Raw genomic sequence first — 288,358 nt, 5'->3', positions numbered from 1 at the left:
ATCACCTCATAGGCAGTGAAAGCTGTTTATTAACTGGGGAAACCAGAGGAATGGATGCATTTGAATGGTGGTGCTGGCAAAGAATCCTGCAAATCCCCGAGACTCTCTGAAGAATAGACAAAACTGTACCTGCGGAAATAGAGTCAGAAAGCTTCTTGGAAGTGTGGATGGTAAGACTTCCTTTCATGTACTTTGGACATAGTATCAGGAGAGACCAGCCCGTGGGAAAGGACATAAGATTTGGGAGAGGGGCAGACACAAAGAGGAGTACCCTCAACACGATGGATGTACATAGCAGTTGCCAAAATGAGGGGAAACATAAATCACCCAATTAGGGCGATAGCACAGTCTGGGCAGTGCCTACACCCATGTGTAGGCTTGTTAGGCATCAGAGCAGACTTGATGGCACTAGATCACAACAAATACCTTGATCAGCTTACCCTCTTCAGTGACGGTACCCAAAGCTAGCAAAACGCTGATCGGAATGCCTCTTTCAATTTCTGAAAAGGCTTTCCTACATATTATCAAACAAGAATCCTGAGTTCTCACAGACAAGTCTAAGTGGAAGATGAGGATCTTCCAGCCTAAAGTTGGTTGGTGAAGAGGTTCTCATAATATTTTCGCCAGCAATCTGAAAATCTCTCAAAATTGTCGTGTTTTTTCTTACGCCACCGTGTATTTATTAACAGCAAAAAAGTGGTCTTTCTTTCTGGGCCACATGCTATGTGATTAATTATCAAAGCCTTTTGGGCATTGGCGCATTTCCCTCACTAGCTTTACAACTTGACTTTTGACACAGGCTCGTCGCTATCTAGTGAATGATTCAAAGGTGAAATTTCCTTGTGAGTTCTTTGTTTCTGATGTCTGAATACGTTTCGACTTTCAACATTTTCACCGATGTTTTATTTACTGTGCCATGAAACAGTCATTTTCATAAAAAGTTGTGAGCTGACAGCAGAAACTTTTGGAAGTGGGCATCTCATGACTGTCCAGAGTGGGAATGTGAGCCTTGAGGGCAGTTTACTGACAAGACTGTAGATCCCGAGACATAGCGATCAAAATACTGAAGAAACACATAAGCAAAAACGATGTGTAATTCTATGCTGTTCTTTGCAGAGGACAAAATTAATCAGACAGTGTTTAAAAACAATGCATTAATGGTGGAGTTTTAAATGGAATGGTGGGGAATAACACACTGTTACATTTGAACCAGTGAAAGTGAAATTATTTTTCAGGGTATTTGGTATATTAATCTTAAATATTACATTTTTTCCTTTTTGATGTCCCGTAGGTTTAAGTTGGGTTTTCCTACATTGCAATTGAAAAAATATCTTCTTTCTTGTGTGTTCCTTTATTGTGATTAAGGATTAAAATTAATATCTTTCTTTTATAAAAATATTGAGACTTAATTCTGAAACAATACACATGTGCTATTCTAAATGAAAGAATAGCTTTTAAAGGCAGAGCCTTCAGAGCTGAAACCGAGTAAAAAATATTGCTACAAAATTAAAGAAAACCTTTAACAATAAATATTAACATATGAAGCTATTTTTTCTCAATATATCTTCCATTTAGGTCTAAATACATCAGAAAAGATTTTTCTATCTTTCTAATTCTACCCCAAAGAATTCTGCACTCTGATACCCAAAACTTTCAGATGACATGTTGCCATCCACAAATCATTTTTCTTTTCAATGTTCTTTGAGTTTGAGAAGCAAGAAGAAGTCTGAAGAGGCAAGAACAGGTTGGAAGGCAGATGCGATTTTTTTCCCTCTCCAGTGCAGTTTTCCATCTCCTTAATAAGAAAACAAATACAGAGCAAACAAAAATCCCTTCTTCTTAATAGACTCTGTGTGACCAGCCTGTGTCCTTTGAGAAAGTCCATCAAGATGACCCCAAATCTATGAAATCATTCTAACCTTCGGAGTTGACTTCTCTGCCTTGAGGTTAACTGTGCATCAGATCCTCTGGGAAGCCATTGTTTTGATGGAACCTGTTTTAAAGGCCCCATGATGACAACTGCATTTCTGAAAGATGTGTCTTCAGCCACCGTGCATTATAGACACATTTACAGATGTTCGGTTTGGAATAAACTGTGCATGCGTGAACTGCAATTCCAGTATCGATATATTTTGACTTCATTTTTCTTATCACTTCTAATTGCCTAACTGTATTGACAGTAAACAAAGAAGCTACAAATTGGGAAGATCCTTTGATCTTTTCATTTTATTTAGCAGCTCCCTCATATTTGGGAGATTTATTTTCTATATTTCTTTATTTCCCAGTGTTTCTGTAACAGAAATGCCACCAGCGGGTAGCTTTATACAGCATAAATTTGTTAAACACTAGATCAGGGTCTTAGCAGTTTTGTTTCCTTTCACATTGATAGTCTTAGTTCCTTGGATTGTAGAAGAATCTCTCGTGTTGATATTTCCCCCTGTGTATCCTTGCTTCTTTCATAACATAGAAGTAATGACATTCAGGACACACAGACTATGCTGGCATGACCCGATTAATGTAACAGAAGGAACCTTCCCAGCATTGCACCCACACGAATGGGGTGTAGAAGTCCAACACATAGTTTTGGGGGGAACATAGTTCAATAGGTGCTGAAGGCACACTGCCAGAGGTTACTTTGCAGGGACAAAAGTGGGCCATCTGCTTTGGGAAAGGCCTGTTTCTGTGGTGACCATACCTAGGTGGCTAACGTCTTCCCAAGCAGGCTGTGGATTTTGATGCCATGCCCTGACTTTCCTGAGCAATGTTGATTTATGGAAATGCTTTGATAGAGGCTCAAAAGCAAGCACCGAATTCAGCAGTGCAGAAAGACCCCAAATCATATTCTTTTTCTTTGTCAATATTTTTGTTAGGCTAAGGGAAGACATTAAATCACCTGGAATTAGTTATGTGCTATTTCAGCAACCTTTGCGCTCAATCTGTTACAAGCTGGTTTTGCTGATTAGCAGTTGAAAAGTCTGCAGAGGAAGGCAATTTTCAGTAGCTTGACTCCCTCCCTCCCTCCCTCCCTTCCTCTCTCCCTCCCATTCAGGCCTGTGTGCACTGGGGGAAGGAATTACCTTCTGTGAAATTCCTGATTAAATTGGTTTGAACAGACCCATGCCTGGAAAAAGAGCTAATATCAGAAAGGAAAAAACTGTCTATGGAATGGTTGCTGTGACCCCACACATAAAGCACACCAAAAAGAAAAAGAGCTTGTGTCTCCAAATGTGTCTACCTACCTATCGAGGGGTAGGTAGGCAGGATGGTAGGAAGGTAGATGGGTGGAGAGAGGCTCTGATTCCAAGGAGTCATGCCTTCCTCACTCCTCTTTCATTCATTAAATATTTATTGAGCTCTGAATAAATGCCAGCCCAATGATGGAGATAAATTCCAAAACTTTCCAGAGTTGGTCATTACTAATGTTCATTTGAATGTCAGTTAATAGATAAGTAAACAAAATCATTACGGGAAAGAAAGGGCTGTGGGAGAGAGAAAATTAGAGCAGAGTCTTTATAAAGGGAGTTTTCTGAGGTGATTTTATACTCAAACAGAAAGGAACAACGACAAACAGAAAGCAGCCGAATAGAATTTCAGGCAGAGGCAGCAACTGGCAAGGTTAGGAGGAGGAAATGAATTTGGCCTGGTTAGGAGTTAGCAGAAGGCTAGAAGCTGGGGTGCAAGTGAGCATGGGGAGAGTGACATGGGAAAGGCTATGGCAGGGCGCACAGGGTCATATAGGTCATAGTTGGGAATATGTAATTCAAGCACTAGATTGTGCGGGAACTCTAGAGAGGTTGCATAACTTGATTTGATTCATGTTCATAAACAATCCCTCTGACTTTGGTGTGAAATGTGGATTGCAATGGAAAGAAAGCAGACCAATTAGTGTTAATCATGAGAGATAAGTAAACTTGAATTTGGGCCAGTGTTTGAAAAATAGGATTATCATGGGTGAGTTGAGTGGTTGTGAAAAATAGTCCTTACAGGCAGGAAGGTTACCCAGCGCACAACCAGAACACATGCAATTGTGAGAGAGAGGATGAGGGATAAAGCATATGCTTCCGTGCAGCCTAGTAGCATCCTGAGTTGGATGAGGTCTTTGGGGGAAGGGGTGGGTGGGAAGGGGGCGCCAAGGACTCAGGACTTGGGCAGGTGACACTAGGTGGGATTCTGCTTTGAATAAGGCTGGCATATGTAGGAAGAACACAAGTATGCTTTCTGCACTCCAAGGATCTACTTATTAATCCTTATAGCAGTTCTGTGTCAGCCAATGAAGACAAAATCCATTTCTTATTTAATTATTAATGATAAGCATGATATGTGTTGACTGACAAGACTGGATAACTGTATCAAATGGATATTGGATGCTCCTTTTTCTCTTTTGCTATATTTACGTTCAGTAGAACATAAATTATATTAACTTTAGGTCACATCTCTGCTCTTACTTTTGAATTTTACATTAGTGAATCAACTACTGCTAAATGTACCCATCTTTTGAGAAAATTATAGTTTCTGCTTTAGATTGGATTTAATTTTTTTAATTTAGGTAGAAATGTATGGTCTATTAATTATTCAGAGAGAGAAATAAAGAACTGAAGGGCTGTAATAGGGACAAAAAGGAGAGGTGGACTTCAGACAAGTCTTCCTGAGAAGACTTTAAGCTGACACAGGAAGGCAAGAAGATGAACCGGAGAAAAAGCAAAGGAGAAAGATCTTCAGAGGAGAGGCAACAAAATGATAGGAAGGAATAATGCAGTGGACAAAGGAGCACCGGGATGGCATTCATTTCAGCATAAGAAGGATGCAAATGGCTAGAAATATATGCAAAGATACTCAACCTCAGAAGAAAACGGGGCAATGTACATTAAACTCACAGTGCAAGTAAATTAGTGCTTCAATTTAATGGAATACCGAGTGGCAATGAAAAGGAATAGGCTACACATGGAAGAAACACACCAGCCTGTGTGATCACGAGGTGCTGAAGGGATCAGTTATCAGGTATCAAAGAACAAAAAATCATATCATTATGTGTTCACCTCCCCAATATGATCACTGAAGACAAATGGGTGCAGAAGCAAATGTGGTGAAGAAAGCTGATGGTGCCTGGCTATCAAAAGATATAGATTCTGGGGTCTTAAAGGCTTGAAGGTAAGCAAGCGGCCATCTAGCTTAGAAGCAACAAAGCCCACATGGAAGAAGCACACCAGCTTGTGCGATCACAAGGTGTTGAAGGGATCAGGTATCAGGCATCATCAGAAAAACCGAATCATATCATTGTGAATAAGGGGGAGTGCAGAGTAGAGACCCAAAGTCCATCTGTAGGCAACTGGACATCCACTCAGGATGCAATATAGCAATGATGAAATATACAACCTTCCTCTAGTTCCTGAATGCTACCACCCCACCCACTATCATGATCCCAATTCTACCTTACAAATCTGGTTAGATCAGAGGATGTACACTGGTACAGATAGGAATTGGACACACAGGGAATCTAGGATGGATGATCCCTTCAGGACCAGTGGTGAGAGTTTTGATATCGGGAAAGTGGAGGGAGGGTGGGGTGGAAAGGGGGAACCAATTACAATGATCTACATGTGACCTCCTCCCTGGGGGGTGGACAACAGAAAGTTGGGTGAAGGGAGACGTCAGACAGGGAAAGATATGGCAAAATAATGATTTATAAATTATTAAATGTTCGTGGGGGAGGGGGGAGCAGGGAGGGAGGGGGGAAATGAGCATCTGATGCCAGGGGCTTAAATGGAAAGCAAATGTTTTGAGAATAATGAGGGCAATGCAAGTACAAATGTACTTTACACAATTGATGTATGTATGGATTGTGATAAGAGTTGTATGAGCCCCTAATTAAATGATTTTTAAAAAAAGAAAAAAATAGGCTACTCCTACTGCGGAAAAAAAATAGATGAAACTCAAAAGCGTGAGGTTACTGAAAAACACCGACTTCCCCTCACCTCCTGTCCCAGCCCCCGCCCCCAATAAAACAAGAAGCTACACCCTCTATGGTTTTATTGATACATATTGTGGAAAAACAGAACTGGAAGACAGAAGTAAAGTTAATGAGTAAAAAGACTCAGGATTGACATAGAGATTCTGGTGGTTTAAATAGTTTATGTCTTGATTGTGGTGCTGTTTATTCAACTCGATACATTTGTTGAATCCCAGGGGTAAGTGATATTCGGCAATTTAAACCCACTCACCACTCCATTAAGGAGCCCTGGTGGCTCTGTGGATAATGTGGATTACTAACCACAAGAGTAGCAGTTTGAAACTACCTGCCTATTCATGGGAGAAAGATGAGGCTTTCTACTCCTGTAAACATTTTCACTCTTGGAAACTGACAGGGGCCAGTTCTGCTCTGTCCCATAGGGTCGCTGTGAATTGTAAAATACACTATGATACTCATTTTGATGTTTTGTTTTGGGTTTTAGCTGCCCACAGAATAAAGATTCTGTCAGATTGCATCCTTGTAAACTCTGAGACAGCTCTAGTCTGTCATGGAGGGTTGCTATGAGCTAGTATCCATCTGACAGGGACAGGCATACCCTTGTCAATAGTCACTGATTTATATATTGAAGCTTTACATAGCTTATACCTCAATAATACTGATTTAACAAATCACAATGAGATACTGTTTGCTTCACATAAAGCTAAAACAATGAAGACATTAGAACCCAAGGTGGAGAAGATAGAGGAAATGGTAACAGCAGGCTCTGCTAGTGTCAGGGGAAGTGATATAAGCCCAGTTTGGAGGAGAATTTCTACAATAGCTAGTAAAGTTGGAAATTCTTCTACTCTAAGATGCTTCGGACATTCCACAGCTACATAAATTGCCCAAGAAAAGGGGGCACACATGTGCTGAAGGAGAAATATATAAATATGTTCCACATAAACATTATTTATAAATATAAACATGTAAATAACCTAAATGCCTATCAATAGGAAATGTATCATTTGATATATCCACCCACCCCGCCAGCTTGCTAGCAGTTGTTGGTCGGGGCTATTGGGTCGGGGCGACTTGCACTGCCTCCCTGCGCTGCAGAGCAGAGTTGCTGCGCAGGGCATTCTGGAGCGTGGTGGCCAGGAGGAAGCAGAGCACCAGGACTTCGCATGGTGTCTCACCCACCGGCCGTTAGGACACCAGCGAAATGAAAGCCGTTTGCTACGTGTGTGTGTCATTCATGTATTCATATGTTGACTCCAATAAATTGCAAGAATGAATGAATTAAATCTTCATATAGAATTCAGCAACAATAGTGTTTATGACAATAAAGCAGTCTGAGAATGGCATCTTGTGTATGACAATAATTATGCAAATTAAAATACTCGTGTAACATTATATTGTCTTTATAGAAAAATAAAATGTGTTGCACACTAAATTAATTAGGTTGGTTGTTTTTAGGAGTAAAGGAAGAATACAATTTAAAAAGGACATTTAAAGGATTTTAACTCCATTTTCTGTTTTTATTTTTAAAGCCAGTGCTACAGTCATTAAAACAAAATTCTCTACTTGTTAATTCCAGAGGGTAATTTTATAGATACCTTGATCTTATTTTTCTGCGTTTGATTTTTTAAATAAAATAAAACACAAAAGCAACATTGCCGAACTGCAGATATACTACTTAGTATGTTGAGACTTCACTTATGGAAGAACAATCATTGAAAAGTGATATATAGGGTGTTTTTTTTCAGTATCAAATTATAAGGTAGGTATTTCAGAGTATCCACATGTTATAAACATGAAATGTATTCAAACACTCCCTCGCTTAGCTCTAAGTAAGATCTAATGTCTTCCTTTCTTAATGCCACGGTGGTGTGAGACTGCACTAAAAGTCAACTTTTTCTGCTCTTTGTGAGAGTAGAAACAACCCAGGTAAGGAAAGCTCTTGGACTTAGTGTTCATATATGGATTGATGTATTAATATATCAGAGTTTTATCCTACATCCCTGCCTGTTCTGGAATCACTTGTACCATTTGAAAATACATGAGCACCACGTTGAAGGGTGAGCTTAAAGTACCAGCATATATTTAATATTAAGGGAATGAGGCTATAAATGCTATAGCTAATATATCTATAGTTAAGCTAGTAGAGCTAATGCATACAAAGGATCAATGTGTATTGACTTAATTTACACACCTATTTCAATGTGCCCAATAAAAATATGACTAAATAGGTGATATAAGCCTATTTTAAGGTGCTAGGTTTCTATTACAAAAAGCATTTTCACTGAAACCTATGAATATACTATTAGTTAAATTTTATAGAATGTTATTCTAATCAAGAGATTCAGATATGGATTTCTTTGGGAAGCCATTATTCAGCCTAACACACGATCCACCAAACAATTTTTGGGTTGAAATAGCCACAAATCAAGTGACATTTTAGTGGAAGTGTTATGATCCATCACCTCTGCTATCTGAATTTTAAACTGACACTTTGAAGTGAAGTGTTTAGGACTCTTCATTAGATATTAATCTTAAGAAGTCAAGGTCCTCTAAGTATTGACACATGGAGATAAAATAGCTTTTGTGTAAAAAGTAAATTTATGTTATATCCATATTTTATGTATCTTTGCTTCTGAGAGTTGCTTAAGAGTCATTACAGGATGAATTTATGTAGTGTAGGTATAAATATTTTATCACGGATGAAGAATAGCACCAACTTGCGATTGTTACAAGGACTGAATTGGTCACTCTGTTTTTAAACGGTAGAACTGTGAGTGGAGCACGACGCATGCCAGGGACACAGTTGCTTCAATGGTTAATAGGTTTAGATCCATGTGAAATATGTAAAACCACATGGTAGAGAGAAAAACACACAATTTGGTTAGAAGAGTCAAAAAACTACATTAGGACTGTGTTAGGAGTTTGTATGATGCTTGTTGACTAAAGGATTATGTGTATAGAATTTCTTTTCATTCAATGTGTGATTGATTAGTGCAGAGTGAGGATATATCAAGTTCTCTGTCAAATTCAGGAACTCAGAGGTGGATTGTAGGTCCAGAGAGTGTTACACACAAGCCATGTTTACAGACAAATAGTGAATCACAAGTAAGTGCTGTGGGAATGCTAGTACAGATTGCCAGACTGCTCTTCAGTTGATACCCAGAGCTACACACCAATTGAACATCTTTGAAGTCTAAAATGAATATAATTTATAAAGCTTTTCAGGACTGTACAGACTAAATCAATTTTCAGAGCATCATATTTTTCTTTATGAGGTATCACATAAACCAACAATGGCAATGGCACCTGGACCCAGCAAATAAGCAACCCATTTCTCATGTACTCGTACATGCACCCTTAGTCAGAGAAATGCACACAAACACAAGGAATGTGTTTCCCGGTTGCTATTCTGCAACCGGACTCATGTGAACCAAGAAGGCTGCTCTGTAGAGTTTTCTTGGGAGAGATCTTGAAGGAAGCAGCTTGCCAGGCCGTTCTTTTTGCAGCTGCTCCGTGTGTTTAGATCAGTAACCTGTAGGTGTAGCAGCTGATCACGGATGTCTTGTATCACACGGGCTCTTAAAACCGCCGGGGTGAACAAAGGGAAGCTTAATAGGGATTGAGAGATGGATTGAGAGGCAATCTACTCTGTTGCCTAGGACCGCGGGTCAGCATCAACTCCACGGCACATAATTTTCTTGCCAAGTGGAAATAGTACCATAGATCCTTCGAAGTGTCTAATGGCTTACCCTTGTTGCTTAGTGCTGACAGGTCATTTTGGACTCCTGTTACCACGGTCGCTGCTGCAGTCCGCTTTCCTAGGCTGTAATCTTTAGAGGAGTTCAACTCTGGGCCTTTCTTTCATGAAGCCTGTGGGTGAGTTTGAACTGCCAACTTTTTAGTTAAGGCCTGAGGGCTTAACCGTGATATCATCGGGGTTCCTAATGGTTTACCCTTTCACTCACTGCCATCAAGTCAACAAGTCAATTCTGACTCATAGTGGCCCTAGACGACAGAGTAGACCTGTCTCTGAGTTTGCAAGGCTGTAAAGCGTTATGGGAGCAGATAGGCTCCTCTTTCCCCCACAAAGCGGCGGATGGTTTGGAATTGTTGACCTGTGGTTCTGTGGTTAGCAGTCCAACTCATACCTGTGCCACCAGGCTCATGTGGGCATATATATTTCCCTTCATTTTCCAAGTATGTTACTTACTTCTCAACACCCCCTCCACAGTGCTTAGCAGAGAGGGGCATGCTTTTCTAAGTGGAACTTCAGATAGGAACTTTTGAAAACAAATTCAAGAAGGGTGTCATTCCTTTTCAAAAATATGTCCCTGTCTAAACCTGGAGCAATTTTTGGCAGAAGCTAAAATGCATGCCAGGTTAATTCAAGCTTATTACTTCAGGGGAAAAAATTGCACAAGGAATCTTCATAGGTGAAATAAATGTTTATGTCAGACTTTTATCACACAAGAAAGTAACAGGCGGATATTACCAGGGTTTCCAAGGAGGCGATGTGCTATCCGCCGCCTTCGCATCCATGCTCGTCTCACTCATCTTTAACCTTACCACCTGGGAGTGCCGAGCTTTGAAAACCAAGCTGGGAGCACTCTTGTAAACTCATTCTTCATCTTTTTCTGCCTCACTGCTTTTATAGAAAAGCTATATTAAAAAAGCAAGAGAGATAGGAGATGATATATTATTGTCTGTAAGGTAGACCTGAAGTGAGGATCTTGCTTTACTGTTGCTGAAATACCAGGGGGAGTACCCAGTATCGAATAGGTATATGCTCTCATTGAGCTCTGAGCTCAATGAGAGCAAAAATAAACAAGCAAAAAATAAGTAAATGCAAATAAAAAAAGAAACCTTTCTTCTCTCTAATATCTCCGGTTATTCTTACATGAAATTAAGGACTAAAAGCCTACTATGATTGGGAAAGGTGGTGTGGATGTGGAGAGAAGACATGAAAAGCCATGAAAGGAAAATCAAAAGCAGTCTGAAAGGGCCTGAATTCCGAAGATCATCTCATTAGAGAACAATTGCTCATTAGAGAACATTACTGCTGAGGCATCCATCAGAGAAGATGTGTTGGATGGATTTATTTTTAAGGTCTTCCAGCTTTGGGGGCAAATTATTCTCCTCTGTGCATCTACATATTTTTCCTCTATTGGGTTTTCCTCTTGTCTCTCTCCACATTTTCCCCCTTCCAGATATGTGCACATGTTGCTTTCAACCTCCCCTTAGTGGTTCGATTTTACTACCTGCACTCTGCCGTGTTTTCTTCTAGCAGTGCATCCAAGAGCATGAGACCAACCAATACCATTAGGACGGAGTGTGATCAATAGTAAGAGTTCTCATGGTGTGGTGGTTATGTGTTGGGCTCCAATCCGCATGGTCTGCAGTTCAAAACCACCAGCAGTTCTGCTGGAGAAAGACTGGCTTTACTACCCTGTGGATGCTTAGGCTCTCGGAAACCAACAGGAGGGCACTATGAGTGTGCATTGATTCTGCAGTTTTTTGGTTTGGAGTTTTGTTGGTGAGCACAAGGTGGGCTCCCCAGGCGCGCACACCAGGTCTAGGGAAACCATGGGGCATTTCCCCTTTTCTGTAATGAACTTATGCATTTAACGCCCTCCTTTATCCACTCACCCATCTATCCGTTGCCATGTATCTGTGCATCTGAGTATTTGTGTGTTAACCTACCTACCTCCTAACCCATCCATGTGCTCATCCACCACTCTGTCTACCATGCATTTAGTTTGACATACAGCTGTGCTATAAAAATGAACAAAGCCTGTATTTGATCTACAATAGAACTGCAGTCAGTACTAAAGAATCAAGACTGAGGGATTTAAGATCAAATATAAAGATTTTATTGGAATGTGAAATTTGTATAATAACATGCTTTCCCCTCCAAGATAATTTCAATAAAATTAAGTTTATAATGAAATCAGGAGGAGGTGGTGGTGGGTGTTGAAAGATCATTTAGCCTCTCTCCGGTCATATCCTTTGTATGGGTTTACAAGTGGTCTCGAGAAATCGAGTGTCTTTAGGATAAACTTGTAGGTAAATCAGAACAGATGCATGTAGTTCTTAGCCTAATTTTAGTGTAAGAAAAGAAGCTCTGGCAGTGCTTCTGGGTTAGATTTATGCTAATTGTGAGGTTGGCAGTTCAAATCCACCAGGTGCTCTATGGGGAAAAGATGAGACTACCTGTTTCTGTACATATGTGCAGCCTCAGAAACCCTACAAGCAGTTCTGTTCTGCTCTGTGTCAGAAGTGACTCAATAGCAGGGAGTTTGGTTTGTGGCTAGTGGAAGAATGAAGATACATGGTGGTGCAATGGTTAAAGCAAAGCACTCTGCAACCAACCGACAGGTTGGGGATTTAAACCCACAGCCTCTCTATGGGAGAAAGATGTGGCTGTCTGCTTTTAGGATCTGGACCCTTGGAAGCCTCCCGGGGAAGTTCTCTGTCCTGCAAGTTTGATACAAGTTGAAATCCACTGGTTATCACTCAGTTTTAATTTTTCTTTCTTTTTTCTTGTTGGTTTCATTGCAAAAAAAAGGCTAGGTACCTTTTCACACCCTTGTACAATGCACGTGCAGCAAGTAAAAGTGATTGTAATAAGCAATTTGCTGTAAATTGGGCTTGGTTCAATCTTTTCCAAGTGAAGGCCGATTTATATAACACCCAAGGGCAAGTACCAGCTGCCCCTAAGTCACATGTTGCTAATATCAGTACATTGAATCTAAGAGGTCGGAAAAAGAGAAACAGAACACATCTTGGACTAGGTATCAGTTCAGTACTTGAACAGTTTTCTTCTTAAACTGCAGACTTGGGTGTTATATAAGTATTCAAGGACATAAGTATTGCTCTTGAATGAAGACATGTTACTCTATACTCGTTGTGTAAATATACATGTACATGTGTAACAGGGGCAATATCTTTAAAGGGAATATTGCAAACTGTTTATTTCATTTTATTTTGCTGTGGAATTGGCAGACCCTAACTAAACGTAATCAAATGCCTAGGGACCACATATCTGCACATACACTCTACAGACCATGCCGTTTTATAATGACTTGTTAGCCCCTGTGAGAGCCCAGGGACAAGGGGCAGCTATAGATTGCCATTGAATCCAAAGGGAAGACAAGGTGGCATCTTCCTCATCTATATTCCTAAATCCTCCATAGATTTCTTTGAAACCAAAACAATAGCATATTTTAGACTCCAGATAGGCTTTCTTCTGGTTCCTGGTGATTGATTTAATGATGGATTGGACCATACGTCTATCATATATGGAAAGTAATGTCCATTAAGTGAAATAAAACTATTCTTTTAGGGTCGGGGGTTGGGGAGTGATTTAAATCTGTAAATTCTCATGGGATCTCATTAAAGTTCTCTTTCTTTAATACATTGTGCAGCCTAATAGTTATCAGCAACCCTGCAGTGTGCATTGCTGATAGGTTAGTTTACACAGGATTAATTGTGTAATTTTGCAAGCAACTGGCACAGTGAACATTGATTTTTGCATTAGTCCCACATGCGGCATTATCCAGGGGATTCTGCTTTCTATTTTAAGGGAGTGTTACTTTTCACTCTTTATTAATTATAATTTCTGCAAACATGTTTCATGCCTGATACAATTTATTAAGCAATTTTCATAATCTTCATTTCTAATTGCCAAGTGCTTCAGAAACTTCATTAATTCTGACTGCTGATGTGTAAAAAATGACAGGAGAAAATGACATTCACAAAAGGTTCACAGAGCAGACAGTTTCCCACACTTCCACCTATGAGTGGCCAGAAAGATTTTCCTAGAACACAGGGACACTTCAGTGGCAGCTATTTAGTGAATAATAATGCAAAATATGAGCAAAAAATAGATTTCTTGACCACAAATTCACTCACTGCCGACTCATAGTGACCCCGGTGTGTTTCTGAGACTGTAAGTGTTTATGGGAGTAGAGAACCCAGTCTTTCACTCTCCGGGAGCTGCTGCTGCTGGTTTCGAACTGCTCATCCCAGCCCAGTGCATAGCCTGGGCTCCATTCTCTAGACAAAAGAATGTGAAGAACTGAAAGAGATTTTGCTACTTGGAGCTGAGGAAATTTTCTAGAATAAGTAGGTGCCTAGAGTATTTTTTTAAAATCATTTTATTGCGGGCTCCTACAGCCCTTATCATAATCCATCCATCCATCCATTGTGTCAAGCACATTTGTACATATGTTGCCATCGTGATTTTCAAAGCATTTTCTTTCTACTTGAGCCTTTAGTAACAGCTAATTTCCCCCCTCACCCCCCTCCCTCCCTCATGAACCCTTCATAATTTATATATATATATATATATTCATTTAACACCCACCGCTGTCTCCCTTCTCCCTCTTTTCTGTCGTCCATCGGAGGATGTTATAAGTAGATCATTGTGTTTGGTTCCCCCTTTCTCCCTCCACCCCCACCTTCCCCTTCCCCTCCTCGGATCACTATTGTATTTCACTATTGGTTCTGAGGGGTTTATCTGTCCTGGACTCCCTGTGCTGCGAGCTCTTATCCACAACAGTGTGCAGGCTCTGGTCTAGCCGGATTTGTAACATAGAATTGGCGTCATGATAGTGGGTGCAGAAGGGGGCGGGGCAGCATTAAAGGACTAGAGGAAAGTTGTTTGTTTCATCGTTGCTATACGGCACCCTGATTGGATGCCCAGAGTCTTTAATGATAATGTATTTGTGACTGTGGAAGGACTAGAAGAAGTGATGTTTGGATTTAGTTCTCTACATCATTACTTCCCATCTCTGGTACTCCTGTTTGTGTCCTCAGTGGGGGATGAATTCCTTATGATCATTTCAATGCAATCGCTGGAGTCGGACTCAGAATGCACTTGCCTATCGTCCCTGTAGTTTTAAGGAAACAGAAACTAAGGATGATTACATGCAATGTAAATTTTAAATGTCTAAGCTTTTTGTTGTGGTTTTCAACTTCCAAATCAGTGGCCTGTCCTTGCCTCTACTGCTCCACCTCAGATTTCATTCAACACAGTTTCCCTTCAACAGCTCCTCTTCGGACTCCCCAAGAGTCGTCCAATCTGGGATTTTTTTGCTGCCTTTGTCCTCTTCTGTTGGGGTGGATGCCTTCTACTCTCTACCTTGAGCGCCTGTAAAATGGCCTGGGCCCAGTAAAGAGCTGGACAAAACTGGTACTTAGACATGTGCGCTAGTGACCAACCAAGCCCTCTTGGTGGCACTCTCAAAAACACTTTATGACCAAAGCTTCAAACGGGGCTTGCTGTTGAAAAAAACCAAAGGATCTCTTGTATAATACATTCTGAGCATGTGTCACATAAAAACAAGAGTAAAATATATTTTTAGGCTCTTATCTAATGCCTGCAAGGAGCTTCAGTGGTACAGTGGTTACACACTTGGCTGATAGCCAAAGGTGGGCAGTACAAACCCACCCGCTACTCCTTCGTGGGAAAACGTGGCAATTTGCTTTGGTAAAGTTGAAAAGCAAACTCACTGTCATCGAGTTCATTTCATCTCATAGTAAACACATGGATTTTTGAGACTGTAAATCATAACAGACCAGTCAGCCTCATCTTTCTCATAAGGAGTGGCTGGTGGGTTAGATTGATAGACCTTGTGCTTAGCAGGCGAATGCCTACCCCACACCCCCAGCCTCAAAACCGCGTGTGACAGTTGCACTCGGAGTTGTGTACGGTGTTTACTGTGTGCTTTGGCTTTGGAACCTACCTGTAATTTTCCCTACCTGCTTATTATTCTGATAGGCTCACATTTTACAATATCTGGTGCATTCCAGTTTTCCCCTTTTTTTTTTGTGATGAGTAACCCAGAAAAACATAGTTTGAAGCTCTGGCTTTAAAAAATGACAGTGTAATATATGTTCTTTGTTCTTCACTGGTGAGTGCTTCAAGCCCGCTTTGCTGTCAGCAAGCAGTGTTCTTCATCTGCATATCACAGATGGTTAAGCCTTCCACCAACCCCGATGCCAGGCTGTTATTTTTTTGATATTATCCAGCTACTTGGGTTATTTGCTTAGCAGATAGGTTACATAAGAATGTTGTTAGGTGCCATGGAGTCAGCTCTGACTCATCCCTGACCCCGACCCCCACCCCACACACAGCAGTACAAAACGCACAGTGCTCCTGCTCCATCCTCACAATTGTTCCTGTGCCTGAGCCCATTGGTGCAGCCTCTGTCAATCCATCTCAACTGCTTTCCTCTTTTTCACGGCCCCTCCCCTTTACCAAACTTCCTTCTCCAGGGACTGATCTCTCCTGACAACATGTCCAAAGTACATAAGATGTGGTCTCATCTGCCCGTGCCCCTAAGGAACATCTGGCTACCCTCAACCAAGACAGAGTCGGTTGTCCTTTTGACAGTCCACGGTACTGTCAATATTCTTCCCAGCACCACAATCTAAGTGGATCTGTTCTTTAATGGTATTCCTTATTTAGTGTCTAGCTTTCATATGTATATGATGCAAGGAAGAAGGCCGAGGCTGGGGTCAGGTGCACCAAAGTCCTCAAAGTAGCAACGTTGCTCTTCAGTACTCTGTAAAGAAGTCTTGTGCAGAAGACTTACCTTCTGCAATATGTACTTTGATCTCTTGACTTCTGCTCCCATGAACATTGATTGTGAAGTCAAGCAAGACAAAATTTGACAACTTCAACTCTTTATCATGACATTACCAATTTGTCTAGTTGACCGGATTTGGTCTTCCCTATGCTGAGCTGAAGGCTATAATCCTTGATCTTTATCGGCAATCACTTTAATCCCTCCTCAGTTTCAGCAAGCAAGGCTGTGTTAGCTGCATTCTGCAAGTTGGTACTAAGCTTTCCTCCAATCCCGATGCCACACTCTTGACCACATGCTCCAGCTTCGCAGAGAATTTGCTCAGCAAATAGATTGAACTAGTATGGTGAGGGGATACTACTCTGACCCGCATCTTTCCTGATTTTAAACCATCCCCTTGCTCTGCTTGCACATTTGCCTTTTAACACGTGTGTCCTTTCCAATGATCACGATGAAGTGTTCTGGAGTCCCCTTCTCGCAAAGGTTAGCCACAGTGTATTATGGTCCACACAGTTGAATGCCTTTGCGGTCAATAAAACTCAAGTAAACATCTTTCTGGTATTTCCTGCTTTGAGCCAAGACCCATCTGACATCAGCAATGATCTCCTCTCATCCAAATCCTCTTCTGAATCCAGGCTGAACTCTGATGGTTTCCTGTCACTCAGTAAAGTTTCACTGACAGGGAATTTAATAAGTTTGTTGAGTTAATAAGTATTTCATAAGTATAGTGATATATTCCTGACCACACCTTCTCTGATTTAAACCACTCAGTGTGTGTTCATCTAAATATTAGTTCCTCATAAACACAATTAAGAATTCTGAAACCCCTATTTTCCATCATTTATCTGAATCCACACAGCTGAATGCCAATAAAACACAAATAAAATCTTTCTATTCATCTCTGTGTTTGACAAAATTCCATCTGACATACAATTCATGTATGGATTGTTATAAGAGCTTTAAGAGCCCCCAATAAAATGATTTATTAAAAATTTTTTAAAGTTCCATCTGATATCAGTAATGCTATTTCTTTTTCCATAACCTCTTTTGAATCTGCCTTGAATTTCTCTCAGCTCTCTTTTACTTTACTTCTGCAACTATTTTTGAATTATTATCATCAGAATTTTGCTGGCATGTTATTTATGACACTGTTAGGTAACATTGTTTTGGATCATCCCTCTTTGGAATGGGAAGGAATGTGGATTTCGTCCAGTCATTTGGCATAGATGAGTGGGCATTCCCTGTGGAAGTCATGGCAACAACTACTCAAGGTTAGGTTTAGAATCCACATCTTCTAAGAGCATTTTACCTTGTATTACTTATTGAGCCCTGTGTGAGGAGACACTAAGGACTCATGGTCTCAAATGGTATATTGTTGAAAATTATTATAATGCTTTAAGTCACACAGTTAAATGTATGTATTATTCTGCCTACACAGAATGCTTCTACATGCTGAGTGATTTTTTAGGTCTTCATTGCAAATATCTTAAAAATTTTCTAAAAATTTCACTTTAACACATTGCAATGAATAAGAATTAACATTCATGGTAATAAGTTAGAAGATCCACAATGGAAGGAATGGTTGGATTCTGTTAGTAACTATGACCAAACAGTGACACCATGGCTACTGAGCCTGTCCAGCTCACAGTGACCCTATTGGACAGAGTAGAAGTTCTCTAGGAGGTGTCAACATTGTAAATCTTTTTGGAACCAGATCTTCATGCCTCTCTTCCAGGAAGCTTCTCTCCTGGAGTTCCTGGGAGGCTCGAATCACTGATGTTTCTAGTAGCAGTCCAGGGCTTAACCACTGCATGACCACAGCTCTTTGTGAATAATTACAGCCTACTTTATTTTTGAACATCTCTCTACTTCTTGCATAGCAATTTCATATTTTCATTTATTATTCTTAAAGTAAATTATCCAAGCTCTGGTGATTTTCTATTTTCAGAGTTTTGTAAGTTCAGTTTTTGCATCTACGTGTTTTGTACATAGTTATGCTTCCAATTGTTAACGAGCGATTATCAAACAATAATGAAGACTCTGTTTGCCATCACCTCTCAGGTGTTTTCCCCGTTATTGCCCTCTGTGAGGGTGCACAGGTAGGCAGAGTGGCAGTTCCAGTCTGATGAAAAATGAAGACAGCCTGGCAGGTTGCTTGTGACCTATTCAAAGCTAACAAATGCCAGAGTTGGTCCTGTGCCTAAGTTACTTGGCTTTATATTAGAGTATGGAATTTTCTCTGCTATTCTCCCTTTTCCATCAGTAGGTTTTTCCCCCTAAAGTGTAACATGGGACACTTACAGTTCACCATCTCAGGTTGAGGCTGAGCGCACACCATCCCGGGCAAAAGCAGACATTCCCTTCTTTCTCCACACGTTTCTTCCATTCCGAATGAATCAAAATATCCAGTATCCCAGAAACCTTCAGTGTATCCGAGAACACAGATGTTTAGAACTAGAGCAATCTTCCTGACATATACATCTGAGCTTGTCATTTCCTGTCAAAAGCTCACAGTAGTCTGTTCCACGCTGAAGTTCAATGAGCTGAGTGAGGCACTCAGGACTCTTCACACAGTCACTGTCACCTAACTTCTCATCCCTCCTTCTTCTTATTATTTCCCACCCTCACACCCACCCACTGTTATACGTCTCTGCACCAAGTCTTAGGCTTCTGGGTTTTCTCTTTTTCTGTTCTTCTGTCCTTAAAAGAAATACCATCTCTCTGTGTTCAGTTACAAGAATAGGACTTCTCACTTACATCAGCACAAGTAATTAGGCAGTTTTCAGGGGAAAATGTTTTTTTTCTTTTAATTTTCATCGTGTTTATTTTGGTTCAAAATAGAAATTTCCTGTCATCAGGAAATACATTTATTAAATTAAATTATTTGCAATATAATTTATTGTAACTTTGTTCTCTTCCCCCATAAGCAGTGGTGACTGCTTCATATATTTCCTTCTAATACTAATTTGCCTCTGTGCTTTTAATTGAATTCATGATCTATATAAAATACTGTAGTACTTTATTTAACCTTATATAATGTCAGAAGTTTCTTCCAGCATTCAATATTCTTGGAAAATGCATACTTTTTAAGAAATGCTAAAATTTTTATACATAAGCTATGTATTAAGTAAATCATCATTTCTCTATTGGTAAGCATATTGATTTTCCCAAAACTTTAACTGTTGTAAATCACATTCAATAAATATATTCTAAAATGTTTGATTGTATGTTAATATGCTTAATCTAAATAGAAGTGGGTTTTTAGATGTATGGCTATTGGCTGAAGTATCTTAAAATAGAATTATTATGTTAGGTTATTTAATAAATATTGATGTTGTCAATCAACATGCCATTTTTTGCTTATCTATATCAATTTATCTATCAAGGGGCCTTAAAAAATTGTGGGAGATCCCATTACCTTTTCCCTTGACTTTTCCATGGATCTTTGAAGCCCCTTTGTGTTGTCTGTGTGTGGATGGCTACAGAAGTAGTTGAATATTTATATATCCTTTTAGGAAGCACACACAGAAACTTAGTAATAGCCATCATTTTCAGAAGCTTACTTCTTACTTTATTCTATGTGTGTTCATATACATCTCTGTGAACATACATTCTGAAATTGTATTTAACCAGATCTTGGTGGCAAGCATCTATGACTTTCATAAAAACATAAACATAACTTATTAGCTACACCCTTGACCAATTCTCATGTCCTGAAATCCTTGCTGCAGCCAGGAGTCTCGAGTGAAACACAGATTCAAGTGGATAGTGAAATGACTAGATAATTCCTTGTTATGTCAAGTGCCACCATGGCATGCAAACCGAGGTTACTATCAAGTCTGAGACAGGAAGACAGGGATGGAACTCTGAATGGTTTGGACAGAAAGGAAGATGGACCGTAGTCCAAGGGAAAGCGAGCTTAGCCGGGTCATGGAGCTTCGTGGAGATGATAAGAAAGCACGAGATTCTGAGACCCACACTGGCAAATGGCCGGGGCCCTGTGGAGGCTGCACGTTTCTTGCACAAATACTGTGACCAAAGTAACAGGTGCAATGACTGAAATATGAAATGGAGAATAACATCCTGCTATCAGATTTGTTTAGACAAGTTTGTATAGTCCAGGACTAAAGGGCTCCCCACTCCTGGAAGTGCCTCGACCATAGTAATGGACACAGTGCAGCCAAGTAATACATATTTGAGTGAATAAACAAGACTTTCTTTTGCAACGTTTGACATGGAAAGCCCTAGTAAAAGCGATGCTAACTTCTCTGTAAGCTTAAAGTACATGAAAGATTTCAGGCATCTTTTCTTATTAATTTCCATGTGGCTTCTACAGCTTTGTATGTGTGTTCTTTACTTATGGTTTAGAGCAGTGGTGTCACTATTCCTGGAACTGTAACGACCAACGAAGAAGCCGCATAGTGAATCTGTGGGACAAGCGAACTGTCCCTGTGAGTTTCTGATACTGTAATACTTTGTGACAGTGGTTCTCATGTTGTGGTGACCCCCCAAACCATAAAATTATTTTCATTGCTACTTCATCACTGTAATTTGCTACTGCTATGAATCAGGTGACCCCTGTGAAAGGGTCATTCAACCCCCACCCCAAAGGGTCGCGACCCACAGGTTGAGAATGCTGCTTTATGAGCCTATAAAGGCTGGTCTTTCTCTCAGCAGTCTGTTTTAAAATTGTCCTCATGAGACCATCATACCTTGGAAAATGTAGTATTATCATTATACAGCTGCATGCTAGAAAAATCATTCTGTAACCTTCAACAATGAGTCACATCTTGGTGCCTCTGTTTATGCTGTTATTAATATTTAAAATTAAAGCATTAAACATATTTGCCTCATGAAGTGCAAGGTTAAGCTGGATTAATCATCAGGAAGCACCGAGAGCAGTGTCTGCTATCCAGGAAACCGCACATAAAGGCTTTCTGAGACACTTATAAGACAAACCCGCCTTGGCAATGAACTGGGCCCCTCGGACTTTGGCCAAAGGAAACGTGTTGTGATGGGACCTGAGTTTCCTGTCACATTTTGGATGTTAGAGAAACACAGAGTGCTTCTAGTTGCTAACTGGAAGATCAGTCGTTTGAAACTACCTGTCGCTCTGAGGAAGAAAGCTGGGGCTTTCTACTCCTATAAAAAGTTCGTTACAGTCTCAGAAACTTCCGGGGGCAGTCTTCCCTGTCTTATTTGGCCAGAATAAGTTGAAGCTGGTATCAACTCTATGGTAGTGAGTGAGTTGTGAGTGTTACGTAGGGTTATGTATTATCTGGAGTTAAGCACATGGTAAATTTTGAAGGTACAGCTCACAAGACTCCCCTTACTTTTGACATTTTCATGGGGCTCTCAGAACCCCCTTAATTTCTGTTCATTTTCTTCTAAAATTCATAGAACTCACTGTAAATTATTATATTTCACAGTTATGATTCATTGATTCGAAGGAAAAGATACTATTTAAACTCAAGCAAGGAACCAAATGTATTGGGCAGAGTCATGGAGGAGTTTCGGGTTGTCCTCCCCCTGAGTAGTCATTGATCACCACCAACGCTTGCTCCAGGCAACAACATGTGACAATATGCACAGCGTATTGCCAACAGGGAGCGCACCTGCGCTATCGATACCCTTAGCTTTTTGGGGGGCTATGGGACATACCTCCCACAAAGATACTTCTCCTCCAGCTCGTCCGAATATCGCTTCTTAAGATTTTAAATTTTCAGATGCAGGATATAGAACATTATTTTACCAATTGTCCTTGATGTTCCCTGAAGCTTATGGTCCTAATCATTTTCGGTTTCAGTGTTTCAGTCCAGATGCCTAAGTCGTTCCTCACACATGGCCCTATATACGCACCCTTTACAGAACTTCTTAGGCGTCCCAGCCCTATGCTAAATGTTATGCATGCTAGTCCTGTTCACCAAACACATCCTGCAAGTAATTTCCATTAGCCCTCATTTGTCAATGACATAGATAACAGTCTGAAAGTTTGCAGGGTTAGCTTAATTTCATACCGAGACTAATACACACTTTACTATATTTTCTGCCTAGGTGTGTACCTTTTTTTCTGTCTGCCACAGTGTCCCTTTAGTGAGCTACATTGATGGTAAACTGCCCCTTTCTCCTCTTCAGGGCTTTGTACTCGAACCTGTGACTGTCGAGGTTGGAAACCTTCACATGTGCCTATCGTTTGACCTGCACCACTTTCATACAGCCATTCATTAAGTCGTTGAAAACTGCCTTATTGAGTTTTGTTCTGGTGCTGGGCAGTGGCACTGGGGTGAATCCAGCAAGCAGAACATGCCTTTTCGGACCAAGCCATATCACCGTCAAAGCTGCAGTGATATTTATGAGCAGCCCACTTACCCTTTAGCTACTGTTGTGTAGAATGGAATTGCAATCTACATATGATTTGCTGTAAATACAGTGAGCACGGAGCAAGAGTGTTTCACTGCAACAATATTCTCAAGGGGTGCCATGTTGACAAATGATATGTTTTTCCCAAAGGGATCACCTTTCCATTGCTGAGCAACTCACGAAACCATTGGGTTGCCTTTGCTGTGTTGCATGTTGTTTCCATGTTGTGTGAAATGTCCTCTTTTCAAAAGAAAGATAAAAAAAAGAGGAATGTCCTCTTTTCAAACACTAGATAAACTGGAAGCAGCCGGACGCTCACGCGAGGGTAGACGCATGGACATGCTTTCAGGAGCGGGAGAGCGCCCAGTTCACACTTGCACTAGGAACATTTGGACAGTTGCTACTACTTCTTGGCACTTGAACAAAATCTATTTCTTCCTCTAGTATATGCTCTTTCCTTTTGTTCATTTAATTTCCCCCAGTGTGCATAGCTGGTTTCATTTTTGCCTAGGCTGTTTTACTTTCCACTGTAGCCTCGTCTCACCCTTTAATGAAGACAGTAAATCAGTAAGAGCGCAGAGGCCTATATTACCTTAACACGCTTCTAGGTTTTCTGAAGTTCTTCTTTTTTAGTATTCCTTTCAATCTTCTCTTTAAATTTAGGAAGTCTGGAAATAATCTTGGGAGAACTGTCAGGAAATCAGTGTACTGCTAACCCACCAGCCAATCCAAGGGAGACAGAGGCGGCATTCTGACTCTGTGAAGATTAGCACCTTGGAAACCCTATGTAGGGATGCTATGGATCAGAATGGACTGGATGGACGGTAGTGGGGTGGTGGATTTATGTGTGTACCACGTAAGGAAAAAAAACATAGGAACTTAAAAAAAAAGTATTTCCACTAAGAATAGAAAATGTTATTCTTTTCTATACTTAGAGGAGGTCTCTAAGTATCTCCTCTTATGGGGGTGGGAGAAAGAGTAAGGATTTCTAGGGCAAACAACTTCAAAAAAACATTTAGTATTTTCTAAATATAGTAAATGTGGAATGGGTTGGAAGTTTTCTTGGTCTATAAACAAAAAAAACAAGCTCACTGCCATCAAGTTGATTAAACCCATTCTGGTTGAATCAATGCCTACTCATATTGGCCCAAGAGGACAGAGTAGACCTTACTCTGTAAGGTTCCCACGGCCATGGATATTTACAGAGGCGACAGCTACACCTTTCTCCTTCCTGTGCAGCAGCTGGCGGATTTGAACCCTAGTTCTTTTAGACAGTAGCCCAACACTTAACCCAATGAACCGTGGGGCTCCTTTAGACTATAGTAATATCTATAATGTACTCTCTTTATAACATATGAGTATACGCCTTCAATATGTGCATATCCTAAATTACGTGGATATAAATAGTGTGATGCTTATTATCACAAGAAAAGACACAAAAGAGAAAATAAAAGCATGAGGTAAAAATAAAATAGATATTATATATGAAAGGGGCTCAAAAACACACGGAAAAGACATTGAAAGATAATAAACTTTTTCCATGAACTTTCTGAAGCCTTCCGCATATAGGCAGAGACATGTTCTGTATTGAAAATAAGTTCTAGTAGTCCGTGTTGCAGTCTGAAGGGTTGTCTACCCTGCACATTTTGGAGAGTATGTGCTTTAACATGATGGGACGGAAGAATACAGATATAATCTCCCTCGCACACAGAGAGAGAAATGTGAGTGCCATTGCTACCAGAGTTGAGTGAAGCAGATGAGAACTCAGCAGGCATCTGCTGCCGCTGTGAGCATACGTGTAAGCTTGATTGGTAGCCACAGTCTCTGAGCTCAATGCCAGACAATCATCCTGAAAATCCTGGGCAAGGTGGCGGGTAATGGAGCACAGGCACTGATTTCTGTGGTCATCGGGGTCAATGAGAGTGGTAAGAAAGTTGGACCTGTTGGGAAGAGCCACCTGTGGCTCCTATACCACATGCATGGCTCTCGCACAGGCACCTCAGAGCTTCCCGACTGGGAAACAGAAGTGGCTCCTGGCTGTGAAATACATCAGTTTTCTGCTGTTCTTTAATACTGGAGTAAATAAAGCACACTCTATTTAAAGCCTTGAACCTTAACCTCAGCAAATGGGGTGGTGGGTCAGCAAATCTCATTTGGAATCAATGTGCAGATGCCTCATTTTTTATTTCCTCTCACCGAGTGACCAGTTTAATACACAGAGCAGACTGGGAACAGCACACCAGTGGCCAGTTTCTGTATTCCTCTATTTAGAAAACCTCTTCTATTACACAGCTTTAGTCAAGGTGATTAAACTCCAGTAATCTATACCATAGGGCCCACTGGTTAGAAGCCACATGAAATGCTATTGCAAGTCTTATTAGGCTTTCATAAACATTTCTGCTTGTTATAATAATGCAAATAATAATAGTATCAGAAGTAGGCCTAATGGGATTGAAATCAGGTTACTAAACAAAAGAATAATGGGGACAGTCACGGAAGTGTGTTGCTTGGTCAAGTACAAAGCCATGGGGACTATTCTTACACTTGCCAGAAAAGAATTTTCTTTTCATGATATCAGTGTGAGGTTCTTAGGACGGATTGCAATCTGTTCATAACTTCCTGGCAACAGTTCCTGGATTAAGGCCAAAGGGATTGTCAAATAACATGCAGCAAAGGACGTGGGTTGTCTGAATATTTTAGCCATCCTTCTTTATCTTAGAAAGGATGTTGTCATTTTAGAAATCTCTTCAATTAATCTTTTCTATCAAAATGAGTTGGAATTATTAGCTAGAACTTAGTTCTTCTGAATGAAGTTCACTAATTTACCAAAACTGGTATGCAAAACAATCTTTGACTTAATCACAGTTTCCTTATGCCTCACAGGAAATCTGGGCTTTTCAAAGACATATTCATGGGACAGGACCCAAGGAGAAACTTATGAGCAATCTTTCAGAGATCGGGAGCCAATCCTTGAGTCATCGGCAATTAAAAATGAAAGGATTGTATCCGATTGGTAGAAACACATCCTCTGTTTCACATGTTGATTTTGAAAAAGATGAGAGGCTTGGCAAAGCACACCTGGGTGAGAGATCGCCCCTTGAATTGATCATTTATGCTAGCTCCATAATTCACCGAGGGCTTCGTGATAGAGCGTTCATTGTGTTCGTCCCTACTGGTTTATTTTGACAGATTGGCTGCAGCATCAGACAAAAGTAAGTGACTATCCCAGAAAACAGGAAAAAAATGAAACACTTGGTGGGCGTTCTGCCAAGTAGAAATGCTTACAAACATTGGCCTGTTGTAACGTACTTCAACTTCCGGGGGAAGTCATGTCAATTGCATTTCCAACGAGACGTGTAATTATGTGGTTGTGTTTCTCATGCCCACCCTTTCAGTGGCTACATTTTAGGGACAAAAATCCAGGGCACCTTTTGGGTTAGCAGAGCCATGCTGCTGCTCAGGCATTGGATGAGCGTGTAGGAGCAGATGCTCTGCGGAGCCCAGCTCTTCCCTGATGCTCATGGGTCACCAGGAGTCGGAGTTGACTTGGAGGCATCTGCCACTGGTGATAGTTATGGGGGTGGGGGTGGGGCTTAAGAAATATTGAAATCCATTTTATAACATAGGAATAAAGAGTCAGCCTGAATGTAGAAGTGCTCCCTAAAATTCAGATTATTTGTAAAATTATAATCTTGATATCCCACTCTAGGTGCTGTGAATCGCTAACCATGGTCCTGTTTTAAAACTGTATATGCTCCATTGTGGAACTGAGGGAAACTTCGTGTACTGGTAAGAATATTTCCCTTCAACCGTTGCTTTGTGCATTTTCTAGTGCACTTACTTATTTCACGGTGGTGTAGAGCGGGAAGAAGGAGTGGCGCAAACGAAGGAGCTGCCGCAGAAGCGATGTGTGTGCGGCAACCTGGAAGTGGAATGTGGACTTGAGCGGCACTCTTGAAGGGATTCCTCCCTCTCTGCGAAGAGCAGAACCTTAGTTAGCTGACCTGTTTATCCGGAAGACATTTCTCTACGTGTAATTTTAATCGAAAATTAATTCCCTCATGTGGAACCGAGAAGGTGTACTTCCTAGGTTTAGCGGATCAGTTGGAAAGCCCTCTGCATGTTCACAGAGGTTTCCACCATTCCATCTGGTCCTTGGGTTTGGATCAGGGGAAATCTGACCTGAGTCCTCAAGTGGAAGTGATTTTGTTAACGTTCTTGTGTGTTTCCAGCTTGAACTAATTTCAGTGAGTTGGAATTGCGTGTAAAAGTTCTTTGAAGGGCTGGGTATGCAATATCGTGGTCATGGGCTAATTATTTAGGCCCGGTTAGTCTCCACTGGCTGATTCCCAACAAAGGCAGGATGGTGGCAATTGCCCACCGGCGCGGATTAAATGAGATTCCATCTGATATTGCATTTGAATGCTGATTTGTCTGTAGTATTGTTCAATAATGCTATTAGTATCATTATTTGTTTTTTAAGACAGAATGATTTCAAGGGAAGATAGTCTTTTGCAAAAGTTTTTCTTTCTGAAGATGACGTTTTGTCATCAAGAAAATGTGAACTCCTGCAAAATCAACATATTGTTGGGGGCAGGATGTTTCTGTGTGTTGGGGTTTTAATAAAAGTAATGAAGACAATGAGGGAAGACATAGAGCACTTTGATTTTATGACTCATTATTAGGAAACCTAACATTTGGTAACCCTGAAGACCCTTTAAACAGCTGGGGTGAGGGAATTCCAAGAATGCAACTGTGAGCCAGCTGCTTGTATGTGACTTTGATAACAATTGTCCTTTCCTTGTTTTCACACCCACCCCCCCCCCTGGGAACTTGCTCCAACAGGCTCCTCTACATAAGTTTTCCAACTCACATTAATCTGAAGCTCTGTTAGACGATTAAAAAGCACTTGAGATATGCCCCGATGTCTTTAGGAAATAGTCTTCCTAAAATCCAATTAATCAGATTACTCGATGGCTGTTTGTGATTGGTACATTTATTCCATTAAAACACTGATGGTTTCACTTTAAACGGATTACTAGTTCATAAGGAACTTTGGTAAATCTGTGGAAATAACGGATCAAATACAAAGCTCAATATTAAATCCGTAAAAGATATTATGCTGCCCCAAAGAACCTTAATTGCAGTTGTGTCATGATGATCTATTAATAATTGTGTCATTTGACATCATGAAAATGGATGGTAACCACTGAAAAGCATTGCTCACTCAGCACAATGCATTATTTCCTTGCTTTTATTGAATTATGTTTATGTATTATGTTTTTCTTGATGATTGATCAAATCATTATTTCTTACTACAAAGAAAGCACTCGTCCCATCAACGTTTCATTGTGATGGTTCAGGAATTCAGTTACGCAGCTTCCGGGAAATGTGGATGGCATTGCTGTCCTACCACAAACGCATGCGCACACATACACACCTTCATTTTATTTTGAAAATCTTTCATTAGGGGCTTCCCCACCAGCCTGCATATATAGCCTCTACAGAAATATAAAAATGGTATGAAGCTAACCACAAATCCCTGGTTAAATTATACTGTATAAATATTTTGATGCTATATTTTCAACATTTAAGTGTAGCTGGAATTGTTTAGGGCAAAGCGTACAATTTAGGGATTAGGAATTTTATGACATTGAATTGTATACATCAAATTAAAGTAAGGTTTACTTGTAGGTTTCAGTCGTTGTTTTATCTCAGAAAAAAGCTCCACGATTATTTTATCCATGCATCTTATCAGAGAGCTGCATTGTTGAAAGAGAGTGGTGGCCGTTTCAGGAGCAGAAGGTCACAGTGAAATATCTGCTGTATTAAATACAGTGGGTCATCTTGGTTCACCAGCTGAGACTGGTTGATGGTGTTTATCTCTACACACTACGCTTATGGATTTATTGATTTGGTGGGCTATGCTAGATGTCTTGACAATAGGTAAGAGAGAACATTGTTTTTAGTTAAGTCCTAGCAAAATGTTTTCATGTGAGAGAAGATTATAGCTGCCTTCTCCTATGAGTTTCTGACTGTTTCACAAGGCATTGTTTACAGCGATGCTGATGTTCCAATCTAGGTCAGAGACTATTTTGAATGCTATGTGAAACCAGGGCTTGGCTCCCCTACTGTGGGGACAAGAGGGAGCAGCCTCACCTTTTTGAAGTGTACAATGTGCTGCATGCATGCCCTGCACAATCCCCACATCCTTGGCTGACCCTGCCTTGATCTGAGCTGGGTTTACATGCCTTACTCTCAGTTGCAATTCATTATTTACACATTGGGCTGATGAACTCATCTTTGAGGGCAGTGTCCAGGTCAAGCTTGTATTTATATAATTATTACTGAGCCCAGAACTAGAGCCACGATGTTGTGTTTGTTAGTTGCCATTGAGTTTATTCGGACTCAGTGTGGCTTTATGTACATCAGACACTACAAATGTGGGTTTTGGGGGAAGGAGAAAGACATAAGTGGAACAGAGGGAGAAAATAGTCTCCCCAAGTCCAGAACTCCTGTGCAGACATGCTCTTAGACTGCTCTTTTTTTCCCCAACAATCTTCCTGACCGTATTGCCAGGAGTTTGTAGTCACATTTAAAAGTGGTTACTGATGAGCCATCAGCTCTCAGGTTTTCCCACTTGGCCATCAGTGAGCTGTCTTGGGCATTGATGCCGGGCTGTGCTAATTCACTTTAGGACAGTTAGGAAATGAAAATAGGAGCTACTGTCAAATGAGAATTATGCAAAATGAAAATCTCTCCTCTAGAAAATGCAAAGTGCAAGTCAACTGAAATGGATATTTTCAGGGAGACGTCCCTCTCTGTTGAAATATTAAATGTAATTTTTTGGGCATCACTTGTGACGGGGTGATAAAAAATTCCACCGGATGGCAGAAAATTATATATAAATAATTAATGCTTCATATTTTTCCAATAATGATGCCATGTAATAGTCTTCCCTTTTCTCCCCATGAGATGGGTGCATCAGCCCTGGTTCCCAAAGTACATGCCCACATCCCAGAATTATTCATTGCAATCCAGATTTGATGTCTATACCTTTTACATATTGATGAGCTGCTATGTCCCTTTATTGTTGTTTACCCAGCTCTAGGGACATCAGAAGCCTTGCATTTCTTCTTAGCCAAGCACTGCCTTCCCTTCATCATTCTCTGGCTGCTCTTTGGATTGGCTCCAGTTTGCATACATAATTTTGAGATGGAGATGCCAGAAATGCATTTGTTTCCTCTGCAGTCTTTTTGAGGCTACTTTTACCAGCGCGCACACACACAAATAAATGTGAACTCCAAGGAGTGGAAATTCAGTGAGAATTCTGGAGAGAAGCTGCGATATGCAAATATGTTGTTCAAAATGCTACAAGTAGATTTTAAGTCTCTAGGGGAGTATTAGAATGGACAGGACAGCATAGCACAACAACAGGGAAATATGTGTGCATATCAACATCACAGGGGTCCAGTATCATCATTATCTGTAAATTAAAAATAAGCCTACGTCTATTAAGATTTTGCACTTTTGCTGTTACTGTCATTTTACTATTATTCCTGCTTTAATGGTTCTCTCTCTCTCTCTTTTCCTCAGTAAACCTGGCTATTTCCCCCCTTCTTTCTCTTTATTTATTTATATTTCCTTGAAAATTCAAAAGGCTGGATAGCTTTTATTAAAAGGAAAGCAGTTGCTTTTGAATAGCAGAGAAAAGACTTAAGAAAAAGGACCTCTACAATGTTAAGATAAAGAGCCACTGAGAGCCAGCACATCTGAGTGATCTTTATAATAAGTTCATTTGATTATTTCTGCTTCCATTGATATTTTACATGATTGCTCCAGTGGCAGCATGACATACAGCACATATAATATGTCCCTGAATATGTGTAGCAGTCACCGCCAAACAAATAGCATAGAATAAAATGCAATGAAAGCAGAAGATTGTATTTCTTCAACAAAATGCCATTTTACCCTAAGGCAATCACCCGGGGTGGGGGTGGGGAGGGGTTATACCGTGCATAATATTGACACAGATCCTAGGCTCCCTCAGGCCTCTCCAAGGAAAGGTTTTATTGAATTACACATATTTGCAGCTATCTCCAGTCTTTGAAAGGAAGTAAAGCTGGGAAATACACCCCTTCTATCACCCACTGAACTGGTGTGAGGACACCATGAGCAGCCAGAGTGCAGTGATGAAGCAAGGAATTAAGAAGTCAATCAAAGCCTCTGATCAAAGGCTGATTACGCCTGGTCTGAGTGATTCTGCAATGGAAGGGAGCCTTCCACAATGAACACATCGCCCCTGAGCTCCCTAACCTCCAGGAACAAAGTAGACTTGGGGTGGGGAGAGAAGAAATACATCAAAGCTCACTAAGAACCCTGCGCACAATATAGTTCCCTTTTCTTGAGAACAGTGTTCCACTGTTAGGGACATGAAAAAGAATTGGGGAGTTTTTTCTTGATTTCGTCGTTGCTGTTGCTCTTGGTATATTTCAGTGTTCGTTCGGAAGCAGCTGCACGCTGGCCTGTTAGCTGAAGCTACTCGGGTGTAAGTCTTTGGGAAGTGCCTCTGTTTGAGCTTGCTTCCTTTGATTTACAGCCCTTTAATTTTTATATTAAGATTCTATACTCAATGGTAAAACAGCGGTTAGATAATTGTTATATTTGCAGAATTATGGTCTGGAATTTCATTTGAATCAGACTGAAGTTCGCCTTCACACACTATTTGTTAGCCCCTGACTAAACCAGCTTTATAAACCCTTTGGTCACTTCAGATGCTTCAATCCATGTTGCAGTTTAACCAGTCCTTAACTGACGTTCCTACACATCATGTTCTTCTGACCTTTAAGTTTTCGAGTATTTTAAACCCATACCTCAGGTGAAATAGAAAATGGATATTTTTTTTGGTAAAGCATCTTCCCAGCTATTTAATCACAGACACTTTAATTTGTAGTGTTCGTAACTGTTTTAAAAATCTGTTTTTACATGATTGTTCAGAGTTCCTAAGTTGAAGAGAAACAAATGAACGAGACCAGAGTTCCTGCCTTCATGACATGTACAATCTTTTAGGGCGCACATATATAATTAATGTACACATAAGAATAAAATTTCAACTTTGCCCAGTGCTTGGAGGGAGCATTAACTGTGGATTTGACCCCGAGAGGTCAAGGAAGTCTTCTTTGATGAAGTGATACATGTTCAGAGGTAAGAAGTGCATCAGGGAACCCATGACAAGGATCTACATGTGACCTTCTCCCTGGGGGGCAGACAACAGGAAAGGGGGAGAAGGGAGACGTCAGACAGGGCAAGATATGACAAAATAATAATTTATAAATTAACAAGGGCTCATGAGGGAGGGGAGAGTGGGGAGGGAAGGGGAAAATGAGGACCTGATGCCAGGGGCTTAAGTGGAGAGCAAATGCTTTGAGAATGATGAGGACAATGAATATACAAATGTGCTTTACACAATTGATGTATGTATGGATTGTAATAAGAGTTGTATGAGCCCCTAATAAAATGAATTTTAAAAAAAGAAATGCATCAGACTAGCAGCGAGTCCTACAAAGCTCTCGCTCTCCATTCAGTTTGGGGAACTTCATCACTGGGCTTACATTTCTCCTGGGCTATAAATACACACTCTGTGAGAGTTTCTGTTGGCTTGTTTGTAAAGGAGAAGTTGAAAATGCATCTAGTTATAGGGAAGAGGTCACAATTCCTCTCAGTAATAGATAATTTAACAATGAGGGAAATGAATTTTAGTGTCAGAAAAAGCACAGTTGTAGGCCTAATTGGAAAGTTTCAAATTTAAGGACTTGGGACAAATTAGCTAACTTCTCTGATTCTATATTTTCTGATATACAATACACATCATATTCCTTATTTCACACAATTATATATAAATATTAGCCAGCAGCAGCACCACCACCACAATCACACCATCATCACTACAATGGTTGACTTGGGTTCTAGCACCACTTTGCCATGTAAATTTAAGTGAATTATTCTCTCTTTGAATTTCAGCTCCAGTCTTCTGTAAAATGAAGGAGTGATGAATTAAATGATTTCCAAGATTCTTCCCTACACTAACTTACTATTGTTTTCCAAGAAAATCTGAAACAATCCCCAAATCATGGGAAGTGTATCTGTACATTGATAGGTCAGGAAAGTGTGGGTTTTGGAGAAATAGATGTTAAACAAAGAAGCACAGTCCCACCTCTAAGCAACTTTACTTACATATCTTTAATCCCCATTTTGGAAGTTTCTATTGTCTTAAATTTTACAGCACATAATTCTTCTAGTAAAAACTTTCTAAAGTGTTCCAGTGGGACATTTAATTTCCCACTGGGGTTAGTTTCTCGTCATTCTCTTTGCAGTTGTCACATTTTACCCTTCTGTTTAAAATGAATTTAGTTTCCCAACTAAAAAGATCCAGCTGACTTGGAAATTGAAATCCAAGGATTGCTAAATCAAATGATAAGTAACTCGCCTTCAGGCCAAAGTTTTCAACCATCACAACATTGATAATGATTGCTAGGAGCAGTCTGTGCATTTTTTGTTTTAAAATAGAGAAAGGTATGTGTAAGATACTTGTGGTCATAATGAAATTCCATGGTATTTTTAAACCTAGGAAAAGAAAAATGCTGCATTTAATCTCTTTCACGTGTTTATTTTAGTTTGTAAATATTTATTTTCAAAGTAGCATCTTTTCTTGATTCTGTTCATGCTTCACTTAAATTACTATATTTTAGATTTTAAAGGTTTACATTTGACTATATTTATCTTAAACATTTCATCTTTGTTTGTAGTACCATAGATAAAAAAAAATCCAGATTTCTTTTTTCTATTTGGAAACCTTACCCTCCCGAATTGTGCTAGATAAATAAGTGCTTTCTTAGTTGTCTGTATGTATACCAGTTCTGAATACAAATGAGGTTGGGGGAGAGGAGTGCTGCAAAAATTTAGTGGGAAGGTTGCCTCGGTCTTTCAATTCTGTCATTTTAATTCTCTCATATTAAGTAGGTAGTCATGGTGCTCTTGGTCCAAACTGAGATGTCAACTTTCTTCAGATTAGTCATTGAGTCAACACCCCACTCATGGGGATCTCGCGCACAGTGGAATGATGGCTGCTCTTAGGTCTTCTCTGCCATCAGTTGTGGCTTGGACCATTGTGACCCATAAAATTTGTGCTGACTGAATTTTCAGAAATTGATCTCTACTCCTGTCCTCCTGTCTTCCTAGTCTGTTTAGACTTGAAACTCCACTGAAACCTGTTCAGAATCATAGCAACATGCAAGCAACCACTGACTGACCAGTGGTGGCTGTGCAGATGTTGCATTGGCTAGGACTCACAGCCAGATCCCCCACATTGTCTAGAAAGCCAGCATCCTGTTACTTCATCGACAGCACAATCAGAGCCACTCATTGATGAATAAGAAGTGGATCTCAAGGGACCCAACTTTTAGATCAGGCCATAATTCATAGTTCTAGAATTCACATATATTCCAAAGTAATACAGAACCCAATCAAAGAATGTAACTCTTTGATGTGAGTTGAGTTGGCTAAATTAGTCAATCGTTTTCCGATTGATCTCAATTACTATAGCTTTAGGTGGTTTTAGAGGTATTTTATAGTGACCTCCTCTTGCAAATTTTTCATATATTTCCATTTTGTTAGCCTGTGTGTGAGATGGTTTTCACTTGTAAATGTCTAATGACCATGCCTTCACATTGGGTGGAAGACTAATTGGCATGCATTAATTAAGATAATGAAATAGTAGTAGTTACTTAATGTAGTTATGTAATGACCAACCTAAAGAAGGCCTGCTTATATTATAGTTATGAATATGTTTGTAAATACAGTTGAAGTGGGCTTCAATTTTGAATTTAATAATTGTTAATATGTGTTTTTACAAGTTACTTTGTTCCCTTGGGCCTTACATTTTCTTTTGTAAATAAAAATGATATAATTTGTGGATTTTCAAAAGTAAACACAGTTATGTAATGACAGTATTCTTTATACATAATATGGATTCAATATCATTATTAACATTAGTTTCAATGTCCTGACCACAGAACTGTGCCTGTATCTCCTTATAAGCAAATAAGCAAATCAGACCCCAGTGTTTTCTATAAAAGGACAGTTAACATGTGTTTTTTTGCATAACGTTTTTTGGTAAGGATTTATCTAGTTTGAACTGCCGAAAAAGCAGAAGCAGCAAGGTTAGCAAGATGACACTGATGGAATTTCAGTTCCTAGTCCCTGTGACACCTGGGACTCCTCTGCCTCCTCTACAGATTTTCTTTGGAACAAATTCATTCTTTACTTAAGTTCATTTTAATTGGGTTTCTATGACCCACTACTATAACTGAGCATTTGAAATAATAAAGATCACATGTCTTCATCCCCCAGTGAACATTTCGTACTTCCAACAATCTCACATTGCTTATTTGTTTACATATCTAACTTCTTTTTTCCTTTTATTTAAATAAAAGTTGCATTTCGATAAGGATTTGCAATGCCATGTCCTCAACTATTGGAAAATGCTTATAATATGGTAGGTATTTATTGTTTGCTGCATGAATGGATGAGGGGAGAAAGGAATAAATATGTATTTTTTATTATTTGACGTTTTATTAAGGGCACCCTAATCAAAATCCCTGGTGGCAGTGGCTAAGAATTGGGCTGCTAACTGACAGGTCAGCAGTTCAAAATCACTAGCTGCTCCATGGGAGAAAGATGGGGCTTTCTACTCCCATAGAGTTACAGTCTTAGAAACTCACAGGGGTCGTTCTATCTTATGGAGAGCTCACACCCCCAGGAGGCAGCATCAAGTTATGACCTCATTCATAGTTGGGGTTCTGCCCCTGCTCTCACACGGGTGTAAGTTAGCATACTTACCACGTAGCCCTCAAGTATCAACCCCTTCAGGATTTGCTTCTGCTGAGAAGAGCACCCCCTGATTCTGCCCACAATCCCCTCCAATGAACTCCAGTCAAATGGGCTGGCGATGGGACGACATAGGTGGCCAGCACTTTCTCCCAATCCAAGACAACTCTGAGGAGTTATTCCTGCTTCGGAAGTTCCTATAGGTGATGCTGAAGCCACACCTCACTGCATCACAGCCCAATTTCTCCCTGTCCAACTCTACTTCCTTTCGTGCAAAAGCATTGCTCCCAACCATCCTCTGAGTCAGTTTCTCAGGGGAACAAGTGTGCTATGGTAACTTCTGAAGACTGCCTTCTGCATCTACCTCTGAGGAGGCAAAGTGATCCAAGACCAGCCATGTATGGGAAGGGTACAGCTCAGAAGACTGGGCTATAAAGTGGTTATGTGATTTCTAGAAACTAACAAGCATGCTCAGTTTGGCAGGACAGTGAGCCTGATATGTTGGCAAGCTTTGTGCTTAGTTGTTCTGTTCTTGCAGGCCCAGCAGCAAGATTGCCAACCCCACATTTAGCTACAATAACTCTGCAGTGTGGACCCCATTTTATGCCATGAAAGTGTTTTAAATTCTGTATTGGAAACATTAATTTTTCATTCAGAATGCCCATTCTTTCTTAACCTCCTAACAAGCTTCCTACTGTAATTATAATCTCAAAAAACAATTGTTTTCTGGGAAAAGTGTGTTTTGAACTATTAGTCCTTATTCAGTCACTCAATTTTGAAAATTTTAAAAAGGTTATTTTCTGATGTATTGAGAAGACTAGGGTTCCAGCTGCTAAGGTTGAAAGACAAAATGAGAAATTTCCTAGACTTTCATGTGAGTGTAAATGACTGACATTTCAAGTGATTTTTATTTATACTATCATGCGTTACAATTAGTAATTAGTCAAGTAGCTCTTAGAATTCAGTACTTCTGGTCAGAGAGACACAAATACCTATCCATGCTATGTGCAATTTGAAAATTGATGATGTTGTTTGTATGTGTGTGCATGTGCACACACTGAATTAGACTAAACACTTGGGTTTTTATTTATCTTGGGAAATTATCAGTGCTTTGTGAAAGCAATTGGCTATCTGAAACCTGGAATATGCAGAGACAAATGGTGCCTTCAAATTGGTTCTGACTCATGGTAACCTTATATTCAACAGAATAGAAGGACAATCCCACATCATCTTCACAATCATCATTAGCGTTCACGCCATTGCTGCGGTAGCTGTGTCAAGCCAGCTTCTTGAGGCTCTTTCTCCTTTCCCTCCTGCTCAGCCCCTCCAACTTACCGAGCAGGGTCCCCCCTCTAGGGACTGGAGTAGGGCATGATAACATATTCACTGTATATGAGAGGAAATCCTCTCATTCTAGCTTTGAAGGAACACCATGGCTGCATTTCTTTTAAGGCAGATTTGTGGGACCATATACAAGGGGGGGGTTCTCAAATATATTGAGCAATTTAATCATTATTCATTTCCATTTTCCATGAATTTTGCTACTTGATATTATCCATTTCATATATATGTATTCTACGTGATGCGATATATGTGTTTAATATATGCTGTACACATATAGATATATTTCATGACAATCTAAAGAGTATTTGTTAATATTCTCTTCTTATGATGATAATTTCTGGTTCTTTGTAAAATCTAAGAATTCTAATTAAGTAGATGAAGGCTAGAGAGCTGTTCTGTTCATGATTGGTGCGGGGCTCTTTTTAAGGCGTACTCGTAGTCATACACAAAGAGGGTTGAGAACCATTGCTTGTAAGGTTTAAGAGGAAGGGGTCTATGGTGTCTGTATCTTACTTTGTTTTCGGTTTCACACTCCAACTTTCCAAAATGACTGGGATTCACACTCCACATCCAAAAGAACTGTGAACTATTTAAAATTATACTGAAGCACCTACTGTGTGAGACAGGGTTATCTAAAGAAACAGCACCAGTACATTCATAATTATATATTTATTTTATATAGATAGATAACATAAGAAGTAAACAGTTAATTAATCTATAAAGCAGTACAAATGGCTCAGTGCAACTCACTTCTGTGAGACAGCTGTGAGACACTGGCAGTCCTTCAAGTCTTGAGGGCCACTGGGTAGTCCTCTGTAGAACAATTCAGGCTGTCCGGCCACAGGCAGTAAACAGCAAGGCAGGTCACCAACAGTCAGCCAGATGACAGAGTCTGACAATCCCCAGCTCAAGAGATGTAAATTCCAATGGTGTGGTGAAGCACATCTTGAAGGAACCTCAAATTACAGCGACACCGTCCATGGGTGAGGTATCCCACAGGTAGTGTAACTTGCAAATTGAGGCACAGAACAACCAAGGCAGCTGCACACTGGTCTGATTACCAAAGAGTAAAACACAAGAAACATGAGGCTCACTAAGCCATTTATCTCTCCGGCCTTCAATTAATCCCACATGTGTTCATTGGCCATGTTGGTACAATAAACCTTAACTATCTCAATCCACCCATTTCCAACGTGGCACCTGTACACAATTCTTTAGCCATATACAATTTCCAGACATTAACATATATTATACATATCAATGAAAACACACTGAGTCCAATTGTATCTGATATATCACTCATGAACAAAGGAAAGATATTTAATAAACACATATAAAATACACTGACAATCACAAACCTAGGTTTTACAATTGATCATGTGGTCATAACCGATATGTAGAACTACCTTCTTCTACTACTTATTCTGTATTACCTTTGCCCTCAAGCAAGTACCTCAGCTGGCTGTGGTTTATTGCCTGGTGGGGTGACTCAGACCTTCAGTCCTGAGGAGTCTGAGTTATTAGACGTTCCATCAGGATTGGGTTGCTGTAATTTACCATTTACTTTAATCACAGGGCATGGTAGCACTAGGAGTCGGCCTATGGGATCTCCTGGATTCCAGACATATTCTTCTTTACCTCCATTATGTAACACCAGTCCAATTTCTCCTTGGTAATCAGGATCAATCACACCACTCAGTACAGTGACACCCTTCCTGACCTATCGAGCCAAAGGCACAAGAAACCCAAAGTGGCCAGGGGGCATTCTCAGCTGCCAGTTCAGTGGAATCCATGCTGTGTTTCCAGGTGGGAGAGTTCCTTCCTTTGGGACCAGGACCTCCAGGCCTGAGGAACACAGGGTTGCTGGAAAAGGAAGCAACAATCCTGCAAGGGGATCACTAGGAGTAATAGTGAGTGATGCCACTCCAGCTTCCACCCCTTGGTTCCTGGACCCCTGAATCCTGGCTGTTGGAGACACAGCACCATATATTGGCCGCTGGTTTAGAGCATATACAGCTTCCTGGAGAACATTGCCCCAGCCCCGCGAGTTGTTGCCACCTAGTTGGCTCCGTAATTATGACCTTAGGAGCCCATTCCTTTGTTCTATCAAGCCAGCTGCTTCAGGATGATGAAGAACATATACAACCAGTAGATTCCATGGGATTGGGCCGATGGCCGCACTGCATTTGCTGTGAAGTGAGTATCTTGTTCTGAAACAGTGCTATGTGGGATGCCATGCTGGTGGATGAGGCATTCTGTAAGTCCACTAATGGTAGTTTTGAAGCCCCTGTGGGCAAATGTCAGCGTTTGCTTAGGGCAGTGCCCACTGTTAATCTTGGTGCACATAAAATAGCAATTATAGGAGTTTTCAAAGATGCTGGGGCCCACTTCACAAACTTGTTCCTTATGGTTGTGGTAAAGGGTATGTCCTCAGGACACCCCCTTTTGGGGTTTATAAGAATATCCTGATAGATCCATTCCAACATATCAATTTCCCTAAGCTTTGGGATGCCTTCTCCTGCAGTGTACCAAGTAGGTCAGGTACCTCAAGTTGCTCTAATCTGGGCCATCTGGCAGTCCATGCTGCAGCGAACCAACCAAATAAAGGATTAGATCCTCCCTTAGCCTCTCTCATAGAGCCATTAAAAGAAAAATCTGTGCTTAGGGGTCCCTCATACAGAAACTCAGACTGGTCTAATATTACATTTCATGCACCAGTATCCCACACCCTTAGTAACCATTCCTAGATTAATTCTCCAGGCTTCTGCATGCATGTATTCGAAAACTTGAACATATATTTGTGAGTATAGTGCACTTCTTCTCGGGTAACCATCTCAACCTCACTTTTCAGGGCTTTCTGAGAATTAATTTTAGTTATAGGTCTAGAGGAAATAATGGGTGGTGAGGGTGTTTCCTGGATGTTCTCAGCAACATCTTGTAAGGCATCTCCTCAGGCAATTCTAAAGTTGCAGCCCCACCTGGCATTTCAGCTTGAACAGTTTGGCTAATCTGCTCAGGTGTGGATTGTTTTATTGATAGTGAATTAACACCTTCGGCTTGGAGGGGTGGATCTATCAACTTGGTTGGGTCAATTGTTTCTAGGGGCTCAATATCCTCCTCTTCGGGATCATCAGCCCATATCTTCCCATCCCATTATCAGGGTCTCAACTTTTCCCCAATCAATGGCCTCACTTTGGTATCAGACACTACGCTAGATCTGCAATCAGCTGATGTTGTAATTCAGTCACTTGCATAATGAGACTCTGGACCTGGTTCTCAGCAGCACAGGCAGAAGCTTTTAAGTCTGTTAGTCAGCACTTGAGGTGCGCTTCTGAGGTTCTGAGACCATCCCTCTCCTTAATCACACTTTCCATTGTAAGGAGGACCAGCCAACCAGCTTCTCTATACTTGCCATCCTGACAAAACTGCTGGAAAATATCAAACATATGATCACCCAGAGCCTGTCCTTTAACCAGCACTGCATGTATTGGTGGTGATTATTAGCTTTTCTATTTCACACCATGGATCAGTAAGAGTGGAAGGCTTATCCATGCCTTTAGGGGTAGAAATAACATTAACAGTGCTGTTAAGACATATCAGGTCAGAAAGCCAATTTAAGAAGCCCATATTTATTATTTTGTTTCTCTAGAACCACTGCTGGTACCAATTATGTTAGGCAGGGTTCGCTAGAGAAACAAAAGTAGGACACTAATAATTATATATATATATATATATATATATATATATATATATATATATATATATCAAGAAGCAAACAGTTAATTAATCTATAAAGCAGTACAAATGGCTCAGTGCAACTCACTTCTGTGAGACAGCTGTGAGACACTGGAAGTCCTTCAAGTCTTGAGGGCCAGTGGGTAGTCCTCTGTAGAGCAATTCAGTCTGTCTGGCCACAGGCAGCAAACAGCAAGGCAGGTCACCAACAGTCAGCCAGATGACAGAGTCTGACAATCCCCAGCTCAAGAGATGTAAATTCCAATGGTGTGGTGAAGCACGTCTTGAAGGAACCTCAAATTACAGCAACACCATCCATGGGTGAGCTGTCCCACAGGTAGTGTAACTTGCAAATTGAGGCACAGAACAAGCAAGACAGCCGCACACTGGTCCAATCATCAAAGAGCAAGAGACAAGGAACATGAGGGTCGCCACCCATTTATCTCTCTGGCCTTCAATTAATCCCACATGTGTTCATTGGCCATGTTGGCACAATAAGCCTTAACTATCTCACCTACTGTTGTTTAGAACTTCTATTTATAATGAAAATATGTATTAAGCCAGTTGATTATGTACCTCATGATGGGAAGAAGGGGTAAAAAAACAACACAAACAGGCATGCCCTTATGAATGTAATTTTAAAAATTACAGTAGAACTGTGATTGTGTGAGAGCTATATCCTAAACTTAAGTACCTAATGATAGCATGTCCTCTTTATGCATAGCAGTGTAAAGCATATTCGTCTTTTGAGTGCTGCTTTGAGTGCTGTACAGATGTTGCTTTACATGAGTGAACTTGAATGGAACTTGAACTGGGGCTGTACAGTGCCCCTTACTATGTACCCAGAGAATAAGGTCTTGGAGCAGTGGGAATCCACAGGAATGTGTTTCCCCAGCAGAGCACATTAGGCAGTACATTTGGCTTTTGTCCGCATGTTGTCACAGTGGTAGGAAGGTGTTATTGGCATCTAATGAGCAGATATCAAGAATGCTACTAGATGTCCTACAATGCATAGGACATGCCCTCACAGAACAAAGGTGGTTCTGCTAAACTCTCAATCATTTCAAGGTTGAGAAACTCCATCTTAAAGAGTTATGGTGCCTATCTTACTATGCCAAATACCCATATGAGCAGAAATGATGTCTTCTGGAGTTTATGTTATTATTATTTTTTCATAGTGTCTGGTATATACCAAACCAACTCATTGCCATCCTGTTGATCCAAACCCATAGTGATCCCCTGTAGGTTTTGCAGACTAACTATTTATGGGGGTAGAGCGCCTGTTCTTGCTTCTGCTGAGTGGTTGATGGTTTTGAACTGTGGACCATGCAGATTATAGCCCAACTCATAAGATCATACCCACTACACTACTAGGGCTTGCTCTGATATATAGACAGTACTAAATAAATGTTTTTTAAATGGTAAATGATTCAATTTACACAATCCTGTATTGCTGGCCCTGGGAATCTGGGCAACGGGTAGTTTTGTGTTTGTTTTTACACAGAGGTTTTAATTAAAGGTGGGCAGAGGGGCTAGTATATGTGTTTTAACATGTTTGCTTCATGAGTTTTCATGGTGATGAATTATCAAATGAGTTATTTCTTTAAATATTGTCTATATGGGTAGCTTTAGTGAGTTGAAGACTTAATACTACCCCTTATATAGGGATATTTTAAAGGCAAAACAAACCCACTGCCAATGGCTTTGCAATTCAGTATGCCTTGCAATATGCCATGGGTGTCAGTGGCAGAGTAGAAAAAATCTTAGGTAGTCTAATGGGGTTATTAATGGATTTACATGTGGAAAACATTTTATTCTCTTTAATTCTGTTAAAACATTTCAGATTAAGTCAGAGCTAATTTTGTGCTAGCATATTCTTGTAAGTTTTTCATATTTGCAACTTGTTTTTCATAAAAAGAGAACAGAACTCAGGATCAGAGGTCCAGCTGGCCAAAGCATCTGTTTAGAATTTATTTTAGTTTTATCAAAAGAAATGCCAATTTCCCCATTTGTGTGAGAGAACTTATTATCTTAAGATTTTTAAAAATTTAAATTGAAAGGGAGCCAATTACAAATGAGTGTTGAATGTAAAACTCATGATCTGCTATGCAAACCTTCACCCACTTCACACAATTAAAAAGTTGAACAAAAATAAATAAGTACAAATAAAAAGAAATAACACAAATTCAGGTAATGCCTGAGCATAAGAATCATCATGAATGTGTCACGTGAGTGATTAAATATATTGAATATGTTTGTTTGATTAATTTATTCTTTCTTGCTGGAGCTGGGATGTGGAAATAACTGCCTGCATGTGTTTACCCACGTGTGGGTTTGCTGGGAGATGAAACTCATTTCTGGGGTACGAGATCACTGCCATCAATCAGGAAGTAAATCCTTAACGGACAGGTGGTGCCCTTTAAAAGGTCAACTGCTTCAACTTCAAATGTTTATTTCCTCCCCAGTGGCTGGAAGCCCCAGCGCCATCACCGTAGTACCTGATTTGAGAGGCCTTTGAGAGCAAGAGGCAGGACTATTTGTAAGGGAGATCAGTGATCCTTTTATGGATCTTGGAATAATGTCTCATGCACCATGGGTTCTCTTATCCAGCCGGGTCCCAGGAGGCCTTCAACTCAGCTGCGCATTTGAATCTTGAAGCCCTTTTTCTCACTATCAAAATGTGTGGTCATCAACGTTGATGCCCCTAACTGGGAGTTTCTTTCCTGATCTTGCAAGTGCGTGTTTGCATAACTTTACATCTAGCGATATGTTTGTATAAGTGCCTAAACTATCTCCCAGGAGTTTCCACACGTTTCTCTGACCCCCAATTCTTCTCTCTTATGAGTAATGCAGAACCCAGTCCTTTTCGGTGACTTAGAGATGCATGAGGAAAAGCCTCCAGCAACTTCCACAAGACCCTTTCTATTTCTTCCCAGACGAGACTTAAATTTTCTGAGGAAGGGTTCTAGAAGTCTTTGCACTAAGTTTACTCTAGTATTTTGTCTGTCCTCTAAAATTCTAGTATAACTCTATGTGAATTTGAGTTCTACTCCATAGTGGCACGAATGGTTACCACCCTGAGCTGCCCACAGAAAGCCTGGCAATTGAAATCCAGCCAGAGGAGGCCTGCTGGTCGACGCTAGAATAGTCAGACACTGATACCTTCACGGAAGGCAGTTGTCTGTTTTCTTGAGCTGGAGTACATTTAATGGAAACGGTTTCATTTTATTTGTTTTTGCTCAACATATTCACATAATTTTCTGTGTACCAAAACCAAAATAAGATATGAAGCATCATCATTTCAAATATCAAATAATTACTACTTTTGCTTGCACATTCAAAGGAAGGCTTAAATCTGTACGTAGGCATTAAAATACAGTTATCTCAGTCTAAACAGGAAGTCAATTGCGCATTATTGGGCACATGGGGATCACCACCTCTCAAAACACAGAGTTGCTGTAGAGTAGGCTTGTTCTTTAAAGGGCTGGAAGGACCTTCAGAGAGCCTTTGGATTATGAACCCCCTGTAACTGGAGGATCCAGCTCCCAAATCACACGCCCATTCCTAGGCCAAGAGCCCTGGACCACGGTCGTTAGAGAACTTGGGTGACAACCAGAAGGTCAGTGCTTGCAATCTGCCAGAGGTTCTGAGAGGGAAAGACGCGGCCCTCAGGCAGATCCTTGGGAAAACGGTCCAATCCCCAGTGCTGGGACATAGTTTTTAAGTGTTTTCTGCAATGCTGACCTCACACAGAAAAGGTGAGGGGCTCTGGAGAGTAAAGACAGACATAAAAGCTTTCCTGGGAAAGACAAACTCTTATTTTCCGGTAAGCTTCATTACTAATCAAATAAAGGAGAAGAGCAATAAGAAACAAACAAAATTTGGGGAGCCAAATGGTTTTTAAATGTGATTATTTCTTTTCTCAGACTTTTCCAGAAGGCGTCAGTCTGCATGTCAAAAATCAGCCTGGTTTTTGACCCGTTGAGATGCCGCCACTCTGTCTGCTCTGTTTATTGTTTATTAAATTGATTATGTTTAATTTTTTTCAGAAGTGTATGAACAATCATCTGGATGGTGACCAAAGATTTTAAATTCGATTCAAATCACCACCCTCTTGGACAGATTTGGCACCCTTGGGGTTTCATGTTTCTTCACCTGTACTCAAGAACATCTGACACTACTGCCATCTAGACAGTTCCACGACTCAAGAGCCACGGGTGAATCAGAGTGGGAATGTGGTCCAGAGGGTTTTCAGTGGCTTGCTGTGCAGAAGCTGATTGTCAGACTTTTCTTCTGTGGCACCTCAAGGTGCACTTGAACCTCTAACCTTACAGTTAGCAGCCCCCTGAGTTTCTCTATTGCCATAGCAAAGTACTCAAATGTTGCATAAAGATGCAAAGCTTTGAAATGCAAATAATATAACAAGCAGTAAGAGGCTAAGTCATTAGTTAATACCAGTTCAAAAAGCACTATGCCAATATTTAAGAGAACATAGTATTTAAAAAATAATCAAGTACAGTTATTGATGGAATATACTTCAGTCTTCAACATGTTATTAAAAGAACTGTTACAATGTCATTAATTAAATGACAGGATTTCAATAGGCTGACTATATCTCCCCAGCCTAGATCCACACTGCAGTTCAAGGGTGTTGTGCAGTGCTCATGAGTTGGCTCCCAATCATGGCGACCTTTTGAACAAGGGAATGCAATACTGCTGGTCCTCCTCTGTCGTTTCAATTGTTCTCATGCTCGGGTTCATTGATTCAGCCACTGTGTCCATCCATCTCAGTAAGGGCCCTCATATTTTCCACTACCCCCTTTACTTTATCAAGCATAATGTCCTTCTCTAAGAACGACTCTCTCCTGATCATATGTCCAAAGTACATGAAATGAAGTGTTGCCATCCTTGCCTCTAGGGAAAATTCTGGCGATGCCTTTTCCAAAACTGATTTGTTTGTTCTTTTGGCACTCCATGGTACTTTCAACATTCTTCACCAGCACACCATTCAAATGCAGTAATGGTGACTTTTCAGTCTTCCCTGTTCGACATCCAACTCCCACATACATGTGAGGCAATTGAAATACTCTGGTTTGGGTCAGGTGCACCTGCATCCTCAAAGTAAACTCCTTGATTTTCAACAGTACTGGTGTCTGCTACACTAGTGAGCACATGGTCATTTTAAAACAGTAACTTGTACTCAGCTCTGGAAGATTCCCATGTGACACAATGAAGATTTGTGAGAGTGTCTGTGTTTTTAAAGAAAGGACAGAAAACGGAATTTTAATTTCAAACTCCAAACCCCCTGGATGAAAATGAACTCAGGCCTTCCAAAAAACTCACCTTTTAGTTGAAAACAAAATACACCAAGCAAGCAAATCAAAGAAATGAAAAGAGTTTGTTTTTTGATTGTAGGGAATCTTGGGTTGCGTTTTTCTCATTCAATCACCAGGCTGAATACTTTCATCGGTGAATCCTTGATGACCCTGTCCTGATGTGTTTATTCAGAAACATAAAGAGTATCCTTCCCCAGAGAAGGTGTAATGGCCCTGAAACACGAAGACTACACAGTGTAGAATCCAAAATCCTGCACAAAACGAAGGAACACTGACGAGCAGAGCCTTCTGAATGCCTTCTCTGCTAAATGAGTTACACCCAAGTAGCATCCTGATGCCCAAGCGCAGAGCACCTCTGGAAGCAGAAGGCATTCCCCCATTGACCCTCTTCTGTCTATTCCAGTGCCCTGAGACTGCGCTGTAATTTATCAAATGAACTTGCCATCTGAATGAGCTAATTTAATCTTATCCCCAGGGTGATATTGATGCACTAAGCGGTTTAGTCTTTAAGAATAGTTAATGAAAAAGAAGGGGAAATCAATAGACTTGCTGTACATTTAACTGTAAATATCTTATACTATGAATGTTCTGGTGGTTGCCAACTGCTTCTTTGCAATATTTTTGTGAATATATTTCTTGGTTGATATTTTGCTTTCTTTTCAAAAGAATAATATTAGGAAAAGGGCTTGGTGATTTCTTTCTTGAAACTGTTAAGTATTCTGTTGCTAATTGAAAAATCTTTGGGGCAAGCCCACCAGGTGCTCTACAAGATTCTAAGATGTGCCCCCTTTAGAAATGTTCATCCTTACAAACCTTATGAAGCACGTCTACTCTGCTTTTACAGTAGCAGAGGAGGGTCACTATGAGTGGGAATTGACTTGACAGCAGGGTTTTTTGTTTTGGTTTATATAATACATAAGAGATCATAAAAGGTCTCATGTTAACACTTATACTTGTCACTGCTCCAAATCATTCATATACTTTTTAGCTGATTAATGATTATTTACACCATTGATTTGTCTGGTCACTTGTTTCTTACACACTAGACTTTTATTACACTTTATATATGAATTTACTTATTCATGTTTTACTTTAATATTTATATCATTATTTTTAACATGGAAAAAGTTCAACACATCTCTCTTGGCTTAGTGAAGATTGGGAAATGATTTCAACGACGCACATTGCACATAGTTTTGCAATATGCTTGAATACCAGCAACTGTCCCTGCACTGCCTTTGTTTATAGCTATGCGCCATGCCAAACGGTGGTAATGCAAAGTGCTAATATTGACTTGAGTGTGTGACCTTTCCTTGTCTGTTCCTTTCTAGCTCTCTGCTTGTCTAAGACAGATAGTAATAATAAGCTGCTCTCTCATTGTCTTAGGATAGATTTACAGAAAGGCCCTGTAGTTTTTGTTCCACATTTCTTTTCCCCTTGGGCACTCTGTGCTGGCTCTGACTCTCAGACTTTATTATAAGGATAACCAATTAGTAGTTAAATGAGTAGAATGAATCATTTTATGAACTCTGTTCAAATGACAGTGAACTCATTGTCACACGAATAGGATGAGTGAATGATTTCTTTGTGTGCTTTTAAAATAAGCCTGTACTGGAAATTATACTGGTTCCTGCCTTAATTCCTCTTTCCTGCACCTGTGGAAATCATTTTGAGGATGAACTTGTACATCTTGTATGTTGTAACACAGTGGGGGAAAAACAGTAGTAGTAAGTCTATAAAATTCTTATGATAAATAAAAACTGTACTATGGTACCAAGAAAGTACTGTTCTTGTCTAGCAGAACAATTAAATGAAAAGCAAAACAAACACACTTGTCTTCTGGTTGATTCCAACTCATTTACCCTATGGTAACAATGAGAATACTTGTTGATTACTTCCATCTTTAAAGAGTAACTTTGGACTGACAATAAACTAACAACATACCCTTGGCTTGTGTCATTAATGATATGCACAGAGAGATATATTGTGAGCCTACTATGTGTTAAATGCTAACATTGTCTAACTAAATAATTCTCATTTCCTGTCTTTCAGATAGTCTTAGTTTGGGAAAATTTGAGAAGCAAGAGGTCAATGCTCATTACCTAATTCTCACAATGAATGATCTTTGGTCTTTAACAAAGAACATTCTGATTAATAAAATAGTTTTGGGGTTATAGGAGAAAGTGTCCTTCTGGAAAACAAAGACCCACTGTCTCTTTTCACAAGGGACTATTTGCGTGAGAGACCAGAGTGCTTAGTGAATTAGACATCAACAACATTGTGTAAACATTCCTTTCCAGTCTTTGCTTCCTGGTCACTAATCCTGGCTGCTTTGAAAAGCTTTCATTTGGAAAGCTTAGGAAATTGTAAAAAACAAAACAAAACTACAACGTGCAAGTGATATGCAGTCTCCACGTGAGTTGTGTTGGGGAAATTGGTTAATAATGACAGAATATGCCCGTTTAACTACTGCGTCTCTTATCGCAATGCTGACTACCATTTGCTGAGCCATCGTTGGGTGGAAGGCACGCTGGCTAGTTCTCGTTTTTGTACTAGACCTACTTAATGGAGTGGTGATATGGCAAAGTAGCTAAGAGCAAGGGTTCAGGAGGCATATTTGTTAAGATTTCTGGTCTTGCCAACTATGTGACTGTGGATAGTTTGCTTCCGATTTCTGGGTCTCTGTTTCCCTATCTTTAGAAAGAAAATGGTGGAATAATCATCCAATAGGTTTCTATGATGTTTTTTCCATGACACCTGTTTCATGGCTGGAACATACAAGTGAGCATTCAGTGAAAGTTTGCTATAACGTGGTGGTCCTCTTGGATAACCATTGGACTGCTCACTACAAGGTTGGTGGTTTGAGGTCACCAGCAGCTCCGTGGGAGAAAAAAGCCGTCTTTCCTGTGAAGATGTGTAAGCTTGGAAACCATGCAGAGATTAAAGATGAGTCAGAATTGGTCCAATGGCAGTGGTTTTTTTGTGTGAAACTTTTATTATCTTGATTGATATTTTCTCTAATATTTTATATAATTTTCTTAACACCCCAACTATAAATCAGACACACTTACTGTTATTGTTATTACTATTATTTACCGATAAGGAATCTGTGGTTCATTAGAATCCTTTTTAGTCAAAAGACTAGTGAGTTTCTAAGCTGAAGTTCAAACTTGAGACTATGTTTGAGGAATAACTTGAGGAAAAAAGAAAGCAGGCATGCACCTGAAAGGTTCCCAGAATTCTGTACAATAATGTAATGTCCTCTCATTTTTCATTAGTTGTGGGGAGGCAGTTGGTTGGTTGCATACAAAATATAATATTAGAATCTTTAGATTGTTCACAGTGGAACAGGGACTGTAACGATGTGATATTTGAATGTTTTTTTCTTTTTTTGTATTTCCATTTGGCTTATGCAAATTCATGTAGATTGGAGAGTGCACAGGTAAATTTGCAAAAAGTAAGTGCCTTCTGTGATAGAAAATTTTTTTTTCTAAGTATTTGTCTTTATTGATCGTCTAAATAAGAAACCTGTAAGGAAAAGAGGCCAACTCCACGTATACACGTACTAGATGTTGCTGTCGTTGTTAGGTGCTAGCGAGTTGGTTTGTACTCAAAGCAACCATATGTACAACCATGAAAACGCTGCCACACCTGTGCCATCCTCGCACTTACTGCTCTGCTTGAGTCTGTTGCTGCAGCCGTGGACCAGTCCCTTCGCTTGTTGAGCTTCCCCTTTTCACTGCCACTCCCCTGCACTTCCACTTTCCTGGGGTGAGATGACCATAAGCCACGTGTCAGCACTGCTACTTGTAGCCTCGCCCTGCATCATTTCCCATTATTTATTTTTGTATTGGGGAACCTGGTTCTCTCCTTCCGTCTTGTATCTCCAGTATGTATTTCACTAATGAAGTGTGCATTTGATAGTAATATGGGTCCTATGGACTAATTGTTTTGTGCTTCTTTATAGTTGGATTTAAACACATGCTTATTGAATAATTGAATATATAAAGGACATCAATTTTGCTTAGGTAGATTTATATGGGCGGCAAAATCTCTGTTCAAAGTTTGGCTAAGAAGGAGCTTCTTCTCACTTTCATTTCTCTTGTGTCCTGTGGGCACGGGTTTTCATGAGAATTTGTTTCTTTGCCCTCATAACCACTGTCTTTGCATAAGATCCAAATTAACCACCACGGCATGGTTTAGGCCTAGTCGCTGAGAATATTTATTTTTCCCTGTTATGTTAATATTTTTGGATTGTATATATTCTAATATCTCCTTTTTCCCCAAAATGTTAGTGATGGCAGGTCTCAAGTAGTTGATTTGAATTATCAGAAAATAATGGGGTTTTCTAATGGTTGTTATTTTCCATATGAAAGTGAAAGCCCACTCTGTAAAGTTTCCTTTTGTTGAGCGTCTAACATAAGCTTACACATGGCATTGTATTGTCTTCTCCCACTGTAGCATGACCTTTTAATAACATGCTTACGTGTATCTCAAAGGCAAGACCAATCCCGCACTAACTCCTCCATTAAAATGTTGTAGAAAACACAAGGAATACACTATATTAGGTAGCTTTTTGCTAAAAATTTTTCTCCTAATGTGTGTGCTTTAAGGTTTGTTAAGAAAATACATATTAAAGGTTAGCTATTTTTTAGGAAACATTTAAATGGAAATGGAGTTGTATAGGAAAAAGTTTAATAATAATCATTGGGAAAGTAGTATGTCTTGGTATTGTCATTTTTAAACATGTGTTTCATCAACTCTCATCTTCATTATCAGTTCTAGAATTATTTCTTTCCTATGAAAAACTATGGCTTTATATCACAGCTGGTAGTTAATTTATATCAGTTAGTTTATTTGTTAATGTTGTTATGTGTTAGTTTTCTGTTTTAGTTACAAATGTGCTTTGCCTTAACAGATGTTCAATACAGAAAGGGTTTGCATGACAATGATTGTAAAAGTTTTAAAGGTTGCATGTGACATTTATATTACACAGTGAATAAATCATGGGGAATAATACAGCATTCGTTTTTTCAGAAGCTATTGCAGTGACATGGGACAGGTACTACATCACACTGAACTTGCTTGTTCTCTCAGTGATGATTTTGGATTGCATCCCATGCTTCAGTGAATACAGGCTTCTTATCCCACCTTTCCTGTGAAAATTCAGATTTCTCAGCATGTCAACTTTGGAATTATTAAACATGTAATACTGTCTGTACAACTAGGATTTAACATTAATGACCTTGGTGCTATGATTCCTCGAGTCTTACTTAGCATACAAACAACTTCTTTAAGATAACGTGACAGATTCAGACTCAGATCCTGTTCGTGAGGAGTTAGGTTTGGGGAACAGTGTACTCTCCACTGTGGTTTGGTTGTTGTTAGGTGACATTTCATTGCTGTTGACTCATAGTCATTCTATGTACCACAGACACACCCCTGGCCCCGCACCAGCCTCACAATTGTCCTTATTTTGAGGACATCATTGCACCCACTGGGTCCATCCATCTCCCGGAGGACCTTCCTTTTTTTTTTTTTTTTTTTTCGCTGCCTTCCACTTCACCAAGCTTGATGTCCTCCTCCAGGGTATCGTCTTTCTAGAAGATATGTCTCAAGTACATGTCCAGTATTTGAGTAAACCCACTGCCACACATATTGATGAATTGAAACACTATATGGTGTTTCTGTGTCTATAAGTCTGTCTGGGAACAAAAAATTTCTTCTTTCTACTGTGAAGTGGCTGGTGGGTTTGAGCCAAGGATCTTAGGTTAGCAGGTCAATGCTAATCCAATAGCACTGCTAGGGTGCCTTAGGCTTCAGAAGATTGGATATAAATATAAAAGCCTCATTCAGTTGGTGGCTAAAATAATTTCATTTCCATTTCTTGTGATGGTCATTGTTAGAAAGATGTTGTCCCCTCTTTTTTGTCCCCCAAATGGTTATTAGAATCACTGTTAATCTCTATAGGAGCAGACAGTCTCATTTTTCATCATCAGAGTGGCTGGTATATTTGAACTGCTAAGGCTGTGGCTCACACTCCAACAGCTAACTCAGCACCATCCTTAGTTAGCCTAGTGTAAAACCAGCAGCTGTCAATTGGAATTCATAACAGCCTCATTTGTTTTAGAGCAGGACTGTGTCTGGAGTTTTCAAAGACTATTGTTTCCAATTAGATTGCTGGGCCTTTGTTCTTAGATGATTCAGGATGGACCCATACCACCAGCCTTTGGTTTAGCAACTTAATATGTTAACTATGTCTACTACGCAGGAATGCCAAAATAGTCAGGGAGTAAACCTTAATCATTTGTATAAACTGGTGTGCTTAATGAAGCAGAACCTGGCATTATGTTCTCAGCTTGGTTATCTGAATCTATACTGAACTTTTCCATCTCTTCCTGTCCTAATATGAACAGAGTGGAAGAAAGTTGGACAGGGATGGGTCAATGTAGCAGCCCACCATTGGTCCCAGCAGGGATACGTAAACATTTGGTAAATCAAAGAGACCTTAGTGTTAATGTGGCTGGTGTGAGTTTTCTTGCTGGTACCTCAAACAAGAGTGTTACGAAGAGGAGACTGTGGCCTACTTAGATGAATGTCTGGAGTCTCCAGCAGGATGGAGAGAAATATGAGGTTTTGTAGTTCAGTAAAGGGCTAGAGTCTTGGGAACTCACAGTGGCAGTTCCACCCTGGCCTATAGGGTTGCAATGAGTCAGAATTGACTCTATTGCAGTGAATTATTCCGTTGTGATGAAAGCTGAATGGAGATGGAAAAAGTTGGTGACCTGCAATGACCTAGCAGAAAGCCCCAGCTATGTAAGAGTACTTTTGTTTGTTTGCTGCCAGATTCTAGACAGGGATGAGAACGAAAAGAAGAAAGTGCATATTTTATCATCAGCAACAGTTCTTGCTAGAAATAGGGAAGAGGAGAACACTGGAAATTAGAGTGACTTTATTTATAATACCAAACAGTTTCTGAAAGTGATTACAATCCACCAGACTACGGAAAGCCAAAACTACCACCCCAATGAACCAACCTATCCTTGGCCACGGAGTTGATTCCAAATGACAGTGACAATCCAGGACAGGGTAGAACTACTCCACGGGTGTCTCAGATGGTAAATCTTCACAGCAGCAGATGGTCTCCTCGGTCTCCCACGGAGCACCTAGTGAGTTTGTGAAATACTCACATTTTGTTTAGCAGCCAAGAACGTAACCCATCGCTCCTCAGGAGTGTCTGACTTATGCAGCACGACCACGATAGGTCATAATTCAGCCAACGTTTATTGTACTAAAAAACTAAAACAAATAAAAGCTAAACTTCCTTCCGGTGAGTTATTTCCAACTCACAGCTACCTTAGAAGACAGGAGAGAACTGCCCCATGTGGGCTTCTGAGACTGTGCGTTTTTATGGGGGTGGAAAGTCCCTCATTTCTCTCCTGGAGCAGCTGATATTTTGAACCCAATCCCTTGCATTTAGCAGTCCATCTCATAACCACTGCTCACTCCCCTGTGGCCAGACACATTAAAAAGTGGGAAGAAGCACATGAGTGTGATCTTCAATGTGAGCCTGGGCAAGCAATTTTGCCTAACTGATTTGCAATTTCCCTTACTAAAATGGAGCCAACGATGACTGTTTCATTGTAGTTTTGAAATAAATGATAAATAGCTGGTATTGAAGTTAATTCGAAAGATTTATATTTCCTAGTTCATGTAGAGAACCATTACAAAAGGCTCTGCAAAGACTGTTCTTATGCCTAGTCCAGGTCCCCAAAGAAAGATGAAATGAGAGGGACCATGTCTTCATTTCTGAGTGTGGAAGAAAACTGTCAAAAATCAAGAAACAAGGGAATGTAATTTTGAATGGACAATAGCCTAAATTGAGCGGCAAGGGTGCAGAGCAGAGAAGGCTGAGATATATGCACGCTAAGCCCTGCAACTCAGAATACAAGCAATGTGGTTTTCTTACAAATAGATGCCAGGGAGCAAAGGGGGAGTAAAGGGAAATTAAAGTGAACATGGATGAATGTGGGCGGTGTACAAGATGGTGGGGAAGCACCTTAGTGTTCCATTTAATGCCCGTGATGTGTTTGAAGCACTCTTGTGGAAAGCCATCTTTCCTATTAAGCAGAGATCACGTTTTCATTGCATTTCCATTTAGTAGTCATATCTCTAGCTATAAAAAAATCACATTGTGATAAAACACTGTTTTGTCAGGTGGTAGACATTTTCTACACTGTAGCAGGATTTCTACAGAATTGGGGAAATGCCATTTCCATATTCCCAATTGTATTCATAGTATTGATTTTACCAGTTGCTAAGAATACTGGGAAGTCTTATATCAATTAATTTAAATAAAACTGCCATAGCATCTGTTTGCCCATAATTTGACAGCTGTCATTTAAAGCATGTGAGACTTGTACAAGCATAGGCAACTGTGTCAACCATAAAACCCTGTAGTAGTTGTTTTATTTCTGTAATTGATTCCATTGTCGACTTCCAAATCTTAGGAGCAGTGGACAAATAGATATCCAATTTATAATTTCTGTTTGCTTTTATTCCTACCATGCATGCTACTCTTCTCTGTCATTTTTGCATGGACTTTGTTGGTCGTCTTCTGAGTGTTAGATTTGGTGACAGACACATTTCCAATTCTTGAATTGCACACCTGTTCATTCCCCTGCCTTTCTTTTTCTTAGGAATACTTCAGGAATACAAACTCCATTTTTAACAAGATACTGTGTTTGGGTGGAAATATAAAAAAGTGGAAAATAAAAGGTTAATTAAACACATATTCTGTCCTATGGCAGTTTATATAGTAAGTTAGTATGTTAGTCTGAACATTTTCAATTGCAAGAAGTCCAAGACAATGATAATTTAGTGTCTTATAATTAAAAGGGCTACAGAGTAGTTCCTAGAATGGAAAACAATGTTTTCAATCAGAAAATAGTTTTGGTTAAAATGCTTGAAAACATCATTCAGTGTGTTTCATGGTGTAGGCACCACAGGCGACCACAAAGATGACAAGGAGATGTCTTTCATTCTCTGTCTTCAAATACTGGGGTACTAGAAATGCAAAGGGGAATCAGATAATGTTTTGCCTTTATGGGAGTTCCCTTGCAATCAGGGAGATGACAAATAGGTAGTTAAGTGGTAGAATTTTCCCTCTCCTGTTGGACAACTGAGTCTGACTTCTGCCAGTGCAACTCATGTGCAGTTACCAGCCCTGCCAGTGGAGGCTTTCGTGCTGCCTGATGCTGAACAGGTTTCAGGCTAACTCCCCCACTTAACTTGACTAGGAAGAAAGCAGCTAGCCAGCTAGTTAAAACTGTATGGATCATAATGGTCTTAATCCTGGGCATGGCACAGGCCTAGTTTTATTGTGGATTGGGTATCGGTGAATGACAGACCAACTGCATGGCAGTTATCAGTAACCAATAAAGGGCTAAGTGTCAGGTGGTGGTATTTCCTAGCAAGAAAAGGAGATCCCAGCTGTGGTATCCTCCCCAAACACACAGGATGAAACGATGGACGCCCACAGAGTAACGATTTTAAGGATGGTGCACTGGGGAGCCGTGTTCAGTTCTGCTGTACGCAAGGTTGCTGTAAGCGGGAATCAACCTGGGGCCCCTGACAACAATATGCTCCTGAGAGGAAAGACTTTATCTCACATACTTTGGACATCTTCTCAGGAGAAGCCAGTCCTTGGAGAAGGACATACTGCCTGGGGAAGTGGAGAGGTAGTGAAAAAGAGGAGAGCCCGAGAGAAGATGAATTGGCACGGTGGTTGCAACAATGGACATAAGCTTAAGGGAAAATTTTGAGGATGGTTCCAGCCCAGGCAGTGTTTTGCTCTCTTGTTCAGAGGATTGCTGAGTCGGAACCAACTTGATAGCACCTAATGACACCAGTATGGGCTATTATGTCCCATGCAATGTCCAGGAAGTTCGCTTTGAAGCGGTGATGTGGACCCTAGCTGAAGGAAATGCATTTCATTTGAATAAGTGGGGAAGAGAAGTCCAGGTGAAGGAGCAATCCTGTGTTTCCAGGCTTGCCAAACACAAATATGTGTTTGTATCTACAAAGGTTGTACGAATGCCAAACACGGTGGCATTTCAAAACAGCCGGAAGCTCTTTTCTAATCTTTTCTGCTAGAGGATGCAACAGTGGGGTTTTCCAGGACAGAATGGGTTGGCCCACTTCTTTGCACCCTGAAAATATCGAATTCTCCCTGCACCTACCAAAGAAAAGTGTCCACCCAGAAACCTGAATCAATATGCTTTAGTTTACATGCCTTTTTTTTTTCCACAAGTAGTTAGGCTCTTTAATTCCTTCGAAGTGATTATCACTCTCACACTTAATTATTTTCCCCTCAGTGTCTGTGCTATCTCCTTTAATTTTACTCAGGAACTGGGTCCTCTAGATCTTAATTATTTTACCATTAAGTTTCATCAATATTTACTTGGAACTAAACTCAGGGTATTTACATTTCTCACACTAGGCTGGCTTTTCCATTTCCCCTGTGGAAGGCAAAGTCAACGAAGTTATGGAATTACCATACCCATGAATGTTGTGTCAAGGTCATGTTTTCTACCCTGAAAATCTCTAATACGAGCCATTTTGAATATGAATTCTTCCTGTGTATTAATTATACTGTGCAAGTATATATTTAAATTAAGGATCGCTGGCAATGGAGTGGTTATACATTGGGCTGCTAACTTCAAGATCGGCATTTTGAAGTCGCCAGCCTAGCTGAGGGCAGGGGATGAGACACTTTTCTCAAAGAGACACATAGTTTGAGAAACTCATGGAGCATATCTGCTCTGTATTTTCGAGTCGTAGTGAGGAGGAGCTGGTTTCAGGGAAGTGAGTTCTGAGTAAGCATATTTAAAAGGCAGAACCCTACTGGAGAAGATGATTAAGCTCTTAGCTATGACCATAAAGTGCTTGGTGCTTGGAACCCACCCAACATTTGCTCAGAAGAAAGATCCGGTGGTCTCCTTCTGTTTTCACAGCTCAGAAAGCCCTGTGGGCAATTCTGTACATCAAATACTGCAGCTTGGAGTTACAATGGACTGCGAGGCACTGCACAATCACAGAATATTTATATTACACATGGGGAACATCACAGCATATTTATATTACTGATAGGGAAAGGTCACATGCATGTGTCAAAATGACTCTTCTACTAGATGTTTCATTTTACTCTTTCTTGCCCACACTGTAGTATCCAGAGTATTTTGTTTGAAATACAACTTTGTGCTTCTTAAAATGATACCACTGTTCCGTGTTAAATGTTTTTATACCCTTTCTTTCTCTTTGTGTAACAACATACTCGTTACATGGCTTACAAAGCCCTGCAAGAAGATCCAAATCATTCATAACCTCAAATCTGACCATATCGTCTCTTGCTTCAACAGCTTTCTTCCACTTATCCTCCCTGGTGTTTTCCATGCATCTCTGAACATAGAATCGGCATGTGCGTATCCATCTTGAACCACTAAACTTTCTTCCATCTTTGCCCAATTAAAGAACCCCGGTGACACTGTTGGGGGAGCATTGGTCTGCTGACAATGAGGATAGGGATTTAATCTAACACTACTTCTGAGGAACTCAATGAGGCTATTTGTGTAGTCTGAGAAAACCTATCTGGCACTGGGATGAGTTGAATGAGCTAGATTGTAACTGCTTGTTTTATTTTCCAGTAAACTTGACTTGGTGTTGTGAGTCCTTCCCAATCTTACCCCAGCATTCACTTCAGTAAGAGTACCTTCTCTGAGTAGACTGACATCCTCCCTTAAAAACAGCATCCCCTTGTGATTGAACTATGGAGTATTATGACATCTGTAAGAGCTCCCAATAAAATGATAAAAATGGAAAAGTTATCCTCCCTTGACCCTCCTTTTAGTACTTACAACGCTTTCAAAATGTAGTGTTGTCATGATCACTTTACCCCATTTGAATATTAGAATGGGAGCAACAGGAACAATTCAATCCTGTATTTCCAGTTTTGCCCAGAATCTGGCACAGAGCAGATACTTTAAATAGTAATTGTGTATAAAATATAAATGAGGAATATATATGATTATAAATGAATTAATGAAAATGAGTATATGAACTAATGAATGTACACCCGGCTCTGCTCTATAGAACCTTTTGTAATGATAAAAACATTCTATATCTTTACTGGCCAATATGGTAGGCATTAGATACATATTGTTATTTGGCATGTGAAATAAGACTAGTGCAAGCAACCAGATTTTTAATGTTATTAAACTTTAAGCTTAAGTAGCTACATGTGGCTAAGTGGTTCTGGTATGCAGTTTCTGGTCCTACAGAACATTAAAAGGAACCACGGTGACACAATGATTAAACTCCTGGCTGCTAACATAAAGACCTGTGGTTTGACCCCACTAGACTCTACGTGAGAGTAAGATGAAGCAGGCTGTTCTTATAATGATTTACAGCCTTCAAAGACTCTTTTGTGCAGTGATGGTCTGCCCTATCTAAGGTCACTATGTGTTGGCATCTACTTAATGGCAATGAGTTTGGTTGGGTTGGTTTTATTTCATAGGACATTACACATTCAAATATTTTGAATCATATGTAGGAGGTATAATCTTTTAATATAATTCTATCAATTGTGGCTAGGTTAAACTATGCTCACGACTGTACATTTAAAGCTATTAAGTGGCTCTTAATATAAACAATATTAAGTAACTCAATATAAACAATAAATATTTTCTTTACATGAGCAATAACCATTCTCATGGTTCTGATTAACTAAATGAGGAAAGAGTAGCCTTTCCAGGTCATTGAGTTATAATGCATACCCTCTATCTTGATGGTGTACTGAAACACTTGGGGCATTCCTTTTCCTTTAACTCATTCATTGGGTGAGTTGCAGTTTGACACTTTCCTTATCAATAACTCCATTCCATTGTAAACTAAAGCCCAAAATCAAACCCACTGCCATTGGATGGGTTCAGACTCGTGGCGTTTGGTTCTGACTCATGGCAGTCCGACGTACAAAAGGAAACCCCATCTGGTCAGGTACAATCCTCACCATTGTTCTTCTATTTGAACTCGTTGTTTGAGCCACGGTATCGATCTATCTCGTGCAGGGCCTTCCTCTGTTGCACTGACTCATAGGGACCCCAGGAAGGGTCTCCAAGGCTGTACATCTTTACAGGAGTGGGCAACCTTATCTTTCTTCTTTAGGATTGTTGTGTTTAAGATAAGTACTTTATTTGGTTCTATACACCCAAAAATGACTTGCAAAATTTAAATATAATATTTTTGACCTCTTTCAGGAGTGCCCAGACATCTATGATAGGAAAATTTATTTCACAATTGGTCAATTAAAAGGTATTTTGGACCTCAATTGATGTATAGTTATACTTCCTTACTTACATATTATGGTTTATCCAATCACTGATATGTAAGACATATCATGAATTCTTTACTGAGTTCTTTATTCTTTCTGTCTATGCAACTGTGATTTTGGTGGCATCTTCATTTAATATCTATTAGGCTATGTAACCCATCCTCAGCATTTTCATGAGACAGTGAGCAATATCTGTCCTTTCTCACTAAGTAATTTACATCATGCCTTGTATTAGTGTTGAATGGAATCTGGTCTTGGTCACCACTGATTGCATTTTCCAGGTCTATCATGGTACTGGACACCGAGTCGATAAGCACTCAGTCTTCACAACAGCTTTTGGGTGGATATGGCTGATATTCATTTCATTTAGTGAAGGTGAAAACATCCTTTGGAAGGGCTACTTTGCACCGCTGGTGATTGCTAGGGTAGGGCTTGAGTCAGGCTCTGACTCATTGTATAACACATTGTCTAACATAATACTAGTTTGGGGCCATACTAAAAATGTTATTTTCAGGGAGGGGGAGAGAGTGGAGCACATCCTGGCCAACCAAGCACTGAGGATGATATTTCTGCTCAGAGCAGCCAATGCACAGAGAGGAGCATAGGGCCAGCACCACTGTGAAATACAATGTCCCTCACAAACCCATAGCACTTCAGGAGACAACACTGGATACAGTGATGGAAATATGCCCCATCTGACCCCGCCACACTGAGGCAAAACAATAAGAGCATGCAACAGAACAGCAAGGGGAGCAGAGCAAGGGAGTCTAAGACTAAGGGGCCAGGGCATAGCACTCTATCAGACCTGGAACTGTTTATAGGCTTTTCTCTTTTTTTGTCGTTGGGGTTTTATCGTTGCTTGTTTTATTTCATTACTTTGTTTTGCTCTGTCTTGTTTTTGTGAATATCATTATCTCTGCATGTCGATCTGATTAAGATAGGTAGGATGAATAATCTGGAGGAGAAAATAACAGGACCAATACTTCTGGGGGGGACATAGGAGAGGGGGATGAGGAGGAAAGGAAGTTGGTGTTAGCAAACCCAGGGCCAAGGGAATAACAAGTGATCTAAAATTTCTGGCAAAGAACGTATAGGAGACCAGGTAGGGCTTGATCAATGGCAATGAAACCAGGAGGAATGACTGAAACCCAAATGGAGGCTATCATGATAGTGGGACAAGAGGAAAGTAAAAGGAAATAGGAGAACCAGGAGGCAAAGGGCATTTATAGAGGCCTAAATACAGGAATATGTATATGTAAATCTATTTATATATGATGGGGAATAGATCTATATACATATATTTATCGGTTTAGTATTAAGATAGCAGATGGACATTGGGCTTCTACTTAAGTGCTCCCTCAATGCTAGAACACTTTCTTCTAATAAGCTGGTATTCTGTGTTGCTCGCCTTCATGACACGATTGCTAAAGACAAAGCAGGTGCATAAGCAAATGTGAAGAAAGCTGACGGTGCCCAGCTATCAAAAGATATAGCATTTAGATACTTAAAGGCTTGAAGATAAATAAGCGACCATCTAGCTGAGAAGCAACAAAGCCCACATGGAAGAACCACACCAGTCTGTGTGATCATGAGGTGTCAATAGGATTAGGTATCAGGCATCAAAAACCCAGAACAAAAAAATCATATCATTGTGAATGAGGGTGAGTATGGAGTAGAGACCCAAAGGCCATCTGTAGGCAACTGGACATCCACTTATGGAAGGGTCGCAGGAAGGAACCAAGTCAGTCAGGGTTCAGTGCAGCACCAATGAAACAAACAACTTTCTTCTAGTTCTTTAATGCCCCCCATTATCATGACCCCAATTCTACCTTACAAATTTGGCTAGAACAGAGCATGTGCATGGGTACAGATAAGAGCTGGAAACACAGGGAATTCAGGACAGATAAATCCCTCAGGAGCAACCTTGAGAGAAGCCATACCAGGAGGGTAAGGAGAAGGTGGGGTGAAGAGGGGGGACTGACCACAATGATCTACATATAAACCCCTTCCAGGGAGATGGACAACAGAAAAATGGGTAAAGGGAGACATTTGTCAGTGTAAGACATGAAACAAAATGATAAATGATCAGGGGTTCATGAGGGAGGGGGAACAGGGAGGGTGTAGAAAAAGAGAAGCTAATACAAAGGGCTAAAGTAGAAAGAAAATGTTTTGAAAATGATGATGGCAACATGTGTACAAATGTGCTTGACACATTGGATGGATGGATGGATTGTGATGAGTTGTATGAACTCCCAATTAAAAAAAAGGAAAAAAATCCATTATTTAAAAAAAAATCCTATTCATTGGTCTGATTTACAAGATTCCATTTTCAAGTTGAAAAAAATAAATCAACCTTTGCAAGACAAAAATAAATATTCTCCTTGCATTTGCATGTGGGGACTTTTAACTTCCATGGCATGCTTTTGGTCTTTGTGTTGATGAGTTGGGAACAAATTGCTTCATTCCTTTAGGGAAGAAAAGTGCATTAGTTTAGTTGGTCTCTGAAAAGATGTAGTCTTACCATCTCTAACAAAATATTTATTACTTTGAAGATCAGAACTAATTGTACTGTTTGCATTATGTTAAGACAGCCAATAGTGGATACATGTCTTAGATCAGCCTTACTAGAGAAACAAATCAAATGACATTCATATATGTGAAACAGAGTGTTTTATATCAAGAAGAAACTATATATCAAGCAAACATCCCAGCCCAGCCAAGATCCAATCCATAAGTTTTAATTAAACTTGTTCATAAATCCCTCTTCAGATTCACAGAAACATGTGCAATGTAGCAGAATGCAGGAAAATCACAGGCCAGTAGTTCACGCATTGGAGTTGTGTGGATCCAATGGCAGTGGCAGCATCACAGGGCTTGCACAGGTCTGTCTCAGTGTGGCTCATCAACAGCAAGGTGAAGGGAGAGAGTCAGAGGGGCTGGTCTCCCAAGAATCATTTATCGTGGTCGCACCTCCAAAGAAGGTCATCAAGCTGACTTGATTGACAGGCTAACCTCTACCCATACCATCTTATTCTTTTTTTTAACCCACATATTTTTACAGGTGTCATTTGGCACACACACAAAAATAAACCAAAAAACCCAAGAATTTTGCTTATTTCCAATGGCCACACACTTTTATATGTTCATACCAATGTTGAATGGAGTCTTTGTAAATGTTTCTGTCCTATAATGAGGAATCTTTACTTTCCGAAATTGAAACACAAACAACAATTTCTAGGAGTTGAGGGATATTTACTGTGAAGATCATATGAAAATGAATCATTTCCAGCTTTGCAGAACAAATCCATGGATGTAGAATTGATTCCAATTCAGAGCACCCCTGTAGCAGGTTTTCAAGGGTGGAAATCTTTAGAGAAGATATCGGAGATGTTCTCCCGAGGAGAGGATGGTGGGTTTGCCCCACTGTGTTATGGACAGTGCCATCAGAAGTCCTTACATGTTGGAGAATGGTGATGTTAACCAGTAAGATTGCTATATCTTCCTGTACAGACAGTTTAGGAGTATAGAGTGTTGGATGAGTTTAGTCTACTTGGAAGAGAGCTGGTGCTTTATAAAATTGGTGGTTTAGTTATAATTCAAGGAATCCAGCGACTCAATTGTCATTGACCATGATATTTAAGTAAGAGATAATAAGAAGAAACATTTGGTTTCCCAAGCAAACCTCATAATTTGAAAGGCTGTTGTATAATGATTTAGAAAATATTCCGGAGCAGCACAGAATGGAAGTTAATTTGTTATAGGCATATAAAACTTATAAGTTAAGTTATAGGCAGCTATAACTTATCTTCTCTGCACACACCTGAAATTTGGTCACCAATTTAGTAATTTTTTTTGTGTATGAGAAGACTTTCATTAAGTTGAAGTGAATCATTTGTAAAGTTCTTATAATAACAAATAATCAAAACTTAATAAGTCAATAAACCCATTGTCATCCAGTTGATTCCTACTCAGAGTGACCATATAAAAGAGTAGAATTATTCTATAAAGCTTCCTGGGATGCACATTTTTATAGGAGACTGCCTCATTCTTCTCTCTCAGAGAAGCTGGAAGATTCAAACCACTGACTTTTGCATGGCTGCTAAACCTGCTGTGCCACCAGAGTTCCTGTTGGCAAATAGTTTGTGCAATATAGTGGTTATTGCATATGGAACAATTAGAGTATGGAACTACACTAGACAGTAAAACCTAGCATTCCGAAATTGACTGTGGTGATGATTGCAGGACTCTTCTTAATATGATCCAACTATTAAACTGAATGACATGCGACTTATATGTCAACAAAATTTTTAAATTGAAAAATATATAAAGTAAATGATAGGCTATTTCAAGACAATTGAGCCAGGACTACAAATGGACCAGACTCTTTAGGCCTGGTTTGTTCACTTCACCAGGCAAAGAAGCAAGGCCAGCCAAGGTCTTGCTGAGGACAAGGGGAATATGGAATGGATGGTGAAATAAGCTAGTTTTAAATACCAGCTATGTGATCAGTTGCAGAAATAAGGATTGCAATTGTTATGAGTATTATGGTTTTGTACATATGCATTAAATATTTTGTTTTGTTAATTTATAAAATATAAGATCTAAATAGCTAAAAAGAGGGTCAAATGGAGCAGACTCTGTGGTATAATGAAGGATATTAGTAAAATATTAATGAATTTGCTGTTATAACATAGTCAAATAGTCTATATATGGTATCATAAAGGAATTCTGGAGGTGGTTTATATTACAAAGGAGCAGGAGGTAGTAAGCAGTGTCGAGACTGGGAAACCAGAGTGTAAAGGCCCATATCTGTATACACACATACCATCAAGACCTTCATTTGCTTGTTAGCAGACAGAGTGTCGCTCTCATGTGATTTTCTATTACTTGCTCTACCAAATTAATGTCTGTTACTTTTATTCTCTTCTGAACAGCACAATACCTTGCATTTTATGCTGTAATCACTGCACTTGTATTTATTTCTCTTACCATTCATAACTTAGAAAGATATGCCCCAAAATGGGATTCGAATTTACACTCTATATTTATAGTCAAAACACCAAGCTTACTGCCACCATATCAGAAAAAAAATGCCCTGTTTACATTACTTCATTTCAAAGAATTATATTTTCTTTGTCCTCTTTTCTCACCCCCTCTGTTATCTTTTACATGCCATTTGGAACTGATACAGGATAAACATAAATCAATTTAAAAAACTCCCAAGGAATGCTTGCTCTTTTCACATCTGTCCTTTCGATAAAGGAGTTTTACAGGGACAGGTTACAGACTACATGCTTATGATGCAACATAATTGCAAGATCCAGGGACAGTCTCTCACTTCACTGGGCAGAGGGATAGAGTGTGTGAGTGTGTTGGGCAAAGACACATGGCTGCTTCAGTACTTCCTCAGCGCATGACTGCAAGGACTGTTCTAATTCAAAAGAGAAAGAAAGCGCTCTTCAAAATATAACACTCAATACTTCCTTCATTTCCCCTCTGGAAATCAGGAGAGGAAACAAACTAAATATAAGAATATTCCAAATGGAATTATTTTCTCCTGGACATTTGACCACTCTCAGCCATCTATGGTTTTAAGCTTTCTAGAGTTTGTTTGTGGGGAAGTTTTCTTATGGTCCACAGCAGCTCTTACTAAGATAAATGACCAGATGTTGCACTTCTTCCTATACACACCACTGCACTAAGTACTAACTGATCTGGGAGCTGTCATGTTTGGAAAAAAAAACCACGATGCCATGAGTTAATTTCATACCTGTCACGAGAACTTGCATGAGATCTCAGGGGGCCTTTCAGCATGCCACAGTACTGCAAGTCATTCGTTAACTCCTTTCAAAGCAATGACCCATGACTATGAGATCTTGTCGTAACATATGGCGACACCTGTCACCAAGTCTCATGATTGGCATAAAATTAACCTGTTTCCCTCTTTGATTTGCTGCTTTTCACAATAGGCCTAAAATTGATGTGGAAATAAATTTTATTTTCAAGCTATTCACTGTCACTTTCAAGAAACATAACGGTAGACTTGGGGTACTGGGCCTATTGCATGAACTGTGTCGGATGAGAAACATTTGTGCAGTTACTCAATAAAGGTGACGTTTAATGAATGTTTTCATTAAAAGTCTGGGGAAAACAAAATAGGGCTGCTTCTCTCAGGAAAGGAACAAGAAGATAAATAAGTTTGAGTCTTGCCATGGAAGAAGAAGCCAGGCAGTTTCGCTTTTGCAGATAAGTTTGCTTTAATTTCTAATAGTTCTGTGCTATTTTTAAAAATTTTATTTAGTCTCTTGACATTGAACACCTTGGCTCCTCTCTTTCTTCAGAATGTTTCTCATAATCAGACCTTAATGTTTTCATGCAAACCCGAACAAAATGCACTAAAAATAACAATAACTAGAATTAAGTCACTTTTCTGAGAAAAGTAGATTCATAATGTCTGGCTTTTTGATTCTTTGCAGTGTAGTAGTTACTTTTTTGGGGTACAGACAATAAGATACCTGTCACTTATCTATGACTTTCCATATTAACATCTCAAAGAAATGTTTAAAAATGAATTTATTCTAGACTGAGGAATTGCTCAGTGAAAGAAGTATTTCATTCCTTGCCTGTGTGCAATTTTATAAATACATTTAACTGTTTTCAGTAATATTTTACACAGCAAAGTAGGTCCCCTTTTGACAAGGTCTACACGGTCTTCAGGGACTTTAGGCGCGTTGTTCACAGGATGTCCACGCTTCCTTCAATTGGGTCTCGCTCTTCCCATACCAGTGCTCCAATTCCTCCCCCTCATCTGTCCACCTTTGCTTCACAGCAATTGCTGACCCACTGGTCTCATTTGGAAGATTTGTTTAATGGAGCACCATAATCATGGGGAACATTCTTTATTTTTGCATTAACCTCAGTGGATAGTTTTGGTTCGGTCCTGTACTATTTTTAAAAAAATCTTCTTCATTTATAGACTTATACAAATTAAAAAATGAACAAATTTTTAGAGCTTTGGTGGCACCGTGGTTAAGCACTTGACTGCTGACTGAAAGGTTAGTGGTTCGAACCCATAGCTACTCTATCGGAGAAAAACCTAGAGATCTGTTTCTGTAAAGACTATAGACTTATAAAAAAAAAGAATAAAATCTTCTTCAGTATCTTTAGCTTCTTACAAAGTGTATTTTAACTGAGAGGAGTCTATTTTCTAAAACTTATATGTTCTCATCTTCTTGCCTAGAAGCTGTAAGTTTTAATATTCAAGTGAAATTAAGAACAAAGATGTATTTAGTACTCAATTTTATGTTTTCTCTTCCCAATACTAAGGGATAAATAGTGCTGCTCAGTTTCAATTCTGACGTGTCGCTCTGAGTGGTACAATAATCTATTTCTCCTGGCATTTCTTAGATGGGCTTTGTTATTCCATAGATTTCCTTTGGAAGAAGATGCATTAGTTATTATTCCATGGTCTTGGAAATTGATGGCTGCTGTTCTCAAAGAATGGAGAAGTTAGGATGATTGAAGGAGTAGAGCCAAAACGTGTGTTCAAATAATGGCTGTCTGAGAAGATAGTAGCACAGACGGAGAATTGGGCAGTGAGAGTGAGGTAGGGATTGTGGATTTCAACACTTGCTTTGACTTGATTAATAGGTGTTGTAAAAATGAAATGCTGAGCCGCGGGGGAGGGCGGAAGGGAGGGGATGCGCTTGAGAGGTCCCTTGAAAACGTGCTAATGCCTTTAACTTAGGCACGAACATTTGTATGCATACTGAGTACAAACGATTTTTGGAACATGTTTATCTCTTTGTTTTACCTTGTCGCATTTTTATTTAGTTTTTAATCACTGAATGTGATTTTATTGGGGGTAAAATCAGGTAGCTTTCAGTATAAACTGATAGTGAAAGAAAAGCGAAAGAGAAAAGGATCTATACTGTATTTTGCAGGCGTGTTTCTGGGGTTTAGGTCTCTGTCCCAGAAAACCTGTGTGAACCAAAAAACATGCCTGAGAACGCCTGGCTTTTCTGATCACACAGAGTTTTCACTGATGGCATGTTGCCTCCTGATCACTTTTCTCTCATTTGTTTTTTTTTTTGGTGGAGAATATTTGCTGTCCCTTCTCTGGCAGGTTTCTGACTTACCTGGGTTCTGGTTTTCACAGGTCTGCTGTAACATTTTGACTAAACAAGGATGATGATAACATTTTAAAATGATACATTTTCTTCTAAACTACATACTTAATTTTATAATAATGCATATGTCACATATGGTGTCTCCTTGAGAAAAATCTCTTTAGTAAGTATAAGACATCTATTTTAATCCTATTAGAGTGATGACAGCCCATGCTGCAATTTGTTCTATCCTACAGGGCTTTATGGGACAGAATCAACTTGATGGCAGTGAGTTTGTTGTTTTGTTAATAGTGATGGTAATTTTGTATAAAACATGATGGAAGGACTGATGGGGCTTTTCAACAGATCATGGTATCTGAACACTTTTCTAAGAAAATATGTGAAGACAATTGAACATTTCTTTGCTTTTTACAAAGAGAATAATCTTTAGTAAACTATTTTGTTAAGGGAAAATTAAGTGCCAACAAAATAATTCATATAATTAAAATATGGAAGCATTATTATTGTTATTCTTTGTCAAGCTGGATTTGAAAGTTCTCTTGGAATTCTTCTTCCATGTGAGCAGGGTCTGAGCAAGGTAACTTGACAGCATCCCTCCCGCTGTGATGGGACCGCATCGCCGTGTTCCCAGGCAGATACATCCCCTTTCCTCTGACACAGAGTCAGCGTAGGATGGAGAGAGGAGCAAAGGACAACTTTTATTTGTGGACTGACTATATAGTTGAATAAATTATCTTGTGAATTATGAAATGGGTGTAACTTTGTCTTCCTACAAACTTTAGGAGTTTAGTTACAAAAGTAACCACTTCAAAATGCCATCAAGTGTACATCAAGGCTTGGGCATGTATCAGAACTGCATTTCTCTTTCTGATTGCAAAATATTCCATTGTGTGTATATTTACATCACATTTTTATCCATTTATATGTTAATGTACATATTAGTTGTTACTTTTGTAGAAATACTGCAATAAGAATCAGTTTTGTATTTTCTATTTGGCTTTCCATTCTTCCAGATATGTGTGTGCACCTACCATTGGGAATTACTGTGTCATATGGCAATTCTATGTTAATTTTCTTGAGGAAAAAACAAATTGTTTACCACAATGACTGTAAGACTTTACATTTCTACCAGTACTGGATGCGGCCTTCTTTTTCTCTACAATATCACCAACATATGTTTGCTCACCCTTTAATCATTGCCATTATCATTGCCAGTGTATTAAATAAAGATTTTCTAGTGTTTCATAGTACTTCCCTTTGTGTTAAAATTGTTATTTTTTTGGAAATATTTTCTTAGTGTATTCCCAGCAATTCCAGTTTTCATATTATGTAAAGAAACCTAGTTCATATTAATACCACATGATTTCAGTAGTGTACAGAAACTTCAATCCAATACTGTCCTATGAATTCTTTTTTTTGCCCTTGTCATATATGTTATATCTTTGTACAGTTTTAGCAAATTAATGCAACTTTAAAAAATATTACTTTATTGAATTGACTTTTAATCAATAGAATATTCCAGAGAAAATAATTTTGTTTCTATTTATAATTTTTAAATTGTTGGTTCTTTTTTTTTTCAAATGTGGATTCAGGTTTTAATTAGTGGTCTTCCTTTTCGATTACAGGACTCCCTCTAATATCTCTGTGTGTGCAACTGTTCTATAAAGTCTGCTTGCTAGAGACAAATCTTTCAATTGTTATCTATGAATATTTAATTTCTCCAATATTTTAACTGATCGTTTTGCTGGACATAAAACTATTGGTTGAAAATCTTTTGTTGTTAGGTATAAGGCATCATCAAAAAAAATATTACCATAGTGAATGAAGGGGGAAATGCAGAATGGAGATCCAGAGCCCATTTGTCGGCCAATGGAGATCCCCTCCCAGAGGGGTCTAGAGGAAGAGATGAGTAGGTCAGGGTGTGACATAGCACCGATGAAGAATAGAGTTTTCCTCCAGTTCCTAAATGCTTCCTCTCTGGCCCCCCCTACCATGATCCGAATTCTACCTTGCAAGTCTGGATAGAGCAGAGGATGTACACTGGTACAGATAGGAGCTGGAGGCACAGGGAATCCAGGGTGGATAATACTTTCAGGACCAGGGGTATGAGGGGTGATACTGGGAGGTTAGAGGGGGAGTGGTTTGGAAAGGGGGAACCGATTACAAGGATCTACATGTGACCTCCTCCTGGGGGACGGACAGCAGAGGGCTGGGGGGCTGAAGGGAGATGCCGGATAGGGCAAGATATGACAAAATAATAATCTATAAATTATCAAGGGCTCCTGAGGGAGGGGGGAGCGGGGAGGGGAAAAGGAGGACTTGATGCAAAGGGCTTAAGTGGAGAGCAAATGCTTTAAAAATGATTAGGGCAAAGAATGTACAGGTGTGCTTTATACAATTGATGTATGTATATGTATCGATTGTGATAAGAGTTGTATGAGTCCCTAATAAAATGTTGGGAAAAAAAAAGAAATACAATACTGTCTGTGATAGGATTATATCTGTCTTCAAGGAAATCCAACCAATACAACTATTAGCAACCATTACCTGAACAATGCAATTGCTGCCAAGTTTGGCATACCAATAAGTAAGGTATAACTCTAATAAATAAAAATTATCTTTTTATTTACTCCTTCCTCCACCCCCCCAAAAAGAAAGTCTTTTGTTGTTATTGTTGTATAGTACTTTGAATATGTCACCCTACTGAAAATTATGGAATGCTTCATTAATTTGCACAATTTCCTTACACAAGATTATCCTAATCTTCATTGTATTGTTCTGATTTTAGTTAATATACTTGCTGCCAGATTATCACTGTGGTCAATCTGTTCTACAAGAATGATTTGGAGGGGGCCACCTCAGCATTCTTCTATATATAATTTATTTTTTACAATTTCTAACATATTTTATGAACCGGGCTTTACAGCATGATTCCTCTTTAAGAAAACTTAAAAACCTTTTGATTCTGCTCCCAAAGATCCATTTAAAACCCAAGCCCTTTGGGCATTCTTCCAAATTTATGAGTGTTTTCTCAAACCTTTAGTTATTGATCTCTCTCTGGATCCTTGTTTTTATCTCATTGCATACAGAACCACTCGATTTCTGTAATTAGTATAACTCATATGACACACAGTGGTTTTTATTCATGGGGTAGGCCCAGATCTTCCAATTGAAGAAGACATGTTTTCAAGGGTATGAAATTAATGTCTGGTAATCAGGAACCATTTACAGCACATATATTCACAAATGCCATTAGTATTTAAAGCACAACTGAATATAAATAGTCTCTTCCCAAAAGTTGTAATATTATTATGTTAATCTGGATTGACTAGAGAAACAAATTCGTAGATACTCATATGTGTATAAGAAAGAGCTTTTTTTTTACAAGAGCAATTGAATATTGAGAAAACATCCCAGTCCAAATCAAGTCCATGAGTCCAATACTAGTCCATATGTCTGATACCAATCTATAAATTCTTCTTTAGACTCTTGAAACACATGCAATGACACTGAATGCAGGAAGATCACAGGCTAGTGGGTGGAAAGTCTTGTGGATCCATTGATGGGAAAAGCATCTTAGCTCTGGTCTGGGTCTCCACGTGGCTCATCCAACTTCACAACTCTGGCATAGCTCCATTTGTCTCATCAGCAGCAAAGATGAAGCAGAGAGAGTCTATCTGTATCTGGTCTCTAGTGAGCTATTTATCTCTGTGGCACCTTCAAATGAGGTCAAGCTGCGACCTGATTGATAGGCTAGACTCCACCTCTTCAAAAGTTGACACCAGATTATGTAACCATCACAATTATGCATTCTGATATTTTATTATGAAATACAGAAAACCCTGTGAGCAAATGGTTGGATATTAGTTTCTTTAGATGCCATTGGCTTCCTTTCACTAGATTCTGATGTTATCGGGTATTGCAAACAAACAAACAAAAAGTTTTCAGATGTTATTAAGCATGCTGTGGAGAGAAGATAGCACTTATACTATTTAAGGAAAAAAAAACAGTTTGAGCATTTAAAAAGTTATAATATGCATGTCTGTTAGAATCAATACTTAAAAACACCTAATGGCTTATTAGAACAAAGGAACATATTTTCATATAAATTTTCTTGGTGTTTGTTCACTAATTCATTCAGGCATCCGTATATCATTCAATATATGTATTGAGTATCTTCTAGCTAATGGGGATACATTTGTGAAATACGAAGGTAAGTAGAAAAGTATTTCTACTTGGCATCCAATTTAGACATGTTCCATTGTATTCTAAATGAAACATGTTTACGCATGTCACTAGGAGAAGTGGCTAGCTGGAACAAGTTCTCTTGGTGATATACTTGTTTGGGTTCATTAGGGAGCCTCAAGAAATAATACAAGGATACCATGTGACATGGATAATACTGGTTTTTAGTTCAGGGCTAATACAAAAATAGTAATAAAATTCAAGTAACTATCATCTCAAAGTATTAAAGCTTTGTACTAAGTTTATGGGAATGCTGCCCCCCATAAAATAGCAGAGTATAAATGGGTCAAGCATCATCAACAATGAATGAAACTGTGGCTGAAGTCCACACATGGGTGCGGAAGACTTTAGCATCCTCTTTGATGTGGTAACCACTGAATTTAGGCTCTCAGATGGTTTGCCATTTCAATTTAAGTGTCTATCTTGGTTTCAGCAAGTTTTCAGCAATATTTAAGCTGAAAACTTACTGAGTGCCCAAGACATTTCATAAAGAAAAGCTAATTAAAGAGCCGGTCATTTTTCATCAAACTTTTAAGCAAGATAAAAATTAATTAAGTGTATTTTATGGATGATTAATGGGTTTACCAATACCAGACAGAGAACAAGTCCAATCAAAAGAGTGGTTTGCAAGAGGATCACAGAACTAGTGAAATTGAAGGCCGTGCTGTCTGCTTAGAACTTATGGTGGCAGGAACCCTGACCCCCACCCCCACACCGAGGAGTGACCTTGATAGATTTTCTTGAAGGATACAGGAGGATGACACATTATTATGAAGGTGGGTTTTTGGTTTTTTTAATTTTCAAAACCATTTTATTGGGAGTTAATACAGATATTATATAATTCCATAGTTCAATCCCACCAAACAGTATGGCACAATTGCTACCACAATCAGTTTCAAAATATTGTTTTCTTTCTCAAGCTCCTTGATATCAGCTCCCTTTACCCTCCCCAACCACTGAATTCCCCAGAAACCCTTTATCTACCTGCAGTCTTTATAGGTTCATCAATCCCGGGTTTTGGTGTGTGGTTATGTGCCATTCATTGCGATTGTGTCCCCCTCCCTCCCCACCTCTCCCCCTACCCTTGTTCTATTTCCATTTCTGTTCCTGGTTCCATGTGTTGTGAGTTTTATCTCTTGCCTATACCTATGTACATGCTCCCATCTAGTCTAGATTGGGAGGTGGCAGTGAGGTCATGATAGGGAGTGGGGTGGGGGGTGGTGAGGAGGTCTCAAGGGATCAGAGATGTATTGTATGACCCATTAGTGCTCTACTGCACCCTGATTCACCCCCTCCCTGTGACCTCTCCTGTGGGGGGCATGGGCTATTGTCTATAGATGGGCTTTAGGTCTCTGCTCCAACCCCCCTCTAGTCTCACCAATGGATTTTTGTTTGTTTACTTTTTGTTGTGAATTTTCTGATGCCCGTTGCCCATTCTTCACATCTCATGATCGCACTGGCTGGTGTGCTTCTTCCATATGGGCTTGTTGCTTCACTTAACTTCAAACCTTTAAGACCCCAGACATCATATCTTTTAATAGCTGGGCATCATCCTGTCTTCACCACATCTTCATATGCACCTATTTTGTCTTCAGCAATCATTTAGGGGGGTCGGTTGAGCATAACAGAATTCCAGTTTGTTAGAACAAAGTGTTCTTGTGTTGAGGGAAGGTATGAGCCGAGGCCCAAGGCCCATCTGCAGCTTTAGTGTATTGCCTTATAAATATATGTACATAGGCCAATACCACTATGGTTAGGGATTAAGGCATTTGCTTAAGTACACACCTCTGCTAATCTCCTTATCTATGCCTTTGCTTCTTAGGACTTGCCTGTTTCCTTTTGTCTCCTCCTTCCCTGCCATCATTTCCCCCCTTCTTCCACCTCTTAGTGCTTCTTGTCCACTAGCTTGGTGTTGCTCTAATACTCACAGGATCTCTAACCTCTCCTAGATGATGGTTTTGCTTCCCTAGTTGTTCCCTTGCCCAGGACATCATCTGCTCCCCACCCACTTTTCCCCCACCTCCTTTTCCCCCCTCTACCTTCCAGGGCCATTGACCCCATTGCCTTCTCCCCGGGCTTCCCTCCCATGTTCCAACCCATATAATTAAGCAACCTTCTGTGTCCTATTCCAAACAAAAAACCTACAGTTGAAGAAAGGGAAAAGAAAAGAAAAAAGACCCTAGATAGGTCCAGGTCTGTTTGCTGATCCCCATGGGACCCCACCCCCTGGTCCTGAGGAAGATCAGGGGTCTGCCCCTCCTCCTCACCCGAAACCCATTCTTGGGTCTCCTCAGGGGCTCTGTGGCTCAGTTTTACTCCAATTGCTGATCTGTTATACTCCATTCCCCCACTGTCTCCTAGTCGTGTGTTCCTGTCTCTGTATGCTCCAGCTAGGGGACAACATGTCTTAAACTGCTGGTAGTCCCACAATCCTCTCTGTGCCCCAATGCTCCATGCAGGGACCTCATCTTCTGGACGTGGTGTGCCCATGTGGAGTCTAGGCTGACTTCCCCTCTTTTTCCTTCTTGGTTTGCTTCTGTCTGGGTATGGTAGGTCGGTTCCTCTCCCCCACCAGATGGTCTAGTGTCATTCTCGGTGGCACACACTTCCAGGGAGAGGGTCACGCTGGTTCTGGTTGGGGCTGGCCCTGTAGTCCAGACTTTTCATGGATTCCTCCATGTGTTGAATTTCCCTTCTGATGTGGTGCATCATGGTGGGGTCTCTATGCACGTTCCAATTCAGAATCCTTCCACTAGGCCACCTGGACACTAGACCCACCTTACACAAAAGAGCCTCAGTGTGTGTGGCTCACCTGGGCTCCATCTGGAATGCAAGAGCCATATTTTGATATTTACTTCATAAGAGTTTCTATGACTTTTAAAAAATAATTATTTACGTACCCTTCTATAAGTAGTTACCTTCGTGGTATGTACAGGCTTTTGGTGAAAGTAAATAAGAAAATGAACCAATAAGAGTTGATGGGAAGTGTATTTTTGTAAGTAATGAAAGGGCTAGTAAGAGTGCTGTGGAGGCCACATTAGCTTAGTAGACAGGAAGAACACTCTGAGGTGACACTCAAGGTAAGACATGAATAATTAATAAGAGGACAAGCAGGCAAAGATATAAATGAATAATTCATTGATGTCATCCCCTTTCTTAAGGCATAAGAGGATGTTGGTAGTCCCTCTAAAGGAGGGACAAAGGGATGATCAGAATGCCAAATTAAAATGCAAAATGTGTCAACTTAACTTTCTGTATCTCTGGAGAACACTAGAATATTTGTTTGTGGAAACCCTTAGGGTCAGTATCAACCTAATGAAAAAGCCTGGCTGCTTTTAAATGATGGTGTGCAGTCTTACCATTGTAAATGTAATTACTCTTTGGACAGTGCCGTGACGACTAACAAACCATGCAAAAGCAGATTTGAAGTATGCACACCTTGAGCTACTTTTGTGACAAGAACTAGAGAGAATTTAGATAGTATGGCAAATAGGTTGTAGACCGTCCTAATATATATATATATATATATATATATATATATATATATATATATATATATATACAAACTATTCAAAGGAAATTCCTAGTCTGACCTATTTCAACCAAAGGGGAAAAAAAGAAGAAGAAGAATGTATATTTATTTAGGGGATGGCTCCACTATCCAGCCATACTGTATAAAAAGACATTACTTAATTTTCTGATTTCTTTCCAATAATATGAATTTGAGATTGCTCCTTTTAGATAGGAATTAAATTATGTTAAGACATCACCAAATGTAGTCTTTCATTGAGTGACCAATTATAACAACTTATTTTGCATTTTTATGCTCAGGAGTGTCTCCTGTATAAATTGGAGTTGCAGAGAAACCATTTTGCATGTTCTTGCTTTTTAAAAAGAAGTTTTATTAATGGACAGTGTGGTAGTTACATAATTTCATGTCAACTTGAAGTGTACGAGTGGAGTCTCACCTGTCAAGTAGGTCACAGCCTGATGGTGCCTTCTTGGGGCCATGGCTTCCTCATAAGGAGGATCCTGAGAGCCTGCTCCTCTCTCTGCCTTCACCTACCTTTTGAAGAACCACACAGAGACCTGTGTGAGTTCTGAAAGTGCATCTACCTCCATTGGATCCACAAGATTCTGCAGCCACTGGCTTGTGATCTCCCTGAATTCTGCATCATTGCATGTTGCTGCATGAGTCCTAAGAAGGATTTATGGATTAGTATCAGGCTTGTGGACTAGTGTGGGATTTATGGACTTGATCTGGATTGGGCTAGAAAATTTTACTGCTATATAATTACTTTTTGATATAAAGCTCTCTCTCTGACACATATATGAGTACCTTTGGATTTGTTTCTCCAGTCAACCTGGCCTCACACAGACAGTTAGTAAGAATGATTGAAATATGAATTAGAAAATGGCTTTATAATCATAACTTTGCTTCACCTTTTATGCTAGAAAAGTAAAAACTGAAGTTACAAGGTTTAATGGAATACAGACTTCTGTAAATAAAATTTGATTTAAAAATAAGCTAGTACTTATTTGAGGAAAACATCTTTATGTCTGCATGATTTACCCATATAAATGAAATCATTGCCACCAATTTTCCTACAAATATCATTCTTGTTTCAGAGTAGTTATGTCAGAGAATTTAAGGTTCATTTATTTACCACAATTAAGGAATCGATGACATGATTCAGTACTCTGTGTAGGAGCAGGGTTGGATGAATAGAGAGAGGGAGAGATAATTTTGTGTGTGTGGGTGTACACACTCATGTATGTTTTCCTTACCTTTGTTCCTTATTTGAGATGGCTTCAAAATGTTTGTGAGAAAATGTCACCATCCTATAGTTCAATTTTCCCACAAACCTTTTGAAGCCTTATCCTTTTGTAGTTCAAAATAACAGGTTAAGAGGCCTGGCTGTTCTTCTGCAATAGAAGCCTAGCTATTTTATTCCATAGCTGCGTAACTTCAGGCACCTTATTTAATTTCTACTTTAGTTTACTCAACTGAAAAAGAAGAATAAAAATTTTCTCCTAGGACTACAGTGAGAATTAAATGGAAGGTACACACACACACATAATTATATGTCATGCATATAGTATAGCAGGCGCTCAAAATAATAAAATTTGTCATTGAAAAATTTCCCCCAAAAATGAGTTCGAAAAATTTTAAAAGCCTTGCTTCTTTGTTTGTATGTGTGATAACTGTTAATTATGAACTGTGGCTGTACTGGGACCTGCGATCCACAGGGAAAATGATGGCAGTGAAAGGGAGCAGCGCTCTGGTCTTCTGAGGACTTTATGCCGTTTTCCCCACTCGGTGTCTATCAATTTCTTCTCTTCTCCTGCTGCGCCCTGTCACCATTTCCACAAGGCTTCCTTTAACCACCTTGACTAGTGTTGACACCCATCCTAGTCATGATTATACTAGCCTACTTGTCTTCTGCCCGCCCATCATCACAACCTGTAATTTAAAATATATTTTCCCTCCTCTAGGTGGATGTGGGAAAATAGAATTTAAAACAATCTTCCTCCAACCTAGAGAAAAACCTCTCTACAAATGTATAGGAAAGAAAAAAACCATTTATGCACACCACAGTCAATACCTTAACAAAAGCATAGATAGAATTCACTCTGCTCTGTGTACCTAAAGGGATGCAGCCCATTACAGACATGATCTCAGATACACCATACCTAATGACCAATTTGGAAGCATGTGGTCCTTGAAGTTATGTTCATCTCTTCCTGTGAAATTGAGATACATGAAAAGACAAGCATATTTGAAACAAAGACAATTTTCAAAAATAAATGCTCAAAGAAAATTTCAGCAGGGGAACTCAGCTTCTTTTATTTATTTCACATTTACCCTAGACAATCACAGTCCTAAAAGACCGGGAGTCTGTCTTGTTCGTCACTCTGTCCCTAAACATAGCACTGTGCCAGGCACCACCAACAATTGATAAACACTGGATGTTGCGGAGCTTTTGCTTGTCCTACAGATCACGGTAACTTTAGACACTCGGATTGTCTCCTCACATCTCCTGCTTTAATCTCTGCAGAAACGCAATGAGCCTAGGATTTCATAGTGATGACTGTGAATGATACAGTGATCTGGACAATGGGGAAATCACCATTTAATAGAGTCTTAGCAGTTGGCCTCTTCTTAATTTTAGAACTGGTAGAATTTTCCCTTATTTAGTGTTGTCTTTCCCTCTCTGCTTACAAAGTGGGCTGCTAACCATAAGGTCAGCAATTTGAAATCATCTGTCAATCCTCGGAGAAAAAGAGGGGCTGTCTGCTCCCATAAAGAGCGAGTTTCAGAAACTCAAAGGGGCAGTTCTACCCTGTCCTACAGAGTTACTATGAGTCCGCATATCTTGATGGCACTGAGTTTGGATTTCTTACTCAAATTAGAGATTATAATGCTTATCTTTTATTTGGTACAGTTAAGCTTTTAGATTATATTACATGATAGAAATGTAACTGGACTTTATAAGAAATGGATTAATACACTGATACTACAAAAATTTCACCCATCGTCAAAAGAAGAGAAACAAACAAAACACTGTCATCAAATTGATTTAACGCATAGTGACCCTAGGCACAGCTTCCCAAATGCATTTGACCTAGCAGTTCTTTTCAGCAAAAAAGTACTCACTACCCACCTGAGCTATTGGAAACTTTTGTAGTAACCCATAACCAGCTTTGGTAAATCCCACCTCCTACCCCACATATTTCCAGAGCCTTCTGGGGAACAGTAGCAGCCACTTTGGGAAACGCTGCTCTTTAGGGTACTGAGGCTGTAATTCTTTATGAAAGCAGACAGCCTTCTCTTTGCCCCTGCGAGGAGCTGCTGGGTGTGAATAGCAGTGCTTGCAGGTAGCATCAGTGCTTACCTGGCACCCCCAGCAAGCCCAGTGTTCTGATAGTCCTATTTATCACTATGCCTCTCAAGTGATCAGCTACACGAAGATCATGGTTTGTCCTGGTGTGATGTAGATATCTCTTCCATAGCCTCTGCTAGTCTTGATTCACCCATATTTCACTTGGATTCTGACTGATGTGCATCCTTTCCCCCTCAACTAAATAAATACACTGGATGCAAATAGTTTATTTTCCACAGCTCTAAGTGGTCACTCTTTTTTAAAGATAGTAGCTCACCTTTCAATTATTACAAAATGTTCCTTAATTTGTATCTCTTCTGCCTAACTCAAAGCATCATATTAATTTTTTCTGCAAATTTTAGGTGTCAGCCATATACGGAAGTTACACATTCACATTTTCATACACATATATGCACTTTGCTTCTGCTCCCATACAATTTACAACACTGCCGTAAGGTAATTAGCAACTGGTTAGAGTGTTACTAAGGAGGTCAAGGTCACAGATTACTCCTCAGAGTCTGCCCATTGGCCCAGTTTCATCACTAGTCCCTACTCTGATGTTTCACAAATGCTGTTTGATGCTGGAAGGGGACCATGTAGAAGGAAGTGAGCCCCTTGCCTCTGCTGGTCAAGGCTCTCAGCATTTTCCTGACAAAGGACTGTGAATGGTGCGTCCCATCTCTGCATTTTCCAAGTGTCTGGTGCCGAGCTTTGTCCCTTAGTGATGGACAAAGGAAGTTTGTGAATCAACGGGACCTTGAATATACCTGTATATAGAGAAGATCTAGTCTATTATCATGAATGGCTTGGGACAAGTTTGATTGTGGAACAGAGTATTATTACAGAAAATATTTGAGACTTTAATCAACCTAGGCATACTAGATGAAAATATTTCATTAAAAAATAAATCTGTTGATCTTGTCAGTTTTCTTTTGTGTCTATTTTCCCAAGGCTTCTGTTCTTTTGAGCCTGGCACATCCGTATCCCTCTCATTATAAACCAGTCGAGAAGACAGCATGCAGCACTATCTCTGGGCAAATATGTGTACAAAGAGCCTAATTTAAGATGAAAACGATAGTATCTTGCTATCATTTACTGTGCTTTAATTTCTTATTCTTGGTCCTTTAACAAAATGAGATTATCATTTACAAGGGATTTGTGAAATGAATGTTTAGAAAGGACTTTAGGGATTAAAAATTCACTGGCTTCAAAGTTATGCTCATTTATTTTTTATTTTTAAAGACATAAAAACTTGATAATGTATGAACATGATGTTCTTTAATCCTTTATAGATTTACTGAGTAATCTCTCTTAAAGGATTAAGATAAGTGGTTTTATTGTCAAACTATTTCAGAAATATGATAAAGGGCACAAAGTCTACCTTGAAATAAAGAGAGTTATGTATATTATTGGGTGGAAACAGGGAGAAAAACAGCTTGTCATGGTCACCTAGTGAGCCAGCAGAAGTGATGTGATGGGGTTCTCCTTGGGCTACTAACCACAAAGTCAGCAGTTGGATGCCCCAGGCCAGAGGCAGGAGGAAAATGAAGCTTTTACTCCTATAAAGAATTAGTCTTGAAAATTCACAGGGGCAGTTCTATTTTCTCCCCAAAGTGTTGCTGCTATGTGTCAGAATCAACTCAATGGCAATTGAATTGGTTTTATTTGATTATTTTTGTTTTTATTTTTATCATATCTTGGCTCCTTATTTGCTTAATTGAGTGACAGATTTTAGTTTACCATTTCTTACTTGCATTATTTTGGAGGAAGTCATGTCTGCATCCCTGTTCCATTTATAGCTGTTTTGCTTACCTGGAGCCTCACCCATTGTCATCAGTCAATGCTAACTCGTAGCAACCCTACAGGACAGGGTAGGACTGCCCCCAGAAAATCCATTTTCTCGGACAACCTGGAGAAAAGTAGGCACTCCATGCTTAAGGAATGAACCCCTTCCATCATTTCAATGGGAACACTGTCGGTTTGCTCTGTACAAAGAATGCAATAAGATTAGCAGGACGGTAAGCATGCAAAGAAAGACACCTAGGACGATTCCCTTGATTATTTTTTGTTTGTTTGTTTGTTTTTGATATTTTTATTTTATTTTATTATTTTTTTTATTTTAACAATTTATTGGGGCTGATACAATTCTTTTCACAGTTCATAATATACATACATCAATTGTATAAAGAACATCTGTACAGTCTTTGCCCTAATCATTTTTTTTCTCTTTTCTTCTTTTACATTTTATTAGGGACTCAAACAACTCTTACCACAATCCATACATATACATACATCAATTGTATAAAGCACATCCATACATTCCCTGCCCCAATCATTCTCAAAGCATTTGCTCTCCACTTAAGCCCCTTGCATCAGGTCCTCTTTCCCCCCCCTCCCTCCCCATTCCCCCCTCCCTCATATGCCCTTGGTAATTTATACATCGTTATTTTGTCATATCTTGCCCTATCCGGAGTCTCCCTTCCCCCCTTCTCTGCTGTCCCTCTCCCAGGGAAGAGGTCACATGTGGATCCTTGTAATCAGTTCCCCCTTTCCAACCCACTCACCCTCCACTCTCCCAGCATCGTCCCTCACACCCTTGGTCCTGAAGGTATCATCCACCCTGGATTCCCTGTACCTCCAACCCTCATATGTACCAGTGTACAGCCTCTGTCCTATCCAGCCCTGCAAGGTAGAATTCGGATCATGGTAGTTGGGGGGAGGAAGCATCCAGGATCTGGGGGAAAGCTGTGTTCTTCATCGATACTACCTCACACCCTAATTAACCCATCTCCTCTCCTAAACCCCTCTATGAGGGGATCTCCATTGGCCGACACTTGGGCCTTGGGTCTCCACTCTGCACTTCCCCCTTCATTTAATATGATATATATATATACATATATACACATACATATATATATACACATACATACACACACTTATATCTTTTTTTTTGCATGATGCCTTATACCTGGTCCCTTGGGCACCTCGTGATCGCACTGGCCGGTGTGCTTCTTCCATGTGGGCTTATTTGCTTCTGAGCTAGATGGCCGCTTGTTCACCTTCAAGCCTTTAAGACCCCAGACACTATCTCTTTTGATAGCCGGGCACCATCAGCTTTCTTCACCACATTTGCTTGTGCACCCATTTGTCTTCAGCGATCCTATCATGGAGGTGTGCAGTCAATGATATGATTTTTTGTTCTTTGATGCCTGGTAACTGATCCCTTTGGTACCACTCGATCACACAGGCTGGTGTGTTCTTCCATGTGGACTTTGTTGCTTCTGAGCTAGATGGCCGCTTGTTTATCTTCAAGCCTTTAAGACCCCAGTCACTATCTCTTTTGATAGCCGGGCACCATCAGCTTTCTTCACCACATTTACTTGTTCACCCACGTTGGCTCCAGCCGTTGTGTTGGGAGAGTGAGCATCATAGAGTTCCAATTTAATATAAGAAGGTATTCATGCATTGAGGGAGTGTTTGAGTAGAGGCCCAAGGTCCTTCCGCCACCTTAATACTTGACCTATAAATATAGACACATAGATCTATTTCCCCATCCTCCTATATATATTTGCATGTACATGTCTTTGTCTAGACCTCCATGAATGCCCTTTGACTCCTAGCTCTCTCCTCCATCTCCCTTGACCTTCCTCCTGCCCCACTACCATGTTTCATCGCCACCTGGGCTAGAGTATACCTCTTCTCTAAGCCACCTTACCCTTGATCATTTCCCACCAGACCCAAACCAGGGATGTACATGGTAGACAATGGTGGAGGAGGTGGGGAAAGGAAAACAAAAGGATGAATACAAGGAAGAAAAGGGTAGTGGGGTCATGGGGCATTAATCCACCCAAGGGGAGGGTATTGTTTATATCCCTTGATTATTTATGGCGAAAGTATTTGGCTTTTTGATTCATTTAGAAGAAAGACATTATACAGTTAAACATGTAATACAGCCCTTCCTTTCTGTGAATGAGTGTTTGCCAGTTCAAACATGTCCCCACCTGAGATTTCCACTAACCCAAGGGCAGAACTTAGGTTAACAACTCCAAACCTCCAAATTCACTGCCATCGGGTCATTTCTGACTCACTGTGATCCTTTGGACAGAGTAAAACGGGCCTGTGGGTTGATGAGGTTGATGGTTGATGAGGCTGTGGGTTGATGAGGTTTATAGTTGATGAGGCTGTGGGTTGATGAAGTTGATGGTTGGTGAAGCTGTGGGTGGAGTGGTTGATGAAGCTTCTCAGTAGAGAGCCTCATCTTTCTCTATGGAGAACCACCTAGTGGCTTCAAACTGCTGACTATTCAGTTCACAGCCCAAGATGTTATCCATTTACTTTCATAGTCAGTTAACAAGGGGAAATAATGACTTTTGGAATTTATTACACCTTGGAAATAAAAAAGTTAAACTTATAACAGTATCAGATATTTTCAGTCTAACTTCATTTACTTATCTTTACAAATATATTCTATCTTGCTCTTTTTCCTTTTATATTCATTAGAAAACAAATTGTTAAATAAGTTATACAATTATTTCCATTCTAATTTTGAATTCATTTTTATATGTTTTCCCTCAAAACAATTAAATATCTAGCAAAAGACCGAATGTCATGTTACCGAACATGACATTGTGTTCTTGGATTTTCTATGCTAATAATTCAGAACCACCGGTATAAACTTGCACTTGAAATAACTTGATTTTTATAAGAAATTATGTTTTTCTGAGCACTCATTCTAAATAAATGACACAATTATTCTCCACGTAAAAAAACTATTTTTCTTTCTTCTTTTTAGAAATGTTAACCATTCAATATTAGTGCTGGAAAACTCAGAAGTGTTTCATTTTTATATTTTCAAAATGACTGTCAGCAAGCATAATGAGCTTTGGATCAGTCCAGCAGCTTTACTCACATATGTCTGCAGAAAGACTTTTAACAGACTGCTGAGTGGCTGGGTCTCACAGCAGGCATATTGTCTCTTGCAACTTGGCTTATTAATATAACCTTTTCATCTTTGGAAATATCTTTCCTGAGCAAGGACTTATGCTTACCCTTGAATCCAAATGCTCATTTTGATATCAATGCGAGACAGAAGAAAGAAGAGTTGGCAATGACTCATTTTGCACTTCTCGTGTTAGAAATTGTCTTTCTATTATTTATATCTCATGATTCCTTGCATTTTCTGCTATGTACAAGCGCTAGAAATCATAAGGCATTTCTCACAGATTGACACTCCAGTAATGCTGACTCTGTATTTTAAGTCCTGTAAAATATCTAAGTGGCAGGCATATCATTTTCAGTAACGATGCTTGAAGGCAGGACTGTAAACAGTTGTGTTTTTCCTGCAAACAGAGCAACTTGGGACTTGAATGACACTTTGTCTCTAGGCTCTGAGGAACTATGTCACATCTGCATATTTAATCAGAGCCCATTTTTGCTTGATATATTTTATTTATTATCACGTTATTTATGAAAAGTGAGAGCCAGTTTTTACCATCATTCAGTAAATCCTTTAAAACCATTCTTTTATTTCCCTAAATATTAAATCATTTCCTAGAAAGTGTCTATATGATCACAATGGAAATTGATATAATCAACATAATTAGTGAGTATAATTCACTATACTGGAGGTAAATATTGTTGGAGGGGGTGAATTCTTGTCCAAGTAAAATACCAATACTGTCCAATGATGTTTATCAATCTGTGAATTGATTAGTTGATTTAATATAAGTAGATTCATTTTAACACTTTAGGTTAGTTTATGAGATAAGTACTAAGTCTTTCTTTAATAATTAAATGCCTCATGTATTTAAATTTTTAAATTCTAGGGAAGAAATTATAGGAAAAAACATGCTTAGCAGGAGAGAAAGCATCTAGAATTCGAAAGCAGCTAGATTTGCATAGCCATTTTCCTGGAGGAAAAAAAGGTTTAAATATAAGCACAAACACTCAAAACAACAGCTATGGGATATTTATTCAGAAATTGAAGGTCAGGCAAGATAATGTTCTACTGTTGAGTGAGATACTGCCCAGGCTTCTATGCCTCTGGGCTCCTGTCAGAAATTTCAAATGGGAATTCTGAATTTGGAAATGATTTAACATACATGAGGAATCCGTGCACACCTCATGCATGTTAAATAATGCTTCTTGATGCGTATTTGATCAGTGTGGGGTAAGCATTGCTAACCTAAGGCTCCTGTGGAGCAAGGTCAGGATGTCCGCTCCTCGAAGGTATGCAGCCGGCCTCCTAAGCAGACGTGCGCGGGCTGGACTGGCCGCCAGGGCAATGGCTTCACCGTCGGTGTGACAGGCTGCACGTTGGCCTTAACCAGTAAGCTTACAACCAAGGCGACTGTGTTTAAGTCTACAATGTTAACTAGAAAAAAATAATCAGAAACATCTCAAAATGCACATGTGTACATTATGAATCTGCATATAAATGCAACAACTAATGACCACAATCAAAGCAAACAAGAGTTCTCACAGGCTAGTTCACATGTGAGATTGATGTTATCCTTTCTCTCACTCTTTACCTTACTCATGTTGGCAATGGGTTTGTTTGTTTTGTTTTTGCCTGTGGTGGATTCTGAGAAGTCATGCTTACTAGTCATACAGTACAGACTTTAAAATTATTTTAAGGATTAAATTATAGTCACAGTGTCTTCATGATCTCCACTATGAAAACTAAGACAGCCAACATGTTTTAAGTTGCTTTACCATGTACCAGATCTTCTGAAGTGAGCGGAAGCCAGTTGCCCAAGGGCGGCCTCCGAGTCACGGTGACCTGTGTGTGTCACGGTACAACTGCACTGCCTAGGATTTTCTGTGGATGATTTCTCCCCAATGCCCTAGAAATAGATAGACTCAAGTTTCCAACTGCTCTTTTAGAAGTGAAGTTAATCAGAATTGTGTTTAAACTGTGGAAATGCATGAAAACATGTCTAATTGACATAAAGTTACTTTATTATTTTACTCCTTTTATTGATTTTCTAAATGCTTACAAATGTTTATATGTCAGACACTGTAGTACATGAAGTAGTTCAGATTTTTTGTGAGATTATATTTAATAAAATGTGAATAATTTAGTCTTTGATTTTTAATTGCTTTACTTTTACCCTTCTTTTCCCTGCCCTCTCTTCCTTCTGTCCTTCGTCAATCCTTTCTTGCTCTCCTTCAATTTCTTGTTTTTCTGAGTGTTTATGAATAAACATATTTTCACCAGGTCACTTCTGTTGGTAAGGCACAATTGAACTTCCAATTCCCATCTTGAATGACACAAGGTTTGAGGAGAGAGTTGGACTTAGAAAGTCTGTTAAAGTGATAAGAAGCTAAATGTCCACACAAAATTGTGTTCTGACATGGAGAGTTACCAATCCAAAAGGCTCCGGGGGAAGTCCAGAGTCCCTGGGGTTAGTGTGGAGACCTTCTACCGCTCCAAACCACAGAATAGCAGCGGCCTCCATGACCTGTGTCCTTTGGCTGATGCACAAAACTTGCAATGGAGTACCAGAAAGTGGTTTACATGTGTGCGACCTCAGGAGTTGTACGAGCCCCCAATAAAATGGTCTTTAAATAAAAATTATAAAGTACTATAACCATCAGAGCAACAACAGCTAGCCAGGGAGTACCATGATGGCATCTGAAATCAATAAAGAGCTCAAGGTTGCAGAATGTTAAAATGTGTGTTCTTAAAAGTAACCCAGCTCTCTGAATTATCCATCTCTATAAGAGTCTCCATATAAAAAATGTAAAAGAAAATATTAACTCCATTTGAAAATAGTGAAAGATCCATGTTCTGCCTTTGGATGGTGATTTGGAATAGAAATAACATTATTGTGATTGACTCAACGTGCCAAGCCGTAGGGTAGGGAAAGGCTCGTATTTCAAAGGCCATGGCTTTTCTTTCATGCCACACTTACTGAGAATTACGCGATCTTGGTGGCTTGCAGGCTAAGGCCAGAGCTGCTAGACACAGGCCATCAGTGGTTTGAGCCCGTGAGATGCTCAGCAAGAGAAAGATGCAGCCGTCTGTCCTGGTAAAGACGTAAAGCTTCACCATACAAAGGCCGCAGCTCCACTCAGGCAGGCTTCTTGGTATCTGTGAGCAGAAATCACCTGCAGGGCAGTGAGGTTGGTTTTGGGTTTACTGTGAACTATTTTCAAGAGAACAAGTATCTAAAATTTCATCTGGTGAATGGGTTTCATCCTTTCCTCTGAGCCCAGCGTCATGCTTTAGGCAGTTTCTAAACAGATTGATACATTCATCTGTTGTAAAATTATCTCGTTTAGTTTGAGATTTAAACCCCACCTCTCCGGGAAGCAGCAGATACTATAACTATCTGAGGAAATACCCCTCATATTTCCATCTTTTTCTATATTTGCTGTGTTTGGGCTCCTTCCCGATGTTTCTCTTTTTCCTTTACACTTTCTTTTGAAAGTATTCCCTAAGTCTCTCTCTCTCTTTTTTTTTCCCCCAAGGTGAGATAGTTTGTTGTGCCAGCCTGACGGATAAACACATGTGGGATTAATTGAAGGTCAGAGAGAAAAATGGCTCTGTGAGCCTCGCCTTTCTCTTTTTTTAAACATTTTATTAGGGGCTCATACAACTCTTATCACAATCCACACATATACATACATCAATTGTATAAAGCACATCTGTACATTCTTTGCCCTAATCATTTTCAAAGCATTTGCTCTCCACTTAAGCCCTTTGCATCAGGTCCTCTTTTTTCCCCTCCCTCATGAACCCTTGATAATTTATAGATTATTATTTTGTCATATCTTGTCCTATCTGGCGTCTCCCTTCACCCCCTTCTCTGTTGTCCGTCTCCCAGGGAGGAGGTCTCATGCAGATCCTTGTAATCGGTTCCCCTTTTCCAACCCATTCACCTTTCCCTAAGTCTCTTATGTGCTGTTGAGTCGATTCTGATTCAGTAACCCCATCCTTGTGCTGTATACACAATAGAACTTCCCCATAAGACTTCTGAGGCTACAATCTTTATGAAATTGAATGGCCAAGGCTTTTTCTACCTAGGATCAGCTGCTGAGTTTGAACTGCCAACCTTTCAGTTAGCAGAGAATCACTTAGCCATTTCACCACCATGCCACCTTGTAATATATCAATTAAGATTATCATTTGATTATTCTTCATAACAGTGATTATTCCTGGATTATCAGTGAGTTAAGGTTTATGTTTCAAAGTGGTTTGAATAAACATAATAATTCAAAATTGTGAAGAATATTGTTTTTATCCATAGAAGATCAAACATACCCATGTAATATATATATATATATACACACACACACACACAATGCATTCATATAAGCACATACATACTTTTTGAAGGGGCTTCAAAAAGTTTGTGGAAAATGGAACGAAAATTGTGGAATTATTTAAGAACTTTTTAAAGGATATATGAAATAATACAATACTTCAAAGACTATGAAGAAAGAACTAAGCCATGTCAAATAATGCATGAATGATATGTATTATAAAAGTACTTATTCTAAAAAATCACTTTAAATATCACTTGGTTGTTATTTCTCCCCAAGTTTGCTAGGTATCCTATGGAGATGATCTGACATTAAGCTTTTGTTGGTTTCTAAGGAAGCTCCATTTTTTCCTCATCTCTGCGGGACTGGAGAAACAGATCCTTAGTTAACAAAAGGAGGCTAAATTGATGTTAATATTGTGAATGCTGGACTCAGGCAAGAACTGTTTTCTGGTCTATCTCAGTGGGATGGTGAGTATATATCTGGATTATAGTTCAAAACAGAAGCCAACTCAGGAAGTCAGTGTGTAGCTGCGAGGCCCAGCATGGGAGCATATTAGGTGGCCTTCTTGACAATCATCGGTGACTATGCTAATGGACTCCCGAGGGTCCTTGTGACTTCCATGTGAGATGCAGACAACTAACAGCTCTCCATGGTTTCAGAGGTTAGGGTCGGGAAAGAGACAATACAGTAGCATATCCATTTTTGTTTGCTATATTCAGTAAGAATATAGCTTTCAGAATTTCTTCCCATTATATCAAACAGGAAAAAAAATGGTTATTTCAGGAAGCACTTAATAGAGTGAGATAATACAATTGATTGGGTTGTTAAAACATACCTCTGTGAATCAAGGATCTGGCTCTGAATCAAACTTTATTGATAATTTTAAGGATGAGGCACAGGTGAATAAGCAACCATACTAAGGACCTCCAAGTCAACCCTCAACCTTACTAGCAGCAGCATCAGAGTACCCCGCGAGCTGGTGTTGACACCGGAGATTGCTAACACCTGTGTGTTCACATCACTCACACACAAGATGTGACTAGGTCTTCAAGTTATTCATTTCTGATTCAGAGGACCCCAGAGATTTTTCCAGGAAACTCTGCCCATTAATTTATAGATTCCAGTTTTTTTCACCAAAAGTCAATCTTTTATCCATGAGTACTCTACCACTAATCAATGCCATTAAGACAAAAGATTTCCTGGGTTTCTGTGAATGCTGTCATAAACAAATAGTAGGCTAGATCTGGGACACAATGGAAACAGCTGATCCAAGAGCAAGACAGAAACAGCAATTAAGATAGAGCTAAAATGGGAACTCAGGTTAAAGGTTATGATTGGATGAAAAGAAATCAGGCATCTTGGAGGCAGGCTGTGTATTCTAAACCAACCATTTGAAAGAGGCTGGTTTCATGGGTACATATTCGAATTTAGGATTGGGCATAAGTCAGTGGTGTCATTCATCAGGTTCAAGCCAGTTCGACAGAATGTGTACCTAATTTTTTGTGAGTTTGGCCAACCAATTGCTAGCTTGGCCGTTACAATCAGAATTCTCTCTAAGTTCATGGTCAATGTGAAAATTACAAACTCACATTCCTTATTCTTCTTTAGCTTTCATCTGTGCAACAGCATATTCTAAACTCACATAGTAATGTTCATTCTATCCATAGGTATAAGAAATCATAACTGCGCTTGTAACATTTATTCATTTCATAAAATGCATTTTACATTTGATGAAATATTACACCTTAATCCCTGTATTTGTTACATCTGTAAGCAAATATTTAGTGGAAAGAGAAAAGGTACCAAGCAAGGAGAGGGTGACACGCTCTCAGTCATTTCAGCTTTGTTAGGCTCCAAATTCCCATGAGATGTTATGAGTGAACTATGCAATTCCTACAAGTGTTCAAAGGGCTCAATATATTCAGAGCTGAAATATGGTCAGAACAATTGAAGCTCGGTAGATGCAGAAAGGATTTTTTCAAAACTGGAAGTAATATGTTCAGGGAAGACAAGTCACCTGTTTCTAATATACGAAACACAGCGACTGTCGTCTAATCAGACGACCACTAAAGGAATGGGATCCTACTCATATAATGAAAAGATGGCTAGGGATAAATCACACAGCTGAGGATGCTCGGATAGAAGCAAAGAATAATGCAAGTGAGAATGCCAACCAAGAAGCAATATGAAATATCTTAAATAACAATTTCATTGTTTCTGGTCAAGCATTATGTAATATTTTTCATAAATATTTTAAAAGATGAGCAAAATAAAGAAAGACCCTTGACTAGATGGATTCACACACTGCTTCAAGCATGCCAACAATCATGACGTGGGCCAGGCACCTCAGATTGAATCTCCCCCTGACCATAATCCCTCCTCGTAGGAATCACACGAACTTCAAGGTTACTCAGACGCAGCATATCCAAAGGTACATTTATTTTTCTCCCAAAACCATTTTCATATAAGTAAGCCACCACCACCACCACCACCACCACCCCCCACTATGGTACCTTGGAGCACTATGATTCAGAACTGACTGACAGGTGCTTAACAACAAGAACAGCATCTGTACCGCAGTAGGTCACTAGGACTTCCTCTCACGATGCCGTCCATGCTGTCGTCAGTGCAAATGATTCCCACCACCCAGGGGACCCTATGACAAATGATGCAGACATGCTATCTTGATTTTGTTAGATTCGGGGAAGGAAGACGAGCTCACCTTGGGCACACGGAATAATCACGACCAGTTGAGATGCAAAAGCGGCAAAAGGAGTTTATTAGCTAGCTCGAGCTAGGGCTTCCTCCCTCCGCTGCCCTGCGCAGCGAGGGTGCAGTGTCCAAAGGGAATCAGCCCAGAGCTCTTTGTTCCCCGGGCTTTTATAGGACCAGGGACAAGGGGGCAGTCCAGAGTTGCTGCTCATTGGAAAAACCTTCTGGCACCAGTATTGTCCAGCGGTGATTGGTGAGTAGGTTTGCGCGTGTTTCCCTGATTGGTCAGTCCCTGGTGGGCTGTCACTCGAACTCTATTGGCTAAGGTGTCATCAGGAGATGTGTCCCATTGGTTAGGTCTGATCAGGAGATGTCAGGAGATGTGTCCCATTGGTTAGGTCGGATCAGGCGATGTCAGACGATGTCCCATTGGTTAGGTGGATCAGGTGATATGTTGCATCAGTAACCAGGAACTTGAAACCGAAACCGAAACCGAAACCGAAACCTAGGCCTACTTCAAACCCCGGCTTTCATACAGCCAGTTTTAACTTTTACTCTGCTGATTCTAGCAGTTGCACACCCGTGCCCCACCATTTCATAAATGGCAATGTAGTCCATCAATTTTTTAGATATGGTGAAAGAATTTCACTCGAAAGCGGTCTTTCTGCAAGCCCTTCCCCTCCTCCTGCTATGGCAGGAGCTCCCATGAGCTCGGTGTGCAGGTGTGCACAGTGCACTTACAGGGAAGCAGGGCGGCAGCATCAGCAACAGTGGGTAGCCTCAGACGGACCCCTGGTTTCCCTCCATACCTCCATAGTGTGCCTCCGCAAGCTTCCACAGCAACACCCGTCCAGGAGAAATGGTCAGCTTGCTATGTAAATTCAATATCAAAACAAGTTCAGTACCAATCTCCCTTTCACTAGACTAGTTTTCTGCCCATCTTTAACAAGAATCCTATGACACCTCCACCTTGAAGATTTCATTTGAAGAACGATAGTTGTGGCTTGAGAAATTTGGTAGAAACCTACTGTAATGTTCTGGAAATAAGGCAATAAGAGAGAGCTGGGAGAAGTGATCATGGCTCAGTGAAGGAAAACTTAAACTGGTAAACATTGTTGAAGTCATTGAAGAAATTCACATTTCCAGTTTAAACAACTAGCATGGGAAGTAAGGATTTGAAACAAAGCCCTGGATGTAACTAAAGATTCCTGGCTAAGGTTTGATGTCTATTTCTTCTTGTATAACAAATGACTCTACTTTGTTTACAATGTAGATTGGTACCTCTGCAAAAAGTCTCAGCCCACACTTAGCTTAGACTCAAGCAGCTTTTAACAGGAAAATATAGCTTTCCTATCTTGTTCTGCTTGTTTCCATTTTGTATTAGAAATGGCAGATGCTGAGACTGTTTAGAGTGAGCAGGTGGTTAAACATGGTCTTTAAACATTGGATTTTAGACTACTCTTTTCCCCAGCTAAATATCATTCTTAGGTATTTTATATGCTTAGGGTTTAAAAGTATCTAAAATCTTAAACTTGTTCTAAAAAAAAGTTGTAATCACTCATATCTTGTCTCGGCAAGGGGGAGGGGGCATTTACAGAGCAAACTAACTCATGCTTTTGTCAACCTGGGTTGACCTGCCACGTAAGTGACAACTTTTGAAGTTAGAAATTAGAAAATACCTCAAAATATCCCATTTGTGATTTTTAGCTTCTCACTCATTGTAATTCTGAGTTCTTCAGTGTGAGGTGTCAGTGGCTTCTTCATTCTCTTTCCTCATTGGCAAAATGCCTTTAGTCTTGGATAAAATATCTCATTTTTCCTTTAAACAGACTTGTAATATTTTTCATAGGTAGTATTTTTACTTGCAGCCTTTCCCCTACAGCTGTAGTAATGTTAAAGAAACCCAAACCCACTGCCTTTGAGATGGTTCAGACTTACAGCAACCCGAAAAACTCCATTCATTGCCATTGGGTCCTCGATTGTACATCTTTCTAGTTGGTGTTGACTCTGTGGTCAGCAGCTCAACTCATAACACACTCGATCACCGAGACTCTAGTGACCCTGTTCACTGCCACTCGGTCCATGCTGAGTCATAGCATCCTTACAGAACAGGGGAGAACTATCTGAGACTGTAACTGTAAACAAACAAACAAAAACCTTACAGCCACCAAATCAAGACTGACCCATCGTGACCATTTGAAGACAGAGTAGAACTCACCGCTGTGAGTTTCAGAGATAGGAGTGAAATCTATTTGTCCAGCACAGTGGGTGGAGATTTCAACTGCGAGCCATTTGGATCACAGCCCACCGTGTGAGAACTATACTATCAGGGTTCCTGTAATGCACTGCCATCAAGTCAATGCTGATTCTAGAAGCTCCTTGTGGGTTTCTGACTTGCACTGTTTACCTGAATAGGAGCCCAGTCTTTCTCCCAGAGCTGCTGGTGGTTTCGAACTGTCAACCATGAGGATCACAGCCCAATGCTTATCCACTACACCACCAGAGCTCCTTTAGGGCTCCTACAAGAGACAGTAAAATGACCCACTGGCTTTAAAAATGTGCAAATCTTTGCAGAAACGGGCTGCCACATATTTCTCCAGTGAAGCAGCTGATGGGCTCAAATCTCTGAACTTTAGGTTAACAGCTGGCTGCATGCTTACTCATTCAGCCAGAATCTTTTGAGAGAGTTTACTGATATGAAATTGACTGTTGGATAAAAATAACTGCACCTTTGGATTTGCTAGATTTGAGTAATCTTGAAGTTGAAGTTCTTGTGATTCTGATGAGGGGGGCACATCGTCAGGTGGATCTTCAATCTGGAGGAAATGGAAAAGTTGAAGTGGAAGATAGCCTTGGGTAAGCTTGGGTATCGTGAGAGTAGACAGAAAATCACACGCAACAGCACAAAAGGAAATAGCACCCAACATGGTAAAACTGTCCTCTTTACTACACTATTTCTTCATGTTTACTGGTTGATAGATGATGGCTTGTTTGACGCGCACTCACTCTCACTTCTGTTATTTAAGCAGTATAGAGTCATAGGGCACCTACTGTGTACAGCGACTGCCTTTGACATTGAGGATGTGATGACAAGAAGAGACTGAGTGTCTCTTGCTCCAATAAAGCTTATAATTGTGTCAGCATTTATACATCAATCAAATATCATATTAATGAATGAATCTTTCTAAACTCATGTAATGGTTCCAGGGGAAAAATAATGAAATGCAAATCCTGTGCCAGTGGAATGCTTTCCGAGAAAGTCAAGTCGGTTGGGGCCTGAAGGACATGGAGAAGTTGTTTAGGGCTAAAGTGAAGAGCGGTCCAGAAGGAAGATGATTTAAGTGCAAGAGATATGGTGTGGGATAAGTACTTGGAGAAGTAGAAGGAGAACGTGCTATCGGATCTCAAGAGGACCACGGTGAAAGATGTTATCGGGGACCAGATTATACAGTTTGTGGGGCAACTGTGTAAACATTAAATCTAACGTGACAGCAATGTTTGACTTCAGGCCTAAATTAAAACTCCATTTTGTAGTTCGACTACGACGGTCCCCTCCTGCTTTTAATGACAAGAAATTTCGCCTCCCATGAGAGAAAAGGCCATGTTCTATCTTGTTCTAGGGATTCTTGGTTAAAAGCTATTTATCAAGCATGTCTACACTCTTGTATTGGCCAACATTTCCCAGAAGGGTAGGAAATAGAATCAAATCATATTAAGCAACGATGTAGTCCTGCAATTGTATCATAACGCTGATAAACATTAGGTGAGAGACTATTGTTAAGAAAGCTTCTCGTGTGTGTGTGTGTGTGTGTGTGTGTGTGTGGGTGTTGGGGGGGTTATAGTTTGATGACCCTTGGTGACATTTTCCCTTCCCTTGTACTGTCCCACCTCTACCCCCTTATCATCTGTCAACTCAAGGCCTTTGAAGCTCTGGTATACTGTGTTACATGCCAGACAGTTTGATACCCCCAGCCGCCCTGCGGGAAAAAGACAAGGCTTCCTACATTGCGACAGAGTCTGCAAACCCACAGGGGCAGTTCTACTGAGCACTATAGGGTCTCCATGAGTCAGAAGCAACATGATGGCAGGGAGTTCGATTTGAGTCTGGAGTTCTCCTTGATTCTGGGAACACACTGCAGCATTATTCCTTGGTGCCTGTGTTTACCAATTTCATGAATTTAAAATTTAAAAAATATATATTATTTCTAGCACAGTACAGGTCTGGTATTCCACAATGGCAGACACCATAAAGAGTTAGATCTGTCCTAAAAGTCATGTAATGCCTTAGAAGAGTGCTAAGTCTAAAAGGTCACTCTACAAGATGGTCAGTATCTAGCCAGTGCAGCTCCGATAGGGAATGGAGAAGAAGTGGGGCCAGATAGAACGGATTCTACTCCTTCACATTCACTTACTGACAATGAGTCGATGCTGACCTATAGTGACCTCATAGGACAGGGTAAAACTACCCCTGGGTTTCCAAGAGTAACTCTTTTAGGGAGTAGAAATCCCTGTCTTTCTTCTGCAAAGCAGCTGGTGGTTTCAAACTGCTGACTTTAAAGACTGAAGCTCAGCATGGAACCATGACACAGCCAGGGCTCCGATCTTCTCCTTCAAAGGGTCTACATTAGAACTCCGCTCAGCCTCATCCAACTCTGTCCAGAGAGCTTCGACTGCATGCACAAGTACAGGTAACCGGTCTAGTCTTCAGAGTAATATTTTTTATCACTCAGTGATTCAACTGGAACATAACTTATGTAACTAGGTCATTCTGGCTGTATCAGAAAGAAAGAAAGAAAGAAAGAAAGAAAGAAAGAAAGAAAGAAAGAAAGAAAGAAAGAAAGAAAGAAAGAAAGGAAGAAAGAAAGACATTGGTCTTTGCATAAGAGGATTCGTGGCCATTCTTCTACTGTTCTTAAAGAGAGATCCCAATATTTATTTTGCTTACTTACTTAATGATATTTTACTTACTTACTTACTTACTGATATGTTAGAATCAACAACTCTCTTTTGAGCACCATTAGCCCTCCTGAAACGATTCAAGGCTGATGGAGATGATTTTCCCTCTTCAAAGAAGGAATTCATTCGCAAGGATGTAGTTCTTTGCCACAATTCAATATTGTCTAGTTAGACCACTGAGCAGCAAATGTGCAGCCCTTGCTGTGAAAATGCTTACTTCTAACGGCAAGTATCTATGCCATGGGTTCGTCGTCTGTATTGTACAAGTCCTTTATGCAGATTGCCACCTTCCTGGGGACTCTTCTTTCAAAAAGGAGAAGTCACTCTGGGTGGCTGTGGTGTCTTTTCTTTGCCAACTAATACCTAATAAATTGCACTGCAGTTTCACGTAATATGCATATGGTTTATTCCTTTTGACTGCTATCTATGTTGAATTCAAATTCCCTGGTAAAAATCACCGCCTATATGGAACGAAGATCTCTAAAATTGTAATTTATTGGAACAAACAGTATGTGAGGAGGCCAGGTGGCATAATGGTTACTCTTTGGCCTGTTAACTGAACGGTTAGCAGTTTGAAACCACCAGCTGCTGCTGGAAAAAGATGATGATTTCTACTCCTAGTCTCAGAAATTAGGACAGTTCTATACTATTCTGTAGGGTTGCTTTGCATTGGAACTGACTCAATGGCAGTGAATTTTGAGTTGAGAACAATGTGTTTTTAGAAAAATTTAAAAAGATAGTTTGAATTCTCTATTCAAAGGAAAGGGAAAATATTTACTATGAGTTCAGCAGGTTTTATCGAAAACATACAGAACACTCTCTTTGTTGTTGTGCTTTCTAGCTCCTCAGATAATTTCAATGAATTCAATACCATCTTTGAAGTCACCAAAATCTAATGCAAATGCAATTAATTAATGTAGGCAATGTTGGCAGAAAAGAGAACACTAAAAAAATCAGTGATAACCCCTGTCCTAGTTATAAACTTATGGCTAGTCAGAACTTTTTTTTTACAATTTTACTCCAATAATTAGCTTCTTAAAGTGAATTTAGCATAACTAGGAACATATTTCTCTCCCAGGAAAGCTCCAGAGCCTCTCTGTGTTAATCCTATAAATATCACCTTATAAATCATTTTATGTATAATAGCATGAGAGAGCACTCTGTAATATTGGATTCATTAACAATGCATTATACTGCACATAATAAGCTGTGCATATCTATTTGTGTGTGTGTACCCCAAAGCCATTGAGTTAATTCTGACTCATGGATAATAAACCACTCATATAGATCTTATATATGGTTTCTGAAGCTGTAAATCTTTATGTAAGCAAATAGCTGCAACTTGCTTGCTGCTTGGTTTGAGTATTTGCTTTCATTGCACGAGTACTGGGTGTGAAGTGACAAGGACAAGTTTCTGTTGATGTTTCTCAGGTGAGCAAATGGGTATCAGCTATCATATGTTCATTGTGTTCATGCACGAGTGTGTACATGAACACATGCACATACACATACAGAGCGGTTATTCTCTCTGTTTTGCATACTTGTTAGAGTCTGATTTGTTAGACATTTAGGGCATCCTGAAAAAAAAATCTTGCTTAAAAAAAGAAAGAAAGAAATTTTCAGAGGGAGATGAAACAATGCTCTAACAGCAGATTTAGCTCATTCTCAAATGGAGAAAACAAAACTCTTTGGAGCCTTGAATGGTCCCTACTGAATCCTGAGCTGGAGCACCATGAAATTGTTTATAAGCACTAAAACGCATTTTTATTTTATGCCTATTAATGCAAAGGTACTTGTAACTGGGTAATTGGTTCTAATGAATCCTTGCTTTACTAGGGAACATTTTTTAGCATCTACTTTATGATTAACATGCCATCTAGTTTTCAAAATAAAGGCAGATAAATAGCTTATAATTGTCAATTCTCCTATTATTGATTAGAAATTTTAAAGCTCGTTAGATTTAAGTAACCATATTTGTAAGGTAGCACATGTAACTAACACATGACCTGGGCTTATGTATTTTAAAGCAAATTTTAGAAAATGTAATACTTTGCTCTCCTTTGGTTCTCATAAGAACCAATAATACCTATGAATTTAGGTGACCCTCTGCAGACACTGATCAAATTAATGGATTAATTTAAAATTCTATTTTATTAGCCTTCAGAAAATCATTGCAGATAGCCCCGCAATGCTGAGCTTGGTGTTTTACATATTCAATCTCATAGCTACTTCAACAGCTCTTTCAGAATGGTCTTAGGTGAAGGACAAAAACAAAAACCACTTCCTGTGGCTGCAGCTGTTCGATGCCTTCAGGTGGGTTCCAACCCTTAGCACCCGGCGTGCAATGGGATGAATCAGCACCTGGTCCTGCGCCATCCTCACCGTTGCTCTTCGGCTGGGTCCGTTGTTGGAGCCACTGTGACAGTCCAGCTCCGCAAAGGCCTTCCTGAGCTGCCCCTCCACTTTACCAAGCAAGGTGTCCTTTTCTACGGACTGGCTTCTCCTGATAACACGTCCAAAGCAGGGACAATGAAGTCTTACCACCCTTGCCTTAGGCACATGAAACTCATTTATTAAGCAACATGTATTCAATGTCTTCTATATGCTAGGCTGGCAAAATAAAGATCAATCAGGTTTGGTGTCTGCTCTTGGAGAGAGGACAAAAACAACTCATGAGCTTTGTTTATTTCAGTTTTTAAATAGATTGTACTGATGAAAAAAAACTTGATTAATATAAAATTTTAGAATAATAGGTTGAGACCATTCAAAACTTAGGTATATTTTTTCTATTTTTAAATATAGTTATTTATTGCAATCAATCATTATATATTGTTCACATTTATCAAATATTTTGCTTAATGTTTGGCTTTTAACAATTTTTTGTGTGTGATTATTTTAGATGGCAATATAATCCCAAAACTCTCTTACCAATATCAGAAGTGATGAGACCTTAGTTAAACAGTAATGCATGATATAAGGTCAAAAATGTCAGTCATTTTTTCTGTGAAGAAAATGCATCATTAGATTATTTTAAATCATTTTTAGAAGCTATTTGTCAAGGCGTGGTGAAATTTTTAGTAGAAACTTTGCGCAGTTGATCCATATATTGCTTAGTTGATCAGATTGTTTGATTTGTCCCAAATTTTAGGCTGCAAATATGGAATTATCTAATATCGAAGTGGTTTTAGGAACAATGGTTGAACATAATGGTAATATTAATATTAATGTATCTCTTATAATGAATATTAATTAAATAAGACATATTTCCAATAAATCAATTTGCTTATAATAAGGGGTTCAGGTTCATTTCTTTAACCTACTACATACAAATGTGCAAGCTGTGCAAGGAGGATGAATTAACACTCCCAGCAATTCCTTTGTCTTGTCACTTCAGTGACATGAAACAGAGTTTGAACGGATATGGCCATAATGCTCAATATTTCCTGTGTTGGCAGAGAAAAAGCCATTAGCAGTTATTTCCCGATTACTGTGTTTTCTATACTTGTAAATTGAATTATGGTATTAGTCTAGCGAGTGATTGAACCAAAGCCTGTTAATTTTCTTTGCAGATTTTTTTCATCTTCTTTTGTTTGGAAGTGCTGAGTGATTCAGGTTACACTTCAGACTTAAAGAAATGTGTTGGCCCTGATTTCAGAACCTAGATAAGAGTTCACTGTAAGATCTGACAATCAGGTAGAAATGGGAAAATTAAATGAATAAAAAAGGAGTTTCATAAAAGGACACTTTAAGTTAGAGGGAGCGAAGGTGACATCCCTCCCATCATGAAAATGGCAATTAGCCTTCTATAAGTCACCTTATTTGCGGCAGCTCAGTGATTCTTAAGCTCTTTTGATGTGGTAAGAAAATAAAATGTAAACAGTTCCAAGTTATAGCAATGTTCTAAACTATTATACAAACCCATTGGGTTATTTTTAAAACTGTGCTTTGGATGCCAGTGTCCCCTTCCTGCTGGCTGTAGTAAAGCTGTTGATCTATTTAAATCTGGGGAGTGGGGGTTGATGATTTAGTGTGGACTGTGTGTATGCAGTTCATCCTAATTTCTAGAATTCCTGGTGGTTCAAACAGCTTACTGCTGTTTCTCAGTGGAGAGAAATGTTGATGTAGCATTTGGGAGGCTGTATACATTCCACTCTTTCTTTAGAAATGGCAGATGGGCTGTCCCTGACATCTCTGCTCCATGTAGTTGTTGCCATAAAAATGAATGTTTTAAAAATAGTGATCATAAAAGTTGCCTTCCCTGCTGCCACTTCAGATTTGCAATGTTATATCTTCTTTTTAAAAATTCAACCTTGATATTCCCGTGAATAATCACTGAGAGAAAATTCAAAGGATTTCAAACATGTCATTGAAATAGAATACACTAAACTGTAAGAACTGCCCTTCTCCATGCTTCCTGGCACTCTTGGTTGTACCCATGTTCTGTTCTGTCCTTACTTTGAAAGTCAAATATATTAATTTAAATACTATTTGCTGAGAGGATCAAAAAAGTTTTCAATAAAATAGGATCATTACAAAATACTGTGTCTTGGGTCTCCACGCATGCATTCCCTTAATACAAGAGCACCTTGCTCAGCTAAATGGTCATTTCATGATACCTTCCCGACATGATCGCTGAAGACAGACGTGTGCATAAGCAAACGTGATGAAAAAAGCTGATGGTGCCTGGCTATCAAAAGATATAGCATCTGGGGTCTTAAAGGCTTGAAGGTAAACAAGCGGCCATGTAGGGAAGCAACAAAGCACACAGAGAAGAAGCACATAAGCTTGTGTGAACACGAGGTGTCGATGGGATCAGGTAGCAGACATCAAAGAACAAAAACCATCATTGTGTTATCACCTTCCCCACATAGACCCTGAAGACGAATGTGTGCATAAGTAAGTGTGGTGAAGAAGGCTGATGGTGCCTGGTTTTCAGGCTGGGGTCTTAAAGGCTTGAAAGTAAACAAGCTGCCATCTAGCCTAGAAGCAACAAAGTCCATATGAAAGCAGCACACCAATGTGTGATCATGAAGGTCCGAGGGACCAGGTTTCAAGCACCAAAGGGGGGGGGATCACATCGCCATGAATGAGGGGTCGTGTGATGGGGACTCAATGCCGATCTGTAGATAACTGGACATCCCTTGCAAAGGGGTAGTGGGGAGGAGAAGATGCACTCAGGGTTCAGTGTAGCAACAATGAAAATCACAACCATCCTCTAGCTCTTAAATGCTTCCTCCCCCCAACTATCATGATCCCAATTCTACCTTGCAAACCTGGTTAGGCCAGAGGATGCAAAGTGGTACAGATGGGAACTGGAAACACAGGGAATCTAGGACAGATGAACCTCTCAGGACCAACGGTGAGAATGGCAATACCCGGTGGGAAGTGGGTGTAGAAAGGGGGAACCACTGATCACAGGGATCTGCATGTAACCTCTTCCCTTGGGGATGGGCAACAGAAAGGTGGGTGAAGGGAGACGCTGGGCAGTGTAAAATAAGTTAAAATAATAATTTATAAATTATTAAGGGTTCACGAGGGAAGGGGGAGCAGGGAGGGAGGGGGGAGGAAAATGAGGAGCTGATCCCAGGAACCCAAGCAGAAAGCGAACTTTGAGAATGATGAGGGCAACGAATGTATAATGTGCTTTATACAATTGATGTATGTATATGTATGGATTGTGATAAGAGGTGTATGAGCCCCAATAAAAGAATTTAAAAAAACAAAACAAAATGCTGTGTCAAAGGTTTTGAACAAGCCCGATGCCACTACTAATAACTGGAGAAAAGCAATAAATAATTATTAGTGAATTATTATTCATAGCATATGAAAATACTCAAAAAGCTTTAAAATAATTTTTACTAATGGTTACCTAGGTTAAAATAATTACTATAAACAGAACTTACATTTTCTATTGTTCAACAACGATTCTCCAAACCCTAAAATCAATAAGGAATCATATTGTGTTACAATGTTTCTTCTAATGAATGTATAGAACATAAGTGCTGATGTATAAAGAGACCTCACATTTTCTATAATTAGCTGTAAGAGAATGATGGCATAGTTTTTTTAATCTCGCCCATTAGTTGGTTGTCTTGTTAGTTGGTTTTAAGTGTATACCAATAATCATTTTCATGACATTGCTCACTTTTAGCAAAAAATATTCTTGTTACTGATGTTGGAATATTTTAGTTTATTTTCAGATTCCACAGATTGAAGAGACTTTAGACACACATTTATTATGGAAATATTAAGACCAATATAAAATCAGAGCAGATTTTAAAAAGTTTGTAGGAAAATCCAATTGTCTTTTAATTCCACTTTCCGTGAGTTTTTTGAGGCTCTCATGTAATTTGATGAGCCCCCATTTGCATATTTTTTGACTCTAATCATTATCAATAGTTAATCAATTCTTTCATTCTCTCAACTCTATTTTAACCAGCTATTTTTATATTGCAGACCACCCCTCTAAAAAGGATTTGATACAATAAATATTAATGTTTACAAATCGACTCTTCTATTAGGAGTTATGCCGACCTTAGCCAGGTGTAGCCAATATTGGCTTGCCTGAACCTTGCATGTGTGCTAAGTTGGCAAGTCATCATGAACAGGCTGGTGCAGGGAACTGACCTTTCATGGCTGGTGGTGTGCTGCTTGCTAGCTTTGGAAAAAGGCAATAGGCCCATGTGCCTTATGTCATGCAGTTGCCTGGCCCAGGTTTGTTCTAAAAATAGCTGGTATGTAAGGTTCCAAGAGATGATCATTGTGTGCAACACATTTTGAGATCTAGACTCAGAACAGGTATACTCATGGTTTCTATTACATATTTTTTAATCATACATATTTTTAATCATACATACATCCATTTTGTGAAGCATATTTGTACATTTCTTGCCATCATCATTCTCAAAATATTTCTACTTGAGCCCTTGATATCAGCTCCTCATTTCCCCCTCCCTCCCAGCTCTCCTCTCCCTCATGAACCCTTGATAATTTAGAAATTATTATTTTATCTTATCTTACACTGGCCGACGTCTCCCTTCACCCACTTTTCTGTTGACCATCCCCCAGGGAGGAGGTTATACGTAGATCCTTGTCATCAGTTCCCCCTTTCTACCTCCACCTGCCCTCCATCCTCCCGGTAGTGCCACACTCACCACTGGTCCTGAAAGGACCATCTGTCCTGGATTCCCTATGTTTCCAGTTCCTATCCGTACCAATATACTTACTCTGGTCCAGCCAGATTTGTAAGGTAGAATTGGGATCATGATAGTGGGGTGGGGAGGAAGCATTTAAGAACCAGAAGAAAGTTGTATGTTTCATCATTGCTACCCTGCACCCTGACTGGCTCGTCTCCTCCCAGTGATCCTTCTGTAAGGGGGTGTCCAGTTGCCTACAGAGGAGCTTTGGATCTCCACTCTGCACTCCCCACCCCATTCATAATGATATGACTTTTTGTTCTTTGAAAGCAAGCCACAAAGTCTGACAGATACATGAAGTGAAGCAGTTTTATGATAGGAAGAAAACTGATTTTGCAAAGCATGTGGATTCAAGAAGAGGAGGATGATTTATGTTTCTGCAATCAATCCTTCTACTTTCCATTTCTGATTTTTTTGATGAGTTCTCATTGTCATCGAGTCGATACTGACTCATAAAGATCTTAGAGGACAAGGTACATGCAACTGCCCCCTTGAGTTTCCAAGACTGTAATTGTTTAGGGTAGAAAGTCCCATCTTTTAGCCATGGAGGGGTGGCTTTGAATTGCCAAACTCGCAGATACAACCTTGCCCAATACGTTGGTTGATGAGTACTCTGAATTAATTATTTGACCACTGAATGCAAGCACACCTGGGAGATATTGTAGCTTTGGTTCCAGACCACTCCAATAACTGGGTTCCTAGGAAGTGTTTGTTGTTTCCGTGCATATGAAGTCATGTTCACATGATACAATACTCCATTCAGGAGCCTCGGTGGTGCTCCGGGAAGGGAGATGGGCTTTCCATTGTACTGATGGATCCTCATGACCTTTCTGCTCTTCTAAAGCTTGACGGTCTCCGAAACCTGCCCCGAAGCTGCGTCACCTTGATGGCAGTGAGGGTGCTCTATGCATTGTGCAACAGCATTCTGAAAACGTTTGAAATATTTCGATGATTACCAGAATGTGGCACAGAAACACAACATAGGCACATGCTGTTAGAAAAATGGCTTCGTTAGACAAGTTCCAGGCAAACTTGCCACAGACCTTCACTGTATAGAATGCAATGTCTGTGAATGAAATGACAGTACACTTGTACTTCAGTGAAAACTTTTATTTCTAAAGTCTTGGGGATTTTTTCAATGTAATACATATCACATAAGGTACCGTATTTTCTGGATCATAATATTTTAATAGATACTCTTATTACCACTAGCAGCTTTCACTATCATTATCAGTATTACTATAAGCAAATATCTGGGTTTTTTTTCCTATGGTAAACCTATATTAAATTATTTGTATGTTGTGGGGAAGAAGCTATTAGCTTCCTCTGTGAAGATGAGTTAGAGTTTGGGGAAAATGGAAAAGACCATTGTTCTGAACGTGTGTTTTCTTGAAAGCTTTCTTCATGATCTTATTTACCACACTTTATTCACTTCTGTTCAGCAGGACACAATAACTTTGCATTTATGTAAGCCTTTACAAGCCTTAAGGAGCCCTGTCCCATACGTGTTGGATGGTGAACCACAGGTTGCCAGTTCACAGTCGTGAGCTCCTTTTCAGGGAAAGATGAGGCTGCCTGCTCCTATAATTATGTATAGCCTTAGAAAACCTAGGTAGGATCCCGAGGAGTCAGCATTGACTTCTGGAAGTGGACTTTTTGTTGCGTTTGCTGTTTGGAGGAGCTGTAAGCGTCCCGGGTGATACCAATGGTTAACATGCTCGACTGCTGATTGAAAACTTGGAGGTCCAAATCTGCAGAGTCGTCTAGGAGAAAGGCCATCTGCTTTTGAAAAACCAGCCGTTGGAAACCTGGGAGTGCAGTTCTGCTCTGTCAGAGATAGAGGACTGGCAGTCAGAATCTACAAAATAGCCACTGGTGTGAGTTAATGAATGCTTAGTTGTGTATATTTTGCCAAAACTGAAAAAAAAAAACCCAACATGAATAACAATGAGTACAGGGGGAAAGAAAATGCTCTAAAATTGATTGTGGTAAAGATTGTACAACTTCTTGAAATGGTTGAACTATTGTATGGTATGATATATAGACAAAGTGCCCAAAAAAACCCTATTTTTGACAATAAAAAAAATAGCCACTGGCTTTACGGAAGCTTCACAAGCAGGTTGAATTGACAAAGGCTGGACCGACTACATTTTTAATTTTCTTTTGGAGAATGACTTTAAGGTAAGAGTAGTTTATATCTGGCCTTGCCACATTGGAACGATTTTAGGAACACCAGAGGGGATATAAGTTCATTTGTGGTAATAGCGATGATTATATATTACAGGCTGCTGTATTTTGGAGAGCAAAGGGTTTGCATTTTATATGATTGATTTGGAAGCAACCCTCTGTGGTGTGAATGGCTGACTCCACGTTTCTGATTGTTAACCAGTGTGTTGCTAATCTTCCTGGCATTATTCACACCTGAGAAACGGAGACAGGTCAGAAAGTGTCACTTGCATGATTTTACTGTTGAAAAGCAGGATACCCGTTATGCATTCTGACAAGAAAATTATCGCTGGCCCCCTAAGCCGAAAGCAATTTCTGAGCTGTCGTCATCACTTAATGGAGTTCTGCTTCCAGGGGGTTTGCGTTTTAATTTCCAATGACTTTTATGTAACAACCTCTTGAACATATAAGTCTCGGGTTAATTGAAACGAACCCCTGCAGGAGATAAGGTCATATGTTGAATTAACTATTATCTGCAATCTGGTGTCGTTAATGTTTGCCGTGTCTCAATCTATAGTTTTATTTCAATCCAATGGTTCACTGTGTCTTCTTTTTTTATGAGAACTGCTTGGAACAAGCCCATATACTTGCAGCTATTAAAGTTTGAAAAGTCAAATTGTCTGTCTCTACGTTTTTTAACTATAGAAGGTAGAGCCTAGTGAACTTGTTCATCTATATCAGGCTGTTAATTGAGACTGTTCTCACTTATTTGTCTGGGTCATATTTTTATTCCCTCTTTCAGAGAAGGATGACATATAGCTTATAAACCTGAAAATATGGTTTCCTAATAGCATCATGGTTTTGAAAACCTTGCTCTTTATAAATAGAGAACAGCTCATTAAAGAAATATATGAGACATCCTTAAATAAATAGAACTTGAATATTAATGAATAGGATAGTAGCTATAGATTTCAAGCAAAGAATGATCTATAAATAGAAACAATGAATTTACATAACTATTATCAATCTGCTTCAGATTAGAAAATGAAACAAATATTCCAAAGAACAAGCATTAACCTTTTCCTTAGACTTTTATCTAAGCAATGATGATCTGGCTCAAAGTCACCTCTAAACAAACATAGAATGCAGTTTAACTAGTTTAGTGAGAGTTCTTATTTTTTTTAATATTGTGTGGTTTTATTTTAGAATTTGAAAAAATTATACATATGGGTACAGAAACAAAATAAGTCAACACCAATAGGAGCGTTACATCTTAAGGCCTGGAGGAAATGAACAGCTAGAAAAGTAGACGGGAGCGTGTAATTCTTTAAAAGCTAAGGAAATGCGTTCAGCATGAGCATGAAGCCAATAGTTTAAAATTATGTACATAAAGTTAATCAATGACTTGTTTAGAATTTTGATCTGAAATTATAGCCTTTTTTGTTTCATTCTGTGTACTTTCTTACTCTTTTCAAAAGCAAGTGTTGCCCATTTTATTGAGGTTGTTTGGAATAGAGTTGATTCTCCTTATTCTCTGTAGTTATGACCCATGGAAGTCCCTTCAAACACTGACAGTTTTGGTGATGCTGTGAATTCAGAGCTACCAATTAAAGCATGGCTGAAAGATGGGACTGTTGGCTCCTATAAAGATTTAAAGGTCTGGAAATCTTACATAGGGTCACAGGAAATTGGAATGTACCCAATGGTATAGGAAGTCTTGCTCCTAGGGAAAACACAGGGTTAGCTTCATAGGAAGCTCTGACCAATGAATGCCATGTCTTGTTTTATTAGGTTTCTGTTTAAAGACATTATTTTTTGCTGACGTTATGAGCCATGGAGTCACTTGACTCATAAGGAGCTTTGGATACTAAAAGGAAACAGTTTCCATTCCTGTGACATCTTCACAGTCACTGTGTTTTAGTAGATTGTTGCAGTCACCGCATCGGTCCATCTCACTGAGAGTCATCTTCTTCTTTGCTGACCTTTCGCTTTGTGATATCCTTCTCCAGTGTTTGGACTGTCTTGTCCAAAGTAAGAAAGATAAAGTCCTTCCATCCTCACTTCTGAAGAGTATCTTGCTGTACTTCATCTGAGATCAATGTGCTGTTTTCTTCTGGCAGTCCGTGGTATATTCAAGATTCTTTGCCAACAGAACAATTCTAATTCATCGATTCACATAGGCTAAATGTCTTCCCATGAAAAGAGATACATTTGTGGAGGTTGGGTGGGGTGGAAATTATTATAACAATATATATGATAATGTAATAAATGATAAATAAAAAGAGATACATATTATTTAATGCACATTAAATTAATTACACATTAATACACTAAATGGTTAAGTGCCAATTCATTGACACTGAACTTATGGTCAATAGCAACAACGCCTTCTTCAACCTCCTTTATCTAACACATAATTTTTTTCTCTTAAGGCACATCATTGAGCATACTTAAGCTTGTAAGAAGCCATATAGGGCATGATTAAGGGTAATGTAACTAAGAGGAATTTCTGAAACCCTGGTGGGGACTGAGCATGATAGTGGGACAGGAGGAAAGTCAAGGGAAATAGAGGAAAGAGCTGGCAGGCAAAGGGCATTTATGGAGGTCTAGATAAAGACATGTACATAAGCAAATATATTTATATATGAGGATGGGAAAATAGATCTATGTGCATATATTTATAGGTTTAGTATTAAGATAGCAGAAGGACTTTGGGCCCCCACTCAAGTACTCCCTCAATGCAAGAATACTTTCTTCTATCAAATTGGAATTCTATGATGTTCACCTTCCCAACACAACCACTGAAGACAAAGCGGTGAATAACAAATGTGGTGGAGAAAGCTGATGGTGCCCAGCTATCAAAAGATATAGTGTCTGAGGTCTTAAAGGCTTGAAGGTAAACAAGCGTCCATCTAGCTTAGAAGCAACAAGGCCCACATGGAAGAAGCACACAAGCCTCTGTGATCACGAGTAGCCAAAGGGATAAGGTATAAGGCATCAAAGAACAAAAAATTCTTACCATAGTGAATGAGGGATGGAGTGCAGAGTGGAGAGCCAAAGCCCATCTGTAGGCCACTGGATAGCCCTTTACAGAAGGATCTCTGGAAGGAGATGAGTCAGTCAGGGTGCGATGTAGCACCGATGAAAAATACAACTTTCCTCTAGTTCCTAAATCCATCCCCCCTCTGCCCTGCATGCTTTTACTATCATGATCCCAATTCTACTTTGCAAGTCTGGCTAGACCAGAGGATGTACACTGGTACAGATAGGAACTGTAAATAGAGGGAATCCAGGATGGATGCTCCCTTCAGGACCAGTGGTATGTGAGGTGATACTGGGAGGGTAGAGGAAGGGCGGGTTGGAAAGGGAGAACTGATTACAAGGATCTACATGTCACCTCCACCCTGAGGGATGGACAACAGAAAAGTGGGTGAATGCAGACGTCAGACAGGGCAGGATATAACAAAATAAAATTTATAAATTATCAAGGGTTCATGAGGGATAGGGAGGAGGGAGGGTAAAAAATGAGGACTTGATGTCAGGTGCTTAAGTGGAGAGCAAATGTTTTGAGAATGATGAAGCAATGAATGTCCAAATGTGCTTTACACAATTGATGTATTATGGATTTTGATGAGTTGTATGAGCCACTAATACAATGATTTTTTTTAAAAAGGACAACGAAAAGTACTTTAAAAGTAGAATTGCAGGTCATATTAATCAGAAAAGCACCACCAAAAAATTTTTTTTAAATGAGAAACATGACATTAAATGACCTGCCAAAAGGACAATTGCTTCCAGAACAAGAGCTGAGACAAGAAGGGGAAGAGGAGGTCACCTTCTCTGACCTTAGCTGGGACAGAATCTGTCATGTAAACATATTTTTCACTACTTTATGAATGTGAGCAGGTGACCATGAAACTGTTGCAGGTCCTAGGCTACAAATAAATTTTAACAAGTAGATCAATTCACAAATATGGGATCTGCTAATAATGAGCATTGACTCTAAGTCAATTTATCAGGAAAGTGAAATTCAATTAATATAGTGATATATTAGCTTATAAATGCAAGTTTTATCATTTTAGGAAATATTCTGAACCACATATAGATTTTCCCCAATTCTCATTTTACAGGTAGAATGATTGCAATAGGAAGATTTAGATTAATGTCATTACTCAAATTCATGAAGAAAAATCAACAGTGTTTTTTTAAGTGTGGTGGTCTTTTCCATCATGGTCGATTGAACTTTTCTCAAGTCAGAATATAGACAAGATTACTGTCTCCTCAGGTCCCCAAATGCATAAAGCAAAAGAGCAACATAATGACTAATTTAAATTTGACTTAATTGACCCACACATATACGGGAACCCTGGTGGCCCTGTAATTAAGAGCATGCATGCTCCCTGAAAGTTCAAGCCCACCAGTTATTCCACAGGAGAAAGATGGCAGTTGGCTTCTGTAAAGATTTCAGTTTTGGAAAACCTATGGAGCAGTCAGCCCTGTCCTTTGGAGTCACTTTAGGAAGGAATTGACTTGATGGCAATAGATTTGGTTTTGTTGGTCGATACATTCAATAGTCCATAACTACTGAGATTCAGCTTAGCTAAAATTTAAAAAGCCACAATACTTGGAATTAAATATTACAGTAATAGTTTATTTATATCTATATTGTTATTAATTACTAGTTCAAAATAAAAATTATATATATATATTCAGTGAAAAGGAAAATCACATACATAAAAAGCTGATATTACAATTAGGAAAAAATCATTATTTGCAGGAGTACATTCTAAACAATGAGAAGATGATTAACAACAAATTTCACTTTCACAATGTTCTATTAAAAACTAAATTGGAAAGAAAAAGGAAACTTGAACCTTATTCTATTTGATAAATTTAGGGTGAATAACTATCCTGATTAAGTGGAAAATAATTGATGATGCTCTTTGCTTCTTGAACCAAGCCCACCTTTAGGAATTTTAGTTGAAATCCAAGTCCTTCTCCATAGCTTTTATTTTTCTCTTCTTTATAACTTACTAGAATAAACTATTACATCTGTGATCTTTATGGCTGACTCAAAAAGAGGTAGGTGCCTGATATAAAAACTAAATATAAAAAAGCAACATTTTAAATGAAATTACCTGAGGTTATTCTATTAGTGTGATACATTTGGAAGTTAAGAGTAATTTCACCAGGAAAATAAAATAATTGCATACATAATCTTCCATGTTTATTCAAAAATAGTTGCCTTACATAAAGACTAATTGTGATAGAACCATCTTTTTGAGTAAAATTAACTCAATATTTGCAACATACTAGTATCTTCTAGTTAAATATATATATGACTTAAAATGTTATTTAATTAAAATGGTTTCTGGGTTATAATGCAGCATATCGTAAGTACATTTTAAATACAAAGAAGGACAAGCAATTATGTATTTGGCAAATTATTAGATAATAGTTTCTTTAAAAATATTTTTAAAGAAAAAATGAAGTTCTAGATTGATACTTTATACACTATGTACTAATATGCTACTCTTTTTTTTTTTTTTAATGTTTCCAGTATAACCACGTTCTCCAGTTGTACAAAGTGATTTGTTCTGGTTTGTCTCTTTCCTGGAGAGCAATGGAGATGCTATTAAGTGGAAGAGGATTGTTTGTATGTCTAATTTACTTCCTGTTAAAATTCTCAACAGCAATTGAAATACCACTCTCAGGTAAAGTTACTGAATTTAGTAACATTCATAAATCCCATATTTGATATATTGTTTAAGTATGGAACTTTTGCTGTTATTATTTTGCAATTTAGGTTTTACTGTTTATAATTCTGCCTATGAATATTTGGAAACATGGAACAAATGAAACAAAAGCAAGCCAACCTATAATCATATCTCTCTCCTTCTCTATATATGATATCACATTTTACTATAAGTCTAAGGTTGTCTGAAATAGCATAGGAAGCTTTTACTTTTAAAACTCTGATTAGTTTAAGAAGAATTATAACTTTAGAGTTACTGGAATTAAAAGAAAGGGATTGGATAAATATTGTATCAAAACTCCATTGATATCTCTATATCTAAATATTTAATGTCTATATCTAAGTTCATTCCACTCTAATCAATTGATAAATTTAAATGTTAACTTAAACTCAAATTTATCATGTAACAAGAAACAATCTATAGATAACATGATCATTTAAATCAAATATGGCCTATAATATTGTAACCATATTTTACTTTAAATATTCAGATTAATTTAAGGATAATTATAATTTAAAGGATAAATAAAAGTAAGGATAATTATAATGAGGAATCACCAGAATTCAACAGAAAGGAACTGAATAGACATTGCATCAATATAATTATGCATAAGTGAAAATAATAAATTAGAAAAATATTAAAAATCTATGTTTTATAATAAAGCAAGACTCACGGAGAATATACAATGATGGAAAATGCAGGAAGATAACATGTTAGTGTGTGAAAAGTCTTATGGATACAGTGCCAGTGGAGACATCCCAGCTCTGGTGCAGCTCTCTACATTGCTCCAGGAGATCTCTGATTGACTCAACAGCAGAAAAAGTGAATCAGAGAGAGAGTGTGTCTGCATCCAGGGAGAAAGAGAGGAAGTTCACAGAGCCTCATGATAAGGCCACACCCACAAGCAAGCATCATCTGGCTGTATCTTGATTGACAGGCTAGGCTCTACCCCTTTACTCTGTTTACCAGGTTGACACAAGATTATGTAATTACTACCACAGATAACCCCTTGTCAACTTGACACGTTTACACAACTCTTTAGCCATACATATTTTTTTAAACAAAACAATAATAAAGTCATATTTGTGTCTAACAGGATAAAACTAAAATTCACACAACTCAAAGTGTGCCAACCTCATTTAAACATAATGTTCTGTAAGTGAACAAAACAAAAAAATGGTCTAAACTTTAAAATTGCAGTTTGATAACAATAGGCAGAAGAAAATAGCATAAATGTAGTATAGCCAGATCCTAAACTCAATTCTTAAAACAGTCAAATTCTATCCTTATCTATGTTACTGTAATCCACATCTAAACTATTCCATTGTTATGAAATATGACTTTAGGCCTCTGACTGCATCAAGTGGGGATGTGACCTTCTGTCAGTGGCTTTGACCTTCCATCAGCATTTTGACTAACAGCATGGTTTCTCAGAAGTTCAAGGGGTGATTTTGTCACCAGAGCTCAAAATGTACATTTACCACATTCATTTTTGGCATTACGAACAGGATTAACCAAAGACAACTTCTAGGAATCAAAATCTTCATTTCCCATGACTTTTCCAGAAAACAATTGAGTAAACAGTGTGGCCACATATAACCTCTAGCTAGCAACAGAAAAGCTACCATAAAGCAGAGGTCAAAAAGCATCCACTCTCCATTTTCATGATTGGTTTCTCTATTGCTCCACTTCCGGTACCATAATGTCTTAGGCCAGGTTGACAAGAGAAACAAATCCAGGACACTCATATTTGTGTGAGAGAGAGCTTGATATCAAAGTATAATTGTATATCAAGAAAACATCCCATACCAGTGCAGATCAAGTCAACAAGTCCAATATTAGCCCATGCAACAGATACTATGTCCATAAATATGTCTTCAGACTCACACAGAACATGCAATGATGCAAAATGCAGGAAAATCCCATTTAGTGGGTGAAAAGTCTTGTGGATCCAGTGGTGGTAGAAGCATCTGGCACAGGTCCCTACATGGCTTCAGGAGGTCTCTGAATGAGTCAACAGCAGAAAAGTAAAGCAGAGAGAGGGTGTCCCAACTCCAAGGAGAAAGAAAGTTACCAGAATCCTCATGAGAAGACCACGCCCCAAGGAAGCGCATCATCAGGTTGTGTCCTGTTGACAGGTTAGACTCCACCCCTTCACTCTATTTATCAAGTTGACACTAGATTATGTAATTATCCCACTTAGTCAATTATAAAAACCCATAATAATTAAAAGTTAAAAGTATATATTCAAATAATCTATTTAGTGATATGCCGACTTTATAATGTAAGAAATGAAAATGTTATAAACTCATGGGATATAAGGGTCCTTAAAAGACTATTTAGATTATTTTTTTCTCCCATAGTGTTTAACTAGATTATCCCTAAATCTATTCGAAATATCATTTGGAGAGCTATAATATAATAGGTATTTATTATATCTTAGGTTCTTGGCATGGGAAATGCTCTTTGCTGATGAATGGTGTTTACCTCCAAAAATTTAATAAATGTTAGAGATGCTAAATGGAATTAAAGCTTTCTTGTGAAAAATTCAGAAATTGATTGTAATTAATAAAAAGAATGATTCCCTGATTGATTCTTAACGTGAATTCTCTACATAAGCAAAACCAATCAAGGAAAATGGTTCACACATTGTTGAAGTGGAAAAATGCCAAGAACATGTTGGGCTAGAGTCTTTCTTGATTCATGTAGGAGTGGGGCTGATGAACCAAGAATTTGGCAGAGCTAGATGAATCCAAGGTTGTCAGACTAGATTGCAGGCCATTCATTGATAATTCCAAGGATTACCAGGTAATATAACAGGCTATTGGCGCAAGTCTAGAGAACCAGAGGTCTACAAGCCATTTTCAAGATCCCGATCAGGTAAAAAGCAAGCAAACTTTTTCACATGCCCACTTATGTTGGAAGCGGATCACATTCCCATGTAAAATTCCTTCCGGCTGATAGGCTATTCACAGCATATATCATTATGGAGTGGATTAAATTATGTTACATCTCATCACAGGGGATTACTCGGTCTTAATCATTAAACCACTGATAATCCTGGCCCAACAATGTTGACACAAAACTTAAACTGTCACATACTCTAAAACATGGATTTTTTAATCCATTTATCAGGGCTATCTTAAGTCACTGAATGCAGCAATTTAGCATGACATAACATGGGCAACCTTGAATTTTTATCTATTTCCCAAGGTAAGAATCTCTTCTCTGCTGCCCTTAATGGATAATCATGCCTCCAGTCCAGTATTCATTGTTCTTTAAAAATTATACTTAACACATATACACATTTGTATACCACTTAGGAACATATTTATGTTATTAATTAATTAATCTAAAATTTCTCAATTAAGCACACTATGGAATTTTCAGGTGGTGAAAATAGTTAAAATGCTTGGCTCTTTGCCAGGGTTACCATTTTAAGTTCACCCAAAGCAAAAGGAAGGACGTAGTATTCTATTTCTGAAAACCCAGTCATTAGAATCCCTCTGGAGAAGGTGTGAGGAGGATTCAAGATGGCGGACGAGGGCCATACACTACCTAGACCATTTCAACAAAGACCTGAGAAAACGAGGGAAGTGAATATGACAATCCTCACACCCAGAAGTTCGAAGGAAAGAATTCAGAATTAAACCAACTACTGATTAGAAGAAGGTACAGAATTGAAACACCCAATAAAGAGCATGTGAAACAGTGACATGGCAATGACTTGGCAAAGCATAGCTGTTTTGAATGATTGCAGGCAATATCGACATCAAAACAGGAACTAGACATTTCCATCATGACCAAGACTGGACTGGCACTCACAATGGTGACCAGAAATCTTAGAGTTATGATCTCTTCTCTTACTCTACACAATTTCTGCTTATCACGGATGCAATCCCTCAACCTGATGGCTGGTCGAAATCCCTCCTTAGACTCACTCTACACTAACATTCCTGAGTTCTTTCCTCGTCCTCTCCTTTGTATTTCCTATTTCTCTCTTTTTCTTTTTGCTTTATATTTTTTGTTTCTTTGCTTTCTTGTTTGTTATTTGAAGTCTTATTTAGCTGTTAGTTCTAAAACCACAGAGCTGGCACACGATGCCCACACCTTTGTGGTCTGCAGTGTACATGCCTGCAGAATGAGGACCAACCTCACACTTTAAACATATTTTGTGACAAACTCTTATACAAGATATGTTCTATTGTTTTTATTTTTCTTTCTTAAATATTTCTCACACATCTTATATTTTTCTTTTCTCCTGGCCAGCCTCCTTTTTCTCTATTAGTCAATAGCAAGTGAACATATCAAGCCACCAAATTCACAGAGTGAACACCATGACTCATTCAAGCACCATTGTATCAATGGCAGACAGTGACCAACATCTCCATGTTCTGCCCCCAGATACTTGCCATGACCAGCATTCAAAACATGTGCTCACATTCACACACACTACCAAATCTACCCCAAAACACACGAGGTTGTCTCAGGTTTGCCAAAGTAGCACCCTGACCACATTGTGAAGCAAACCAGCATTGTTGTTGAGTTTCGTTGACACAGAGTCAGTTCTGACTCATAGTGATCCTATGAACAACATGATAAAATGTAACAAAATGGATACAACATAATGAAAAACATCTGAACTAGTCCGTCCTGAAGAATCAGTGCGTCCTCTTAATCAGTATTATGCTTAAGCTCCTTGTTACAAATATCAATCCATCTGGTTGAGGATCTTCCTCTTTTCCCAATATGTAACTTAAAAAATATCAACAAATAGAGAACATTATTATTCTCAAAGACTCTTGACAACCTCTGACCCCCAGAGACTAAAGGGCAAAATGATTCAAGCAAGTAAACAAAGCACAGAACTAGAATAACTTTGAGATGAATAAATGATACTGGAGCTACCAGATAATGAGATAACAAAAACTATATGTAAGCCTCTATAATAGACTAAGGAAGAGATCAAGGACAACACAGATAAAATCGAGAAAGTAATAGAAACTCTATGAGGTAGTTATATAAGCTGGTGCCACTTTGAGACTATGAAGAGTAGAGGGGTGGAGTTTAGTTGTTAATCAGGTCATAGCTTGATGACCTCATTTGGAGGAGCTAAGGAGATAAATAGCCCAATGGAAGTAGGACACACGCACTCTGCGCTTTGTTTTCCTGCTGACAAAACACATGGAGCTGCACTAATAGAGCCAGAGCCCTCAAGCTGGGTAAGACAGATGGAGACTCACACCAGTGCTAAAATGTCTCCACCACCACTGGATCCACAAGACTTCCCACCCACTGGCCTGTGATCTTCCTGCACTCTGCATCATTGTATGCATTGCATGAGTCTGAAGAGGAAGTTACAGACTGGTATCGATGGGCTAGTATCAGACTTATAGACTGGGCTGGGATGTTTTCTTAATACAATTACTCTTTATATAAAGCTCTTTCCATGGATTTTTTTTTCTAGTCAACCCAGACTAACACACTCTAGAAGAATCTAGGAAAGTTATACAAGAACAAACTTACAATGTAAGGGAAAATTACAAATGGCATGAAAATAACAAATATAAATCCAAACAATGAATAATAGAGTTTCAGAAAGAGGAAAGGTAAAATAGTTGAACTGAATTTATATAAAACACAGTTAGCGAAAGTAATGATAAATGTGTTAGTGCTAATCAAATAGAGAAATAATAATAAAAAGGGGGGAAATGAGAAAGTCATCCACAAAATAAAACAAATCAGACTGAGCTATGCTGATTTCTCAGCAGAAACTGGGCAAACAAGAAGGCAGAGAGATGACATATACAAAATCCTAAGAGAAAAGAAATGCCAATCAAGAATTATGCAAAATTATACCTCCAATTCAATTACAAAAATAGACATAACTAGGTAAATGGAAATTATAAAAAAACACAAACTAAGGTGATTTCATCATAGTGAGAATTAACAGTAGTTGTCAACAGTCTTATGAGATTAAGATACATGACAACATCACCTGGAAATGAGCCCAGATACAGAATTATTCAAAATATAGGAAATGCATACGACACAGTGACTGCATCAATAGGCTCAAACATAAGAACAATTGTGAAAATGGCTCAGGACTACTTGACATTTCATTCTCTTGTACATAGGGTGAATAAGAATCAGAATTGTCTCAATGGTATAGTAATAGATCTATGTGCATATATTTATAGGTTTAGTGTTAAGGTAGCAGATGGACATTGGACCTCTACTCAAGTACTCCCTCAATGCAAGAACACTTTCTTCTATTAAACTGGCATTCCATGATGCTCATCTTCCTGACACGATCACTGAAGACAAAGCGAGTGCATAAGAAAATGTGGTGAAGAAAGCTGATGGTGCCCAGTTATAAAAAGATATAGCATCTGGGGTCTTAAAGGCTTGAAGATAAACAAGCGATCATCTACCTGAGAAGCAACAAAGCCCACAGGAAGAAGCATACCAGCCTGTGTGATCACAAGGTGTCAAAGGGATCAGGTATAAGGCATCAAATACTGAGAACCAAAAATCATATCATTGTGAAGGAGGGGGAGTGTGGAGTGGAGCCCAAAGCCCATCTGTAGGAAACTGGACATCCACTTACAGAAGGGTCATGGGTAGGAGACGAACCAGTCAGGGTGCAGTATATCACCAATGAAACATAAAACTTTCCTCTTGTTCTTTAATGATTTCTCCCCCACCACCATCATGGTCCCAATGCTACCTTTCAAATCTGGCTAGACCAGAGCATGCACACTGTTATAGATAAGAGCTCGCAACACAGGGAATCCAGGATATACAAACCCCTCAGGACCAATAATGAGAGTAATGATACGAGGAGGGTAAGGACAAGGTGGGGGGCGAAAGGGGAAACCAATCACAAGGATCTACATATAACCCCCTCCATGGGGGACAAACAACAGAGAAGTGGGTGAAGGGAGATGTCATACAGTGTAAGACATTACAAATAATAATAATTATAAATTATTAAGGGTTCATGAAGGAAGGGGTTTGGGAATGGAAGAGGAAAAATGAGGAGCTGATACCAAGGGCTCAAGAAGAAAGAAAATGTTTTGAGACTGATGATGGCAAGAAATGTACAAATGTGCTTGACACAATGGATGAATGTATGGATTGTGATAAGAGTTGTACAAGCCCCCAATACAATGATTTTAAAAAGGAAAAAATATGGATCCAGATATGCCAATTTATATGTGAATTTAATTTCAAAGCAAAGATATTGAATAAATGTTATTGTTATAGAAATTTAAATTGGAGAGGAACTCAAAAATATCAAGATAGAATGGACTGTTTTAAAATTGGAGAGAAAATAATAAATTACAGGGTTATCTAAAAGAAGATTAATAAACCTCACTAAATTCAAAATAATAAAATTATAGAGTTTCAGCAAACAATGATGCAACAGCAGTGAAATAAATGATTAGAAAATAACCCAAACAAAATGAATTCAACACAGAAAAATGAATGGAACAAAAAGCATCAGCACCACACACAAACACACAAAGCAGGGAAATTATAGTAGTAAATTCATACCTATTATTACACTTAATGTAAATTGATTCAATGCACCATTCAAAAGACAGGAAGTAGCAGAACAAGTGAGAAAACATGATCCATCAACATGCTGTCTCCAAGAGGCACAGCCTAAACCCAGACGAATGCAAACCAAAAATAACAGAATGGAAAAAACATGTATTACACAAATGGCAGCCAAAGAAAATGGCACCAATGTTATAAAATAGACTTCAAGTTTTAAAAAATCACCTAAAAAGACAAGGAAGAACATTATACAATGATTTTAAAAATAGTCAGACAAGAGTACATGACCTCGGTAAATAAGTATACATTCAACGAAAGACCCACAAAGTACATAAAATAATATTTAACTGAAGATTCAGAAGAGACAATCCTCCCATAGTACTAGGAGGCTTTAATACACCATTTTCACTGAAAGACAGACAACTAAAAAATCTCATGATATAGAAAATCTCAACAATAAAATCAACAAATTGATCTTATAGCTATATACAGAAAACTACAACCTAAACTACCACAATCCAGTCTGGAACATTGTCCAGAATAGATCCTCATTTACGCACCAAGTCAGTCTCAAGACATTGTGAAACATTGAAATGCTGCGCAGCATTGTTTTTAGCATTTCAGATCTGTAGACTAGATATCAACAACAGGAGGATTAGGAAATAAAACAAATACGTGGATATTCAAAACTACTGGGTAATGGAAACAATTTTAAATGAAATTTTGAAAATTCCTTTAATCAAATGATATTAAAAACACAAATATTAAAATACTTCTGTTTTAACAAAAGCAGTCCAGAGAGATGCGTGAAGACATTTCATCCAATGGGCTCATAAACACGTGAGCCCTAGCCTCCATGACCCCAGACCAGACTAACTCGGTGATGTTCAGCCACTTACTGCCAGTCACTCTGAAAGTGCTCACCATAGGAAGATCTGGATAGAGCAGGAGAAAATGTGGAACAGAACTTAAAAGCATAGAACAGAGAAGGTGTACCAGTTGGTTAAAAGATTGGTGGAAATACCAATACTTTGGTATTTAGACACCCTGTAGATGTAGACCTGAACGCATCTACATAAACTCAACTTTTCTCCCAACAATGGATGGAACTATAAAGTAAACAGCAGCACCGGTTGAGATACACGTTTTCTAGAACGAGCAAGCACAGCAGATCAAATGGCATTCTGAACTCAGGGATAAAGCAATGGCAAAGAGTCTTGTTACATTATGAGAATTGAAATGAATGCCACAAAGCAATGTGTGTGATTCATTGAATGGAAAACCAATTGGCTGTCTACACATTCAAACTAATCACAGTAAAATAATTAATAGCTAAAGGAAATAAAAAGGAAACCTTATAAGCAGAGTTCTCTGAACTTTCTGTGTTCACAGTTCTCTGGCACGCATGGCATTGCGATGAGTTATAATTAAATTGATGGCAACTGCTTCTTTAAAATATAATATAGAAGGGAGACAGTGGTCTGTGTAAGACATGAAAAAAATTATACATTTTCAAGGGGGGCTGGAGGAGGGAAGGGGGTGGGTAATGAGCTGATACCAAGGGCTCAAGCAGAAAGAAAATGTTTTGAAAATGATGAGGACAACATATGTACAAATGTGCTTGACCCAATGGATGTATGCATGGATTGTGATAAGAGTGGTAAGAGCCCCAATAAAATAATTTTAAAATAATAATAATATAGAAAATTTTATCACTGACCTAGCTAGTTGCTGAAATCTGGCCAAGAAGCCAAAACAGTGCATTTTTAGTGGAGTCTTTTGATCTGAGTATATAATACCAGGATTCATATTCAGATCTTTGCTATATTCTTTGGCATATACATTTGCTTTCACTTTTTCTCACTTTGTTCATCAGTAGTGAAGGATGTAGAATATTGCAATTGTTCTATAGCACACATCTTTACTCAGGTGGTCTGAATTACTTATGCATTTCCATGTAGTAATGCCCTCAGACAACAATTCTTATAAAATATTAAAGCCATGTTTTAAGAACAACTAAATATTGGCCATTTATTTCTGTACTTTGGAGCAATTTCAGTACTCACTAGCAAATGCAACTAAGAAAGGTATCTAATTTGAATGTCAATGAGTCTGGTGTCTGTAATTGGCCTAATTATGGAGAGAAGGATTTATAATGTAGAATATATATTCTTATAAACACCCAAAGGTTATTAGCTCCATTCCCTGAATAATTGCTTATTGCTGAGACTTTACAACCTTAGCAAATTTAAGAGAATAATGTCCTAATAAACCAGTTGTTCACAACGTATTAGCTGATATCTAAGGGACTGTTGCTATTGTGCATCATCCCTCAGCATTGATAACTGTAATACAATTTAAATAACATGAATTTTCAATAAGCTCAGAACCAGCTCTACTAAGGAATTATAGTATCAGATGCAGAAAAATAGCAATGAAGAAATGGATGGTTTTTGCATGTTATTAAGATTATTATAACTATCCAAGGAATGAATGATGGACCTGAGCTAAGGTTCCTATGCTAGTAAATACTATTTATTGGATTTTTAAGGGAAAAATAAAGTAAATCATAGTACAGAATTGTAAAGGCCATTGAAGCTCAAAATGACTTGTGGACTCCTTTGGTTCAAAAGTAGTATCAGACAATCGACAAGTTTAAGCAGTTTTCATAAAATAAGATGTCAGTTTATTTTTCATTTTCACTGTGCTGACATTTACACGGATGGTAAAGAAACGAACATGGGGGAAGTGCCCTAGTTCTAAAGCACAAAAATGAAACAAAAAGAAAGGGATCACACGCACTTCCATAGAGTCAATTCTGACTCATAGCAACCTTCAACAGAGTTTCTGAGGCTATAGTTATTTACAAGATTAAATATCTTTAGATTTGAAATACTGACCTTACATTTAACCGTCCAACTCTTATCAGACAATACCACTTGGCTGCTCTAGTTCTAGATCAGATTATTGCCTTGGCACTAAACTGTACCTATCTTCAAAGTATTCTTCACAACTATATACTCTCTTAGTAAAGCCAAACTAAACCAAACTCACTCCCATACTGTCAGTCCTGATTCATATTGATCCTCAAGGAAAAAACTGCCCTTGTGAGTATTGGAGACTTTACGTCTTTATGGGAGTAGAAAGCCCATTCTTTCTCCTGCTGTTTCTTCTCTCACTGATTGTCTAGTGGTATTGAACTGCCGATATTTTGGCTAGCACACTAACACATACTACGGGACACCCCACCAAAAAAGTGGGGGGGAGCTCCACTTGGAGGAGCTTTTGTAGTATGCAGTCTCCCCACCCCCACCCCCACTAGCACACTTGCTCTGAGTTCGTGCACCCAGTGGTGTCACTTGGGAAGGTTCTCTGTGGTCACAGTGAATTTTTTTTTGGTAAAAGTAATGCCATACAAACCTTGTTTTTTGTAATGTCTGATTTAAGAGGACAGAGTATGGCTGTGAATTTTCTTTCCTGCTTTGGGGAAGAAAATGGCACAGAAACAGTTGTGATGTTGAGTACAGTTTACAAGGACAGTGATATGGGAAAAACTCGTGTGTACAAGTGGTTTTCTCGTTTCAGAAAAGATGAAGTGTAGGTAGATAACAAACCTTGTTCTGCATGTCCATCAACTTCCCGAACGGAGGAAACTATTGACAGAATCGTGCACTTGTACTCGAAGACTGATGACGGACTATTGAAGCGATGGGGAAGTGATCTGGACTCTCTTAAAGCAAGATTCAGCGAATTTTAATATAAGATTTGGGAATGAGAAGATCACCTTGAAATTTGTGCTTTGGGGTCTGATGGACCAGGAAAAAGATCTGAGCAGAAACATTCCTTGCTTTAAAAGAACAGTTCTGAAGAGACCCAGGCTTTTTTCAAGGTCATTTCTAGTGACAAGACATGGTGCTATTCTTACAATCTGAAAGCAAATATCAATCAAGCCAGTGAAAGATGCCATCACCTTGCTCATAAAAAGCTCATAAAGTGAAATCAAAGATCAAGATGATATTCTTCTGTTTTGTTTTTTCTTGACGTGAGGATGATAATGCATTTGGAGTTTATTCAACCAGGTCAAACTGTTAACCAAGCTTCTACTGAAAAGATTTCATAACAGTGTGTGATTTGTGGCAGATGGGGGACTGGTTTTGCCACCATGACAATGCACCTGCTCATGCAGCCTTCTCAGTGCTCCAGTTTGGGGCAAAAAAGACCATGCCCGTCCCCCTCCCTCTCTCTCTATCTCTCTCTTTTTTTTTTTGCCCCACACACCTTATGCATCTGACCTCACTTGATGAAACTTCTTTTTGTTTCTGCAAATTAAGAGGGACAACGATTTGATAATGTAGAAGAGGTGAGGACAAAAATGGCTATCAGCTATCCAAACAGATGAGTTTGAAAATGTTTCCAAGAATGGAATCACAGATGTGTCAAATGTATAATGTGTAATGGAGAGCACTTTGAAGGTGATAGGTTCTTTTGTTTAAAAAAATTAAATACATAGCTTTCCAAAAAAGAAAAAAATATTCTGGATTTTTGGGGTACCCCCTTATATAATGCCATAAGAGCTCTTTACATAAACAGGATTTTTCATAGTAGAAAAAATATCTGAAAAGGTGGGAGAGACTTTGGCTTAAAAGTCTGTTGTAGCAATAAATATTATGATAGGTTTATTGTGCCAACTTGACTAATAGAAACACGTGAGATTAACAATGTTGCAGTTTGATTGGAGGGCAAGCAGATGAAAGGCTCAACAAGGCCCACCCCTCACTCTCTTGCTCTCTGGTATCTGATCAGTGAGCTGCTCTAACTAGTTCTCTGCCTCAACTTGTGAGCTATACTACTTGGGGACAGCCAACCCATGGATCATGTCCCTATAGCTTGAGGTTCCTTTGAGACCTGCTTTGCCATGCTGCTGATGTATACATCACTTGAGTTTGAGGCTGGAAGATCCTGTCATCTTGCATGCTTGAACTTGATATCCCAACAGGGCTTCTCTAAGCTCCGGAGCTGCTAACTGTTGGTGACCCTCCCTGCTATTTGCTGCCTGTGGCAGGACTGCCTAAATTGCTCTAGGGAAGACTCTCTGTCTGCTTACTTGACCTTGGACACAGCAGCCCTTCTGAGTTGAAGAATTTCCAGTATATTAACTGTTCCATGGAAATGAGTTGAACTGAGTCCTCTGTACTGCTGTGTGGACTAATTAGCTGTTATATTCCTTTGTTCTGTCTCTATCTAAATATCTAGCTATCTATTTATCTATATAAATCTTGACCCATTCTCTAAAACCTGTGGGATAATCTTGGAAATCAATACAAATCTACTGTATAATAAAGTACAATGATTCTTTCCTTTCTGGGATTATATAGTTATTTGAACTCCAAGCTAAACACATTTTTACTTGAAAGTGAGCCTGACAGATAAATTATAGTTGCTCAGATACGTAAATGGAAAACATGTTTCAAAAAATGAACCAAATGGGTCTTTCACTTCTAGTAAAACAACTGGCAATCTATTTTTTGTCGAAGATAGAATCTGAGTGTTTCCAACACAACACTTAAAACCTTTGATTATCTTATGGATGAAATAAATAAGTTATTTATTTAATATGTGAATTTTGACATTTTAGGGTTTTATTGTAAATGGATGATAAATAATTGTGATTATTTTTCAGTTTCTAACATGGCAAATATTGAGGAATGATTATCAGTAGGTTTTCTTAAAAGAAAGAAAAAACAAACAAAACTTTAAGCCCCCAAGAGGAAAATGCACAAAATAACTGAAAGGAGAATTTATAAGGAGAATAAGCAAGCTCAAGGACAACATGTATTATAGAAAGCAATAAATGTTAATCACAGAGAATGAAGAGATTAATTTTTTTCCTTTATAGAAATAGTGCTCATGTGGTTTGTGGTAAATACCATCTTATCACATGATATGAAAATTCCTCCAGTGATTACTATTTGTGCCTAGGCCTGGAAATTATCATAAATCAATTAATTCAATGTATGAATTATGTGCTCATTGAAGTATATGTTAAAAGTGGAAACCAATCTAATTTCCAAAAGCAGAGGAGTTATTACATAAATGCTAGGAGCCCTGATGGTGCTCATGTTAGTGTTTTGTAGTTCACAACCAACAGTTGCTCCATGGGAGAAAGTTGAAGCTGTCTGCTCCCATGAAGATTTACAGCCTCAGGGTCACTGTATCAGAATCTGTTTGCTGTCAGAATTTCAACAGAAAGAAACAATATTAGATCAGTAATTAGTTATAATGAAAATAGAGGGATAAGAAAAATCCTCAATATCAACCAGAATGTTGGACATGATTGGATTACTTAGAAAGACTATCCACAAGGATAATACTTTTAAAATAGATATTTTTAAAAGCTTGCACAATATCAGCAATTTTTCTTCTTAAACATTATCATGTTTTTATGGGATTACTTAAATCTACCTTATATGGCAACCTGAAATGATTCAGTTAAATGGAGTCTTAGACTTATATAAATATTACAGAGAGAGTATGGTTTGTGTTTTAGTTTTTCATTCCTCTAGTGATCATTTTACTTGTCAATACAGACATTGCTTCTGAAGTCTGCGTGTCATAGTGAACGTAACGCTGCCTGATTTTTACCAGTATATTGTATAAATGCGTATTTTTAAATATTTAGTTCAACAGGTTCCAACAATTACAAAACAGTCAAAAGTGCAAGTGGCTTTTCCTTTTGAGGAGTATTTTCAAATAGAATGTGAAGCGAAAGGGAATCCGCAGCCAACGTGAGTATTCCTCCCCCTCAGAGAGGTCTTCCCATCTGCGCTGCTCGTACACTCGGTTCCTCCTATCAGTACAGATGAGGGGACGTCACGAGTTTGTGGACCAAGAGAATTAAAAGATAATGGCATTCCCCCAAATCTTGAGCCCCAACCCTTGCACTTCTTGGACTATAACTCAGAATATGTTTGAAGCTAAATATTTTCAAGTGAATAATTGTTTTTTTTGTATAAAAACAAAGTCTGGTGATTTTGCAAATACTCCATACCAATTCAAATGGCAAATGATGTAAAATAATGCAATATTATGCTAAGAATTTGGCTTAGGTAATCAATTCCTTACCTAAACACAGAAGTTCAACAACTGCTTACCCCGAAAGTAAATACGGTAAACAAAAACCACTTAAAGTTAGAATTTTAAAGTTAAATTTCATATGTTTATAAGCAAATGTAAAATTTATCTTTATTGTTGCAGGTATTTAAATCTATTCCATATAAATAAAAAATGACAAGGTTTTACCATTTGTTTTCTGTTTTGTTTTTTCAGTGTCACAGAAATATGAAAACATCATAGATGATATAATATAATTTTATGGTGCATTACTCTCTAGTATTGCATTAATTAAATAATTGATACCTAGGAAATAAGAAGTACTTGCATCACTTTTTCCAGGTGCCTCTTAATTTTTGAGACAGAAATGTATATGTATTGGGAGTTGGAAGAAAGCCTTGACAAGAATCCTAGACTTTCAAGTTCCAGATGATTGTAAAATATGAAGCAATTTCTTTACTGATCTTCAGTATTTCAAATGAAATAATATATTGCTTATATTATTTTATTTTATTTATATTATATTATTTATAATAATATTACTTATTAAATTATTATTTTAATTATATTTCAATGAACATTATCATTGCCTGATAATTTGATATTTAAAACATCATTATTAGTAAATCATCATATGTATTTATTAACAATATTATATTTGGTAAAATATAGGAAGGATAATTTAGCATGCTAGCAGACTTGTAATAAGAACAAGTAGCATATGATCAAGCCATATGAATGCAGCTGGATAAATATTAGGATATATATTAATTCACAAAATTATGATGTCAAAATAAGTTAACAATGAAATTTATTTATTATATCAGCATGCAATTTTAATTGTCAAATATTAGTAGCATTTTAAATAAATTCAATTATATACAAATGAAACAAAGTCTGGAAATATTGGGAAAGTGTAATCAAATCATTATCATCTGATATATAATTTTATATTCTATCTGAAAACCTAATAAATTTCAGTGGACAAAACTAACATTTGTAATTAAGAAATCAGTTGCTCACAGTTACATGAAACTATGTTGAACTTACTGTTAAGAAATTCTACCCAAGAAATGAAATTCTACCAAACTGAGTAGTACTTGCTTGTGAAGTTTGGCCTCAGATCTACACAGACATAGACACTCAAACACACAATACATTTACGATTGTTGTAATCATCAAAATCCCAGAAATGGCGTATAATAGCTGATTGAAAATTTAAAACTTAACAAGAAACAAAACGAATAATCAAAACCTACCTTCAGTTTTATCTCAGTCACAGCATTTTCATGGTTTGATATATTTTCCAGTTTTTTTCTTAGTCTTCTTTATTTTTGGTATAATCCATTATGTTCTATTAAATTTCATTAATGCCTTGGTTTTGCCTTTGCGTACACTTGCCTATGTTTTTAAATAAAAACTTGGAAATGATTTGGGGGACTACTAAATTTTGTTTTGTAGATTTCTGTGGACTAAGGATGACAAGCCTTTTGATCTATCTGACCCTCGGCTAATCCAATCCAATAATTCAGGAACATTCAAGATCCCAAATGAAGGGCACATATCTCACTTTCAAGGGAAATATCGCTGCTTTGCTCTTAATAAACTGGGAACTGCTATGTCAGAAGAAATCGAATTTATAGTGCCTAGTAAGTATTGGAAGAGAAATTTTATTCTACAAATGTTTTGGTGAAGTGTTTAGTAGGAGTAATATTGAGAGCTAATGAAATAATATAGCATTCTATTATTTTTGAAAGGAGACCTGTTGGTGCTGCAGGGTAAGCATTGATCGGTTTACTCTAAGGTTAACAGTTCAACCCCACCAGCCACTCTGCCGAAGAAAGGCAAGGCTGTCTACAGGCTTGGAAACCCTATGGTGGGCCACTGTGAGTAGGTCACTGGCAGTAGGTTTCGTTGTTTGTTTAATATGTGTCTTAAAGAGTTCTGGTGAACAGGGATTCGGTGCTCATCTGCTAACTAAAAACTACTGGCTTACATGGCTCCATGGGAGAGATATTGACATCTGCCTCCATAAAGGAAACCCTGTGGGCAGGGCAGTTCTAATCTGTCCTATAAGATCACTCTCTGTTGGTTTTGACCTGATGGAAATATGTTACTCAAGCCTAATATTCTATTTGTGAGTTAACTCCAGATAATGATCCTTAGATGTTGATAACCTTAGGAAGCAACACCATTTGGAGTAATCTTATCCCCAACTTGGGAGTAAGTAACATCCATTTTGCCTGACCAGTTATTTATTAAGTTCATTATTAATCAGAATTGTTTGAGGGCACTGCGGTAACAAATAATCCGGAAGTTAAAGTTTCATTGTCCAATGGATGTGGTGGTGCTCGATAGCACATTGTTTCCGTGCATTTTCCTTGCGGACCCAGAATGTTAGTGAGGTCCTCCTCCTGTAGCTGCACCATGTTAAACGCATGCCACGTGGGTCGTCGAGAGCGGGGAAGGCGCGTGGAAAACTGTCTCTCAAACGCTTTCATTGGGATGCAATATTAACACATGATACTTATATTTAATTTACCAAAACAAGTGGCAAAGACAAATATACATAACTTGGATATATGAATTTCCCTTAGGAGAGGGGAATCAGATGCTGGTAGGTAATAGAAAGTTACAAAAATACTGTTAGCAAACCATGGAAATTTTATTACATTATTCATTTATGAAACTGTCCGTCTTTAAGGGAATAGAAAGGCTCAGCTTTCACTGACAGAGTGGATGGTGGTGTTGAACTGCTGGCCTTGTGGTTAGCAGCTCAACCACTATGCCACTAGAGGACCTATTTAAGAAAAATAAAAGGTTCACTCAAACAGTGGTTTCTGAGGGCATCTGCTAAGCCAGTTAAATTCAAACCAGAGAAATCAGCACTCACGTTTATTACAACTGGCTATGAGATTCCAAATCTGTAGTCTTGATAGATTTTTCTTAAAGAACATAAGCTGATCACAGGGGTTAATAATGAAGACGTATGAAAATTGAATGTTACATTGATAAGAAAAAGACCAGGAAAGTTAAACCAAGTAAATGTTTTTCATTATGACAAAGCACCTGCTCCTTCTTTGTAAGTAACAACCAGACTGTGCTATAAGAATGTGACTAGGAACCTACCTCATCCAACCGACAAACCTGATATGGTCCCTCCAGACATATTTTCCTGTTCTCCAAACTCAAAGAATACAGAAAGCAGCAGGACATGGTCGCCCAAGATGGTCAAAGGTGTCATTTTAATGTGGTGTAAATTGATGAGCACAGAATTCTTTGGGTTAGAAGGATTTAGTTCAGATGTATATTCAGTTCTTCCCTTGCCATTATTGATGGGCATATACTAACTGTTGTTTGTTAGGCATTTTATTTTCATTTCTTAGGTGATAGCTTCATATCCTATGGCCTAGTATTTTACAAGTGGTTTTTGTGCCCCTTGTCCAGATACATGAAGAATGTTCATAGTTGCACTGTTTACATTTTTAAAAAGTACTAGAAAAATACACACCACTGTTCCTTTATGATAGAAATTAAAAATAAGTTGGGGTATTTTAAATAAAAATACAGTGTACCAGTTGTTTTTCATTCATTTTTTCTCTTGCCTTATTTTCCCTTTCATTTCAATCTCTAGAATTATTGTATATTATACATTGAAATAAAAAGTATGTAGTGTGATGATTTGTGAAATATAAGCTATGTGTTATTATGTGAGCAATTATAATTTAGGAATTATAGCTTATTAGCAAAGCAATGACATTAAGGAATTTAGGATCAAGAGCTTGGATTTAAAATAATTTTCAGTAGTAAATATCAAAATATTCTGAAACAGAAAACATTGCCATGGAAATTGTGGTGGAGGGTCTGACAAAAGTATATATTCTTAACTAAATGAAGCTGAGAATAGAAATACTAAATGGAAGAGAAAGAGACATTAAAAATCTGTTTTAGAAGACACAGTACTAGGGTGAATTCTAGTGGTTGCTATGGAGACACAGGAAATGGTCACAGACTGACTATAGAAACAGCATAATTCAGTACAAGACACTGCAATGAAAGGATTTTAAAAGATATTTTTCTCCCCTAATCTAAGCAGACCAGGATGAAGAAATCAACAATATGAGGATACTGCTGGTCAGAATCTGGTAGTACTGCAGTTAAGAGATGAGAGTTGGTCTGAGCTCTTTTTTTTTCTTAATCATTTTATTTGGGGCTCTTACAGCTCTTATCATAATCCATCCATCCATCCATTGTGTCAAACACATTTGTACATTTATTGCCATCATCATTTTCAAAACCTTTTCTTTCTACTTGAGCCCTAGGTATCAGCTCCTCATTTCCCCCCATCTCCCCCACTCTCCCTCCCTCACAAACCCTTGATAATTTATAAATTATTATTATTTTTTCATATCTCACACTGACCAATGTTACCTAGACAGATAGGCAGAAAATAACAAGCACAAAAAGTACAGAGCAAAACAAAACCACTAAAGAAAACAAAACCACAAAACAACAACAACAAAATCAAAGGGGCTGGGGGCTGGGGGGGGGGGGAGAAAAGCCTATGAATAGTTCTAAGTCTGTTTGTTTACCTTTAGGAGTATTTTCCAATCAAGTCTGATGGGGTGCCTCACCCTGGCCCCAAAGTCTATTTTTGGTGTTCCCAGGGGACTTTATTGTTTTGCTCCTCTTACTGCTCTGTTGCACACCCTTAGTGTTTTTCCCTAGTGTCATAGGGTCAGATCAGGCCCAATTCCACACTTTGTCTCCAGTGTTGTCTTCGGTAGTGCTATGGGGCGGTGAGGGACATTCTGTCTGTGTCTCATGGTGGAGCCAGCCCTATGGTCCTTTCTGTGCATTGACTGCTCTGGGCAGGCATATCATCCTCCGGCCTTGATGGACCAGGAAGTACTCTACTCTCTCTCCTTTCCTCTCCGTTAGCTCTTGTGTGCTCTGATCAGATGTGTCCTTCTCCCTGAGCTGTAGCTTCAGTGTTGTCCTCTGAAGTGCATTCTTCTGAAGTGAGGTGGGGGCGGGGGGGGCTTGCAGGTGGGGGGGAGGGGAGAGGAAGCGGGTTCTTATTTGTCTGCTGCTATAGACACAAGAGTAAAATAAATTAGGTCGCTTATGTATCATTTTCTGAAATTATTTCATCGTGTAATAGTTTTCTTAAATTATCTCAGGATTACCACCCTTGAAAGGAAAATCATGGGCTATTTAAAATTTCTTACCACTTTTTAAAAATTTATATTTTGATCATTTTATTGTGGGCTTAAACAGCTCTTATCACAATCCATACAAATATCCATTGTGTAAAGCACATTTGTAAATTTTTGCCATCACCATTTTCAAAACATTTTCTTTCTACTTGAGCCCTTGGTATTAGCTCCTCATTTTTCCACTCCCTCTCCCACTCTCCCCCTTCACAAACCCTTGATAACTTATAAATTATTATTATTTTTTTCATGCCTTACGCTGACTGATGTCTCCCTTCACCAGCTTCTAACATTTGATTATAGCTGTAGGGAACTAATCTTTTATATTGATAAAAAAAATTTTGGTGAGTTTGTATCACTTATTTCTTAAAGCTTCATTAGGCTTACCTCTAATGCTTCAGTCATTTAAATTTTGACATAAGCACAATAACGAATGATACCTATTATTATTCTATACATATAGAAACCTATGTCTCTCAGATAATTTTATGGGAAATTTTCAGTTTTCACAATTCATGGACATTGAGGTAGAGTTTTCTTAAATAAGAGAGTAAGAACTTAAAACCACTGTTTTGTTTTAATATATTTGATAAACCTTTTAAATGAAAGAACGCGAGTTCTTCAAGAAGTAATGATGGAGGCAAGGGAGGACGCTGAGAAGAATGAAAGAGTTAAGGACAGCAGAGGACAGCGCCTTTGTAATAGTGATCAATAAGTAGATACATGCATAGATTCACAGGTTAAACTGCTGTGGGAGGGATCGTAGGAATATGCCCACAAATATATATGAGTGTGTGTATGTGTAATACATGTTACATATATAATGCAATCAAGATGAATGGATAATTATTGGTAATTAGAATGCAAAAGTTGGGGGGGGAAAGGGAGGAACAGTTGTTGGTGATAGAAAAAAGACAGATATCTCATGGTAGAATTTTGCAAGACCAATGACTTAAGAAAGAGTAAAGAAGAATGCCGTGTATACTTAAGTAGAAGCCAACCTTAATATCAGCCGAGGCACCTAATTTTAACCACAAAAAATGCATTTAAAATGTGCTGGAAATTTTGGCTTATACATGAGTATATATGGTATATTCATTTGAATTATGCTACGGGGGAAGGATATTGATCGTATCATGAACTGTCCAAAGTACAAACAACCTATCTTGGAAGAAGTAAAACCAGAGTGTTCCTCAGAGGCCAGGATGGTTAGACTTCATCTCATGTGTTTTGGCCATGTTATAAGGAATAACCAGATCCTAGAGAAAGACATCATGCTTGGCAAAGCAGATGGGCAGCAAAAAAAAAAAAAACATGGGATGTTTTCAACAAATTGACATAGTGGCTGCAACAATGGGTTCAAACATAAGAATAATTGTGAAGATGGCAGAGGACAGGGCTGTGCTCTGTTCTTTTGTACACCGGTTGCTATGAGTCAGAGCTGACTTGCTGGCATCTAACAACCACATATGTACTCTGGTGGTGTCGTGCACTGATCTAGTAACCACAAAGTCAGCTATTAGAAACCACTGGCATAAACTTGGAAGAAAGATGAGGCTTTCTACTCCCGGAGAGTTGGAACCTTGAGAATGACAAGGGTGGTAGTACCCTGCCCTAAAGGGTCACAATGAGTTGGAATTGACCTGATGGTAGTATTTTTATATATTTACGAGGGAGGGAGGGTATTTGTACAAGGTTATTTACTTTTGATGCAAATATATACATGATGATGGTGAATTATACAGGGACAAAAGTATGAAAAGTTCTTAGACATAACCAAACACCTTGAGAGAATGACTCACTAGACCTTGGACCTCAGGACCATAATCCTGCAGTAACCAAGGTTAGTTGGCATAACATAGTCCACGGTGACAATGTTCTCCATCCTTCTTTGGTCTGGGTAGTTATGAGGACATAAAACTGTAAGCAGCTATCTAAGGTACAACTACAATAACAGCAACTAGTGGGTCACGTGAACATCTATCTCTATGAGCTGGAGAGTAGAAATAGATGGTGCCCAGCTATCAGAACCAACTGCTCGGAAAGGGATCACCTTAGAAAATCCTGGATAGAATAAAGGAAAAATTTGGAACAAAAGTCACAATCATCAAAGAAAGATGTCCAGGACCCCTAACACTGTGACCCATAGATACCTTTCTGCCTTGGAACTGAACTCATACCCAATGCTCAATTTTCAGCCAAGCAATAGACAGGACACTAAGGAGAATGATGATATTAGTGGGGTACATCCACTTTAGAATAATCAACACTTTGAGATAAAATGGACAGCATTTCTTAAGGCAACGTTCAGAAAGGGCAGGAAAAAAGGAGGAATGAAAACAGAAAACAAAAGTGGAATAAATTATGAATTTCCTTGATGAGATTGCACTAATGAGATAGAGGAAAGGAAAAATCATTATCTTTTAATTTCACTCTTCTATGAAGTTTTTGAGGCCCCCTGGTATTTATTGAGACATGACATGGTAATTTTTCTAGTGAATTTCTCAACACATCTTTTTATTTATTTCTGTTCTTTAATGTCCCAACCACCACATGTAATTAAAATATAGGAGTCCTGGTGATGTAGTGGGTTATCCATTAAGTTACCAAGCAACAGGTCAGTAATTCAAACCCTTACAAAACTTTCTGCTCCCATATAGATTTACTGCCTGAGAAACCCCGAAGGTCACGAGTACTACGTGATGCATTGGTCATGTGTACTATGGGAGAAAGGTGGGTTTATCTGCTCCTGTAGTGGTTTACACCTTGGAAACCCACAAGGGCATGTCTACTCTGTCCTATAAGGTTACTATGAGTGTCAGAATTTTGCTCGTTGGGATTGGATCCTTGAATATCTTCGTGGCAGTGGCTTGGGCTTTAAAAGGAACTCCAGCATCCCTACCAGATAAACATCAGACTGCTAGCCTCAAGATCAGTCATGCAAACCCAACAACCCTTATCAGGAGAAAGTTAAGGATATTTGCTTCCATAAAAATTTGCTGATTCATTACGTGATGCCCAGGGGTATGATTAATAATGTTCCCTAATATAATGACAATGTTGTCTCTAAGGTGTCCATTAGAGACTTATATAAACCATAGATATATGAATGGATTTGGGGCTTGAACTTAATCATATCCCCAATCAAAGAACAATTAGTTCTTGTGACATGGTCCTCTTTGATGCTCACCGTCATCTACTGAAAATACGAGTGCTATAGCAAAGTGTGGTGAGAAAGCAGATGGTGCCTAGCTATCAGAAGGAGTAGACTTGTTTTCAAACAAGGAGCCATTTAAGCAATGTGTCAACTAAGTTCACACTGAAACATACAGACCATGTGATCCAAAGATTGTAAATATATAACAACCCTATCCTGATGGAAGGAATGGCATGAGAGCTTAAATTCTGAGCACCTGGTTTGCAGAAGGCTCTGGGTGACTTTAGAGGCTAAAGTCCATTTGCCGTGCATCTCCTCTGTCCAGAGCTGAGGGAGGCGAATAGTCTTGTTATCATCAGACAGAGAGCATTGTAAAGTTGACTATGGGAGACCTAGTGAAGTTAAAATCGAATATAATTTCATCTTCCTTTGGACACATTTTTAAGTTCTTTCCATTTTTAACAAAGAGGGAGGAAGTAACACACAGAGGAATGAAGTAACACACAGCTGCTGGTGACTACAGACCAGGGATGCGAATGGCCTCGTTACATGCAGAGTGCATTGGAGAGTGGATCACTGCAGATGCAGTTAGGCTAAAGTTTAATGCCTTATCATTTGATTACCTTTTGAATTTTAAAATTCTAGTTTTAAATATGTTCTGCTTTCTTTTCTACTGACATTTTTCCTGTTTTACTTTATTGCTGTTGTTAGTGTTTGTAAAAGCATTTCCTGTGTTTGGAATCCTAGGACAGGTCTGTCTATTGATACACTCACTGGATTCATGGTTCCTTGGGGGTTTCACATGAATCCTGGTGGTGTGCTGGCTATGCAGTGGACTGTGACCTGCATGGTCTGTAATTCAAGCCATCCGTAGATCTAAGGGAGAAAGACTAGCCCTTCTACTCCCCACCAAAGGTCCCTATTGAGTCAGCATTGACTGGATGACAGTGAGTTCGAGTTGAGTTGGGGGCAGGGCAGGGGAGGCTTGGGGGAAATGGGGATAATAATGATAAGTACAAGAATGAAGAAAACGTTCTAAAATAGACTGTACAGCTCTTCTAACAGGATGTAACTATTGGGTTGTATGATTTGTGAATTATATGCCAATAAAACTGGTTTCAAAACATATATCTACAGCTTCAGAAATGCATTATAGTGTCACTATGTGTGAGAATATATTTGATGGCAGTCAGTATAATTTTGGGGGAGGTATTAAAACACTGCAAGAAGGCAGTCTTAGTGACAACATCCTCCATATTCTGTGTTAATGAAAGTCAATTAGAGTGACTTATATGCTAGATTTCTACATGTGGATAACTAACTGTATATCTTCCTGAGATCACCTCTATGATTTGGAATAGAGAGGTCTCAAAAGCAAGTTAAGGTAGGAATTTTCCCCTAATATATGCAAACTGACTCAAGAAAATCAGTGTGTTCAATTCAGAGAGAAACTTTGAATGTTAAAGGTTTAATTAAGGACAAAATGTTTGCTCTCATCCTTTAGACCGTGGGAATGTCTGGAAGGAAGCAAACTGAGCTCTTCCACTGGGAGGCATTGGTGTTTCTCTGAAGTCCTACATGGATCAATGGTAGAATCTACAGGAAATGTCACTCAATTAGCTCTTTGTTACAGGCAGAAACTGGAGTTAGGAGTGATACAGCATGTGAGCTTAGTAGCATACATTCGTTATAATGATGCCAGTCATTAGCAATTTGCCAACACATTCAAAGTGCAATTTAAGGCATCCAGAATTCACTCAGTCAGTTCTGCAAAAGAGAAGTCAAAGTAGATGGAATCCTTCGGCCTAGGAAGGTTCACTCATTGATAAAAAGGGTGGGAACAGTGCACTGGAAAATCTAAGTTCCACATGAAGTGCACAGTAATCTTCTCCTCTAGCCCTCTCCTCCCCTCCTTTAATAAATTTTGTTCAAAATATTTACATAAAAGTATGAAAGTTCTTGGGAGCACAAGCAAAGTTAGAAAAGAAAGCAGATGACGCAAAGCTATCCAAAGAGATAGTATCTGGTGTCTTAAAGGCTTGAAGTTTAACAAGTGACCATCTAGCAGGAAAGCAACAAAGCCCACATGGAAGAAGAACAGCAGCCTGGCCTGGCTATTAATATATATAGCGTCTGGGATCTTAAAGGATTGAAGGTAAACAGTGGCCATCTAGCTCAGAAGCAACAAAGCCCACATGGAAGCACACAAGTCTGTGTGATCAAGAGGTGTCAAAGGGATCACGTATCAGGCATTAAAGAACAAACAATCATATCATTGAGAATGAGGGACAGTGTGGAGTGGAGACCCAAAGCCCATTTGTAGGCAACTGGACATCCCCTTATAGAAGAGTCATGGGGAGGAGACAAGCCAGTCAGGGTGCAGTGTAGCAACAATGAAACATAAAACATTCCCCTAGTTCTTAAATGCTTATTCACCACCACCACCACCACCACCACCACCCAATTCTATCCTCACAAATCACACTAGACCAGAGGATATACACTGGTACAGATAGGAAGTGGAAACACAGGGAATCCAGGATGGATGAACCCCTCTGGACCTTTGCTGAGAGTGGCCATACTGGGAGGGTGGAGAGAAGGTGGGGTAGAAAGGGGGAACTGATTACGAGGATCTACATGTAACCCCCTCCCTGGGGGATGGACAACAGAAAAGTGAGTGAAGGGAGACGTCAGACAGTGTAATATATAACAAAATAATAATAATTTATACATTATCAAGGGTTCAAGAGGGAGGGAATAGCAAGGATGGAGGGGAAAAAATGAGGGGCTGATGCCAGGGGCTTAAGTAGAGAGCAACTGTTTTGAGAATGATGATGGCAACAAATGTACACATGTGCTTGACAAAATTGATGTATGTATGGATTATGATAAGAGATTTAAATCATTTTTAAAATGATTTTTAAAAAGAAAGAAAGAATACCAAGTCAATGATATAAAAAAATTTTTTTAAGAACATCAGCCCGTATGATCATGAGGTGTCCATGGGACCAGATATCAGGTACCAAGAGATCCAAAACAAACAACTATATCAATGCAAATGAGGGGGTGTCATAGTGCAGACCCAAAGCACATCTGTAGACAATTGGACATCCCCTCACAGAAGGGTCACAAGGAAAGGAGGATTCAACCAGGATGCAGTATAGCACCAAACAAACAAACAACAATCCTTGAGTTCTTGAATGCTTCCTGCCCTGCACTATCGTGACCCAGTTCTACTTTAAAAATTCATCTAGACTAGAGTACGCACACTGGTACACAGATAAGAGCTCTCTGCACACATGGAATCCAGGACAGATAAACCCCTCAAGAACAGTAGTGGGAGTAGCGATTCCATGAGGATAGGAGGGGTGGAGGGAGGGGGAGAGAGGGGAAACTGATCACAAAGTTGAATTTATAGCCCCCCAGGGGGACAAAGAATAGAAATATGGGTGAAGGGAGACAACTGATGGGTGTAATATACAAAATAACAATAATAATAAGCAAATGATCAAGGATTCATGAGGGTAGGAGAGGGAGGGGGGAAAGAAGAGCAGCTTACACCAGGGGCTCAAGTAGAAAGACAGTGTTCTGGAAATGTTGATGGCAACGTATGTATAGGTGTGCTTAATACATTTGAATTATGGATTGGTATAAGATCTATAAGAGTCCCCCATAAAATGATTAAGTATAACAAAGCATGAAAATTCTTAAGATAGAAGCTATAGATAAAATGTGCAACTGCCAATGAAAATGTTCTCTTTTGTCCCAGGACAAAGTAAAGTTATTGAGCAATAGCCAACAGGCACTGAGTATTTTCTCAGTTCCCGGCAATATTTTCCTTGGCTTACTCAAAGTATTTTATTTAAAATTTGATATGAATTGGTGGGTTGTGTCATTACATTTCCCATTTTATGGGTAAGGAGATTTAAGCAAATTAAGCAACCTATTCAAGGTTACTTGGTAAGTGATGAAGCCAGGATTCAATCCCAGCCCATTGACTCCAGATTCCAGGTGTATAATCTTGATGCTATATAGGGTTAACAGTACCTTGATAATTCAGGCAGCATATCTTCTAGATGAGCTGGAAGGCATCATATAATTTGTGGTGAAAGTATCTCTTCAGCAGAGAATGAAAATCATATAGAGGCAGGAGAATATAAGGACAATTGATTTTATTATTTGAGAGCTAGAGAAAAAGATGAGCTATAGAGGTACACAACTTGGTGATACAATTGAAGTAGTTACTTAATGTAAATTATATCTAGTGACATGGGGCAACACCCCCCACAATCGAGTGTGTCAAAGGGGTGGTCATGTAATTGAGGGGTAAATTCCTGGGGCACGTGAAGGGGGAGGGGCTGCCTTCAGAGCCTAGAGAACAATAGCACGTGTCTGCTCTTACAGATAAAGCTGCCGGCTGCACAGTCAATCAGCCATATGCTTGTAAGAGGGAATTTTAAGGTAGCACTATTATAGAATTATGTAACAGGGAACAATATTAATTATGAGAATGTGATTGACCTCCCTCCACCCCAGAAACTCAGTCTGCCAGCATCTTAATACATGAGACTAAAGGATTCATCTGCATACATGCTCTTCCCTTTCCCTTTCCCTTCCCACATAGTTAAATGAGCCTGATGCCACTTCCAGGATTATCCTTTGGAGTTAAGCAAGGTGGCATGGTAAGATTATAGAGTTTAGGTTGCATAGCATTCCTCTGATTAAGAGGCTTCTAAGTTAATGAACAAAGAGACTAATATATAGTGGGTTACATAGTGGACTGCTAATTTCTTTCTTTTTTAATTTATATTTATTTTAAATTTTTTTTTCTTTTTTTACATTTTATTAGGGGCTCATACAACTCTTATCACAATCCACACATATATATACATCAATTGTATAAAGCACATCCGTACATTCTTTGCCCTAATCACTCTCAAAGCATTTGCTCTCCACTTAAGCCCTCTGCATCAGATCCTCTTTTATTCCCTTCCCTCCCCACTCTCCCCACCCTCATGTGCCCTTGGTAATTTATACATCGTTATTTTGTCATATCTTGCCCTATCCGGAGTCTCCCTCCCCCCCCCCCTTCTCTGCCGTCCCTCTCCCAGGGAAGAGGTCCCATGTGGATCCTTGTAATCAGTTCCCCCTTTCCAACCCACTCACCCTCCACTCTCCCAGCCTCGCCCCTCACACCCCTGGTCCTGAAGGTATTGTCCACCCAGGCTGCTGCTAATTTCTAAGTCAGAAGTTGAACCTACTAGCCACTGCATGGGAGCAAGATGAAGCTGTTTACTTCTCAAGAATCAAAATGGGGCAATTTGATTCTACCCTGTAGGGTCGCTTTTAATAGGAACCATCTCAATGGAAGTGGGTAGGGTTAACTTATTGAGGTTCTAGAGCAGCTGTTCCCAATCTGTGGGTCACAACCCCATTGGGGGGGTCAAACGACCCTTTCACAGGTGTCACCGGATTCAGACCAGTAGCAAAATTGCAGTATGAAGTATCAACGAAAATAATGTTATGGCTGGGGGTCACCACAACGTGAGGAACTATATGAAATGGTCACGGCATGAGGAAGGTGGGGAACCGCTGCTCTAGAGGCACCCAGGAGGATAAATCTAATGGATTCCTGGACTATAGAGAAAAAGAAGATGTGAAAAGTCAAGACGCTCTCAACATATTTGACAAATCAATTCATTTGATTCAGTCTTTGCTTGAACTCAGTTTATTCTAAGATAATCTTTAAGATTAGACTCTTTAAAGTTTTTTTTCTTTCAAGTACATAGATATGATTTTTCTATATATATTGCAAAACTTGAGATAATGAGTTTTCAAACGGCTTCAGAGACTCTCATGTGGTAGATTTCTCACAAGGTTCTAACCTGTAAGGCTTGATAACCAAAAAACCAAGCTCACTGCCATCCAGTCAATGCCAACTAAGTTTGACCGCATGAGACAGGCTGCACTTCCGCTGTGAGTTTCCATTCCTCAGGAAATCCCCTTCTTTCTCCTGTGGAAAGGCTGGTGATTTCTAACTGCTGACCTTGCAGATTAGCGTAACCGCTCAGCGCCCAGGGCGCCTGTAAGTCTGATACTTTGCATAAAAAGCCTGGTGAAGCGATTCCTGAAGCTGCCTACAAGGCTCTGGACACCTTCCAGGAGGAGTTCATGCCCATGGAGACCTTCTCAGAGTTCCTCGTCATGTCATAGCTGCCTTTTTTCCAAATCACTGACCCAGAGAGCTTCCTGGAGAATCTGTTGAGTCCAGTCCTCTGATTCTCCACGTGAAGACGGCTGTTGGCGAAGATTGCAGCAAGCTCTTGGCTTCCATCCCTGAGTCCTTCCCTCCCTCCTTGTGCATTGATCCTCCCCACCCCCCCACCCCCCCTGTCCCACAGGGATGCTGCAGCATGACCCAGCCGCTCACCCTCAGCTTTTCTCAGAGGGATTTGGGGTTTTAGGCTTCCTGTTTTATCTCGTGGGTGTAGTGCAAGAGCAATGAAGTTGTCTGTAACTCAAACCAGCAAAAAAACCTACACATACCTCCTTGAGTGTGTAATCTTGCGGAATAATCAAATGATTTAATAGACATTGGCAGGTTAAGTTTGAGTGTGAACTGGTGTGCCACTCACTAGTCTCTAGAGGTAAAATATCCATACAAGTTTCTGTCTGGGGAAGTTTTCAGAAACCTAGATATGAATATATTTGAGTTTCACTTATGCGCTTGGAGTTATTATTAGAAATTTGTCTACTATACTGTTATGATAGTAAATAATAGCTCTATGATCCTATGCTAGAATAGTAACCAGGCAGATGCTCTGCTATGTGATCTGGCTGTAAAGAAAATGGTGGGAAGGAAGTTGACTTCATCCAGACTTCATTACGGTGGCATTTCTCAACATTACTACAGTCTTAATTACTAATCCCAGTTTCTCATGAGTTGATTTTAGCTCATGGTGACCTGTTGTGTGTCAGAAGAGAATTGTGCTCCACATGATTTTCAGTGGCTGAGAGTTTGAATTCATTTTCCAAATCTTTCTTCTGGGATACTTCCGAGTGAAAGTGAACCTCCAGCCTGTGAGTCACCACTGAGTCTGTGACTTGCTAGCACCAAAGGACTCCAGGTCTTGATTCCCAGTTGCCAAGTGGACTCTGATCACAGAAACCCCATTGGTTCTAGGTAGATGCTAACATAGAAGTAGAATCTATTCCCACTGCAGAAGTGGTCAAGGACAGTCAACACAGCTGGATAAATTTGTTTTGTGTTTTTGTTGACAAATCAAGGAATTAAAATTACCTCACACACACACAGAAAATATGGCTTATGATTTATTTTTAGAAATATTGCATCTGTCCAAATGCCCATCACCATAGGAACACAAATAGCCAAAGTAATTGTTTAGTTACTTTAAATGGAAACATTTCTGTATTTTTTAATTAAGGTAAACTTTTTACCTGCTCTTGAGTTGCACTAATTAAATTTCACATTTACCTGTGAATCTTAAATAAATTCAATTTCTGGTATAATTCTGGCTTTCTAAGTAGTTTCAAAATCAATGTATGTTCCTGATAAAAGCTAAAATGTTCAGAATCTCTTCCAAGATCTTAAATTAGGAAATATATATTCTTCAATCTTTACAGATGCTGATTTCACCTTTATTTAAAAGCTATTTCAAAATCCATGGTATTTGATAAAGTTGTTTGGTAGACAAATAGTGGACTTATAAATTATATTTTATTCTGTTTTTCATTAGTGATGCCTTAGAAGCCAGTTGAATTATATAGGTAAATAGAATTAGTATTTTTTAATCTTTTTATGAAAGCTGGGATGCTATTGCTTTACTTGGGTACCATCTATTTGAGTTATTCGATTTTTCATTTGCTCTGAGGGCACTTCTTTTCCAGTGCTGGAGTTGTATATCACTTAGTTCGCTACTCTACATTATGAATCTCTCAGTGAACGATGCCTTTGTAGTTTCGGTGTGTTCCTTCAACTCCATTCCAACTCATGGTAACCACATCAGACAGAGGAGACCTATTCCACACTGTTGCCCAACTGCAGTGTTTATGGGAATTGATCGACAGGTGTTTTCACAAAGGGGCTCCCTGTGACTTTGAACAACTGCTTAAACTCTGTGCTACAGGGCTGCTTTGTATTTATATTCAGTCATGCAAACTGCACTCGTTTTCGAAGATCATGGGTTCTTTCAGTTTTATAATCTATGTTTCCCTGTATCTATTGCCTCTTTTAAGTAGCCCTGCTGGCATAGTAGGGATCCTATGTTGGGATAGTAAACAAACTGTCAGAAGTGTGAAACCACCAGCCACTCCAGGGGAGTCTAATGAGATGTTCTACTCTCATAAGGATTTGCATAATAAAAAACTCACAAGGGCATTTAGTGTTGGAATTGACTCAATGAAAGTGAGAGTTTTGTTGTTGTTTATTGCCTCTTGGAGCAGAGTATAAACAGATTTACTAACTATCCAACAACAAAGCTAGCTTCAAATTCAATAAATACTAGTTAAACAAGTGATATGAAATGGAAGCTTTGAGTGCATAGTAGTTTTGTAACTTGTGGCACCTATGAATGCAAAGTTACTTACACATTACACACTCTCAATCAAAGTCAACACTTTACCAAAGAGGTAGCTTTGATATTTTATCTTCAAAAGTCTTAATATAGTAAATGGATTAAACACACGTTCCTATCTTTTGATGAAAACCTCTTGCTAGCTATAACAAAAGCATGATTCAAAGATGGATGTTATTTCAATAGGTTTCCTATTTTACCAGAAGAAATCTGACCATTGTCTGCCAGAATGTCAAACCTTATAAGATTTTTGACATCTTTTATTGTCACTTAATACACATATCGCACAATTGATTAGTTCAATCATATCAAGAAGAGTTACGCAATCATCCCCACAATCAATTTTTTAAAACTTTCTCTTTTTCATGTTTTAGAACACTTGTAAAATGAGTTGGGTATTCACCATCAGTCCCAGTGCTCCCTCCCTCCTCCCACATACATTATTTTCTCCCCCACCCCTCACCCTTGCTAGTCTCCCCCCAACCTCACTACCTCTCCTATAAACCCTTGCAGCAGTTGACTCTATTTCTCCACAAATTCTTTGAATCTACTCATTGCAGCTACTCATTATGTGCTTCAAAAACTAGAAAACCCAGCAGAAACAATAAGAAACAGAAACAAAATAAAGTGGTAAGGATAAAATAATAATAAACAGTAAGAAAGAAAACACCACAGTGAATATTTAAAAGGCCAGGAAAGAAATTTTTGTTTTGGAACTACCAAGAAGTACTTGCAACTAGAAGAATTTCAGATTGGGTCAAGATGGTTTTTAAAGTTAGAAAGAAAATATAACTCAACCTGAGTTGAGTAAAATGGGGCCCTCTAAAGGACTGTCACCTACCTATAAAAAGAATGGAAGCCTGCCTGAAGAACTTGCAAAGACCCTGTAATAACCACACCTCCGTTGTAATGCTAAGTCAAAGTCATTGTAACCAGAGGTGCTTCCTTAAGCTAAATGTCAGCAAATTCCCCCAACCTCCAAGGAGGAGAAGAGGGAGACTTGGCAGAAGGGAAAGAAATATAGGAAATATGCAAATCTCAGCAAGAGATGTTACAATAAAGAGGATAGCTTTACACTCCCAAATATAATGATAATCTCTTGGGAAATACAATTTAAGGAAGAATTATAGAAATAGGATATCTCTCAATGAATTTCTGAAGATTAGAAATATTATTACTACCATGTTAAGGATCTTTCCTGCCATAAGAAAGAACCTCTTACAGTGCAGTGGGTTAACTATTTGGCTTCTAACCAACGGTTCAATGGTTAGAACCCACTCATGGTGTGGGAGTTCAAATTCGCCAAGCTCTGGTTTATAAGAGAGGTTTCAAAAAGGTTGTGGAAGAATTGAATCAAGGTTTATCTTTCCATAAACTTTTTGAAGTCCCCTTCGATTCCCATTGTAACTCTATTGCCCTTTAAGGAGCTTGGCTGCAGTGTGGGGAGGAAACAATGGTCTGACACACTGGAAAGTCTTGTATCCTAGGCCAATTTTACTTTATTTAAAATGTCATTTCCTGGGGGCTGATTCCCATGATGAATCCTCTTTGCATCATGAAATGGTTCTGTTAGAGATTTTCATTGCATTCTTACTGTTATTTCCAATGTAGACTGGATCTTTTGTTTTTTTTTAAGTCTGGTTAATGCTGTGAAAAGAATATATTTGGCAATTACATCCAAAGATTTCACAATTATGCAAGAAATAGAGAATTTGTAACTGCCTAAAAAAGAGAAAAAGATTGCACTTCAATCAAAACTAAAGTCAGCAACATCTGTGCAGGGAGACATGTACAATGACGTCCGTGCCTTTATTGCCATCACATACCAAAAATAGTGTTTATGATTATAAAGTGCAGTAAGTTTCCAATGTGGAAGAGTGCTGACCATAGTCATAAGTCTTTATATTTGCATAGAGATATATGAGAATTTATTCAAGCGCTCTTATTTGTCAGAGAAGACTGCATTACAATACTGCTTATGACATTAAAGGTCAAATTTTTGAATAATTCCTTTAAATGATTTATTGACACCAGGTGTTCCAAAATTCCCCAAAGAGAAAATAGATCCTCTGGAAGTAGAGGAGGGAGATCCAATTGTCCTCCTATGTAACCCCCCCAAAGGCCTTCCACCTTTACACATTTATTGGATGAATATTGGTAAGTAAAATTTTCTTCTCTTACTAAAAGTGTATTCTAATGTTATCCATCATGCTTGATAGCACACTGAACCAAAAATAAAAATTAATATTTGGTATAGTTTCACGATGAGTCAGAATGATTCAATGGAAGTGAGTTTGGCTTTGATTTATCATTGTGAAATTCTATGGATTTTTAAAAAAATAGTAGAACTGCTTCTAGTCTGCCCAGGTCTAAAATGTACACTGCAGTGTTGTGTTAAGTTAGGTTGACTAGAGAAACTAATCCAGTGACACTCATATATGTATAAGAATGAACTTTATATCAAGACGTAATTATACATCGAGAAAACATTCCAGCCCAGACCAATTGAAGTCTTTACGTCCAATATTAGTTGATGAATCCCTCTTCAGAATCACACAGCTACATGCAATGGTTCACAATGCAGGAAGATCATAGGCTGGTGGGTGCAAAGTCTTGTTGATCCAATGGTGTTCAGTGCATCTACACAGCACTGGCAGCCATCGGGGTCAGCTAGCAGAAAGATGAAGGCAGAGGGAGAGTTGAATTTCTCAGAACCCTCCTTACAAGAAGGCCACACGCACAGGCGTCACCATCAAGCTGTTACCTGATTGACAGGCGATACCCCGCCCCTACACTTTCATTTATTTTCAAGTTGACATAAAATTAGGTAACTACCACATGGGTCTACTTTAAAAGACACCTGAACATCACAAATAGACTCTTTGAATTTCTGTATTAGAAAAGAGCAGAGGATACCTCTAAGTAAAACATTGTCCATATTCCAAACAAATTTTAGCTGTGAAATATCACTAAAGTTGAGGATGACCTGTGTATGTGTTGTTAGCTTTTTATATTAATAATGTTAAGACTTATTATTTTATAGTAATTATGGGGAAATGAATTCTATATTAGTAATGTTTCATCTGTTGAAAACAGTAAGTTGCAGAAATATCTATTTACCTTTGTGTTAAATTTGTCAAAAAGTTTTACTCATTCTTGACTAGAAATTCCAGCTTCTTTTAAATTCCCTTTCTGATTTATGTCTTAGCAGTGCTTCCTTAGTATTTTCTCAGTTTGGATCAAGAGAAAAAAATGATAGGATTTATACAAGACTCAAAAGAAAATAAATGAGGCTTCTCTTAACTGTCGTCAGAAAGCCCCGCCTGTAGTCACCCTAGCACTCTGCTGGCTGCCTTCCGGGCTGGAAGAGAGACTACTCTCTCAGACACATTTGTGTGGGGCTCTGTTTTAAAGAAACACCATTCTAAGACATGAGTAATTATAATTAGACATGACTTGATTGATCAGTTTTCAGAGAAACAAATGTAGGCAGGAAGAGCCAACCCAGAGACCCAGATGGTAAGGAGATGTAGACACGTCCACACTGGCTAGGTTTCTTTTGGTCAATCATGAAAAAAATAAGGCCACAGTTTTATTTTTTTGTTCATATTTTCTTTTTGCACAAACTCTGCTCCATTGGTAGATTAGACTTTGTAAAAAGAGGATATACAGATGAAAAAAATTTAAAAAGAAAAGACAGGACCATGGAAGAGAGGTGAAGCACAATAAGGGAGAATTGCTTGTATTAATGAAAAATATTTTTCCCCAGAATTGGAGCACATTGGACAAAATGAGAGAGTGTATATGAGCCAAAAGGGAGATCTATACTTCGCAAACGTGGAAGAAAAAGACAGTCGGAATGATTACTGTTGCTTTGCTGCATTTCCAAGATTAAGGACTATTGTACAGAAAATGCCAATGAAACTAACAGTTAACAGTTGTAAGTCCAAATTAGATATCATTCCATCATGGATGCTGAACGCAAATGTGTCTGTAATTTCATTCTGGCTGAATCCACTTAGTGTGGGGTTGATGTTTTCCATCATTGTCTGGTCCAACTCTAGAGATTTCATCCAGAGGAAAGGGGCATCTGCAGCTGCAGACCCACAGTAGCTCTGTTTTTGGCAACCAGAAAATCAAATCTCAATTCATGGTACAAATGTATTTCATTTGGTGTCTGCTTAGTTGTTTTCAGAGGGCAAAATACACCGTGAATTTCCTGAGTTTTGTAAGCAAGTGGCTGGCATTGACTCCCTGTGATCTTGGATAACCCAGAGAGGTAGAAATGGTTGAAAGTAACAAAAAAGAGTTAAAATGCAGTATCACATAATTTCAATCATATCAATATATTTTTGTGTTTGCACCTCCCACCACAAATTTGGCAAAGTTATCTGAATTGCTTATCTTCCCTACTTGATGATACAGATGCCAATCTGGGTTCCCAAATGGGGAAAAGTAATTAGTGAGAGGAGGAATAATAAGATTCATAGGGCATAGATAATCCCCAACAGTTCACTGACGGAATAATTGGCTCTAATATAGTTGAAAGTTGGCATTACCATCCCATTGTCTGATTTGGTCTGCAGTTTTGTCCTCGTTCTCTATAGATATGTACCATCAGGATCTCACTAGAGTGTTTTTTTGGGAGCCCCGCTCCTTTTATTTGGACCCTGTCCTTTTGGACTCCTCTGTGAACACGCTACATGAAGCGCCTCCGAGATGTTTTTTAATTATATCCCCAAAGACAATATTCTAGGGGAGCCCTGTGGTACCTCATTTTGTAATTTTCTAAGAGATAAAATAAGACTTTTCATTCTTTATTGATATCAGCATCTACCATTACTGTTTGCATTCTGTTTCCCTCCATCTTTTCTTATTTCAGTAAAGCATGCTAATGAGTCAAGTTCATCCACAGACATTGGTTCCAAGGGTAAGTGGAACACTCGTAGACTGTTGTTACTTATTTTCACCTTTAATACCTCATTGCCATCTCAGCATTTGGATTTTTTCTTCTTCAATGCCTTGTTAGATTATTGAAATACTAATATTTCTTGTTAAAGTAAAGGCCATTTCTTGTTTTTAAAAAAGGAAAGATAAATAGTTGACTATCAACAAAGTTAAGGAAACACTTCTTTTAGGAAATTTACATGGAAATTTTGGCAAGACTTTTTCTGTGGCATTTAATATGTAACGGTGTGTTGTAATTTTCTAAAAAAGAAAAGAACATTACTACAGCATCCTTCAAATGAATTTCCCCATGAAACCATTCTCCACCTCTTTCCCTTCCAATGGCGCATCTACCTTTCCATAAGGCTGAGTCAACCTCAATTATATAGGAGTTTAGTGTTCAATAAAGAGAGGTATCATGTACATATATGCAACAAGCATTCTTTATATCTTTGGGATCAGTGGTTAACATACTAACAAATCAGAAGGGCGTGTAAAGGTTGTGTTGTATGTGCCCTCAGTGTTCTGTTTGAAGGTGGATTGCTTACATGTCTGTATACACATACATACACACACACACACACACACATACACACACACACACTCAAGAGCTTCAAAAGTGCCTAGAAAATGGAATTAAAAGAGAATTGGATTTTTCCACAAGCTTTTGAACCCCACGACCACACCTCCATAATACTGAATACAGTCTAAAGTACATGTTCACGAATTACTTGATAAAGGGATCTTTGTAAGGAAGGTTCAGTCAAGGTGTGCCCTGTTTCCAGGACCTTCATTCCTCCCCTCTGAAAATAGAATGTCAACTGTTTTCTTCTCTGTTCAATCATTGGCCTTGGTGGGGAATTAATTTTGAATGAATATTTCTAAAATGAAATACAATTTACAGTGAAAACTAAAATCTCTCACTTTGCATTTTATTTGAAAAATGTTCTCAGAAAGTCAAAGATAGTATGTGTTGATAGACTGCTACTGGGAAAGTTTGCTAATCATAGAACCACATGGTGCTTCTCTATAAGCATCTGAGGCCATAAGCAGAGTGACTTGAAAAGCTGCATAATCTCCTCGATGCCCAAGGCTTACCGTAGACTTCCTTCATCAGAGTTTCTGGATGTAGAGCCCAAGAAGTTTATACTAACGGGAACCCTCTATAATATTGCAGAAACACAAGTCCATTGCTGTGGAGTTGGTTCTTCCAGCTGGCCCAGTCTGACAGGATATGATTGTTCCACAAAGTCTCTGAGTTATGATCTTACTGGAAGCAGATTGGCACTCTGTCATCCCACTGAGCAGAAGTGGGTTTGAACTGCTGAACTTTTGTTAAGCAGACAAGCATTTAACTATTATGGCACCAGATCTGTAGATATAATACTCCGATAAACATGACAAGGAATGATTAAAGTCCAAAATATAAAATCAAAGATTATCAATTAACAAGACTTTGCATCAGGAAACTAATTATCTTGAATAATAATTGGACTTCTGAATTAAAAGATGTGGTATAAACATAAGAGTAAACACATTTATGTGACAACCTTTGTTTCACATTAATAGAGAAGAGGAATCTACTTAAATGGGAACAAGTACATATGTACATACACACACACATATAAAACAGATTTAATGGCACGAGACTTTACCCTTCAGCTTGGAGCAATCTTTGACTCTTCTTTTCTCTCTTATAGCAAATTTGATTAAGGAAAGAAAACCCAGATTGCTACTGCCTCCCAAGGACAGTGGCAGTAGTTCCGATGTCATCATCCTCAAAGGGGAGACCTTGATCCTTGAGTGTTTTGCTGAAGGCCTGTGAGTAACCAGATTTCTGTTCATTATTTACTAGGCTATTTCTAGAACAAGGCATTGGTTAAGAACGTACCTATGTGCCCAGGAAAATATTACAGTTCAAAAGGAAGTCTTAAAGATAGAGACTGGTAATAGAACTCTCAAGATTATTAATGGCCCTTAGTCACCCTTCCGGTCTGGAACTGAATTCATGCCTATGACTTACTTTTCAGATGAGGAATAGACACACTTGTGAAGGGATCAATACATTAGTAGGATATATTCCCTTAGACTTAACTACCACGTCTAGAAAGGTAAGAAAAGAGAAGGAATGGAAAGAGGAAACAGAAAGGAAGTGAGATGCGTGGTGTTACACTGAGGAGATTGAAACGAATGACAAGAAACAAAGTACAAATGAGAAGTTGGATGGAAAATTGATCTGCAATGGAAACCTTCACCCAATTCACAATAAAATGTATTTAAATCCTGTTATTACAGGATTTTATGAATCAATTCATCTTTCTCTCTGCAGAATTCAATCTGGGATTGAAACTGATTTATAATTAGATGCTGTAGTCAGTATGTCAGTGGAGTGGATGAAGAAAGCAATCTCCTGAATTTCGGGGGACAATTGTAGAGTACGAGGACATCAGGAGATTAATACTGATGCCAGTTTTATCGTTCTTTTTTACTTCTGTGCTTTATTATCTTACTTTCCTCATGCTTGTTGTGCTACTTTCTCTGCTCCTCATTCAGGCTGCAGATGTCTTGCTCAGAAATATTTATCCTGCTGCCCTTTGCACACAAGGAATTCCAGTCTATGTCATATACAGGAGACTTTGCCCTCAAAGCATGCATTATACTAACTTTCATCCCCCCTGAGAAAACAATTTACTCTTTCAAATGCACCAAGGAAAGCCCAAAGAATTGTACTTGATCACGTCTTGAAATTTTTACATTTATTAAATTAATACTATATGGTGGGTATCCCCCAAACACTGGATGGAATTGCGTTGTGCTGAGCAGACCTTTCAGTAGTTCGCATTTTTCCCACTAGGCAAGGATCTAGCAACTTGCTCTGAGTTAGTGCACTCAGTGGCATCTTCTGGGAAGGTTTCCTCTGGTCACAGTGAATTTTTTTGTGGAAGCAGTTTCACTTGAACCTCTTTTCTTTCTTTCTTTTTTTTTTTTTTTTTGGTGATGGCCAATTTAAGAGAACAGAATATGGCTGTGAAATTGTATTACCTGCTTGGGAAAAATGCTGCAGAAACTGTTGTGATGATGTTGAACACAGTTTATAAACACAGCGTTATGGGAAATGGGTGTACAAATGGTTTTCTTGTTTCATAAAAGGTGAAATATTGATTGATGACAAACCTCGGTCTGGATGTCTATCAACTTCCCAAACAGGCAAAAACATCAACTCATTGTGCATGTAGAGTTTGTTCCACCAGGTCAGGCTTATTAACCAAGCTTTCTATTTAGAGGTTCTGAAAAGATTGCATAATAGTGAGACAAAAAGGCCTGATTTGTGGCAGATTGGGGATTGGATTTGCCACCAAGACAATGCACTTGCTCACACAGTCATTTCAATGTGTCAGTTTTTGGCCAAAAAAACCCCCAAAATCAGCATGCCTCTCCTTCCCTGCACTGTATTCACCTGACCTTGTAACGCAGAAAAGGTGAAGAAAAAAATAAGGAAGATATTAGCAATCCAAACAGAGGAGTTTTTCCAACAATGAAATCACAGATTGGTTAACATGCATTAAGTGTAATAGAGAGTACTTTGAAAATGACAAAGTTGTTTTGTAAAAAAAAAAAAAAAGAAAAGAAAAATTAAATACATAGCTTTGAAAAAAAATCCATTTTCGGCAGGGCTACCCCCTCATAAGTTTAACAAACAATTTCAAGACTCACCGCCCTCCAGTCAGTGCTGAGTCAGAGAGACCCCATGGGGCAGGGCAGGACTGCCCCCTAGTGTGTCTAAGAAGTCTTTACAGGAACAGAAGGATTCATCTTTTTCCCGGGGATCAAACTGCTGGCCTTGTGCTTAACAGATCAATGGACAACAACTAAGGCACTCCTTATTAAACGTTTAGTCTTAGAAGGACATCTGCTTCCTATCGTCACATGATGGGAATGCATTCTACTTTCTCAGCACTTACATTTTACATCTTTAAATCATCGTCATTTGCAAGTGAAGGTCTTTTCCCAGCCATGAATCTCCATAGAGGACTAAACATTTGCCTCCCTGGAGTTCACTGACTCATTGAAACCCTCTAGGACAGAGTAGAATTGCCTTGTTGATTCCTGAGCCTGTAAATTTTTCTCCAGTGGAGTAGGCTGGTGGTTTCGAATTGCTGACCTGAGAGTTAGCAGTCCAACCTGTAATCACTAAGTACCAGGGCTCCAGAGGCTGTAAGTCCTTAAAGGAATAGAAAGCCTCATCTTTCTCCCTTGGAACAGCTTGGGGTTTGAAACCACTAAGCTATAGGGCTCCTAGATACAGGGCTCAATAAAATAAATAAATAAATAAAGCATTTTTTAAAAACCTCACTGCCATCAAGTAGATTCCAATAGTAACCCTACGGGATAGGGTAGAACTGTACCTGAAGATTTCCAAGACTGTAAATCTTTACATGAGTAGAATGTGGTGGGTTTGCAGCACAAAGACTTAAAAACATAAAAATCATGTTAATTTATATTTTAGTGTATTCTAAATGACTGAATTCAAATTGGATCACGAAGTAACCTTTGTAAATTTCATTTTCCACCCAGCAAAAATATCCAAGCTCCTTCTCTGTTTTGGCATGACCTCTAGAGAGGAAATGTAGTCCCTTTTATTTTGTTTTTGGAAGGTGAACACTCTCACATTCTGTTTGGATCATAATGGTGGCCACCTGCTCTATTTATTTCCATGGTAGAAATTAATATTTTGAGTGTTTATCACTATTCTCTGTTGACTCTTTGAACAAAAAGAACATTTCAGTAATTCATTTTTCCTATTTCCCATAAATGCCATCATTTGCTTGTTGCCTGGGCTAGTAACTCAAGGCTTGGCTTCAAAATAATAGACAAGCTTCTCCCATGTGCCTTCTAAAAAATGATATGTCATGAAGCAATAAAAAAAGAAAGTAGAATTAAATATGTTATTCTTAGCGTGAAAATGCCTAGTGTGGCAGCCTAGGATTGATCACCTGAATTGGTTTCTTCATACCCATTGTATGATCCATGTATCCTCTTTCAAATAAATGGATATATTTATATGAACAAACTAAATTTTCTCCTCTAAGAAATTTAAAATATTATATATGTATATTCTATAGATATGATGTATTATTCTATTACTTTGTGTCAGGCTCTCTGTTTTGTATTTTACATACATTAACCTGTTTTTCCTTGGTATTTTTCTTTGCCATTTTCATTCCCATTTGTAAATTAGGTAAATGAATCTCATTCAGTTCTTTAAACATATTATAAACTATATCTTGGATTCTATGTTTCCTGTTCCCCAAGCCCTAATCTACTTCCAAATTTAATTCCATCTGCAGAATGTTTTAACCAAATGAGTTCTGTTAAGTAGAAAGAACAAAACAGACAGACAGACAGGGACAACACTCCCCCCCCAAAAAAGTGACAATATTTCTGAATATGTAGAAGTGGTATGTAGTAGACAGTTCAGTAATCTTTTAAATAAAAGTGATAATGTAGTTAATATTTATTAAATCAAGGGCCTTTTGCAGAGGAAAGCTATACGAAGGTTCTACATCCTTTATATCTGCAAAGTGGGAATTGTATGTGGTCATAATTATTATTTATTCAGAAGATTGAAGTACTCACATATCCCTAACTAAATTTTATCTCCTACTCCTCAGTTACTGACAGATAATGATTTTATTTATTCTTTCACATAATAAATATTAGAAGACCAAGTTACTTTGCAAAAGCTAGCATTTAAATAAACAAGCAATGTTAAAGATTGTTGTTATTTTTGTTAGGTGATGTTGAATCGATTCCAAGTTATATTCCTCCTATACGTAACAACATGGAACACTGCCCGATACTGCACCATTCCAATGATCGCTATGTTTGCACTCATTACTGTAGCCTCTGTAATAATCCATCTTGTTGGGGAGCTTTCTGTTTTCTTATTGACTTTGTTCTTTACAAGCAGTATGTCCTTTTCCAGGGGCTGGTCCCTCTGATAATGTCTGAAGAACTTGAGACAGTGTCTTGCCATCTTAAGGAGCTTTCTGACTGTCATGCTTCCAGGACCAATTTGTTTAATCTGCTAGTCATGCACTAAACTCATTGTTATTGAATGGATTATGACTTACATTGACCCTATATAGGATTTCCAAAACTGTAAGCATTTAAGGGAGTAGACAGCCTCATTTTCCTCTGCCCAACCCCTCCGTCTAAAGTGTAATGGCAAAACAAAAGCCAAATACACACTGGACGACCACACATCCCCTGCTTATTAGGTAAGCCATCCTTGCCAGAAATCAAAAATTTCAGAGGAGACCTTCATTCTAAAGGAAGGTGCTGAGGATTTTGCAGGGGCAATGTCAGTTATACCTCAAAGCAGAATCTTTGATATGGTGCAAGGGCCAGCTTCTTCACTGCGGATGAGTTAGTATGAGTAAGCCCATTCTTTTCTTGCCTGTTGGGCAACCAACACGGCCTGTAGGGTCACTCTGAATGGAAATCAACGTGGTAGCAAACTTTTAATTAACTCGCTTATTAATATTTTATGAGATTCAGAGTATCCTGTAACTTGGCAAATGGCCATTTTGACAGACGGAGTGAGAAGTAAGCATTTAGGAGACTTGCGCAGGGGCATGCTCAGAAAGCCAACAACTAATATACGCTCAGAGCTGCCTGAGCACCATCTCCGTCTCTTCTAGTAGTGTCATTGGGTGTCTAGGTAAGGCGGGCGATTTGCATGAGATTTCTCATGTACATGTGGCTCTGGGAATACACGCTCACACTCCTTGGATGATAGGCCTGCCTAGGAGATCTGCTTCCAACAAAGTGCACCCTGTGGAGCACCTCTACTCCTGTCTCTGCTCCACACCAGGTCGGCCCTAGTCGGAATCGCCTCCATTGGAACTAACAACAGTACTCTCCTCTTGTTGAAATCATCCTTTAATGCTTTCGACATCGTTTTAAACCACATGAGTTCCTGGTTTGAATTGCAGAATCGATTTAAACCAAGAGGGCTTGATTTCATTCTCTTCCCCACAAACATGGAGAAAGAAATCTTATTGATACAGGTTCATTATCAGAATTTTGTTTTTGTTTTGTTTCTGCTCTTTGGTTGTTTTGATTGCATAATCTGTTTCTGCTTCAAAACTCTAAGCAAGGATGATTTAATAGACTGCGTCCCCTTTGTTCCCCACAAGAGCAAGAGCAATGTGGGTAACTTCAACTGCCCTGGACACCCCACTGTGCCCTTCCAATCTAAGCCATAGGGTCATCAGGATTACAGGACTCTGAGACTCTCTTCAGCTCACTCAGGTTTCATACTTCGTATTTTTCAGACTCATATCTGGAATAGTACTGATATTTTTGGCTTTCTCAAACCACCCACAGGATAGTTTACATTTTAAGAATATCATGCAATGTTATTTCTAAGGTTGTTTTTTTTCATTTCCTAATGCTACTGTAACAGAAACACCACATGTGGATATCTTTAAAGAACAAAACATAGTTTCCTCTCAATTTTGGAAGCTAAAAGTCCATATCAGGGTCTTGGCTGTTTCAATACCCCCTGTGGGCCCTTCCACTAGGGTTGGTGTCTGTCTGGGACCTTTGGCTTTTATCACCATTCCTTTTTATCTCTCTTCCATCAAGATGTGTCTGTGAGCTACTTTGCTATTTTTATGACTAAAAATAATTCGGCTTAGGTCCAATCCTCTTTTGATATGACTTCATTATCCCAAAAGCAAACTCACTGCCATTTAGTCAATTCTGACTCATAGTGACCCTAAAGGACAGGATAGAGCTGCTGCTGTGGAATTCTGAGCAGGCAATTCTTTACTGGAATAGACAGCCCCATATTTGTCCCACAGAATGGCTGGTGGTTTTGAACTGCTGACCTTGCTCTTTGAAGCTCAACATGTAAGCAGTATACCACCTGGACTCCTGTGAATTCATTATCATAGGAAAATAAAATCCCTGAGGGTTATTTACAGGTAGAAAGTTTCAACACGTTTATGGATGGGGGTTGTGGAGAGGGGCATCACATCAACCCCTTATGGACTGCAGTAGCCTTCCTCTGCTCATCAGCACTGACTCAGCGTACATATGGTGAGGCCACAGAAGCTTCCAGAGGAGGCAAAGCATTCAAGCAGAGAGATGGCCGTGGATGACAGGCAATGTTCTTTGACAATGCCCATACTACTAGAAGCTTAAGCACATGTGTGATGGCAACACATGAAGTAATGGGATCTCACTTTTTATTTGTGTCTAAAAATGCTTCCTTTGCTTGTTTATTTGCAGGCCAACTCCACAGATTGAATGGGACAGACCGAGTAACATCTTAGCAAATGGGAAAAAAAGTAAGGACAGGATAATGAAAGTAGAGAATGTCTCGTTCCACGACAAAGGAGTTTATCGCTGCACAGCCAAGAACTTTTTGGGAACAGACACTCACGATTTTCATGTCATAGTTCAAGGTATTTTTCCATATCAATTTATTTTTCTTCTATTAAAATATCTCATACATGTATTCAATCTTATTTCTAAACGGTATGTGTTAATACCGGATGACTAAGAGCTTTCAAGTTTTAATTGTATATATAGTAAATAAAACATCAATGAATTAGGCTTATCCTTTATCCCATATAAAAGGGACAAACAGCAAGGAAGGTCTCAAGTAAGCAATTAAACCTGTATTATCATATTTTGAGAACTGACTTTTATCATAGATATATGAGAAACTTCCTAATACTGAATTATAAAGGATAAAATAAGTGTTAACATGAAAAGATTATTGGACCTGGAACAAAGCCTAGAATTTGTTTTCTTACTTCACCATCCAGTAACTCAGCGTTTTATTTTGATATTTTCCTAGATTTAATTTTGGGGGTAATTTAAAATCTTGGGTTCAGATGATATTCAATGTGCTATTTGTGAGGAAGAAAGAATTAATAGATTGTGGGCTATGAAGATCCCAGAGCAAAAGCGTATGATATGTAAGGCATTTTTGTACTGTTTCAAGCTTTACTCATCACTGGAGATGTTGCTTTTATTTTTTGGATTCCCAGAAATAAAGAGCCAACGATGATATCCTTTTCCAAAAAGGGAAGGGTGTCATGAAATGTTGGTTATTGTGGCTGTGCGTACTGGGCAGAAATGAGGTTATTTAGTCCTTTCTGAGCGGGGTTGCTGCTGACTGTTTTCTGTGAGTCTAATCGTGCTTTGTGTAAGTTTAATCACATGCTTTGGTTCACTGTATTGATCAAACTAGGACAATGATTACTGCACAGATTCTGTATATGCTTAGTTTGGGAAGGAATTGTCTCTTTAAGACTATCATGTAGTCGATCAGCGCTCTAGTGTTCCCATCTATTTTCTAATAAAGCTTACTTCTCAGTATTGAAATTGGAACAAGGAAAACCTAAGGCTTTTCATTTTAATGGTGATTGTTTTAGTTAATAGAAAGAAATATGACAGGCAGGAATGTCATTCAAAAGTAGGTGTCAGGGTACCACTTTGTGTAGCACCAGCGTGTGTCCCAGACTTCCCGCCTAATGGATATGTTGCATTGGGAATGCAGAATAGGAAAGTGAGAGAGAAATATCATTTCCATTGATTAAACTAAAGCACATCTTGTGTATATTAATATCAACATCTGTCAGCAATGATATATTCCAGTGGCATTAAATTATTCACAACAAATTTCAGAGGAAATGTTTGAGAGATTTATTTTATCACTGTTTGTAGACATCTCTTTCTATAGTTTTAGAAATTTATTTTATTTAAAGATTCAGATGCTTGTATGTTTCTGTGTAATTTGGCTACACATGCAACGCGGGCTGTGACGATTATTGAGTGCCCCCCCTTAGCTCACGCTGACGCGCACACGTATGCACCATCCAGACGTGTCTGTTGTTTGCTGCTTTGACTCCAAGTTGCTGACTCTTAGAAATTCTTCCAGATGGCTGGAGCATTGCTATGGTAGCTGAATATTTTAGCAATCTGGTCACGGTTTTCGTGATTCCAAGAGCTAAGCTTTCAAAAGAATTGCAGGGGTTGCAAAACACAAAGCGAAAGAAACTCTGCCATTTAAAATGGTGACACTCGGACTCCTAAGGAATGTAGGTGTCACAAGACAACTGATAAAACCATTGGGATGTAAATGATGTTACATGATAGCCAGCTAATCCTTCCCCCATAGTGTAAAACCCCTAAATATGTCTTTAAGTGTATGTTTTAGGAGTCTCCCTTCACACAGGCAAGGAAAAATCAAGAAGTCTTTCCTTTAGTTCCTTTAAGGATGAAAACAGTCAACATAGCCGTCATTAATCAAATGGGTGGCTGCGTTCACTTTTCTTCAATTTTCTTCTGCTTTCCTGCACCCGTTTCTTTACTCTTTTTGTCTCTTCTTTGGAAACTCACATTAAGTAACAGTGATTACCCATTGGGATAGAGCAGTGTTTTTGTGGACTTGAAAATCCATTCCTTTCGGAAACCTAAAGCAGGCATTGAATGGTGTTCTCTACATATGTGATAGTTCTTCTTTGTTACTAAGCACAATGAAATTCTATGAGTTTTCAGTGGAAGCTATAACACTATAAATATATTTACATACTACATTTATAATTAAAACCAGCTGAGTTTTACTAGACACAACTGTACCTTCTAGGTATGTTTGGTAGAAATAATTACATATTCAGTAAAAATGGATATACTCAACTGTAACTAAGAAATTTTAAATCTAGAAAATTTAAACACAATTGATCTCTATTACATTTCCACTGACTATTTGAAAACTAACGCCTATTAATAATTTTTTAGTTGGACATGTTTGAATCACTTAAAAATTTTGAATGGTTCTAAGACTAACAGCAAAATAGTTTCACATTATCATGTAGGGTTGGCATGAGTTGCCATCAACTCAGTGACCGTGAGCTTGGTTTTTTTATATACATAAAATAAAATGTGCAGTTCTTTTGAATTTCAAAAGGGTATTGTGTACTGAAATGCAATGTCCATTGATACACATAAGAAAACCTCATCCTCACATAACAAATAAGTTCCAAAAAAAATTCAAATAAACTCAAATTTGAAGAACCAGTATTTTTTATTAAAATGAAGTTATTAAATTTGACACTGTGGTAACATAGTTTTACTAAGAAGATTATTTCTGTTGTATGTTTTATTTTGTTTTGTTTCTAGAGATAAACATCTCTGATTAGCTTGATTATTATATTCTTTTTAAATTTTTTTTTAAAAAATTTAAACCATTTTATTGGGGGCTCGTACAATTCTTATCACAATCCATACATCCATCCATAGTGTCAAGAACATTTGTACATTTGTTGCCCTCATCATTCTCAAAACATTTTTTTTCTACTTGAGCCCTTGATATCAGCTCCTCATTTCCCCCCTTCCCTCCTCGCTGCCCCTCCCTCATGAACCCTTGATAATTTATATTATTTTGTCATGTCTTACACTGTCTGACGTCTCCCTTCACCCACTTTTCTGTTGACCATCCCCCAGGGAGAAGGTTGTATGTAGATCATTGTGATCGGTTCCCCCTTTCCACCCCACCTTCCCTCCACCCTCCCGGTGTCGCCACTCTCACCACTGGTCCTGAAGGGTTCAGCTGTCCTGGATTCCCTGTGTTTCCAGTTCTTATCTGTACCAGTATGCATCCTCTGATCTAGCCGTATTTGTAAGGTAGAATTGGGATCATGATAGTGGGTGGGGGGAGGAAACATTTAAGAACTAGAGGAAAGTGCATGTTTCATCATTGATACCCTGCACCCTGCCTGACTTGTCTCCTCCCCACAACCCTTCTGTTTGGGGGTGTCCGGTTATTATATTCTTATTGCTCAGACATTTGCTTCTCAGGTTTCACTAGAATAAGGGGAACTGATCATCTTATTTTTTACAATTCACATTTAAGAAAAATAGGTTAAGTTTCATCTCAGAATATTTACATCACATACGATCAATCTGAGGACTAGATCACTAGATGGGACTTGATGATGTTGAGGTCCAAAGTGCTTAGTTGTAACCATTTTTCACTCTCTCTTGAGCGAATCTTTTCTCACCTTTCAGGAGTAGAATTGCATGGTCTAAGTTCATCTGTTTATTTTCTGCCTCAGGTTTTCTGCAGCCTGTCTTTCATCCATTACGAGTAGCTTGTCCATAGTTCATGTCCTCATACTCTGTGAAGCTTTCTTTAGTAAAGAAAGCTGCTCTTCTTACTGGCTGCCCGCAAGTCTGTCCCCACACACGCAGCCGAGCAAGATACTGTGCAGTCCTGCCCCATCTCCTTGAAGAGTCTCCGCTTGAATCATTGGTTTCTTCTTCGTTCCTCCAGTTCGAGAAACTCCAGTGAAATCCATTCAATACCATAGCAACACACACACACACACACACACACACAATGTCAGTAGTGGTTGCTTTTTGAAGGTTTCTAGGAATCAAACCACAGCTTCCTGTATGGAAAGAAGGATTTTTTCCTACTGAACCATGATTTTAAAAATAGTAAACACCTTCATAAATGTGTGAAATGTAGTCCCTCTTTGTTTCCTGAGCCTTTTCACTGGAGTCTTTGGGGATTGCTCATTATAATTCAATTCAAACTTACTTGACATGATGACTTGGTTCTAAATGAGGCAGCATGTAAAGAGACGGGAAGCAAGGAAGAATCAAACCGTTGAGGAAGTGGGTGGCTGTTGGGGGACCTTCATTTGGGTGCATGAAGTGCAAGGTGAAGCACGAAAGGTGATCTTGAAGTGAAGGTTTAGGAGCCTTGACAGGACAGTAGGTAAACATTTGGGTGACAAAAAATATAGCAGTCTTGTTCTATGAAGATTATGAACTGGAAATTCTGGGGGCAGTTCTACTCCTCTCTGGGGTTGCCGTGAGGTGGAATCGACTCAGTGTCAATGAGTTTAGTTTTAAAATAGTAATGACTTAGAAATAAAGTCACATTGACTCCAGAGTCACATATCACTTCTCTATAGATTCTGTCAGGAGCAGTCAGGAATGGCCATAGAAAGTCATGGGACTTCTTTTACTGCAGACCTAGGGCAAGCTGGATGCTTTCCACAAAGCTGTGTACTATTTCCCGTTCGACACGTGAGAGTGGAAGAAATGATAGCTAAGTCCGCTGCTAGGTCTAACAATACTAGATCTTCAATGCAAACCCAGGGGATTGGTGGAATGTTCGGGATGAGACTAGAAACAGAAATCTCTGTTTTTTCTTTATGTTATGAAAATGCAGAAAAAAATTATTTTCACATATCCTGAAAGCATGTAGTAGTGGAGTTTAAATACTGTGGAGTCTAGATAAAACGAACCTTATTTAAATATGTATATATCTCAATAATACATATTTATATCTACAAATAAATAGATATGTACATATATAAATCTTACTGTCAGTTATATGTTGTATGTTATTTGATTCCATTCTCAGATGTTCTCTCATACATGTTCTATTTTATAGTTTACTATTCAAATAGTGTGAAATTTATAAAGATACTGGTAATTAAAGAAAAAATAATGGGGAAAAAGAGATATTTGACTTGTATCAAAGCCGATTTACATAGTCTTGGAATAGCACCGCTTTATAAACTGAGGACTACCTGCAGTAGGAAGCCCTGGTGGCCCTAGTGGGTCGCTGTGAGTCAGAATCAACTTATGGAAGTGAACGGAAAACCAGCAATAAGTAAAACTGCTATTAAGCTTCCTATTCCCGTAAGCAATTAGTCTGAAAACCCACATGGAGTCCACACTGAGGAAGTCCACACTCAATGGCAGTGAGTTTGGTTTGGTTTTTTTTCCAGAGAGCGGGGGGAAGGGGGGTAATATTTACAAAGTATACCAATCACGAATGCAGGTGTTTAATTTGAGATTTAACAGTTAAGTCCACACCCTATGGTATAATTACAAAAGTACTCATCTTGCTTGGACTTTAACTTTACAATGTTATTTGTAGACTTTTGCCACTTCAAGTAAATTTATAGGTACTTTCTTTCGTCTAATTTTTATTCTTCCTTTAAGTGTTAAAAATGTAGATGGCATTTTCATTTTACATATAGTAATACCTTTAAAGACTCCCCTTTCTAATAAAAAATGAAAATACATAAATGTCTTGGGAAAATAACCAAGGAACACTTTATGGGAATTACTACCTGCAAGTAGTGTGCAATTTTCTCTGCAATACAATCATCCAAACCATCCACATTTTAATTTAAGTCTTTTATTCACTTGTGACATAGTAATATACTTATGGTGACAAACATGACAGTAATGTTTGCCTGAAAGAAAATTCTCTCACTTTCTTCTGAAACATGAATTAGAATTATAATGTTGAGTATTAGCGTATGGAAAGAGTCAAGGGCTTTAAATGTAGATTTTCCACTGTTGTTTTGAGGGTGAAAATCTAACTGCTACTTTTATTCTTCCATCCATTCCATAAAGAACAGTTCTAGGGGATAACATCTTCCAAGTACATTAGACATTAAATAGATATACAAATACAAGTATATAAATGCTCAGAAGTTGGTACTGAGAAATATTTAAAATTTGTGCTGGGATTTGAAAGGATTTCCAAATCGTTTCAAACATTTTTCAAAATATATTTACTAAATATAGGTCATTATAGAAGCCAGCTGCAGCCTGAAACTATCAGTAGCCAGCATTAAATAAACTTACCATCTGTTTATTCCTCCCACATTTTCTGTGAGATGGATATTTGTGTAACAGTTAAAAACAGTGGCTCTCAGTAATTATTTATAGTACATTGATTTTATTATGCACATTGAAACCTAACACACACCTTTTTTTACATAGCAAGCTTACTAAAAATATAAGGGGGGTGTCAACCAACCCAGGGACAAGGGAGCAACAGTGAACTAAAAATTGATGTCGAGGAGGATATAGGCTTCCTTGTAGGGCTTGATCAAGAGCAGTGTAGCTGAGAAGAATTACTGAAACCTGAATGATGGCTGAACATGATAGTGAGACAAGAGAAAACTAAAAGGAAATAGAGGAAAGAGCTAGGAGACAAAGGACATTCATCGAGGTCTAAATACAGGCATGTACATATGTATATATATATTTATATATAATGATAGGGAAATAGATGTGTGTATTTAAAATTTGTGCTGGGATTTGGTGCATAAGCAAATGTCATGAAGAAAGCTTATGGTGCCCGGCTATCAAAAGATATAGTACCTGGGGTCTTAAAGGCTTGAAGATGAATAAGAGGCCTTCTAGCTGAGAAGCAACAAAGCCTACATGGAAGAAGCACACCAGCCTGTATAATCATGTGGTGTTGATAGGATCAGATATTAAGCATCAAAGACCCAGAGCAAGAAATATATCAATGTGAATGAGGGGGGGTGCAAAGTGGAGACCCAAACCCATCTGTAGAAAACTTGGACATCCCCTTACAGAAGGGTCACAAGGAAGAGATGAGTCCATCAGGGTGCAGTGTAGCACCAATGAAACATACAACTTTCTTCTGGTTCTTTAATGCTTCCTCCCCGCCCCTCACTGTCATGACCCCAAATGCCCCTCCCCACTATCTCTACCTTACAAATCCAGCTATACCAGAGCATGTACACTGGTACAGATAAGAGCTGGAAACACAGGGAATTTAGGAAAGATAAACTCCTCAGGACCAATAATGAGAGTAGCAATACTAGAAGAGGAAGGACACAATAATCTGCATATAACCACCCCCCCCAGCGGTGAAGGGAGACATAGATCAATGTAACACATGGGAAAAATTATAAATGATCAATGGTTCATGATGTTGGGGAGGTGGGAAGTGAGGAGAGGAAAGTGAGATGATACCAAGGGCTCAAGTATCAAGAAACTGGTTTGAAAATGATGATAGCAACACGTGTACAAATGTACTTGACAGAGTGGATGGATGAATTATGATAAGAGCCTGGCAAACTCCCAATAAAATGATTTTTAATGGGCTAGTATGAAACACTCAATGGTGGCTGCCACCTGTTGGTATGTAATAGAACCACAAGCCTTCATATTTTCTCACCTTTAGAAGCAGTGACAACTGCTGTGATAACTGAGGACGAACTTTGCATTTTCTTGCCAGAGCCTCCTCGCTGGTCAAAGAGACCTCAGAGTGGTGTGTATAGCACTGGGAGCAGCTGTATATTGACGTGCGAGGCGGAAGGAGAACCACAACCCACCATCAAGTGGAGAGTGAATGGCGTCCCTTACGACAGTAAGTGAAAACCGAAACCATTATGCTGTGATGCCGAAGGCATTCTTTAATGGCAGACACACTGTTCATGGATAAATGGAGTGAAGAAGTGGCTAGTCCCAGCAAGATGTATATAAACAGAATAGCAGAAAGTGCCTCTTTCTAATTGTCATTGTTGAGACCTGATAAAAAGAGTCATAAAAAATGTACTGACTAGACCAAAATAAGAATCGGTGCATTTGAATTATGGTGTTGGTAAGGAATATTGGCAGTACCAGGGACTGCCAAAAGAACAAAGAAATCTCTCTTGGAAGATGTCCAGCCCGAGTGCCCTTTAGAAACAAGAATGGCCAGACTTCGTCAGCTACTTGGAAGATGTTTTCAGAAGAGACCAATCCCTGGAGTAGGATATCATGGTTGATAAATTAGAGGGGCAGTAAAAAGAAGATCATCTTTGATGAGAAGGATTGACACAGTGGCTGCAACAATGGGCTCAAATGTAACAATTTTGAAGATGGCACTGAATTGCCCACTGTTTTATTCTGTTGCACATAGGGTCGCTATGAGTCAGAACCAATTTGATGGCATCTAACAGCAATAGGCGACACTTAAGATATGCGTGTGTGTGTGTGAAGAAATATATATTATGCTTCTTTTTTTTCACACTTATCGCCTTTTCATTACACCCTCCCCTAACTAATTAACATAGTTTGTTTCCAAAGACCATGTCATTATGCAAATCTCAATATTATCCAATAATAAAGGATGATCACATCAGAAAACAAAATGAAGTAGAAATACATCACCGTATATCTGGTAAATGGCATCATTATATAATTGCCAAACAACTGAGGAGTTGGCCCAGCCAAGTTGACACATAACCTTACCCATCACAGCTGGTGGTACTCTCCCTTTACACCCCTGCAGTCGTTACTGTCAAACAGATGTCACTGATGCACAAAAGAGTTGCGTGGTAGATTTTTTTCCATGCTGTCAAAAGAGCAGAATGATGGATAATGAGATAGTTAAAAATTGAGGACAGGTTATATATACTGATTTATGTTCTTTAAAATATGCTGCCTTATTGGTTTCTTACAATGGAAGAATGAGGTAAACACTCTTGTTATAATTTTTCAGTCAAAGAAATGGAAAGATTTTGAGGTTAGATTAGTCTCCTAAAGTCAGTCCTGTAGATGGAGTCAGGATTAGAGTGTATGTCTATCTGATGGCACCGTGTACACACTGAACCACTATATCACAACGATTTATTTTACATGTATCATGCTTCTTGATATTTGCTGTGGATTGATTTGTGCCCCACCAAAATATGTGTCAACTTCCCTGGATCACAATTGGCAGTAATGTCTGGGTGCAGTCATCCCCCATAATATAATGTGATCCTCCAGTTTTATCCTCCAGCTTTATCTGTTGTAAGAGGAGTTTGCCTGGGCTGCTGCCTACATCAAAGAAAGAGAAGAAAGCAGACAGAGAGGGACCTCAGTGCCATCCAAAAAGAAGAGCCATGAATAGGCTGCGCTGTCTGGACCTGGGGTTCCTCTGATGAGAACTCTTCAAGTCAGCGGGACATTATTGCTAAGGCGCATTAAGCTCTCCAAGGAACATTGGCCCACAGATGCTGAAAGGAGACAAATACCTTTTTCCAGGGCTGGCCCAGCTGGCACTCTGAATTTGTATGCCCACCCTCCTAAATTGTGAGAAAATATATTCATGTTAACTAAAGCAAAAAATAGTAAAATATAGATATATGTGATAAATGCCAATTGAGTGATAGCAGCTATCCAGGCAGAAAGCAAACTCTCCTTTGTTTCCGAGACAAAATAGGTAAAGTGACCTGAGGATTAAGTGTCAGCTCGGTGGTCAGTTCCTTGATTAGACCCAGGCAATGGTGACCCCTTCCTAGGCTCTGTCTGTTACAGAGACACACTCCAGCTACCCTGTGGGCAGACCTGAATCCATCATATGAGAATCCACTGACTTCATGTCTTGAGAATTCCATGGGCCAAAAAGACCCAAAAGCTGGACCCATGTCCTCCCCTTTTCCTGCCTGTAATAGTCTATTCAGCACCTGAAACGTCTCCAGTCTGTTTGGCACTGAGACCAGTCGAGTTGGCTGGCGTGGAGAAGGCAGGAAAGGATCGGGCTGGGGCTCCTCTGCCCCGTTTTGAAGTAGAGAGCACTAAGTCCAGAGAGTCGATGTACGCCTAGAGCTCAGGCTGCTGTGAAAACAAAGGTTCAACGAGGACGGTGGTTGGGATTGAATGAGATGAACATGGCGCGCCACCTAGGAAGAGCACCTTGCTTGTCACAGCAACATGCTGAGTGTGTGGACACTGGACCCAGGGGCCTGTATGTGCACCCTTGTCTAACGAGGCTTGACTAGCACGTTACTGCACCATTCACGACGTCCTCATCTGGAAAACGGGGATGAGCATAACACCTGCTGGTGACTTTTTTTCTTTTAATGTAAATGACATAAGACTCTACACAGAGAAGGCTCCGCACCAGAGCTGTGCACAGACAGACAGCACCTCCACAATAGGACTTATCCTTCGGCTTCCGCATAGCAAGCACTCAGCAACCCTGGGCTCTCGGCCGTCATCTCTTCAGTGATCGAACTAAGTTCATCTCTGTGGGGAACAGAATAAAACTCCAACAATAATATTTTAGGTAGATTACAGGGAAATAAAAGCCCTTAATAGATTTATTCAGATAATAAATATCTGTTGAATGTCTTCTCTATGCCAGACATTAGGCTAGTTTCTTGGGGCATGGCAGTGTGTGAAAGAGACACAGTCCCTTCTATACTGGAGCTGATATTCTAATGGGAAAAAAATAGTCAACAGACAAACCCACAGATGTGCTCTGCAGGCTGCTGTTGCTTTTGTTGTTAGGATATATGTGCTTTGCAGGCTGTTGTTATTGTTAGGATATATATATATGTATTCTACGGAGCTTTTTGTTGCTGTTTTTAGCATATCTGTGCTCTGGAGGGCTGTTGTTGCTTCATTAGGATATATGGATATATGTGTCCTGCAGGCTGTTGTTGTTAGGTGCCAGCAAGTTGGTTTTCATGCCATCGTTGTTTCTTGTCAAATAAACTGGATTGGGGAAACAAAACAAAACATAATTGATGCTAAGGAATTTTAAAGCATTGGCTTTCATGAACTATTACTCACCCTAAACTGGTCTTGAAATATAAATACTGTGTGATATCTTTTATAAATGGCATGTAAATATTTTATGCTCCATTCTTTCTCAAACTGACATTTTTAATCTTCCTCAGATCACCCCTTCCCTGGAGATGTCATCTTCCCAAGGGAGATCAGTTTCACCAACCTACAACCAAACCATACTGCCGTGTTCCAGTGTGAAGCCTCCAATGTGCATGGCACCATCCTCGCCAACGCCAACATTGATGTTATAGGTAAGCCTGTGGGAAGACAGACCGTTAACCTACTATTACAAAAAGAAATGATCAAGGTCAGATGCACAAGTACAGATTGAATTCTTGACACATTGCATTGGGGTGGAGGAGAACCTCACAATACCCTTTACCACTTATTTGGGTAACAGGCTTCACACTAAAACCATATTTCTAAGGAGGAGTCAATATAAATGCTTTTTGAATCTAGATACGTGTTCTGTAAACTTACGCTGCATTTTTGTCCATGACACTAAATAGGATAGGATGTAGAAAAATCTTTCCTGGAGATATTACTTCTTACATGAAATTTTAAAACTCTATGTTCTTTTAAAATAGATGTACGGCCCTTGATACAAACTGAAGATGAAGAAAATTACGCAGCTGTGGTTGGGTACAGTGCTTTCTTACATTGCGACTTCTTTGCATCACCTGAGGCCCTAGTGTCCTGGTAAGCTGGTACACAGTTTTCTTCAGAGAATTCCAGGTGTAGATTCCACCTTGTTGCTTCATCTGTCATTTCTCAGGTTGCCTTGGGTTCATTTTGTTACATGGCTTCACTGCATCTGAGAAGTAAGATCGCAAACTCAATTACCTTGCTCTCCAGGAAGCATTGGCTCAGTTTCTACATTTATCTCCTGTGGAGAAATATGGCGAGTTATTTCTGCTTTCACAGGGGAAAAAGATACTGAAGGGATTATTAAGACAACTTAAAATATGTATGTATTTATTTATTTGTTCATTTTGGACGATGTTTAAAATTATACATGGTTTTATTATTGTTGTTTTGGGATTGTCTGAATGATTATCAAAATTGTTATTTCAAATATATCTTCTTAAAAGTTTTCAACATACGTTGTGTTTGCCATTGCTTTAAGCTTTTCCAACACCCATTTTTAAAATTAAATGGAAAATGTCTCTTCTGATTCACTATATATATAGTTTGATTTGCAAATAAGTCATGTATCATACCATTTAAGAGTTCAATCATATTAAAAGTTGTACAGTCATCACCATAATCAATTATAGACCATTCATTTTCATTTGAATTTCCAATATATGGATTGCTGTAATAACTTCAAATCCATGGCCATGTGGCTCTACCATTGGCTATTTCCCTGGAAAAGCTCGGTTAAATTTAGTGATATTAGTATATTGTTCAACTACTTAGGGTGAAGAGAGGTTACTTGGATCATACCAGGGTAGAGTTGTATCTTGTCGTTTTAAAAATTGTTGTGTTTGGGGGCATTAGTTTTGATTTTTAAAATCATTGTATTGATATTTTAAATATTCATTATTATGGAAAATATGGTACGTAAAATATTACTCATCTTCATGTCTGAAATTTTTTTACACCCCTTCGCATTTTGCATCTGCGATAAGTGCCGCACTTGCCTCATTCAAATCCTGGCTCCAGGAAGTGCGGTGTGAGCAGCAGCCTTCGATTGCCCATTGCGATTTTTAGCTGCAGCAAGTCACTTATGTGAGATTTACAGAGTAAATCAAGCTGTGGCAGCAAATGCTCAAAAAATGAATGAATGTAGGGAAAAATGACTGCGGAGTTGACAGGGGTAAATGTAATCCATGTCCACAGGACACATAAGACTTCCTGGTCTATCATATTTCTGAATGACCAATATTCTTTCCAGAGAGCAGGAACTTGGAGGGCTCATTATCTCTTTCAATTACGAGCTTTCCCATTTAGTACCCTGAAGCAGTCATTAACTAAAGAGCAGGCCATCAATAAGCCAGCAAGTATGTATTAAGCTCTGAGGACAAATGCAAAATGCTGCTCACCCGTATGAGAAATACAGCAGAATCAGAGCGTGGGCTCAGATTTCCTGCAGCCACAGTATGGGTGGGAAGCTAACAATAGAGAGATTTGAGAGAAAACGCCCCCTTGTGGATCCTTTCAGACGCTTCCGTTAAGCATCTGAAGTGAAAGGTTTTAGCTTGACTGCTAGTAGCAGGCAGTTTCAAAACGAGTCTACAATTATACTGCTCTCCATATTGATCCACACTTTCTGTGTCCACAGGCAGAAAGTGGATGAAGCAAAACCGCTTGAAGGCAGACGGTACTATGTCCATGAAAATGGCACATTAGAGATCAACAAAACCACAGAAGAGGATGCTGGGTCATACTCCTGTTGGATAGAAAATGCTGAAGGAAAAACTGCAGTCACCGCCAATTTGGATATTAGAAGTAATTTTCTTTGCTTCACATAAATGATGCTGTAACTTATTTCCATGGCCCTTCTCTCTCTTTCTAGCATTTTTTCTTCCCCTTCCTTCGTGTCTAATTTTAGATATGTATTTTTACAGTATTTGACTATTTTGTCCACTTCATAAGCCACATTGTCAACCTTCATAGCAGCTATATCGGAAACACCTAACTATTCTCCCTCAATGCCTCTTTGCTGCTGGTGTCTCTCTGCATTTTCAAGTGTTGTGGATGAATTTCAGTGCCCCCATAATGCCAATGAATATGATTATTTTAAACTACAAGTTACTAAAAACAAGCATATGAACAAAACAGAAATAGCCCCCCATAATCAAAGTCAAACAACTCAACCACGGTCAAATTTCAACAATCCGAAGCTCAAAGTTTGGCCCACAGCGGGCTTTAAAACTGTGAAGTGGTAAACTAATGCCCAGAAAGATGGACAAGTTAATGAACCTCAGTGTGCCCTTCCAGCCAATGTGAATATAGGCAGTGTATGAGAATTGCAACAGTGAAGGATTAGGGACACCATTTTGACATATACAGATTGTATTGTCAAGAATGGACTTGTATAAGAGTCTGTAGTACACTGATGTACAACATGACCTTTACTCAGTGTCAGGCTGAGATCAAATCCTGATTCATCTTATTAATTAAGAAACACAGGCTCATCGGCTAATTCAATTTTAGCCTTAGTCACCTTCTTGGGAGGAGTTGTTAGAAAATGCCATAATAAACATGAGCTTCTTAGCAGAGTCCTGATACATAATGTACTAAAAATAAAAACCATTGCCCTCAGATTAATTTTAACTCATAGAATTCCTATAGAGCTGTTCTGAGGCTGTAAATATTTATGGGAGCAGACAGTTCATCTGTCTTCCATGGACTAGCTAATGAGATTGCAGTCCCATGACTAAGCCACAGTAGTCCCTGGGATCTCTTGCCCAGGAAGTGGTGGGGAAATTGCTAAACTGTGATAGGCAATCCCTGGTGTGTGATATATTTTTGAAGCTACAAAGGGCATGTATGACTGTCTTTTTGTGGGGTATTTTTTCACATATTATTGTTAGTAATATATACTATATGTAATGTTACAGTGTATTATTTGCTAATATCATCATATCTGGAAGTGCTTTGTAATATTTCTAAACCCTAAAGAAAAATAAAGATCACATAATAAAAGGCAATTATAATTAAAACTTTAACCAAAAAATAGTTGTTTGACTTAAGTCAGAACATACTTTTAACAGAACTCTGTAAGTTGGGGACTGCCTATGATTATATTGCTTTCCATATTGATCTACACTTGGAATTTGTCAGTTGCCCATCCTTGTCAGTTGCCCATCCCTGAATGGGTAGCAAATAGTATCGATGTGTGATGTTAGAAAATTACAATGGGACATATATTGCATGAAGATTTGATGATTATGTTACTGGTTGAGGTCAATTAAAATTAATCACTTGATAGCAAAGTAAGCTGTGTTCTGTCGTTCTAACTGGTGTCTTTGTTTGATAAAAACAGATGCTACACAACTTCATGTTTCTCCTAAGAATCTCCGTGTCCCCAAATCACTTACACTTGAATTGCATTGTGAGAGCAAATGCGACTCACATTTGAAACACAGTTTGACGTTGAGCTGGAGCAAAAATGGAGAAGTCTTTGAAACCAATGGCACGGAAGATGGCAGGTAACGTTCATAAAAGTTCTAAAAATATTTACCCTCAATTGAAACACATTTATATTTGACAGATGTATTTCAGTTTTCAAGACAATATTTTAAAAGGTCATGAAGAGTCTAGACTTGTTTCACTTTTCTGTCAAATACTGATCTGATCTTGTTATGGCTATTAACCTTTCGTGTCACATGTATTGTTAAGAGGCCTGGTAGTGAAATGGTTAAATACTTATATGCCAACCGAAAGGATGCTGGTTCAAACCCACCAGCTGCAAAGACCTGACAATTTGCCCCTGTAATGATTTCAAAAGAAACCCCGTGGAATAGTTTTACTTTATCCTGTAGGGTCCTTACAGAAATGGACTCACCAGCACCCAACCACAAAAACACCATCCTTTCAGAACATGGAATAGAAGCCATTGTTCATTAGGCCAGGCTGTCTAGAGATACAAATCCCGTGACACTTATACATGTGTCATATAGAGCTTTATACCAACAAGTAATCTTATATCAAAAGAGGGCATCATGGGCCGGTCCAACTCAAATCCCCAAGTCCAAACGCAAGCAGGGTTGGTTTAGACTTGCGTAACTGCAGGCTGACGATGGAGAAAAGTAAAGCAGGGGGCTGGCTGTTCTCAGGGGCTGGTGGCCCACATGGCCAGCAGAGCTAAAGCACACAGCGTTACAGCAGGCGGGCAGGCGGAGGTGCAGAGTGAGAGGCGGTTCTCAGAGTCCTTCATCGGTTTACAAAAAGCTACCCCTCCCCCCAAGGAGTTAATATCAACCTATCACTTGATTGACAGGCTTGACTCCACCCCTAGCCATGGGTGTCTATTGGACACAAAATCATCCAACTACCACCATGCATTTAGGCATTTGAAGCACAAAAGGACTTACTGCATGGGTTTGAGGGTTACAAAACCAATCGGAGACTAAAGAAGTAAGATGAAGAGAGAGGCGTTTACTGCACTTTTACTTTCAGAATCACCAGGCTCTGGAAACTGTAGCTATTTCTGTTGCTGCCCCCACAGCCACTCTTGAGAGTCTAGCGATGGCCATTTCTCATATCTGCCAGAGTCCCTGGTCATTTTACTTCCTCAGAGAAAAAGAAGTTCATTTTCCCTTTTTTGTGTGTGCCAGATTTCACAGAGGTGCATCTCTTTTGCAGAATGTAAATCCTATCCAAATTATTGATGACAAGAATTCAAACAAAAGAAACAAAATCACTGCCATCCGGTCTAACTCAGAGAGACTTCTGGTGGCTTAGTGTTGAGTTGCTAGCCCTAAGGCAACACTTTGAAACCACCGGCTCCTCTGCAGGAGAAAGACGGGGCTTTCTCCTCCCAATCAGGGTAATAGTCTCAGAAACACACAGATAAAATTCTACGCTGTCCTATAAGGTTTATAAATGTGACCTTCATCTTACATATTAAGAATTTAGAGCTCTTTGTTACCAAAGCACAGTGTCCTGTAGTGACTGCTAACTTCAAGTTAGCAATTCAAACATACCCACTGCTCCATGGGAGATAGGTAGAGATCCTGTAAACATCTTCCGTCTCAGAAGCCCAAGAGAGGGTCATTGCGTAGAAACTGACTCAGTGGCTGTGGGTTTGTGTTGGATTAGCCAACATAAATTGAGCGTGTCTGATTTTGAAGTACTCCAGAATTACCTGTGCAACTTGGTCCGCGCGGTGCCTCCAGCAGTTCTGATTCGGAACCTGGCTAAGGCAGAGACATGCACGTTTTAATCAGTTCCCCGAGTACATCATACCCGCCAGATTGCAAGAGTCAATGAATTATTCTACCTTGATTAATTCAAGTACATTGTGAAGACTGACAATAAGCACCTCCTCAATGATTTTTTTTTTAATGGAAAAGTCAAGAAGCTGCGCTCTCTATTCTAAAATAGTCCCAAACCAGAGCACAGATATTGGCTAGATTTTCATTCCCACAGTTCTTCGTGAATATAGTGGTATTATGCCTGGCACAAAAATCCTTGTTTGATGAGGCTGAGGTTAGTAAATTGTAGTACTTCCTCTGAAAAAGTAAATTAAAGCAAATTGTCAGAATAGCCAATATACAGGTATCATATCAAATAGACGCCTAACTACATACATTGAGAAATTCAGTTCTGTCCATACCAAGTCTAGAATGAGAGCCAGGCTTTTGACCAATTGGCATATTAGTTCGTATTTGGCATAGGAATACGAAATTGGCTGTCGATACAGAAAGTCTGACTTCACTATAATTTGTAGTGAAGTCCGGCTTTCGATATTCTCATATTCACTATATTTTCTGTAATTCAATCTTCTAGGATGTTGTTATGAACACTCCTTTATAAAACCCAGTTATATTGTTTTTTCCCTGCATGCCCATGAAGATAACACCATTGAAATTGTTCCAACTACAGAGCAAACTGCGGTGCATATATTTTTAATTTAGTGGACTTTTTTTCATTGAATTGCTGTGATAATAATATACAGGTATCGAGTCAAAGGTACATATTTCTATAAGAAAAAGCAATTATCATGCAGTAAACCTGATTGTAAATTGGCTACAGAACAAATGATCAAAACCAAGTCAGTTGCAAATGTTTTGCCAAAAGAAGTGCTAGACTGCCATCTACTGTTCAGAGAAATCAAACAACTTAATTGTTAAAATTTAAGGTGCACTCAATTTAGGGGACCAAGGGAGGGTATGGGAGTCCTTGTGAACTGTTCTGATTCTGGAGTAAGACACAGGAACCTGACTTTGTAACCTGCCCCTCCATGGATCATATGCAAACTATCAAACCGAACTAAACCCACTGATTTGGAATAAATTCCATCTCTTAGCAACCTTCTAGAACAAGAGTCCACTAGGTGTCTAAGGAAGTAAATCAATCTGGAAGCAGACTGACACATCTTTAACATGCAGAGCTGCTGGTGGGTTCAAGCCACCCGTGTTAGATTAGTAGCTGAGCGCTTCGTCACTGGCCAACCAGACTCCTGAGGCAGGGCCTCAGCATTAGCTTAAAAGCATTCCAATAACTCTTAGCTGCTCTAAGTCCTATATCCTATCTGGACACAACAGACTACACCCGCCGGGTGGATTTCCTATGCTTAGTTACAGACTCATGGTCCCTTTCATGACTGTGCAAGTATTTTCACACACAGTTGAATATAAACATCTCTATATTTTTCACCTCTGATTCTCTAACAAAATTTACAGTATGTGAAGTTTTTCTTTTTATTCCTATTCCAGATGCTTTCTATGGAAATATAAAATTTTAAAAATCTTTCTCTAAATATTTCTATTTCTCTCATTTCTGTCCTCATTGTGTGCTCAGATTACGTTTCATTTTGTTTCATTTTTCCTACTAGGATAATGATTGACGGAGCTAATCTGACCATACATAATGTCACGTTAGAGGACCAAGGTGCATATGCCTGTTTGGCTCACACTTCTCTAGACAGCACTGCTGATATAGCCCAAGTAACTGTCCTTGGTAAGTGCACAACATCGTGAGAAAACGGTGAATTTATTTTCCAGGACATATTAAGTTCCCTTGTTCCTATGTGATTCAAATGATGATGGTTTTTTTCCAGCCTTTGAATTATGAGAGTTGATTTGTTTATTTGTAAAGTGGCCCCACATTAAAGTCGTCTACTCTTCTCTTTTTAAAATTTTCATTCATGCCTAATTGCTTTCCTCTCCCTGGGTATGTGTGTCAATAGAATCAGGAGGTAAAAGTACTTCCAGCAGAGAGCAAACTCAGGTGGGCTTGAGTTCCCAGATTGTGGCTGAAGTGGAAGGTGAGGAACGTCGCCTCTGGGCGATGGCACGGGACTCATGCTATAATCCAGAGACATCCGCTGACTCCAGATAGTTCGGGAAGGGTGGGGAGGAATCTAAGGGGCTTGGAAAGGAATGTTTTTAATTATTATTATTTTGTAATGAAAATTGAAATGAGAAACTCCTGTGTAAACTTCAGTGGTGGAACCAATAAAATCACCCCCAGTCATCAGTGTTTAAACTGAGAGACCACCTGCTGGGTGTCTTTCATTTGCCCCTCAATGTTTCCTCCGCAGGCAGCCTTCTGCCCTAAAAAGCTGTCCTGTAAAGACATCAGCAAACCAGTGACCCCTAGCTGCCTTTGGGTCAGCCAATAGAGAACCCTGGGAGTGGAGGAGAGGGGGATTGGAAAGTGATAGTGTTTGTTTGTGCATCTTCTTCCTTCCAGGCTCATCTTGTCTGTCTGTCAAAGGTTTGTGTCCCTCCGCCAGGGGTCTACACACTTCTGCCAAGGGTCACTTCTCTCAAAGCCATTCTCTAATGATTCTTCCACCATCTTCCTCCTCCATCACCAACTTTTCTAGTTTGCTTTTTTCTTTTCTAGTACCTTGTCCATACTATCTTAATAAGGAGTAGCTTATTAAAAAACTGTTTTAATATTTCTTTCCTGCCATTGTGGTGCTGCTGAGCAAGTGTTGAACTGCTCACAACCAGCCATTCAAACCCCCCAACAACTCTGAGGTCGAAAACTGAGGCTGTCTTTTCCCTTAAAGATTTATAGTCTGGGAAACTCTATGGAGGGTTTCCATGGCTGATATATTGGGTGGCATATGAGTTCCACTGCTAACTGAAAGGTCAGCAGTTCAAAATCACCAGCTGCTCCAAGGAAGAGATGGGGTTTTCTACTCCTGTGAAGAGTCACCGTCCCAGAAAACGACAAGGGCAGTTTTACCCTGCCTTGTAGGGTCTCTATGAGTTAAGAGAGCAGTGAGCTAAGATGGGTGATACATTTCTTGGGTTTTGTTTCTCTCTTTTTTTTTCATTTTCTCCTTTAATCCACTTCACTAGGAACAATGTCCTCTGTCCTTCAGGTTGTCAATTTTCCTGAACTCCTTTATCCATATATCCTGCATATGGCTAAGCCTGTTGCCATCGAGATGATTTTGACTCATGGCGACCCCTTACATTACAGATAAGAACGACTTTATTATGTTTCCTGGCTGTCATCTTTCTGGAAGCAGTTTATCTGGCTTTTCTCCCAAGGAAACCCATTTGGGTTTAAACCACCAACCTTTAGGTCAGCAGCAGGTTACAAGCCATTTTCACCCCTGAGATGGCTCTGCCATATATCTAGATCATTTCCAGCAAACATTTGTGTCTTTAGTATTGCTCAGTAAGGACTAAGGATAAGGAATGGAGTCTGTTCTGAGCCTGCCCCAGAAAGTAGATTTTAAAAAAAAGATAAAGAGAATGATATCCTTAAGGGAAGCTGATGTAAATAGTTTATTGTGCCACCCTGGCCAATAAACACATGTGGGGTTAAATGAAGGGCAGAGGGATAAATGGCTCATTGAGTCTCGCCTTTCTAGTTCTCCAGTCTCTTGCTTTGTGATGGTCAGACCAATGTGCAGCTGCCTTAGCCAGTTCCCTGCTTCAGGTGGCAAGGCTCACTTCCTGCAAGACATCCCTGAGGAGAAGCCACATGGACCTACCCAGATACAGCCCTGGGTGCTGGAGCACCTGTGTGGAGTCCTTGCCAGCACTGAGATATTTACACATTCACAGACTCACCTTTCCTCCTGAATTTGACATCATTGCATGTGTTTTTTGAGATGGAGGAGGACTTTGTGCATTGGTGTTGGATATATGGGTTAATGTTGGAATTGTGGGCTTGGCCAACACTGGGTAGGGTTGTTTTCTTGATGCGCACTTAATCTTTATATAAAATTCTCTCTTATACATGAGTTTCTGTGGATTTGTTTCTCTAAAGTATCCAGACCAACACAGAAGCAAATGGCCATCATATGGGGCTCTCCCCAGAAAGAAGAGCAGTTTCCTGTTATGCAGAAATTTTAGACTTTCCAAAAAAAGGATGGTATATTTTAGTAGGCTGTTTGCCCATAAAGAATTTAAGTTTTCCAGCGTTTTACAAGAACAATGGGTTAACTGTCTAGCTCTTATTCCAACCAGATAAAGTAGATTATCTTCTAGTAAATTCACATTTTTCTCAGGCACCAGGTATACAAGGATAAGTACTGCTACCCATGGTCACTGTCTCCATGTGTTTTGAGCAGCAGCAAGCAGCAAAGGGATTGGGCTCCCTCACAAGTGCTGGCCTTCCATTAGGCTGTCATTTTCTAGAATCGTTTAATTTTGGTAAATTTAAAGTTAGTGTTATGATTAAGGAGTGCTGGTGGTGGTGTGGGCTATGTGTCCGGCCACTAAACTCAGGGTCAGTAGATTGAACCCACTAGCTGCTTGGTGGGAGAAAGATGAGGCTGTGTGCTCCAGTAAAAAAGCTATGCCCTCAGAAACCATGTAGAACAGTTCTACTTTCACCTACAGAGTCATGATGAATTAGAATGAACTGGCAATGGGTGAGTATTGGGTATTGGCCATATTTATATAATACTTATGTAGGAAGTAATTACCATTTTTAATAAAAAATAATATTCTATAAAATAAAGAAATTCCCTTAGTCCTTTTCTAATATGTTATGTCAATCCTTGGTTTAAAAATATATCTAAGAACTGATGGATATATACCATGTATAAATTCTAAAATAACTTGCTTTATTCCTAAAGGCCAAATTTTAAAAGCATACGCTTGACCCATTTCAAATTGAAGTTACATAAAAAGTTTTCACATGGACTTCCACCGACAACATGTTAGTCTGGGTAGACTAGAGAAGCAAATCTAGGTAGACTCATGTGTAAAAGAGAGAGTTTTATATACAAGAGCAATCATATAATCATATATTAAGGAAACATTCCAGCCTAGTCCAAGCCAAGTCCATAAATTCAATTTTAGCCCACATGTCCAATACCAATGTATAAATTCCTCTTCAGACTCATGCAACACATACAGTGACACCACATGCAGGAAGATGACAGGCTAGTGGGTGGAAAGTCTTGTGGATCCAGGGGTGGTAGAAGGAGCTCAGCACCACAGGGTGAGTCTCCACAGGGCTCCTCCAGCTCTGGCTCTGGCTGCATCACTGTAGCTCCATCAGGCTCCTTAGCAGTAATGTCTCACAGGGAGTGAGCGTGTGTCCATGCCCAACAAGCTATTCATCTCCTTAGCGCCTCCAAATGAGGTCATCAAGCTGTGATCTCATTGGCAAGCTAAACTCCACCACTTCACTCTTAATTCTCAAATTGACAACAGATTATGTAACTACCACAGACAGTATAGGTTTGCTTTTTTAATTATTTAGTTACAACTTCATCCAGTCTAGCTCTATTTAATTTTTATGTCAGAGGGATCAAATTTTTAGTTTTATATGCAGCTTATTGTTTGCTTCAGTCACCTCTAGATATTAGTGGGCTTTTGGTGTATACTGAAAAGAAACCTAAATTTCAGGACTCAGAAATTCCAAATTTTGTTGATTAAAATAATATATTTACCTTATTTTAACACTGTCAAGAGCTAAATTTTGAAAAAGAAACATTTTCCCTTCTGGACAGTGGTAGGATATCCATTAATATGCATACATACATGTGTGTATGTGTATGTTGGAGACCTGGTGGTGTAATGGATAGGAGTTAGGCTGTGATCCACATGGTAGGCAATTCAAAACCACCAGCAGGTCCTCAGGAGTAAGATGGGACTTTCTGCTTCCAGAAACAGTTACAGCGTCAAAAATCCACAGTGGGGCACTGTGAGTCAGCATTGATTCATTGGCAAGATGGTAATGAGTTGGGGTGTGTATATATGTAGATTTGACAGAAGGTGTTAATATATTATATTTAGTTTGCACATGTAGGTGAGCATGAAGGTCAGGACTATAGTCTCAGGGGCTATCAAGGTCAATTGGCATAACATAGGTCACAAAGACAATGTTCCACATCCTAATTTGGTGAGTACTTAAAAGGTCAAAAGCAAACATCTAAGGTACAACTATTGATCTCTCATTAATCAGCAAATACAAGAGTGTCCGAAATTGAAATACACATGAAAGCAATTTAGTCAGGAGAACTAAAGGACCATGCAAGCATCAGGCTCCACAACCCTGACACCAGAAGAACCAGAAGTTGTGCCCGGTCACCATTACCAATTGCTTTAAAAAGGATCATATTACAAGGTCCTGGATAGTGTGGGAGAAAAACATGGAACGGAATTCAAAAATCATAAAAGTGACCAAGCTTTCAGTCACTATTCAGATGGAGACATTTTTCCTTCAGGTCTGGAACCGAACTCACCTCCACGTTAGAATAATCAACCACTTATGAGCCAAAGCACATTTGCCCAAGCATAAAGTCCAGAGGTTTGGAAAAGAAGAAGAAGGGGACACCGGGAAGACACGGGGGGTGGGATGTGATAGTCATGATGCAATAAGGGGGTCAGGATGGGTCAGATGAGGAACACAAACCTGTGACCTGCTCTGCAAAGGCACATCTAACTCACAGCAGGAAGCAAAAGAAAAGCATTCCCTTGTGGAATGAAAAGAGTGTTTGCTGTTTAAAAATTCAAATGTCTAGTTATTGGAGAATAGGCAACAGAAAGTGCACTCATGGTTTCCCACTTGAAGAAGAAAGAGCCCCTGAAAAGCCACATTAAATAACATCTTCATTGCCTTCTCAAAGAACATATCGCTGTTCTAGAATATGTGAGAGAATTTAAATCAAAATTTGAAACTAAGAGCCGTTAGACACAAGACTTCATTTTACTCTTGCATTTACTTTATAAGTGCCAGGAATTTTCCTGTACTCTTACACTGTACTCTAACAAAAAATGGGTCATTTCTAATTCAAATTTCTAATTTTAGTCACAACATTTATCAATGCCAAATCTTCCTCTTAGCAAAAAACTGTCTTCCTTCTCTCTGATCAGAACTAAGCCTAGAGAACATAAGGGTAGATAGAATATGTTGAGAATTCATTGTTATAAATTAAAATAAAAATCCAAAGCAGTTGGATGAAAATAGACTTAACTAATTTACCCTTCTTCTTTTTTTAAGCCACCTTATTCTTATCAAGTCATCATCCTGCCTGTTGCTCTCTTTCTTTTCCTTTTTTTTAATCATTTTATTAGGGACTCATACAACTCCTATCACAATCCATACATACATCAATTGCGTAAAACACATTTGTACATTCATTGCCCTCATCATTATCAAAACATTTGCTCTCCACTTAAGCCCCTGGCATCAGTTCCTTATTTTTCTTACAAGCATAGAACCTCAATTTAATTTCTTTAGTATGATAAATACTTGCATGATAAAAGTGATTGTATTTTTCATTTATTTAGTCACAAAACATTTATATGTAAACCACTGTGGGTAATGCAAATATTAATAAAAGCTGGTCCCTACTCTGGGCGATCTGCGCAGTCAGATACGGGCAGTGAATTAGCCAGATGATGAGCATGAAAGCTAGAAGGAAGTAAGTGGTCCATTTTGAACAAAATGTAATTCTCAAAAGTGAATGCACATAATCATCACCTAGAAGATTGTTGAGAAAGGTAGGTTCATGAACATCACTTACTTAGTAAACCAGGGCCTCAAAACCATCATTTTTAATGATTTTCCCAAAAGAACATTTGTGCCCATGGTCATTGATGGTTTTTTGAGAACTTTTTGTGTAAGTAGAGAAAGACAATACATCCAACTAGCAGGTAGATGGGGTGTGTCAGGTATGGAATTCATTTGAAATAAAACCTGAAGGACTGGTGAGATGTGGATAACTAAGAGTGGAGACATGGGTTCAGAGAGGAAAATGGTTGGCAACATGCCTAAGTGAAGAAATTGGGGAAACAAAGGCAATGATCCACATTTTCCTTACCTTTGTCTCATTGTTTAGATGTGCCGGATCCACCAGTAAACCTTCTCTTATCTGAAAGACAGAACAGAAGTGTTCGGCTCACTTGGGAAGCTGGTGATGACCACAACAGCAACATCAATGGTAGGGAAGTTATGAGTTGTCAATTATATTAACATTATAGACTCAAAATTAATATTCCAACCATTTTAATGGATTATATTTCTCAATTACCCCATTAAAGTTAAATTATATAGAGAAATCTTTAAATATTGTAAACATACTCAACAGGCTTTCATGTGTTTTTTTCCCCTGTTTCTTAATGCCAGAGTATATTGTTGAATTTGAAGGAAACAAAGAGGAACCAGGAAGGTGGGAGGTACTGACTCGTGTCCAAGGCAAAGAAACAACAGCCATGTTGCCTTTGGCTCCATATGTGAGATACCAGTTCAGGGTCATCGCTGTGAATGAAGTGGGCAGAAGTCAACCCAGCCCACCATCAGACCATCACGAAACACCTCCAGCTGGTATGTCGATTCTCACCTCAGGGGCCTAACAAAATATAAAAGTGTTGCTCCATCTTTGAATGTCTGAAAAATATGAAAATATTGAAAGAGGTAAATTAACAACACAAGTTATTTAAAGTCTACTAGTCTTATGATTGTTGCATAAATGTTGTTAAAAAGCAGGGGATTGGAGGTGAATTTATGGATAAGAATTACTTTAAATAATTTCTAATAGCTAACATGTTTAATTTAGATATCATAAAGTAAGTTCTAAATGGAAGCTCAATGTCGGGAATGTCAAGGATTTACTTTTGAGGGGATACATTTTTAAAAATTACTTTATTGGGACCTCTTACAGCTCTTATCACAATTCATTCATAAATCCATTTTGTCAAACACATCTGTACATATGTTGTCATAATATTTTTCAAAACCTTTTCTTTCTACTTGAGCCCCTGGCATCAGCTCCTCATTTTCCCCTTCCCTTTCCTATGCCCCCATGAAAATTTATAAATTCTTCTTCTTGTTGTTGTGTGGTGTTTTTTCCATGTCTCACACTGACTGCTGCCTCATTTCACCCACTTTTCTGCTGTTTGTTCCCCTAGCATGGGAGTCATACATCAATCATTATGATTGCTTCCCCTGACTCCTTCCCCCAACCTCTACCCTCCAAGTATCACTGCTCCCCTGTTCTGGATCCCCTGTGTTGTGAGCTTTTATCTGTACTAGTATACATGTTCTGATCCAGCCAGATTTGAAAGATAGGGTTGGGATCATGGTAGGAAGGATTAAAGAGCCAGAGGAAAGTTGTGTGTTTCATTGGTGCTATACTGCACCCTGACTGGCTCTTCACTTCCTTGTGGCTGTTTTGACAGGGGGTGTCCAACTGACAACTGATGGGCTTTGGGTGTCCACTCTTCCCTCCCCTTCATTCACATTGATATGCTTTTTGTTTGTTTTGTTTTGGGTCTTTGATACCTGATACCTGATCCCATCGATACCACATGATCACACAGGCTGATGTGCTTCTTCCATGTGGGCTTTATTGCTTCTCAGCTAGATAGTAGCTTGTTGATCGTCAAGCCTTTAAGACCCCAGATGCTGTATCTTTTGATAGCCAGGCACCATCAGCTTTCTTCACCACATTTGCTTATGCACCCATTTTGTCTTCAGCATTCGTGTCAGGGGTGGTGAACATCACAGAGTGCCATGTTAGTAGAACAAATTGTTATTGCATTGAAGGAGTACTTGAGTGAGGCCCAATGTTCATGTGCTACTGCAATACTTTGTAAATAAATATATGTACATATCTCTGTGGGAGAGAAATGTTTTGGCTCATTATGGACACCTTGTTAAATTTTAATTTATCTGACATTATTAATTTTTATATAGTTTGTGTATCTTTAGTATCTCACTATCTATTTATTTACCAGATTAAAAAATCATTAGAAGGATAAAAGCACTAAAATTGCTTTTATTAAATTGGCCTTCACCATCATGTTTTTATAACATAGATTTACTGGAATATATTGACTATATTATTGACTACATTTAAACAGTTGCCATCAAGTGGACTCTTGGTAACTCTAGTGTTTCTTGAGAGGAAGAATTCACAGGAGTTTTCAGTGGCTGATACAAACCTCCTGCCCTGCATTAAATCACCAAGCTTTTCCTTTAAGTTGTCTCTCAGTGGACTTGACTTTCAACACATCAGCTGACCCAGGCTCAGTAAACATTTACACCACCCTAGGATTGTATGACTATATTCATGCTCTTTGTTATTTAATATCGCTAAAACTAGTTATTCTCATTTGTGAACAATATTGAACTTTAAATGCTTAGAGAAAAATACGCTCAAAATATTTTCCCAAATCAAATGTCAATAGAGATAATAGTAATTTATTTACAGTGGTTAAGAAAACACGGTTTATAAAACAAATTATGTTTTTATTCTTCACACACTATCTTGTTACCCAACATTTCACATTTAGGACATTAGTAACCAGTCTACTATTCGGCTATTTTGCACATTTAGAATATATATCTGAGGTGCAAGGCAAATGTAGTGGTGCCTACATGAATGAGCTCATGTTTCAGCTTATCTGGGATATGATTCTCAGTGGTTTCGCACTTATATAAAGTGGCAGTTATACAATGATGTAGTCATCTTCTATTTTGTGATTTGATGTGGTCGTCCTGCATTTTCATATAATGTCGATTTTCTTATGATGACCTGATCTTGTAAGCCTCACCATGTCATTAAGTATGAAATGGTTATGTCTACATGCTTACAGATATATACACACACCTACTCTTACTTATGAGACCACCCCAACAATAGTACTTTGAATACTACTTTACTCTTTTAAATAAAACACATATTTATAATGTTTAAACCTATTTTTAGGTCCCAGATCAGATATGTGTTAATAAAATATACTGTTAATTATTTAAATCCATTTGGGGTGGTGGAATGGAATCAAATGACTTGCATATATATTACCATATAATGTGAAAATAATTTTAATGCTTTTAAATTTTCAGCTCCAGATAAGAATCCACAAAACATAAGAGTTCAAGCTTCTCAACCTAAGGAAATGATTATAAAATGGGAGGTATGTATTGTTTAATGTGTACTTTCCACCCCACCTCCTTTTTAGGTAAGCATGGTAATTATAATAGTAGAACATTTATGAACAATAACATAAACTTTAGAATTGGCATATAGTTTGAGTTACTATCATGAAATAAAGAAGTCCTGGTAGTGTTGTGGGTTACATATAGGGCTGCTAACTACAAAGTCAACCCCCTGAAAAATGTATGGCCTTGGAAACTTGAGTCCTGCTTTGTCCAGTGAGGTCTCTGTGACAGAGCCAATGCCAGTGAGGTCAGTTTTTGGGGGGTTTTATTCTGTCATTGTTGCTGTTTGCTTAGTGAATAGTTTAAGGATTATTATGATTAGAGTGATCAGTTTTGAAATAAAATATAACATTGTTAAATGACTTTTGAGAGATGATATAGATTGAATATGCAGGAATCCATTGTCATGAGTTTCAGATTCCGAACACTTGAACTATCAATATTGTAAGTTACTTAGCATTCAGAAAATGTGTAAGACCTTTCAGTGAATTTTAATTATGATCTTATAAATATTTTTGTCATAAAAATGTGATGATAATGATATAGTTTCATCTATTAAATTCTGTCGGGCATTTTATACATCCATTTCTAGTTGTTTATAGAATCTTATCCAAAGACATCATTAACATTTTGGTCTAGTTATAGAAAGTGAGGTCCAGGTTGATTGAGTGTATTTGCTTTGTTAATTACAAAGTGACAAAGCAAGAATTTGAGCACGGATATCTTTGGACTCCATCCTTTATTTTTGCATATTTCACATAAATGTTACTAAATACACTTTGTTCAAAGTGTACTAAATAGACTTTGATCTTTGAATGAAATTTTATATTTGCTCAGATTAATTTTGTATGGCTATTTCATAATTTATTCCTAAACTATGGAGAACATTTAAAAAATACTACTAGGATATATTTAATTAACAAATATATTAACCTACTTTCAATCATACTGATTGAAAGCCCACCAATAATGTGAATTTAATGTTGCTGTCTTTGTAAATATATAATATTTTGTAATTGGTGTGAGAATAGGTTAATTTATTAGTATAACTGATTCCAAGTATGATTTGTGGTTGAATTTTAACATTTGTGATGTTTGCTTTGCTTGTCTTTCTGTATTACATAATTACATGAGCTATACCTAAAATTATCTCACCATTTAAAAGAATATCATCAATACCCTTATATTTCTAGCTCAATAAAATAAGTTTTACAAATTTAAATATAGAAACAGCTGTTACTGTAACAAACTTAAAATTGTCCTGGAATATTATCCTTTCCATGAATTTGTTGGTATAAGTAGTTGCTACTATAATAATTTATAGCCTGAAATTACCCATTAGTTTTTTTTTCTTTTAAGGGTTCTCTATCCGCTTCTTTAAATTCTATAGAAATTTCTGTAACATATGAAACTGATTAAATACCATTCCCCAAATACACAATGGCATCAGGTCAATTCCAACTCATAAGGTTTTGAGAGTATAAATATTTATAGGAACAGGCAGTCTCATTTTGCTTCCACTGGGCAGCTAGTGGACTCATACTGCCAACCACACGGTTAGCGGCCCAGTGCTTACCCGACACTCAGTGCTTAGAGAAGCAGGGCATGTGCTGATAACGCTGGCCCAGTACGCCTCCCAACTCCGGCTGCTTCCCTAGAACCATGCTTCCAAGTTTATGCGTCATATGACACACCTGGGAATCTCGAAACACAATGCCCTGGCTCAGATACTATGTGTGTCTACAGTGAAAACAGACAGACATCGCCAGTCCTCTACCTGTTTCTCTTACTCAAAAGTCATTCTGCATTTTATTTTTTTTCTTATGCTGTTATGTAGCTTTTAGGAAAGGAAACCCCCAAATTAGAGATTTACAGCCTTGAAAATCCCACACAGGCAATTCTTCTTTTTTGACTATTGGGTCAATGTAATTCAGAATTGACTTGGTAGCTGTTCGTTTTGGTTTTACACTCCCCCACCCCCCAAAAAAGGTGACCCATCACCAATATGATCAATTACATAAATATATGAGTGAGTGATTTTTTGCTTGACATTTTCAAGGTTCTAGAATATATACATATGTTAATTTTGAACTTCCTCAAATCAAATATCTTCTGTGTAATTTCAAAGGTATCACAAAACCTGACCAATGCTGTCAAATAGGATTTATTTCATTATGTTGTCATCTGTCCGCACCTAAGTTGTCTGGACACCTACAGGATCTGCACTGTGTTATTTCTGTTGCAGAGGGAATACAAAAATCCATGTTTTTTTAAATGAAAGCCAGGCATTTGCACTCTATTCAGATTCTGGGTCACTTGTATAACCTTGCTTGGTCCACAGATCTCTTTGAAAATCTGATACTAGTAGAGGCTCCCTTTTAACAAAATTATCCACATGAAGTTTGCTAACTATTTCACAGGCTTTGGAGATCTAGGGATCTCCGCAGCACAAGTTAGCCATTGTCGGAAAGTGGATTCTAACCCATGGTGGCCCAAAGTGTGTCAGAATGTACTGCAATCCATAAGGATTTTTTAATTGCTGGTTTTAAAAAGTAAATTGCCAGCCTTTCTGTTTACCGCTGTTTGACGAACGTCTCAGCTAGTTAATATAATGCACCTTGCAGCGCGCATACCTACCAACTTAAGAAGCCCTGTTCTCAAGATGCCTTCCTTGGGAACAGCTTTCTGGAGGGAGCGGGTAGTGGCTTGTGGTCTTTCTCACTGCCCTTACTCTCTGGTCTCCGTTTTGTGCGGGACTAAATTGGAAATTTGCTGAGGTTGTGTCAGACACCCAGAGATAAAGCACCCCTGCCCTCTTTTGAGGAGCCCAGGCACCATAGGGACTGGCAACTTAGATAAGCAATTTTTCTTACAAGTATAACCTCTGGGGTGCAGTTCAGTTTAATCAGAGTACTTTATCAAAAGTAACTCTCTCCCTTGCAGTATTGCAAGGTAAATAGCACAATATTATTAGTGTACATGTAATGTCAGTAGAGGCTAAAGGAAATTATAATTATGGATTGGGGTGTGGGACTAAAAGCTTGGGGTTCCATTCATCAGGGTAATCATGAAGCCATTGGTGGGTTTATATGCATATTATACTGAAGAAGTAGCCTGGGGCAAATTGTTCCAATGAAGTCAAGCATAAACAAAGACTGGGCAAATCTCAGTAGGATTTAGTTTTGTGTTGATGTTTTCTTTGCTTTTCGCTTGTTTATTTGATTTTTCTCTCTCAGATAATTAAAGTACTCACCTTGAAATAATAGACTTGAAATCCTTTTACTGATATATCATTATGCTTTCAGTGCAATTCCAACTATGCGCCTAATAAGTATTCTGGTAACTTAAATTGAGTCAAATAGCACTACAAGTTTTTGTAAGAGCACTATAGATGACAGTATTGAATTGCCAACATATACAAGGGGATTTTGAAAATTTGTGTAATATTTAATTCTGTTTTCCACAGGTAGCTTGAAATCCCTCGTATAGACAAAATTACTATAAAGAGAGTTTTATAAATTAGAATTAGAATCACAATTTTAGTTGTTTTACATAATTGATTGCCGAAAGGCACCTTCTCTTTATTGTGCTATTAGATAAATGAATGGTGTCAATCAGAATAGCAATTTCTTAAAGTACTACTCAATGAAAAAAAAGTGTAGAAAATAAACCAATTTTCAATCGTAGCTGTTCCTTTTCTACAAGAAAAGAAGAAAGAAAGTGTGGAAGAGGGGCATTTTCTCTTAAATAGAATCGCCAAGGTGCTGAGAAGCTGTTTCATTATCGAGAGGAGCTACAACTCATATTTTTAAAATGCATCTTCACTTATTCCTTTCATAAGGAAAAGATGAAGAATTACCATATGGGGAAAATATTTCCACCTAAAAGCAATATGGAAATCTCAGAACCATGGAATTTATGTCCATAACCTTTGCAATTTTGCAAATGTCTTGTGAGTGAAATGTAGAATCCACAGGCATTAACTGTATTAACAGTAACCAAAGTCCTCCCTGAGTTTCTTACAGATGATTTCACATGTGAAAGTAAGATTGAACCACAAGTTACCAGTCCAGGCATCTTCTCAGCAGTTAGGAAACTAGAGAACTAAGTTTGAAAATGAAGCTTATAGCATGACAACATTGTTCTAAATTGTTTCTAAATCAAAGGGAATGAGAAGCCCCCCAAGAAATGCTTCTTCATAGAAATGCTGTTTTTTTTATGCCACACAGAACTGACAAATAAGAAACATCATGATAAAGGAATCATAGTTTCCAGTTATAAAGGATTTCATTTTACTTAGATGTACAATCAAAATTCATAAAAGTAGCAGTCATAAAATCTGGACATACCTGCTAACCAGTTCTCTTTAAAGTACTAGGAGCAAAAATGTCACTTTGAAGGATAAGGCATACCTGATCTATGTCGTGGTATTTTCAATTCTCTAATATACATGTAAAGACTGTACAATGAATAAGAAGTCTAGAGAATTGATATTTTTGAATTATGTTATTGGGGAGAAATTTTGAATATTCCCTGGACTCCCAGTAAAATATAAATTTAAAAAAACAAAACACAAACTGTCTTGGAAGTGCAGCCGGAACGCTCCGGAGAAGCACGGATGATGACACCTGTCTCCCATGTTTCGGCCTGTTATCAGAAGAGTGGACTCCCTGGGGAAGGACATCATATTTGGTAAAGTAGAGGGTGGATGAAAACAAAATTTAATAAGATGGATTGACATATTGACTGAAAAAAAATTTTAATGGGCTCCAGTCTAGCAATTGTGAAGATGGTACAGGATCGGGCAGTGCTTCATTCTTTTGTACATAAGGTAGCGTGAGTCTGTACTTACTCATTGAAAACTCATGATGATAGTTTTATATTCATTAAATGTAACTGTTTAAGTCAACCACACAAAGCACACCGCTCTGTTCCTAGGGTGGAACATTAGGTCAGTGGTTGCCAGAATTTCTAGCTGCATATGTCTGTGTTCTCACCAGATGTCCTATGGCTTTTCTTTAAGCCTTTGAAATCTATGGAACAAAATGGACCAGGACTAGAGTACAGAGTGACCTGGAAGCCCCAGGGCGCCTCAATGGAATGGGAAGAAGAAACGGTCACAAACCACACTTTGCGGGTGATGACACCTACTGTCTACGCGCCATATGATGTCCAAGTTCAAGCCATCAATCAACTGGGCGCTGGGCCAGAGCCCCAGTCAGTGACTCTCTATTCTGGAGAAGACTGTAAGTGGGATGCTTGGAAGTTCTAGCCTCTCCTATAACACTTCATCTCAAAGATGCCCTATTGTGGTTTCCAGAGATGGACTAGCTGTGGCAGTTAAAAAAGAAAAATAACACATGCTTCCTATGCTAGGGTTGACTGAGCATATTTGTTTGGTAACGAGTGCTACTGAAGTTTTTTTGGAGTATTCATTTTATTCGTTTGTCTGATGGACACAGGTATTTCTTATCTTTTCTTTTCTTTAAAATTAAATCATTTTATTGGGGTCTCATACAACTCTTATCACAATCCACACATACATCCCTTGTGTCAATCACATTTGTACATTTGTTTCCCTCATCATTCTCAAAATATTTGCTTTCTACTTGGTATCTGGTCTCCATTTTTTTCCCTTCTCTCCCCCACCCCTCCTCCCCCATGAACGCTCAATAATTTATAAATTATTATTTTATCATATCTTATACTGTCCGACGTCTCCCCTCATCCACTTCTCCTCCGCCATCCATTCCCCAGGGAGGAGGCCATGTGTAGATTCCTATAATCTATTTCCCCTTTCTCCCCCACCTTCCCTCCACCCTCCCAGCATCACCATTCTTACCACTGGTCCTGAGGGGTTCATCTGTCCTAGATTCCCTGCATTTCCAGTTCCTATCTGTACCAGTGTACATTCTCCTGTCCATCCAGATTTGTAAGGTAGAATTTGGATCTTGATAGTGGGGAAGGGGTGGGGTGGGGTGGGGAGGAAGCATCAAAGAATTAGAGGAAAGTTGTATGTTTCATCGTTGCTACACTGGACCCTGACTGGCTCATCTCCTCCTCACTTCCCTTCAACAATAGGAAGGCCAATTTCCCACAGATGGGCTTTGGGTCCCCACTCTGCACTCGCCCTCATTCACAATGATATGATTTTTTGTTCTTTGATGCCTGATACCTAATCCCTTCGACACCTCCTGATCACATGCTTCTTCCATGTGGGCTTTATTGTTTCTTAGCTATATGGCTGCTTTATTGGATCTCAGTTAGATTGCCACTTGTTTATCTTCAAGCCTTTAAGATCCCAGATGTTATATGTTTTAATAGTCAGGCACCATCAGCTTTCTTCACCACATTTGCTTATGCACGCGCTTTATCTTCAGCAATCATGTCAGGAAAGTGAGCATCTCAGAGTGCCGGATTATTAGAACAAAAGGCTTTTGTGCTGAGGAAGTACTTGAGTAGGGGCCCAATGTCCAGCTGCTACCCTAATACTAAACCTATAAATATATGTACATAGATCTATTTCCCCCTTGTCATATATAAATGTAATTACATATGTATATGACTGTATTTAGATCCCTATAAATGCCCGTTGCATCCTAATTCCTTCCTCTATTTCTGTTCACCCTCTTCCTGTCCCACTATCATGTTCAACCTTCATTTGGGTTTCAGGAATTCCTCTTGAAAATTGTCCTTGATTCAGCCCTGCCAGACCTGCTACACCCTCCTATCCATAGATTTTTGGTCACTTGTTCCCTTGTCCCTTGGTTTGTTAACATCCACTTTGGACACAGGTATTTCTATGTTGAATACCAAAGGCCTGGTATTCAACACAGAAATACGAGTTGCTGTTAAGCAGCAAAACTATAACGAGATCTTCAATTATGTCTACAATTGCTTGTTAAGGAACTCCTAACTACCACCAGCTGTTGCTCTGCCCTGGACCTCAATTAACATCCTTGAAAGCTTCTTAACACCAAAGAGATGCAGATCCAGAGCTACACACATGCAAACACACACGCAGAGCCTTGAGGTACAGATTGGTGTTATTATTAAATACCTCTTCCAAAGACAACGTCTATGAATGAAAAAGGATTATTATGAAAATGAGGGATGCTGAACTTCATGTCTTTGTACATCCGAGGTCAGTCTCTCTGGTTCTTCCAGTACACAGAGTATTATGTTCTTGTATAATGCTCAAGAATAAGACATGACTGAACTTCATATTGACTAACTATCCAAATTCTTCTTCCCCAAGTAAAAAGACATGGGGCACATCAACTGTGAACTCAGGTATTATTAAATCCAACCCTTATTTTTAAGGCGCCCTGGTGGTATTAGTGTTAAAGTGTTGGGTCCCTGGCTGCACAGTCAGTGGTACAAACTCAACAGCTGCAGACACTCCATAGGAGAAAGATGAGGCTTTCTGCTCTCCTGCACATTTAGAGCTGTGGATACCCTATAGAGGGCTGTCGTGAATTGACATTGACTCAATGGTAGTCGGGGTTTGTTTTCCTTTGTTGTTTTGGCTCTGTTTTCTGTTTACCTCCTTCTAGTAAGCTTCCCAATAGAATGTGGGTGGTAAGACCACCTTGTAGGATTGTTCTAAGGGGAGAAGTGCTGATCCAGTAAGTTTCTTTAGCAGTGACAGAAACACAGTGCTTATATAATTAATATGACCTGTGTTAGGAGTACTGGCGACATAGTAGAGTATGCATTGGGCTGCTAACTACAAGGCCAGCAGTTTTAACCCACCAGCTGGCTCTTTGTGATAAAGATGAAGTTTTCTACTGTAAATATTAGTCTCAGAAACCCTGAGAGGCAGTTACTATGAATCAGAATTGACCATAAGTGATTGCAGTGTGTTTGAGTTTTTCGGTGTTAGGCTGGGTTTTCTAGAGAAACAAAAGTTGTTATGCTCATATATGTATAACAAAGGACTGTATCAAGAAGGCAGCCCATCCCAGTCCAACTCAGGAAGCCCACTTCAGAATCACACAGCTGCTGCTGGATGCAGTGAGAAGCTGGAAGATCACAGGCTGGTGGCTGTGGGGTCATTTGGATCCAAGAGCCACAGGAACATGTCAGGGCACTGTCGTTTCCCAGGGACAGCAGACCACATTGGCCCCCTAGAGAGGCAGACACATAACCCAAGCAAGCAGGAAGGCGAAGAAGCTGGAAGAAAGAGATGTTCTCCTTAGTAATCTTATAAACAAAAATCTAGACCCCTCCAAGGAGGCGTAATCAGGATGGATAGGTTGGACTCAGCCCCCACATGCACACAGGTACCAAAAAGTTGAATAAGATCTAGCCATCACATTAGGTGTTATTAATATTTGACTTTCCACAAATTTACATTTATAAAGCTTGTCTGATTTCCCTTGTCTCCAAAGAGGCAAGACGCCCACAGAACATCTCATCGCCCATGGCTTTCGTTCCAGTTCTGTTCATGCACATTGCATCCACCTGGGAAGCTGCGTTTCTAGTGCGCCGTAGGTTGTCCTCTTGTCCTTGAAAAGTAGATTGGTTGAGGCATTCTTTGATATGTGAACCCATCTTGGTTCCATTTGGACTCAATTTTATGAAACTATTTAAAACATTATGAAAATCATCTCTATCCCAGGACTTCAACCACATTTGAAGCTTACTGAAAACTAATCAGTTTTATGTGCTTAACAGATCCGGATATAGCTCCAATGATTCAAAAAGTGGATGTTGTAAACAGCACTGTAGTTAAAGTTACCTGGTCAACAATTCCAAAGGACAGAGTACATGGACATCTGAAAGGATACCAGGTTCTGATATTGTTTTTTCTATTCATTATTGAACTAGTGTATTTCTTGTCTTAGCTGGTAGATATGTTAAAGTGTCTTACCATGGTTGATGTATTTAAGCTTTACTGTTTTCCTTGCAGATTACTTGGTGGAAAACAAAAAGTCTGTCGGATGGAAAGGCATATCCCAAAAAGGAAAACATCCTCAGGTTTCCAGGACCAAGAACTCATGGAATGGTCCCTTCCTTAGAGGCCTTTAGTGAATTTTACTTAACCATCTTAGCCTATAATTCCAAAGGAGCTGGTCCAGAAAGTGAGCCTCACGTATTTCAAACTCCCGAAGGAGGTGAGAGAGTAACAAAGTAGAATAATCCCAGCAATAATAATTAACCAGGAGCCAAATAAGGCATCCCCTCATTGCTAATTAATGCATACTTGATATCAGTTAGCTTTTACATTGTAATATAGAAATCTTTCATCTAATAGAATTGTCTTTGATTTACTAACTTATGGATGTTTACAATGGTCTTGTGTCTTCTAGTACCTGAACAGCCGGCTTTTCTCAAGGTCATCAAAGTTGATAAGGATACTGCCACTCTATCCTGGGGACTACCTAAGATTTTAAATGGAAACCTAACTGGATATCTATTACAATATCAGATAAGTAAGTAGAAATTTGAATAGGAATTCGACAAGTAATCCTTCATTTGGGAAGTTGACTGTACTGGGAGTCTGGGGATTCCTTAAGGCCAAGGTTTGTAGTCTGGCTTAGTTCCTTATAGCACAAGTCATCTACACGTGGTAACCCCATATGTATCAGCACAGAACTGTGGCCACCTGAGTTTGCAATAGCTGGGTTTTTTAAAGTAGACTGCCAGGCCTTGTTTTGTTTTTCCCTAGACATTCCTGGTGAAGCAAACGTACGCCCTTGCAGTTACCTGCTGAATTTTTTAAACACTTGTGCCACACAGAGATTCCTGCTTCTAGCACAGAAATCTATAAACTCTGATTTGCTGGCCAAAGTCTCAGCTTTTTGCTTATTTTCATAAATAGAGTTGTACTGGAACATGGCTTTCTCCATTTGTTTAAGTGTTGTCTATAACTTTCTCATTCCATTAATCAGAGATTGCTTGGCTCACAAAAGCTAAAAGTTTGCTGTCTTCAATTCTTAGAGAAAAGCACGGGGTTGCCAATATTATCAGTTAAGTATTTAAAAATAAGAGGTTCTGAGAGTTAAGGGAGATGCCAAATATCACAGAATCAATCTGTAATGGCATAAAGATCCCAAGCTGAGCTAAAGCAATAGCACTGAACACAGTATGTCTATAGTTCACTACATCTGTCTCCAATCTGCACTTTGATCCTCAGACTCTAAATACATTTCTCTTTGGAGATTCTCCTCTTGGTGGCCTACAGGCAATTAAAGTGAGAACCAAAAATTTACCTTTGTACTATGACTTGGTATAGGTGCTGCTCATATCCCCTGATTCTAGTATGTTATGCATAGGGTTAGGAAACAAAATCAGTCATGCGTAACTATAGTACTTTCCATCTCTAATAATCTGTTCAGTTAAGCATCATCTCAGAATGGAAATCAGTGAATTGAAGCCATAGAAAGATTGACTAGCAGCTCTACTATAGAATTTTAGACTTTGAGGAAAGGGGCACCTAAAAAGCCCAAACACTAGGATGACAGAATCTGAGTCTACGCAGCTGGCAACAGCCTCCTTGATCCTAGTCCTAATGGGCTAATTCCAGTTAGGTACTACCATTAACTTGAGATGGCTTCTGCTGAATTAGGAAAGTATAATTAAATGGAAACAGGCACAATCCCATTTGAAATAGTCTTTTATAATTTTTGAGAAATTGCTACGTAGCAGGATCACTATTAATCATTCTCCTTGCAATATCATTAGAATTAGAAATGTGTTGTATTAGTCTGTATAGACGAGATAAACCAATTCATAGACACTCATATGTAACTCAAAAAGAGATTTATATACAAAAGCAATTGAATATTGAGAAAACAACCCAGCCCAGTCCAGATCATGTCCATAAGTCTGATATTAGCCCATATGTCCAATACAAATCTATGAAGTCCTCTTCAAACTCACGAAACACATGCAATGATGCCGAATGCTGGAAGATCACAGGCCAGTGGGTTTGAAGTCCTCTGGACCTAGCGGCGTTGTAAGCTTCTCAGCGCTGACTCCAGAGATCTGGTTGTATCAGAGTAGGTACACGTGGCTTCTCCAGCTCCCAAGGTGTGGCGCATGTGTCTTGTTAGTAGAGCTTCATCTCGGGGAGTGAGCAGAAAGAGAGTCTCTCCCAACTCCAAGGAGGAAATTCAGGAATTCCCCAGAATTCTCAGGAGAAGGCCATGCCCACACAGAAGCCACATTGGCTATGTCCTGATTGACAGCCTAAACTCCACCCCTACATTCTTAATCCTCAAATTGACGCTAGATTATTACTACCACACCTATGAATGAGGAAACTGAGACAGAAAGAGTACATTAATTTTTTAGAATCCAAACACAAAATTAGTGCTAAACTAATTTCAGGCCTAGGTCAGTCTTTTTCTAAGTCTGAGTTATTAAGCCTACCTTATTAAATGAGCTATTTTTGCATAATATGTGGAGTACTGAAGAAATACTGGATTGTTTATTTATTTGAAAGTGATGTGCCTTATCTTCATTGGAACAATAGGAAAGTCATATTTATCTGTTTTTAAGGTTAAAATTCCATATTTATTTGTGCATACAGTTTCAATTAAGGAGCCCTGGTGGTATTGTGGATTACTCATTTTGGTGCTAAACCCAAGGTCAGCAGTTCAAAACCACCAACCGCCCTGTGGAAAAAGATGAGGTTTCTACTCCTGTAAATATTTATAGTTTTGGAAATCCACAGGGACAGTTCTATTCAGTCCTATAGGGTCACCACGGTGTTGGGTTTGGGATTTGGGAGAAGGCTTAAATTGAGAATCTGGGGGAAATCAGCTAAAATAGTAACCATTGTAATGATAATACTGTTCCACTTGAGATGTTGACTTTTATAAAATGATGCCTTATCATTTTTCTACTCTTATTATTAGATGATTGAGTTGTGTTCAATTACTTTACCTTATTATGCTATTATGTGTCCTTAATAGTTGAAGTTTGTGTTTATGAGCAGGATTTAAATGATATGTGGAAAAATGCAATTAAAAGAAAATGACGTGTTTCCCAAAACATTTTGAAGCACCTGTTCACACTTGACTGAATTCTTGCATTCATCTGGTAGTTTTCCAATTGACTCCTCGGGTTTACAGGCAGGCATGCCTATAATCTTACTTCTTTCTTCCCAATGTTTAACTCTCTTATTTACTGTTCAGATAAAATTGCATTGAGCGAGGGAGTCATTTTATGTTAATAATAAATGCAGTTTTGTTTTGAATGCGCTATGGTGTCGTGGGCTAGAGGATTTAGTCTAGTCATTTTTTGCCTGTATTTCCATGGGCAAGTCACCTCATGTTTGGACTACTTCTACAGTAATTTTATAGTATTTGGTGTAATCGTTCCAATTTCATGTCTTCCCTGGGGTTATACATCCTGTGAGAGAAGCTATTAATCTTTTTCCCCCCTCTGAGCACTTTGCAGTGTTAGCCCACAGAAGGTAACATAAAATATTTGACCCATTAATTTCTTGAATTTACCTGTACTTCATGCTTATGTGGTGTCATATTAGACCAGAAATTGTAGAAGCCACAAATAAATAATTGTCTAAATTACTTCCTCGATAGTTGCTTTGGCTTTTGTCATTAGTTGGGACCATGTCAATTATGATTCCATGTACAGCAAAATTAAATACTGTTCCATTCTTGGTCCAGCCTCAATACCTTTGTTCTCTTGGAGCCCATTGTGGTGGCCATTGTGTAAAGCCATCTCATGGTAGGTCTTTGTCTTTTTCATGGACCCTCCACTTTAGTAAGCAAAATGTCTTTCCCAGCAACTGATCCCTCCTGATAATATACACAAAATACACCAGAAAATGTCCCACCATCCTTGCTGCTAAGGAGCATCTAGCTGTACTACTTTCAAGACCAATGTGCTTGTGTTTCTAGACGTCTGTGCTACTCTCAATATTCTGTGCCAATGTCACAAGTCCAAGGAGTTAATTCTTCTTTTGTCTTCCATTTCCATTGTCTAGTTTTTGCATGCATTTATGGGAAATGGAAAAAGTTAGTCTTGGTTCTGACATATCATCCTGCAATTCAGTCAACTATTTGGTGAAGATACAATGGTGGAAGACAGTCCACCATTTTAATGGGTAGAAAGAAGGTAGAGGTTTAACTTGAATAAAGCATCCCAAATAAGAGTATGAGTTCTGAAATCAAAAGACCCCACATAGTGCAGATTTAAATACCAATTTGCCAAATACTGGTTCTGAAGTGGGCAAAATGCTTCATCTTGTAAGACCTCAGTTTCCCCATGTATAATATGGCCAATAATTATATCTACTTCATAGGATCATATAAGCTGATGAGCATGAGTAATTAAGATATTCTGTATACCACAAACAGAAGTAGAACAAAAAATAAGGTAATGCAAATATTAAATACTATGAAATTTCAAACATTGTGATTCATATTTATTTCCTTAGTAAATGACACCTCTGAGATTGGAGAATTAAATGACATCAACATTATGACTCCCTCTAAACCCAGCTGGCGCCTCTCAAACCTTAATGCAACTACCAGGTACAAGTTCTACTTGAGGGCTTGCACAATAAAGGGCTGTGGAAAGCCAATCACCGAGGAAAGTTCGACATTAGGAGAAGAGAGTAAGTACATGAGGCTTGTCTTTGAATAATGAAAAAGAAAGAAGGAAGGAAGTTTAATTTTAAAACAATTCCCCTGAAAGTAACGCACCATGTGAATTATTGTAAATCAGTGGTTCTCAACCTTCCGAATGCCGCGACCCTTTAATACAGTTCCTCGTGTTGTGACCACCCCGATTATAATATTATTTTCATTGCTAATTCATAACTGTCATTTTGCTACTGTTATGAATCAGGTGACCCCTGTGAATCAGGTGACCCCAAAGGTGTTGCGACCCACAGGTTGAGAACCACTGTTGGAAATAATAAATTATTGTGATCCAAATCTGTCTGACCTTTTGCATCCCACTGGCTTATCTTCAATATTTATTCATCTTGTGTGTAAAGTTCACATTGGCTCAATTTATAGATTTCTACAGAATAGGATTCAATCCAAAGCTTAGTGAATATAGGTCAGGAACTATGATTTGACATAATTAAAATAGGGGGATCTAAGGTCATAAGTAATTCACTTCATAAGGTCAATTAAGGAATATTTTTATTTTGGAAATGTTTACAATGAGAAAAATATTTGTCCCTAGACTTTTTCAGCACTCGTCTAGTATATGTCTTACCAGTTTTGAATCATATATACATTGACTCCATAGATTTCATTTTAATGACTGTTGGTTAATGCCAAATAATGACTTGCAAACAGCCCATAAATCTATAGTGTTCATTTATAAATTTGTCTTAACACCATTGAACATTTCTAGCTTTTATCACCTTAAGCCCATTTGCCTTCCCTAATTACTTCTTCAGGTATAAATTTTCTAAACTTTTTATGATCACAAAAAGAAGTTAGTCAAAAACTACAAAGGCAGATGGACACAGGAAATGGATAAGGAGCTGATAGAAATAATCAGTGGAAAGAGAGGCCATGCATTTTGTTTTGATCAGTTAGGCCTGGGAGCATATCTGAATAAGGGAAGAAGGTAAGGGATGGCAGGAGGAAAATGGAAAGAATAATTAATCTCTATATTAGGTATTAAACACAGCACTGTTTGCTATTCAATATGTATGTGAGAGAAAAGGTAAACTAATGGGGAACATTTCAAGAAGAGACAATAGTGAAGAGTATTTTAATTTCCTTTCATTTATTAATATTGTATATAAAAATAAAGGTCTTTAAACCACTGTAGTTGGGCCCTGGTGGTGCAATGTGTTACTAGTTGGACTGCTAACATCAAGTTCAGCATCAAAACCATCAGTCACTTGTGGGAAAAAGTGTCTATTCCTATAGAATTCACTTCTACTTTTTCCTATAGGATAGCTATGTATTGGAATCTATTTTATGGTCGTGAGTTTGGGAAAGGATTCTTAATTCTCAAATATTTAGATTTGGTATCAAGAGTTCAATATAAAGAAGACAAAACTGAATGAATAAATATAAGTATACAACCTCCATGTGTTTAAAAAAGTTAAAACATGAAAATTGTTGCTATTTTGACAGATCCAAGATCACTATATGCATGGAAAATACTAATTCCATCTTGACAGTTTACATTTTTTAAAACTAGAAAACACACATATTTAGGCAATAGTTACATATTCCAGTATGATTATAAAATGTGGTTCTCATTACATTCAGATTTCATTGATTATTTTTTTAAAGATTAGGAAATACTCTTTGTGTGAGTTGATATGCTACTTATTCTCTGCAGACTAAAGATAAAAGTTAATATGCTTGGGTGTCTTATAGTGCATTTCTTATGCGTTGGTAACTTAAAATTGTTTCTTACTAGTGTGTTTGTGCTTTTTTCCAGGAATCTTCATTTTCAGTGTTCCATATCCTGCCCCTTTCCCAATGTACACTGATTTCTCTTCTATTGACTTGTCTTCCCTTCATTTACAGCAAAGAATCTGCTTACTACTGACTTTCTGCTTGATCTTTGAAAAGAGACATCTATGCATATGTGTTTCCATTGAGGAGATACACATTATTATGAAACACTCCGAGATACTTTTGTGTGAATTGGAGTCTATTACTGTGTGTCTGTCTTCTCCCTGCTCTAGCCGCTAACTCTATAACTTTGCCATCTTAATTCAGAGGCTGGGACTTGATGGACCAGCATGCTGGGTCTCGTTTTCTGATTATTATTGGGTTGCCACTTTTAATTTAAGGTGGCACACATCCTATAATTGAAGAGAAAAGAAGATGAAGTTGACAAAAGTATCTTAATCTCTCTAGTGGTTTGAATAAATACTTGCTTTGCTTAATATTTTCAAAAGTTCATAATATTTAAGGAATACTAATATTTCTGTTAATCTGGCCCCCAAATAATTTCATTTCTACATCATTAATGCTAAATCTTGAAAGGCTTTGCTCAACTAACGTGACACATGCCTTCTTTTATTTGTGCTACAATTTTTAACAAAACCCTTCTGTTACTCAGCAATGATTCCATTTTTATTGTGAGGTAAAAATAACTACAGCATTTAAAATTTTGGTAGTTTCTTATATTCTTGGAAAGAATATATTTATTTTATTGTCACTCAAAATCTGGTAACATTTTTTGTTATACACTTACTATATTGCATTGATACCTAGCAAAATTATGACTCAAATACAATGTGTATTTTAATTAAACTGGACTCATATCCAATACTCTGATACTCTACCATTAGTGTAACAATTTGGTGGTACATCCTTTTTGATATGTGATACTTTCAAAATCTCAGTGAAATGATTTAAATTGAATACACCCATAGAACTGAACTTTATGTCATTAAACTTCCACAAATCTTAGTAGTTTTACATATGACCATATTCCCTCATCACATATGATGCTATTATCTCATACTTACAGAGAAGGGCAAGGCACACATAACATATAATTAGCATTGCAACGCTCCAGGCTGTCAAATATAGGTTGATTTGTGAAAATTAAAGATGTATAAAATGATATCACATAATTTTCTTTTTTAAGTCTGCATTTGGTTTCACCCTTCAAATTAGTAAGGGATTTATAGGACTATTACATTAAGAACTATTATCCAAAAGTGGAATTTTATTTACTCAGCTAACGTTTGGTGTTTAAAGAATCATGCAATGTTATGCTTTTCAGGCTCTTTTGAAAATGTAAGAACTATTTGAGAGAAAATTGCTACCGTGGTTTTCTTGTTCATCTAAAATAACAGTTCCTTACTTTTCATGTCCTGCTTTCATGTTCACCATCATATGCTTTAAATGTATACATTTTATAGGTAAAAGTATCGGGAAGATGTCAGAAGGAATAAATCTTACTCAAAAGATTCACCCAATAGAGGTGTCTGAGCCGGGAGCTGAACATATAGTTCACCTATTGACTAAGAATTGGGTTGATAACAATAGCATTTTTGAAGATGTAATTGAGACAAGAGGGAGAGGTGAGAAATTAGATTATATTTGATGCAATCCAAGATGAATACAGTGTTTTGCAGATTTAATTTTATATATTTCCTCTATTAAAGATACAAATATGAGATACATTCATTAAAAAAAATTACATACTCTCAACTAGTTTAAGCATGGCATTTTAAAATTAGCACAATGAAAAATGTTCCATAAGGTTCCAATTTACCTCTGGTTGTTATTACCAGGGTTGCTACCTAAAAGTAATATCTCTTTCTAATTAACGCATGTTAATAACACAAATGAGAGAAAAGCAAAACCACAGAAGCCCTATGCAATCTGCATATAAGCAAGGCAGTTCGCTGTTGCTTCCTCGCTGCTCCTTCTGCATTTAACCTGAGCTTCCTCCACTATCCTTTCCTGGTGTGCATTCCCAGAATCCAATGCAGCTTGAGACGACCCTTTCTAACTCAAGAGGAAATGTGGGGCCATTATTATCCATGAAATGTCCTTCAAATCACATTTCCTCTGAGCTTACTGAAAGGAAAGACAAAAGTGGATGCTCTTGGATATGTTTTAAAATGTCTGATTTCCCCATGCAAAGGCTGTCTTCTAGTGCCAACGTTGTGACTTGTCTTTCTGCAACAGAATATGCGGGCTTATATGACGACATCGCCACTCAAGGCTGGTTTATTGGATTGATGTGTGCCATAGCTCTCCTTACGCTGATCTTGTTAACGGTTTGCTTTGTGAGGAGGAATAAAGGTGGAAAGTACTCAGGTAAAGCCATTTACTTAAGGTGGACTTGCAGTCATTAAGGAGTATTTTTTGGGAAGCATTCTTCTGAGATCTTTTAATTAGACAAAAACTCAATATCACTCATAAGTCAAATTTATGTAAGAAATAAGGCATACAGTGTAGAAAGGAAATATGATTTTTAAAGGAATGTGTTTATTTTAGAATATTATCTCCAAGTATTTTCTGCTTTCTGGTCTCTATGCTTAAAATGGGCTCTATTTTAAGCCTATTTTCAATGCTTCCAAGCTTTTTTCCTATTTGTAAAGTATGTGAGACATTGAGGAGGAGACATATCAGTGGGTCAGTATCTCTCTATTTTTAAAAAAGGAGCCTATCTACAACATGTCTCTATACTTACATGGCCTAGAAATGTTTTACATTGCACCAATCATTCATCAACATGGTTAGGTTCCCAAGATATGGTTGTTCTTCAAAAACTGTTGCTATGTGATCATGGAGAATGAGCACATCAGATAAAAAACCAGAGGTTAGATTCATCATTATATACCCACCACATTACAGAACAGCAAAATTGTATCATTATATAATGTTAAAACTAGTGAGAATCATAGAATGTAGCATCACTCTCATGTCATACCTTGGTATTTGTAACTGTCAGAAGTACATCATTAGTGAGCACAAGAGTCATATGCTATATGTTAGTCAATAATGAGTAGCAGGAGTCTCATAAACCCAGAGGGATAGTTCTACCCTGCCCTATAGGGTTGTCTGAGTTGGAATTGACTCTATGATAGTGACTGACAATCACAGCCTCCCCAAATTGACCCATATCTTAGACATTAAATGTAGCATCACTCTCACCACACATTTTGGTGTTTGCAACAGCCAGAAGTACATCATTACTGAGACAATTAGTCAGCTAGAAAAAATTTTCTATTGTTATAAATTCAAAATGTCAAATAACAGAGAGTCAATCAATGAGTCAGGTTTTCAGAAACCCATAGGGGCAGCTCTATGCTGTCCTACAAGTTTGCTGAATCAGAATCTACAGAAGGGCAGGGAATTTTTGGTGTGAGGTGTACTATATTATGTAATATTGACTCCACTACTCAGAATGATTAAAGCTAACTCTTGCTGTAAATACATTGAATATTAAAATTGCATAACTTGTACAAACTGCTTCTTGAATGAATAGATCATTAGATAAAATAAAGCCATCGTGTTGTTAATAAAAGAAACCTGGTGGTGCAATGCTAGACAAGGAAATACTTGACTGTTAGACAAAGAGTTAGTGGTTTGAAACTACCAAAGACTCCATGCAAGGTGTAGTAGAAAGGGGGAACTGATTACAAGGATCTGCATATAGTCCCCCCCATGGGGTTGGACAACAGAAAAGTGAGTGATGGGAGACATGGGATAGTATAAGACATGGGAACTTTATAAATTATTGAGGGTTCATGAGGGAAGGAGGTTGAGGAGGGACGGGAAAAATGAGCTGGTACTAAGGGCTCCAGTAGAAACCAATGTTTTGAGAATGATGAGGGTAACAAATGTACAAATGTGCTTGACACAATGGATGTATGCATGGATTGTGATGAGTTGTGCATGCCCCCAATAAAATGATCTTTTTACAAAAGAAAAATATCTAGCAATTTGCACCCCTAAGGACTAAGTCACATAGGATCAGTAGGATGCAGAATGGACTTGATGGCACTCAGCAGCCATGGAATGTAATTATTCATATAATTCAACAAGGGCTGCATGTAGGCCATTGTTCATATAATGTTTGACTTAGATTAATGTCATTCAATTTCCAAATATTTTATCTTTTCTTCAGATACACATATTGCATTATTATTATTTGCTTAGTATTCGTGATGCTTTTATATAAGAGGAAATTATAGAACCCACTGCTATTAGTTTGCTCATTCTGAGATTAGTGAGAAGTTCTTGTTTCCTGTTGTTTCATTCCACAAATATTTGTTGAGGATCTACCATATATAGACAGATATAGATATAGATACACACATATGCATGTAGGTATAGAATAGCCATTAATATGATTCTTCAGTTTTTCTAAAAATATATGAATAATTTACTCAGTTATAGTCTTTCTATTTTCTGTAAATTCTGGAATGACTCATAAATAAGATTTTCAGAGGTTAATGAATGTTCTAAATAATGAATTGGAAACTGTTAAGAGATACAACATTTCTCTTTGGGAACACTCAACAAATAGATGTATTAAGGTCTGTAGTTGTAGTGGAAGTACCATGGTGATGGGATGGTATCTCCTTTGGGCAAATAAATATATCTGTCTGAGTTTTCCCAGTGACGTGAGTAAACCCTTATCTTCCATAGCACACCCTAGAATCACTCGTTGTTGTTGGGTTTTTAAAATCATTTTATTGGGACTCGTACAATTCTTATCATAATCCATACATCCATCCATTGTGAGAAGCCCATATGTACATTTGTTGCCATCATCATTCTCAAAACATTTGCCTTCTACTTGAGCCCTTAATATTGGCTGCTCAGTTTCCCCCTCCCTCCCCACTTGCCCCTACCTCATGAATCCTTCATAATTCATAAATTATTTTGTCATATGTTACACTGTCTGATATCTCCCCCCACCCTCTTCTCTGCTGTCCCTCCCCCAGGGAGGAAGCTTTATGTAGATGCTTGTAATCAGTTCCCCCTTTCTACCCCACATTCCCTCCACCCTCCAGGCATCGTCACTCTCACCACTAGTCCTGAATGAGTCATCTGTCCTCAATTCCCTATGTTTCCAGTTGCTAACTGTACCAATGTATATCCTCTGGTCTACCCAGATATGTAAGGTAGAATTGGGATCATGATAGTGGGGGGAGGAAGCATTTAAGGACTAGAGGAAAGTTATATATTTCATCATTGCTACCTGGAACCCTGACTGGCTCATCTCCTCCTGCCAATGGGCTTTGAGTCTCCACTTTGCACTCACCCACATTTACAATGATGTGATTTTTTGTTGCTGATACCTGATCTCTTTGACAGCTTGTGAACACACAGGCTGGTTTGTTTCTTCCATGTGGGCTTTGTTGCTTCTGAACTAGATGGACACTTGTTTATCTTCATGCCTTTAATACCACAGACGCTATATCTTTTCATAGCTGGGCACTGTCAGCTTTCGTCACCATATTTGCTTATGCACACATTTTTCTTCATCTATCATGTTGGGAATATGTGCATCCTGGAATGCCAATTTAGTAGAACAACATGTTCTTGCATTGAGTAAGTGTTTGAGTGGAGGCCCAATGTCCATCTGCTGCCTTAATACTAAACCTATAAATATATGCACATAGATTTCCCCACACCTTATCTAAATATATTTATATATGTACATTCCAGTCTTTAGACCTCTATAAATACCCTTTGTCACCTAGTTCTTTCCTCTATTTTCTTTTAATTTCCTCTTGTCCCACTATCATGCTCAGCCTTCATTTGGGTTTCAGTAATTTCTCTTGGTTACCTTGCCCTTGCTGGGCCTCTCACACCCCCCTTGCCACTGATTTTGGATCACTTGTTGTTTCCCTGTCCCTGGGTTGTTCAGCACCATGTTCTTACCCCAACCTCCCACTCTCCCGTGTCCCCCAGGAACCATTGGTCCCATTGTTTGCTCCTCCAGACTATTCATTCAGTCTATCTTATCTAGATAGATCTGTAGAGATAATAATATGCACCAAAAACCAAGCCATTGCAAGATAGGCGGTGAGTGAGAACACAGAGATGACAACAAAAAAGGAAACTAATTACCCATAGAAGAATAAATTAATTGAAAGAAAAATAATTAAAAAGAGAGAAAAACATATAAATAGATCAAGGTGTGATTTTTGATCTCTAGGTGTGTCCTTCAGTCAGGTCCAATGGGGTACCATGTTCTGGTTCCAGAGTCTGTCCTTTGTATTCCCTCAGGGGCTCCCTGCTCTGCTCCCACAGTTGCTCTGCCACCCGCTTTTAGTGGTTTGGTTCAGTGTCACAGACTCAGTCTGGTCCAGTCCCGACACTGAGTTTCCAGTGTTGTCCCCCTTAGGGCCCTGGGCCATCAAGGGATGGCCGTCTCGTAGTAGGATCAGCCATTGTCCACTCTGTCCATTGGCTGTTCATAGTGGGGATATCGTCCTCCAGGCCTGATGGGCCAGGACTCTCTCTTCCTCCCCCTTTATTTTCTCCCATTTGCTCTGATTAGACATACCCCTCTCCCCTAGCTGTAGCCTCTGTGCTGTCCTCTCAAGTAAATTCTTCTGGGGTGAGGGGCAGTTGTTCATGTAGATGGTATGGGCCCCGAGCCCTAAGGCCCCTCCCCTGGCTCCCCATTTCTTGCAGGCACACTGCATTCCTCTGGCACTGGCTTTATATCTGATCCCTCTTTCCCTGTGGAGACACAAACAATACCCCTCCCCTTGGGTGGGTCAGTGCCCTATTTCCCCATCACACATCTTTTTTTTCTTTCCCCTTTCCTCCCCCACCCCCTTTTTACTTGGCTACCATATGTACCCCTGGATTTGGTCTGGCCCCTGCCATACTACCTGGACCTCACCCCTGGAGTGTTAGTACACAGTAACTTTTTCCCTGTGCCCCTTTTGCATTTACCTTTCTGTTCTTACATATATATATATATTCACTTCAGCGAACTCATGTTATACTTGTCCTTTTGTACTTGGCTTACTTCACTTAGCATAATTTCCTCCAGTTCTTCCCACACGGTGATATGCTTCATGCGTTCATCACTGCTTTTTAGCGATGCATAGTACTCCAGCTCCTTGAGATTGTGAACTGTGCCACAATGAACATTGGGGCTCAGATGTCTGGCCATGGTTTGTTTCTTGCCTCTTCTGGGTATATGCCCAGTTAGGGGGATGGCTGGGTCATATGGTAGCTCAATTTCCATATGCTTTAGATATCGCCAGATCAATTTCCATAGTGATCGTACATACTTACAAGACCACCAGCAGTGGATGAGAGTTCCTGTCTTCCCACAGCTCCTCCAACAATTGTTGCTTTCTGATTTTTTGAATTGGGCTACCTTTGAGGGTGTCAGGTGGTATCTCATAGTTGTTTTGAGAATCACTCGTCTGAAAGTGTTACTATAACTGAATATTTTCATTAGTAAGCTGATGTTGAGGACAGGAGTACTATGGAATTACTGAATGATGGAGTCTTTTATTCCTTTTGGCTCAATGATATAGTTCTGACATTAACATACAAAATATGTAATGTTTTGGATAACAATGTTTAGTAATTTGATCTTCAATAAGAGACCATAATAAACTTGGACTCTTCGCAAAGACATAGTGCCCACATTTCATTGAGCAAAGAAAAAGACCTCAATGCTAATGAAAAATAAGCAGACCTCAGAAAAACCATTTTCTCTTCTGTGGGTTAAACAAAACAGTCCTTGATGTGTTATGAAGCCACATAATTACTTGCCTCACGGGTATTAAAAACAAAACAAATCAAAAGCACAATACACTATGCTGTTCATCTTTCAACATTAGTTCTAAAATATTCCTTAAAATTACTTATATTCTTTTTTCAGTGAAAGAAAAGGAAGATTTGCATCCAGATCCAGAAGTCCAATCAGTAAAAGATGAAACATTTGGTGAATACAGGTAAGCATGATATGCCATTTAAAAACATACAAAACACATATTCTTCATGTGACAGAATCTACTAAACAAGAGAGTGTTTACTTTTAAAATAAATCTATCTATATTGTAATGCAACTACAAAGAATACCTTCAACTATGGTACTTACTTGAAGTGGTAACAACAAAATTTTGTTTGTCGTGTTGAGCAGAATTCTTAAGAACTGCTGTGTATAATTGAGTGTATCTATGAGACTTTTGGTTTTGTTGTGTATAATGTTATCAATTTTACATAAATTAAATTTCTATTTTGGACGATTAACTCATATTCCACATGGACATTGTGAACTCAAGTTATATCCAATTTATATACAACAGACTAGTACTATTTGCAATTAATGTGTGCATCTGAAAGCATAAACAAGTTAGAGACCCTGTCCTCAAGGTGCACAGAGAGAAAAATAAACCAAACCAAAAATCCATCGCCATCAAGTTATTCATGATGAGCCCATAAGTTTCCTATTAGAACTACTCTCTAGAGGGATTTTAGAGATTTTTTTTTAAATAGAGGCTCAAGACATTTCTTCTGTGGCCCTGATGGGTTGATTCAGTCGGCCAACTTTTCAGTTAAAACCTGGGCACAACTCTCTCTCCAGCTAGGCACCTCTATGCTGGAATGTTGTTGTCGTTAGATAGAACAAACAATAGAGAACAAAGACATGTGACCATGTCTACCTGGGACATAATCTGGGAAGAGAACACCCCAAAATGATAAACTAAAACTTAAAAGAAGAGACCTATTCTCAAGTGAAAAACAAAACTTAAACAACAAAAAAACACATTACTCTTAACCAGTGGGCAGAGTATGATCAAATAGATGAGCTCACAAAAGTGACCCTACATTTGAGGAATATGCAGGAGGCCTAGCATGAGCTAAATGGCTCTTGAGGATTAAAACATCTCACTTTCCATTTATCCTTCTGCACCTTCCCCTCCCCCACTGTCTCCATTTCTCACCCGACTTTGCTGGTGATGCCATACTTAGCTTTCTTTTACGCAATCAAGGATCTGTTTATGTTTGATACATTTTAATGTGTCTCATTAATTCCAATTCAGTGAGATCATTGAAAAGGAGGGAAAAAAGCAAGAATATTTAACCTCATTACTCTTTTATTGGTTATCAATTTTTAGCGAAAGAAAACAATTCTTGTTAGGTGCTCTCATGTCTCAAGTCAGTTCTGCCTTTAAGCAACCTTGGGTATAACAGTGGCTTAGGCCTGCACTAATGTTAAAATACTCGGATAACAATTATTCAAACAGCCACCGGCTTAAGACAACAAGCACATGATAGCTCACAGCCTTTGTGGTTTATGTATCAGAGCATGACTTAGCTTTATGCTTCGGAATCAAGGTCTCTCATGTGGTGTCAGCAACATATTGGCCAGGGCTGTGGTATGGAGCATGTGCCCCCATCTTACTGACTCGTGTGGTTGTGATCAGGGTTCAATTTCATACACATTATAGAAGGCACCGTAATTCCTCACAGGCTGTTGACCAGGGCGCCATACTGCCACGTAGTCCTCCCCACAGAGCCGCTATCCACATGGCAACTGACTTCCTTCTGCACGATCGAACATAAGTGACCATTAACTTTGAAACCTTAGTCCTATAGCCTTACTGCTTCTTAGAGGCAAGGGTGATGAGACTTCATCTTGTATACTTTGGTCATCGTGCCAGGAGAGACCATCCCCTGGAGAAAACATCATGTTTGGTGAAGCAGATGAGGAGTAAAAAGGAGGCCCTCTTTTTTGATAGACTGACACAGTGGCCGCAACAGGGGCTCAAGCACAGGAGCCGTGGTGAGGAGGTGCTGGACCTGGCATTGTTTCCTTCCACTGTGCGTCAGGTAGTCATGGGTCAGAAGCAGTTCAATGACGCCTAACAATCACAGTAGCCCTTTTAGACCTTATCTTGGAAATGATAGCCCATCACTTTCATCATATTCTATAGATTTGAGTCAGTACATACAGTCCATGCGCAACAGGAGGGGATGTTAAGTAATCCAGATTCCATTTATGGGGGGCCTTTGATAATTGCTCAGAATACTTTTAGAAGATGAATTGAGTTGATTTGATTTTATAGATAAGAAAATACCTTGTTTAAAAGTTCATACATGGCAGGGTATAGAGTTGGACTAGAAACCAAGACTCCCATTCTCACACTGTGTTGATGCTTTAAAAATATAGATAAAACAATTCCCTCCCTCCATACCGTTAGTGGCTTATGTATTTTTCAACCTCTTTTCCCAAGAAATATGTTCACAAGATCGTTTTCTATGTGTAATGTTATGAGAATGTTTTATTAACTGTTCTGTCCATGTACAACATGAATTTCCATCCATGCAGCTTTTGTATAATAATTCCTTCTCCACTTGTTGCACAGTCCTGACATCAATACTGTATCCTTTCTTATTGTGGTTCTTTGGCATCCAATTCTGGAGCCAATTGCAGTATCAGAATGCAACACCAAAATAGTTTCTCCTCAGGTTATGTATCCAAAACACATTGCCTGGGGCACTCAGGTCATCTGAAGCACATAAGAGATTGGTAGTTGATCCTCTTGAATCACAACGGATATGCAACCTGGAAAATTGCACACTGGCCCTAACTTTTCATTTGGAAGTCACATGTGTTGCTTTTAAAAAAAATCATTTTATTGGGGGCTCCTACAACTCTTATCTCAATCCATACAATTTATCCTTTGTGTCAAGCACATGTGTACATCGGTTGCCATCATCATTCTCATAACATTTTCTTTCTAATTAAGCCCTTGGTATCATCTCATTTTTCCCCACTTCCTCTCCCACCCTCCCTCCTTTAAGAACCCTTGATAATTTATAAATTTTTTTTTCATGTCTTATGCCTCCCTTCACTCACTTTTCTCTTGTCCATACCCCAGGGAGGGAGTTACATGTGGATAAGTGTGACAGGTTCCCCTTTCTTCCCCAGCTTCCCTTTACCCTCCTGGTACTGCTACTCTCATTATTGGTCCTGAGAGGTTTATATGTCCTGGATTCCCTGTGTTTTCAGCTCTTATCTGTACCAGTGTACAGCTTCTGGTCTAGTTGGATTTGCAAGGTAGAGTTGGGATCATGATAGTTGGAGGAAGGAAGCATTAAAGAACTGGAGGAAAGTTGTTATACTAAACCGTGACTGGCTCGTCTCTTCCCTGTTACCCTTCTGTAAGGGGATGTCCAGTTGCCTACAGATGGCCTTTGAGTCTCCACTCCATGCTCTTCCTCATTCACAATGATATGATTTTTGTTCTTTGATGCCTGATACCTCATACCTTGTGATCACGCAGGCTTGTGTTCTTCTTCCATGTGGGATTTGTTGTTTCTCGGCTAGATGGTTGCTTGTTAATCTTCAAGTATTTGAGACTCCAGATGCTGTATCTTTTGATAACCAGACTTCATCAGCTTTTTTCACCATTTTTGCTTATGTACCTGCTTTGTCGTCAGCAGTCGTGCCAGGAAGGTGAGCATCATAGAATGCTAGTTTAATTGAGCAAAGTACTCTTGCATTCAGGGAGTACTTGAGTGGAGGCCCAATGTCCATCTGCTACCTTAATACTAAACCTATAAATATATGCACATAAACTTATTTCCCCATTATCATATACAAATATATTTATTTATGTACATGCCTGTATATAGTCCTCTATAAATTACCTTTGCCTCCTAGATCTTTCCTCTATTTCCTTTGACTTTCCTCTTGTCTCACTAACATGTTCAACCTGCATTTGGGTTTCAGTAATTCCTCTCGGTTACATTGCCATTGATCAAACCCTACAGGGCCTCCTACATCCTCCTCTCCATCGATTTTGAATCACTTGTGCTTCCTTTGTCCCTGCTGTGTCTCCAGTATTGTACTCTTTAGTGCTATGGGTCAGTGAGGGACATCGTGTCTCACAGTGGGATCAGCCCTATGGTCCTCTCTGTGCTTTAGCTGCTCTGAGCAGGTATATAGTCCTCAAGGCTTGGTGGTCCAGGATGTGTTCCACTCTCCCATCCTTTCCCTTCATTTGCTCCTGTGTGCTTTGATAAGACATGCCCCTCTCCCTGAACTGTAGCTTCAGTGCTGTCCTATGAAGCTATTTCTTCTGTGGGGAGGGAGGGCTGTCCACATGGTTGGGTTTGGGACTGGCCCCTCAGACCTCTCAATTGGTTCCCTGTTTCATGCATGTTTCAAGCATGGGTTGAAGTCTGGTCCCTCTTTTTCTATGGAGATATAAACAATACACTCCCCTTGGGTGGGTTAATGCCCTGTTCCCCCGCTACCCATGTCTTTATTTTTCCTTTACTCCCCATTCTTTTTTCGTTGTCTACCATATATATCCCTGAATTTGTTCTGGCCCCTGCCATACTACCTGGACTTCACCCAGGAATATTTGTATACAGTAGCTTTTGCCCTATGCCTCTTTTGCACTTTAACCTTACCTTGGCTGACTCGTGTTGTATTTGTCTATTAGTGCGTGGCTTACTTCACTTAGCATAATTTCCTCCAGTTCTTCCATGTGGCAATGTGCTTCATGCATTCATCACTGCTTTTTAGGGATGGATAGTACTCCATTGTATGTATGTACCACAGTTTTTTAATCCATTCGTCTGTTGATGGAAATTTGGGTTATTTCCAACTCCTTGCGATTGTGAACCGTGCCACGATGAACACTGGAACACAGATGACTAGCCATGGCTTGTTTCTTGCCTCTTCTGGGTATATGCCACGTAGGTAGATTGCTGGGTCATATGGTAGATTAATTTCCATCTGTTGTAGATATCGTCAAATCAATTTCCATAGTGGTTATACATACTTACAGGTCCACCAGCAGTGGATAAGAGTTCCTATCTCACCACAAGTAGCATTTGTTACTTTCTGATTTTTTGAATTGGGCTATCTTTGATGGTGTTAGATGGTATCTCATTGTTGTTCTAATTTGCATTTCTCGTATGGCTAATGATCAGGAACATTTTCTCTTATGTTTATTGGCCATTTGGATTTCTTCCCTTGTTAAACTTCTATTCAGGGCCTTTGCCCTGAACAATTCATATTTTTTTTGGAAGCTATCAGAGTACTGTAGATTTTAGAAATAAGGCCTTTGTCTGATGTGTCATTGATAAAGATGTTCTCCCAGTCTGGGGGTTCCCTTATCACTTTCTTGGTGAATTCTTTCAATGTACCCAAGTGTTTTATCTTCAGTATATCGCACTTGTCAATTTGTGGCTCATCTGTGTTTGTGTCCTTCCCTCTTTCTGATAGTTATGTATTCCCTTCGCCGAAGTTCTCAGGTTTGTTCCAATTCCCTCGCTGATAGACGATAATCGTTTCGAGTTTTACCTCGAAGTCTGTGATCCACCTTGAGTTTATTCTTGTGCATGGAGTGAGATGAGTGTCTTGCTTCACTTTTCTGCAAGTGGATATCCATTTTCTCCAGCACCACTTGTTGAAGAGGGCATCTGCTTCCCATTTGATATTTTTGGGGCTCTTATCAAAGATCAGTTGTCTGTATCCTCTTGATTTTATTTCTGGGTTTTCAGTCCTTTTCCATTGGTCTGAGTATCTGTCATTATACCAATACCGTGTGTTTTTGACCACTTTGGCTGTATAATATGTGCTAAAGTCAGCTAATGCAAGCCCTCCCACTGTGTCCTTCTTCTTGAAGAGTTCTCTGCTACTTCTGGGCTTCTTCCCTTGCCATATGAAGTTGGCAATTAGTTTTTCCATTTCTTTGAAGAAAGATAAGGCTAATTATATTGGGATTGCATTAAACTTATATAGTGCCTTGGGCAGAACTGACATATTTACTATGTTGACTCTTCCAATCCGCAAGCATGGGATAATCTTCTACTTGTTGAGATCACCCTTGGTTTCTTATAGTAGTGTTCTGTAGGTTTCCTCATACAAATCTTTTGTTATTTGTGTCAGGTATATCCCTAGATATTTCAATTTGCTCTGGGTTATTGTGAAAAGGACCACCTTTTTTATCTCCATTTCTGTGATCTTGTCCGATATGTATAGCAGTCTGATAGATTTCTGTTTTTTGATCTTGTATCCTGCCACTCTGACATATTCCTCTCTTGCTTCCAGTACTCCACTTGTGGAGCTTTTGGGATTTCCAATATATAAAATCATATAATCTGCGAATGATGATAGTTTCACCACTTCCTTCCCAGGCGAATACCTTTGATGTCTTTTCTTTGCTTTATGCTGTTAGCTAAAAATTCTGGTACAATTTTCAATAAGAGTGGGGACCAGGGACATCCTTGTCTGGTCCCCCATTTTCAGTGGGATTGTTTTTGTCTTTTCTCCATTAACTACCACACTGACTGTTAGTTTTCATATGTAGCTTGCATCATATTATGGAATTTTCCTTCCACTCCAATCTTCTTGAGTGTTTTAAAAGTGAATTGGTAATGGCTGTTGTCGAATGCTTTTTCCACACCTATCGGTATTATCATGTGGTTCTTAGAGTTTTTCATGTCAATGTGGTGAATGATACTAATGGTCTTTTGTATGTTGAACCATCCCTGTATCCCTGGTATGAATCCCACTTGGTCATGGTGAATTATTTGTTGTATATACTTTTGTATTCTCTTGACCAGTATATTGTTAAGGACTTTTGGCATCAATATTGATTTGGGTTATTGATCTGTAGTTCTCGATCCCTGTGGGATCTTTGCCTGGTTTTGGTATCAGAGTTATACTAGCTTCACAGAAGTTTGGGAGTTTGCCATTTTTTCTATGCTTTGGAAGGGTTTGTGTAGGATTGGTGTCAGTTCTTCTCTGAATGCTTGGTAGAATTCTCCTGTGAAGCCATCTTGTCCAGAATTTTTTTGTTGGTAATCCCTTGATAACCTTTTCTATTTCTTCTATTGCTATGAGTCATATGAGATTCTTGACATCCATCAGGGACAGTCTAGGGATGGATTGTTTTTCCAACAATTTGTCCATGTCTTCCAAGTTGTTGAATTCATTGGAGTACAGCCATTTGTAGTATTGTATAATTATCATTTTCATTTCATTAGGATCTGTTGTAATGTCTCCTCTTTCACCCCTTATTCTTGCTCTTGAAATTTGTTCCTACCTTTCTTTGATTAGGTTTGCTAGAGGTCTGTCAATTCTGTTTATTCTTTCAAAGAACCAATTTTAGCAAAAGTAAATTTTTTCATATTTTTAAAATTTTCCCTCTCTTGAATCACATCCCTGGTTTTTATTATTTCTTTTCTTTTGCTATTAGTAGAATTGTCCTGTTGGCTCTGCTCTAGTTGCTTTAAATTTTGTGCCAGCATATCAATCATAAGTCTCTCATTCTTTTTCATGTGTGCATGTATTGCTATGAAACTTCCTCTGATAAATGCCTTTGCTTTTACCATAGCTTTTGGTACGTCATTTTCTCATTCTTGTTGGTTTCTAGAAATTTCCTAATTTCATCTCTGATATGGGCCAGTACACACTCCTTTTGTAATAGAGAGTTATTCATCCTCCAATTGTTTGGTCTTGTTTTCATCATTTTCTTTTTGTTGATGTCCAGCCTTATGACACAGTGGTCAGAGAGATCTGTATGTTGTCAATGTGCTTAAGTTTATGTAGATTCACCTTATGCCACAGCACGTGGTCTATCTTAAAATATGTTTCATGTGGCTTTGTTTTGTATTTGGATGAAAATCTCTATAAATATTATTTATCAGGTTAAATTGTCTAATTCTAGTGTTTAGATCTCTACCCTCCTTGTTGAGTTTCTTTCCCTTTGATTTATCTTTCTCAGAGAGCAGTTTAGTGAAGTCATCTACTATAATTGTTGAGTCTGTGATTTCTTTTTTCTTCTTTTAGGGTGTTTGGTTGACATATTCAGTGGGTATCTCATTTGGGGAATATATGTTTAAAATGCTCAATGGTTCTCAGTGTCTACCTTTCCCTTGATAATTATATAGTGTTCCTCCTTATGTCTTTTTATGGCTTGCACTTTGAGGTCAATTTTATCCAAGGTTATGATTGCAACAGCTTCTTTTTTTGAATTGCTGTTTTCTTGGTATACCTTTCTCCAGACTTTGATCCTCAACCTATTCTTATCTGTAATCTTGAGATGTACCTCCTCCAGGCAGCAGGTTGATGGCTGTGTTTTCTAAACCAGTCTGTTAGCCTCAGTCTTTTAATGCCTGAGTTCAGTCCATTGATATTCAGGTTATACCTCCATCTGTGGACTCTGTGATATATCCTATACCTTTTATATTGGGTGTTTTGCTACCTCCCTTTCTTATCAGAATGTTGTGCATGTGCGTGTGAGTGTGTGTGTGTGTTTCATTCTTGACTTTTTTCCGTCCTTAAGCCAATACCATATTGTGGGTTGTTTTCTCTTGCCCTCTGAGTGGGGTTATTCTATGGCTGTCTCTTATTTCTGCTTGGTGAGTGCTGCACTTCTAGTAGGTCAACAAGTGTCTTTTGTATTACTGGGTTTCTTTCAACGTATTCCTTAAGTTTTTGTTGTCTGGGAAAACTTACTTCTCCATCTATCTGGATAGATAATTTGGCTGGAGAGAGTGTTCTTGGGTTTGTGCTATTTTCCTTCAATTTTGGAGACTCCACTCTTTCCTCTTCTTCAAAGTGTCCACTGATATGTCTGAGCATATTCTTATTTGGGAACCTTTATATGTGATTACTCATTTTTCCCTAGCTGCTCTCATAATTTTCTCCTTTTCCACAAAGTTGCATAGTTTAACTATTATGTGCCTTTGTGACTTCATCTTGGGTGCTCAGTCCTGGTGGTGTTCTTTCAGCCTCCTGAATGTTGCCTGATTTTCATTCATTAAGCTGGGAAAGTTTCCCTTCAAGGATTCTCTTACTGATTGCGATAGTTTATTGTGCCAGTCTGGCGGATAAACACAAGTAGGCTTAATTGAAGTGTGGAGGGATAAATGGCTCGGTGAGCCTCGTCTTGCTTGTTCTGTGCCTCAATTTAAAGGGGTTCACTACCTGTGGGATGTCTAGCCTGTGGACTGTGTCGCTGTAAGTTGAGGTCCCTTTAATCCCACACGATTGGAATGTTCGTCTCTGGAGCTGGGGACCGACAGTTGGTGACAGTTGGTGACCTGCCTTGCTGTTTGCTGCCTGGGTATATATAGCCCAGCTCTCTCTACAGAAAGGAACTGGCAACTGGAGGCTCTCAAGCCTTAAAGGACTGCTAGTGTCTCACTGCTTTATAATTTAACTGTTAATTTCTTGTATTATCTATCTGTATATAATTTAACGGTTCATTTCTTGTACTATATATCTATCTTTATAAATATATTTATATATAATTACTAGCAATCTGGTTTGTCTCTCTAGAGAACCCTGTCCAACACATTGATTTTTCAGATGACTTCTTTGCTGTGTCTGATTGTTCTGATGTTGTTTTCATAGCATCAGACGTAACTCTTATGTTTTCATCACCTTCTCTGATGATTTTGTTCATGTTTTTTAAAGTCTGCTTGGCTGTCCTCTACTTCACTACTGTAGTTCTCTGCCTCCTCTAGTCAGTTGATGAAGTCCATAAGTCTGCTCCTGGTTTTTGTTATCTTCTCCCTAAACTCTTGTATTTCCCTTTGATTTATGGTCTTTATTTCTTCTATAATTTCATCCTTTTTCCGTTTTGTTTCCCTCACATCCTGTATGAACTCAAAGCAGCATTCCAAGCACTTCATTGTATGCTTCTTCTATGACGTCATTAGGTCCAGGACATCTTCTGACATTCATTTTTCTTTCTCCTTTTATTTGCTGAGGTCCTTGGGACTGATTGCTGTTTGCATTGCATTATTTTAGAGGAGCCAAGTGCCATTTTCCAGAGTCAAAGAGCACTACGATCTCTCTGGGAGACACATAGGAATGCTTCTTTGATATTCCTGTAGCTAGCTGCACTATGGAATGGGCCTACTGATTTTTCCTCCTGTGACTTCACTCTTTTGCTAGTCAACTAGTATTCTTTTATTTGGAAGGAAGGTTGATGGTCCTGTTAGGGGACACTGGTTGGGTGGTTATGGAACCACAAGGATGGAGATGCATTGGGTGATCTCAGTAGAAGTTGTGATGTGGCCCACAGCAACTTGGGGCACCACAGAGGGCATACAGAGGTGCCCACTGCAAAAGGAGTGCCACAAAAGGCAGGTGGACGTGACCACTTTGGTGTCGAGCACCACAAATTGTGGGTGGAATTGCCTTGGTCAGGTAGATTGCTGCGGAGTTTGGGAAGAGGTTGCTGCAGCAACATGGAGCATTAGCGAGTGTTGGCAAGTTGTTTTAGGCCATGTGGGGTACTAAAGCAGGCGGGAGAAAGTTCCCTCACTCATGTGGGACCACAGAGGACGTGTAGGACCTTCCCCAACCGTGCAGGCAGGATCTCTCCCAGCAGAAGGTGGGTGTTATTTCCCTAGCCACATGTTACTTCTGCAGAGTGTGGGCAGGCAGATTTTCCCTCCTAGGAACATAGGCGGGATATGCTATGGAGGAAGGTGGGCAGAATTTCCCCAGAAGATGGATGGCATTTCCCCTGGAGGAAGGTGGGCAGGCTTTCCCCAGCTTTGGGTTATGCTTCAGAATTTGGAGCTCTCCCAGCTGGGTGGATGGCAGGCGTAAATGCCCTAGCTAAGGTGAATGACCTGGAGGCTGGCAGTGACCTGTGAGAAAAAAAAAGGGTAGCAAAAAAGAAAGAGAAGAGGGGGAAAAAAACCCAATCCTGCTGAGAATATGGGGGGATCGAGAGAAGAGAGGGAAACAAAAGTAACAATATAACTGATCCCTGAGCCCTGAACACAGGGCTGGAGGGGTTTACGTGCTGCCCCAAGGTGGTGGCATTTTGTGGCTGTGTTGAGATAAAGTTCTTGGGCTGGCTCCAAATGATCCAGGTTCTGGCCGAGACAGTGGCAGGGGTAAGGTTAAATCTTAGCCAGAATCAACTGTGGTAAGCCAAAATACCCAGCTCCTCAAAACCTAGTGTATCTGTGCCTACTTATCTTTATGATTTGCCTCCTGCGACCCAGCAGTGTGGAATTTCCCTCTTAGTAACTTTCATGTGCTGGTTTCTGTGGAGTCCTTCTGGTATGCATTATACAGATGCCATCTTACCGGAAGTCCAGTCACATGCGTTACTTTTGCTCACTTTTATTTGTACAAATCAAAGCACATGGTGATGCAAAGAGGCAAGGTGTGACATGCTCCATATTCTTCACAGCTGGACGAAGTAGTTGGTAACAACACTAATGACTCACACAAATAATAAAATGATATTCTGATTTTAATTATATTTTCTCAAGTTGTGCCTTATTTAAATTTTATAAAGGAAGTGTACAGCTTATTGTGTATAATGGGTTGGTACTTCCAAATGTTATCTTGATTAGAAATTTAGAAGTTGATATCCTTTTTAAACATTATACTTACTTATAGCTTCTCTTTTTTTAAAGCTTCAGACTGGTGGTTAAATGCATCTTTAAAACTTTATTTTATGAGGGGACCTTACAGTTCTTACCACATTCCATACATCAATTGTATCAATCATAGTTATATATATGTTGCCTTCATCATTTTCTAAATATTTACTTTCCATTTGAGCCCTTGGTGTCAGCTCTTCTTTTTCACTTCCTCCCCCATCCATGCCTGGTGACCCCTTGATAAATTATTAATTATTACTATTTTTATATCTTACACGGACCACTGTCTTCCTTCACCCATGGTTTCAATTGTTCATCCCCCGGGTATAGGGGGGTATGTGTCGATAATTGTGATCACGTCTGCTTTCCTCCCCTCCTCTCCCAATCATCCCCCTCTTCTCCTGGTATTGCTACTACCATTTCTGTTCCCGTTGATTTATCTGACCTGGATTCCATGTGTTGTAAGTTCTTATCTGTACCAGGGTACAAGCTTTGGTCTAGCCCACAGTGAAAAGCAGGACTGGGTTCATGATTCATGATAGTTGGTGTGAGGAAGCCTCAAAGAACCAGTGGAATATCATGTGTCTCATCTATGCTATAGTGCACCCTGGTTGACTCAACACTTCCTTTTGACTCTTCTTTGAGGCAGTGTCCCTTGGTTTACAGATAGGTTTTGTGTCTCTGTTCCAGCCACCCTCGTTCTCAACAATATGTGTTTTTGTTTGTTTGGGGTCTTCTGATGCCTATTACCTTATTCTGTAGACATCTTATGATCACACATGCTAGTGTGCTTTTTCCATATGGGCTTGATGCTTCTCTGCTAGATGGATGCTTGTTTAACTTCAAACCCGTACTGCTCTTGTTTACTGACCCCAGGGAACATTGTATGCAGCTGTTCCCCACATTCCTTACTGTCTGCAGTGAAGGACATCCTGCACTCGAGTGCAAGCTGCCAGGGAGAAAAGGAAGCAGTTTACAAGAACAAGCTAGGACAGCCATTTGCGAACTTTCCTAAACAGATACGCGACAGGAGACACGGTCCTCCTTTCATGGCTCCTTCATTCTACATGCTCTTTGTGTTGCTTTTAATTCCCTAGTTGTTCCCCTGTCTATGGCATTGTTTGCTCATTGCTTTTTTCCCTGTGTTGGGTCCAATCCCTGCTAGTGTGCCTGGATCTTGCCCTGGGAAATTATACACTTGGTGGTTTTTCCCCTATGCCCCTTGTGCTTTTTAAACGTGCCCCAAGGGACTCATGTTATACTTGTCCTTTTGTACTTGACTTACTTCATTTAGCATAATTTCCTCCAAGTCTTCCCATGCATTGATGTTTCGTGTGTTCATCGCTACTTTTTAGGGATGTATAATATCCCATTGTCTGTATTTACCAGAGTTTTTATACATTCCTCAGTTTATAGAAATTTATAATTTCCTATTCCTCGCCATTGTGAACTGTGCTGTGATGAATAACACGGATGTATAGTTATGGACTATTTCTTACTTCTTCTGGGTATATGCCCAGTAGGAGGATTGCTGGGTCAAATAGCAGCTCAATTTCCATTTGTTTTGGGTATCACCATAATGAGTCCTATAATGGCTGCAGGTAGTTACAAGACCACTAGCAGTGGGTGAGAATTCCTATCTCACCACATACACTCCAACATTTGTTGCTATCTATTTTTTGAATTGGGCTATCATTTAGGTTGTTAAGTGGCATCTAATAGTTGTCTTAATTTGCATTTCCCTTATGGTTATGATGGGGAACATTTTCTCAGATGTTTATTGGCCGTTTGGATATCCGCCCTTGTAAAACTTCTGTTCTGTTTTTTTGCCTGTCTCCTTAATGGGTTTCTTTTTCTTCTTCATCTTATTTTGGCTATCAGGGTAGTGTAGATTTTAGTAATAAGGCCTTTGTCTGATGTGTCATTGCTAAAGATATTTTCCCAGTCTGTGGCTTTCTTATTACTCTCTTGAGAATGTCTTTTAATGTACACAGGTGTTTTATTTTCAGTATATTCCATTTTTGTTAATTTGTGTTTCCTCTGTGTCTGTGTCCTTCCCTATTTCCTGTGTATTCCCTGTGCCAAAGTTCTTAGGTTTGTCCCAAATCCCTCACTGATGGTCCTAATGGTTTGGGATTTTACCTCTAGATCTGTGATCTACCTTGAGTTTATTCTTGTGCAAGGAACAAGGTAAGGGTCTTGCCTCATTTTTCTGCAGGTAGATATCTATTTTTTTCCAGCAACACTTGTTAAAGAGGGCATCCAACATCGCATTTGATATTTTGGGGGCCCTTATTGAAGATCATTTGTTTGTATGCTGATGATTTCATTTATTGGTGTTTAGCTCTTTTCCACTGATCTGAATATCTGTCATTATACCAGTACCATGCTGTTTTGACCACTGTGGCTGTATAGTAGATGGAAAAGTCAGGTAAAGCAAGCCCTTCAACTTTGTCCTTTTTGCAGAATTCTATGCTAATTCATGCATTCTTCCATCTCCATATGAAATTGGTAATCAGTTTTTCCAATTCTTTGAAGAAGGACTTTGGTTTATGTATTGGGATGGCATTAGATTTGTACAGTGCCTTGAGGAGGAATGGCATCTTAACTATCTTAAGTCATCCAGTTCATGAACATGGTATATCCTTCCATTAATGAAGGACATTCTTAGTTTCTTGTAATATTGTTCTGTAGTTCTCCTTATACAAATCTTTTGGGATTTTTTTTGGTTAGGTATATGTCTGGATATTTCAATTTGTGCTTAGCTATTGTGAAGGGTACTACCTTTTTGATCTCCTCTTCCATGGACTTCCCCGATGTAGATAGTAGTCTGATAGACTTTGTTTGTTGCGCTTGTATCCTGCCAGTGTGCCTTATTCCTTTCATGTCCAGTACCCATCTTGTGGAACTTTTGGTGTTTTCCATATATATAATCATAACACCTGTGAATAATGATTGTTACACCCCTTCTTCCCTCAGATGAATATATTCGATGTCTTTCCTTTGCCTTAACTTATTAGCTAGGACCTCCAGTATGTCTAGTCCTCTTTTCAAGTGAGAATTTTTTCTTCCTCTCCCCATTGACTACCACCTTAGCGGTTGGTAGTTCATATATAGCTGGTATTATATTAAGAATTTTCTTTCCATTGCTATCTTCTTCAGTGTCTTAAAGAGGAATGGGTGCTAAATGTTGTCTAATGTTTTTCTCTGTCTATTGATATTATCATGTGGTTTTTATCCTTTTTCTTATCAATGTGGCCACATATGCTGATGAACTTTCAGATATTGAAACATCCCTGCAACCCAGGATTGAATTCCACTTGGTCATGGTGAATTATTCGTTTGATAAACTTTTGTTTTCTATTAGCCATTGTGTTCGTCTAGGTACTTCAGAGAAACAAATCCACAGAATCTCATGTATAAGAGAGAGTTTTATATAAAGGTTAAGTTCACATCAAGAAAATATCCCAACCCAATGGTGCCCAAATCCACAAGTGCAACATTAACCCATATGTCCTATAGCAATCCACAAATTCCTCCTCCATCTCACAAAACAGACACAATGATGCTGATTGCAGGAGGAAAGCCGAGTCAGTGAATGTGTAAGCATCTCAGCACTGATAGGGGTGTCCACACTGCTGCTCCAGCACCCAGACTACATTGGGGTAGGTCCATGTGGCTTCTCCTTGGGGGTGTCTTTTAGGAAGTCAGCCTTGCAAGCTGAGGCAGGGAACTGCTAAGGTAGCTGCACCCTGGTGCGACCATCACAAAGTAAGAGACCCAATAACTAGAAACGCAAGGCTCACTGAACCATTTATGCCTCTGCCCTTCAAATAACCTCACTGTTTATCGGCCAGGTTGGCACAATAAACTAACTCAACCATTATTTTAAGGATTTTTCATCAATGTTTATTAGAGATATCAGTATGTAGTTCTCAATTCTTGTGTGATCCTTGCTCACTTTAGGTATCAGTATTGTGCTAGCTTTATAGAAAGAGTTTGGAAGGGAGATGTCAGACAGTGCAAGATATGACAATATAATAATTTATAAATTATCAAGGGCCCATAGGGTCCATGAGGGAGAGTGACGTGGGGAGCGAGGGGAAAAATCAGGAACAGATACCAGGGGCTTAAATGGTGAGCAAATGTTTTGAGAATGATGAAGGTAATGAATGTACAAATGTGCTTTGCACAATTGATGTATGTATGAATTGTGATAAGAGTTGTATGAGCCCCTAATAAAAGTATTTTAAAAAATGAGTTAGGGAGTTTGCCATCTTTTTCTATGCTCTGAAAGACCTTATGGAGGATTGGTGTCAGATCTTCCCGGAGTGCTTTGTCAAATTCTCCTGTGAAGTCATCTGACCTGGGGAATTTTTTAGTTAGTATTTCCTTGCTAGCCTTTTGCTGTGGGTCTGCTGAGTTGCTTGACCTCCAGTTGGGATAGTCAAGGGAAGGATTGTTTTTCAAAATGTTTGTCCATGTCCTCCAAGTTGTTGAATGCATTGGGGCATAAGCCTTCATAGTACTGTGTAATTAGCCTTTTGATTTGAATGACATCCATTGTAATTTCCTTGTTTCATCCTTCATCCTATGTTCTTTTCTTTCTTTAGTTAGGCTTCCCAACTGTCTATCAATTCTGTTAATCCTTTCTAACAACTAACTTTTGAGTTATTGATTTTTTTGCATTCATTTCTTGTTTTCCTACTCATTTATTTGTGTTCTTATCTTTATTAATACTTTTCTTTTGCTATTTGTAGGATTATCCTGTTGACTCCACTAAGGAGGTTTTGTATCAATGTATCTATCACAAGGGTCTCCTCCTTTTTCATATGTGTATTTATTGCTATTGAACTTCTTCTGATAACTGCCTTTGTGTCCCAAAGATTTGGGTACATTGTGTCCTTATTTTCATTGGTTTCTAGAAGTTTCCTGATTTCAACTCTGATCTGGGTCAATACTCACTAGTTTTTCAGTACAGTTATTCATCATTCAGTTGTTTGCCCTTGTTTTCTTAATCCTTGTTTTGTTGATTTCCAGCCTATGGCATAGTGGTCTGAGAGAGAAATCTGAGTGACCTCTATGTGCTTGAATTTACATAGCCTCGAATTGTGTCTCAGCATGTTGGATACAAATATGTGCGAATATGTCAAATATGTGTCATGCAGGCTTGAAAAGAATGTGATTTTTTTATGCATTTGTGCGGAGAGCTCTGAAATGGTCTATTAGGTCAAGTCACCTAATTGTAGAGTTTTATTCTGTAGCTTCCTTATTAAGCTTCTATCCCTGTGATCTCTCAGGAAAGGTATATTAAAGTCACCTGCTATAATTGTTGAACATGTGATTTCAAACACTTTTAATTGATGAATTTTGCTAGGCTCTCATTGGGTGCATAAATGTTTTATTATGCTTACTGATTTTTGGTCTACTGATCCCTTGAGCATTATAGTGTGCCCCTTCATATCTCTTATTATGGCTTGCACGTTGAGATCAATTTTGTCAGAGATTAGGATTATGACCCCTGCTTTTTTTGAATTGCAATTTGCTTGATCTGTGTTTTCCAGCCTTTTTTTTTTCTCAGCCTATTTCTATCTGCAAGCTTGAGATATGTCTCTTGTAAGCCGCAGCTTGAAAGGTTTTCTAAGCCAGCCTGCTAGTCTCTGTGTTCAGTTAATTGATAATCAGAGTTATAACATCCATCAGTGGACTTTGTGATGTCTTCTTGTACCTTTTGTGTTTGTTTTTTTCCTACCTCCCTTCTTTTATCACAGTGCATGGTGTGAATAAGTGTGTGATTCATTCTTGTCTTCTTTTCATTAATGAGCCTATTTTATTTTGGGGGCTGTTTCCAATGTGCTGACCTTTGTGTAGAGTTTCCCTGTGCGGTGGTCTCCTATTTGTGTTGTTTTCTGACCATATTGGTCAGCAAGGATTTTTTGTAGATCTGGGTTTCTTATAACATATTCATTGAGTTTTTCTTTGTCCAGGAAAACTCTTACTTCGCTGCCTTATCTTGATAGATAATTTGCTGGACAGAGACTTCTTGGATTTGCATTGTTTCCCTTTAACTTTTGGAAGATGTTACTCTACTTTGTTCTCTTTTTCATGGTTTCTGCTGATAAGTCTGAGCAGTTCTTATTTGGATACATTTATAGGTGACTGTCTTTTTTCCCTAGCTGCTCTCATGATTTTAAACTTTTCCTCAAAGTTGGATAGTTTAACTATTACATACCGTGGCAAATTCTTCCTTGGATTCAGTTTAGCTGATGTCCTCTCTACGCCTATTTCTCATTCATTAAGTTAGGGAAATTTTCCTCTAGGAATTCCCTCGATATTTTTGCCTTTAATTTCTTTGTTGTGTTCTGGCAATGCAATTATTCCAATGTTCATTTTCATGATATCCAACATTGTTCTCAGGTGTTCTTCGGTTTCTTTGATTATCTTGTTTGACTGTCTTACCAGTTTGTTGGAGTGTGCCTGGTTATTCACAAGGTCACTGACATGATTCTTAGCTTTTTCTAATCTGTTGTTGCAGTCTGTTAACTTGTTATTTGCTTTTGTTACTCCATCCCTTAACTCTTGTGTTTCCTCTTGGTCCTTTTCCCTTAGTGCTGGTATTTCCCTTTGATGTGTGCCCTTTTTCTCTTCTATTATTTCATTCATTTTCTGTAATGCTTCCCTCGTGTTCTGTATGACTCAGAACAGCATTGCGTATTTCTTTTTTTGGTAGCTCAACTTCTACTTTTTCTATGCACATCACTTGATCCAGGTCTTCCTCTGTGTTTCTCCTGTTTTATCTTTGATGTTGTTGTGGGTGGTTTCTGTCCGCGTGTTGTTTTGGAGAAGCTAGGTGCCGTTTTCCACAGAGTAAAAGAGCACTTGGATTTCTCTTATGGAGGCTGATAGGAATGCTTCTGCAGGCTACCTGAAGCCAACTGCACTAGGGGGTTGGACTACTCCTTGATCTCATTAGGATTTTACTCTTCTTAGACAGCTTGGATGCTCTACTTGGAGGGCAAATATGGTGGGTCTCTCAGGGCACAAATGTGGGGTGGTTGCAGGCAGCCAGTGTGGCTTCCTCTGGGGTAGTGCCAGACAACGATGGGGTAAGCCCCACTTCCATGGCCAAGGGTACCGAATGAAGGTGGGGTGAGTCCCACTGCTGTGGTGTAGGTTCTGGACCAACTCAGGAAAGCCTCATTGCTGTAGGTGGAGGTGCTGGGCAAATGTGAGTAGTGACCTGTTGTCACAGGAGGGGCTGTTGAGTAACTTGAGTAAAAGCCACACTGACACAGGATGGGGCCACTAAATGAGCAGTGGTGCTGCACTGCATAGGCTCAGATGCAGGAGTGGTTGGTGGCGCTGCTCTGTGTAGGCAAGGCGAGGTCAGCAGCACTGTAAAATGCAGGCTGGGAGTGGCCAGCAGAGAGAAGCTGGGGCACCGCTGCCCCATGAAGGCCAGAGCAACCAGCAGTTCTACTCCGTGCACTCTGGAGGGGCTGGCAGCAAGAGGCTGTGCTGCACCACATAGGTAGGGAAGTGCTTGGCATTGCGTCATGCAGGCACAAGCTCAGGCGTGGGCAAGCACAGTTACCATAGGGGTGGGGGATTGTCAGAAAATGGTTGGGAGAACCCCTGCCATCACAAATGACCAAACTTACTTCAGGTGGACTTCAGGTCAGGACTTCAGCAGAGGGATCTGCCACCATGTGGGGTGAGGGAAGCCTTGGAAGAATGGAGCAGCTAAATGAGGGTTGTTGTGCAGGTGGACAGCTGCCATGTAGGTGTCCAGCTGAGGATGTGGGGTCTCAGCAGGGCAGCCAGCCAGTCCCTGGCACAGCCACCAGGTGGGGGGAGGGGCAACTTGGTGCATTCTGACCATGGAGGCATGTGGAAGCAGCACAACCAGCATGGGCCGGGATATCCCTGGGACCATATTACAGATTCCTGGGGCTCTGGAGTGAGACCAGATGTAGGGAAGGGTCACCTCCCACATCAAGGAAGCACTCTGGGTTGTCATGGGGGGTATTTTCACTTACCAGAATCCCCCCTCCCTCCAACTCGTCCTCCTGGACACCAGGTTCACTGAATGCCACATGTTCCCAGTGTGGGCTGCTTACCTGGGCATGATCTTGCCAGAACTCTTGGTGATCTGCCTTTGTAAAGATTTTACCCTAGAAAATACTATGGGATTATTCTACTGTTTTCTGGGGTCCCAATGCATTGGACTTGATCATATGGCATTGGATAGCAGCATTCAGAAGGCACTTAGCAGAATCAAAGGTAGGAACAGGAGATCAAGAGTTGAAAACCCCGAACTCCAAGAGAGTAAATAAAAGCAAAACAAAACAGAACACACAGTTCTCCTCTCTATGTGTCAGCAGGTTGAGTTTCTCCATGTGTCCCACAAAAGGTCCCTTTAAAAATCACAGAAGTGCTGTGAATAATAGAAAAGACTTCCTCAATTATGTAGATTGATACAAATTGGTTCTGACTTTTAAAACAGGTATTTGTGGGACTGTAGTTTGGGTTTCTTCCTGTCTTCAATGTAGATTTGAATATCCTGAGAACTGTAAATTCTATTTACACTTCTCAGACATGTTTTTGAGAATAACTTTTGTCAGATTTTGTTATTCTTTTTGATTCTAGTGACAGTGATGAAAAACCTCTTAAAGGAAGCCTTCGGTCCCTCAACAGGAATATCCAGGCCACAGAAAGTGCTGACAGCTTGGTGGAGTACGGAGAAGGCGATCATGGTCTATTCAATGAAGATGGATCATTCATTGGGGCTTATGCTGGTTCTAAGGAGAAAGGGTCTGTTGAAAGCAACGGAAGTTCTACAGCAACATTTCCACTCCGGGCATAAGCCCTGCAATTGGAGACAACATCAATGGTTCACGCCAGCCTTCCAGATTTATCTGTACCAGGGAGCAATGACACTGGCATAAGAATAAAACATGCTGTCAGAGGTTTCATCCAGAATTCAAGATATTTAAAATTGTGTTGAGAAAAAAATAACACTGCCTTGAAAGAATAAAATACCTAGTACTTCAGGCCTTTTTTTTTTTTTTACAGGTGCTCAAAATGCAGAACAAAAAAGAAATCCTATCTTTAGATTCACCTCAATTGAATCCAAAGTACCCATTCAGTGTACTCCATATTTGCCTGGTTTTATTGTTCAATGTGTTTGCATAGATGTTGCTACCTTGTGAGATATTCTCTGTATGCACATAAGTACTCAGTCTCTGAGAACTTTCTTGGTGACTGTACTTCACTAGAGGTTAAAAATATGGTAAGCAAACTCATTATTTAATATATGAAAAGGAATGTATTGTTAAAACAGTTCACTGAATGTATACAGCCTAACTTTATTATTTAAATTTTGAGTAGCAAAGTCTTCAGTGAACAATTGACTAGTATTTATTGAACTCCTATTTGTATCGCTTCTCGGCCTTTTGGCTAAGATCAAGTGTAGAACTCCTATTTGTGCAGAGATGTTCATGTTTAAACAGAAATGTAATGCTTTTCAGTTCCAATATGGATTTTATATTTCTATCAGTTTTGCTATCAGCAGACACCTCCCTCTCCCCTTGGACTCCACCCTTGGACTAAACTCAGCTGCAAAGTAAGTGGTGGTCAGAATGTGATCTTTTAGAAACAATAGGTGTGAGGTGTCCATTTTTATTCTGGCATCTAATAAGTGTATCTATTTAAATGTCCATTTCTAAATTGACTGCTTTGATCTTTTCCCCTGTGTTTATATAATGGTATGCTTGCATATATTTTATGAACGCATTGTACATATTATGTTAATATTTACACAATGTAAACTATAGATTTTTTTAATTTTGAAGTGAGAGAAAGACCATTAACAGGCATGTTTGTACAGATAGAATAAGATATCCTTTCTCATCCAGTTATAGCTGCCACAAAAATAACTGTACAAGTTACAAAACTGAAGACTGTATAAAGCATTTGGAATTGGCTCCTATATTGCTTTTCTCAACAGTCTCAAAATAAAACATCATACAAATATTGAGGGAAATGCTTTTATACTTTTTAATATATGGTTTGGTTGATAAGCGTGTTTCTAACCCAACTCCAAGAAAAGAAAAAGAAAATTGTTTACAATAGAAATTCCTAAACATGCTTGGGATATCTTTGGAATCTGTTTGCTTGTTTGTGGGTTTTCCTTACATTCACCTCTGTCAAAGTCAGTGCAAATTTAGGAAACTTATTTCCTCGTATGTAAGTGAATAGTTTTTAAAATTTTTGTATGAAACTTCTTAGAAATAGTATAAAATCTTATGCATACATACAAGTAAAATGCAGTGTTGACTTTATTGTTTTATGGAAACATTTTAAAAAATATGTTTCAGTGAAATTGACTCACAGATTTACTTTATTTTCTGGATTATGCTTATCGGTGTGAATTGTTAAACATTTGACTTTGATTTATGTTATTACTACATTTCTTGTGAACCAGAATTAGGGTGGACACAATGACCAATGGAATATGTCATTTTCATGTTTTTTAAATCCATGTGTTCTTCAAAATGTATACGCAAAAGAATGAATGTCATATAAAATTTAATGGACTACACTCATTGTGAGCAATTCAACGGGAGATTGATTCTTGGTTTTCTATTTGAGCTTATGGAGCCAAATGTCAAGCAGTGCAACTCGAGCTTCATCCTCCTCTTTCATCTTCCTTTGTCCTCCGCTTTCGCCTTCCTTCATCCACATCTTTTCCATAGGAAGCCTATCATCCTGTCAGCTACAGATTAGGCCAAGGTTGGGATTGCTACTTCTTTTTCTTTATTTTTAACCAGAAGGTGACTTTAAAAAACTCACATGAGGTGGAAATAATTTCAAATAACCATCAGCAATAGAATTAGTAGAGATTTAATAATTTTTAAAATTAGGTGTTAATTCTGAAATACTGAAATTTCTGCTCTTCCTAGACCTCAGTGCTCGCGTTTAGTTGAAAAACGGTTAAGAAACAGATTGGCTCTGCTTATAGTGCCTGAATGGGAAAACTTAGAAATAAGAAAACTGAGATGAGACAGTGACTATCTCATGTATTTTAAATGCCATTTTACTTCTACTGGGGATCTTCAGTACAGGAGTAATACATTCCACGACTCTCCCTGATTATAATAATCTAATTGTTTATTGATTTTGACTTGAGTATGCTTTAATGAAACAAAGAGATTCAACCATTTTAAATGCAGTTTGTTATTTTCCCTCAGAATCTCAGTAAAAACTCACAATGTTCAGTGGTGACTATAACTATGTGTAGAGGCAATCCTTATGACTTTGTTCTTAATTGATTTTACACTAACCTTCTCTAGTCTAGTGTCAATATGATTTCATGTAATCGACTGTAAATAATCTTAAGGATGTTTTGTAGGCATGAGTTCTGCAGAGTTGTCCAAGGGTTACCCAATTTTAGATCTCTTCCTGGTTCCAGCACTGATTTTGTATATAAGTGTCAGATTAGCTGCTTAACCCTTTGCTTTGAACGGTCACAAGAATAAAGTGCTAATGATGCCCTTAGTTACCTTATCTTTGTCACAGGGTTTTCTTTTTTACAAAGAAAAAAATTGAAAATGGTAAAAGCTAAGATGCCTTTTAACTTCATAAACCTTTAATCTAGTCATCTGTCTAAAATTCACCCCACCTACCAATCGGTACACTTTTCCTGAAAACACATAAATATATTTTTATAGAAAGACTAACCTACAGGAAATAAATCTACTGTTCAATGGGCAGTATGATTTGCACGTGCCATTGAAAATTATTAATCAGAAGAAAATGAAGCAGGGTCTTTGCTATACAAAAGTGTTTTTCACTAATTTTGCATGCATATTTCTAAGAAAATGAGAATTGGATGGATTTATTCTGCTGGTACAAAGGCATCTGATATTTTAGATGTGCCCATGTTTATAAAAATGTAGAGCACAATGAATTTATGCTGGAAATCTCAAATAATATTTTTGTTTCTATTTTATACTCACGGAAGAGATACACTGAAGAGAGAACCATGAGGAATGTTGCTGTGTTTTTCTAAGCATTTAAACATAATTGCCAATTGAAACCATAAGTATGTTTACATGTCATTCAGTATGATACTTGTAGCAATTTAAAGTTGACTATAAAGGGATTGGGGTTGTAATCTGTGGTAGTATATATCCTAAAATTCCTGTACTGAAATAAATGGGTTGAGCCAAAGCTTACATTCTTTTATATGGTAAATTCTTTAAAAATGTCATCAGAAGTAATGGGTATATAGAAAAGGTTCCCCTGATAATTTTTGGTTTATTTGTTTGGATTAATATTCTGAGTAGAACCTTATTAAAAGTGTTTGTATCGTAGGTGGTGTTTGTATTATGCTTATGGATATGTATGGTTTCCAATATTTTCATTATACATTCAATTCTACTTTCCAAATAAAAGTCGAACTTCATATACTATAAATATGTTTGTATTTTTTCCATCTGGATGACAAGAATGAGAATTTGTGTATCACCCTTAATTTCAGTACCCTTTGATTCTGGGTTATCTATAACTGAAGTAGAAAGTATTAAAGTAAAAATGAGATACGAAGAGTATATTTTCTTTTTTGTTTGGTTTTTGTTTTATTTTTTAAATCATTTTATTGGGAGCTCATGCAACTCTTATCACAATCCATACATACATCAATTGTGTAGAGGACATTTGTACATTCATTGCCCTCATCATTCTCAAAACATTTGCTCTCCACTTAAGCCTCTGGCATCAGCTCCTCCTCCTCCCTCCCTTCCCTGCTCCCCCCGCCCCCATGAACCCTTGATAATTTATAAATTATTATTTTGTCATATCTCACACTGTCTGATATATTCCTTCACCCACCTTTCTGTTGTCCATCCCCCAGGGAAGAGGTTATATGTAGACATTATAATTGGTTCCCCCTTTCCACCCCACCCTCCCTCCATCCTGCTGGTATTGCCACACTCACCACTGATCCTAAAGGGAACATTCACTCTGGATTCTCTGTGTTTCCAATTCCTATCTGTACCAGTGTACATCCTCTGGTCTAGCAAGATTTGTAAGGTAGAATTGGGATCATGATAGTGGGGGTTTGTGGGGATGGAGGAAGCATTTAGGAACTAGAGGAAAGTTGTATGTTTCATCATTGCTATACTGCATTCTGACTGGCTCATCTCCTCCCTGTGACCCTTCTGTAAGGGGTTGTCCAGTTGCCTACAGATGGGCTTTGTGTCTCTACTGCACACTCCCCACCTCTTCCATTATGATAGGTTTTTTCGTTCTGATGATGCCTGATATCTGATGCCTTTGACACCTCATCATCACACAGGCTGGTATGCTTCTTCCAGGTGGGCTTTGTTGCTTCTGAGATACATGGCCACTTGTTTATCTTCAAGCCTTTAAAACCCCAGACACTATATCTTTTGAAAGTCGAGAACCATCTGCTTTCTTCACCACATTTGCCTCTGCACCTGCTTTGTCTTCAATGATTGTGTTGGGAAGGTGAGCATCATGGAATACCAGTTTAATAGAACAAAGTATTCTTGCATTGAGGGAGTACTTGAGTAGAGGCCCAATGTCCATGTGCTACCTTAATACTAAACCTATTCATATTTGCACATAGATCTATTTCCCCATCCTCATATATAAATATATTTACTTATGTACCTGTCTTTATTTAGACCTCTATAAATGCCCTTTGGCTCCTAGCTCTTTCCTCCATTTGGTTTTACTTTCCTTTTGTCCCACTATCATGTTCAGCCTTCATTTGGGTTTCAGTAATTCCTCTGTTACATTACCCTTGGTCACGGTCTACCAGGCCTCATACACCCTCCTCACCACCGATTTGGGTCACTGTTCCCTTGACCCTGGGTTTGTTAACACCACTTCCTTTCCCTCCACCCTCCCTCTCCCATGTCCCCCCCAGAACTGTTGGTCCCATTGTTTTCTCCTCCAGTTTGTTCATCCAACCTATCTTATTTATACAGACCTGTGGAGATAATATGTACAAAAACAAGACAAAACTAAACAACAAAAACAAGCCAATGACAAAAGAAACCCCGCAATACAACAACAAAAAAGAAATGCTTGTAGTTTGTTCAAGGACTGTTTGTTGACCTTTAGGAGTGTTTTCTGGTGAAGTCTGATGTGGCGCCAAACCCTGGTCCCAAAGTCTATTTTTGGTGTTCCCTGTGGACTTCGCTGCTCTGTTCCTTTTGCTATTCTGTTGCACGCCCTTAGTGTTTGGCCTCAGGGTGGTGGGGTCAGATCGGGTGCCATTCCCTCACTGTAGCTCCAGAGTTGTCCCCTGTAAGGCTATGGGTCAGTGAGGAATATCATGTCTCATAGTGGGGCCGGCCATATGGTCTTCTCTGTGGATTGTCTGCTCTGAGCAGGAATATCATCCTTAGGGCTTCTTGAGCCAGTATGTGCTCCACTCTCTCTTCCTCCCTCTTCATTTGCTTCCATGTGTTCTGATCAGACATGGCCCTCTCCCTGAGCTGCAGATTCAGTGCTGTCCTCTGAAATAAATTCTTCTGGGAGGAACAAAGAGAGTATTTTCATTCAAATGACTAGGAACAGACAGTTTAATATCAATATATATTAAAATGTTATCCATTATCGTTTGTACTTACATATAAAATTTAATATGAATGAATTCATCTGATTACATTTAGAACAATGTAGAAATAATATTTTCTAAGAAAATATCAAGTACACTATATTTTCAAATAAGAGCTAAAGGCAATTTTTATATAGTCCTAAACAATTGGGACACCAGTTGGGGCTAAGCAGATACTCTGCTGAAAATTATGATCTTTTAAAATAATGTTATAGTAATTCCGTACATTATCACATTTAAAAAAGACAAGCTTTGGTTTGTCTGATGATGTGCAAAAAGTGAAATAATTTGGATTAAAATTAGAACTGAAACCCAGGCCTGTCTTATTCCATAACCCAGACTCATAATCACTATACTGAATGCTTTTTTTTCCTCTCTAAGTTCTTTATGCATTTTCCTTTAGAAGCATTAAAGTTCAGTTTGAGGTGCGAACTGACTTACTGATCAACTTTAGCAAACTCTTTATTATAAACTGTGAAGACACAAAAGAAGGGAAAATAGCAAATACTATTTTATATAAAACAATTGTGTGTATACAACGTAAAATGTAATAATGCAAAGAAACCAATTTTAAATAAATCTCAGATATTTAATTATATCCAACATACTCCTTTGAATAACTAAAGAAAAAAAGTAGAAGATCTTCAACAGCACGCTTCAAAAATAGTTCCTCTGAATATTTTCTAACTGGCATTTGTACATCCAATTAAAATTTGAAGTCTATAAGTACACACCTTTGCTGTTTTCTTGTCATTCTCACTTATTTCCACAGATATAAGAGTTATCAGGCTCTATATCTTAGACTAATGGCATCCCACTGATGAAGAGCTCTCGTGGCCAAGAAAAACTTGTAGAAACACAAGTACAACCATTTTCAAGGACCCTTCATTTGGATTTTCCAGTTTCACTACAATGAGGTTTACATCACACACATCACATAATGGGAAGCAATGCCATATGTTAAAACAGGCTAAAATGTAGATACTGAAAATGATCAATAATTGCTTTTCAAGTCAAATATGTACACTTTACTGACAAACTTTACTGAGAAACCAACCACAAGTTACATGGTTGGTGGAATGATATTGCAATTAAAAACTGATATTTGCCATCAACACCCACTGCCATGGAGTCAATCTCCACTCATAGCACCTGTAGGACACAGGGAACCTGCCCCAGAGGGTGTCTAAGCAGTCATCTTTAGAGAAGCACACTGTTGCATCTTTCTCCCTCAGAGGGGTTGCTGGTTCAAACCACTGACCAAAACCACTTTAACCACTGCATCCTCAGGGTCCATTAAAAATTGGTCATAGTGATCATCAATATTTTTAAAATGCCCAAAATAAGCTCCTTAGATGACTTAATTCTCTGACATGTGGGGAAAATAGCCCTAACAGAAATATTTGGGGAATATTATGCAAAATGTTACCCATTCCATGGGTCCACTGTTCACATGCATATGAGGCAAGTGAAAATAGATCTTGAGGCAGGTGTGAGGCCTTAGTCCCGAAAGTGACATCTGTGCTTGCTAACACTATAAAGGGACCTTTGGCAGCAGATTTGGACCAAAGTAATACATCATTTGATTTCCTGACTGCTGCTTCCACGGGTGTTGATTGTGGAGCTAAGTAAAATGAAATCCTTGACAATTTCAATCTTTCTTCATTGTAATGTCACCGCTTACATGTGCAGTTGTGAGGATTTTTATTTTTTTCATACTGAGGAGCAAACCACACCAAAAGCTCTAATCCTTAATCTTTGTCAGTTTGTGCTTCAATAAATTAAAAGCCCAGATATTTTCTCTCAACCCTCATCAAGGGAATTCTGGTTATGAGTTGTGGCGTTGTTTGTTTGTCTATTTGTTTTTAATTTCAACTCCAGAAACTTTCCAAATTTATCCTTGCTTTTAGAACCTTGGTGCTATAATCTCATGGGATAGACTAGAGAACAGGCATGATACAGCTCAAAAAGTCCACAGGCTATGTCCCAGTAGTGACTACAAAACCAACCAACCAAACAAACAACTTACTGCCATTGAGTGGACGCCACTAATAGAAGCCCTGTAGGACACTGTCAAGCTGGCCCTCTAACGATTTATGGGAGTGGAAAGACCCTCTCTTCCTGAATATCTACAGGAAGCCAACTGATACATAACTATTGGTCTCTACTCACCAGGAGCAAAAGAGTAAGAAGATGCTCAAAATTGCAGGGAAGAAATAAGGCTACAGGTTGGCAGCCTGTATAAGCCTCATCTGTCCTGAGGTCAGAACCAAGTGATGCTTGGCTACAACCTCCACCAAGACCATGACCAGAGTAGCAACATATGACCCTAGACAGAATGGAAGAAAAATGTATGTCAAAATACAAATGTTTAATAATAGAGAGATTAATTGGATCAACTGAGACTGGACAACTCCCTAAGAATATTGCCCTGAGAAATTTTTTAGATTTTGAACTAAAACTACCCCTGGATGTGACTATTTAATGAAATAACATTGCTGCTAACTGCAAGTTCAGCAGTTCAAAACCAACAGCCACTCCGTGGGAGAAATACAAGGCATTTTACTCCCCTAAAGAATATCAGAAACTCAAATGAGCAGTTTTCCCCTGTCCTATGATGGTAGCTATGAGTGGGTGTCCACTTGATGGCAGGGAGAGTATAATAAATGTATATTATAGATGACAAATACATAGCTGCATTTTAAATTAATGAATGAAAATATTCTGTGTTAAAAATGCAGCTGTAATAAAATAAATGAATCTGCTCATCAAAACCGATTGATTTAGAGTCTTAGTTTTTTTGTACTAATATTTTGAAAATATAAAATGGCTTCAACCCAAGCTCTTATAATAACCAAACAACACTTAACATGCAAGCCTGAACACAATGCAAACAAGTTTATCCCAAAGTTTATACTAAGCTTAATCTGCTTTTGAGAAGAAAAGTTGCTATTAGGGATTTGTAAATAAAAAAAAAAGAAAAGAAAATTTACATGGTATGTAACAAGTCTTGTCACCACTCATGTGTCAGTTTGTCAAACTTGCTGGCATGTGTATTGCTGGGAGTTTATTTACTAACATTTAAAATACCAGTATAGTCACAGAGCCTCCAGATAAGAATGGCGATCTACAGGTGTTTTAGGTGCCATCAAACAGCTTTGGACTTCTAGTAATCCTATGCACAAAATGCTAGTCCGTGCAGACTCATAGGTTGGAAGGCATTAAGCAGTGGATTCCCACAGGCGCACCAGGACCAGGCTATGGCTCCATGAGTTGAAGCTGAATCGAAGGCAACTTGCAACAATATGCCTAACTCAATAAAATGTTTGTAATTCTATGGGGAATGTTTATTTGTAAAAAGGATAAATTCCAACATAAAGTATGAGAATCACATATGCTTTAAAATTTTGTAATGCCAATGTGTGTGTCTGTAATGAATTTGAGCGGTGAAAGCACCTTATATTGAAAATGGTTTAATTGACGATGTTCCCGATTAGAGCAGCCAGTCCACAGAGAGGACCACATGGCCGGCCCCACTGTGAGACACAACGTCCCTCACTGACCCATAGCCCTGCAGGAGACAACACTGGAGACAGTGTGGAAATTGCGCCCAATCTAATCCCGCAACACTGAGGTAAAACACTAAGGGAGTGCAACAGAAGAAAAAGGGAACAGAGAGGCAAGGTCCCCAGGGGATGCAGAAGGTGGACTTTGGGGCCAGGGTGTGGTACCCCAACAGACTGGACTGGAAAATACTCCTGAAGGCCAACAAACAGTCCTTGAACTAACTACAAGCTTTTCTTTCTTGTATTTTGTTCTGTTTTGTTTTGTTTGTCATTGTTGGTTTGTTGTATATAGTTTCTTGGTTTTGCTCTGTCTTGTTTTTTGTGCATGCTATTATCTCTGCAGGTCTGTCTAAGTAAAATAGGCTGGATGAACAATCTGGAGGAGAAAACAATGGGACCAACAATTTTGAGGGGACATGGGAGAGCGGGATGTGGGGAGAAAGGTAATGGTGTTAACAAACTAAGGGACAAGGGAACAACAAGTGATCCAAATTGGTGGTGAGGAAGGTGTAGGAGGCCTGGTAGGGCGTGACCAAGGGGAATGTAACCAAGAGGAATTACTGAAACCCCGATGAAGACTGAGCATGTTAGTGGGACAAGAGGAAATTCAAAGTAAATGGAGGAAAGAGCTAGGACACAAGGGACATTTATAGAGATCTAAATAAAGGCATGTACATATGAAAATATTATTTATATATGAGAATGGGGAAATAGATCTATGTGCATATATTTATAGTTTTAGTATTAAGGTAGCAGAAGGATATTGGGCCTCCACTCAAGTACTCCCTTAATGCAAGAATACTTTCTTCTATTAAATTGCATTCTATGATGCTTACTTTCGTGACACAACCGTTGAAGACAAAGCAGGTGCATAAGCAAATGTGGTGAAGAAAGCTGATGGTTCCCAGCTATCAAAAGCTATAGGGGTCTTAAAAGTTTGAAGGTAAACAAGTGGCCATGTAGCTCAGAAGCAACAAAGCCCACATGGAAGAAGCACACCAGCCTGTGCAATCACGAGGTGTCAAAGGCATCAGGTATCAGGCATCATCAGAACAAAAAATCATACCATTGTGAATGAGGAGGGGAGTGTGGAGTGGAGACTCAAAGCCCATTTGTACACCACTGGACAACCCCTTACAGAAGGGTATGGGGGAGGAGACGAGCCAGTAAGAGTGCGATGTAGAAAAGATGAAACCTATACTTTTCCTCTAGTTCCTAAATGCCTCATCCTCCCCCACTATCATGATCCCAATTCTACCATACAAATATTGCTAGACCAGAAGATGTACAATGGTACAGATAGGAACTGGAAACACAGGGAATCCAGAGCAGATGATCCCTTCAGGACCAGTGGTGAGAGTGGCGATACCAGCAGGATGGAGGGAGGGTGGGGTGGAAAGGGGGAACTTACTACAAGGATCCACATATAACCTCCTCCCTTTGGGACGGACAACAGAAAAGTGGGTGAAGGGAGACATCTGACAGGACAAGATATGACAAAATAATACATTTTCAAGGGTTCATGAGGGAGGGGGGAGCAGGGAGCGAGGGGAAAAATGAAGAGCTGATACCAGGGCTTAGGTGGAGAGCAAATGTTTTGAGAATGATGAGGACAATGAATGTAAAAATGTGCTTTACACAATTTATATATGTATGGATTTTGATAAGAGTTGTATGAGCCCCTAATAAAATGTTTTTAAAAAGAAGAAAATAGTTTAATTAAAGATGTAATGAAAAGATTCAGCCACTAGATGGAAGTGTTGCAAAGTCATATAAACTACACTGCAGAAAGCATATATTCAAGGTGTTTCTTTTTGAAGGCATGAAATCTAACAGCTTCTCAGTGGCAGCAAGATGTGTCATTGATCAGAATTAGAATCTCTTGATATAAAATATATGATAAAGAATTATTATTTTCTAGGAAAAGCCCAAAGAAAAGTCCTTTCCAGAGGACAAAATGCTTTCGTAGGGGCAGACATGAAAAATTAGCCTCTCATTATTTAAATTTCCACACAGCATTTCAGATTTCAATGCCTTGCTCCACCATCTGACTGACCTACCAAACTCCTTTGAAATTTAGTTCCCTTGTCTGTGTTAATGTTTTATATTTAAGAATGTGGGGATGAATAGCTTTAAAAGTACAACTAAAATAAGAAGCAAAATAATTTATTCCCAAATACTGCCTGTCCATTTTAAAACAAATATAAATACACACTAAATCTAATTATAATAGATATGAAAGTAAGCAAGAAAAATACGGTGATTGTCAAAATGGAAAGTATCTAATACTGGTCTCAAAATATATAAAAATTTAATAATTTACATGACAGATTTTGAGAAAACATATTAACTACTCTCTGTAACACAAGTTATAGGAAAACATTTACCTTAAGTGGAAACCGTTGAGGGTTTAATTGCACAGAGCCCTCTCGTCTTTCTACTCCACTAATTGAAGTGAAGCTTCCTTAATAGCAATCGCCAGTTTTTAAATACTCCCCCGGAAATCATCAGATCATAAATGATCATTGTCTACAGTCTTTTTCCGAAAAAAATGTCTGAGAGTCATAGTTGAAATAAGTGGGAGAATTCCATGGACTGACTTCTAATCACAGTCTGCTGCTGGGCTTCCTTTGAATCCAGAACTCTCCATTTCATCATCTGGGGATTTTCAGAAAGCAATGCAATAGAGAAGATGGTAACCCCCTTTGGGCGTTCATTTCAAGGCCCTCAGACTTCCTTCAAGACTCTTGGCAGGTTGCTGTGGCATTAGTAATTCCAGCCATCTTGATTTTTATTCTTACTTCCTACAAAATTCTTCATTTCTCTGCCAGCCGTGGTGAAATCAGAGGACACAGAGAAAGCAACTAATTGCTTACTCAAGGCCCCATTGTGTAGTTCAGTTCCTGGCAACACACATGGTATTGGACCCTGTCGATGGTTGGGCACACGATATCTAAAATGTTAGTTATAGGTTGGACTAGTCACAATAACTACACTTGCCTAAATAATTTAAAATGCATCCTCCTTATCAAACAAGCCCATGCTCATCACTCTCCTGCTGCATACACTGAAGAACCAAATGAAACATTCAGTTTGTTTCCTATTTGTCAACAATCACATTTGAGTATAAAATCACTAGGTGATATTAATAGTAATAGTGACAAGGTGATAATAACTAATGATGTAACCATTAGCTATTTCCTCATGTATACCTTGTTATAAAAGTATGAATTTTAAAGTCAGTATAAACCAAGAACTTGTTTAAGTTGATCTGCCTAATAGCTTCCCTATAGGTCAGAGGTGAATTGCAGCACATAGATTTCAAGAAGGTATCCTTTGTGAATGCAGACGGCCTCATCTTTCTCCAGCAGAAGAGCTGCTGCGTTCAAACTGCTGATATTGCAGTAAGTAGTAAGCAATAACTGAACCACCATAAACAAAACTCACAGTCATTGAGTTTACTTCAACAGAGTAGAACTGCTCTGTGGTAGTTACATAATCTGCTGTCAATTTGAGATTTAAGAGTGGAGTTTAGCCTGTCAATCAGTTTGCAGCTTGATGACCTCATTTGGAGGGGATAAGGAGGTAAATAGCTCACGGGATGCGGGACAAATATTCACTTCCTGGGACACACTACTGACAACAAGCCTGATGGAGCTACACTGATGTAGCCAGAGTCCAAAACTGGAGGAGTCACATGGAGAAGAACTACAGTGTTGAGATTCGTCTACCACCACTGGATCCACAAGACTTCCCACCAACTGGTCTGTGATCTGCTTGCATTTGGCGCTGCATGTGTTTCATGAGTCTGCAAAGGAATGTATACATTGGTATCAGATATATGGGATAATATTGGACTTATGGACTTTACCTGGACTGCATTGGGATGTTTTCTCAATAATCAATTGCTCTTGTATATAACGCTCTTTCTTATACACATATGCATGTCTCTGAATTTGTTTCTCAAGTCCACCCAGATTAACACATGCTCCTTGGTGACTTTTGAGGCAACACTCCTTTAGGGAAGCTGACAGCCTTAAATTTATTCCAAGAAGAGGCTGCTGAGTTTGCACTACCCACCTTGTTGTAACCAACCCAACATTTAATGCATTGTGCCAGCAGACCTCCTGGCAATCAGTATGCTTGTTGGGGAAAGGTGAAACATTTTGCTCACTTACTTCAATCAAGTGTTAGTAGTTGTCTGGAGAGCTATCTTGGGAAAGAAAGCACATGGTGAAATGTCAGCAGAAAGGACAAGAACTGACTACCGGGGCCTGTCACATGCATGAGTAAATTCACCTTTCCTAGCTTAGTGATTACAGAACCTTGGTTTTAGGAGTTGGAGAGATTCCTGGATTCAATTACTGACATTTATCACTTACTAGTTAAGTGATCTTCAGCAAGTTGTTCAATCTCTATGAGCCTCTTCCTCCAATGTAAACTCCTAAGAGAAGTTCTCCCTCTCGTTTTGATGATGAAGAGTCCTGGTAGATATGTTGTGGTACGTGTGAACTAAGTGCTAACCAACAAGGCCAGCAGACGCTGCAAGGAAGAAAGATGAAGCTGTCTAGTAAAGATTCACAGCCATTGAGTCACAATTGGCTAGATAACAGTGAGTTTGAGTTTGGGTTTTAGGTTTTGACTATTGTGTATGTTAACAGGTACCTGGAATATAGCCAAAAATTTGATATATTTGGTCATATTATTACTTCTACAATAGTGTCACAAATATATCATTTATAGATCTGTGTATGTAAATACAAATACATTCATATCTCTGTATGTGTCTATTAAAAAAAATCATTTTCCTGGGAGCTCTTACAGATATTATAACTATCCATAATTCAATTAGATCAAGCATAACTCTACAATTACTGCCACCATCATTTTCAAAACATTTTCTTTCTTCTTGAATTCTTTGCTATCAGCTTCCCTTTATCCTCTCCCTCTCCCATGCTATTCCCTAGGAAGCCTTATTTTTATATTATAAATAGTTATTATTATTGTTATTTTTATTTTGCCATATCTTACACCATCCACTGTATCCTTTCCCCTATAATTCTGTTATTTGTTTCCCTCAAGTGGGGTTCTACAGTTGTCTTTGTTATTGATTACAATTTCCTCCTCTTCCCCACCCCTTTCCAGTACCCACAGGGCAGTAGCTGGGCCATGATAGTGGGGGGTGAGGAAGGCTCAAGAAACCAGAAGAGTATTGTGCAGTGTTTTACTGCATCCTCATTGACTCATCCCTTCCCTGACACCTCTTTGTGAGGGGATGTCTCATTATCGACATATGGGCTTTGGGTCTCTGTCTCGACCCCCTTCTTTCCAAAACAATATGTTTTTTTGTTTATTTTGGGTCTTCAGATGCCTGTTACGCGGCCCCAGTGACACCTCATGATTGCACAGGCTGGTGTGCTTCTTCCATGTGGGCTTGTTTTCTCTCTGCTAGATGGCCGCTTGTTTAACTTCAAGCCTTTAAGATCCCAGATGCTACATCTTTTGATAGCTGGGCACTATGTGCTTTCTTCACATTTTCTTGTGCACCCATTTTGTCTTCACTGATTGTGCCAGGAGGGTGAGCATCACAGAATGCCAGGTTGTTAAAACAAAGTGTTATTGCATTGAGAGTGGGCATGAGCAGAGGCCTGAAGTCCATCCACTACCTCAGTTTATTGCCATATAAATATGTGTACATAGGTCATTACCTATATTTTTATGAACTAATATATATGTACATATGTACACACGTATGCTTATACCTTTATCCATAGCTTTGCTTCCTAGATGGTTCCTCTGTTTCCTTTGACCTTCCTCCTGCCCCACCATCATGCTCACCCTACTTCTTCCTCTTAGTAATTCCTCTCAGCTAGATTGCTGTTGCTCCGACACCCCCCAGGATCTCTAAGTCCTCCTTGTTGCTGATTTTAATTCACTGGTTGTTCCCCTGTCTATGGCATTCTTTGCTCACCATTCTGTTCCCTCATCTCCTTCTTCCTGCAATCCCTATAGGACTATCCGTCCCATTGCTTTCTCCTCAAGCTTGTTTTCCATGTCTATCTTATATAAGTAGTAAACCCAGCATTAAAAGAGACCAAACAAAACAAACAAAAGAGGAAAAAAAGACAAAGAGAAAAAAAGAAACATACTTAATTCCAGGTCTATCCACTCAACTTTATGACTGTCTCCCCACTGGTTCTGGGGGAATGCTGGGAGCTGCCCCTCCTAGCCTGAAATCATTTATGGGAGTCTTCAGGGGCTTTGTGGCTTTGCTTTGCTCCTGCTGCTGATCTGCTGTGTGTCCCCAGCATGGTCCTCTGTTGTGGCATGAGCCAAGGCGGGGACGTCATGTCTCTCAAGCTGTTGTTGGCCCTACCATCCTCTCTGTGCCTGAGCAACTCTGTTCAGGGAAGTCACCCTCTAGGCTTGGTGTGCACATATGGGGGCTAGACTGTCCCTTTCTCTTTTTCCTTCTTGATTTGTTTCCATGTGGGCATGGCAGGCCAGCTCTTCCCCCCAACCTGTAGGTTTAGCGTTGTTCTCTGTAGCAAATGTTTCTAGGGAGGGGGATCAGCTTAGGGCCGGCCCTGTAGCTCAATCTTTTCATCCATTTCTTCACATTGCTCTTAAGGTTTGGTGCGCAGTGGTGGGGTCGGCATGCAAACTCCCAATTCTGTGGAGACATAACCAACACTCTCCCCCTGGGGGGGTTAATGCCCTGCTCCCCCTGTGCCATCATCTCCCCCCCATTTTTCTCCCTTCCCCTTCCCTTGTCTCCCCTTCTTTGTGTTAGAATAACATGTATTTCCTTGGGTTTGGTCTGAACTCCTCCCCATTGCCTGTACCTCACTCTGTATAATGGGAGAAAAGTGGCGTTTCTTCTATATGTATTGTGCTGATTACACTTACCTTGGGGGACACATGTTGTACTTATCCTTTTGTGATTGGCTACCTTTGCTAAGCATGATTTCCTCCAATTCTTCCCATGAAATGGCGTGCTTCATGTGATCATCAGTGCTTTTTAGTGATGTGCAGTACTCCATTGTGTGTATGTGCAACAGTATACTAATCCACTCATCTATTGATGGAAATTTAGGTTGTTTCCAATACTTTGTGATTATGAATTGCACTCCAATTAACATTGGAGCAATGACAATAGGCCGTAGTGTATTTCTTACCGTTTCTGGGTATATGCCCTATAAATGGATTGTTGGCTTATAAGGTAGCTCAATTTCTATTTGCTTTAAATAACACCAGATCACGTTCCACAGGGGTTGTACTATGTACATGACCACCAGCAGAGCAAGAGAGTTCCCATCTCGCCACACCCCCTCCAACACTGTTGCTCTTTGATTTTCTTATTTGGGCTATCCTCCAGGGTGTTAGATGGCATCTCATGGTTTTAATTTGCATTTCTATGAAGGCTAGAGATCATGAGCATTTTCTCATGTTTGTTGGCCATTTGGGTCTCCTCTCTTGTTAAACTTCTGTTCAGGTCTTTTGCCCACTTCCTCAGGGGGTTAACTGTTCTCCTCCTTTGGGGGGTGGGCTATGACAGTATTGTAGATTTTAGTAATATGCCATTGGTTTATTGTATCATTGCTAAATATCCTCTCCTAGTCTGTGGGCTGTCTTGTTACCCTCTTGGTGAAGTCTTTCTATGCACTCAGGTGTTTTATCCTTAGTATATCCCACTTGTCTATTTTAGATTCACCTGTGTGTGTGCCCTTCCCTATTGGAGTTAGACTATGTATTATCTGAGCAAAGGTTCTTAGATTTGCTCTGATTCCTTTGTTGATGGTCCTGATAATTTAGGATTTTACATGTAAGTCTGTAATCCACCTTGAGTTTGTTCTTCTGCATGAGGTGATGTACTCATATTGTTTCATTTTTATACAGGAGGATAACCATTGCTTCCAGCACCACTTGTTAAAGAGGGCACCTGCCTCCCACTTGATTCTTTTTTTGGTTTGTTTTGCCCATGTTACAGTTTTATTTATTTTTTTAAACCCACTTGATTTTTTTTAAATCAGTTGTCTATCTGCTGATGGTTTTAATTCTAAGTTTTCTGTTCTTTTCCATTGGTCTGAATATCTGTCATTATGCCATAACCATGTTTTTGTGACCACTCTTGTTGTATATGGGTGGGAAACTCAGTTAAAGCAAGCCCTCTGACCTTGTCCTTTGTCTTGAGGAGTTCTCTGCTAATTTTTGGCTTCTTCCCTCTCAATATTAAATTATTGGTCAGTTTTTCCAATTCTTTGAAGAAGGTTGTTGGTATTTGAATTGGGAGAATGTTGTACTTACATAGTGCCTTTGGTAAGATTGACAGTTTTACTATATTGAGTCTTCCAACCCCCGAGCATGAGATATTCTTCAATTTGTGGAGGTCACTTTTGGTTTCTTATAGTTGGGTTTTATAATTTTCCTTGTATGTCTTTTGATTTTTCATAGAGAGCTCATATTAACTTGAGGAATTTTGCTTCCATTCCTATCTTCTGGAGTGTCTTAATTAGGAATGGATGTTGGATGCTGTCAAATGCTTTTATATGCATCTTTTGATATTATCATGTGATTTTTATACATTTTCTTCTCAATGTGGTGTATAATATTTATAGGTTTCCAGATGAGAAACCACCCCTGCACCCCTAGGATAAATTCTACCTGATCATGCTGGATATGTTTTATATACTTTTGTAGTCTATTGGCCAATATTTTGTTAAGAATTTTTGAATCCGTGTTCATTAGGGATACCAAACTGTAGTTCTCTTTTCCTGTGGGATCCTTTCCCTGTTTTGGTACCAAAGTTATACTGGCTTCATAGAATGAAGAATTAGCCACAGAATTAGCCATCCTTCTCTCTGTTCTGGAATAATTGTGGAGGATTAGTGTTAGCTCTTCCCTGAATGTTTGGTAGAATTTTCCTTTGATGTCATCTGGTCCAGGAGCTTTTTTTTGTTGGTAGTGAAAAAAAATAAAGGTTATGTGCACATCAAGGAAATATCACAACCCAGCGCTTCTAAAACCCACAAGTCCATCATTAACCCATATGTCCAACACCAATCTAAAAAGTCCTCCTCTATCTCACAAAACACACACTATGATGCTAACTACAGGAGGAAAGCCAAATCAGGAACCATGTAAACATCTCAGCACTGGCAGGGGTCTCCACACGGCTGCATCGGGGTAGGTCCATGAGTTTCTCCTTGAGGATGTCTTGCAGGAAGTGAGCCTTGCAAGCTGAAGCAGGGAACTGACTAAGGCAGCTGCACCCTGGTCTGACTATCACAAAGCAAAAGACCCAAGAACTAAAAAGACAAGGCTCACTGAGCCATTTATCTCTCCGCCTTCAATTAACCCCACATGTGTTTATTGGCCAGGTTGGCAAAATAAACTCAGAGGAGTTGTTATGCTTGGTCTGTTCTAGTTGCTGGTGCTTTTGTGATAACATATTAGTCATAAGTCTTTATTCCTTTTTCATATATGCGCTTATTGCTATCAAGTTACCTCTCATAACCACTTTGCTCCATCCCATAGGTTTTGGTGTGTTGTATTCTCATTATCTTTCAGAAACTTCCTAAACTCCTCTCTTGTTCAGGCCAATACTCATTCATATAACAGAATATCGTTATTCATCCTCCCTTTGTTTGCCCTTGTTTTTCTGGTTGTTCTTTTATTGATCTCTAGTGATCTCAGAAGAATGTCTGCATAATCTTTATGTGTTTTCATTTTCTCAGGTTCTACTTGTTCCCTAGCATGTGGTCTGTTTTTAAAAATGAGTCATGAGTGCTTGAAAAGAATGTGATTTTTTTTGCATTTTGATGGAAGGCTCTATAAATGTCTATCAGGTCCAGTTGCTTAATTTTAGCATTTAGCTCTGTAGCCTCCTTGCTGTGCTTTCTCCCAGTGATCTATCTTGCTCTGATAGTAGTGTATTAAAGTCACCTACTACAAGTGTTGAATCTGTGATTTCTTTTTTCATCTTTTGAATATGTTGACAAATATTGTTAGGCATGTACATATTTGTTATTCTCACTGGTTCCTGGCTTACAGATCCTATGAGTATTATACAGTGCCCCTTCTTGCCTCTTGTTATGGTTTGCACCTTAAGGTAAATTTTGTCAGAGATTAGTATGGGAATCCCTTCTTTTTTAAGCTGCCATTTGCCTGGCATATTTTCCACCAGCATTTTATTCCTAGTATATTTTTGTCAGCCAGCTTAAAATGTGCAGGCAACTGATAGACAATATTTTTTGAGCCAGTCTGCTAGCCTTTGTCTATTAATGGATGAATTGAGTCTACTGAAATTCACAGTTATTAGCACAATCTGTGGATTCATTGCTTTCATTTGGTACCTTTTGTGTTCAGTGTTTTCCTATCTCAGTTCATATGAGTGAGATGTGTTTGGGGGCTTCCTATGGCGTTCTTTTCCCTCTGAGGCCATGTTATCTTGGTAATTGTTATCAGTGTGCTGGCTTCTGTGTGGAGTTGGGCTATAAAATGGTGTCCTGCTTCTGCTTGGTGGATGTTAGTCTTCTGACCATAGTGAGCCGGCAATGATTTTTCACAGGGATGGGTGCCATACAGCATATTCCTTGAGTTTTTCCTTATCCTGGAAGACTCTTACCTCACCATCTATCACAATGGTTCTCAACCTTCCTAATGCCGCAACTCTTTAATACAGTTCCTCATGTTGTGGTTACCCCCAACCAGAAAATTATTTTTGTTGCTGCTTCATAACTGTATTTTTTCTATTGTTATGAATTGGGTGACCCCTGTGAAAGAGTGGTTTGACCCCCAAAGGGGTCGCGACCCACAGGTTGAGAATTGCTGGTCTATCGTGTTAGACAGGGTTCTCTAGAGAGACAAAACTAGATTGCTAGTAATTATATAGATATAAAGATAGATAACATAAGAAATGAAATGTTAAATTATAAAGCAATACAAATGGCTCATTGCAACACACTCCCCTGAGAGAGTTGTGAAACACTGACAGTCCTTTAAGTCTTGAGGGCCACCAGTTCTTCCTCTGTAGAGAGAGCTAGGCTATAGAGGCATAGGCAGCAAACAGCAGGGCAGGTCACCAACTGTCAGGCAGGTCACCAACTGTCAGGCAGGTCACCAACCATCATTCCCTAGCTCCAGAGATGTACATTCCAATTGTGTGGTCTTAAAGGGACCTCAACTTACAGTGACACAGTCCACCAGCTAGGCGTCCCACAGGTAGTGTAACCTGTAAATTGAGACACATACCAAGCAAGGCAGCTAAACACTGACTGGTCTAATGATCAGATAGTGAGAGACAAGAAAGGCGAGGCTCACCAAGCCATTTATCTCTCCACCCTTCAATTAATCCCACTTGTGCTTATCAGCTAGGCTGGCACAATAAACTAACTATCTCAATCCACCTCTGGCCAACCTGGAACCTGTACACAATTCTTTAACCATATATACTTATATAATTTCGGGCATCGATGAAATTACACTTATCATCAATCATCTATCATACATATAAATGAAAACACACTGAGTCCAATTGTATTTGATGTATCATACAAGAACAAAGGAAAGGTATGCAATAAGCACATAAAAAGAAAATACATTGACATTTACAAACCTCACTTTTGTAATTGATCACATGGTCGTAATTGATAGGTAGAACTACCTTCTACTACTACCCATTCTGTATTTCCTTGGCCCTCAGCAAACACCTCAGCTGGCTGTGGTTTTTTTTGCCTGGTGGGGTGACCCACACCTTCATTCCTAAGGGGTCTGGTTCATTATAAGTCCTGTCATATTTGGGTTGCTATAACTTGCCATTTACTTTAATCACAGGGCATGGTAGTTTAAAATTTGGCATAAGGGATCTCCTGGATTCCAGACATGTTCTTCTTTTCTTCCATTATGTAACACCAGTCCAATTTCCCCTCGGTAATCAGGATCAATCACACCACTCAATACAGTGACACCCTTCCTGAACTGTTGATCCAAAGGCATGAGAAGCCCAATGTGGCCAAGAGGCATTCTCAGCTGCCAGTTTAGTGAAATCCATGCTGTGTTTCCAGATTGGAGAGTTCCTTCCTTCGGGACCAGGACCTCCAGACCTGAGGAACACAGGGTTGCTGGGACAGGAAGCAAAAATGCTGCAAGTGGATCACTAGGAGTAATAGTGAGTGGTGCCACTCCAGGTTCCACCCCTTGGTTCCTGGACCCATGAATTCTGGCTATTGGATACACAGCACCATATGTTGGCCGCTGGTTTAGAATGTATACAGCTTACTGGAGAACATTGCCCCAACCCCACAAATTGTTGCCACCTAGTTGGTGCCATAATTGTGTCTTTAGGAGCCCATTCCATTGTTCAATCAAGCCAGCACCTTGAGGATGATGAGGAACATGATACAACCAGTGGATTCCATGGGAATGGGCCCATTGCTGCTCTGCATTTTCTGTGAAGTGAGTTCCTTGATCTGAAGCAATGCTATTTGGGATGCCATGCTGGTGGATGAGGAATTCTGTAAGTCCATGAATAGTAGTTTGGGCAGAAGCATTACGTGCAGGGAACACCAATCCATATCCAGACTAGGTGTCTATTTCCAGTAAGAGCAAAACACTGTCCCCGCCATGATGGAAGTGGTCCTTTGTAATCAATCTGCCACCAGTTGCTGGCTGATCTCCCTGAGGAATGGTCCCATATGTTGGATTTAATGTTTTCTGCTGCTGGCAAATTGAGCAGTCATCAGCAGCAGTGGCCAAGTCAGCCTTGGTGAGTGGAAGTCCATGTTGCTGCGCCCATGCATAACCTCCATCCCTGCCACCATGTCTACTTTTTTCATGTGCCCATTGGGTGATAACAGGGGTGGCAGAGGAAAGAGGAGTACCAGTCTCCACAGCGTGTGTCATCTTACCCACTTGATCATTAAAGTCCTCCTCTTCAGAGGTAATCCTTTGGTGAGCGTTCACGTGAGATACAATTAACTTTACTTTCTTGGTCCATTCAGAGAGGACTATCCACATACCTCTTCCCCACACCTCCTTGTCACCAATTTTCCAATCATGGTCCTTCCAATTCCCTGACCATCCAGCCAAGCCATTAGCCACAGCCCATGAATCAGTTTACAGTCTCACATCTGGCCATTTTCCTTATATGCAAACTGAATGGCCAGGTGCACTGCTCGAAGTTCTGCCCATTGGGAAGATTTCCCTTCACCACTGTCCTTTAGGGAGATCCCAGAAAGGAGCTGTAGTGCTGCTGCTGTGCACTTACAAGTGGCACCTGCATATCTTGCAGAGCCATCGATAAATCAAGCATGACATTTTTGGACTTCATTTAAAGTATGGTAAGGAACTCTCCAGGAGGCAATAGGTGCAGACTGGGAGAAAGAAGGTAATGTGACAGGAATGGAGACTGTGGGCATTTGGGTCACTTCTTCATGCAGCTTACTTGTTCCTTCAGGTCCTGATTTGGCCCGATCTCGTATATACCACTTCCATTTTACAACGGAGTGTTGTTGCGCACATCCAACTTTATGATTCTGTGTGTCAGACAATACCCAGTTCATGATAGGTAATCCAGGCCTCATGGTGACTTGGTGGCCCATGGTGAGGCATTCAGTCTCCACCAAGGCCAAGTAATAGACCAACAGTTATTTTTCAAAGGGGGAGTATTTGTTTGTAGAGGATCGCAGGACTTTACTTCAAAATCCCAATGGTCTATGCTGTGATTCACCAATAGGGGTCTTCCAAAGACCCCACACTGCATCTTTATCTACAACTGACACCTCTAGCACCATTGGGTCAGCTGGATCATATGGTCCCGGTGGCATAGCAGCTTGCACAGCAGCCTGAACTTGTTGAAGAACCTTTTCTTGTTCTGGGCCCCACTCAAAATTGGAGGCTTTTCATATCACTTGATAAATAGGTCGAAGTAGAACACCCAAGTGATGGATATGTTGCCTCCAAAATCCAAAAAGGCCTACAGGGAGTTGTGCCTCTTTTTTTAGTCATTGGGGACGCTAAATGCAATAGCTTATTCTTCACTTTAATAGGAATTTCTGAACATGCCCCACACCACTGGACCCCTAGAAATTTTACTGATGTGGAGGGTACTCAAATCTTAGTTGGTTTAATTTCCCAGCCTCTTTTATGCAGATATTGTACCAATGAATCTAGAGTCTTTGATACATCCTCCTTAGTGGGTCCAATCAGCATAATGTCATCAATATAATGGATTAGTGTGACATTTTGTGGAATAGAAAGGTGATCAAGGTCCCTTAGAACTAAATTATGGCACACTACAGAAAAGTCGGTGTACCCCTGGGGAGAGATGTGAAAGTATATGGTTGCCCCTGCCAGCTGAAGGCAAACTATTTCTGGTGGTCCTTTGAGACTGGTATTGAGAAGAAGGCAATGGGCAGATCAGTAGCTGCATACCAAGTACCAGGAGAAGTATTAATTTGCTCAAGCAATGTAATCACATCTGGAATTGCAGCTGCAGTTGGAAACACCACCTGGTTAAGTTTACGATAATCCACTGTCATTCTCCAGGATCCATCTGTCTTTTTTACAGGCCAAATAGGTGAGTTAAATGGGGATGTAGTAGGAATCACCACCCCTGCATCTTTCAAGTCTTTGATGGTGGCACTGATCTCTGCAATCCCACCAGGAATGCAGTACTGCTTTTGGTTTACTATTTTCCAAGGTAATGGCAATTCTAATGGTGTCCGCTTGGCGTTTCCTACCTTGATAGCCCTTATTCCACATTTTAGGGATCGAATATGGGGTTCTGCCAGTTACTAAGTATGTCTATTACAATGATGCATTCTGGAACTAGAGGCGTACCTGAGCTAAAATTCCATTGATAACTTGACCTCCATAAGCCTCCACTCTGACTGTTGGGCCTTCGAAACACTTTGAGTCTCCTGGAATTAGTGTCAGTTCCGAGCCACTGTCCAGTGATCCCCGAAAAGTTTGTTTATTTCCTTTCCCCCAATGAACAGTCACTCTTGTGAAAGGCCGCAGGTCACTTTGAGGAAGGCTAGAAGAAAGACTAGCAGTATAGACCTTCGCTGATGTAGCAGGGTCCTCCTTCAAAGAGACCCGGTCTTCCCCTTCATTCAAGGGGCTGTGAGTCTGTAAACTGGCTCAGGTCTGGGATTTGATTGAATGATTGTGACTGTCAATTCTGCTGTTCACCTGATCTACCATTCTTTCGCCTGTTCAGATCACGTAAATATTTAGTAGGTTTCCCATCTATTTCATTCCTAGAGACACTGTGGCTAAGTAGCCAATGCAATAATTCCACAAGAGACAGGTTGTTTTGATTACTACTGAAGCCTTGGAGTCTATTATAACCACGCCCACCCTGTCTCTGTTGATTCAGTGCTGACACCTGCCCTCTACCATCATGGGGACCAATCATCCCCATTGTGGGCAAATGTCTGAATTCGCTTCGGACAGTGCCCACTGTTAATCCTGGTGCACATAGAATAGCAATTACAGGAGTCTTAAGAGATGCTGGGGCCCACTTCACAAACTTGTTCCTTATGGTTGTGGCAAAGGGTATGTCCTCAGGACACCCCCTTTTTGGGTCTATGGGAATATCCTGATAGATATGTTCGACCATACCAATTTCTCTTAGCTTTTGGATGCCTTCCTCTACAGGGTACCAAGGTAGGTCAGGTACTTCAAGTTGGTCTAATATAGGCCATCTGGCAGTCCATGCTTCACTGAACCAACCAAATAATTAGATCATCTTTTAGCCTGTCTCGCAGAGACATTGACAGAAGAGTCTGTGCTTAGGGGTCCCATATCCAGAAACTCAGACTGGTCTAACATTACATTTCATGCACCAGTATCCCACACCCTTAGTAACCATTCCCAGGGATATTCCCCAGGCTGCTGCTTGTACGTATTTGAAAACTTGAGCAGATCTTTATGAGTATAGCGTGCTTCTTCTTGGGCAATCATCTCAACCTCACTTTTAGGAGTTTTCTGAGACTTAATTTTAGTGACAGTTCTAGTGGAAAAAATGGGTAGTGAAGGTGTTTCCTGTGTGCTCTCAGCAACATCTTGTAAGGCATCTCCCTCTGGAAGTGCTACTGATGCAGCCCCATCTGGCATATCAACTTGAATAGTTTGGCTAATCTGCTCAGGTGTTTCTGAGGGCTCAATAACCTCCTCTTCTGTATCACCAGCCCATATTTTCCCATCCCATGTTTCAGGGCCCCAGCTTTTCCCATTTAATGCCCTTACTTTGGTTTCAGACACTATTCTAGGTCTGCAATTCAGCTGCCGTTGTAATTCAGCCACTTGTACAATGAGACTCTGGACCTGGTTCTCAGCAATGTCAGCTTTTTTACTAGAGGAGAGAAGATTCTCTTTTGTGACACAGATGGAAGTTTTCAAATCCGTTATTCTGTACCTGAGGCGTGCTTTTGAGGCTCTGAGATCATCTCTCTCCTTAATCACACTTTCCATTGTAAGAAGGACCAGCCAACCAGCTTCCCTATAATTGCCAGCCTTACAAAACTCCTGGAAAATATCAAACATATGATCACTCAGAACCTCTCCTTTAACCAGAACCTCATCTATCGGTGGTGCTACTTTAGGTATTATCTTTGCTATTCCACACCATGGATTAGTAAGAGTAGCAGACTTATCCATGCTTTAGGGTGTTGAAGTAGCATCATTAGTGCTGTTAAGACTAATCAGGCTGGAGAGTCAATTTAAGAAACTCATATTTATGGTTTTATTTCTCTAGAAGCATTCCAGGTACCAAAATGTGTTAGACAGGGTTCTCTAGAGAGAGAAAACCAGAATGCTGTAATTATATATATATAAATAGAAGTAGATATATACTACAAGAAATGAACAGTTAAATTATAAAGCAGTACAAATGGCTCAGTGCAACTCACTCCCAAGAGAGAGTTGTGAGACACTGGCAGTCCTTCAAGTCTTGAGGGCCGCCAGGTAGTCCTCTGCAGAGAGAGATAGGCTATCCCAGCACAGGCAGCAAACAGCAAGGCAGGTCACCAACTGTCAGCCAGGTCACCAACAGTCAGTCCCCAGCTCCAGAGATGTACATTCCAATCGTGTGGTCTTTTATTAAAAATATTTTATTGGGATATCTTACATATATCATAACATTCCATCAATCACATAAAACAGTATTGTACAATTGTTACCACAGTCGGTTTCAAAACATTTTCTTTCTTTTTTTTACATAGATGGCATCTAATGTTTAGATGAGAGGATTTTTTTAATTGTAGAAAAGAATGAATTAAAATATAATGGTATCTTCCCACTTTCCCCCACTTCTTTTTTTAAATCATTTTATTAGGGACTCATGCACTACTCATCTCGATCCACACATGCATCAATTGTGCAAAGCACATTTGTACATTCGTTGCACTCATCAGTCTCAAAACTTTTGCTCTCCACCCAAGCCCCTGGTATCAGGTCCTCATTTGTTCCCCTCCTTCCCCACCCCCTCTTCCCTCATGAACCCCTGACAATTTATAAATTGTTATTTTGTCATAGCTGGCTCTGTCCCATGTCTCTCTTCCCCCACTTTTCTGTTGTATGTCCCCCAGGGAGGAGGTCAAATGCAGGTCCTTTAAGTAGGTACCCCATTTCCAACCCACCCTCCCTATGTCCTCCCAGTATCGCCACTCACTCCACTGGTCCTGAGGGAATCATCTGCCATGGCTTCCCTGTGTTTCCAGTTCTCATCTGTACAAGTGTACCTCCTCTGTTCTAGTCAGGCTTGCAAGGTAGGATTCGGATCATGACAGTGGGAGGGGGGCGGAGGGGGGGGGAAGAATTTAGGAACTAGAGGAAAGTTGTATTTTTGATTGTTGCTATGTTGCACCCTGTCTTGTCTCCTCCCCAAGACCCTTCTGTAAGAGGATGTCCAGTGGTCCACAAAAGGGTTTTGGGTCTCCACTCCACACTCCCCTGCTCATTCACTATGGTAAGATTTTTATTCTGATGATGCCTGATATCTGATCCCTTGACACCTTGTGATCGCACAGGCTGGTGTACTTCTTCCATGTGGGCTTTGTTGCTTCTGAGCTAGATGGCTGCTTGTTTACCTTCAAGCCTTTAAGACCCCAGACGCTATATCGTTTGATAGCTGGGCACCATCAGCTTTCTTCACCACATTTGCTTATGCACCCATTTGACTTCAGCGATCATATCAGGGAGGTCAGCACAAAATGATACAATTTTTTTGTTCTTTGATGCCTGATAACTGATCACTTCAGTACCTTTTGGCCACACAGGCTGGTGTGCTTCTTCCATGTGGGCTTTATTGCTTCTGTGCCAGATGACTGCTTGTTTACCTTCAAGCCTTTAAGACCCCAGACGCTATCTCTTTTGATAGCCGGGCACCATCAGCTTTCTTCACCACATTTAGTTGTTCACCCACTTTGTCTTCAGTGGTTGCGTTGGGAAGGTGAGCATCATAGAATGCCAATTTAATAGAAAAAAGTAGAAAGTATCCTTGCATTGAGGGAGCACTTGAGTGGAGGTCCAATGTCCCTCTGCTGCCTTAATACTAATTTTATTAATATATGCACATAGATCTGTTTCCCCATCCCCATGTATAAATATATTTGCATATGTATGTCTTTATCTAGACCTCTATAAATGCGCTCTGCCTCCCCTCTCTTTCCTCTATTTCCTTTGACTTCCCTCCTGTCACACTATCATGCTCAGTCCCCACCAGGGTTTCAGCAATTCCTCTTAGTTATGTTGCCCTTGATCATGCCCAACCAGGCCTCCCACACCCTTCTCATCCCCAATTTGGATCGCTTGTTGTTTCTTTGTCCCTGGGTTTATTAACACCACTACCTTTCTCCCCACCTCCCTATCTCCCATGTCCTCACGTAACTATTAGTCCCGTTATTATTCATCCAGCCTATCTTATTTAGACAGACCTGCGGAGATAGTAACATGCACAAAAACAAGACAGAGCACAAGCAAGCAACAATATACAATAAAACAACAAGAAACCAATGACATAAACAAAACACAAGAAAGAAAAGCTTGTAGTTAGTTCAAGGATTGTTTGTTGGCATTTAGGAGTGTTTTCCAGTCCAGTCTGTTGGGGCACCATGCCCTGGCCCCAAAGTCCACCTTCAGCTTTCCCTGGGGACCTCACCACTCCAGTCCCTTGCTGTTCTGTTGCACCCCCTTAATGTTTTGCCTTGGTGTGGCAGATCCAATCGGGTGCAATTCCCTCACTGTGTCTCCGGTGTTGTCGCCTGTAGGGCTATGGGTCGGTCTGTGAGGGACATAGTGACTCATAGTGGGGCTGGCCATGTGGTCTTCTTTGTCAACTGGCTGTTCTAAGTGGGAACATCGATCTCTTGGCCTGGTGGGCCATGATGTGCTACACTCTCTCCTCCTCCCCCTTCCTCTGCTCCCGTGTCCTCCAATCAGATATAATCGTGTGGTCTTAAAGGAACCTCAATTTACAGCGACACAGTCCACCAGCTAGGCGTCCCACAGGTAGTGTAACCTGTAAATTGAGGCATGGAACATGCAAGGTAGCCACACACTGACTGGTCTGATGATCAAAGAACGAGAGACAAGAAAGGCAAGTGTCATTGAGCCATTTATCTCTCTGCCCTTCAATTAATCCCACTTGTGTTTTACGGCCAAGCTGGCACAATAAACTATCTCAATCATAATAGATAGTTTGGCAGGGTAGAAGATTCTTTGGCATGCATTTTTTTTCTTTCAGCTTCTGGAAGATGTTATTCCACTCTCCTCCTCTTCATGGTCTCTGCTCATAGGTCTGTGTATATTCTTACCTGAGCACCATTGTATGTGACTCCCTTTTTTTAATCTTGCTGCTCTTAAGTTTTTCCTCTTTTTTCTCATATTTAGATAATTTAACTATTATTATACCTTGATGAGTTCTTCCTGGGGTTTAGTCTAATTTGTGTCCTCTCTGCTTCCTGTGTGAGTGTCATTCAATATAATGGGGAAGTTTGCTTCCAGAAATTCCCTTGCAAATTTAGTTGTTGACTTCCTCAGTGTGTCTTGTTCTGGTAGATCAAATTTTTGAATATTGTTCTTCGTACCATCTGTCATTAATCACAGGTTTTCTTTTGCCTCTTTGATTATCTTGTTTGACTGGGTTTTTTTTCCCCCCATTTGTTGAAGTATGTCTGGTTGTCCTGGAAGTCACTGGTATATTTCTCTGCCTCTTCTAGTGTGTTGGTGAGATCTGTAATCTTGTTTTTAGCTTTTGTCACCTCATCCATTAACTCCTGTATTTCTTTGTTGTGTTGCTTTCATCCCCTCTATCGTCATGTGTCTGTATTCTGCATTGCTTCCCTCATCTCCGGTATTACTCCAAGCAGCCTTTTGAAGATTTCTTTTTGTGACAGATCCCTGTTTCATGCTTCTACGAGTGCCATTAACTCTGCTGTTGTGTTTTGTCTGTGTTGTTTTCTTGTTGAGGGTATTGCAGTATGTTGCTGTTTGCGTGTCATTTTGGAAGAACTGGGTGCCGTGTTTCTGGGAGTCCAAAGTGACCCTGAGCAATTTTTCTGTGTGATATCTAAGAGTGTTTATGAGGGCTGCCTGTGGCCTACTATGGTGGTGGGTTGGACTGCGATGTAGGCAGGGTATGCTGGCAACTCAGTGTCCACCTGCATTGGGAGGCCTCAGAGAGTGAGGTGAGACTAATGACTGTAGGTTTGCCCCTGGGCAGAGTTGGGACAGTCCTGCAACTGGCTTTGGGCCTGGGCTGGGCTTTGAGCCTTTCAAATAGTGGTAGGGCCTGCTGGTCCTTCCCATTTTGTTATGGTAAAGACCCTAGGCAGTGCTGTAGAGTTTAGCTCTGAGGCCATGTTATCTTGATAAACATTCTGCTACCTTGTTATGTTAATGGTTGCTAATGAACAAAGTCCTGCAGGTTACTTTCAAAATTGCACAAAGGACCACGGCCTGGAATAAAGCATTTTTACAAGGAAAGAAAAAAAAATGCCTCCCGTGTTATAATGTGTTTGTGGAGTACCCTGGTATCGGGTCTGTGCCATGCTGTCCCCCAGAGGAGATGGGACCAGCTTAGCAGAGAGGTTTGGGGGCCCACTGGCTCTGAATTTTCCCCCAGCTGACATCCTGTGTTCCTCCCTCTATCCAGTTGTGCTCTGTGGAAGTGCGTTCTGTCACAGGTAAATATCCCAGGGGCTCTTCAGTAGCTGCACTTTATTGTCTAGTTCCCTATCGTGACCCACACTGGCAGGTGCAGGGCTGGGGAAGGGGGAGGGGTGGCTGATGTAGTCCTTCGGTTCCTTGCTGGGGAGGGGAGTTGCACAGCCCTAGACTGCGGGCTCAGGGCAGCTAGTGGCCTGGGGAGCTCAGGTGCGAGGTCTGGTGGCTACCTCTCAGAGGCTCTCTACAAGTCTGGGATTATGACCACTTTGGGGCAGCAGTCTGGGGAAATTACTGCCTGCAACAGGACCCGGGCACAGGAAGGGGTGGCAGATGCTGTCCTCTGGATTTGGAGGGGTTACCGGAGCCCACAGGCAGATGCAGTGAACTTAGAGTGTTTCAGTGCGTTTTTGAATTTCTTTGTGGGAAAAAACCAAAAGGGGATGTCTGAACAGGACCCTATTACACTGAGTCTATTTTTAGCACCCACCTCCCAGTTTTGGCTTTCTTAACTCCTAATTTCCTGGTCTGGCAAGCAGGAGTGTCAGATGAGTAATTCTACCTGGACGCCATCTTGTCTCCAATCTGTATCTATACTTGGAAGTCACTACAAACTGAAGAAATAACTACTCATCAGGGATATTAAGCCCCTATAACAATAATCCCTTATTCAACATCCTAATCTGAAAAGTATTTCAAGCAGATCCATAGCCAAATACGTGAGAGCAGACGCTTTACTGGAGACAACTGCCACAGTGAAAGGGTTGCTGGCCTTGGAAACAAGTTAGGGTTGACCTTAGGGGAAATCAAGGCTCTCTATTTCAAACTCCCCGCCCTTATGTTAGTAGCACAATTGGGCTTTGTGGTAGTCACCTAATTTGGTGTGAATTTAAAGATTAAGAGTTTAGGGGTGGCATCTAGGCTGTCAATCTGGGGATAGCCAATAAGACTTCTGTGTGGGCATGGCCTTCCATTGAAAATTCTGGAAAATCTGGCACTTCCTCCTTGGAGGCAGAAGACACCTCTCTCTCTCTGCTACTTCCTGGGAGAAATTGAGGAAGACAAGCCACATGGACGCAACCAGACCTTGGAAGCCAGAGAAGCCACAGAGAGACCCCTGCCAGCACTGAGATGCTTACAATGCCACTGGACCCAAAGATTTTCTACCCACTGGTTTGTGATCATCCTGCATTTGGCTTCTTTGCATGTGTTTTGTGAGTCTGAAGAGAACTTTATAGAATGGTTTTGGACACATGGGCTAATTTCAGACTTATGGATTTGAACTGGACTGGGTCGGGATGTTTTCTTAATGTTCAATTGCTCTTGTATATAAACCTCTCCCTTATATACAAATGTGTGTTTTTGAATTTGTTCCTCTAGTTATCTGAAGACATATGGGGATAGACCTCTCTGAATGGGCCAAGAAAGTAAAGGTAACCGTATCTCATGTGAACGTTCACCAAAGGGTTACCTCTGAAAAGGAGGACTTTAACAATCAAGTGGATAAGATGACACACACTGTGGAGACTGGGCCTCCTCTTTCCTCTGCCACTCCTGTCATTGCCAAATGGGTATATGAACAAAGTGGACATGGTGGCAGGGATGGAGGTTATGCATGGATGCAGCAACATGGACTTCCACTCACCAAGGCTGACTTGGCCACTGCTGCTGATGACTGTTCAATTTGCCAGAAGCAGAAGCCAACATTAAGTCCAATATAAGGGACTATTCCTCAGGGAGATCAACCAACAACTTGGTGGCAGGTTGACTACATAGGACCACTTCCGTCATGGAAGGGGCAGCATTGTGTTCTTACTGGAATAGACACCTACTCTGGATATGGATTTGCCTTCCCTGCACATGATGCTTCTGCCAAAACTACCATTCATGGACTTACAGAATGCCTCATCCACTGGCATGGCATCCCACATAGCATTGCTTCAGATCAAGGAACTCACTTCACAGTAAATGCGATATGGCAATGGGCCCATTCCCATGGAATCCACTGTTGTATCATGTTCCTCATCATCCCAAAGCTGCTGGCTTGATAGAATGATGGAATGTGCTCCTAAAGACACAATTATAGCACCAACTAGGTGGCAACAACGTGTGAGGTTGGGGCAATGTTCTCCAGGAAGCTGTATATGCTCTAAACCAGCAGCCAACATATGGTGCTGTGTCTCCAATAGCCAGAATAGCCAGGAACCAAGGGGTGGAAGCTGGAGTGGCACCACTCACTATTACTCCTAGTGATCCCCTTGCAGCATTTTTGCTTCCTGTCCCAGCAACCCTATGTGCTTCAAGACTGGACATCCTGGTCCCCAAGGAAGGAACTCTCCCATCTGGAAACACAGCATGGATTTCACTAAACTGGCAGCTGAGGATGTCCCCTGGTCACTTTGGGCTTCTCATGCCTTTGGATCAACAGTTCAGGAAGGGTGTCACTGTACTGAGTGGTGTTATTGATTCTGATTATCAAGGAAAAATTGGACTGGTGCTGATAACACAAAGGTCACGGGTTTGTTCCCTATACGGGCCACCATAATATGTTAGTCTAGGAAAACTAGAGAAACAAATTCATAAACACATTTGTATATAAGGGAGAGGTTTATATATTATACAAGAGCAAGAAAACATCCCGACCCAGTCCAGTCCAAGGCCATAAGTATGATATTAGCCCATGTGTCCAAAACCATTCTATAAAGCCCCCTTCAGACTCACAAAACACATGCAAAGAAGCCAAATGCAGGACGATCACACACCAGTGGGTAGAAAGTCTTTGGGTCCAGTGGCATTGTAAGCATCTCAGTGCTGGCAGGGGTCTCTCTGTGGCTTCTCTGGCTTCAAAAGTCTGGCTGCAGCCATGTGGCTTGTCTTCCTCAATTTCTCCCAGGAAGGAGCAGAGAGAGAGGTGTCTTCTGCCTCCAAGGAGGAAGTCCCAGATTTTCCAGAATTTTCAATGGAAGGCCATGACCACACAGAAGTCTTATTGACTATCTCCAGATTGACAGCCTAGACTCCACTCCTAAACTCTTAATCCTTAAATTCACACAGATTAGGTGACTACCACAGTCTTCAAATACCTAACAGCATTAGCTGGCCATAAAATAAATTTGTGATGTAAGTCTTGTTAGCTATTCTGCTGAATCCTCAACCCATCATGACCAACAAAACAAAATGTACCATCCCCATCATGGATGGGTCCTGTACCATCCCCATCATGGACTATAAATTGGACTACTTTTATCCATAAGTTTTTAAGGGGGCTGATTTATAGAATTAGATCACCATGTCATTCTTCCTACTCAGCATTTGTCTGAAAGCTTTGCCGAGACATGTTCAACATCATAGCAGACTTCAAGCCTCTACTGAAAGATGTGGGTGTGGCTATACATGAGATACATTGATTACAGTAGAGTCTGGATCTCTCAGGTGGAAGGTAAGGATTCTGCCTATGAACTAACCCTGTACTTTATTTTTGACTCTGAAAGCAGCAAAAATTAGGACTATGCACATATAAAAATGTAATACGGTTTTATATCACTTTAAATAACAAGCCAGTAAACACAAAGAGTAACAACCTCATTAACTCATATTTGGAAATATGAACATTAATATCTTGTTATATTTGTTTCAGATCATATGATTACATTTTAAAAATAGAACTTCTTAGAGAAGTCAGCCATTCCTTATGATAGAATCTTTTAGATTCAGCTGTCAGGAAAAGTCCTTAGTGTCAACTCCTCTGGTCTCATACTGAGAACAGATCTGAAAAGTGATGGGTGCAGTGTGTGCTGTGAAAGTGTGCATCGTCTCAAAAGGCTGGTGATGGCCAAGTGGCTTCAAAGCTAGCTTAGAAGAGTCACTGCTGTCAACTTGATGTCTAGATGGGTTAGCATTTTGTTGAACTCAGTCATGTGGAGAAGGGGTCTAAGCAAAGCCTGTTTTGGCATCCAATAAAGGGTGCTTCTGCGAGAGAGAGCTAAGTTGTGCTGTTTTGAAAAGTGAAGCATCAACACTTTCTGCCACCAGAAGAATCTATCTGCATTTCCTCTGCTGCCAAAGAAATTAATATGAAGCTTTAACACTGTGAGATCAAAACACTAATAAATTAGAAAGGACTGTAGCACTGCTCTCGCTAACATCTGTTCTGCTCTGGTTTTTACTAAAAGAAGCCCTGCGTTGACGCCACAGTGCCCTCCTACTGTTTCCGCTCTGTTTGCAGATGGCAGAAGGAAGTTTATTTGTAGTGTACAGTCTGTGCATATCATTATGATGAGTTACTTCAACTGGGAAATCACTATCTAAAAAAGGCCGTGACTTTTGGTGCCAAAAATAAGCACTTATCACTTAAAAGTTTCAAAGAGAAGCCAAAGTCTTGCCATCAGTCTCAGGATATGCACATCAGATTGTTGGGTTGGATGTGCAACCTCATTATGCAGTGTTCCTACTGGTGAAACATCTGACTTGGAAACTTTCCTTCTCTCCGGAAAATGTGCTGACTTCTCTTGCTTAGATGAGAAGACCCGCGCAGTCCTGCCTCTATTTCTCTCTCAACGAGCACCCCTCAAAGAATTATGCTACTATTTGTCTCCCCATGACCTGCCCCATGATCATCCTTCCTCAGTAAAGCGCCCCTGGAGCACTAATGTTCCACTTAGTAATATTTGTTCCTTTGATGGATAAGGATTGGAGGGACAAAAGGCTTCTAGGATGAAGTGAATGTGAAAGACAGGCACCAACATCTGCTCTCAGAGTCCAAATATATGCAAAGCTATAGGTTGGGTGCCTGCTTAATCCAGTATTTCACAAACTTATTTGTTCTTAAAATGTTTTTTACTTTTTAAATTTTTCATAGATCACCTGTTAACATCATGTGGGTAATTGTGGAAAAACATAATTTGGGACATACTGACCTTGATCATTTCCTCTCCTAATCCTAAGTATGTTATTGATGTATCCAGTAATTAAGATATCTTTCTCTCTGTCTTTAAGTATATGCATCTGTCTCCCTCTGTTTTCCTCTCTATATAGGTAGGTATGTGTGTGTGTGTGTGTGTGTGTGAATCTATCTATCTACCAAAATAAATATTAGATTTAATGTGGGTTATTATAATGCAAAACCCTCTGGTCCACCCCCATAGAAAAACTACAAGAGATTTCTCTATTGTTTTTATTCACAAAATGTACTTTTTGAATCCATTCCCTAAGTGTTACATTTGAATTGGGATTTTATCCGTTCTTCAAAGACCAGATGGAAAACATAAAAGTGAAATTTCATCCACCAAAATGCTAAATTATATGACTCTTCTCCAGCCACACAGAAGTTTTAAACTGATGCATAAATTTTCAAAACATGCTCATATCCTCGCAGACTGAGTGTGTCAATGGAGTAAGTGAGACACTTACTCATTGGAGAAGATTTCTTAATGAGCTCTGAAAGGGTTGGAATAAAGTAGGACTGGATGCTGCTGAAGAGTTTAGATTACTGATTTAGTTTAACCTGGGATCAATTTGCTTCCTCGTGTTCATTAATCATCTGATTTGGGCCACATTATTAAATGCTTCTAAAATTCATAATCACCTCATCTGAATTACATGAGAATTAAATGAGATAATGCACATGAAAGTGATTAGCACAATACTTTCCAATGAATAGCAGTCAAATATAACTACCATTTTTATTCTATCAATGAGGACATAAATAGACAAGGAAATTAAAATATTCACAGAAAGTTGGCACCACTCACAACGCTAAGGCACATGATTTGGGGACTCATCTGAAATTTGTGCTAAGTATTGAAGCTTATATATGTTTAAGTTTCTTTACATAATTTCCTGTGGGGAGATTTGAGTGTTTACTTCTTTCACCTGGATGTATATTTTTGTTGCTGATGACCTGATGTTAATTAAGTAATAACCAATGTATTACTATGAATCAGACTCTATTTCTACTGCTCTAAGTACTTTACTTAAATAACAAGATGTCAAAAATATACCCAAAGCTACCTATTATCAAATGCAAAGCACTCAACAGTGTTGAAAAATGGTCCAACTGGTAAGGTTTTCAAAATTTAGGTTGTTAAGAATAAGTTAGATGCTGTAGAATCAACTAAGATTCTAAGACTCCAAAGAGGGCATTTGGGCAAAGACTGTAGATTATCTGGTGTCCTATGAGCTTCACCTCCTCGATTCAAACTGTGGGAAAAGAACAGTGGGGTCCCTGGATAGGTCAAGTGATTAATGTGGTTAGCTACTAGCTCGAAGAATGGACATTCCAATTCACCCAGAGGCACCTTGGAAGAATCCTTTGCTGAGTTAGTTCCAAAAAATGAGCCATTGAAAGCTGTATGAAGCTGAGTTAGTTTATTGTACCAACCTGGCCGATAAACACATGTGGGATTAATTGAAGGGCAGAAGGATAAATGGCTCAGTGAGCCTCGCCTTTGGAGTTCTTGGCTCTCTTCCTTTGTGATGGTCGTACCGGGGTGCAGCTACCTTAGCTGTTCCCTGCTTCAGATTGCAAGGCTGACTTCTTGCAAGACATCCCCTAGGGGAAGCCACATGGACCTATCCCAATGCAGCCCTTGGTACTGGAGCAGCTGTATGGAGACCCCTGCCAGCACTGAGATGCTTACACATTCACTGACTCGGCTTTCCTCCTGTAGTCAGTGTCCTTATGTCTGTTTTGTGACATGAATGAGGACTTTGTGTATTGGTGTTGGATATATGGGTTAATGGGTTAATGTTGGACTTGTGGGCTTGTGAAGCACTAGGTTGATGTGCACTTAACCTTTATATTAAAACTCTCAACATGAGTTGCTGTGGATTTGTTTCTCTAAAGTACCCAGACTACTACAGAAGCACAAGTATATTTTAATACATGTGAGGTCACCTTTGCTTGCAATCAATGTGATAGCAACTAGTAACATCCTTCTTTAATTACAGAGAAAATAATTTCAACAGATTCATAAAGTGATCTTAAAATGGTTTGCCTCCATTTGAGCGGACACTGTAGATTATTCACTCCTTTCTCAAAAATATAACAGGAAAGAGAGGGATAATAGAAAGCCAATGAGCTACAAGAAAGCACACCTATGCTTTTGGAGTCACCTTTTAGTCCTAAAGTCTTATGGGGAAAAGATGGGCAAATGTTTTCTGTGACCATTAGAAGAACCAGCTTCAAATATCTGAAAGGCCTAAAGATTGAGAAAATAAAAAGCAAACCAGATTTTCACACTCTCCATCCCCCTTACGCCCAGATCCCATATGCTCTCTTGCATTAACAGAAATATTCTTTGGATGCACACATCCTAGTGTCAGAACCGAGGTTGCATTTTATAAATTGTAGCACCATAATGACTTAGCAAGGATTAAACTCCACTAGACAAGTACTGGGACTGTTTGAAATTTTACTAAGGCAGAGAAGCCCTACTTCCATTGAGCAAAGGGAAAGAGGAAGACTACATTAAAATTAATGTATTATTAATCATTGTGTTTACTTAGTTAATATACCATAGGCACCGTGTGGTAGCTCCTGAGTGGTACAGTTATATGCTTTGTTGCTAGGCAAAGGGTTAGCATTTCAAGGCCACCCTGAGAAGTCTGAGAAGAAAAAATTTGGCAATAAGCTTCACAAGAACCAGGCATTGAAAACACTTTGGAGCACTTGTTTATTCTGAGGCACATCTGTCCCCATGAGTCAGAGTTAACTTGATGGCAGCTGTGCTTTTCAGGAGCTGAACTAAGTACTTTGCTCACATTCAATCCTTTTAACAAGCACCTGAGTTAAGCGTCGTTCTCCAAGTCTGCAGGTAAGGGAATTGAAGCTCTCAGCGGCTTTTAGACTAAACTGAATTTGGGGCCCCTACCTCAGTGATGCCAAACCACAATACCTATCAAATCATCAAAAAGCCAAGGCCAACTTAATTCTACAAAGAACATAGGACTCTAGAGAGAATGTCAATTTTCTAATATGAAAATTATTTGATCAAACTATTAAGAACCAATTTAATCATCTCCATTTCTCTCTAGAGTTAGAATGACTTGAATTTTCTAATTTATTTTCTAAAACCACAAAGCCGATTTGATGAAATATTTCTGTTTTCAGCTCTACCAAAAATGCTGAATAGCAAAGAACTTTATTAAAATATTTAGAAAATAGATTAGATAGAAAATATCTTAGAGAATAACTATAAGGTATAGTAAGGTTGCTGCTTTTTATCATGTTTTCTTTTTCATGAAAAATTTCAGTTATAGCAGCAGAAACCAGGGCAGTTATGCGTATGAGGAAAAAGAGGCATTGGCACATTTTGTTTAATTCAAACGTTCTTTGTTTTTATTTTGTTTGTTTATTTAAAATCATATATATACACAGATAGATAGATATATAACACAAGAAATGAGCTGTTAAATTATATACAGAATGATAAATATATAATACAAGAAATGAACAGTTAAACTTTAAAGCAGTACAAAGGGCTCAGTGCAACTCACTCCTGTTAGAGAATTGTGAGACACTGGCAGTCCTTCAAGTCTTGAGGGCCGCCACGTAGTCCTCTGTAGAGAGATTCAGGCTATCCGAGCACAGGCAGTAAACAGCAAGGGAGGTCACCAACAGTCAGCCAGGACACCAACAATCATTCCCCAGCTCAAGAGATGCAAATTCCAATTATTTCAAGACCAGGCGAAGCTGTCTGGAAGGGACCTCAAATTACAGCAACACAGTCCACAGATTAGGTGTCCCACAGGTAGTGTAGCTTGCAAATTGAGGCACAGAACGAGCAAGACTGCCGCACACTGGTCCGATGATCAAAGAGCAAGAGACGAGAAAGGTGAGGCTCGCCGAGGCATTCATCTCTCCACCCTTCAATTAATCCTATATGTGTTTATTGGCCAGACTGGCACAATAAACTAACTTCCGCCCTGTTCAAAAGTGTTGCTTCAAGACTGGGTAAAGGGACTTAGACAATTGAGGAAGAAAGGTTATTGTCATAGGTAGAACGCCTTGAAGATGCACTCAGAAGCTATCTCAAAATCTTTTGAGAAAAGGGTTTTTCTTTTATTCCCCTCCCCAAAAAAGAATCCCACGTCATCGAGTCCATTCTGATTCATAAGAGTAGAAGCACACCTTTGGATTTCCAAGTCTGTAATTCTTCTCCATTTTTTGTGTGATCATTTTATTAGGGCCTCATAAGTTCTTATCACATACATACATCAGCTGTGTAAAGCACATTTGTACATTCATGGCCCTCATCATTCTCAAAACATTTGCTCTCCACCAAGGCAGTAAATCTTTACATGAACAGACAGCCTCATCTTTCTCAAGATCACTGACTGGTGACCCTGAGATTATGAGCCCAACATTTAACCCAACATGTCACCAGACCTTCTTTTATAATTGTGTTAGACAGGGTTCTCTAGAGAAACAAAACTAGGACACTTATGATTTTATATATATGGTGCGCGTGCACACACACACACACACACCCCACACAGGACTATAACAGCTAATTAGTCCACACAGCAGTACAGAGAGCTCAGCTCAACTCACTTCTGTGGAACAGTTAAGATACTGGAGTCCTCACAAGGGCCACTGGGTCCAAGGTCAAGGAAGTAGACAGCTGAGTCTTATGTAGGGCAATACAGGCAGTCTGGCCATAGGCAACAAACAGCAGGGTGGGTCACCAACAGTCAGCAAGACTACAGGATCTGATAGTCCCAAGCTGATGTATACATCAGCAGCATGGTGAAGCAGGTCTCAAAGGAACCTCAAGCTCTAGTGATACAATCCAAGGGTTCGCATTCCCACAGGTAGCATAGCTCACAAGTTGAGGCAGAGAACTAGCAGCCACACACTGGTCTGATTACCAGAAAGCAAGAGAGAGAGAGGCAGGGCTTGCCGATCCATTTATCTCTTTGCTCTCCAATCAAACTGTAACCTTATTAATACCACATCTTCCCACTGGCCAGGTTGGCACAATAAACCTACCTATCACAATAACCAGTTGCCAACAAATTGATTGCAAGTCATGACTGCCAAAATGTGTCAGAGGAAAACTTTAATCTATGGGGTTTGCAATGGTGACTTTTCAGGAGCTCACCAAGCCTTCCTTTTGAGGCATCTTTGGTGGACAAGATTCTCTCACCATTCAGTTAGTAACTTGTCAGAGCCAGCCAACGAGTCGAACAGTTCTGAGAGGGGGAGCGAGGATTAAGAAAAAAAAGAGAGACAGAAAGTATCAGGAGGGCAGTAGTCTGATGGACTGAAGCACCGGCGTTTATTCTACACACTCCTTATATCCATGCAGAAAAAACCCGGGGTTAATTATCTCATTGTTAAGCAAGCACATTTGATACACATAGCAACTCTCTCTTCTGCCAAGCCAGACATCCTTGAGAAAATTAAACAACCTGTTTTTTCTAGACCTTGCTTGCTTTCTTGTCCTTGACAGTCTGTTCAAAGCATAAAGTCACAGAAGAAATCAGCAAACAGTTAGGTCATGAGCCTTCTCAGCCGTTTCAAGGCTGAGCCTTAATGGGCTTCAACAGTAACCAATTCTATGAATCTTTTGTACCACCAGTGAATTTTTGCATGGAGAGAGTGAAAGCCATTTTTCTCTTGGATTCTCCTGTTTAAAGCACTGTTTTAAGCATAGCTTTACTTACACTAGGTGCTGATATGTATAAATTATGGAGACTAAAAAGACATCTGTATCAATTTAATTTTAATACGAACTAACAAGCCAAAATGACTGGCAACTTGGTATGATTTGATTACTTTGTGTAGTGCAGTCAACTCTGACTCTTAGTGACCCTACAGGAGAGAGTAGAAGTACCCCGTGATGTTCCTTGGCTATAATGCTTATGGACATATCTCTAAGACCCACTCTTAAGTGTGAATTCCCAATCTTTCAGTTATCAGGGCTCCTTCAATCAAGAAGACAAAATTTAAATCACTGTATTCATAGTTTCTTTAGATAAAAGTAGTAGATAGTAAAAACTATTAAACCATCTCAAATTTAATAAGTTATTACCCATTCAATTAGATTTCCCCAACCCAATAGTCCAATATATAGTCCCAACACATTTTATGCATCTGAGAATTTTACCAGGAGTCCTAGTGGGGTAGTAGTTATATGTTGAGCTGCTAACCAAAAGTTCAGCAGTTCAAAACCACCAACTACACTGTAGGAGAAAGACAAGGCTTTGTACTTCCATAACGAGTCTCAGAAACACACAGAGAGTTATACTTTGTCCTATAGCTTGCTATGAACCAGAATCAGCTCAATGATATTGGTCTTGTTTTATGTGTGTCTGTGTTTGTGTGTGTCTGTGTTTGTGTGTGTGTCTGTGTGTGAATTTTGCCAACAATTTTATCTATATTTCTTCCGTAGTGGGTGTTATACTTACAGTCAATAAGAACAGCTGAGAGGATTGGTACTTAGTGCCCTCTGAAATAAGCATTTCAACTTCCTAATTTTAAATTATATTTCTCTCTTTGATTTAAGAGATGCTAACACAGTCAACATGCTAAAATTACAGAGCATCATTCCAAATGCAAGACAACACATTAAAACAAACACACTTGTGCCTGTTGTTAGGTGTAATCGAGTTGGCTGCTGTAGATGTACAACAGAGCACAACACTGCTGCTGCCCAGTCCTGCACCTTCCTCACAATTGTTCCTAGGACTGAGCCCACGATCCATTTCAGTGCCTTCCTCTGTGTGGATGTCCCTCTACTTTGCCAAGCATTATGTGCTCCTCCAGGGACTGATTTCTCCTGACAATATGCCCAAAGTATGTAAGAAAAAGTCCTGCCATCCTTGCCTCGGAGCACTGTGACCTTCCTTCTTCCAAAGCAGATTAGTTTATCCTTTTAGCAATCTACGCTACTTGCCATCCTCTTGTCTAAATACTTAGACGTTTTTTGTTTGTGATTTGGTTAAGAGGAAAATATCTACTTCAAGAAAGAATGCCAGGTAGTTAGGAAGGAAATAAAGGTGGGAGGTAGAGAAGTAGGAAGGGAGAAAGGAAAATGTGAAGAGAGAGAGAGAGAAATTTCATCAGAATCCCCAAATCCTGAAGATAGAGATGCAAAACCCACTGCCAGAGCATTGACTCCAATTCATAGTGACCCTACAGAAAAGAGCAATGGCCAGGTTGAGTTTGAGGGGGGCTGAGTCTTTATAGAAACAGAAAGTCTCATCTTTCTCTGGTGGAGCTGCAGGTGAGATTTGGCTGCATTTAGCAGTTCAGGGTGTAACGCACTGTATCACCAGGGTTCTTTGAAAGGTAGAGAAAAGCAGGAATCAAGGCAGTTTCCTAACATTATGAGATGAACAGGTAGGTAAGGTGTGAGGCAGATTTAGTTTTATTCTGAATAAAATGCCCATGGAATATAAATTATAGCAACTTTTAAAATTCTTGATTATTTTATTTTTTATCCCCTCTCCAAATCTCTATTTTCACATTCTGGTTTGAAAAGATAAGAGTGATTTCTTGTGTTCCCATAATCAAAGTAATGACCAGTAAAATTATCTGATAGCTTCCTGAAGTGAAATATTTGACATAGTTATTATCTTCATAGTCAGTAATTGCCAACAATTACCAACATCTACTGCCAAGTGCATTTTCGTCGGTGAATTCACAGTCCAGGAGCTACAGACACAAACTGTGGTTATTGGTTCAATTAGCAGTAAAGCAGCGTGTCTTTCTCTCCGTGATAGTTGAGTTTTTCCGGGCAGTTAGGGAAGAGACTTCGAGATTGCTCGTGGCTATAAAGCTGGTAGTCGCCATTATCTTGGCTCTACCTGAGTCCCTTTGGGTTCAGAACTTTTTTTTTAAGTGAATCATTTTTTACATAACTTGAGATATTGCACTTGCCTTTAGTTATCTACATTCTGTAACTTAATTAAATACACTCTTTTTATTCCTTTCAGGGTACTCCACTTTATGCTACAGTTATATTGTCGGACTATGTAGTTCAAAGCTCACATATTTCAAAACTCATCCTGATGCATATTAGGATTTTATATCTGTAAGCTAAAGAACATAATGAAAGTTGACAAAAAACAAACACACACACACTGTTTATAATTTACATAGCAAGCTATGAAATCAAGTTAATTTTAGAACTTATTTCCTTGGAAATAAAGTGAGCAAATAAGAATTTTCTTTTCCTGGCTTATATCACTATTTCAAATATAGATAAATCAAATTTAAGTAAAATATAAACATATTAACTAAATAATGTATTACAGGAAAGGTTTGCAGTAAACCACAAAAATCGTAAGCAGGATGACTACGCTAAAGAGACAGAACCAGAATACGTAAAACAAAGCTCCCTGGATAGAAGTGATCCCTCAGAGAACAAAGACCTCTGATTTACCAGCCTCATCGGTGCAACTATGAAGAAGAATCTTCATTCCAAAAAGGAGTTCAGCAATAACCATAGAAATTTTCTGTTTGTTTTTTTCTTTCTCCAGAATCTTCCACTGCTTCAGCTTGCTTTTTCCATTCTCTTTTCTTAACTTCACTTTGAGTATTTTTCTCATTTCCTTTCTCTCCCACAAAATGATGCTCAAGACACAAATGCTTTCTTAACCTGCTGCCACTTATTGGATTCAGAGAGTTATCGTTTCACATAGTACGGTCAGAAAAGCACCAATGGTAACCAGAGACCTCACTGGGTCGTGAACTAAGTCTTAGACCAATTGTGATGCTTATTTTAAAAATACCCATCTATACAAAGGTGAGAGACTCAACAATGCCTGCCTTCAATCTGAACTGCAGCTATGATATAGTCATGAAGACCTTAGATGGCAAATTCTGCTCGCTGCCATAGAGTTAGCCCCAATGCATAGCATCCTCATGCAAAACCAAATTAAATGTTGCCTCATCCTGTGTCATCCCCATGATTGGTTGTGCATTGGCCACTTGTGATGTATAGTATGTTCATTGACTGGTTTTAGCAAGTAAATCATCAGGCCTTTCTCCTTAACCCATCTCAGTGTGAAAGCTCTGTTTAAACCTATTCAGCATCAGAACAAGACACAAGCATCCTCTCCACTGACAGATGAATGTTTGACCTGGAATCATTACCTTCTGCAATGAAAATGAGATTCTACCACTGACCCACTGTATTAGTCCAGGTAAGCTAGGGAAACAAATCCACAGAAACATGTGTATAAGAGAGAGTTTTATATAAAGGGTAAGCGTACATTAAGAAAGCATCCCAACTCAGTGCTGCCAAAGCCCATAGGCCAGCATTAGCCCATATGTGTGAGACCGATCTACAAAGTCCTCCTCAATCTCACAAAACACATGCAATGATGCCAACTGCAGGACGAAAGCCGAATCAGTGAGCATGTAAGCATCTCAGTGCTGGCAGGGGTCTCCACATGGCTGCTCCAGCATTCAGGGCTGCATCAGGGTAGGTCCATGTGGCTTCTCCTTAGGGATATCTTGCAGAAAGTGAGCCTCGCTAGCTGAAGCAGGAAACTGGCTAAGGCAGCTACACGCTGGTCTGACCATCACAACGCAAGAGACCCAAGAACTCGAAAGGCAAGGCTTACCGAACTATTTATCTCTCACCCTTCAATTAATCTCACATATGTTTATTGGCCAGGTTGGCACAATGAACCTTAACTATCTCACCTACCATTGCCCCATATGATAGCAAAACAATTTCAATTACTGTGAAAATTCAGATTGACCAATAAAGTGAATCTGTAGGCACAAAATAGGTGATTTGGGCAGCCAGTCCTAGTCTACTGAAAGACGATTATCCACAAGATGGGGTGCAAATGAGAGCAAGAGTATTTATCGCATACTAGTAGAGCATAGGAAACCAGCATAGATCTTGTCCATCAAAATCTGGAGCAACAATTTAAGGGATGTTTAATAGTCTGGGTATAGGATAAAGAAAAGGGTACATTCGGGTAAACTGGCCTATCAGAATTTGTCTAGTTCTCAGATGGTTCTCTTTGTTTGGAAGGACAAGTCTTATAGCATTCCAGCTACAAGTATTGTTGCTCAGTTCTGTCCTTCAGATGGATATGGGTTAAGTTTAATTTCTAAAGGGAAACTCAAGATTTGTGAGTTCGTCATGAATTCTAACAGAATAGAAAAATTGAAACAAAAGAAAGACAAAGTACAGGATGCTTCAGTGAAGGTTAAAGAACATGGCAGCATCACATGTAGAATGCTCTCTTCAAGGTTCTGTAATGGCATTGGTATTAAGTGTGTCAATATGGATGAATACTCTTTGCTATGCATGTGGTGAAGAATTCCACACACACATAGTATGTAGTCTACATTTAAATTAATGGTTCACATCACAGAATAAAGATTCCTGGTGGTTCAATGATTAAAGGATCAGCTGTTAGCCAAACAGTTGGCAGTTTGTATTCATCAGCCACCGTGTAGGGGAAAGACGTGGGCATCTCCTTCTGGAAAGATCTGCAGCTGTGGAAATGCCCAAGGAAGTTCGAGTTTGTCCTATACAGGGGTCACTATGACTCAAAATCAACAGGAAGACAGTCAGAGTTGCCCTTTGAGTTTGGTGACGTGGTAAGCCACCCTGGTTTGGGAATTAAATAAGCTGATGATACTTAATGTGAATGATTGGATTATCATTTGACCAAACCGTGGACAGCTAGTTAATTAATAGTTGGAGATAACTCCATCACGTAACAAACGAAGACATGGAATCCTGCTGCTGCTAAACACACAGGCCACCAAGCCCACCTTTGGACCAATCAGCATGATCCAAACATCTAATTACCACTGATTGAATATAGAACCTCTCTTTGCTCAGTTCCCCAAACTGTACACGCTCCATGGAATTTGTCACCAAATGTTAAAAACTCTTTGTTTTAGGACCTATGGGGATTTCTTTCTATTATAAGCAGACTGGTGAGGTAGAAGTAAGACTGAGTAGTCAGGGCACTTGGCTAGTAGTCCCAGATTTTCTACTACATAAGTCTGGGAATCATGGACAAGTCATTCTTCTTTTTTGGACATTGTTTTCACATGTAAAACACCGATGCTAATGATATTTACTGAGATAGTTAAAAGTTTATTGTGCCAACCTGGCCGATAAACACATATGGGGTTAGTTGAAGGGCAGAGACATAAATGGCTCAGTGAGCCTTGCCTTTTGAGTTCTCAGGTCTCTTGTTTTCTAATGATCAGACCAGGGTGCAGCTGCCTTACCCAGTTTCCTGCTTCAGCTAGCAAGGCTCACTTCCTGCAAGACATCCCCGAGGAGACGCCACATGTACCCACGCTGATGCAGCCCTGTGGAGACACCTGCCAGCACTGAGATGCTTACATGTTCACTGATTTTGCTTTCCTCCTGCATTCGGTGTCATTGTGTGTGTTTTGAGATGGGCTAAGGAGAAAAGCCTGGAGAAGACTTTGTGGATTGGTGTCGAACATATGGGCTAATGTTGGACTTGTGGACTTGTACAGCACTGGGTTGGGATGTTTTCTTGCTGTGCACTCACCCCTTATATAAAACTCTCTCTAATACATACGAGTTTCGGTGGATTTGTTTCTCTAATGTACCCAGATCAACACATCGATCATCTTATAATACTGCATGAGCATCCAGTATGATCAACAGAGGTAAAGACGGTGGTACTGCAAAGGGCAATTGAGGTAGAAATGAAACAAACAACAGCAACAGAAAAAGCACATTGAGTTTATTCCAACTCATAGACACCCTGGGGAAGGGTATTACTGCCCCTTTGGATTTCCAAGGCTTTAAGTCGTTATGGAATTCTCCTGTGAACTGTTTTGCTACTTCAAACTGCTGCCTTCTCAGTTAGCAACCCAGTTTATAAACCTCTGCCTCATCAGGGGTCTTCAAATTAAAGGAAGTGGTCCTAAAATATATACTTTTTACAGTATCGCCATCTCTTTAGGGATTTCAATAATGTATAAATATAAATTACTGCATAATTTCCCAATTAAAAGATACACTTATGGATGTCTTCTTATTTTCTACTAGCCAGCACCATTTCCTTAAAGTGCTGCATATCAATCAATCATTTGCTTTCAAATTATAGAATGCTAAGCATTGGCAACATAGAATGATAGGTCTCATCACATATATTCTTATAAGTTCATTTTTAAGCGTTTATGATAATCACACATATTGCTACATATTTAAGTTTAGCTATCTTTTAAAAGCAATAGTTCCTTATCAGAGGTCTACAACCTCTAGCCATGAGCCAAATCTGTCCTCTCTTGCTTTTGTAAGGTGATATTAGGACATATCTATGATCATTTGCTTATATAGTCCTTCTTACTTTCACATTACAACTTCAGAATTAAGTAGTTGTGACAGAGACAATATGACCTATAAAGCCTAAAATATTTATTATCTGGTCCTTACAGAAAAAAGTTGACCACTTCAGTTCTAGTTTATCAACCTCAATAAAGTATCACTAGCATTTTGCAGTTATGAAATTCTAGAGTGAGACACATGAGAAAATTAAAATTAGTGTGCGGTGAAAGAAAAATGGCCATCGTGTCAAACCATACTCTTCACCCTCCTAGAAATGGAAGCTAGTGATTAGAGGGTGTCTTAGTAACCTACTGATGTACTGCTGCTATGACAGAAATACCTAACTGGATGGCTTCAAGAAACAAACATTTATTTTCTCACAGTTTAAGAGCCTTGAAGTCTAATTCAGGGTGATGTCTATAGGAGAATGTTTTAGCTCTCTGTCATCTTTTGGATTCAGTCACTGTCCCACCAGTTTATTTTCGGGTGCCTTGGATAGAGTTCCATGTGACTTGGCATCACTCATCCCCCATCTCAACTTTGCTCACTTCTTTAATCTCTGTTATAGCTAAAAATAGATTGTTCGAAGCACATTCTACACTAATCCTCCTCAGTAATATAACAAATGCAAACCACTCCCAAATGATAATCCATTATGACCCAGACCATATAAATAGACAGATAAATAATTAAATAAATAACTCACTGCCATCGCCTTGCAGCAATGCTCTGTGAGCTTCTAGGACTATATATCTTTGCAGAGTAGAAAGTCCCATCTTTTTCCACAACTTGGAGCATAGATTAATATTTAAAGTACATTATTTTGAAGGACATAATTAAATCTGTAACAGAAAACAAGTTGCCAATAAACAGTATGTTCATTTGAAAATTAAAAAGGCAGCACATTTTACCCACGGATATTGGCAGGAAACATTTGTTATTTTCAAGTCATAGTTGACTTCATGATAAATGGAGAAAAGATTGAAGTTGTCAAAGATTTCATTTTCCTCATATCCACAATGAATGTTCAGGGAAGAAGCATCGAAAAGATGAAATGATACATTGTATTTGGAATTGCTGCAAAAGCCCCTTTTTACATTGTTGGATAGCAAGGATGTTACTTTGAGGACTAAAGTATGCCTGTCCGGAGCCCTGGCATTTTTAATTGCTTCATATGCGTGTGAAAGTGGAACTTTGAATAAGGAAATCCAAAGAAGAATCTATGGATTTAAATTATGGTGCTGGCAAAGAATATTGAAAGTACCATGGATTGTCAAAAGAACAAGCAAATGTCTTGGCAGAATTACAGCCAGAAGGCTCCTTAGAAGTAAGGATATTCAAAAAAGAAGAAGAAGAAGTAAGGATGGCAAGACTTCATCTCACGCACTTTGGGCATGTTATCAGGAAAAGCTACTCTTCAAACGACGTCATACTTGTCAAAGTAGAAGGGCAGCAAAAAATAACCAAAAAAGGAGAAGTCCCTGGAAAAAAATGGATTCACACAGTGGTGCAAGAATGGGCTCAAGCAGAGGAACAATTTTGAGGATGGCTCAGGAGCTAGCAGCGTTTTATTTTGACTAAAAGTTGGGACCTACTTCACAGCATCTAACAACAGCAAAGCACTTTGCTTCAAGTTAATGACAAAAGAATAACTTTCATGGGTTTTACTTTGTATCTTTCTTTAAACTAGAGATAAAAATAAACCCATACCCCCCAAAATGATCTAAATTAAATGTATTGTTTTCAAGTGATACTTAAAAGAAAAATTATTTAACATGATAAAGTTGCAAAGAAAAGCACGTGAAATATTTTTGTGTATGTTACTTTTCATGTATATAGTCTATGTATATTACTTAGCAAATATGTCAAATTTTCTTTACTTCACTTGGGTTAAGAAGAGTGTGACATATTGTTGGTGAGGTAGTTAGTTTATTGTGCCAACCTGGCCAATGAACACATGTGAGGTGAATTGAAGGGCGGAAGGATTAATGGCTCAGTGAGCCTTGCCTTTCTAGTTCTCAGGTCTCTTGCATTCTGATGGTCGTACCAGAAGGCTCACTTCCTGCAAGACATCACCAAGGAGAAGCCAAATGGAACTACCCCGATGCAGCACTGGGTGCTGGGGCAGATGTCTGGAGACCCCTGCCAGTGCTGAGATGCTTACACATTCATTGATTCAGCTTTCCTCCTGCAGTCGGTGTCATAGTGGGTGCTTTGTGAGGTGGAGAAGGACTTTGTGGATTGGTGTTGTACATATGGGTTAATGTTGGACTTGAGGGTTTGGGCAGCCCTAGGTTGGGAAGTTTTCTTGATGTGCATAGTAAACTCTCTTTTATGCATATTTCTGTGAATTTGTTTCTCTAAAGTACCCAGACTAATACAGGTTTTTTTTAATAAAAAAACAGACTTTCTTATTCAGCATAGGCCAGATAGTTGTAGGTAATCTTTAAAAAAAATCTCAGGATGAATAAAGAAAAAAAAATCCAGAGTGTCTTCTTAAGAGCAATTAATGGTTCAGTGTGTCCTTATATTAGTGAACTTCAGCCCCAGATCTCGGTGGAGAAAGTGGGTTAAGATACCATATTGTGTTGTAGTTAGAGTAGATGTCAACTTAATCCTGAGTGCACATGTAAGGTGGAGTCTAACCTGTCATTTAGTTCACAGGCTGATGATGCCTCCTTGTGGGTAGGGCCTTTTCTATAAGAAATATAGTGAGGGACTTCTTCCTCTTTCTGCCCCTTCACCTTCCCTGCTTTCTGGGACTTTATTTCTGCCTCCGCGTACTGCTGCCATGTGGGCACCAACCTTAGCAGCTGTGGGTGCCCTTTCATTTTTCCACCGATCTTGGATTCATGTGAATCTGCACCCACTGACCTGTAATTTCCTGGCATCTATTCACATTTCTGTGCATGTCAAGTAGCCTGAAGTTACATAAGTGTGGAGAGGGTTCTGGCTAGCATGGGATTCATGGACTTATGTTGGACTTGGTGGGGACGTTTTCTCAATATGAAGATAATCCTTATATAAAGTTCCTTCTAACATGTATATGAGGGTCACAAGCTATGTTTCACTAAATAATCCATCAAAACATATTTGATTTCATTTTGCAGCTTGCCTGCAGAAAGAATCACAATGCTCCCCACCAGGTATTAAAGGAGGACAGATGTGAGTCATTTCCTCCTGGTTCCATGTTCTTTCTCACTGATGAGTCTCTACTTCAAGTCTTCCTTCGTGTCCCTGCTTCTATGAAAAGGAAAATAAAACTGCTCCAATACGTGGACTGATCCCCTCGGTGGCGTACCATTAAGTTTCTTAGCTTCTTTTAAGTTAGTCTAACTCTACTCCCCTTTTATTTGTATCTTTTGCAATTCTGAGTTTTATTTTTAGAAATTTTCCTAAGTAAAGATACCTGATTCGTTGCAATTATATTCATTTTCTTGTAGTTTGCTTTCAATGATGCCTTTTGAATGTGGACTGAAAATTTTGTTATTTGCCTCCAAGTTTTTCACAGATAATGACTCAAGATTGCCATAGGCATTATTTTTACTCACCCTTTTATTTGTAACCTGAGACAGTTTATCATGATAAGAATTTTAAATTTTAACCACTGTGCAAATCCTGTCTCAGAAGACTGGCTCACTGTGGGAAGTTTATTTTTGTCCTCCTTTCCTCAAGCTCTACATCTATAAAGTGAGAATAACAGTATTTACCACTTAAATGGAAGAGTCCTACTGGTGCCGTGGCTAGAGTGTTCACCTGCTAACCAACACATTTCCAGCTTGAACTGACTAGCCAATCCTTGTGAAAAATTATTTGACAATCTATTACCATAAAGAATTTTTCCCAATTCCACTACTATCCTGAGAGAGCGTTCTTGAGGGCTGCCAAATTTGAAACTGGTCAGGTCAAGGTTTCCTGGGAAAGTGGTGGGAACATCACTGATCTCTGGAATTATATACCAACAATTTTGTACTGTGGATTTTAAAGAGAGTTTCTACAATATTCAGGATATCTCAAAAATTAAAAATCAAGATGGTGACCAGGTAGGCAGCTCATACTGGTAGCTCCATGGAGATGGGTGAGTTGGTAGATCAGGGAGTCCAGAGCTGAGTTAAGTCTCATGACACCCACAGGAACTTGTCCAGCACCCACAAGTTCTCCTGCACCCACAGGAACTTGTCCAGCACCAGTCACTGTGCTGCAGTGGAGCTGCCTCTAGACTGGCTGCAGAATCCCAAGAGTCCCAAATGCAGAGGTTTGTGTAACCACAATGTGATATTCCAAATGACATGAGCACTTGTGCTGCCCATTACTGGATGCCTCCTCGAAGACCACACTTTCTTTCCTTCCTTTTCCCAGCCCTGTCAGGTGTCCCAGCCCCTTTAACAGACTGGGCTGGCTGTCTCCAGCTGGGATCATGGGACCCTCACCCCACCACATCCCCACTCCCTGAGCTGTGTGCTCCAGCACTTGGTCCAGTACTTTCCTTCAGGCTGTGGGGTACACAACTGCAAACAGCCCCTAAAGACTCCCAGGAAAGTTGCATCTACCTCCAATAAATATAAACAGAAGCAGCAAGTGGCAAGCTGCTTCAACAGCTTCAGAAAGAAAAGAGAAACAAAATCCAATTTCATAGGATAACCTAGGCTTAATGGCAGTCATAGAAGAGGCAGATATTGACTTCCCATAGAAATAAGTCTTCAGAATTCTGCTTAGCGTCATGCAGGATATGAGGGAAGCAATACAGAAAAAGGATGAAATGATAGAGGAGAAAAAAGTCATACACCAAAGGGAAGTACAAGAGCTGAGGGATTAAGATAACAAAAGCCAGTAGCAAACTCACAGACTTCGCCAACTGACTGAAGGGGGAAGAAAACCACACCAGTGACCTAGAGGACAACTAACAGACTTTAACAAACTTGGAAAAAGTCAAATAAGATCATCAGAGGAGCTGAAGAAAACCTGAGATGTCTTCATATCACCATGTCTGATGTTATGAAGAGGTAACGTCAAAATAATTAGATTACTGGAACAAGACACAACATAGAAGTCAATGGAAAAAATAATGAGGGAATACTTGGAGGAAAACTTCCCCAGCTTAATGATTGAAAACTAGGCAACCATTCAGTAGGCTGAAACAATACAGGCTAGACTGAATCCCAAGAAGAGATCACCCAGGCATTTGGGAGAAAATCATAAAAGCAGCTAAGGGAAAACAAGTAATAACCTACAAAGGCAATCAAATAAGAATATTCTCAGATCCATCAGTGGACATGATGAAGAGCAGAGAGTGGAACAACATATTATGAAAATTGAAGGAAAGTAACAAAAACCCAAGATTACTCTATCCAGCCAAATTATCTATCAAGTTTGATGGAGAAGTGAGAGTCTTCCCAGACAAACAAAAACTCAAATAATACATTAAAAGAAACCCAGACCTACAAAAGAGCCATGCCGACCCAGTACGGACAGAAAAAAACACTACCCAAGCACAAATAAGAAACTGTCACTTAGAATCACTCCACCCAGAAGTCATCAAAGGAAAAACAGCCCCCAAGATAGGATTGGCTCAACTGTGGAAAGAAGGCAAGAATTGACTACACATAAATACACACCCATGCACAATCCAAAGATAAGAAATGGAGATAGGAAAACACCCAATACAAAAGATGTCAGATGACATCACAGAGTCCATAGATAGATGTAATAACCCTAAATATGAACTAAGGCCTTAAAAGGCAGAGGCTAGTCGAGTGACTTAGAAAATTCAACCCCTCAATCTGCTGCCTACAATAGACATATTTCCAGATTACAGGCAAAAATAGGCTAAGAATGAATGGCTGGATAACAACATACTAAGCAAATAGCAATTCAAAAAATCAGGGGTTGCACCCTAATCTTGAACAAAATTGACCTCAAAGGCATAGCCATAGCAAGAGATAAGGAGGGACATTATATAATGCTCAAAGGAACCGAAAACCGAGAGTGGGCATATTAAAGATATACATGCCAAACAAGTGATGCACAAAATTCATCAATCAAATGCTCCAAAAGATGAAAAAAGAAATCACAGGATCAACAATTATAGTAGGTGATTTCAATACACTGCTCTCAGAGAAAGATAAATCACAGGGAAAAAATTAACAAGGAGGCTACAGAACTAAACATTACAATTACATGATTTGACTTGATAAATATTTACAGAGCTCTCCACCCAAATGCTAAAAGAAATCACATTCTTTTTAAGCCCACATGGCAAAAACTAGAAGATAGGCCACATGCTTGGACACAAGTCAAATCTGTGTAAATTCAAGCACATTGAGATTATATAGATCACTCTCTCTGACCACTGTGCCATAAGGCTGGAAAATCAGCAAAAGGAAGATGAAGAAAACAAGGGAAAACAATTGGAGGATTAATAACTCTCTATTGTAAAAGGAGTGTATACTGGAAACATGGGCCATTAAAATGGACCATAATGAAATCAAATGGAAAATTATGCAGTACTATGAAGGCCTTTACTCCAATGAATTCAACAACTTGGAAGACATGTACACATTCTTGCAAAAACAATTCCTCCCTAGACTATCCCTGATGAATATCAAGAATCTCAACAGACCCATAGCAATAGAAGAAATAGACAAGGTTATCAATAGATTACCAACAAAAAATATCCCGGGCCAAATGGCTTCACAGGAGAATTCTACCAAGCATTCAGGGAAGAACTGACACCAATCCTACACGAATTTTTCCAGAACATAGAAAAAGATGGCAAACTCCCAAACTCTCTCTATGAAGGTAGTATAACCCTAATACCTAAACCAGGCAAGGATCCCACAAGAATCAAGAACTATAGAACAATGTCCCTTATGAACTATGAGAAACCACCTAACACCCTTGTATGTATATGTATGAACTGTGATAAGAATTGTATGAGTCCCAATAAATTGTTAAAAAAATCATAAAGTAACACATTTGGAAGGGCTTTGTTGAGATAGGAACTCTTGTCCACTGCTGGTGGACCTGGAGGTATGTACAGCCATAATGGAAATAGATTTGGTGATATCTAAAACAGACGGAAATTGAGTTACCATATGTCTCAGCAATCCCCCTACTGGGCATATACCTGAAAGAAACAAGAACCAAACCATGGCCAGACATATGTGCTCCAATGTTCATCGCAGCGCAGTTCACAATGACAAGGAGTTGGAAACAACCCAAATTTCTACCAATGGATGAATAGATTAAAACCTTTGGGACATACATGAACTGGAGTACTACACCTCCCCAAAAAGCATGAAGGCATGAAGCATATCACCACTTGGGAAAAACTGGAGGAAATTATGCTAAGCAAAGGAAGTCAAGCACAAAAGGATAAGTACAACATGAGTCCACTTAGGTATGCTTTATAAGAAGTGCAAAAAGGGGCATAGAGGAAAAGTTATTATATACATACATTCCTTCCTGGGGTGAGGTTCAGGTACTATGGCAGGGGCCAAGTCCAACCCAAGGGTACATATGGTAGCCAACTTAAAAGGAGGGGAAAGGTTATAAAGAGAAATAGGGGTAATGGGGGAACTGGGCACTAACCCACCTAATGGGAGGGTATTGTTTATATCTCCACAGAATAGCGTGAAAGGGACCATATTTCAATCCAGTGTGCAAAGACGTGAATGCAACATACAGGAATGAAGCAGAAAAACAATAGAGAGGCCTGTGGGGCCAACCTCAAATCCCAACAAACCCAGGACCAAGGAAATAACAAATGATCCAAATCGGTGGTGAGGAGGGCATAGGATGCCTTGGGGATCTTGATCAAGGGCAATGTAACCAAGAGGAATTACTAAACCCTAATGAAGGCCGAACATGATAGTGGGACAAGAGGAAAGTAAAATGAAATAGAGGAAAGAACTAGGAGGCAAAGGGCATTTATAGAGGTCTAAATACAGGCAAATATATATGTTAATACATTTATTTATAATGAGGGAAATATATCTATTTACATATATTTATTTATAAAGTATTATGGTAGCAGATGGACATTGGGTCTCTACTCAAGTACTCCTTCAACGCAAGAACACTTTGTTCAACTAACCCAGCACTCTGTGATGCTCACCTTCCAGACACGGTCACTGAAGACAATATGGGTGTATAAGCAAATGTGGTGAAGAAAGCTGGTGGTGCCCAGCTATCAAAAGATATAGCATCTGGGGTCTTAAAGGCAGAGTGGAAACCCAAAGCCCATCAGTTGTCAATTGTAGATCCCCTGTCAGAAGGGCCACATGGAAGAGATGAACCAGTGAGGGTGCAGTATAGCACTGATGAAACACACAACTTTCGTCTAGTTCTTTAATGCTTCCTTCCTCCCACACCTGTACCCAATCATGTATTCAATTCTACCTTCCAAATCTGGCTAGAACAGAACATGTACACTAGTACACATAAGAACTCACAACACAGGGAATCCAGGACAGATAAACCCCTCAGGACTAATGAAAACAGTGATACTAGGAGGGGAAGGGTAAAGGGGTGGGGAAAAGTGAGAACCAATCACACTGATCAACATATAACTCCCTCCCAAGGGAACAGACAACAGAAAATTGGTTGAAGGGAGACAACGGTCGGTGTAAAACATGAACAAAATAATACTTTATTAAGGATTCACAAGTGAGGGCAGGTGGAGGAGGGAGGAAAAGAAAAGAGGAATTTATACCAAAGGCTCAAGTAGAAAGAAAATGTTCTGAAAATGATGATGGCAACATATGTTCAGATGTGCTTGACACAATGGGTATATGTATGGATTGTGATAAGAGTTGTAAGAGCCCCCAGTAAAATGATTTTTAAAAAAGATTTGGTCTATGAAATCCTATGAGGCAATTCTACTCTATTCAAAGTTACTGTGAATTGGGATCCACTCAATGGCACACAACACTTTTTAAATGAAATGTTCATAACAGGCTTAGAACAATTCCTGATCAAAGGTAGGAGCCATTTATTCTTCTTATTCCTATTATTACATCTAAAATGTAAGTTTTCAAATGGTCCTTACCCCAAAGTTGTTGTATCCTTCCTCTGGTTTACTGGGAAGGGAGGCAAACCATTGATATCCAGGAGAGCGATCCACATCTACTTTCTAATATTGAGCATGTGATCTAAATACTATGTCCAGTGTTATACAAGGGGGTATAATTTGGAGTTATTTTATGAAAATGCTCTTCTTTTTTCAAAGGGGGGCTTTTAAATTTTTTATTTAAAGGAGCAATGTTCTGTACTACACCTGTATTATCTCGTGCTTTGTGCCTTTGGAAATGAGGAAAGTTGCAAGACTTGAGCAGCTGCAACCATCTTATGGCCAAGAAAAAACAGTCATCATAACATGTAGGCAGGTCAAACTGCATCCTTCCATTTTACAATTCTTAAACCAAGAGGAAGCCTAGTCAAGGAGATAGATTGAGACATGGTTGTGTGTTTGTTACACAATCTGTTGTCAATTTGAGACTTAAGAGTGAGGGGGTGGAGCTTAGCCTGTCAATCAGGTAACAGCTTAATGATCTCATTTGGAGGCACTAGGAGATAAATAGCTAGCTGGAGGCAGGACACATGCTCACTACCTGCGAGACATTACTGACGACGAGCCTGATGGAGCTATGCTCATGCAGCCAGAGCCACGGAGCTGGAGGAGCCACGTGGAGACCCACAGCAGTGCTGAGATGCTTCTACCACCACTGGATCCGCAAGACTTTCCGCACACAGGCTTGTGACCTTCCTGCAATCGGTGTCCTTGCATGTGTTGCGTGAGTCTGACAAGGAATTCATAGACTGGTACTCAACATACGGGCTAATATAGGACTTATGGACTTGATCTGAACTGTACTGGGATGTTTCCTTAATGTACAATTACTCTTTGATATACAATACTCTCTTACACACATATGAGTCTCCCTGGATTTGTTTCTCTTGTCCACCTGGACTAACACAGGCTGCAACAGCAGTTTCTAGCTAGCAATCGTGAGGATGGCACAGCATCAGGAAGTGTTTTGTTCTGTTGTACATAGGGTCTCAATGGGCTGCAATCGACTCAAGGGAAACCAACAATAACCAACCTAACAAATATCATTGTATAGGTTTTCTGTCATGTGGAAAACCACTTCCTATGTGTTCAGAGCCAAAAATATCCTAATTGAGTATAATATTCTACATAGCAATATCTGCTCTGTCAATGTAATCATCTCTGATGATTGATTCAATTTAGTGAATAACAAGTATTATAATTGTGACTTTAAAATACATATCTACTCAATCAGATATCAGCAGTGATTTTTTTCTCTCTTCAGAGTAACGCATACAGGTAGTCCTTTCTTTACTAATGAGTTCTGCTCAAAAATCTAGGTTACAGTGGAATTGGGATGTAACTGGAAACATTTAGGTGTACTTCACATCTAAAATCAGTTAGTAAAATGATTTTCTTCATATGTAGTATATTTATCTCTGCATAAAACATGAAAAGAAACACTTCCCGGCACATTACGCCATCTTTACCACAGCGACCCAGTGATAATGAGAATGTTTTGATGTACATCACAGAGTAGTGCAGTGCCTGTTTGTGTGAGCCACATTGCCTGGAATGAGTGGCTAGGCCTCCTTGGCCTCCTGTGGCTACGGCAGCTGCCTTTCCAAACCCCTCACAGTCAAATTCTCTTCTCTGACATCGCCCAGAGCATGAAATCTGGTGCCCCAGTCATGACTGCAGCCTTCCACCAAGCCTCGGTCCCACCAGCCCCAAAAGGAGCCCAAGGTGGAGATGCAAAGTCTCCTGCACACTGCACTGCATCATCTCTGGGGCTGGGCTCCGGGCAGGTGGTATAAGGACCCTGGGACTGTGCTCATGGAGAGCCAGTCCCACTGCTGTGGCACATGTTGGGGAAGGCAGGGTGCCATCCAGCACTCTTCTGTGGACAGTCATTGGGGCTGCATTCAAGGAATGACATATGAGGAAGCTTCAAAAAGTTCATAGAAAAAAGAAATTAAACGACAGTGGAATTTTCCACGGACTTCCTAAAATCCTTTCCTGCAGAGCTTGGGCTTCGTAACCTGGGCACTGTCTACAATCTGTTATTTTTTTGTTAGAGAAACCCAGGCTCTTCAGTAATGGGATGAGAGTATTACAAAGCAAAGTCAGTGATAGTCTCAAAGGCTGATCTTAAATCTAGAGGCTTGGCTGCCAGTCGAGGGATTGCTCCTTACATGATATGTTTATGTGGGTCTCCTTGGTCTCTCTCATTTCCCTTGTATGAAATCTAAGTGCAATATCTTAACTGATTTGCAAATCGGCTTTCAACGTTTTTAGAGAAAGAAGGAAGATTTTATTTAACCTAGCTACATTTATGGACTAAATTGAACACCATGGGTAGTAGAGATTATGAGAATGTAAATCAGAAGAAAAAAATTACTGTCCAACTGCTCAGTTGTAAAGGATCAGATACAAGATAAAATAACAATAATCTTAAGACTCACCACCATAGCAGGTAGACAGGGTTTCTGTGCCTAACGTTTTTCGGGAGCAGGTAGCCTCATCTGTGTGCTGCTTGGCTTGAACCAGTGGCCTTGCTTGGTAGTGCAGTTTCTAGCTCAAAGAGCCTCCAGGGCTCCTGAAATACAAGATACACGTTATAAAAATATGCAATATTATTTTATTAAAGAGTTTTATAATGATTTTAGAAAATAATATGGAGTATTCATGGTTTAGCCTTATTAATCGCAGTAAGAAAAATCAAGAGTTCCCTCCATTTAGTTTTTAGTTATTCAAAATTTTTTCTTAGCTCGTATTATATATAGGCCATTGTGTTTATTTTAACTCGTAATGGCCTTTTATAGGATGTTCAAGACTGAAAGCCTGTCAGAATAGACAACAACTTTCTCCCACAGAGTGGCAGATGGTTTGAACCAGCAACTATGTGACCAATAGTCTAATCTACAGTGTCCTTGTGACCTGGTAGAGTAGTGGGTTTCAAGCTGCACCATTAAATACAAGGTCAACAGTTCAAACCCATTAGACAAATAATATTGCCTTTCCTACAAAGAGTTGCAGCCCTAGGAACCCAAAAGGACAGTTCTACTCTGTCCTATCAGGTCACTACAAATTAACATTGGTTCAGTAGTAGTGAGTTTGTTTGTTTGTTTTTGATGTGGACACCACTTTTGGAATACTCTACCTCTTCGTATTTTCACACACTTGTTTAATCTCCTTCCCTTGACTATGAGCAGGAACAAATGTCTAATGAATAGAATATGGCAATGTGTGAAATGCCACTTCTATGTTTAGGTTATCAAAGATTTCAATTTCTACTTGATAAATTGATTCCCTTATGATCCCCTGTCTTATATGCTAGAAGAAATTGAGCTGCCCTATTAAATAATCCCATGCAGCAAGGAATGGAAGACCTTGTCCAGTGGAGTGCCAATGAGACAGAAAGCCATCAGTCCAACAACCTGTGAGTGACTGAATTCTGCTAACAGCCATGTGCACTCCAAAGGAGCTGCTTCTCTAGTTCAACCATGAGATGCCATTATAGCCATAGCCAACCATTTCATTGGTGAATTGTGTGACACTTTTGCCCGGAAAATTGTCATGGAAATGGTGAAATAATACATATGTATTTTTGATTGTGTGGTAAATATATGGAGAATAAAATTATTTGTCATTTCTGTAATCTTCATTTGTATAGTTCAGTCACATTAATTTATTTGTTATGCTGTTCATTCATCACCATATACCATTCCACAATTTTTCAAACATCTCATTCACAGAGAATCAGTGTCTCCTCAGATTATACCTTCCTTTTCCCACATACCCACACTTGGTAAACATCAGTAAAGTTTTCTCTCTATATAGTGAC

The 288,358-nt window shown here is 39.3% G+C and overlaps 1 protein-coding gene across 1 annotated transcript; it reads left to right on the top strand.

Annotated features, from left to right (window-relative positions):
• Window positions 1-110,788: 110,788 nt before the first annotated feature.
• On the top strand, window positions 110,789-231,168 carry CHL1 (cell adhesion molecule L1 like). Its single transcript, XM_075550728.1, has 26 exons — window positions 110,789-110,879; window positions 125,167-125,272; window positions 127,059-127,246; window positions 144,599-144,721; window positions 146,334-146,504; window positions 147,447-147,494; window positions 149,212-149,332; window positions 155,813-155,988; window positions 163,623-163,754; window positions 167,038-167,178; window positions 167,515-167,626; window positions 169,212-169,378; window positions 170,919-171,084; window positions 174,435-174,559; window positions 180,867-180,968; window positions 181,154-181,351; window positions 183,875-183,945; window positions 188,994-189,216; window positions 192,650-192,765; window positions 192,885-193,089; window positions 193,285-193,407; window positions 197,385-197,564; window positions 200,808-200,969; window positions 201,583-201,714; window positions 207,269-207,341; window positions 227,425-231,168. The coding sequence occupies exons 1-26, from the start codon at window positions 110,789-110,791 to the stop codon at window positions 227,639-227,641; spliced, it is 3,669 nt and encodes a 1,222-aa protein (XP_075406843.1). The 3' UTR covers window positions 227,642-231,168.
• Window positions 231,169-288,358: the final 57,190 nt, after the last annotated feature.

Source organism: Tenrec ecaudatus, chromosome 5 (assembly GCF_050624435.1).
Source record: "Tenrec ecaudatus isolate mTenEca1 chromosome 5, mTenEca1.hap1, whole genome shotgun sequence".
NCBI classification, from domain to species: Eukaryota; Metazoa; Chordata; class Mammalia; order Afrosoricida; family Tenrecidae; genus Tenrec; species Tenrec ecaudatus.
The sequence above is the reverse complement of the archived record's forward strand: the minus strand, read 5'-3'. Positions and strand labels throughout refer to the sequence as shown.

What these genes read in the sequence shown, in the direction of transcription:
- CHL1 (XM_075550728.1), top strand. Translation starts at nt 110,789, where the DNA reads ATGGAGATGCTATTAAGTGGAAGAGGATTGTTTGTATGTCTAATTTAC. An exon ending in AGCCCAAGTAACTGTCCTTG is followed by an intron (nt 174,560 to 180,866) that starts GTAAGTGCACAA and finishes CTCATTGTTTAG; the next exon opens with ATGTGCCGGATCCACCAGTA. An exon ending in GACATCTGAAAGGATACCAG is followed by an intron (nt 192,766 to 192,884) that starts GTTCTGATATTG and finishes TTTTCCTTGCAG; the next exon opens with ATTACTTGGTGGAAAACAAA.